This window comes from Bos indicus x Bos taurus, chromosome 11, assembly GCF_003369695.1.
Source record: "Bos indicus x Bos taurus breed Angus x Brahman F1 hybrid chromosome 11, Bos_hybrid_MaternalHap_v2.0, whole genome shotgun sequence".
NCBI classification, from domain to species: Eukaryota; Metazoa; Chordata; class Mammalia; order Artiodactyla; family Bovidae; genus Bos; species Bos indicus x Bos taurus.
Window position 1 is genome coordinate 44,388,098 of NC_040086.1, and position 288,358 is coordinate 44,676,455.

Here is a 288,358-nt window from a genome sequence, read left to right on the forward strand (position 1 = left end):
GGGCTGTTCCCGGTACTGACGTCACGCCGCGGCGCCAGTCGGCTGCATCTAAGCGCTCTTTTGGAATTTGAATTTTTCGGGCGTAGTTTTAAGACAAGTTGTAGAAAATGTTTTCAGTAGTAAAATGATCACATCCTGTGTATACAGGGAGTTCAGGATTTATGGTTATGGATACTTTTTATCCTTTTTAAATAGTTTTATTCAACACTTAAAACTAATCTGGCCTCTTACAGGCTATCCTTTTTGATTTTTCCATTTTTCCAAATTTTCCACAGTGAGCAATTACTTCGTTTATAAAGAGGGAAACCAGCATGGTGTGTTTTGTTTCAGGTTTGTTGGATGTGAATAAGGGTGGCTGGTCTGGGAGGGTACCCGGTCCAGGCCCCAGCTAACGTTAGCTAATCTAAGGGATGGTCTAATCTAAGGGCGAGTCCCTCTGCTGGTTTCCTTGGTAAATAATGAGCCAACAGGAGGTCAAGTCGTCTCTAATTGGTAGTATCCCTTTCCCCAAGGGAGCGAGCCTGCCTCTGTGTCCTGCTACACACCTGGGGATGTTGCTCCAGGACCTCGCTTCAGATGGGTACGCTCCTGTCGCCGACTCTGGGCTTTTAGTCTTGAACCTGGGCAAGGCCTGTGGCCTGCAGCTCAGCATCACATGTACTGACTTATTCTCCCAACAACTTAATGAAGGTACTGTTATTTGTTCTTATGCTCAGTTGGACAGATAGGAAACGGAGGGTGTGAACAGTAAAGCAACCTTGCCAAGCATACCTTGGCAAGCACATAAAATTACTACCTTAATCTGTTTTAGTTGAATATACTGAAAAGGAGTAAGTGAAAGAGGAAAAGCACAGAGGGACTTGAGATGAAAAAACCCTTGATTTTGATCAGCAATGGATGCCTTTGCTCGATGCTAGGTGCCTGCATGTCACCTTCTGCAATTCAGAAGTTGAGGACTCAAGATTAATCAGGTAAAACTCTGGCTGATAAAAAATGTCATAAGCCAGGATGAGAAAGTTTAAACATAGAGTTCTATGTGTCACTCTTGGCTTTCTCTCTCCGGCCCTAATGAGCAGTGTGCATTACACATTAACTGCTAAGTCGTGTCAGTCTGGACCACCTCACAGATGGGAGTGCCTGCTCCAAAGTAGAGGGCTTTTCTTTTAACTTTCTTCTGAGCTAGCAACATTACTTCTTAGAAGAATAGTGCTCCTTCCCACCTCTGCAGGGGGTTGTGGTGAACCTGCTCACCTGGGCTGAGTTTCCTCCATTAACTTTATGCAAAATGCCAGTAAGTCATTTTAATTGGCGATCCTTCCTTGAAAATGTGGAACGCAAAAGTAGAAAGTCAAGAGATAATTGGAGTAACAGGCAAATTTGGCCTTGGAGTATAGAATGAAGCAGGGCAAAGGCTAATAGTTTTGCCAAGAGAATGCACTAGTCATAGCAAACACCCTTTTTCAACAACACAAGAGAAGATTACACATGGACATTAACAGATGGTCAACACTGAAATCAGATTGATTATAAACTTTGCAGCCAAAGATGGAGAAGCTCTATACAGTCAGCAAAAACAAGACTGGGAGCTGACTGTAGCTCAGATCATGAACTCCTTATTGCCAAATTCAGACTTAAAGTAGGGAAAACCGCTAGACCATTCAGGTATGACCTAAATCAAATCCCTTATGATTATACAGTGGAAGTGAGAAATAGATTTAAGGGACTAGATCTGATGGACAGAGTGCCTGATGAACTGTGGCTGGAGGTTCATGACATTGTACAGGAGACAGGGATCAAGACCATCCCCAAGGAAAAGAAATGCAAAAAAGCAAAATGGCTGTCTGAGGAGGCCTTACAAATAGCTGTGAAAAGAAGAGAAGCCAGAAAGCAAAGGAGAAAAGGAAAGATATACCCATTTGAATGCAGAGTTCCAAAGAATAGCAACAAGAGATAAGAAAGCCTTCCTCAGTGGTCAGTGAAAAGAAATAGAGAAAAACAACAGAATGGGAAAGACTAAAGATCTCTTCAAGAAAATTAGATACCAAGGGAATATATCATGCAAAGATGGGCTTAATAAAGGCCAGAAATGGTATGGACCCAACAGAAGCAGAAGATATTAAGCAGAGGTGGCAAGAATACACAGAAGAACTGTACAAAAAAGATCTTCACGACCCAAATAATCACAATGGACTGATCACTCATCTAGAGCCAGACATCCTGGAATGTTAAGTGGGCCTTCGGAAGCATAACTATGAACAAAGCTAGTGGAGGTGATGGAATTCCAGTTGAGCTATTTCAAATCCTGAAAGATGATGCTGTGAAAATGCTGCACTCAATATGCCAGCAAATTTGGAAAACTCAGAAGTGGCCACAGGACTGGAAAAGGTGAGTTTTCATTCCAATCCCAAAGAAAGGCAATACCAAAGAATGCTCAAACTACTGCACAATTGCATTCATCTCACACACTAGTAAGGTAATGTTCAAAATTCTCCAAACCAGGCTTCAACAGTACGTGAACCGTGAACTACCAGATGTTCAAGCTGGTTTAGAAAAGGCAGAGGAACCAGAGATCAAATTGCCAATATCTGCTGGATCATCGAAAAAGCAAGAGTTCCAGAAAAACTATTTCTGCTTTATTGACTATGCGGATCACAACAAACTGTGGATAATTCTGAAAGAGATGGGAATACCAGACCACCTGACCTGCCTCTTGAGAAATCTGTATGCAGGTCAGGAAGCAACAGTTAGAACTGGACATGGAACAACAGACTGGTTCCAAGTAGGAAAAGGAGTACATCAAGGCTGTATATTGTCACCCTGCTTAACTTCTATGCTGGGTACATCATGAGAAACCCTGGGCTGGATAGAGCACAAGCTGGAATCAAGACTGCTGGGAGAAATATCAATAACTTCAGATATGCAGATCACACCACCATTATGGCAGAAAGTGAAGAACTAAGGAGCCTCTTAGTTGGCTTAAAACTCAACATTCAGAAAACTAAGATCATGGCATCCGGTTCCATCACTTCATGGCAAATAGATAGGGAAACAGTGACAGACTTTATTTTCTTGGGCCCCAAAATCACTGCAGATGCCTGCAGCCATGAAATTAAAAAAATGCTTACTCCTTGGAAGAAAAGTTATGACTAACCTAGACAGCATATTAAAAAGCAGAGACGTTACTTTGCCAACAAAGGTGGTCTAGTCAAGGCTATGGTTTTTCCAGTAGTCATGTATGGATGGGAGTTGGACTATAAGGAAAGTTGACTGTCGAAAAATCAATGCTTTTGAACTGTGTTGTTGGAGAAGACTCTTGAGAGTCCCTTGGACTGCAAAGAGTTCCAACCAGTCCATCCTAAAGGAAATCAGTCCTGAATATTCATTGGAAGGACTGATGTTGAAGCTGAAACTCCAATACTTTGGCTACCTGATGCCAAGAGCTGACTCATTTGAAAAGATCCTGATGCTGGGAAAGGATTGAAGGAGGGAGAAGGGGATGACAGAGAATGAGATGGTTGGATGGCATCACCGACTCAATAGATATGAGTTTGAGTAAACTCTGGGAGTTGATGATGGACAGGGAGGCCTGGTGTGCTGCAGTCCATGGGGTTGCAAAGAGTCGGACACGACTGAGTGACTGAACTGAACTGAATCAACATCTAACAGGTGGGACAGTTCTCAGGGCTTCCGAGAATCGGCTTCCCGGGTTACAATCCTCAGTTTGGCTCAAATAAAATTTCTTTTCTTCTTCTTACGTTGATTATTGAATTTTCATCGACTGTTGTGTCACTGTTTCATCGACTGCTGAGTTTTGAGAGGGCTTTAGGTATTCTGACTGCAAGTTCTTTCAAACGTGTGATTGGGGAACATATCCTCCCAGTCTGTAGCTTGTTATTTCATTATAACTCACCAGCATCTTCCGCTAAGGAGACAGTTTTTGATTTTGATAAATTGCAACTTGTCAGTTCTTTTGTTTTCTGAATCATGCTTTTGCTGTGGCAGAAGAACTCATGACCCCAGGTCACAAAGGTTTTCTTTTGTCTCACACTTTATATTTAGATACATGACCCACTTTGAGTTCATCTTTTCAGTAAGTGGAAGGCTTATGTCAGGAGCCTTTTTTGTGCATCTTCAGCACTACCCCTTCTCCATTAAATTGCCATGGAACCTCAAAAGGCCTTGACATCACAGCCCTCAGCAGGTGTCAGGATTAAGTAACATGGTGTCACCTCAAGGAAGATACCCTGTGAACACAGAGGCTGTTCGATTTTTTTTTTTAACATGGATTTAGATACAGCACTACTTAAACTTTGTTACAGAAAAAACTACAAACGTAATAGTTTAAAGTGGCTTTTTTTTTAAAAAAGAAATGTGACACTTTTAAGTTGAGGCATAACTGACATGTAGTTTGTTAGTCTCAGGTGTACAACATAATGATTCCACATTTGTACACATTGCAAAATGATCACAATGTCTAGTTAACATTGGTCATCATGCAGTTACAAAATTTTTTCTTGTTATCAGAACTTTTAAGATCTATTCTCTTAGCAATTTTCAAATATGTAATACATATTAATAACTATAGTCACCATGCTGTACATGACGTCTCTATGAATTATTTATTTTATAACTGGAAGTTTGTGACTCTTGACCCTCTCTACCCATTTTGCCCACCCTCACCCCCCACCCCCTGTCCCCTGCCGCTGACAGCCACCAATCTGTTCTCTGTATTGGTTTTTTAAATTATTCCACGTGTAAGTGAGATCATACAATATTTGTCTTTCTCTGACTTTTTAGCAGTGTCCTATCCATGCTGTTGTAAATAGCAAGATGACTTATCTGTGGCTGAATAATATTCCATCGTTACACAGACCACATTTTCTCATTCATTCTTCCATTAGTGGACACTTCGGTTGTTTCCAAAATGGCTTTCTTAAGCATTAGTCCTATATCCTCATGGTTCCATGTCTCAAAGCCGTTCAAGTTAAGCAAAAGACAACAGTTATTCTTAACAATTATGAACATTTATTAAGCACCAAGAGTATACTGCACTGGTTGCTATGTAAAAACATAATTATTGACATAGTGTCCCTGCCACGGAGTTTACAATCGAAAATGAAATACAACAATGCCATAAGCCAACTTCAAAATTTCCTTAATTTAGAAATTGCTATTTTGGCAAACAAGGCAAAAATGACCTACCATCAGTTACAATGTTAGTAAGATGTAAAGAATGTTTGACTCGTACCCAGACATTTTCCCAAGTATATTAGGCTTGATAAGGAAAAGAGCACTTAGAAATGTAGTAAACAATGAATTATTTCAAATGCCTTGTAGGATTTTAAGCAAAGATTTGTTCACTAGCCTGAGCTTCTCCCTTCTGGGAGGAAGCCATGTGAAACTAAGCAAGTCCATCCTCTCATCCACTGACAGCCATCTACTCCTTACTCCTGGTAAGAGTGAGGGCTCATTGATCCCCTGCAGGGGGCAGGGAGTGTGTGTCTGGATAAAACACCCCATGGCCTTGGAGGATTCAAGGGGCAAACTTGCAGGAAATACAAAGTCATATTTTATGAGAGAGGTGAGCAGCAGGACCTCTGGGCACAGGAGAGACATGAGCCCTGTAGTGATTCAGCCCATGCCTCTTCTCAGTGATTAGAAACAGGTAAGTGGGCGCTTTCTGCTCCGGATTTCCTGTGTGGAGCATTCCCGGAGCATTCAGGAATTTAGCATCAAGACCCCGGACTGCAGATCCTGCACTGTATCCACCGTACAGTATTTAATAAATACTTTAAAGATTTTTGTTGCTGGTCATGTATTAGCTGACAAAGGCACGCTGAAGGGAATTTGATTCTTGCTGTCAAATGCAGACTGTTCAGACTTCTGAACACAGTCTTAAAGTATATATTATTTTCTATCACTGATCATTCTTTGAACTCTAAAAGAGCACTAAAAAAAATTAATTGGTTATAAATTAAAAACTGAAATACAATTTAAAGTGCATGCACAAGTATTTAAAAATACATGCATACAAATATCTTAATGGCAGACTGGTAGCATCCTGAGATTTTTTTTTATGGCAAAATAACATTTCAGCAATTTTTTGAAAATACCAATAATTTTCCCCTTAGAAGCCCATCTTTGCAACTTTCTTTTACATGATAACATAGTAGCAGCAACATTTAAAAAATGTTCACAAAATTCTCTTTGCATATAGGTTTATGGAGAAAGACATCCAGAAACTTTAAGATAAAACTTTGCAAAATAAAATAATTCACTACATTTGGCCTAAAGTTGATACTTAAACACCACTCTTCCAATTTAAAAGTGTTACTTATACCTCCTACATACAGTAAATAAAATCTAACTATAAGATTTGTAATGAAAAACTTGAAACACATATCAACATAATTCTCTTCTAATTAAGATCACAAATTAATTTCAATGTATTTCCCCAAAAAGAAGAAAAAAATTTTAATAATCATAGCTGTGGTAAATGAATTTGAGTTTACAAATCTCATTCAATGCACTTGTTTTTAGTTTGTAAGGTATGAAACAGCTAGAACTCCTGATTATGTATTTTTCTAAGGCAAGGCAAGTTTATTTATATATAAAGCATAGATATTAGCATGGTTATAAAGGCAATATGATCAATACATAAACATTCCCGTTTTTAAGTGATACATTCCAAACTACTTAACATTTAATTTCATGTCCTATTCTAAGACTGCATCTGTGATCTTAAGCTTCAAAGTATAATTGCTGTAATACATGAAAAAATACTTCATTTTTCCAATATTGTAAAGTATACTGTATTTTCAAATACCTAGTATAAATTTTTTTTGCACAAAATTTTAAAAAGAATATTATTAGCTAGCTATAACTACCATGACGTAACTGTATAAAGAAGTTCACAAAGGAGAATAAAAATTAAAACTAAGCTTAATAATTATTGCATTTAACCATAACAAAAAAAGTCCCCAAATCAAGTAGTTCTGAATACACTTGTTTCTTATGTGAGTAATGTGTATATTCATTTTACAGTCACTAGTTTGATAAACACACTAAGATTCTGTGAGATATGGTTTTCTTTTTTATATCCTCCCCAACTGCAGTTGTAATTATTTTTCTTTCGAATACAAAGTAAATAATGTTTATATTTTTTTATCTGAGTCATGTAAAAACTGACTCCTTTCATTTTTAAAAGTTATATTTAATATTTTGGACTTTAATTAAAATTTAACATTTAACCATGTTTCTTTTTCTATTATGTATCATCTACATTTCAACTAACTGATAAGGGTTATTAACAAAGGCAAATCTTGATCTCATCCATGTTTTAAATATGATGACAGAAACTTTTTTTCTCTTTAATGAGAAAAAGGAGATGAAGAACACCAATAGGTGTTCAATAGGTCCTCTTCACTCTCAACTGTTTTGAGACACAACTTTAAGACAGGGTGCATCAGGTCAGGCAATGTTGTGATCTCTTATCTTTGCATAGAAGAGAAAAAATAAAGGAAGTTATTTCCTTCCTAAGGTCTCAGCTAGCTTCTTAAGTCTTTTCTTCAGCTCCAATGGAAATTTCTCATAGCACTTCTTACAGACTGGCTTCATGTCAAACTCCACAAATTTATTCCTAAAGTTAATAATAATAAAAAAATATTAGTGGAAATGTATTCACATTTGTATACAGACATACAGATAATGTGCAGTAATTTTATTGAAGTAAATGAAGACACTATGCATATTACAATTATATTCATATTAGCAAAAAACTAATTCTAATCTCAATTCTAATCATTATGGTAAACATAAACTACAATACCATTTGAAGAAAGTTGCCCTTATAAACTGATCTTGTACAATGATCTGTATGATACAGAATGCTGATTACATTTTAGTCTGTGCTAAGTATGCAGAGAATCTAACGTGAATAAAACTCAGATAAAGTCAATCATGTTTTAAAATACTGTGAGAACACTTTTAAAAAATAGTTATTCAGAGCAAAGAACTCTATCTCTCTGATAAGACTGATTCTCTTTATTGAAGGTGTAGGTATCTCATGTAGTATTTTACATAGTGGAGCCATGAGGCTTCATCTTGCCTGGCCTCCCATCCCAACAATGATCATCTTCAAAAAAGAAAAACCTAAACTAACATCTAAGTTACTTTGGTTGGCTGTCTCACAGAAAATTCAAGAGCACCAGTGGACCGTGTGGCCTGTGGTCACATCTGTGATCAGTGTGTATATGGAGAACTCAATTCTTTAAAAGCCAGGACAGCACACACCCTCAATTGACTTGTACAATTCCGGACAGTTGTTGAGAAGGCCTCCTAGCTATGGGTGATGCATTTCCAGTTGACAGCTATCAGCGCTCATAGCCATTGAGATCGTGGGTCCCTAATTGTGAAGGGAACAAATGCAGAACTTTCTAACTAGTTCGATTTCTGTGAAATTACATCTAGGAAATGTGTGGGACAAGTCCAGTGATACACTGTTATCTGTTACAAATTATTACATCTGTCGATACAATTTTAAAGAACAAAAATAACAAAGTTAAATCCTGACCACATATTTAAAATGAAAAACCTTTTTTTTAAACACCATGTGAGAATTATTTTCTGATTTTTTCCCAGAGATCCTAATGATGACAGTAATTCAAATGTTATGTTTCAATTGGCAATTTGATTTAAATAGTGCTATTGAGTTAAAAAGTTCTCCCAAAGTGTTCTATAGACCCCATGAACTATAGCTTGCCAGGCTCCTCTGTTCATGGGATTTTCCAGGCAAAAATACTGGAGTGGGTTACCATATCCTTCTCTAGGGGATCTTCCCAACTCAGGGGTTGAACCCCCATCTCCTGCTTTGGCAGGTGGATTCTTTACCACTGAGCCACCAGGGAACCCTGCTAAGCAAACCTTACATTGTTTTCATTTTCTATCTGAATTTTAATTTTTCTTTGTAGAAGGAAACTTGAAAATTGAAACAATAAAAAACTTTTAGAACTCAGAACACAATGGTCCCTATGAAGAAGTGAGACAGTCTTTCTAACAATGCAAGAGAATTTCAAAGACTGAAATATGTCCTGTGAAAACCAGGAATTGTACAAAAACACACACACATCTAGTGATGCCGTATCTTATTCTCTACTTTAGGTGGTCTCTGCTTAGATAGGAAACATGCTGAGAGTTTAGTTTAACATAGAACTTAGAACATGCAGCACTGGAACTGACCAATTATATTATTTTAGGCAAAGAAGCCAAAAACTAGGATTTTAAAAGCTGTAATGATCAGACAGAAATACTTTGAAACTTTTACAGTACCTATTAAGAGATTAGAATTCTTCCCTTTGAATCCACTGGAAAAAAAAGAAATCTATACCATATTGTGATTAAAAAATGAGCTGAGAGAGTCTACAGATTCAAGGAAGCAAGTGCAGTACAGGTTATGTGAAGGGTGGACCCTATTAAAGAGTGTAATTTTTAATAATTAGGCAAAAAGATCAGCTCTACACAGGACAAGCCCATCTATGTCAGCCTCTGGCAGCTACAAATACATGCCAAAAAGAAACAAGAAAAGTAGGAGACAAAACCAGGATCAACATGTATTCTGGAGGACTAACCACAGGAGAAAGTAGTAGAAATGGTGGCAGAGGGACAGAAAAGCTCACAGACAGACTGGCTTTTTCTTTTTCTGCTTGTCCTTATCCTTGGCTTCTCTCTCCCGCTTGGCAAGTCTCCTCTTAAATTCTTCTGGCATTTTCTCATAACAATGTTTGCAGACTGGCTTTAGATCAATCTCAACAAACTTATCCCTTTGTGTAGGACAGAGAAGGAACAAAAGAAAAGAGGGAACGATTAAAGGAGGAACCTTTGCTTTGAGAAGGCCTGGACAGAAAGAATCAAGAAGCATCAGGTCCTACTTTTCCAACACTGAATGCTCTCCACAATGTTCCCCGCGCGTCCCACCCAAGGGCTCGCAGGCCCAGCACACACTTACTTGAGTGTCAGCTTGGCGCTGCAAGTGGAGCAGGCAAAGCAGTGCACACACCAGGCCTTGTTGAGGGCGGAAACCACTGGGGAGAGAGGAGATGGTCACTCACCCACAGCTCGGCTCACCACCAACCCCTTCCCCAGGCCGGTTCTCTAGGGCTTTCCTCACAAAAGAACCACACATGGCACTAAGCATCTCAGTGCCATTAACTGATACTCACAGAATCAGTTGAAGTTACTCACTAATTTATCTATCACACTGTTAGAACACACAATCTCAGCTCTGCATCTATCTCCCACAACTGCAGGCCTCACCTCAGGGAAGGCCACCACTGCCTTTCAACCTGTAGTGATGGTTAATGTTTCGAGGCATCTGAACAGCAGATGCCAAGTCTCCCCATCAGAGCCCCCACTCCCCAGCTGTGAAGGTGCGGCCCAACTCTACTGGCACCGCTACCTGCCTCCTGCCACCTGCCCAGCAAGGTAGTCTGAACTAGGTAAGTAACTGAAACAGGAGCCAGGTGCTAACCCACCAGCCGGGGTGAGTCTGCCTTCCAAGCAGACACTAAGCTCCTCTGCCCGCTTCTCTCTCCTGGCAACTGCCTCCCGCAGACGGAGGTGAGATTTATTTCCACTGGCACTAAAGATCACTTTCCTGAAGCCACCCCTTCACAAAGGGCACTTGGGCAGTGTTTCAGAAAGTATTTCCCAAATTCGGCTCTCTGCCCAGAGGCATGAAGCAGGCTGGAAACAGCAGTGTTTACAACTTCACCAGGAAGCTTCTGGCAGAATCTGCTAATGACTGCTGGCAAACAGCTGCTTCCTTTCCATGCTAGTCAATCAGGCCTCCTCACATGGGACCAGGGGGCAGGTTCTGGAAAGGTCTAGAGACAACCACCAGGTGTTCACGTCTGCAGGGTTCAGGGGACCCTCCCCAAGTGCTCCTAATGAACACACCCCGCAGCTTCCACGGAAAGTAATTCCAGGGATGGGAGGGAGAAGCAAGACTCGGGGTCAGTCGTTTCTATGGTAACGACCTTGCAGCACTGGCCTAAAGTGTCATCAAAAATGAGCAACAAGTTTGATTCTTAGGAGTTAGCATTTCACGGCTAGAGATCACTTGGGAAATACGCCAAAGAAAGAGGAAAAGTAACCGATGACCATCACAACATTTTCCAATTTTCACATGACCCAGGGGTTTTGTGTCCAAAGGTGCCCTACAGGTGCTCACCATCGCCTTCTATAACACGGTTGCAGTGGAAACAAACATCACCAAATAGCTGGAAACGGGAAAAGACAAAAAAAAAGTGGTAAAATTAAAGATATGTTACAACTAAGTATCAGAATACCAAACATTTAATATAATTTCAGTTCTTCGTAGAACTTAAAAACAAATACCCTACAGCATGTTTCTAGCTTCCATATACATGCATTAACATACAATATTTTTCTTTCTGACTTACTTTACTCTGTATAATAGGCTCTAGCTTTATCCACCTCAGTAGGACTGACGCAAATGAGTTCTTTTTTTACAGCTGAGTAATATTCCATTGAATTGACAGGATAGTGTGGAAACATATACATTACCATATGTAAAAAAGATAACAAGAGGGAATTTTCTGTGTGACACAGGGAGCTCAACCGAGTGCTCTGTGACCACCTAGAGAAGTCGGAAGCATGGGAGATGGGAAGAGATTTCAGGAAGGAGGGGATATATGTATACCTGTGGCTGATTTACATTGATGTGTGGCAGATGCCAACACAATATTGTAAAACAATTATCCTTCAATTAAAAAAAAAATAGCCTGGCTATACCTAAACTCAGAATTTGCTGTTACTAGAGATGATCAGTAAATGTTCACTGACTAGTTTTTACTTACTACAATGAAAACAATTTACTATTCATCTTGATGGAAAACAAAACACGGCTCTGGAGATTTCAGGACGGTAAAGGAGCATGAGAACCCTGGACTGGGCCCAGCACTGGAGTGGAAAACAGGCCAGAAGGACATTACTCGGTAAAGTGACAAAACTGGAATGGACAGAGTAATCAATGATAACAGTGGTTATACAAGTGAGTCCCATATTCTTGGGAAGTACACGCTGAAGCATTAGGGGTAAAGGACCACAGGGAATTTATCATCAAATGATTTAGAAAAGAATCGGCACGCTTTTGTACGTATACATTGACTCGCATACAATGAGACGAGCATTTATGTGTGTGTCAGAGAAGGCAGGAAGGACACACACGTGATGAAGTAGGTACTGAATCTGAGTACAACATGTAGGTATTTTCTTTGTATTTATTATTTTACCACTTTTTTCTGAGTATGAAGTGATTTTACAAATAAAAAGTTAAAAAGCCACGTGTATAGCCCAGTGTACATTTCCCCAGAGCTCTCTCTGCACGTAACTGTGGAGAAGCTCAAGTTCACCTAAGTGTGTGTCACATCCAAAGAGCCCATCTCTACCTGGTTGTAGTGGGTTTCACAGTATGCCAGGCCCTTCCTCTCGTAATGGCGATGTCCAAGGAATGGCTTCTCACACTTAGCACAAACAAAATGCTGAAAGAAATGGCATTAGGTCATATTTGCATCAGCATGTTTTATTTATGTAGTGAAGCAAAGCTCCAGAGCTAAAGAGAAGATCCATGAAAGCCTAGGTGCTGGTGTCATCTGGGTCACAAGCGACCCTGAAGTGACCAGGGTCATCCCAGCTTTCATCCAGCATCTGGAGGCTCTGACTCAACAGCAGAATGAGAAAAGAGAGGATATGTGGATGCCTCTCTGGGTTGGACCAGGAACCAAGTCTCCCCGCACCGTCACAGGCTGATCACAGCACCGTGCCGTCTACGTTCTTAGTTTTCCACAAAGTTGACAGTCACCAAGTGCCCCCACTCACCCCTCAGCATCCCCCAGCCTTGTTGGCACCCCTGAGCCTTGGGTGTGCGAGGGCCCGGTCACCCTGCCATGGGCACTCACCTCCACGTGCCACTGCTTGCCCATGGCATTCACCACACGCCCCTCGATGGGCCGGCGGCAGGCACCGCAGATGGGCACCCCCATCTTGTCGTGGCATGGCAGGCAGTACAGCTCCCCCTTGAGCTCCCGGGCATCAGCAGTCAGCTCCTTCCTGCCCGAGAGAAGAACCACTGAGTACCATCAGCAAGGGGAGAGCCGGTGGCTGGTGTGGCTGACGCCCTGAGATAAGGCATCTGAATAGACTACCGCAACAACCCCATAACTGCTTGTTCCCCCGAGAGGTGGTCACAGTGATTGAACAGCTTCAGCAGGCTTCATATTCGTGTCAACATAAACATCACCCAATGACAACCAGTCAGACGTACCCCCACGTGGCCCCTTGTCTCTGCTGTCACTTTTATTATAGAGTCCCTCCTTGTTTTCCTTAAGAAGCTGGGGGAGAGGGATGCAGGCCCAGGGACAGACCTGCTAATGCTACCTTCCTAAAATAACAAGAGTGTGGAGACCAGTTCCACTTCCTGACACTCACTAACAACCTGCTAAGAACAGCTTTAGGTTCGCAGAAAACATACAGACCAAACGCCCAGACCGCTCCCCTGACAAATGCTTGAGTTCATTACTGTCTTCAGTCTCCTGAGTTAATAAACCGAGGTGGCCCCCAAACAAGATGGATTTCATCTGTTTTTAAAAGGTTCTTTAGGAGAAGTGCTCATGGAGAATGAACAGAGGGAGGACAGGCAAGAAAACCAGACCAAGCCGGAACTGAATCCCCCAAATAAGCTGTCTGTCAGCTTTCACTGCAGTTCTCTACTCCCCGTGGTAACAGCCAGGACAGTCATGCTGACTATGGTCAAGTACCTTTTCCATTAAATTCTTATACTACACAGCAGACTGTGAAACACATAGCCTAACAACATATCCTGAGCTTCTGAAGAAAAAACAGATGTAAATAGAGAGCCAAAGTAAATAGATGTAGTTTAAACACTAATGGTTACAACTGTGATAATTATATCCACTTGGATACAAAGATAAGACCATTTAAAGTTTTTTTCTTTGCATGGAAGAGGGGACCCTGTATTAAAAACAATGTGATGAAAAATAGCTGTGGGGATCACTGGGGATATTTTAATATGAGCTGATTATTCAAATGTATTAGGGCTTCCCAGGTGGCACAGTGGTAAAGAATCCACCTGCCAATGCAGGAGACACAGGTTTGATCCCTGGGTTGGGAAGATCCCCCTGGAGGAGGGCATGGCAACCCACTCCAGGATTCTTGCCTGGGAAATCCCATGGACAGAGGAGCCTGGTGGACTACAGTCTGTGGTGTCTCAAGAGTCAGACATGACTGAGTGACTAAGTACACACATTTAAAGGTACATGTTTATGCACACTTGTACACACACACACACGGCAACATGTTACCCAGTGAGACTTCATGAAGGGTCTGGGGTTCTCTGTGTATGAGTCTCTTGACTCTCCTATAGGTTTAACATTTTCCGGATTAAAAGCTGAAAAAAACCAGTTTGGGTGCCGGAGTAACAGTAATACCCAGGTCAGTGTGTTCACTTATTTCCACTGTCTGTACAGTAAGCAAGAGAACGTGGGCCTACCCGCAGTTGGCGCAGTTGAAGTGGTCTGGATGGTAGGGGTCGTTCTTGAATATCAATGGCTGCTCATCGATGATGGCGTGGCACTTCTGGCAGATGTATTTGCCGAGGCCCCGGGCTTTCTCCCGGTTATGACAGGGGCGACACAGGTGCCTAAACAGAGCCACAGAAGCTGACATTTAAAATCCAACGTTCTTCTAATAATTAAAAAAAAAAAAGAAAAGCTTCCCATATCTATGCAAAGAAATTCAAGAGACCGTTTCTTAAAAATCACTGCTGTGTTTCAAGAGCAGAACCAAGCCCCACTTTCCACAGGAAGCTACTTACTCCCACTCAGATGATCAGGTAGCACTTAAAAGATCCCCCTAGCAGCCATGCCAGATGCAGGACAATGCCAGGGCGTCCCCCACAGGCCCGGCCAGCCACAGTGCACGCGCATGACCTGGAGCACAGGCGACCCTGCCGCACCACCCTGCCCACCCACCCACCTGCCCTGAGGGGACTGGTGCCCTGCTCATACCTCCCGGCGTTCTTGACGAAACCAATGTCGGCCAAGACCTCCTGGCACAGGTCACAGCGGAAGCACTCGGGGTGCCAGCTGTTGTTCATGGCTTTGATCACCCGGCCGATGATGAATTCACCTGCGGGAGGGACACTCAGGCCGTAGCTCGGCCTCCCTGCCCACAGCCCCGGGAAACCATTCTCCCTGTGCTAGGATCCCACAGGAGGTGCTGTGTTAGAAAAACGCCTCCGTGTCCCCTGAGCCCTTGTGTTTGGCCCTGCAGCCACATTCTCGGGCCATCTTCTCATCTCTGGGTCTGCTCTCCTTTTCTAAACAAGGTGTGGGCTCTCCCTCTCCAAGGCCTGTGGTTATATGAGGTCATGGGCACAGAAAGCAGAAATCCACAGCCTGCTTTCTTGTAACGCAGACTTAACTTCTTCCTGCATCTAGGCTTCTCAGCATCTACTCGCTAATCCCACGTTCTCCGGCTGTGTGACCGGCAGGCCACCCCTGTGCCTCTCGAGGTCCCTGCTGCCCCCCACCAACTGCATTGACAAAAGGGAACTGCATGGAAGCCCAGCAGGTCCTGGGGTCAGTCACCCCTCGGGCCATGAGAACCGGAGCTCTCGGGCTGGGACTCTTCCAGGTGGTTAACCTCGATGACGGGGAGTGCGGCTGACAAGCACCTGATGACTCTCCCTCCTACACAGCTCGTGGGAGGAAGTCCTGCAGGAGGAAACTTACTTTTCACGGCAGGTTGGGCACCAACACTTACCACACTGATGACAGCAAGGAGCAAAGAGCATCTGGAAGTCATGTTCACAGTACTTCCTTCCTTCAAACTGAAACAGAAAATACCGGCCCCTCTGAGTAGGAGACAGCCCTAGGATCCATCATCTTCCTAAGGCCTGTGAAGCAGAGGGGCACCTTCTGGCACCTTCCACATGCCTGCGTGTGGATACAGACAGGCTTCCTGACCAGCTGAGACCAGAAGTGACCCTCCGCCTCCAGACAGCAATGAGACCCCTGCTCACCAGGTTTCACCAGGTCTTGGCTCAAACCCCACCTTCAGGGTGGAGGAGAACCACAGACCCCTCTCCCCATGTTGAAAAAACAAATTTACAGACAGTAAATATTCTAGCCTATTTTAACTGTCAACACTTTTGTGTGATGTGCAGTGCTTAGTCACTCAGTCATGTCCGACTCTTAGAGACCCCATGGACTGTAGCCCGCCAGGCTCCTCTGTCCATGGAATTCTCCAGGCAAGAATACTGGAGTGGGTTGCTATGCCATCCTCCAGGGGATCTTCCCAACCCAGGGATCGAACCCAGATCTCCTGCATTGCACATGGATTCTTTACCATCTGAGCCACCAGGGAAGCCCATTACAAAGATTATTACTATACAAATGATCAAAATGTGAGTATCGGGACTTCCCCGGCCATCCAGTGGTTATGCAGGGGACATGAGTTTGATCCCTGGTCCCAGAAGATTCCACAAGTGGAGGACCAGTCAAGCCCACGTGCCATAACTACCAAGCCCGTGTGCCTCAACTACGAAGCCTGTGTGCCTCGACTAGAGAGCCTTTGCACCAAAATCAAAGATCCCACATGATGCAGTGAAGATTCTGATGTAGCCAAGTCAATCTATCAATTGATCAATAGTTTTTAGGAAAGCATGTTACAAGTGTTACTTTGCATTTACTGTTTGATTATTCGCACGAGCAGCATATCCTACCGAGGTAAGCAGGACCCCTCTTTCCCTCACAGTGATTTCAGTCCTCCACTGATAAGGATGCCTGACACCTAGAAGACTTGGAGTTCAATGTTATCTAGTTTATTAACGTTTTCTATTTGGGGGACTGCTTGTATCCTTCTCACAGTATGGGGAAAAGAAAGTGATGGAGAGGCAACAGCAAGCTGTGGAGATAGGAGCCTGCGTCTTCTCTTTTCCTCCTTAGAATCTCTCATAAGGCCACTGCCATAATTACCCATTTCAGTAAAAATCTTAGCTCTGAAAATAGTAGGTCAGGGAAAGAAAACCATATCAGATATCAGAGACCAAACTGAGGTATAACCCTATTACGTCACTAGTCTGCTCTTGTCAAGGGCACGTAGCCTCTCTGGGCCTCGAGAAGGAGATCAGGCAGGTAGAGGGCTTTACAAGTGTGGAGACCGACGTCTCCTTGGGACAGGCTCCCTGGACCCCCAGGACTGTTCTGCGGGCCTGGGCGCCAGGGGCCACGGCCTCCCCTGCACCAGCTTAGGGACTGGAGAGCCCTGCTCGGTCCCCAGAACCATGGTCCCCTGAAGGCTATCACCCTTGACAGAAAGAGAGATTCCTGTTCTGACAGCGAGGGTTTCTGTCATAGAGAATGTGTGTTCTGGGAACACAGTAGGAGCTGAAAAGATGTGTCTGAGCAACACGGTGTTCTGGAGTTTGTCCCGACACACCCACTGCTCTGCTCTGCGGCCCCATGACTTCTACAGGCTGGCTGCGAGCCCCGCTCCCAGGCCCCATTCCTATGGGAAAACACTGTCGGAATGACCAACAACTGACTTACTAATGACCTCTAAAAGCCACCTTTCCTTCCTCAGGAATGGCTTGTAAAACAGGAAAAGTTTAAAATCTGCAGGAGGAGAAACCAAACAGTAGCCGCCTCTGGGTGTCACATAACTGTGTACACATATCACCATATAGAGACACACGTGCAGACACACAAGGAGGTGATCACACAGGCACGCACTCACACATAGACACAAGCACAGCCACACACATACACAGCCACACACACAGACCACGCAGACACACACCACACACATAGATATACACAGACACATACAGACACAGATATATACATAGAAACACACAGAACATACAGACAGACAGACACACACACACACATACACTGTTGTCCTCACTCCCAGGTTGAGGCCGTCCCTAGACAAGCCCCAAAGCAGACATGAGGGGGCATTTCAGGCCAGTCAGCATGAACACACTTGCGCCCAGCACCCATGGTAACAACCATAGGATCAGGAAGAATAGGTGTTTGGGAAAGAAGAGGAGACACTGAGAAGAACAGGATAAGAAGGGGTGCCCCCACCCCACAAATAAGAGCCCCTTTAGGACACAGGTGCTGGGGGGCATTCACAGGGCTGACCACCACCCAGCTTCACTGCCCAGCCCTCACCACCACCCACCATCACTGCCCAGCCCCTACCAACACAGCATCACTGCCCAGCTCCCACTGCCCAGCTCCCCAACTCCATCGTCACTGCCCAGCCCCCACCAACACAGCATCACTGCCCAGCCCTCACCACCACCCACCATCACTGCCCCGCCCCCGCAGCTCACCCACACCCACCTCATAGAAGAGGCCCTCCGGGAACTGCTGGAAGCACTGGGCGCACACGAAGCACTGCTCGTGGTAGAGCTCGCCATTGCTGTTGACAATCTTCTCAGCGGGCGCAAAGCCGCCCCGGCAGCGCTCGCAGCTGGCGTTGGCCAGGGCATTGGCCATGTTGCTGCAACAGACAGACAGGGGATATGGGTCACAGATGGCAGCTCTTCCTGACAGCTTGGTCTGGGGTCACAACAACCATGTCTTGTCCATAAAGCTGGCTTCCTGCCTGCGACCCAAGGTCTCAAGCCCACTTTCTCACGTGGCATCTGGGTGCAGACCCTCTGGTTCGCTAACATCCTGCATCCTCCTCCCAACAGCCCAGAGGGCACCCTACCCCCTGCCCAGCCCGTGAGGAGCCAGGGCTGCAGGGGAGCCTCATGAGCCACCTCAAAGAATTGAACTGAGGGCCTGACATTGGCTTCACTGAACTCCCCCCAAACATGGTCTGGACATGCTGAAGGCACAGCCCAGATACAGGACCCGACTGGTGAGGCCCTGCCAAAGCAGCTTCAGTCCTACAGTCCGACGGGGGTACAAATGCCAAACATGGACGCTAGGAGACAGATCCGAACACGGTCATTGGGAGATGGATCTGAAAGCCACAGAATTTCCCATCCTGAGACCATTTTATAGCCGGTGATGTGCAGGTCCAGAGACTGACAAGCCCAGCATCACACAGCTGTCTGGTTCAGGGGAGACTCAGGCCCAGAATCCCAGTTCCCCCGCCCAGGAGCCACAATGGGATGACGGTATCATGCTCGACAGGACCTGAGAGACCTGTCAGGAAAGAGGAACCATGACAAGACCCCAGCTGAGGAGCTACCAGCCAGGGCTCCCCTGGACTCCGAACACTCGGGTGCATTCAGTAAAGGGAAAGCACCTGACCGAACCCCCTATCAGATCTCTCCAGACTGTGGGCTCCGGTGAAGGACTGTTGGGTCTCTGGACGGCCCCCAGGGGGAAGGCCCTGGCAGAGCTGGTGCTGGCCCGGCAGCTTCATGATTTGCGGGTTTATTTTAAGATACCCAGACGCCCACTCAGAGCATGCGCTCCGCTGTGTGTCGGGTCCCAGGGGCAGCGTCTGAGCCCCCAGACACCCACTCAGCCCTCCTTGGGCAGTCACTGCCAACCTCCGCAGCCTGCCCAGCCCCCAAGGGGGAGGAGGAGTTCCCCCCACCCTTGGAGGACCGCTGCCTTGTCCCCATCACAGCCCACATCTCACTGCTTCCTCAGCAAGGTCTGCACAGAGCACACCTCACCCCCACTCCCACGGAAGACGACCCCGCCCTCTCCTGGCAACGGTCTCACAGAGCAACATCCTGCTTTGTCGACTTCACACCCCATGCAGAAGTCCATGTCCACGACCCCACACCAACAAAACTCGATTAAAGCGTTGCCAGGAAAGGAAGGGAGGGACGTGGCCTTGACACTTGGCAAACTTGACCTAAGTCCCGTACTGAAGCGAACTTTCTATTTGTTGTTGAAAAAGTACTGGGGATCAGGGAGAGAAGCCATCTCTCCCTTGTCACCCGGCTCTGCTGCAAGCTGGACAAACGAGGGCAGTTTGGTTCTGGTCCCCTTCTCCCAACAGGGACCAAAATCCACAGGTGCTCCTCGACAACGTGCGGTGGCCCACAGCCGCCCCCACGGGCCCAGTACTGCTCCAAGAGTTGAATAAGAAAAAGCCTATAAAACCACTTTGGAAACCAAAAAGAGCTACTCAAACATCAAGCACTGTTACTAATTTAAAATTCTCTCAAAAGAGTCACTGAATTCTCAGTGATTTTAGCAGAATTCCAAGAGAGCTACAGGAGAAACCCTGGAGTGCCCTGAATACTGATTTCCCAGATTGGTGACATTCTCCGGGAGGAAAGGCTCCCCTCTTCCCCACGTCTCTACAGGGGCCACAATTTCTTTATAAACTTCATTCAAAACAACATCTTCCAGAAGGATGAAGGCAGGTGGCATGGCTTTACTGAGACACACAATTTGCAAAAATGTTAACACAATGCCACTCTTTCTACCAGGGTTTTGTCATTTTGGAAACGCATTTCATATAAAATTAATATTAATATTATTAATGTGTAATGAGCATGTTGTTATTTTACATGAACTAATCACACACACAATTTGCAAAAATGTTAACACAATGCCACTCTTTCTACCAGGGTTTTGTCATTTTGGAAACGCATTTCATATAAAATTAATGTTAATATTATTAATGTGTAATGAGCATGTTGTTATTTTACACGAACTATCACTTAAAATTTTTCTCAGTTTTATTTTCTAATACAGTAAATACCGATAAAATAAGAGGTATTTGGAGACCTCAATATTTTTAAAGACAAGAGGTATTTGGAGACCTCAATATTTTTTAAGACTATGAATGGGTCCCCATATCAAATTGTTTATCACTGACCCATTTATGCTCATTACACTACAGACCATTTACACTCAAGTTCAAATACTCACAGATTAGAATGTAGTTAGAAAACAGGCAGAGACATTATAAAAGCAAGTTTTCCCCCACACACAGGAAAAGTAAATTAGTCTTAGAGATAAAGTTCTGTGTTTTTGAAGAACTGTTCATTTCAACAACTAGCAAGAAAACAAAGGAAAGAGAACATTAGCAGAAACTTTGAGGAAAGAAGCCCTAACAAACCAATAATCTCACCAACCTACTTAACTGCTTACCTTGCTCTTCCTCCCTGACCCGCTGGCACTGTACGTATATATATTTTTTAATGGGCTGTTTTTGAGCAGTTTCAGGTTTACAGCAAAATTCAGTGGAAGATGCAGAGTTCCTGTACAGCCCTGACCCTCGCTCGGGGCACAGCCCCCCGCGGTCAATACCCCCAGACGGTAAAGTGAGGCCCACACTGAACACTGACCTGTTCAGTCTTCTCACAGTGACCGACACGGTTACTGCACATGATAGAAGCTACTTGTAAAAGTCAGGGTGAGCTGCCGTCGGATTAGTTACAATTAACAGGCTAATGTTTCAGAGAGGATTTCCATGGTGGGAAATGTATGCCTGGGGAGCATGAAAGCCTTGGTGGTGGTCTGGTCACAACTGTCTCAGCCGATCTGCCTCCACAGATCCGCCTCCACAAATCGGCCGCACACAGAAAACCTGACATCACCGAGCCTTCTGCTATTCAAGTGCCTTGTTTATCGAAGTGTGTGAAACGTATATTCTAGCATTAAAGTGCAGGAATGTGAGCCCCCAAAGCACTTCGAGTTCACCAAGCATTCTGGTTACAGTGTAACTGTATTGGTCCCATTGGTCTTAGAGCTCGTCAGAAGCTTGCTGTCTCAGGTAAAGAGAAGCAGGATATCTATTTCGAAAGCACAGGGAGTGGATGGAGGAAGCAGAGACTCAGGCCAGGTAAACTTCCCTCCCTGCTAAGCACACCAGGAGATGGAGATGCGGTGATTCCACTCCAGCTCCCAGGAGGAGTCAGCAGGGCCCGCCTCCTGCCTGTAGGCAGCACCTTCCTTCTCTCCTCCCTTCTTTTCTGCACTTCGTCCTGGGCATCCTCACCCCCCACCTCCAGTCCTGGCAGGAGACCTACTGAAGGTGCAGGTCAAACCCCAAGGCAGTGAACTCCAGCCCCAGGAGGGGGCCCGGGAGGGGGCCACTCACAATTTGGCGTAAAAGTCACAGAACTCCTTGTAGACCCTGACATCGCTGTGCCGGCGCTGCAGCCTGGACTCGGCCCTCTCGTCCTGGCTGCTGAGACCCCGATGCTCCCCATTACGGGCCGCCGGGGGGACCTCCTGGTCCTCCGGGATGACGGCTGGGCGCAGGCCCCGGAGTGCCATGTTGGGAGCGGCAGGACTGAGGGACAAGGGATGGAGGGACGCAGGACACCCAGGCGGCTCCCCTGGTCACTCCCCCGCACTCCCCTCCCGGTTCCCACACGTCAGCTGCTCCAGGATCATGCAGCCCTTCCGGTCCAGAGCTTGCGGTGGGTCTGGAAACTGCAGGGCCCTCCCCTGACAAAGGACTGGCTTTGTGGCCGCCCTCCAGGGGAAGTAACAGCCGGTGGGGGCGCTGGCAGGAACCCGCTCCCTCCACGGCTCTGGGCAGTGACAGCTCCGTCCCAGGCTCCCGAAGGGGCGCCAGAGAGAGAGCCCAGGGAGAGAGCCCGTGTCCAGTTACAACTCCTCCTGTTTGGCCCCAGTCAGCCTGTAAGAGCCTGTAACTCAGCGACCAGTCCTCCTGGGTCTGCATCTCGGGTAAAGGATAAGGGATGCTCTGCACCTGGCTGTGCTCCTTCCACAGGGTTGAGCACTGTCAGCCCTGCAGCGGTGGGGATCTGGGGCCTGGGGAGTAGATGGGGGAGGGGGCAGCCTGTCCAGTCCCACCTCTCAGCCCCTAGAGTCTTCAACACAGCCTGAGGGCATCTCCTGGGCAGCAGGGGGCCACTGTTCTTTTGGGGGGTCTCAGCTTCTTACAAAGTAATTGCCTGTGTTAGTTACTTCCTAACACTATGTGCTGTCACATCAGAACATTAGGAATTCCTACTGTGTGCTTGTAGCGTGTTCTGCAGACCTAGCGGGTATGTAAGAGGTGCCCGACCCACTCAGCACAGGGAGCCTGCGTGTGGCCGGGAGCCACGCATGTTCCCTACAAGATTCACGAAGGTAACAGTGTGTTGCTCCCCAGGGTCCAGAAGCTGAGGGTGGACGGGCAACCACGTGGCACCGATCGGTGGGGGCCGCACGGGCCACCCAGCTGGTCCCTCACATCCCCACCCAGCCACACAGATTGGACATGAGTTATTCCTCCAAGAGGACAAGGGGTAATTTGAGGCCAAATCAACACCATTGCTCAATTTTTATATCCAGGCCTTTTGTTACTTTTAAACCATTTCTGGCACTTAATAATGTCACTCTAAGAAATGCAAACAATTCTTTTAGATTGTGATTGTAACCATAAGAAAACATTTATCTGAACTCCCTTGACCGAGATCACTACAGCCTGCACAGTGCAGCAAGACAGCCTTGAAGCAAGTGGGAAGCTGTTTTAATATAAAACACCTCAAGGCCAGCTTTGAGCAGTGGGCCTGTGAGGTAGTTTCCTGGGTTCTAGGATTCCCAGAGGTTCTCCAGAGGGCTTCCATTGTCTGATCAACCTCCCTCCTCATCATGGCTGACATGGAGTCTCTCTGGCAGATCCCACAGGACAGGTCTGTACCCCAGACGTCCCTGGCATCCATCCAGACTGGAGAGGCTTGTATTTCATGAGCTCTGACCATTTTCTCATCTACTGGGCCGAGTCTTAGTCCCTTAGAGTCACTGTAATAAAACACCACTGGCCAGGTGGCTTATAAACAACGGAAGTTCACGTGTCACGGTCCTGGAGGCAGCAAGCCCAGGACCAAGGCACCAGGATGGCCAGTGTGGCCTGACCAGGTGAGGACTCTGCCCCTACCCCTGGGTTCTGGCTGGCGCCTCCTCGCTGAGCCCTCCCGTGGTGGAGGGACAGGGGCTCCACGGGTCCCATTCAAGAGACCTTCACACCTGACCTCATGGCCTCACAAGCCTCAGGGGTCAGGATCTCAACATAGCAATTTTGGGGGTGCACAAACATTCAGACCACAGCAGGAGGGTTCAGGACCCAGGCTGAGTGCACCCAACAGCCTGTTGGATGCGGAACCACACGCAGCTCGTCTGCTGCTGAGCTGACCATTCCCGCATCCTGCAATCTGGTGTTCCGCCCTCCCACGTGCTGCACGAAAGGCTGCAAGTCCACCAGCCCAGCCGATGCCATGATTTCAGCCAGAACAAATTCTGCCCCTGATGTAACACCCTGCCCGAGATGAATAACCTGCCCCAAGGTAACAGACCAAGAATGGCAGCTGTTCCTAAGAGCTCAAACAACGAGGGCCTGGACAGAAGCCCGAGCATGTTTGGCAAAGTTAAAAAGCAACTTTTTATAACTGGTACTTTTAAAATTCAAATCCTCTCAAATAATTTTGGAATTATTTGAATTGAATTACATTGAATTCAACTGAATTACATGCATCACTACCAAACATTTCATCTACGTGGGTTTTTAAATTTTTATTTGAGTATAGTTGATTTACAATGTTATTACTTTCTTCCAGACAGCAAAGTGAATCAGTTATGCATATACAGACATTCCCTGTTTTCCAGATTCTTCTCCCATAAGGTAATTACACAGCACTGAGCAGAGCTACATGGCAGGTCCTCATCTACGTGGTTGGTAAACACCAAGTGGAACGTGCTGACCGACTGCCTGGGAAACGGACTCCGACATAGAAACGTACAGGTCAATGCTCCCCCTTCTGTGGGTGCAGTCCCGTGCTGTTGTTACCCCAGCGCCTGGCAGGAGCTTCCAAGACCTCCGGCTCCAAGAGCCCCGTGTATCCAGCATGTGGGGACATCCTGATTAAGTTACCACACGGCAGACTGACTGTGTTCACTGTTTCTCTGGGTGTGTGTGCATGTGTGCTCAGTCGTGTTACTGGGTGTGTGTGCATGTGTGCTCAGTCGTGTTAAACTCTTTGCGACCCCATGGACTGTAGCCTGCCGGCTTCTCTGTCCACGGGGCTTCCCAGGCAAGAACACTGGAGTGGGTTGCCATGCCCTCCTCAGGGGATCTTCCTGACCCAGGGATTGAACCCGGCCTCTGGCATCTCCTGCATTGGCAGGCGGGTTTGTTTTTTTTTTTTTTTTTTTTTACCACTAGTTCACTTGGGAAGCCCTCACTCTCTCTCTATTTCACTCAAATGGGAGATTCACTCTGATTTTCCTTTTCTACTAAAACAAAACAACTGTGACATGAAGTAAAGACATTGGTGCTGGCAGGTTCCTTCTCACGCCCCCGTTTCTGGCACAAACGCCCATTTCCTCCACAGGAGGACAGAGGTGAGGGTAGCCAGAGCACAGGATGCTGCTGCTCCCGTGATGTTCTGCCCCTTGGTCAGAGTGCTCGCGGCTGCAGAGCAGAAGGAAGCCACGCAGCAGGAAGGGTCAGAGTGCAGAGCTCAGGTGCTCTCGTCCTCCACCAGGTGCAAGGGGGGCTGCACCCCTGTCACCTGCTGTGTAGGCCCAGCCCGGTGGGGGCCTGAGAGGGGTCCTCACACACGGGCCTGGGGATGCCACTCTGGCTCAAACAGGACTTACTTCCAAGTTTATACCTGTTTGTGGCCTATGAGGCATATATCATACACCTGCTTTAATTATTAGAGAAAAGGACACACTGACCAGAAGTAAAGAATGTCCTTGTTAAAGTAAAGGTTAAACGCTGCCCTTCCAGGACGCCAGTACTAGTCCTCAGACGATGACTCCCTCCCAGGGGCCAAGGCCACGTTGTCTCTGCACGCGCTGGCCTGTTGTTTTTCAACCTTGAAGGAATGCGTCCCTGACGTGTTTAATGGTCTCTGTTCTGACAAAGAGAAAACTGTACTGAGACCCGGCTTCCTTGGAGCAGATTCTCAGTCACCCAAGTGGCTGTCTTCTGGGTTACAGTCCGCAGTTTGGCTCAGAAAGTCACAAGCTTCTCTCTATTCCTATTGTGGATTGTTTATTGATTATTTCCATCAACAGGAGCAAGAGGCACAATCTTTAACAGCAGAAAACTGGGGAATGATGGGCAGGTGGTCAGCCCCCTGGTGGGGACCCTGTGGGCTCTGGGATGGGGGGGCAGACTGCATGGCTCTGTGGGGGGCTGGACTCCCCAACTCCAAACACATGCAGCTTATTACAGATGAGGGACAAGAAGCAGGGAAGACTTACTAAGTCCTGCCACACAGAGGCAGCCCACTGACACCTAATCTCTGCTCCTGTTCAAAACCATACACACTTGTGTTTCCACGAGTGGGGAGGGCTGCTGACAGTCGCCTTGACCAGTGATGATAAAACACTCCCAGCTCTGCAGACACTGTCCAACAGGACAGAGACATGTAGGCCCTTCCTCCCCAGCTTCCGGCCTTCCAGGCCTGCCCACGCCCAGTTCCTCCTGGAAGCTCCTCTGGGTTCTGGCCTGTGCTGGCTGACCTGTGTCTGGGAGCTGTGGAATTCGCGATGCCCTAAGCCTGCTCCTCCTGCAAAGGGGCCAGCCCGCACAGACACGCCTCCCAACCAGGCCCTTAGGCTCCCCCAGCTCCCAGCCAGTGGGACCAGCTCTACCCATGTGAAGTCCCAGGGGACAGGACGGGCCAGCCAGTGGGCAGATATGTCCTTGCCCCAGGTCCCCCGGGATTGGGTGACTCCATCTAAGGGTCCCACCCACGACCTCAGCCTGGCTTCATGCCCTCAGTAACGAAACCCCCTGGACTGCCATAGCAGCTGGAATCTGCAAGTGGCTTCCAGGCCCCTCCCACTGCATCCCCATAGTCACTCAGAAGGGCAGGGTTTGGTTAACCTGAAGAACATGCTCAGAATTCCTCTTATAGGCTGGGCAGATTTTCTTTGCGTGTTTAACGTCTTTCATGGGAAAATGCGCCTGGAGCAGCCCCTCCACCCTCAGGTCACTTCTCTTGTCACTCATTCTGTGACCACAAACACACAGTCTCATTTCTAAATGTCCTTTTTAAGGGATCTACTGTGACCTGAGCAAAACACACAAACTCGAGAAGGTGTTGTTTTTCAAACACAGAAGGGCAATATTTCGAGTGAGACTGTTGACTTCAGGGAAAGCCGGGTTACGATGAACTCTTCTGCAGAGCGTCCAGAGCACCTTCACGACCAAGGTGGCCACGACCTGTTTGCCTTCTGGCTCTCAGCTAGGTTCTTATTTTAGTTCTGACTCAGCTGGGACAGCTCCCCTTTCGCTGACCTTTGGTGGAGCTGGAGGAGGAAGCCAGCTGAGTTACTCTGACCATCTGTGACCCAGCTGACTGTGAGGCCAGCCTCCTCAACGAAAAACACAGTGAGACTTTCACGACAAAGGACAGAAAGGAACATTTTTCTCAAGTCAAAACAACCCTTTCAAATTTTAATCTACATGTCTCTCTGCCAGTTGTTTTCTTTTAAACACAGGACATGTTTTCCTGTACATTCTAGCACATTAAGCAACATTTGAGAATACTGGACAAGAGGAAGTGGAGGAACTGAAATATCGTGTTTTCTGATAACTTTAAAAACTTTCATTAACTCCACACTTGGCGAGAGACCTGCTTCATCTATCATGCCCGAGATGCCCCTGAGGTACCGTTGGGGTATGTGAGGGCCGAGCAGGGTATCCGGTGCCAGCTAGCATCTCTCCGTGTCCCCCTCTTCCGGTCCATGCAGCCCCCCTCCTCCCACAAGGCGCCCTACCCACTGGGTGAACTAGGATTTTGCAGGCAGGTCGCAGGCTTGGGAAGCCTTCCTGCAGGTTGCAGGAAGCTCTCGGCCAGTCCCCAACTTTTCTCAGTGGGCACAAGTCTGTGCTGCTAGAGGAGTGGTGATCACGCCAAACCTAACCGAACCTGACCTGACCTGACTGCAGGCAGGCCCGCCCACTCCTCGAGAGCACCCCTTGGGGCTCTGTTCCAAATCTGGGCACTGGGCCATGGAGATGCCACTCAGCCTGCTGCCCCTTCTTCCTGGCCCCGCCCCCAGTGGGCGTCCTGGGTGGGCAGGGCTGCTCCTCCCGGCCTCCTGCAGCCCCTCTCATCTGAGCCCTTAAGAGTCAGTGACCCATCTTTACAGTGAGCCTTCCTTATTCTGACCTCCCTGTGGATCCCCTCCCCACTGGACCCAACTCACTGCTTGAGGCTGCACTCAGACCTGGATCCAGACAAACACCTACACCTGTGTGTGAAGCTGGGCGGGGAAGGGGGCACATGGTAAAATCACCAGGATCCAGGGAGCTCCCCACCTGTGTCCCTCTGAGCCCGGGGAAGGGTCCCTCTGCCCCTCCCACCCACAAACTCCCTGGAAGCTGCGGAAGGGAGGCCTGTGCAGGGGAAGCACAGGACTCAGGAGGCTGAGTGGTGCCCTGCGGTGTCTTCCACATTTATGACTTAAATGATATAAAAGGGACGTGAGTCTTCCTGACTCTGGGGCCCTAATCCTCTTGTCAACAGAGCTGATGCCAGGGTGGCCGTACACCTGCCTGTCCCCAGTCCACACCAAGCACAGCAAAGCACAAACCAGAACCATCTCTACTTACTGCATAAATGAGAGCAGAGATGCCACCAGAACTGACCTGGCCCAGGACACATGACTGAGCTGGGAAAAGAGAAAGAACAAAATGACCAAGCTTTCAAAGAGCTCAGTTTACCAGGAAAGCCAACTGGAAGATGCACACTGAGAATGGTGCCAACAAATCCCACCTCCGGTGCCACAAACACTCCCGCCAAGCTCTCCGACCAGGAGACCCTGACTTCTAAGTGTCCAGTTTCATAGGAATCCTGCTTGGCAGCTGAGCCAGAACCCCCACCTCCATCAGATCCTCGAATCCCTCCCCCCACCTCCATCAGATTCTCTGCATCTGACTGGTTCCTCTCCCCATCCCCCAAATCCCCATCCCAGGTGATGTCCAAAGCCCTGGCTTGTCTTCAGCAGGAATCCCGTGAGGTTGGTTTGGCTCAATCCCTCTCCCACTACACCGCCCAGCCCCAACGTCCCTCTCAGTAACTCTCCATCGCTGACCAACCCCCGCGTGTGCCTTGGCTGTAAACCCCTACTTTCCTTGTGAGACTCAGAGCTGACTGCACATCTCGGCCCCGCTGCAGGTTCCCCACATTCATCCCAACGGTCCTTCCAGTTCCCTGACAGTACCCACATCTGTGTGTCACCACCCCACCACAGCTCCAATGAAGACAGGTCAGCAGAGTGGTAACTGGTCATTTCTGGGATTGGGCTATAAAGCGCTGTACCTCTTGTCCCCTCTCTGGGGCCACTCACACCCCCACCCCCTTCCAGCCTTAGGAAGAGGCAGATTCCCAGACCCTCAGCACAGGCACTGGCCCACAGGAGATGGGAGATGATCACAATGGTGACTGCAGGCCTGCCAGCAGCAAATCCTGCCCACAGGTCAGATCTGGCTGCCCGGCTGGTTTTGTAAATACAGTTCACCAACACCTGGATTCACATATTCCAAGCCTGCACTCACACACTATGACAGAGAGCTGAGTAGCTATGACACAGACAGCTCACAAAGCCTGAGATATTTATCACTGGCTCTTAACAAAAAGTCTGCCAGCTCCCATTGCTGCTAAGTGCTGGGTAATTTGTTTCTCACAGAAGATAATTAACGCACTCGCTCCTGCAGCATCTTGGGCCTTTCTCTAACAACATGCGGTCTCTTACGTATCTCTCTCTCTCTGCTTTCCACGCACACTAACTTCTCTGCTAGCAGACAATGAGTATTTCAACCAGCTTCCCCACTCACATCGCTGGCACGTGGCAGGACCTTAACGACGCAGACAGAACCACAAACGTCTAGTGCAGAAAACCCACAACCTGACAGTATATCCTTTAAATACAGCACAATATTAAATTAAGAAGAGCCCAGACTACAATCTGTGCCGAATAGGAATTATTTCCAGCTAAATCACTTACAAGGCATTTCTTGACTGCCACACAAAGAATGATTCCAGATCTAGGAAAATTTTTGATCTTTTTTGGTTATACTTTTATAAAACCTCACTGTCTAAAATACCTGTGGCTCAGTGGTAAAGAATCTGCCTGCCAATGCAGGAGACTTGGGTTCTATCCCTGGGTTAGGAAGATCCTCTGGAGTAGGAAATGGCAACCCACTTGAGTATTCTTGCCTGGAAGATCCCCTGGACAGAGGAGCCTGAGGGGCTACAGTCCATGGAGTTGCAAAGAGTCAGACATGACTTAGCAACTAAATAACAAAACATCAGGTGATCTCCAACCCTGCCTAGATTCAGTTCACTTCAGTTCAGTTCAGTCGCTCAGTCGTGTCCGACTCTTTGTGACCCCATGAATCGCAGCATGCCAGGCCTCCCTGTCCATCACCAACTCCCGGAGTCCACCCAAACCCATGTCTATTGAGTTGGTGATGCCATCCAACCATCTTATCCTCTGTCGTCCCCTTCTCCTCCTGCCCTCAATCTTTCCCAGCATCAGGGTCTTTTCAAATGAGTCAGCTCTTCTCATCAGGTGGCCAAAGTATTACAGTTTCAGCTTCAACATCAGTCCTTCCAATGAACACCCAGGACTGATCTCCTTTAGAATGGACTGGTTGGATCTCCTTGCTGTCCAAGGGACTCTCAAGAGTCTTCTCCAACACCACACTTCAAAAGCATCAATTCTTTGGCGCTCAACTTTGTTTATAGTCCAACTCTCACATCCATACATGACCACTGGAAAAACCATAGCCTTGACTAGACGGACCTTTGTTGGCACAGTAATGTCTCTGCTTTTGAATATGCTATCTAGGTTGGTCATAACTTTTCTTCGAAGCCTAGATTACTGACATTAGTTTTCACCATGAAACAAAGAATATGTTTTTTGGCACCTGGAAATGTTACTGAAATTTTCCAGAGAGACACTTTTTTTGTTTTGTTTTGCCACACCGGGGGCCTGCAGGATCTTTGTTCCTCAACCAGGGATGGAACCTAAGCCCTTGGCAGTGGAAGCGCAGTCTGAATCACTCTTGGGGATCCAGTGGTTAGGACTCAGAGCTTTCACTGCTGAGGGCTTGAGTTCAACCCCTGGGCGCAAGCTGCAAGGTGAAGCAAATAAAATAAAATTTGTAAACCACTGCAGAATCTCAGTTTTGCCCCAACAACTTCTGTGTGCTAGAGCTACGAACTAAGGCTGGCAGCAGAGACTCTCAGAGGTCAGCACACACTCTCTGTGCTCTGATTCCTGGTTGGGTCCCAGCTCTGACTCCCTCCACACAGATGCTGGGGCAGGAGGACAATGTTCAGGCAAGATAAAAAGCAGGATATTCTCCTAGTGTTTAGTTTTAATTTTAAGCAATATATTCATTATGACACAAAAATGTCATGTGCGTGTGCGTGCATGCGTGCTAAGTCGCTTCAAGCTGTGTTTGACTCTGCGATCCTATGGATGGTAGCCTGCCAGGCTCCTCTGTCCATGGGATTTTCCAGGCAAGAATCCTGGAGTGGGTTGCCATGCCCTCCTCCAGGGGATCTTCCCCCCAAAATTTTTTTAGCTTTTAAAATCTATTTTCTCTGGCAAATCTCTATGAATTATCAATGAGGCAGAAAAATTCCATTTTGTTCCAACAGGCATTATAGGAGGTTACCCTTGGTAAATTTTTAACTTTTAAGATATGATCAGGTGTATTCTGACTGTCAGGTAAGAAATCTTAGCCTAAACCTGAGAGAGGCCTAAGTGAGTAGTCAAGAGTTCACACTCTGAACACTCGGTTCCCAAAGTGCCAACCATGGGTCTTCTAGGCCCTTCTTTCTCTGTGAACAGTGCAGCACCCTGTGAGAACACCTCATAGCCAGAAAAGCTGGGAACCGTGAGAGAGGCCAAGCTGGTATAAAGATTCATTATTTTATATTTATATAGAAATTATTTATTAATAATCTTACCCACTGTGTGTTTGGGAAAGATTTCATAAATAGAACAAAAAAAGCAAAAACTTTATATAAAGAAAAAGATGAATAAACTATCAAAATTAAAAAAAAAAAAAAAAAACACCTCTGGGCTTCCCTGGTTGCTCAATGGTAAAGAATCCGTCTGCCAATGCAGGAGACACAGGTTCGTTCCCTAATCTAGGAAGATCCCACATGCAGTCCCACATGCAACTAAGTCCCACATGTAACTAAGCCCATGCACCACAACTACTGAGCCAGGGAGCTGCAGTTCCTAGGGCCTGTGTTCTGCAACCAGAGAAACCAGGGCAGAGAGAAGCCCCAAACCACAAGTAGAGAGTAGCCGCCAATCTCCACAACTAGAGGAAAACCCGCGCAGCAACAAGGACCCAGCACAGCCAAAAATAAATAAATAAGTAAAATTATTTTAAAAAATCTTTCTGCTTTTCAAAGAACATTTATAAAAATAAGAAGACAAGTCACGGACTGGGAGGAGATTTTTGTAAAATAGGTATCTGACAATATCTGACCTGTATCTGGAATACATAAAGCACTGTTTCAACTGAATACTGTAAGAAATAATACAGTGAAAAATGGGCAAAAACTGAACGGTAATTTTGCCAAAAAAGATACAGGATATCTTGTATAAATAACACAAGAAATAACACTCAACTTCACAAATGGTGAGAGAAATGCAAGGAGACGTCAGTACATGCTCCAGAAAGGCTAAAAGTTGAGGCCCCAGACCTCAACAAGTTTGGGGGAGGATGTGGAGAGAATGGATTCCTGGAACACGGCTGGCGGGATTACAAAATGGTACAGCCTCTTTGGAAAACAGTTTAGCCATTTCTCAAAAAATTAAGTGTGTACCCACCAAACAACCCCGCCTTTCCCTGCAATTGAAAGGAAAGCACAGAACTTGTATGTGAACATTCATGCAAATATCATTTGAAACGGCCAAGACCTGGACGCCACTCAACCCTCAACCAATAAATGCAGTAAATCTATAAGTGGACAACGGCTTAGCAGTCCTGAATGATCCCGAGTCAGGCACCGTGGACTTGTCTCAAAACAATTATGCTGAGTTAAAAGAGCCAAAAGAATACAGAGGGTACATGATTGAATGGTTCTATTTATACACAACCCTAGAAGATGAAAATGCAGCCAGAACGACCACAGTGGCCAAGGGTCCTAAGGGACGCGGGAGGGTCACCGACACAGGCTGGGACTTGGGGACTTGCACAACCTTGATGGTGGTACTTGTCAAAACTGATCCAGCCACACATTAAACTGTGTATCTACTGAGCTCATTCGTTTCACCTCAATAAAGCTGTTTCTAAAAAACTGCACACTGGGATGATCTTTACTATTTGGGAAAAAACACTGCTATGGGTGGGATTCTGCCCCCTAAAGGACGTGCAGACGTCCTGACCCTGGTACCTGGGAATGTGACCTTACTGGAAATGGAGTGTCTGCCAACTTAACTAAGGTACAAGCTGAGGGTGCACTGGAACAGGCAGGTGTGACACCCACGTGTCTGGTGCCCTTACGAGGGGAGAAAAGATGGAAAAGAAAGAGAGGAAGACGCCACATGGTGACACAGCCACAGGGGGAGTGGACACAGCCACGGCGGGGGGGGTGGACACAGCCACGGGAAGACACACAGCCACAGGGGAACACAGCCACGGGGGCGTGGACACAGCCACGGAAAGGGACACACAGCCACAGGGGGAACACAGCCACGGGGGGTGGACACAGCCACGGAAAGGGACATACAGCCACGGAAAGGGACACACAACCACAGGGGGAACACAGCCATGGAAAGGGACACACAGCCACGGGAAGACACACAGCCACAGGGGGAACACAGCCACGGGGGCGTGGACACAGCCACGGAAAGGGACACACAGCCACAGGGAACACAGCCATGGAAAGGGACACACAGCCACGGAAAGGGACACACAGCCACGGGAAGACACACAGCCACAGGGGAACACAGCCACGGGGGGGTGGACATAGCCACGGAAAGGGACACACAACCACAGGAAGACAAAGCCACGTGGGGACACACAGCCACAGGGGGACACACAGCCACAGGGGAATGCACAGCCACGAGGGGGACACACAGCCATGAGGGGGACACACAGTCGTGGGGGGAAACACAGCCACAGGAAGACACACAGCCACGGGGGCAAACACAGCCATGGGGGAACACAGCCACAGAGGAACACACAGCCAAGGGAGGACACACAGTTATGGGGGACACAGCCACGGGGCAGACACAGCCATAGGGGACACAGAGCCAAGGGAGGACACACAGCTATGGGATGACATAGCCACGGGGGGGCAGCCACGGGAGGACACAGCCATGCAATGAGAGGCCAGGGTGGGGTGATGCCCAACAAGTCAGACACACTGAAAGACCCCCTGCAGCTGTTGGGGGAGCTGCCAGGCTGATTTCTGACCCCGAGTCTCCACAGAATCACATATTTCTGCATCTGAAGCTTTCCTGGCTGTGTGGTACTTGTTGTGGCAGTTCTAAGAAGCTGATGGGACCACTGATCTGTATGAATGTGAAACATACTTCATGATTATTTCTAAAAGTAGATTATACATAAGAACATTTGTGTCTAAAGTGGATACCGGCAGTGTTTCTCAGGAAAGCCTTTCACAAGCTTCTGTTCTAAACAGTTTCAGTTTGAGGTAGGAAGAACTTTCATGACTCTTGTGTGCTCTTTAGACACATGTGTCCTGTTGCAGAGCACAGTCTTCAGTTTCAACTCAAAAGGAAAACATCTTCTGGCAGTGAGCAGAGCCAGGCTAGTCTCTGTTTTTTTCTGCCTGAATCCATGATCGTGCCAAGAAAACAACAGGTGTGTGGGGGTCAGAGTTAGCGTGGTTTTGTGCAACTCTGAGGTGCCTGGTGTCACAGGTGCTCAGTCCAACAGCAGCTCATGGGAGGAACACTTGCAGGTGACCCTCTGGGACCCAGACCCTGGTATCCCAGGGTGGCATGGCCTTGACTCTGCACAGAGTAGGTGCTCATCCCCGGTGTCCCTGGGCAGCCCAATCTCAACTCAGCGCACAGTAGGCACTCATCCCTGGTGTCTCAGGGTGGCCCCGCTTCAACCCAGCACACAGTAGGCCTTCATCCCCGGTGTCTTGATTTGGCGCACAAGGAGACATCGGAGGAGTGTCAGCTGAGTGAGTAACCCACACAGGGCAACATTCACACAAAACACTACCTCCTGTTAAGCCAGTGGCGAGGGTTTAACACTGAATAACGGTAGTGATCTTTATCCTTGTTTTAAAGAGGAGCCTCTTGAGGTTCATCTAGGTTTCCTGACCCAGCAGCCTGAACTGGGCGTGTCTAACCTCAAAGTCAGCCCTCCCACCCCTATTATCCGAGGAGCATGACTTGATACTACACACAGACTTCCGAGGTGAAAACCCTGCCTCTCTAGATCGATAGAGGACTTTTTCCTGGCTAAGCTCTCAGTCCTAAAATACACAGTCACTTCCCTGCACCTGGGGACAGAGAAATGGCAGAAGCCCAAATCCCTTCTTATCACCAGGGGACGACAAAGCAGAATCAACAGAAACACGACCCCTCAACCCAAGGCAACAGGCAATACACCTTAAGAATGATTCTTCTTCCGGTGATGTAAACTCCAGACAAAAGAAAATAATCGCATTGTTTCAAAGGCCTCTATGACTACACAGGTAACCAGCCCCTCTGACGTGTAGGTAGGCTCATTCATGGGGACTCTGGCAACTGTGAAAATAAATCAAAGACGGCTGGTCTCAAATGTTGTTTTATATAACTTTTTAAAAAGTAAATTCTTTAGGATCTCAAATCTGAAATCAAACTATTTTGGGTAAGTTTTTGCTCTCAGAGCAAGAATAGATTGGAGTTCATTTCAGTGGTCGTGATTACCTGCCTCTCTGGTCAAGCATGATGCGTTCAACATTCCCATGAAACCTCATCCTTATCCCTGGTGGTCCCATGGTTAAGACTCTGCACTTCCACTGCAGGGGCCACGGTTCAACCCCTGGTCAAGGAACTGAGATCCCACAAGTTGCATGGCACAGACAATAACAACAAAAAACCTGTTTAATCCAGTCAGTTCAAAGTTAAGATGGCTGAATGCAGCTAAGAGACACACGAAGTCACAGCGAAAAAAATCCAAATAACGTTGGTGTCAACACCGGGCTTCCCTGGTGGCTCAGTGATAATCTGCCTGCAATGCGGGAGACATGGGGTCTACACCTGAGTCGGGAAGATCTCCTAGAGAAGGAAACGGCAACCCCCTCCAGTATTCTTGCCTGGAGACTTCCATGGACAGAGGAGCCTGGCGGGCTACAGTCCATGGGGTCACAGAGTTGGACACCACTGAGCGACTTAATGCTGCAGCTCTCTTCAAATGCAGACAAGAGTGGACAATTTTCAAATAAACGTTTCCCTCCCAAAGTACAGATATTGTGGTAAATTTGTAGACAAATTTAATATGTTTAAAGAGCTTCCTTGTCAATTTTTTCCTTTAAATAAATTAAACTCTAAAAATAAATCCATAGGAGAAAGAGCAATAGTATATAATGTATTTGTTCCTCCCACATCTAAGTGGAAAAATCAAATGCATTAACAGAGGGTCCGCAACACACTGATGTGCTGCCCAGCATAGGTGTCAGGAGCAGGGTTCCCTCAGACAAAGCCGCTACCCCTCACAGCGAACACAGCAGTTTAACCCATAGCTTAATGTGGCAGGGGCTTTTCAGAACCTAAAACCTAAGAAAGAAATTCAGTAGGGGCAACAAAAACTAAAAATGTGTTGTCTGAGGCAAGTTATGGAAATAGAAAACTCCTAAGCTCCTCAGTTACAAAGGTCTGGGGTTTGTGATGTCCTTCCTTCCCTTCCAGGTACATTCAGAAGTTGCTCTGCCTTCCTCTGTGAAATCCATTTCAGTAACAAAGAACCTTCGAAGCCACCCCGACCCCCACCAAGACACCATCCACAAACCTCACCCCTAAAGAGCAGAGAAAAACTCCTCTGAAACGCGTCCTAAGAAGCCAAAGGGATGCATGTCTCCACCGTCCGCAGCTCTACCATTACTGGTGGCGGACTCAGGACTAAGAGAGACCCGCGGAGCTCAGGCTGCCCATCCCCGTTCTCGCGGCTCCACTCACCTGAGCACTTCCTCCCGCTGCCCCGGGAGCCGCAGGCTGTCCGGCCGGTCCCTCCGCCGGCGGTAGAGCCCCGACTGCGAGAGCTCTTTCAGCTGCAAGGCCGTCATGCTCCCGACCCTCCAGGGCCCGCCCCCGACCCCCGACCGCGACCCTCGGAGCCCGGCACCAACGGAGACTGTCCTGTCCCACGGGCACACCTGGCCCAGGGAGAGGCCTGGGGCGGTGGCGCCCTGCCCGGCGCTTCCTGCTTCCCCGACGCACCCCCTCCCTGGGCCGGGCTTATCTCCGCCTGCACCTGGGGGGGGGGGGGGGGCGGGGGGACCTGGTGCTCACGTGTTGACCAACAGGCAAAGCCTGGCGGCGGTGAGCCATCACACCGGCGCCGGCATGAATCCTACCAGCATCGTTCTGATCAAAACCGGCTGAAAAGTCCCTGAAAGGTAGCGACTAGAGGAGGGGCCTGCCCTGTTCTATTTGCCAGGAAACCCACCAACACTTCACAGGCAGCTGCCGGTGTCAAGAAGTGCCTGGTCATCAGGAGCTCATAGGGACATTTTCCTTAAAAAAAAAAAAAAAAAAAAGCCCAGTTCTCAAGGCATCAGCTAGTTCCTCCCTCTCCACTGAGCTCTAAATCCTCTTTAGAAAGGAAGGAAGTGCCTTCTTTCCTCCCCCATTAAATGTCACTCAAAAATTCATAACTGAAAGGAAAGTGGTTTCTTCTACCAACCCCCATTCGGGGATTGTCTCAACTCAGGATCGCCTGGGGTCCTTTCACCTGAGATGCCCAAAGTTTACCCAGAACTGTCCTGGGTGCCCAGGAGCCCTGCATGTTTGACCCCAAGTAAGGAGGGCAGGTCTGGTTCCTGGGGTGAAGAGTGTAGGTGGGTGTCTGCAGAATGGGGGACAGACAATAGGGACACATCCTTGTCACCCGGCCCTGCAGGATGCCAGGAAGACAGCAGGCAGCTCTGACTCAGCCTCTTCTCAGGACAGGCCACTCTTGCTCTCGGCCAGCAGCCTGGCTTTGTGGTTCCGGCAATTTCTGTCTGTGTCAGCATCTTCCTGCCAGGATCTCCTCCAGGCTGAGAGCAGAATGGCTCTGAAAGTTCTTTTCACTCCAAGAGTTAAAGAGTTAACATACTCCCCTCTCTAGGACGTTTATTGTGAATCCAAGTATTGGGGCATCCCATGGAAGCAGGGTCTCTTCTTGGTCTCCCTCCTTCACTCAGCACTGCAGCCCTGGCTTCCCTGGGGCTGCGACCCTGATCCCATCGCCCACTAGAAACATGACTTTCTACAGCTGCCATCAAAATGCAATATCCGGTTTTAAAGAAGATGCATTGGGGAAATTAGTAATTGTTGTGTGTGTGTTAGTCACTCAGTCGTGTCCGACTCTTTGCGACTTCATGGACTGTAGCCCACCAGGCTTTTCTGTCCACGGGATTCTCAAGGCAAGAACAGTGGAGCGGGTTGCTATTCCCTTCTCCAGGGGATCTTCCAGGCCCAGGGATCAAACCCGGGTCTCCCACACTGCAGGCAGATTCTTCAAGGTCTGAGCCACCAGGGAAGCCCAAGTAATATTGTTACCACTCTAGATTTAATTAGTGATGAAAGGTAAAAGCAAAGAAGTGACAGGTGTTGCCTTCCCTCTCTCTGGGAGGGGACACAAAACTGGTGCTTGGGAGCCTTGGCATTGGGCAGAGCAGCAGAAGACAGCTGTGTACCTCCTGGACTTTCACTGTCCCGCTTATTCAAGATAAATGCGAGAAATATAGAAGATTTACATATACCTTTCATACAAAGCTCTAGAATCCTACTGAGACCCCCCCCAAAAAAATACAGAAAAGTTGAAAGTTTACAGTAATAGAAACCTCAAATCAGGACTCCTAAAGTGTCTAATTCTTATAGTTTTTGTCATGACTGGTGAAAAACGCAGAGAAAAAAAATCTTTTTTTTTTTTTTTTTTTACTCTAAGCATCAAAACAGGTAAGACACCTAATGAATAGAACACAATTACTTGTGGCCACTGCAGACACAGAAACTTTAACATAGGACTATAACATAGTTATATGGATATGTCCTATAACACAGGACATATGTATCTATAAGAAAATGTAAATAAGAGAGCTTGATTTTGGTTTTTGTTCATGGTGTTTTTTTTTTTTTAAACTTTTTATTTTGTATTGGGGTATAGCCAGTTATTAACATTGTGATAGTTTCATGTGAATAGCGAAGGGACTCAGCCACACATATACATGTATCCATTCTCCCCCAAATCCCCCTCCATGCAGGCTGGCACATAACATTGAGCAGAGTTCCCTGTGCTGTCCTTGTTGGTTATCATTTCAAATATAGCAGGGTGCACATGTCCATCCCAAATTCCCTAACTGTCCCTTCCCTCCTCCTTAACCCATAAGTCGGTTCTCTAAGTCTGAGTGTCTCTGTTAAGAGAGCTTCATTTCTAAGAGACCTTTTGAAGGTTCTAGGCGGCCCGCTGACAAGGAGAAAGGGCTTGGAAACCAGTAAAGCTGACGAGACAGGAAACACCTTCTGTGTAGGATGAATCCTGTAGGTGATGAGTCTAAGGTTAAAAGGATGTGAACAGGAAAAAAAAAGAACAAACCGAAACAATTCACGGCCTTTGACTTTTAAAATAGCTGTGCTGACAGATAGAAATTTCAGTAAACTGATGCTAATATATGCTACCAACTGGGTAAAATTAAATCCCGAGGTTTTGGGCAAAGGTCTTTTAACCACTGTCATTTTACTGACAACAGATTGAGACAGACAGAGCTGTCCCTCCGGCCCAAGTTCACTGGGAGTTGCTGTGCGGGGTGTGCAGCTGGGGTGACCTACCCCCAGCAAAGTTTTCTGTGTGGAAAGAGGGAGGGGGAGTGCACAGGAGGCAGCGACAAGGGCATCTCACATCCCTGGTTCCTTCCTTTCAAGCTTTTCCACCGAAGTTGTCAACTGAGCCTGGGTGGAGATCAGGGCTATTTAAAAATAGTTTTAAATTTCAAAGGACTGTCTAAGCATCTGGTACTGAGGGAGGCCATGTGGGTGTCTACATGGGAAGTTCATTTCTCAGAGTAGGGCAGTGCTCCCACCTGATGAAGCTCCCGGGCTCCCCGCCCCCACCTTTACTGCCCATCAGCTGCCAAGGAGCTGAAGGTTCATAAACACGCCGCTGAGGGGCACCTCCCAACTCCCACCACAGGGGCGGCTGCTCTGTGAACCTGCCCGCCCGCCCACCGGGCTCTCCTGGGACCTGACGGCTCTGCCAGTTTATTCTCTTAGATGAAATGACTATACAGGAAGGTCCAGGGAGCATCGCACCAGGCCTTGCTCTGCAGGTTGACCTCTGACCCTGGGCCCCACCTTTTGGGGGTCATGGACCATCTGTGAGTCTGATAAAGGTCAGTGAGCCTCAGCAATGACTGTGAGCACAACACTGCCTCCACCTCAGGGCACAGGCAGGGGACTTACAGGGACCCCCCTGCCTTTGGCACGGGGAGCCCTGAGCTCAACTGTGGCCAGACTCCGGTTCAGGGGAGTTACTGCTATCCTCCTCAACTTCTCCCCACCTCCCAGCTCATCTCTGCCTCTGGCCTCACCCTCCTCTCTGTCCTCCACATTTGCAGGAGGTCTTCCCAAACATAAACTCAAAGGTAGTGGAAAACCCTGCAGTGCCCCCTACCCCAGCCAATCCCCCGCTCAGTATCACTGCAGGCGTCCCTCTCACAGTGGGCTTTGGGACGAGGGTCTCCACCTGCTCCGCCACCAGATACCAGCCCTCCCAGAGAAGCTGTACAGCTACTTCATCTCTGGCCGACAAGGCCAGGTACACCGTACAGCAGGCATTCCCTAAGTTCTCTTAGTTGGTTTAGTTGTCCAACCAACTGATTCCAAGAGACTTGTCAGTTTATGATGACGCTAAGCTTGAGATGAATGCCCCGGAGCTTTGAAACTCCTAACCCTAACCCTGTTTTGCTTCTACATTTAACATGCGACGTTACCTAAGTGAGAATCATAAAGGCACATCCCTTCCATGATTTTGGGAAATGCTACTTTCCTCGCAGAATCCCCGACACTGTGTATATGTAGGGCTGAGCACCTCCCATGAGCATGAACACTTTCTTTTGTGAGAAAAACTAGAACACTGGCCCTGGTCTGCCCCTTCAGCTGAGTCAGCGAGGTTCTCAGTGTGCCTGCTCCACGCACTCCTTCAGGCCATGGGGAGTGAAGAGAGCTGGTTAAACCCTCTGCCTTGAAGAATGGGCTGCCAGTGTCCTGCATGGCAGGTTCCTTGGAGGAGGGGGCTGAAGCTGCACAGGCTTCCCGGCCAGCACTGGGTGGGCCCCGGGTCAGGCCCCCTCCCCAGACCGGGAGCCTCAGGCTGCAGACGCCTGAACAGTGGACACTGCCAGGCTGCCAGGCCATGAATCTCCTCGTAGGATGAGAGAAGAATTTTGTTTTGCCAACACTCTGAACTCAGTGGAAACGAGTCCTTTTCAGTTTACATTTTATCACATGAGTAATCACCTTTGGGGTAAGCAAAGTTTCCCTGATGGAGCACAGCAGTCCCCATACTCCCTCCCCCCAGACACTGGCTTTCTTGTCATCCATGAAGGCTCAGACCCCATGTTTCTCATTCACAGGTTCAAACTCAAGTACAGCAGTGTGTGAGAGGGCTGAATCCACCGTCCAGAAAAGAAGTCACCAAAAACACGGTCCCTAACCTGTTTGCCAGTCCGAGAGCGCCCCTCCTCCTCTTGGGGAGCCTCGATGATGAAAGTCATCCATCAGAAACAGAGGGGGCGGGGATGAGATTAGAGAGTCAGGCGGGGGTGGGGGTGTGGGGGGTTGTCTCTCAAAGGTCTCTTTATCCTAAGAGCCTGGGAACCACAGGGGCCTGAGAAGATCAAACTTGTTTTGCAAAGACCCCTCTCACACACCTGGGAGCCAGGAGGCCTAGGCTTCAGAGAGACCGGGGGGAGGGCATTTAGGGAGAGGAGGGGGTGAGGGGGGTGACGGACCAGACAGGGAGCCAAGGCTGCACCCCTTCTGCCTCAATCCTGCCTGTGGAAAGCCAGCATTTAAATCCACTTTGAATCTAAGATTTTCAAAAAGTATTACAAAAGAAAAGGCTGGGACACAGACAGACGTGTCCGTGTGGTGCTGTGTGCGGAGCTTATGTACTGCTCACAGCTCACAGTCCATCCAGCATTCATCCCGGTCCCACCAGCCATGGATCATCACTACCCTCGCTGTTCAGAAGAGGTGACCAAGTATCAAAGCAGGTCGGCGTCTAGACAAGCAGAGCCACCAAGGGGGCGTGTGGAGCAACACTTGGCCTCGCTGCTGCCCCTGGGCCCAAGCTCAGGCCCACTAGTCAGCAGGAGGTCTGCCCTGAGCCTCTCAGGTGGACAAGCCCACCCAGGAGCTCTAGGGACACACAGTGAGGGGCCTAGGGGGAACTGCCCCCAAATGTTCCTCGAAGGCAGATGGACTACTCTAAACTAAAGGTACTTAAGAATGGTGGATGCAACAGGGACACTGTGACCCCTCCTCCATCACCCGAGGCAGGAGCTGAGCCTCCATAAAGGATGTGCTTATCAGTGGACAGAGAACCTGAACAAACAAACCCTCAGCCTCTTTAGGGGACCAACCCCGGGCCAAACTGCTCAGATTCTTCACTAATTGAGCATCCAAAGCCTGCGCTTCTTTGTTCTGTCACGTGTGCATGCGTGCTAAGTCGCTTCAGTCCTGTCTGACTGTGCAACCCTACGGACTGTAGCCTGCCAGGCTCTTCTGTCCATGGGATTCTCCAGGAAAGAATATTGGAGTGGGTTGCCATGACCTTCTCCAGGGGATTTTCCTGACCCAGGGACTGAACCCAGGTCTCCTGCATTGCAGGCAGATTCTTTACCATCTGGGGCTTGCCTGGTGGCTCAGCTGGTAAAGAATCCACCTGCAATGTGGGAGACCTGGGTTCGATCCCTGGGTTGGGAAGATCCCCTGGAGAAGGAAAAGGCTGCCCATTCCAGTATTCTGGCCTGGAGAATTCCATGGGCTGTATAGTCCGTGGGGTCGCAAAGAGTCGGACACGACTGAGTGACTTTCACTTTCTTTACAATCTGAGCCACTAGGTAAGCCCCTCTTTGTCCTGGCAACTGCTTTCAAATTTGTTTCTTTGTCTAACGAATATAAAAGCCACCTTCTTTGGCCACATTTTGGGTCCCACTTCTGTGAGACCTCCGTGCACAGGAATTAAGACTTGCCTCTTTGTCTCCTGTTCATCTGTCTTGTGTCAATTTTACTATCAGTCCAGAGACAAGAACTCCAGTGGGGTGGGAGGGTGTCTCCTCGCCACTGCAGGCACAGGAGCCCTGAGGACACCCCCAGACTAAACACAGGCTGGAGAGACTGAACCACATCCCCACCCCATCCCCCGTCCCACCAGCCCCATTCCCTCCCTGGAGCCAGGACCCCAGTCGACCTGGATGAATGTGGTGGATGGGTACCAAGGGTACAAAAGGAGACCAAGGGCACTGACACGGACTTTCCTCCTACAGTTTCAGGAGAAAAAGCCAGTGGACAGAGTCAGATGTGAACCTTTGATGTCACTGGATTCCTGGACTGCTTGGAGACCATCTCCCTTCAGGGTATGGTGAAGACTCGGGCTTCCAAGAGTTCAGGGAAAAAGGCAAAGATTCTAAGAAAACAAGTTTTCTCAAGACCAAGTGTGTTGTTGAACAGAACAGGGGACTGAGGGGGGCCCACGCCCCCAGCTCCTGGTCTGCAAGCCCTCTATTGACAGCCTCCTCAATGTCTGTCAACAGAAAAACAGATGTAACGTGTTGTGAGTTCTTCATTCAACACCGGACAGCTACAGAAGAGAGTGAAAGTAAAGTGAGAGTCGCTCAGTCGTGTCCGACTCTTTGCGACCCCATGGACTATACAGTCCATGGAATTCTCCAGGCCAGAATGCTGGAGTGGGCAGCCTTTCCCTTTTCCAGGGGATCTTCCCAACCTAGGGATCGAACCCAGGTCTCCCACATTGCGGGCGTATTCTTTACCAGCTAAGCCACCGGCCCAAGAATACTGGAATGGGTAGCCATTCCCTTCTCCAAGGGATCTTCTTGACTCAGGAAATGAACCAGGGTCTCCTGCATTGCAGGCGGATTCTTTACCAGCTGAGCTACGAGGGAATCCCAGAGAAGAGAGATAGCTCACTAAAGCTTCACAGATAACCCATGAATGAACCAAGAACAAGGCTGAGAGAAAAGCCCAATTTGCATATAATGCAGATGATACACATTATATAAAATCTGAAACAAAATAAACAAGGACTTTCCTGGAGGTCCAGCGGTTTAGATCCCCTGCTTCCATTGCAGGAGGCATGCGTGGCTTTGATCCCTGGTTGGAGAAGATTCTGCATGAAAAAGAACAAATAATCCTTCGCAATGCTGGACACCTGATGTGAAGAGCCGATTCGCTGGAAAAGACCCTGATGCTGGGAAAGACTGAAGGCAGGAGAAGGGGACAATAGAGGATGAGATGGTTGAATGGCATCACCAACTCAATGGACATGAGTTTGAGCAAGCTCCGGAAAATGGTGAAGGACAGGGAAGGCTGGAATGCTGCAGTCCATGGGTTGCAGAGTCAGACATGACTGAGCGAATGAACAATTATATGCACTGTTAAGATTACACAAGTGTTTAATAAAAGGATAAACAAGAGCTTAGTTTCCTCCTGGGGGAAAAGTAGGAGGGAAAATCATCAGTAAAGTGCACCCAGTGATAAAATTGTATTTGTAACGCTTTATTTAAGGCGGGTGATAGGTACTTGGAGGCTCCTATTTAATTCTCTGTATGTGTGTGCATGCACGCACACACTCCGTCGTGTCTGACTCTGTGACCGTGCCACCACCCGGGAAGCATTACAGTCTACATTTTCATTAAAAACAAAAAAAAACAAAAAAAACAAAGAAGACTCAGAGCGTGCTTCTCTTGGAACAGGTTTGTAAACCAACAAGGTTTGAAGCTGCACTTCTGCCACCATGTGGCTCCTTGAGGTATTACATGCACACGATTTGCAGAAAACTCAAGTCTGAAACCGGAGAAGGCAATGGCACCCCACTCCAGTACTCTTGCCTGGAAAATCCCATGGACGGAGGAGTCTGGTAGGCTGCAGTCCATGGGGTCGCTAAGAGTCAGACATGACTGAGCGACTTCACTTTCACTTTTCACTTTCACGAACTGGAGAAGGAAATGGCAACCCACTCCAGTGTTCTTGCCTGGAGAATCCCAGGGACGGGGGAGCCTGGTGGGCTGCCGTCTATGGGGTCGCACAGAGTCGGACTTGACTGAAGGGACTTAGCAGCAGCAGCAGCAAGTCTGAAACGGAGAAGGCAATGGCACCCCACTCCAGTACTCTTGCCTGGAAAATCCCATGGATGGAGGAGCCTGGTAGGCTGCAGTCCATGGGGTCGCTAAGAGTCGGACACGACTGAGTGACTTCACTTTCATTTTTCACTTTCATGCATTGGAGAAGGAAATGGCAACCTACTCCAGTGTTCTTGCCTGGAGAATCCCAGGGATGGGGGAGCCTGGTGGGCCGCCGTCTATGGGGTTGCAGAGTCAGACACGAATGAAGCGAATTAGCAGCAGCAGCAGCATTAAGTCTGAAAAGGTGCATTGTTATTTATTCTTAGGTGCAGCGTCCCAGGAAAGTAACCCACAATGAGAGCCCAAGTGTCCACCACTCTGTATGCAACCAATGCTAGAAGCCTATTTGACCAATTGTGAACGGTGCTTGACGACAGCACAGAAAGCATGACGTGATGCAAACAAAGGAAACCAGACCCCAACCTTACACCATATGCACAAAGAATAACTCAGCGTGGATTACGGACTTACACATAAGACCTGAAACTATAAACTTCCAGGAGAAATCAGAAAGGAAAAGCAACTTGACATCCGTCTTGGCAACGATTTTCTTCATGTGACCACCAAGAACGCAAGCCACCAAAGCAAAGTCGGCAAGTGGGACTACACCAAACTGAAAAGCCTCTGTCCAGCAAAAGAAACAATACAAAAATGAAAACAAAATGTACAGATGCGAGAAGAAATTTTCAAATCACATGTCACATAAGCAGTTAATACCCCAAGATGCATACTTAAAAATGTATACAGCTCAAAAGCAAAAAAACAAAAAAAAACATTTTCCCAAAGACTTACAGATGACCAACAGGTACACAGAAAATGCTCCACATCACTACTCATCAGGAAAATGCAAATCAAACTACAATGAAATGTCACCTCACACCTGTCAGTAACGCTTTTATGAAAAAGGCAAGAAACAACAAATGTTGGCAAGGATGTGGGGGGAAAAGGGAACCCTTATGCTCTGTGTGTGGGAATGTCAGTGTGGGCAGCCACTGTTGAACAGAGTAGGGAGGTTCCTCAGAAAACTAAAAATAGAGCTACCATGTCACCCAGCTATCTCACGTCCGGGTGTATACTGGAAGGAAATGAAATCATGATCACAGAGACAGCTTTGTGCTCTCATGCTTATGGCAGCACCACTCACAATGACCAAGACACACAGACAACCTGAGGGTCCATCGCTGGGTGAACAGATAAAGAAAATTTCTCTCTCTCTCTCACATACAGGCATGCGCGCACACACACACAGAGGAAAGCGTCTCAGCCATAAAAAAGGACATCCTGCCATTTGCAAAAGCATGGATGGACTGCTAGGGCATTACACTAAGTGAAATAAATCAGACAGAGAGAGACAAATACTATGTGATCGAATCTACACACGGAATCAAACAACACTGAACCCACAGAAACAGCAGAAGGGTGATGCCAGGGACTGGGCTGGGGTGGGGAGGGGAGATGCTGGTCAGAGGATACAGAGCTGAGTTCCAGTTATGAGACGAATCAGCTCTGGGGATGTGCTATCCAGCATGGGGACAGTAATTAACAATACTGTATACGCGAAAGTCCTTTCACGAGTAGACATTTTATGTTCTCACCACAACAAAATGGTAATTATGTGTGGTCATGGGTGGGTTAATTAACCTTATCGTGGTAAACGTGTTGGAAAACTATATACGTGTCTCAAATCATTACATTATACACCTTAAAATCACATGAAGTTACATGTCAAATTACATCTCAAAAAAGCTGGAAAAAAGGGAAAATTTTAAAAACATTATGCTATGAAGCCCAGTCAGAGGTGATGAGAAAGTTACTGGTCATGAACTGTAGGGAAAAAAAAGGATGAATGTAAGATACATCCGAGATAGGAAGGTTAGATTAGTCATAACACCAGCAAAACCAGGTGAGATGGGCTGGCGTCCAGACACAGACATTTGCCCTGGTAGGCAAATGGGGGACCTGTGTGTAGACTCCAAATCCAGGAGCGAAGAAGCAGGAAGAAACCATGAGAAGACGCCGGTCCACAGTGTGAGGCTGATGTGCAGACCCTGGTGCTTATCACAGCAGACCTCACCAGAGATCAGCACCTCTCTTCTGAACACCCAGGTCAGAGAGACGCAAACCTACAGCATATACCCGGCGGTCTTGAATAGACATACAGAAACAGGTCCTCGTGTGAGATCGTGTGCACTCAGGCACTAACTTGGTGAAGGGAGCAGACCACTGGCTTAACTACATTCTGTTCACTCTGTGGGGTGGGGTCTGTGATGACTGTACAGGGGTGTTTGCCCTGCCCCTTATCCTGGCTGCACCCCACAGCTGACCCCAGGCCTGTGCGGGCTCAGCCCCTCCAGTGGGAGCAGGACTCAGCATCCAGTTGAGACTCGTAAGATGGGGAAATCGACAAACAATGGGATCGCACTAAAAAGGAACAAAATAAATTAGCCACCCGCCCAAACACACACATACACAAACCTTCCCATAGGTGAGCACAGGTCTGACTGCCATGTGCTGGGCTTGATTCAGATCACCCCACATCCCACAGATGTCCCCCCTCCTCCTCCCACTCCCACCAAGGTCAGCTCCCAGGTGCTCTGACAAGTCTCCAGTTTTCCTTCCACAACAGGAAGGAAGGAAGTTTGCAAATTCACGGTCATCACAAGAGTCCATTCATGAGGATCAAGTGAGGATTAGTTTGATCTGGCCATTGCCACAGAACTGGATTTAACTTGAGAGGGTCTGAATGTAGTGATGTCTAAAATTTAATATCAAACAGAGTTTTCATGACTGCTCACCTCCTCCATGGCAGGGTCAGCAGATTCTTTTTTTCTGGCAGCACCATGAGGCTTCTGGGATCTCAGCCTGCCAATTGGGGATCAAACCCCAGACCCTGGCAGTGAGAGTACCGAGTCCTAACCACTGGACCAAAAGGTCAGAGTATGACTATTTCAGGCTCTGAGGGCCCCAGGCCTCTGTTGTGACTTTTCACTACCCCCCGTGGCTCAGAGGCAGCCCTGGATGACAGCTAACAGACGATGGGTTGCGTCCCAAGACTGATGTTCGAATAGCATGTGATTTTCACACCTGCATTTTTTTTTCAGACATTAAAAGCTGTCAAAACCATTCTTGGCTCACAGGCTGTGGCTAGGCTTGGGCTGCAGACTGAACCACATCTGATAAACACACATAAAACACCATTTACTGTATAACCATGAGAAAACAGGTTTTTCTTTATAAAATGCTAACTCCTTAAGCAATATATCGGACAGCAGGTTCCCAAAGTGAATGCCCCAAAGACCCCCAATCACAGTCTTCACAAGGACAAGTGCCGGGTTTACAACAACAGAAAGACAGACCCCCAGCTTCCATGGTGCCTGCAGCAGCACAAATGATGGAATCAAGACAGAGTCTGACCCAAACACACCCGCCCAGCTCAGCCAGGGCAGCACTCCCGCCGGGACGCCCCACACAGAGAGGAAGACCACAGCTGCTGGAGTCAAGAGGAACAGGACTGTGGGGCTCAGGAAACAGACACACCCTTCTCTTCCAAATCGGTTGTGTCCGACATTCAGGACTTCATCTTCTGAAAAATTCCAAACAGGTGTTTCAGCATCACTGACCTCCACTTGATGCCTACTGCCCAGCTATCCATCTTCACTCTCTCCTTTTTTTAAGATTTTTTTTTAATGTGGACCGTTTCTAAAGTCTTTATTGAACTTGTTACAATATTGTTTTAGTTTTATTGTTTTGGTTTTTGGCCAAGAGGCATGTGGGATCTTTGCTCTCTGACCAGGGACTGAACCACACGCCCTGCGCTGAAAGGTGAAGTCTTAACCACTGGACCACCAGGGAAGCAAGTCCTCTTCACTCTCTGCTTCTGCTTGATTTTTCCTTCCTCCCAGCTTATAAGACGTCATGCTACTGCTGCTGCTGCTAAGTCGCTTCAGTCGTGTCCGACTCTGTGCAACCCCATAGACAGCAGCCCACCAGGCTCCCGTCCCTGGGATTCTCCAGGCAAGAACACTGGAGTGGGTTGCCATTTCCTTCTCCAGTGCATGAAAGTGAAAAGTGAAGGTGAAGTCGCTCAGTCATGTTCGATCTCGACCCCATGGACTGTAGCCTACCAGGCTCCTCCGTCCTTGGGATTTCCCAGGCAAGAGTACTGAAGTGGGTTGCCATTGCCTTCTCCATAAGAAGTCATACATGTCATTCAATTCTATTAAAGTTGTGATAAGAAAAAAAATTCTGACAAACCTCTTTACAAGGTTAAAGGTTAAAGCTAGAATACCCCCAGAACATCTTCACCTGACAGTTACCTTCATCATTCTGAACAGCAACATGGAAATGTCACCCACAGAGAGAGATGCTTTTCAGCAGAAAGCTTTCTTTGCCCCTCAGATCACATCTAAGATCTGCCTGATAAAAAAGTCCATTTGCAAACAAGTCCATTTGTTGAGAGTAGAGGTTTACTTTAGTTCACTGATATACTGGAAAGCTGACTGGCTGGGCAGTCTACAGCAGCTTCCTACACACCAGTCCTAATTGTAAGATGTGAGCCCTGCAGGGCTTAGGCAGGGTCAGAGGTGACAGGCACAGCCTGACACAGGGCAGGAACCCACAGCTGGTAGTTATCACCATAAACAGGACACTGAAGAACGAGCTGAGAATTTAATGTGAGGACATGTGGGAGAAGTCTTTTAAGAGAAAAGCATTCCTGGTGGCTTTTTTTTTTTTTTGCCATGTGTGATCTTGGTTCCCCTACCAGGGATCAAAGCCATTCCCCCTGCATTGGGAGTGTGGGGTCTGAACCACTGGCCCACCAGTGAAGTCCCCAAAGAACCACATTTCTCTCTGCAAATGGAAAAGGGGAAAGAAAGAAAATGCACACAAGGAAATTCTCCTGGTTTGTGGCGATGGACAGAGAGGGTTGTGTACTTCTCTATTTCACACACAAACGGAGGGTTGCATGTTTCCCTGTTTTTCACACACACACACACACACAGCTGTGTGCTTTCTCGTTTCTTACACAGCACACACACACACAGGGCTGTGTGTTTTTCTATTTCTCACACATACACATACATACACAGAGGGCTGTGTGTTTCCCTGTTTCACACACACACAGATACACACCACACACACACACACACCACTGGTGGAAAGGACCAAACTTGGCCTGTGCTGGTAAATTGGCAGCTTATTCAATTGTCAAGAATTCACAATATTTTAACTGTCCTATTTAAAAATAGGCTTCTAGAAAACCTCAGAAATAGAGTCACCATTACAATCATGAGTTGTGGTGGGAGGGAATGACTCCTCTGTGTTATCAGAACATGTTTGTGTATGTGCTTCTGTGCACTTTCCTACAAAGGTCTGCACACCACAGAGCCTCAAGGTGGGCTGTGCGCAGTAAGTCAAATTTAGACCCTGCTGACCCATCCACCTGCTCCAAGCACCTCTGGGCTTTCTTCTCACATTCTTGTCATGGCCTCGTTGGGTGCACCTTCACCAGGGATGCGGGACAGGACACTGAACGCACGCACTTGCTACGTATCTCACACCAAGCTAAGCCCCCTCAAGGGCCCCCACTCCCACCTCGTTTCCACGGCACATCGTCACCTCCACATGGCTTGACCACTGATGCAACCACCTAACCTAACCACGCAGAACACTCACCTGTGCAGCTAACAGCACTGCCCACATCTTTCGGGGTTTGGCAGCGTACCACTGTGAGATCTCAAGGCTGAAAGAAGGGGCTGACAGAGCCAGACTGATGATGGGGGCAGGCAGGGGTCTCCTGCCTTAACACACAGACACAGACCCCCAGCCTCTCCAGAAGACTCAACTATAGACCCCACAGCCTGGGATATAACGCTGCGCCAGGCATGCTCAGTCCTGACTGACTCTTCGAGACTCCAGGGACTGTAGCCCTCCAGGCTCCTCTGTCCATGGGATTCCCCAGGCAAGCATACTGGAGTGGGTTGCCATTTCCTCCTCCATGGGATCTTCCCAACCCAGGGATCAAACCCACGTCTCCTGTGACTCCTGCATTGCAGGCGGATTCTTTACCTGCTGAGCCATCGGGGAAGCCCCATATGGGATGGATTAAAGAGGCTGAATTTAAGAATTATTTCCTGGGCTTAGAAATTGAGGTTCAGGAAGATTCATACATTTCCCCCCCAAACAAGTCAAAATACCTAAAGTAAGGGGACTGTGCTCTGACCACAGTGTCAGTTAACTTTAATTAAAACAAAGTGTTTTCCATGTCCTAGCTACAGAGGACGGTTACTGACCTGCAGCATGTGCACAGTTAAAAAGTATTTTATAAAAAGGAGAAAGTAAGTAGCATTGAAAACCCTCATCTTTGCAGAGAACTGCTGAAATAAACAATTATTTTGAAAGCTATATTTGAGGTATACATTGAAAACTAGCATTAAACAGTAATTTTTTTTGCTCTTTTTTCCTATCATATAGAGTATTTTTATCAGTTTATTTATGAACGGGAAAAAATGAGGCCGTTTTTTCAAAGAGCCTAACAAAATGATGTCTTTTGCAGAAATAGAAAAATTCATTCTAAAAGTCACAGGAACCTCAAGAAACGCGACCCTGCCCCAAGCCAAAATATCTTGAAAAAGATGAAGTCTGAAGTTTCCTAACTTCCTGATTTCAAAATGAACTACAAACTTCCAATAACGTAAATAGTGCAGTGCTGGCAAGACTTCAGACGCACAGACCAATGGGAGAGAACTCAGGGCTGGTAATAAACCCTCCACATACAGCCAAATGATTTTCAACAAGGGTGCCAAGACTGCTCAGTGGGAGAAAGTGCAGTCTTTTCAACAAATGGTGGGAAAAATGTCCTCAAGCATTCATTTAAGCAAAAGAATAAAGCTGGACTCTTAACCTCATGGTATAAAGAGAAGCTGACTCCAAACAGCTCAGATAAAACTCGTAGAAGAGAACACAGGAGAAAAACTATAATATTAGATTTTGTTACAATTTACTGGATATGACCCCCCAAAAAAGAGCAACAAAAATAACACCAGGCAGTGGAACTGTATCAACATTAAACATTTCTGTGTGACACGGGACACAATCTAGAGTGAAGGAGAACCTAGAGTCGGGAGAAAGTCTGGGTACACCACATATGTGACAAGGAGCTCATACCTAAAACCTGTAAAGAATCAACACAACGACAACTAGATACAGTGAGCACGGTGCGCAAGACTGAGATGGAAGTGAAGCGGGTCAAAGGCAACTAAGTAGGCAGAACCACAGGAAGAAAAGGATGAAGGGGAAATTCCGAGAATCTTTAAAAATACTTTCTGCTTTGCTGGAAGAGAAGTCTGCCCTGTCACTTATCCGGCTCCAAGTGGAGTTGAAGCCTGGGAATCCCATATAAGGGCGCTCACTCAGGGCTGTTTCTGCAGGCATTTCACAGCCCCCACCCCCATAGCGCATCTGAAAATGGCATTTGGGAGAGGAGGTCTCTGGCAGCAGCATACACATACATATTACAGGCTGAGGTTTCCATCCTCAATAGCCAGGTGACCTGCCAAGACACGTCATCCTTGCCCAAACACAGTTCAGCATCTGGCGGTTTTCCTGCAGTGGCAGCTGGTGGTAGACACAGAGGCCGTGTGGCTGTCATCCCCACAAGCAGCCATTCAGTCAGAAACATGCTCACACTGCGGTGACGCCCTGCCGCCCATGGACAGGACTGTCCCGTCTCTGGGGAAGCCGCCTTCCAGCCCAGACTCCCTCCCGGGCTTTGGAGCGGAGCCTCTGTGCTGGGTGAGCCTCACACTTGTCTCAGCTCTGCGCGGTCCAGTCCGGCAGCTACCAGCCAGGCAGCAACTTATCTGAATCGAGACGCGCTTTATATGTGAAATACACGTGGGATTCCTGAGAAATGTAAAATGTCTCAGCAACTGTTAACATGATCGTAGTGTGGATATAGTCTGGACATGGTAGTAGTTTGGCGTTTCGAGTCACGTCAAATCTATTATTAAAATTAACTTCATCTGCTCTTTTCTGCACGTGGTTGCTAGAAAATTGTGCAAATGTGGCATGGCTCACTTGATGTATTATGGACAGTCGTCCTAGACAAGATCACAGGCCTGTTACAGAATGAAGAGACATGGCCCAGAAACCATTCCAAGGACAAGGCACTGAAAACTCGGGCGCCTCCGTCCAAGCTCAGGGAACAGGAGGCTTTGAATCCTCTGAAGGTAAGTACGCAGCCCAGGGTGGGGGTCGGGGCAGCCTGGCCTGGAACCTGGTCTCCTCACCAGCAGGCTGGACTCCTGTCTGTAAAGTGTGTATCAAAACTCCCTCCAGGGCTGCAAGTACTATAAACAAAGGAATGTGTTTCCACCATCAGCAACACTGATGTTGAGTGAGTTCTCAACAAACAGACTTCCCTTTCTTTCAGGGCCTTAGAAGTCTTGTAGACACACTGAGGAGCTTCACTCACTGGGGTGAGTCACGGAGCCAGGGAGAGACTTGGATCCCACCAGGCGGGTGGGCAGGCAGGCAGGCGGGCAGGCAGACAGCCTTCAGAGTTCAACCCCTCCTAGAGCCCCGTCCACTTCTTCCTCTTGCTGCTACTGCTGCTAAGCCGCTTCAGTCATGTCCGACTCTGTGCGACCCCATAGACGGCAGCCCACTAGGCTCCTCTGTCCCTGGGATTCTCCAGGCAAGAATACTGGAGTGGGTTCCCATTTCCTTCTCCAATGCATGAAAGTGAAAAGTGAAAGTGAAGTTGCTCAGTCGTGTCTGACTCTTAGCGACCCCATGACTGCAGCCTACGAGGCTCCTCCGTCCATGGGATTTTCCAGGCAAGAATACTGGAGTGGGGTGCCATTGCCTTCTCCACTCCTTCCTCTTAGATCCTCACAAATCATTACAATTAACTTCGAAATTCTGGCAGCGGCTCAGGACTCCTTAGGACTGTTATTAATAACTCATTGCTACCATCTAAATTTGAATGTTGCTCTGTCCTAACTGTAGCACGGATACATCCTTTACTGATGGCGGGGTCTGGTCAGACACATAATGAATGAGACCTTCATAATGGCCTGAGAAATGAGCAGTCACACTGAATACAGACTTTCAATTACTGACCAGGTGAATCAGAGCCGTCACCTCTGACTGAGCAGCCCGGGCTTCATTTCTGGATGGTTTTTGGAAAAGCCACTTTTATGATCACCTCGCAGTTGCTGCTGGCACCGTGCTGGGCTGGCAGCCCCAAAGACTCTTTTCCTCACTTCAATGATGTTATTTTCTTATTCTCCACCCAACTTTCCCAAAACACTTGCCATCACTGATTACAGGTGCCAACCCTTCTGGGGTCTGGCTGAAGGAAGCTTGACAAGCATGCCAGGATCTGGTCTCCAGGACCCCTCCCACCATGACAGCAACGCAGGGTCTGGGCAGGGGGAGAGGGAAGTGGAGGATGACCCCTGTAGGATCCCCACCATGCCCCTTTGAGAAGGTGGGGGGATGGGCAGAGCAGGGGGAGGAAGGGAAAGGGAAGAGAGGGGAGGAGGCTGAACAAGGAAAAAGCAAAAGAAGGAAGATAAAGTCTCTGCAGCAGTGGTTGGGCACAGGAGTAGGGGGGGTGCTCTGAAGAGGGGAGAAAACACGTGAAAATCTCAGACACTAAACAGAACGTGGTTCCTTTCAACCCTGACCTCCTCCGGGAGTTTCAGGTCTTTAAGGAGGCAAGCTCCAAATATGCAAAGTAAAGTAAAAACCAAAGCTCAAGAAACAGTTTGGTGGACCCTCAGAAAGTTCAACAGAGAATTACTATACGCCTTGGCAATCCCACCTCCGGGTCCCCACCCCACGGAACTGAAAGCAGGGACTCAGACGGCCGCACCCCCAAGTGCACCGCAGCACTCCCACAACAGAGAGCAGGCAGGGACTACTGTGGGTCCCTCGACAGACGAGTGGTGACAAAATGTGGTCCATCCACACAGTGGAGCAACAGCCGCCCCAAAAGGAAAGACATCCAGATGCATGCCGCAGCAGGGTGGGCCTCAAAGTCATGCCGCTAAGTGGGAGGGCGACGCCGAGGTCACATGTCATACGACCCACGTGTGTCATGTGTCGTGTGAACGTGTCACATGTCGTATGACCCATGTGTACCATGTGTCATGTGACCCACTTGTGTCATGTATATACAACCCCCTTGTGTCACATGTCTTACAACCCACGCATGCCACGTGTTACATGTCCCACTCGTGTAAAGTGTTATGTGACCCACTCATGTCACATGACCTACATGTATCATGCATTGCATGACCCACTTGTGTCACGTGTTGAATGACCCACACATGTCACGTGTCATATGACCCACTCGTGTAAGACACACGACCAAGTTCAGAGGCAGGAAATGCATTGGAGCCGTTGAGGTGGGGAGCAGGGGTGAGGAGTTAGGGCTTCAGGTACACAGCACTTGACGTGACGGAAAGTCCTGTCAATGGAGAGAGGTGACGGTTGTACAGCATCATGAATGTAGTTAATGCCACTAAAATTGTATACCTTAAAACGGTTCAAATGGAGAGTTTTGCGTTAGAGGTATTTTACCACAATAAAAATAATTAAAACAGACCAAAAAAAAAAAAAAGGTAGGGGCGGGAGAGAATGTTTGTCAGCCACCTAGATCTCACCAAGTACCAAGCTAGAACCCTTCTACATATGTGATCTCAATTAATCCTCCCTGTTCATAGATTACGCATTATAATCATTCACAGATGAAGAATCTGCAACTCACATAGTAAGTAATTGGTTCAGAATCATAGAAGTGGCAAAAGTAAGATCTGAACCCAAGTCTGGTCACCATAAAAGCCATGCTCTTCAGCTATACCTCAGTGTTTCTTTCAGGATAACCAGGCCCAGTGAATAAGTCAGTGAGGAAGGCGGCCCTGAGCCAGCCCATCAGCAACAAGAAAGACCACAAACAGCTGAGCCCAAGAACTCAGTGCCACCCCCACATCATGTGCAAGCGAGCTTCCTTCTAGCAGCAAAGGAACCTCCTTTCAGCACAGGATTAAACCCCATCAGTACACTGCCTAGGGCGTATCTACCTCTTCTCGCCCCCACCAAGATGACTTGGTAAATCTATTTTTCCATTTTTCATGTTCTATGTACCTGACCCCCCAACTCTAACCTGAAGGGCTAAAGCACCCAATTCCCCTGTCGATACCATGGGATACTTATAGTGACTTGTGGAACATAAAGGGACTTCCCAGGTGGCTCAGTGGTAAAGAACTCGCCTGTCAATGCAGGAAACACCAGAGACCTGGGGATTCAATCCATGGATCAGGAACATTTCCTAGAGGAGGAAATGGAAACAATTCCAGTATTCTTGCCTGGAATAGCCCATGGACAGAGGAGCTTGGTGGGCTACAGGCCATGGGGTCACAAAGAGTCAGACACAACTGAGTGACTTAGCATGCACACATGTGGAACATAAATACTTTCCTACACATGCCCTCACATCACCCACCCTTTAACTCTAGTCCACAGTGCAGACGGATTACTACAGGCTAACGACAGGCTCAGTCGCAGCTAAGATCTGTCCTACATTTTGCCCTCCTTCTGAGGACGAGTGGATCCTCAACGTGTTGTAAGAACTTGGGAGCAAGACCTAATTGAAGATCACTGCAAGACCTCTGCTTTAAAATAATAAAAACACTTTTTTAAAAAAGTTCCTGTAAAGGTGCTATCTTTTCTTGGGGGACCCTCAGGGCTACTGACATCAAGAAGTTATCAGTGAGACTGCAGACTCCTCCAGCCATCCTGAGGAGGCCCGGGTCCCCTTGCGCCAGCACGGAGCCCCCACTGTAGGATGTCCACGCCCTGGTCCTGCTACACCGTTTCTCTGTCATCTGAGAAACTCTCTCTTTTCAACTTTTTTTTTTCTTTCTTGCCCCTGAAAAAGATAATTCCCTTCTCCTGATCACTATAATTATCCCATATTTCATGGTTACGTGTGGTTGTATTATGTATATATATGTGTGTGTAACATAAATATAAATACATTTATAATAAACTCCCTGATCCATCACCCATCCCATACCACAGGACTATTCCTGAAGATTAGCTGTAAAATGAACAGTTTCATAAATACATTTACATCTCTAAGGAAATTCACAGTGAATCCTGAATAAGGCAAGAGATCCTTTTGGAGTGAATAATGATCTTGTAAATGTTTTACAAATGCAGACTTGGTGCATTATTTTCCTCCAAATGTCCTGCTGATTTTTAAACAGTTACCATTAATGAGTAAGAATAGCTCCCCCAATCCTCACGCTGTTTTTTCTCACCACTGCACGACCAAAGTTCACTAGCCACAGCGTTAAACAGTACCCGTTTGCTGGTCTGTTTTAAAACCCCAGACAGGATCTGAGTTAAAAATATTTAACATAATAAAATCCCAAAAAGCATTCCTAAGGTCTTTTATAGCAAAACTCTGCAGGACCATAAACTGGAGGACTAAACGTTATCAAGGTTGTTAACAATTTCTCTGCAAACATAGGGAGTAACCTCCCTCACCCACCCTGCTGTGAAACCCATAAAACAACAGCTGCTCACACACACATTGCACAGTCACACACACACCCAGGAAGCAAGACCACCTTGCTGCCCTTTGAAGCAGGGAGCAGACATTAGCATTGCCAAAAGCTACTAGGACCCCTTACTGCTTCTGGGTTTGCAAGTTTAGACAAACATCTTTTGATATTTGCTTCCAAATGACTGAGAAAGACAAGTCAAGAGGAAAACAAACCCACAAGTACAACAGTGCCTTTGTCCGGCCACTCTGGGCCATCCCCTCCATTTCTCTGGAGGCCGTGGGGGTCCTCTTACCTGCACATGCACGGCCCCACCTGTGCAAGGGTGTCCTTACCTGATACTTCCACACTCTGGGACAGGCCCCTCTCTGTGTGTCCACCCTTATTCCACGGGCTTATCAGGCTCGGGAAGCCGGGTTGCCATCACAGCGTGTTATCTTTAAGCTCCTGTTTCCTACACTGAATAGAACTTCCTCATCTCAGCTCCAGGTCTGGTGCCCTGAACTATATTTAAGCCTATGAAGCCACATTGAGGATTCTTCCTGCACGCAGTCGAGCCACGTGATGGTTACATGATAACCCGGTGGTTTCAAGTGAGACGACACCCCGATGTCACAACTCACATCCTGCTGGACTGTTCTACAGACTTTACTGAGTTGCCAAGTTCAACCACACTCACTGAAGGCACTTGTAACGTGCAGGGCAAGGCTGAGAAAAATGAATGACAACGGGTCAGCACAGAAAGAGCTGAGCGCCCTGGGTATGGACGACACCTTCACCTCTGAGCAGAGCATCTCTGGGGCTTTACAGAGCAGGTTGAGCAGCTGGTCTTTACTTTGCCTTCCCTGTAAAATAAACCCAGGGCTGGGAGGCCGTGCTCCATTGGGCTGGGCAGTGGCGGCAGACCCTTATGCCCTGGCTGAGTCACGGCTGGGGCTGCCTCGTGCCAAGCTTCCACTGAGGAAGAGTAGGGGGTGTCTGCTGGAGTCGAGGGGCAGCCTTCCTCCTCCTGACACAACAAAGCTTCTCCGCCCGGATTCACGAGGACGCAAGACTAGTCCAGAACCGACTCCTTTAATACAGAGCAGAGTCCTGATGTCTGATTCCTCGTGGTGGTGGTGGTGGTTTAGTCCCTAAGTTGTGGCTGAGTCTTTTGTGACCCCGTGAACTGTAGCCTGCCAGGCTCCTCTTTCCATGTGACTTCCCAGGCAAGAATACTGAAATGGATTGCCATTTCCCCCTCCAAGGGATCTTCCCGAACCAAGGATCGAACCCACATCTCCTGCACGGGCAGACAGATTCTTTACCACTGAGCCACCAGGAAAATGAGGCAGATCCGGAACAAGAAAACAACCCATCACCTCCATTGGTTGCCCCAGCGTAGAGCCTGAGGAGGAGGGTCTGGGAGGCAAACAGAAGGTCTCTGTGGGCAGAGGAAGCTCGGAGATTCAGGCTTGGCTCCGAGCCTCACCTGCAGCCCCGACCATCAGGGCTGGTGGATGTCTCACGTCATATGCACGCAGTAAACTTTCAGCCAGAATCTTCTGGTTTTTGTTAATTCACTCCTTTCTGGGAACTTGGGGGCTGTTTGTGGGGAGAACCAGGCCCCTGCCCCACTCCCGGTGCAGACACAAACCCTGGGAAGCGGCCACATCTCTCAGGAGGAGAAAGAAAGGGAAGAAGTCTTGGGCACGTGCACACACACACACACGCACGAGCGTGTGCGCATGTACACACGCATGCCTGAGTGAGGTGAGGACTGTGTGGCAGACAGAGGTCCTAGGAGTCACAAGGCCCCCAGGGCATGCATACACACACACACACACACACACACACACGTACACACAAGCGCACGTGAGGTGAGGACCTTGGGGCAGGTGGAGGTCCCTGGGAGAAGAGCCGCTGAGGCCAGCCCCCTCCAGCAGGTGAGCTCTGCTCCAAGTCACCCCCTGCCCACCAGAGGCTGGGTACCCTATAAAGGGACCTACCTTCTCCACTAGCCCACGGTCAGGCTTCTGTTTTCCTTCATAGGCCCCCAGACAGACACAATGCCATCAGGTTAGTTCCTTCCCACCGAGTATCCTTTAAACAGGATATTCAGAATACACGGATCTAATCTGTAACATGTTCCATATCCACGCATAGCTTTTCAGTTCTGCCTTTGAAAGGCTCTGGGATAATTTCAACCCACTTGTTTTACCCAGTCTATCAAGTGCTACTGAACCTCTCCATCTTGAGCTTTTTCATTTTTCATTTTTAAAAATGTAGTTGACTGTGCTGGGTCTTGGTTGCAGCGCCCAGGGTCTTTGCTGCAGCGTGTAGGATCTAGTTCCCTGACCATGGGTTGGACTCATGCCCCCTGCATTGGGAATGCAGTCTTAACCACTGGACCACCAGGGAAGTCCCACTTCTCCATCTTTAAACATTCTTCTTACATCCTGACTATGAAACACATTATAACCCAAAAGTTCATCATTATTCATCCTATACATAAGCTTTCCCTATGGTCTCTTATCTCACTGGAGAAAACTTTAGTTTACCAGTCATCTCTCATTTAAACAAAATAAACCAAAACAAAACCTTTTCAATAGACCATCATCACCGACTCAAAGGACATGAGTTTGAGCAAGCTCTGGGAGTTGGTAATGGACAGAGAACGTTGGTGTGCTGCAATCCATGGGGTCGCAAAGAGTGGGACACAACTGAGCAACTGAACTGAACTGAACTGAACTGAACCGACTGTCTTAAAGGCTCTGAGCTTCTGTGAAAGTGTTAGTTGCTCAGTTGTGTCTGACATTTTGCGGCCCATAGACTGTAGTCCGCCAGGCTCCTCTGTCCATGGAATTCTCCAGGCAAAAATAGGAGAAGGAGTGGGCAGCCATTCCCTTCTCCAGGGGATCTTCCCAACCCAGGGATTGGACCCAGGTCTCCTGCATTGCAGGCAGATTCTTTACCATCTGAACCACCAGGGAAGCCCATATTTGAACTTCTAAATATGATAAAAAAGAAATTAATACAACTTATGAGAGTAAAGACTTAAGTAAAAAGCCAAGCAAACTGTTTACAAATCCCAGGCATTCCTAGAAAACTTGGTGTTTATTAAACTGTGTGAAAGTACTCTTTTACCATATCTAAAACAGAAGTAGGTGCTATGCTCAGAGAATTATAAAAAAATGCCTTTTCCTTTTTTAAAAACTATGGATGCAAACTCTGACATCCAGCTCCCTGGCCCCACCCCCACCCAGTATCCACGGCCCCAGCAACTCCATATCTATGAGCCCTAAACCATCAAGGTAACAAAAGTGTCCACAAGTTCCCAGTGGCTCTTTAGGGAATGGGCTTCCCTGGTGGTTCAGCTGGTAAAGAATCCACCTGCAATGTGGGAGACCTGGGTTTGATCCCTGGGTTGGGAAGATCTCCTGGAGGAGGAAATGACTACCCACTCCAGTATTCTTGCTTGGAGAATCCCATGGACAGGGGAGCCTGGTGGGCTACAATCCATGGGGTTGCTAAGAATCAGACACAACTGAGCAAATTTCATTTTTCTTTCCTTAGGGAATGATTCTAGCTCCACTGATAACTACTAATCCAGAGGATTTCTGAGGTCATCAAGCTACCTGATGGCCAAAGCGCTACCACTTGAAGGGTCTTCCACCGCAAGCCTCCCCTCCACCCTGAGCCCCCTGCTCTGTCTGCGGCCCCACCACGACTATCTCAAGTGCAGACAAACATCAAACTGGCCTTAGTCCAGTCCCTCCTGAGGCAGGTAAGGAGCACGTGTCCTGTCGGTGCCACCCCATGACTCCTTCTGTCCTGTTGGCACCTCTGTGGGTCAGGTTTGGCTACAGACTCATGAATACTACATCACCCATTATCCAATGGCCCCTCCTATTCTCAGGAAAGACTAAACACCCTGGATGACTCAGACTGACTGCTGGAACAGTCATTGCAAGCCAAGATACAGTTTTTCAGAGAAAAGAGTGAAGAGGGCCTATGAGGGAAGGTGGGCACAGGAGGGCGCAACTGCATTGCCCCCCGTCCTCACCACAGGTCAGGGGGACAGTGCAGACCCTCAGTCCAGGACAGCAGAACCCTGAGGCTATAGTGGAGAAAAGGGCCCAACAGACTCCAAGGAGAGAAGGGGAGAGGGGAGGACAGCTGGGAGGGAGAGGTGGCTGTGCTAAAGGGCGAGGCCGGGAGCCAGCCTTCTGCCTCAAGCTCACTTCGGGGGTGGGGGGCAGGGGACAGGGGAGGGTCAGGCCAGGCTGCACAGGCATGGGGCCAAGCTTGCTGACTTCAGTTTCCCACTGTGTGAAGAAGGGTTAGCTCCCATTTTAAAAGCATATACTATGCTTCTGCATGTGGGGGCATGTGCACTCAGTTGTGTCCTGCTCTTTGCGACCCCATGGACTGTAGCCCACCAGGCTCCTCTGTCCATGGGGATTCTCCAGGTAAGAATACTGGAGTGGGTTGCCATTTCCTTCTCCAGGGGATCTTTCTGACCCAGGGATCAAACCCGCAGCTCCTGCATTGGCAGGCAGATTCTTTACCACTGAACCATGTGGGAAGTCCTACGTTTGCAAATGTATAAAAAAAATACACCACTCCAGGTTTAAAAATCCAATCCCCCTTGACCATGGAGGGAAAGTTACAAATGATAAAACAAACTATTGAGGAGAAAAGTAGTGTGAGAAGTCAGGACTGATGCCCACAAGGCTGCTGGGGCCTGTTACTAAGTGGATGCTGCCTACAGTGGCTAAATACTCCAAAAGTAATAAGAGTATCCCCCACTGAATGGGGAGGTATACCTACCCAAATTATTAAATTTCCACATGGGAGTGGGCGGGGGAGAGATGAGGACACAAAGCATAGAGGACTTGGGGGCCATAAAAACGATCTGGAGCTTCCCTGGTGGCTTAGTGGATAAGAAATCCACCTGCAAATGCAGCAGTCATGGGTTCAACCCCTGATCCAGGAAGAACCCACATGGTGTGGAGCAACTAAGCCCATGTACCACAACTATTGAGCCTGCTCACCCAGATCCTGTGCACAGCAACAAGAGAAGCCACAGCAATGAGAAGCCAGGGCATCTCAACTAGAGAGTAGCCCCCACTCGCCACAACTAGAGAAAAGCTCATGCAGCAAAGAAGACCCAGCACAGCCAAAAATAAATAAATGAAAAATTTAAAAAACCCATTCTGTATGATACCAGAATGATGGACACATGTCCTTATGCACTTCTCCAAACCCACAGAATTACAATACCAAGCATGAACCCTAATGTAAACTAGGGGCTTTGGGGACCACAATCTGTCAATGTAGGTTCATCAGTTGCAACAAACGCATTATCTGGCGAGGGATGCTGATAACAGGGGAGGTTGTACACGTGTAGGGTAGAAGGTGTACAGGAAATCCTGTACCTTCCCTTCAACTTTGCTCTGAATCTAAAAATACACTAAAATATAGTCTTTTTAAAAAATTAGCAAGGTTGTAAAAACTGAACAATATTTAATTAGTCCCCAACTCAAGCATGAAAAATTTGAAGCCAATTCTATATTAAGTTTGCAATTTTGGAATTTCCATAGGAGCCATATAATACATTTCATTAATAGAATCATGAGCAACCCACAAAAGCTCAATCCAAACTGTAGCTGAAAAACACAATAGTGTAGCAGCAATCCGGGGATGATCATCTTGAGTAAGTTATGTCACATTTCTCATCTGTAAAACACATATGGGCATACTGCTACTGCTAAGGAATACTAGCCATGGCAATTTTATGTGGCATTCAAGTTCAAGCTGAAGTGAGAAAGTTACACCCTGGAGTCATGAGTGACGACACTCTCCACAATGCAATCTGGGGCTGAGTGACAGGCAAAGGGGAGTTTGGGGTTCAGCAGCCATGGACGGAGGAGCCTGGTAGGCTGCAGTCCATGGGGTTGAGAAGAGTCGGACACGACTAAGAGACTTCCCTTTCACATATAGTTGATTTACAAGGTTGTATTCAATTTGTTGTAAAAAGCTGATTTTTCAAACAAGTGAAAAATAGGGGCTATGATTTAAAGATATCCAATGGCACCCCACTCCAGTACTCTTGCCTGGAAAATCCCATGGATGGAGGAGCCTGGAAGGCTGAAGTCCATGGGGTCGCTGAGGGTCGGACACGACTGAGCGACTTCACTTTCACTTTTCACTTTCATGCATTGGAGAAGGAAATGGCAACCCACTCCAGTGTTCTTGCCTGGAGAATCCCAGGGACAGGGGAGCCTGGTGGGCTGCTGTCTATGGGGCTGCAGAGTCAGACATGACTGAAGTGACTTAGCAGCAGCAGTAGCCTGAACCACAGGTACAGGGTCTGTGCAGAGCGGGGTCCTGGGCAGCACGAGAGTGGCCAGAGGGAGGAGAGGCTGCCTCGCACAGGTTTGTGTGAGCGGGGACAACGTGCACAGCGCTTGACTGCGAAATGCTCAAACAAAAGCAACACCAGATGCTCTCCAGAGCTTTAATCAGCTGTTCTCCTTTGAAAAGTCTTTTCCTGATGCTGTCTAGCATTCTGCGGCCCCTGGAGACATTTCACCCACTTCAAAATGGAAATTCAACCACAAAACTCTTGTATTGTGTACCCTTAGGAAAAAGATATTCAAAGCCTTAGAAAATATCCAGACCCAATCAAAAGCAAAACCCACACAAAGAGCAGACTTTCAACCTCACCCCTCGACATACACAAACTCCCAAGTGGGTTTCCACTTTATTTGGATTCAGGCGTCTTCTAAACCAGAACCTGGAGACTGAATAAAGATGCTAAAGTATAATAAAAAAGCCAAAATTGAGTAAAAACCCACATCATCCATCTACTACCTGGGAGGAAGTTCTTTACCTTCAGTGAGCTCTTCAAAAACCTCCAGACCCCTCACCACCACAGCTGGCTTTGGGTGTCAGGGGTCTCCTCAGCCCCTTGAAATCTTTGCTCTGATGTAGTGACAGTGAAGTCTGCTTCCACCTCCCACCCCTAGACATTTCTCCAACCTCCTTCTCTACCCATGACTCATTACCACCTAATACATCTGACGTGTTTGGTTCTGACCTCTCCCCACAGCAGAGACATAAGCCCCTCAAGGATTCGAGCTCCGTCTGTTCAGCTTCCTCCTGCATCCCCATAGACTGGGGCGTGCCCACAGTGAGGTCTCAGGCCCACTTAACTGAGTCTGTGAACTCAAGTGAATTCATTCACCCCTCCACTGGGGCTAATATCACCTACTGAATTGCAGGGTTGTTTTGAGGACTACTTAGAAATAAAAAATTAAAGCACACTGCAGAAGGCAGAATCATGAAGAAACAGAAAATCTGAGCTGGTAAGTTGACTGACTCAGTAAACAAAACCTCCCAGAAAACAAAAGTCTAGGACCAGACTTTTTTTGACTTCTACCAAGTATTTAAGGAAGAGTTAATACCAGTGACTCTCAAACTCTTCCAAAAGATAAAAGAGGAAGGAACATGCCCAAACTCATTTTAGAAGGCCAGCATCCATCATCCTGACATAAAAAACCAGACAAGAATATTGTAAGAAAAAAAATTATAGGTTAATATCCCTAATGGACATAGATGTAAAAATCCTTAACAAAACATTAGCAAATTCAACAATACATTAGAAGGAACTTCCTTGCTAGAACAGTGGATAAGAATCCACTTGCCAATGCAGAGTACACGGGTTCAATCGCTGGCCCAGGAAGCTCCCACCTGCCACAGAGCTACTAAGCCTGTGAACCACAACTACTGAGCCTGAACTCGAGAGCATGTGTGCCACAACTACTGAAGCCCGTGCACCCTACAACCCATGCTCAACAACAAGAGAAGCCATCACAATGAGAAGCCTGCACACCGCAACTAGAGCAGCCGCTGCTCGCAGCAACCAGGGAAAAGCCTGCGCAGCAATGAAGACCCAGCAGAGCCAAAAATAAACAAGTAAGTTATTAAAAAACAAACAAACACACACGTCATGCACTGGCTGGCACATGGCAACTCAACTACCATTAGTTTCCTTTCAGTTTCCTAGTTGAGATAACTGGCTAACAGCTGCTGAACATTCCAGGCAGGAAACTAAAAGCATGGCGGAAAGATCGCTGCAGGCAGTTAAAACACAAGGGGAAGCAGGGCCTCCTGCTGCAGAGCTCCTCAGTATACCTGTGACTGTGAGGGACTCAGAGTCTCCACCTACACCAAGTCAGCGCAACAGTCGAGAACAGGTATAAAGTTACTAATTTGACAGGGAAATTCTACACCTTCTGAATCTAAGAGGAAGAAATGAGACTTGTATTCATATGGCTTCTTTTCATTTCATTTTTCTAGTAACCCATTTTTATTGTCCTTCACAGAAGCACCGGTCAACAATGAACTGGAAAAAAGTCCATGGGGTTGAAAAGAGTCAGACACAACTGAGTGACTAACACTAACTAACTTCCTACTTTATTTTGTCTTGTTTTTGGCTGTGTTGGGTCTTTGTTGCCGCTTGGGCTTTGCTCGAGTTGTGGTGAGTGGGGGCTGCTCTCTAGTTGTAGTGTGTGGACTTCTCTTGTTGCAGAGTTCAGGCTCTAGAGCCACAGACTTCAGTAGTTATGGTTCCCGGGCTCTAGAGCGCAGGCTCAGTAGGTTGTAGGTCACAGGCTTAGCTGCTCTGAGGCATGTGGGATCTTCTTGAATCAGGGATCAAATCCATTGTCTCCTGCATTGGCACACGGATTCTTTACCACTTGGAAATTTTTTTAAAGAGCCTCACTCTTCGCTACAACTTGGGGAGCACTGGTCAAGCATGCCTGGTGCAGTCCAGGAAGCCACGGAGAACCAGCAAAGCTCGCTCACACTGCATGTTCAAGAACTGTGGGTGGGCCAGGTTCTAGGCCAAGAGAGGATGGATTGCGGGGGGTGGGGGGGGGGTGGGGAGTGGGGGTGGGGGTGGTGCGGGTGCAGACCCAATGAAGGGAAATTCCTGGAGGTGAAGCAGAAACACTGAGACACACAGGATGGGCACAAAGTCAGGTGAAGATGAAAAAGGCTGGGTTTGCAGTTCCCCGGTCCTCTGTCCCCAGCGGCTCTGTGATGGTCAGGCCACCCACAGCATCCCCAGTGCCCACACGAGCCCCACGCACTTCATAGCCTGTATGTCTGCATCTCATGGCAGTTTTGCAACCACTGCACTAAAGCCACATTTTCCGGAAGACCTTCATCCTTTACCCTCCTTTCTAACATGTCAGGGCCAGTGTTTCTTGGCCTGCAGGCAGGCAGACCTGGCCAAGCTCCCAGAGGACACGCAGCTCCAAGGGAGACCTTCCCCATCAGCCATGCTTGGGGCCACCAGCCCCTCCACCCATGGAACAGCTTCCTCAAGCAAGGACTCAGAGCCCACTCATCTCTGTGTCTTTTTACCATACAGGATTATGTGTTAAATGCACAAAAACTAAACAGCAAGAGTCTTCTGAGAAGAGATGAAATGTGTAATGTTCATCGTCTGAAACGGTCACTGTGCTCACCTTTCCCTTCAGCTAAAGTGTTTACAGGACGTTCCATGAGGCTGCCTGGTTCCCTTCCCTTCTGAACGAGAGGCCAGGGGAGCTGTCAGCATTTCCAGGAGACCGTCCACTGCCCACCTCAGTCAGCCATGTGGGTGATGAGTGATCACACCCACCCACGTTTTCTTTCGGGGCGTCCACACTGTTTGCCAACAGCTCCACAAGAACATCCAGGACAGCAGAGCAGGACTGAAATGTGGCTCAAACACTTCTCAGGTCCCATCCGCCCCATGGGACCCACAGAACCACCACTGCTTCCACACAGGATGAGATGTGGGCGAAGACCCAGACCCTTAAACTACATGGTATTTCACTCCAGCCCTTGAAAGGCATCTCTCCTCCAGCAGAGGACCTCCAAAGACAATCTGAAAAGCAAGCTTTTGTCTTACCAGTTATTACCGTTACTTTATAAACACCGAGTCTCCTGTACCGCACTGTAACCCGAGGAAGGATGCACAATAGCCAAGTCCCTCACAATAAATAATACATAGGCACTCAGCACTTACTGCAGACAAGAAAGCAATAAAAATACTAACATGGTGTCCATAAGCTTGTTCATAGCCCAGAGATTTTAACAAGAGAATCAGACAGTTGCAATGTTTAGCAGCTTGGAAAAATGCTACCACATTAGATTCACTGGAAAAGGCCCCAATGCTGGGCAGGATTGAGGGCAGGAGAAGGGGGCAGGGGGGCTAGACGATGAGATGGTTGAATGGCATCACTGACTTAATGGACATGAGTTTGAGCAAACTCCAGGAGATGGTGGAGGACAGAGGAGCCTGATGTGCTGCAGTTCATGGGGTGACAAGGAGTCAGACTCCACTTAGCAACTGAACATCAACTACATTAGTAATATATACATATATATTACTAATGTAGTTGATATATATATAAAACAAATGAGATCTACATACCTGTCCCTCAGCTACTCAGACTTACTCCAGTTCTCCTGGAGCCCAGGTCTCTCTGGTCTCTGGGTACTCAGAGGCCAAATCTTCAGCAGCAAGAGGAATAGCTCTGTGCCCCTGCCTCACCCCTGCAGGTGAGGGCCGCAGGGCAGTCTGTCGTCCCGTTACTCAGGGTCTGTGCCTGCCCAGTTGTTCGCCTCCAGGATGGTCACATCCCCCGAGACACTGCTGTGAGAAGCGCCAGGCCTGGGAGAAGAGGGATGGAGCCTATTCTAGTCAGTGGCTCTGTCTTTCTCTGGGGAACTCAGGGCCTCGTTACTTTGCCACTAAAAAGATTTCCTCCCCCACACCAGCCTGCCAGCACTTCTGGCTTCCGGAAACCCTGGGTTCTGGAAAGTGGATCTCTTTGGGGCCAGAGAGGATATTGTATTCCTGTCACATCTTGAGACTTACTTTTCTCCACACAAACAATATAAACAGCCATTGAACCCTATCTACCTTGAGGAAACAAGCTCTCCATAATTGTTGCAAGCATGTCTCACTGGCCAAGACGAATGTATACCTCTCTCCATGTGTGCCAAACATGTGCCAAAACTAAAAAACACATGAGCTCCTCCTTTTTCCCCAAATAACTATCTCCTCCCTTGTCACTCTCTCTCCCCTACCCTTAAAACCGGCATGATGGGAAAGGAATTTCTTCCACAAATAATGTTGGGAAAGTGGATTTCCATATGCAAAAGGAGGAAGTTGGGCCCTTATCTTGAACTACTTAAAAATATTAACCCCAAATGAATTAAAGACCTAAAATTAAAAACACAAAACTCTATAAAAGACTCCTAGAAGAAAACACAGGGGAAAGCGGGATGACATTGGATTGGACAAGGACTCCTTGAATATGACACCAAAAGTGCAGGCAACAAAACAAAAATGGACAAATTTGACTACATCAAACTTAAAAATTCTGTGCATCAAAAAAGTCAACCAACAATCAACAGGGTAAAAAGTCAACCTATGGAATGGGAAAATATATTTGCATATCATATATGTGATCAGGAGTTAATATTCAGAAACAAAAAAAAATTGACATAATCCAACTAAGAACTAGGCAAAGGACTTAAAACAGACATTTCTCAAAAAAAAAAAAGATATATATATATATATATACACACACATATATACAAATGGTCAACAGAGACATGAAAAGATGTTTCCCATCACTAATCATCAGGGAATGTAAATCAGAACCACAATGAGATACCCCCCTCACAGCCACGAAGACGTCTGTTACAAAACAAAACAAAATGAAACAAAACAGAAAATAACAAGTGCTGGCGGGGATATAGAGAATCTGGCAGCTTTGTGCTTTGTTGCTGGGGTTGTAAAATGTGCAACAGCTATGGAAAAATGAATGCGAGTTCCTCAGAAAGTTATAAGCAGAACTACCAAATGAGCAGCAATTAACACTTCTAGGTGTGTATCCAGGAGAACTGAAAGCAGGGTCTCAAAGGGATATTTGAACAGACACATTCACAGTAGCATCATGCACAAGAGCCAAGAGGTAAAAGCAACACAAACATCTATTGACAGATGACAGATGAACTGTCACTGAAGCCCTCAGGGAGCACCACCCACACAACCTTAAAAAGGAAAGTCTGACACATGCCTCAACATGTATGCACGCTGATTTTGTGCTCAGTGAGACAAGTCCATCACCAAGGGACAAATACGGTGTGATCTCCCTTATGTTAGATACCTAGTGTAGGGAGGCCTACAGACAGAGAAAGCAGAACCCTGGCTGCCAGGGCCTGGTGGGAAGATACACAGATTCCCTGCGGGAGGATGAAGATGTTCTGGAGGTCTGATTCACAACAATGTAAATACTCCTAACACTGCTGAATCACACACTAAAAATGGCCATGATGGTAAATTCTATGTGCTTCTAGTCATAACATTTAAGAGAAACACCATGACATACTGGCAGAGAAGGAATTAGAGCCCTGTCAGCTCAGCCCCTCGCCGGGTGCCCAGGTTAAACTGCAGTCCAGGTGCAGACTCCCCATCTCTACAAATGAGGGAGTAAATAACACATGTCCTAAGCCGCTGGTCTGAAGCTTACCGGAGAACTGCCAACACAGAAGACCTGCACAGCTGGATGGTGGTCCCACCCGCAGGGGCTGCATCTGTGTATCACATCATCAGAGCTGCCCCCGTCCTCATGAAGGAGAGGCTCCCTGAGCCGAGTCCTTTCCACTCCGGGCGACCTGCCAGGAGTCCTCATGGGAAGGGCTGTGATCCCCACTCTGCTTGCGAGGAACCTGGCTGGAGCAGGGTTGTCGCTGTTCAGTTGCTAAGTCTTGTCTGACTCTGAAACCACGAACTGCCCCAGGCCAGGTTTCCCTGTCCTTCACCATCTCCCGGAGGTTGTATTCCCCTTGCCAGTGAAAACCTACGTGATGTCCATTCCAGTATGAGAGCCCCTAAAACCCTGTGACCTCCTGTCCTTCACAGACAGGAGCCAGGGCTAGTGGTGAGAAAACAAAACTGAGGATATGGAAACAGAAGGGGCATAATATAGAAACAGGACACGGGACAGTCTCCCAAAGGTCAGTTACATAATCAGACAGGCTAAGAAAGACAATTTTTACATTTACAATCTACACTTCCCAAACTAGTTTAAAAGGCTATCTAATCTCAGGCCTTTCTTTTTAAATATATATTTACTTGGCTGGTCCAGATCTTAACTGTGGCACGTGGGATCTAGCTCCCTGACCAGGAATTGAACCCAGGCCCCCTGCATTGGTAGCTTAGAATCTCAGCCACTGTACCACCACGGAAGTTCCCTCAGGCTTTTCTTCAAACGAGGTCACTGTTGTTTACTTGCTAAGTCGAGTCTAACTCTTGGCAACTTATAGACTTTGCCCACCAGGCTCCTCAGTCCATGGGATTTCCCAGGAAGAATACTAGAATGGGTTGCCATTTCCTTTTCTAGGGGATCTTCAAGGATTGAACCTTCATCTCCTGCATTGGCAGGCAGGTTCTTTACCACTGAGCAACCAGAGAAGCCCCTCAAACACCGTCAGTTCAATTCAGTTCAGTCGCTCAGTTGTATCCAACTCTTTGCGACCCCATGAATCGCAGCACGCCAGGCCTCCCTGTCCATCACCAACTCCCGGAGTTCACTCAGACTCACGTCCATCGAGTCAGTGATGCCATCTAGCCATCTCATCCTCTGTCGTCCCTTTTTCCTCCTGCCCCCAATCCCTTCCAGCATCAGAGTCTTTTCCAATGAGTCAACTCTTTGCATGAGGTAGCCAAAGTACTGGAGTTTCAGCTTTAGAATTATTCCTTCCAAAGAAATCCCAGGGCTGATCTCTTTCATAATGGACCGGTTGGATCTCCTTGCAGTCCAAGGGACTCTCAAGAGTCTTCTCCAACACCACAGTTCAAAAGCATCAATTCTTCGGCGCTCAGTTTTCTTCACAGTCCAACTCACATCCATATATAACCACAGGAAAAACCATAGCCTTGACTAGACGGACCTTTGTTGGCAAAGTAACGTCTCTGCTTTTGAATATGCTATCTAGGTTGGTCATAACTTTCCTTCCAAGGAGTAAGCGTCTTTTAATTTCATGGCTGCAGTCACCATCTGCAGTGATTTTGGAGCCCCCAAAAATAAAGTCTGTCACTGTTTCCACTGTTTCCCCATCTATTTCCCATGAAGTGGTGGGACCGGATGCCATGATCTTCGTTTTCTGAATGTTGAGCTTTAAGCCAACTTTTTCACTCTCCACTTTCACTTTCATCAAGAGGCTTTTTAGTTCCTCTTCACCTTCTGCCATAAGGGTGGTGTCATCTGCATATCTGAGGTTATTGATATTTCTCCCGGCAATCATGATTCCAGCTTGCGTTTCTTCCAGTCCAGCTTTTCTCATGATGTACTCTGCACATAAGTTAAATAAGCAGGGTGACAATATACAGCCTTGACGTACTCCTTTTCATATTTGGAACCAGTCTGTTGTTCCATGTCCAGTTTTAACTGTTGCTTCCTGACCTGCATACAGATTTTTCAAGAGGCAGGTCAGGTGGTCTGGTATTCGCATCTCTTTCAGAATTTTCCAGTTTATTGTGATCCATACAGTCAAAGGCTTTGGCATAGTCAATAAAGCAGAAATAGATGTTTTTCTGGAACTCTCTTGCTTTTTCCATGATCCAGCGGATGTTGGCAATTTGATCTCTGGTTCCTCTGCCTTTTCTAAAACCAGCTAGAACATCTGCAAGTTCATGGTTCACATATTGCTGAAGCCTGGCTTGGAGAATTTTGAGCATTACTTTACTAGCGTGTGAGGTGAATGCAATTGTGTGGTAGTTTGAGCATTCTTTGGCATTGCCTTTCTTTGGGATTGGAATGAAAACTGACCTTTTCCAGTCCTGTGGCCACTGCTGAGTTTTCCAAATTTGCTGGCATATTGAGTGCAGCACTTTTACAGCATCATCTTTCAGGATTTGAAATGGCTCAACTGGAATTCCATCACCTCCACTAGCTTTGTTCATAGTGATGCTTTCTAAGGCCCACTTGACTTCACATTTCAGGATGTCTGGCTCTAGTTCAGTGATCACACAGTCAGGCCCTCCTAAACACTCATTTTCATACTTAGCTGTCTTTCAAAACAGTTTTAACTCTAACACAACATATATCTTGGGCTTCCCTCATAGCTCAGTTGGTAAAGAATCCACCTGAAATGCAGGAGACCCCAGTTCGATTCCTGGGTCGGGAAGATCCGCTGGAGAAGGGATAGGCTACCCACTCCAATATTCTTGGGCTTCCCTTGTGGCTCAGCTGGTAAAGAATCTGCCCACAATGCAGGAGACATGGGTCGGATCCCTGGGTTGGGAAGATCTCCTGGAGAAGGGAAAGGCTACCTACCCACTCCAGCATTCTGGCCTGGAGAATTCCATGGACTGTATAGTCCATGGGGTCGCAAAGAGTCAGACACAACTGACTGACTTTCACTTTCTTTCAACGTATTTCTTACTTCTTTCTTCAACTAAGATAGAAAAGAGTCAATCAACGCCCTCTATGATGCTAAAAGATGAAGTCATATGCCAACTGCACTGAATCTGAGACCTTTGCCCCCATCATGCATTAGAGCATCCATTGACCATCACCTGCCAGAGACTCATCACCTAATATGACAACATCACTAAGCATCTTCCATGCCTGCAATGTAGATGGGGTCCCCCAGGAGGCCAGGGCACAGCCTGAGCTGAAAGTGAAACCATGCCCCTCAGACTGGGGCTCAAACATACTTAGCTGGGAGTCCAGCCCAACCTAAACCCTGACTGGGGCTTGAATCTGTGGTCTTTTAACTGGGATCACACACCTCATTTTGACACTTAATGAAGCTCAGGTTCTAGATGTCTCCTCGCAGAGAGAATTCAGTGAGAGACAAAGTCTAGGTAAGAAAAGGATTCATTTAGAAACACACTCCACAGATAGAGTGCAGAAGGTGAGAGTGGCCCCAAAATGTGGTGTGGTTAGTTTTCATGGGCTGGGTAGTTTCATAGGCTAATGATCGGGAGGATTATTTCAACTATTTTGGGGAAGGGTTGGGGATTTCCAGGGGTTGGACCACTGCCCCCTTTTGGTCTTTGAAGGTCGTCCTGAGAACTATCATGGTGCCTGGGTGTGTCATTTAGCTTGTTCAGGTGTTACAATGAGCGTACACTGAGGCTCAAGGTCTAGTGGAAGTCAACTCGTCTGCCACCTTGGACCCTCTGGGTTCTAATCAGTTTATGTTACCTCCTCAGGCTATGTCATTCTTTGACAGGTTGCACCCTGCCCCCTCCCCATTTTAGGAGGAGGTCAGAGGTCAATCCAGTCACAAGCACCCCTGAGTAGAGACAGATGGGACTGAAGAGCTCAGGGCTCCAGCCCAGCACAGGCCTTCAGAAGCTCTGGCTTCTCCTTGGGGGCCACGTGGACCTCTGTCCATCCCTTCTCGTGATCCCAGGGGTCAGGCCCGTCAGGACAAGAGCTGGGCCATTGGCAGCGCTGTCACCCACGCCTCCTCCTGGGAAGGAGGTCAGGGAGAGGAGGTAACAGCCATTGACGGGACGGATGGGAAAGGCTTCACCAAGGAGGCCACATCTGAGAAAGACTCTAGGGGTGGTGGAGTGGGCCCTGTGGTCACCTTGGACCGAGTGACAGCTGGTGAGAGGTTCTAGGTTGGGGGCCTGGCTGGTGAGCTGGAGGAACTACAGGGACGCAAACATGGCCAGAGTGGCATGGACAGGGCTGGACACAGGGTGGGGGGGTGCCCTGTCGCTGTGAAGACCAGGGCTGTTCTTGGGTCAGGGGATACCCACAGAGGCCTCTGGGCTGGAGGACAGGGTGGGACTCTGGCTTTATGGAGACCAATCTAGCTGAGGTTTGAACAGCTGAGTGAGGTGGGGGCAGGGAGCTAGGAGGAAGGTGGTGGGTGGGGGTGGTCAGGAGACAGATTCCACAATCCAGATGCTGGTGACTGGACCTCATCATGACTTGGCATTTAATTCACTGGGGGCAGAGGTAAGCCATGCCCAGGAAGGGCACTGAGGCATTGCCCACCCCACCTCTTCAAGGACCATCTGCTGTGAGCCTGAGGTGTGGCGGCAGGAGAGGTGGGGACCAGGCTCCATCTCTCTACTGGATCCCAAGCACCTGGAAGGGGCCCTGGTAGGAAGGTCTAGAGAACAAATGACCACTGAATAATGGCTCTCAAGGCTGATATAGTATCAAACCATTTATAAATGTTTGCCTGTTTGTGTCATTGCTGATCAACTCATAGTTACAACCTAAAAGCTGAGAGTTACATTTTATTCTGTGGGAAGTTTTAGGACTTCAAGCCAAGGGGACAGCATCTCAAGTGACCCTGAGAGAACTGCTCTGAGGAGGTGAGAGGAGGAGCCAGCTTATATAGAAGTTTTTGCAACAAAGGGAAGGTAGTCTGAACATCAGAAGATGATTGTTAATTAAAGAAAAACAGATGTCCCAAGTTAAAGAATTCCGCAATTTTCTGTGTATGGGAAGATGCAAGAGTCTGGGTTCAATGAAATCATTCCTTTGACATTACCTCCGCTCTCTGGGGCCAGTATCCTGTGTCTTCCTCTCTCTTTTTTTCAAAGTCTTTATTGAATTTGTTACAATATTGTGCCTGTTTTATGTTTATGTTTTGGTTTTTTGGCTGCTAGGCATGTGGGATCGTGGCTCCCCGACCAGAGATGGAACCCACCCCCATCCTTCCCCTCCCCTCTTGGAAGGTGAAGTCCTAACCACTGGGCAGCCAGGGAAGTCCCTATCCTTTGTGTTCATGTCCTGAGCGTCCTCAGGGCTCACCATGGAGAGTGGCTGCAGTCTGATGGCTGATGGACGGCAGGTATTCCTTCCTTCCTGAGTTCCCTCAGGGCTCACCAGCTCACCATCCGTGATGGTTGCCATCACTGATGACTGTGACATCCTTGTTTACTGATATGGCAGGAGACATTCCATTTCTCACCAAGGTACACACATGCGCACTCATGCACACACGTGCACAGACACACACATGTACACACACATGCAGATATACATATGCACAATGTACACATGTGCATGCACACACGTACACACACATGTACACACAGCTCACAAGCACGTGCAGAAGGGGATTCCAGATCCTGCAGCAAGCGCTTCACAGAATGAGCTCCACTCCACAGACGCAGTACTTGAGGGTGGAGGGTGACAGGCTAGGTTAAAAACAAAGTGATTTTAAATGTCGAGTGGAATTCCTCCTCAGAGGTTAGCACCACCACACCCTCTCACAATCTGGAGGTCAAGTCTAACTGAATACAAACCAACACTCTGCTGCAAAATGAGAATAATGGTTGGGAAGTTATTAATAGTCAATCATAAGATGGAAAGTTTTATTTTCTTACTTCCTGTGGAACAGAAGCTAATACTGATCACAGCCAATTACAATCAACTCATATTTACAGACTGAGAAATCGGAAGGAGCTTCTTTGACTGTGTGCATGAGCCCCCGGGGACCACACACTGGGTATCTCAGACACTTGGAAGCTGCCAGGGGCACTTAGAAACTCTCAGGACCAATGTCCACATTGTCCAGGAGGGCGTCCATCATGGCCACGAAGGCGGGATCACTACAGGGTCTCCACCTACACAGACTCTGAGCTGAGGCCGGTCTGGGTGTGGAGGCCAAACCACACAGGATAGCTTCCATAGGAGACTGAGCTCAGCCTCCCCAAGGGCGGGACCCAAGCACTGCGTCAGGCACCCTGGCAGGGCGGCTGCCATCTCATTTTCCTACCGTTAAATGTGTTCCTAACAGTCTCCTTACAGCTGATGTCAAAGGGTGTTCGCTTCAGTTACCTGCTATAGACTAAGCCCGTTTGTTACATTTAAAAAAAAAAAAGAGAGAGAGAGAGAGAGAGAGAAATGCCAGAACAATAGAGGCGGTGAGGACCATGAAAACCCAGTGGGCTCTGCTGGGCTGTCAGCAGGGAGCCCACAGTCCCAGGACAGGAAGGGCAATCACTGCATCTGGATTACCTGCCCTGCTGGTAGGGGTCAGGAATGCTGCAGTGAGATGTCCTCCTGAGGTGTCTAATGGCCTGAGGTTACTCCTCTTTGCTGGGAAGTGTTAACAGAACCAGTAAGATCTTGTATTTTACATCTCAATTTCATTAAACATTCAGCCCTTTGTTCTGTATGAGTCATTAAGAAATCGTGTTTACTGACAGAAATAAACCAGTTCTTTTTCAAACACACACAAAGTTGGGGCCCTGGACACTGGCAATCTCTTGAAGCATTTTACATTTCAAACTTGGAAACTTTAACTTACAGAAACTACCTACTCTCTGATTTTGATGAAAGAGGATAATATATATGAAACTGACAGGGTTCATTTGTATAATCCAGGTGGATAGTGTCAGAATTGAATTAAACAGCAGGGCAAACTGTAGTACAAATAAGGCTGCGTTTCGCGTCACATTCTCTTCTCATTTAGAATTACTTTCTTGGGTTTGATTTACAGAAGGGGAAATTCTCAATTACAAGTTATAAATCATTTCAGACTTGATACATACTGCCAAATTGTTTTCCTAACAAATTTTACCCATATATCTTCACACCTGTGATATAAGGTAACTATGTTACTAACTTTATCAGTGATACAAGGTACCCACGTTTTTAACAAGATCTGCTAATACTGTAAAACTGATAGTATCTATTTTAATATGCATCTTTGATGAATCACTAATCACGCTGCAACACGTTTTGTACATTAATTTTATTTCCCGGTTTCTATTTTGTTACATTTTCTCCGTCCATGTTCTTTCCCCTACACACATACTAGGTGCGCATATTCTGATCAATTCATAATACTAACGCTTTCTATCTTGTTTTGTTGCAAATGTTTTTCCCCATCTGTTTTTTGTTTTTAATTTTCAGAAATTTATTCTCCTTCCAATAAACCTTTCCTTTTGGTTCTTAAAACTTCTGAATTTAAAAAGTACTTCTCATTCTAGGAATCTGAGAAACATTTATATTATATTTTCATGTTTATCTGGCTGGATTTTATATGTAGCTATTAAATATTATCCATCTGAAATTTCTGCTGATGTAAAATGAGACTCTAAGGCAATAAACTGGCTTTTCCCCGTAACTGCTAACAAAGGATCTCACCGTTTTATGGCACTTTAAGGAATGTTTCCTCTTTTCCCCTGAAAACCCGGTTACCCCAGACTCTGTGATGAGCGGTGATGGGTATAGACCGACAACATGGCTCCCCCACCCCCACTTTCCTCCCTTCAGGAAGCAGCTCTCTGCTGTCCTTGCCCCTTTATTCCTCCAAAGAAAGAAACATCGAGACAATTCTACCAATTTCACCAAAAGACTCCACCTGGAATTCTGATTAACAGTACTAAAATTAAATATTAATATGGAAACTGAAGAAGTTCACAGGAAAAACTGTTAACGTTTCACCCGGAAATTTTCACCCCTACTCCTGGAAGCCTCACTGGTGCAGAGTGGCACCTCCTCAGGTCGGAGAACTGTTCCTGTGCTAACCCCAGGAAGAGAGGGAATACTGAAACACCGCACGGAGTTACTGAAATCACATGGAGTTAAAATAAGCCTTCAAATTGATCTTAACACCGACTGAAGCCATCTTTATTAGTATTTATTCAGGAGTGACTTTATGGCAACATTTAAAGAGCTCTGTCTCACTAAGCCAAAAAGAATACATGCCAAATAAAACATGACACCATCATTTATTCATTTGACAAGTACTTCCTGAGAGCTTCCTGCGAGCTCCGCACTGTCCATGGCGTGGCATACCAGGACTCCCTACAGCACTGGCAGCCTTTGTGGACAGTGCTGCATTGTTCGAATGTAAGCTCTTTATCAAAATGCATCTAACAGACCCAACCTCAGATTTTGACTTTCATCCCTCCATTTGTTCAGCTAATCTCCAGGAAGGCTTCCTCCTGGGAAGCTCAATTAGCCTGACAGTGCAGAAGAAAGCTTGACTGCTAAAAAGTTCCCAAGCCTCGTGTCCCTGGAGCTCCATCACCCACTTAATCTGCATCTGCCGAAGCCCCACATTCCAGAAACTGTCACCACAATTTCCTTCATAGAAAGTGTCTCAATGACTGAACACATCATTAGAAAGAGATGCGGGTGTGTGCTTATTTTAAAAGTCAAAAGGGCTCAAGATGGGAAAACGCTTCTTTTTAAGTCTGGTCTCACGGTCTCCAGATGACCTCTGTGGGAAAACTGAGACCTCTGAAATTTTGAGGAATAGCTGGAACTTTTTTTTGTCACATTCAATGGACAGCTATGTAACACAGTTAAAGCATCACTTTCCACATTTCACTGCTGTCCTTTGTTGTCACCAGTAAACTGGGAGAGGGGAAATCACCTGAGCAGTGCTGGGAGGCCCAGGTCTGAAGCCAAGAAGAAGTCTCGTAGCCTGTGTACAAGTACCCATGCTACACACTCTGTTAACAGCATCCAGAAACTGCCTCCAGCAGACATCTGCAGATGCCTTGAGCTCTGGGCAGATCTGGCAAATACCCAAAGACAAAAAGTGCTTTCATTTCCTGGTGTGAGTAGGCCAGAATTGGAAGAAAAAAAAAAGGACATTAAGTCCAGAACCAGCATTAAATTATTTCAGACACTAGCCTCGCACCCAGTTTAAAGTTACATCACTGCAATTCTGGTCTGGCCTATGAGACAGATAACCTAGTGTCCTATACACATATATTTTCTAAAGTTTTTATATTTTTTCCATCATTATCCTCAAACATGTAAGTATAGTCAGTTGCCCGAAATGGGCTAAGTGCTAACAGAATCTTCCAGATTCTAGTCAGAGCCGAAGCCTTCTCAGACTCATTTTTGAAAACAGAGAACCAGTCTCAGCTATGTTTACAAAGAATCCATGGCTGTTACAAAAACATCACTGCCCACACTTGGAAAACAGAGTCTGCTGGTGTGCTGGGTGAGTTACCCCAGCTCAATATTCTAATGAAGACCGCACTCCATTCCCTCACACATGTTCCACTGTGACAAGCCCACGCTGCACGCCAAAGAGACAGCAATTCTGGCAGCAGAGCGTCAGCACCCGAGGGAAGTGGTGTATTCCGGTGTGCACTCCAACTAAACGGTGATGTTCCAGACACCACTTTCCCACACGCTCTCTCAATGAGAAAATTAGAAAGTAGTGAGTGAATATTTACTTTGTTCTAAAATTTCCTATTAGAATATCAGACAGAGGCATTCAACTCAAGCCTGAGGAATCGGGCTCAGTTTTTAACCTAAATTCAAACATCCGAAGAATAAACGCAATCTGGAAGGAAACTGTAAATCAGAGGCCCGAGGTCCCTTCTGTAATCCCATGCTTATTAGCAGGCTCATCTTCATCTATTTCTGCATCTGCCTCCAGGAGCCCAAGGCTGAGAACTGCTTTCCACGAGGGCGTCGAGGCATGGGTTGGGGTGGGGGGTTCCGTGGCACCGATCTCTCACCATCGTGTTCCAAAGATGTGAGGAAGATCCACGGCGTCATCACATCCTGACCCGCTGTCCTCCAAGGGTGACACGAGAACCCTGGCACCTCCCCCTGAGGGTCATCACCTGGACCTGGCCTGGCTGGGCTCAGGGTTCACGGTGGGCCTGGTCCCCATCGAGTCACTGTGGAACAGGGGAGCGGGGCTCACGTGTGACATGGACAGTGTGCTTCTCCAAACTCAGGTCTCCCATCTAGCAGGAGGCAAAAGGGTCAGGTGCTCAAGATGAAACATACACCCCAAGTTCAAGTGAAGAAGGTGACCTGACACATCCTCCAGCTGGGCCTCGAGTGTGAGATCTACAATCTCTAGGTTCAGAAGGAAGGACCATCTGGCAGTGAGACAATGCAGTCCCTCATGACCACCACACTTGGGGTGCGACTACCTACCACATGAAGAGGACACCCTGACAGCCAAGAGAAGCAGGAGCCTCAGCCTCATCTGAACAGGAAGGGATGCAGGAAGGGGACGAGGCTGGGCATCAACCTCGGCTCATCTCACCCCAACCCTGTGATGTCTCCTATCCTGTTTCCATCTGTAAAGTGGGCATAAAAGCCCTGCCTCGAAGTGCAGCCGTGTAAGATTTGTGAAATAGATGTTTAACACCTTAAAGTACTTGTGTAACCACCGGTTATTAATAAAAGGTGGTTATTAGTAAGAAAGTTTCCAAAAAGGCGGCCCAGTCATGAGAAGAAATAATTTAACAGGGATGGCTGAGCATCTCTGAATTTCTCTCCAGAGGTCCCTAGATGCCAGGTCTCTGCCACCAGGACGTCACACTGCAGAGTTCAGCTAAGTCACGTGTGCAGGCCAGCTCCTCTCACCCCAAGTCTTATGACTTTATTGAAAGCTTGTCACAGGCATCCAGCAGAGCCGGCTGTGGACTCGTCAATTCACTGACGACTGAAGAAAAGGAGAAATGAAGCCCATCTAAATCCAATTCATTCTTCCTCGGACATCTAACAAACCCGATGAAGATGTTCCTTTACTTCTAGAGACTATGATTTGGCAGAAAAGATTAGATACAGACACAAGTAATTATGGGGCTTCCCAGGTGGCACCAGTGGTAAAGAGCCTGTCTGCTGATGCAGAAGACATAGGAGACACCGGTTCAGTCCCTGAGGCAGGAAGATCCCCTGGAGGAGGGCAGGGCAACCCACTCCAGTATTCTTGCTTGAAGAATCCCATGGACGGAGGAGCCTGGTGGGTGACTGTCCATAGGGTCACAAAGAGTTGGACATGACTCAAGTGACTGAGCATGCACACACAAGTAACTACAACATAAAACACGAGATGGTAGTCACCCGAAGGAGGTCAAAGTGTTCTAAGAGGAAGGACATGAGCTCTGAGCCCTAAGACTCCAGCACAACCTCAATCCATGTTTCAGGAACTCAGCATCCAAGGGCCAAGCAGCCACTCTGCTCCAATGGCCGAGAAGACAATGAGAGGAAGGTTTTCCAGCCGTGTGAGCAGAGGCCCTGAGGTTGGGGGTGTGCAGAGTGCCTTCAGAGACAAGGGGCTGAGGGGGCCAACGACCAACCAGAAGGTGACAAACAGCCTGAGTGCCAGGCGCGGGAGTCCGGATCTTATCTGACAGGCAGTCAGGAGTCTTCCTAACATTCTGAAAAGAGAGGTGACATGCCCAACGTGGTGCTCCAGGAAAACGTGGAACTGACATGAAGGACAACACACTGAAAGATTCTCGAGACCTGGGGCCACGTCCCATCCCCCTAGAATCTCTGTGGCCGCACCCACCCGGCACCTAAGAGCCCGCTGCTGAGTCCTCCGTATTGAGGAGGACAAGGACCCGCTAGTGGCCCAGACACCACCGTGTCCACGTGCCCACACGCCCGCCGCCCACACTCCCCAGGCGGGCCTATGCGGACAGCAACACGCCCGGCCTCAGGAGCAAAAACAAGCACATGAAACACAGCATAAGCACTACCACCCCTCCCCAAGAGAAGCAACTACAATCTGTCTAAGCAGCTGCTCAGACTCATCCCCAAACGGATGTGCTAGAAGAGGAGCCCCCCAGCAGGAGGGACTGTCGGGCTGGCCCTGTGAGCACAGCGTGTGGGGTGGGGGGAGACCCTGGCCTCTGGGAGGAAGTACCATGATCACTGGCACATGGGCCTCGGAACAGCAAGTCCCCAAGGACACACTTCACAAATGGAATCGACTTGAAAGAGACTGACATCCGGAACTCTGTGACACAACAGCTCTGTGGTGACACAGAATAATCATCCAGAAATATCCCGAGTTATCCTGTTAATGTGGCTCGGATACATCAAAATCTCACCTGGGTGGGGTGTCCCAGATCCACGACCGCAGGTACAGCTGGGAAATTTGAGTGAGACCCAGGGACTGCATGGCCATTGACACTGCGACTCGGATCACGTACCACAGCTTTGCAAAATGCTATCGATGGGGAAACTGGGTAAAGAATACACTGGACCTGTGTATATCATTTCTTGTACCTGCGTAGGACCTTACCTGACCTCAGGCAAGTTACTTCAGTCCGGTGTGTCCCACCCCAAGCTCCCCTAAGGGCATTCACGCTTGCCCCCCCACCCTCTGCTTCCTCCCACAGGACACACTATGCACAGCCCGCCGTGTCTGCAGCCTCCCAACCTGCACGTCAAAAGTCACTGTGGACTCGCCAAGGCAAATAAGCTCCGACATGAAAAAGATGCAGGAAAATGAACCCCCTTCCATGAGCTCCTGTGTGGAAACAACTGACAAAACAAGAGAGGAGGGGACATCTCATGAGGCTTAAGGCTGCTGGAGGGTCCATGGATGTGGCAATGGGCACCCCAGCTCGTGTTTCTCAAATAACTTAAAGCTTTAGGAAAACAACCTGGCCACAGGCCAGTGTGTAATGTAGAGGACATTCCTGTGGGTGGGAAACCACAGCTTAGAGCACAATTAGGAGAAATGTAAAATCGACGAATGGTTTGAGATGCTTCTCCTTCTATTTAAGTGCAGCCCTACCTGAGAACACGACCTACACTGAGGTTTACTTAAACGATCGTCTGAGGAACAGACACAGGATTATTGAACACAGAGGCTTCTGGGGGAAAGCTCGGAGCTTCCATCAGCCTGGATCCGCCTCCCCCAACCTGTAGCCCCTGGGGCCTCAGGAGGGCAGGAAGATACTCCCCACTTTGGGGAGGAAAGGGAAAGCCACCCACGTTCAACAGGAGAAAGATCGTCCAAGAACTAGTTCAAGGCCATCCCAAATGAAAGAGGGGTGATGACCGTGGTCCTCACATCCTAAGCCTGCAGGGCACACGACATCCTGACAGAGCCATCTTCCCTACTGCCAACTTCTCACTAGTTAAACTAAGAGCATGGTTTCCTCACACACAAACAGGCACAGGGCAGTGAAGATCTAGAAGAAACCCCACCAGGGCATCACCCCTTCATGATACGCTGGCATTGTGCCCCAGAAAAATCCTTCAAGGCAAAAGCTGCTTTTCCCATAGCGGTTCTTCAAGTCCCACTAAAACTCCTCCCAAACAGAAAGCACTCACTACAACAAGCACTCGACACTCATTTCTAAGAGAATTCTTCGTAGATACTTCTTTTTAAATATTCCAAGAATCGCTTCCTGATTTCAGATGGTGTTAACAGTGGTTCTCAAAGGATGGTCTGGAAACCCTAGAAGGTTCCCAAGACCTTTTTAAGAAGCCTGGGGATCAAAACCGTTTTCATAATAATGCCAAGAAGCTCCCGCTTCCACCGCAGAGGTGTGATCCTTGGTTGGGGAACTAAGATCCTGTGTGCCACATGAAATCAGCCATAAATAAATGAATACATAAAAAATTAATAAAATAAAAAAACTGTTGTTCTTTAGTTGCTAAGTCATGTTCAACTCCTTTGGGACCCCCTGGACTGTAGTCCACCAAGCTCCTCTGTCCATGGCATTTCCCAGGTGAGAATACTGGAATGGGTTATCATTTCCTTCCCCAGGGGATCTTCATGGCTAAGAGATCAAACTCGTATCTCCTGCATTGCAGGAGGATTCTTTACTGCTGAGCCACCACGGAATGTCCCCCGCCACCGCCCACCCCCCCCCCACCCCCCGCAATACAATTATCTCAATAAAAGTTTCAAATAAAAAACGTACACCCATTTTCAAAGCAGGACCATTCACAATAACCAAAAGGTGGAAACAACCCAAGTGTCCACTGGAGGATGAATGAATAACCAAATAAATAGTATAAACATACAATGGAATCTGGTATGTTTATACAAGATTGGAAACATAAAATCAATCTTAAAAAGAAAGGAAATTTTGACACACAATACAAAATGGATGAACACTGAGGATGATATGCTGTGTGAAATAAGCCAGTCACAAAAAGCAAAGACAGGATGATTCCATTTACACGAGGTCCTTGGAATTGTCAAAATCAGAGACAGAAAATACAACGAGGGTGATGAGGGGCTGGAGGGAGAGGGAAATGGTAAGTTGTTTAATGAGTATTTTCAGTTTTGCAAGAAAAAAGGGTTCTGGAGATAGATACTGGTGATGGTCACACAACACTACAAATGTATTTGGTACTAAAAAAAAAAGGAAAAAGTAAGGGACTGCTAAAGGAAAATTTAGGATAGCAATGTGATGGGATCAGAATATAAGCAAAGCTCTTAAAAGGACCTGCTTAGGGACTTCCCTGGTGGTCCAGTGGTTAAAACTCTGCATTCTCAATGCAGGGACGCAGGGGTGCAGGTTCAATCCCTGATTGCAGAACTAAGATCCTACAGGCTATGTGGTGCAGCCAAAGAAAATAAAGGGAGATGGTTATACTCAAGTCATAATGTATCCATTGTATTGTCATTCTTCATACCTTACATATATGTTAAATTTTGTATTGAAGAAACACAAGCTGGAATCAAGATTGCTGGGAGAAATATCAATAACCTCAGATATGCAGATGACACCACCCTTATGGCAGAAGGTGAAGAGGAACTAAAAAGCCTCTTGATGAGTGAAAGAGGAGAGTGAAAAAGTTGGCTTAAAGCTCAACATTCAGAAAACGAAGATCATGGCATCTGGTCCCATCACTTCGTGGGAAATAGATGGGGAAACAGTGGAAACAGTGTCAGACTTTATTTTTCTGGGCTCCAAAATCACTGCAGATGGTGACTGCAGCCATGAAATTAAAAGACGCTTACTCCTTGGAAGGAAAGTTATGACCAACCTAGATAGCATGTTCAAAAGCAGAGACATTACTTTGCCCACAAAGGTTCATCTAGTCAAGGCTATGGTTTTTCCTGTGATCATGTATGTGAGAGTTGGACTGTGAAGAAGGCTGAGCGCCAAGGAATTGATGCTTTTGAACTGTGGTGTTGGAGAAGACTCTTGAGAGTCCCTTGGACTGCAGGGAGATCCAACCAGTCCATTCTGAAGGAGATCAGCTCTGGGTGTTCGTTGGAAGGACTGATGCTAAAGCTGAAACTCCAGTCCTTTGGCCACCTCATGCGAAGAGTTGACTCATTGGAAAAGACTCTGATGCTGGGAGGGATTGGGGGCAGGAGGAGAAGGGGACGACAGAGGATGAGATGGCTGGATGGCATCACTGACTTGATGGACGTGAGTCTGGGTGAACTCCGGGAGTTGGTGATGGACAGGGAGGCCTGGCGTGCTGCGATTCATGGGGTCGCAAAGAGTCGGACACGACTGAGTGACTGAACTGAACTGAACTGAATTTTCAATAAATTTTTCTAGAAACAAAAAATTGTCCTTAATGAAGCAGTACCAATTATTGATGTTATTAAATCTCGACCTCTGACCTTCTGTTCTGTTTCTTGTGATGAATGAAGCACTTGGGCCGCTCACCACAGTAAGACAATTGTCTGCAGGTCAAGCAAGAGGGTGACGCAGGGACCACTCAATCAGACGCTTTTTTTTCATGGTCTACCGTTTTTACCAGAAAGAATAACAAACTATGGTTTTTAGACTAGCATTTGGCAGACATTTCTTGAAACTAAACAAAGCGAGTCTGTTATTTGAAGAAAACAATTGACAAGAGTTTCCTACCAATAATAAAAATCAAGCTTCCAACTGAGAATGAGAATGTTGGAAAATTTTCCACTGCCTGGAGCTTGAGAGACAGTTTCAAACCTAAAGATCTAAGGAGGATGAGAAGTGATATTAACAAATGTTACTTAGTGACACTGTATAAAGAGATGTGTCAACATTTGGAAGGTCTGCCTAACTCAGTGAATCAACACTTCCTAAGGAAGAACATGCCTGTTAAAATCAGGAGCAAGCCCCTTTGAACCTCAGGGCCCGCGGAGAACTTCAGCGTCACCGCGAGTGAAAAGCTCCCGGTAAGACTGAGGACTCCACAGCGAATTCACGTTTAAGAAACGTTAAGTTACCCAGTTTTGGAGTAATAACAGAAAATACCGCAACTACGTGGAAAGCTCCCTCTTCCAACCGCATCTCTGCGTAGGAGAGGGTTTTCTTCGGATTTCAAGCAAAACGAGCCGCAGCCGACTGAAGGCAGAACAGGCAGGGAAGTGCACACATTTAGGAGATTTGCAAAATGTACAAGCACGGCTGTCGTCGCACTGAATTATTTGTTAGGAAAACGCTATTTTCATGAAGCATGCGTTATACACGTTGAGATCAGACTCATTTTACATTTAATGAATGAGTAAATATCCTTTAAGGTCTGTTACATTTCTAACCCGGTAAATCTCTAGCCTTGAGCCGTCCCCGCCCTCACGGACGCCTCCTGCGACCCGAGCAGGGCTAGGAGCGCCGGGCCGGGTCGCGGTCCACTCGGGCCCCGGGCTCTGCAGGCCTGTCCGCCCGCGCCGCAGGGAGGGGCCGCCCCGGCGGCAGCACTGCCGACGTGGCTGTGGCTCCGGTTCTAGCCTCGAGCTCACCACCCACGCGATCTTACCTGTTGGTCATTCCTGACGCCACGCCCAGCATCTCCGCAGCCCCGCGAACCAGCACCGCGTCCCCGCGCCGCTCTAGTCGCTGCCGCCGAGCCGTCGCCGCTCCTCCTCGCTGCGCGCCGGGGCAGGAAGGGGCGGGCCGGGGCCGCGAAGGCCACGCCCACCAAGAAGCGCCCCACCCCCCGGAACCGCCCTCCCGGATGTCGGCCCCCGCCTCCACCTAGGCCCCGGCCGGTCCGCCCCGCTCCCGGAACTGGCGGACCTCCAGCCCGGCCCCCCGGAACCGCCCTTTCGAGTCTCGACCCCGCCTCCAGATAGGCCCCGCCCCCCGCACCGAGGCCCCGCCCTGCCGGTGGAGGACACTGGCCAGGGGACTAGGGGTCCCATGCAGCAAGCCGGTTCTGGATTCGGGGCCGGTTCACCCTCCCTCGTGCTCCGCCGTCCCCACACTCCAATCTGTGGGCCGCGGAGGTGGCCGGTGTCGGTGCTGAGAAGTCATCGCAACTCTGACCAGGTCCTGACGATGGGGTCACTCCTGGAGTCTCAGCAGCGCTGCAGACCCCATTCTAGGATGGTCCTCAGGAAAGGCTCCAGAGAACCCTGTTAGCCCAGCGGGTAAAGCTGCTCCTTAAGAAGGAATGGGGTGGGGCAGAGCGGGCGTGCGGCAGTGGTACAGAAATGGCCACAGCAGTTTTACCAGGAGGGCCAATGCAGTTTTGCTTTTAAGAGCAATTGAGAAAGTTTGTTTAACCAGGACATTAAATAATCACAGTTTCTACTTACAACACATCTGTTAAGAAAAAAAAAAAAATAGTCAATAAGCACATGAAAATATGCTCCACATCACTAGTCATTCAGTTCAGTTCAGTTGCTCAGTCGTGTCCGACTCTCTGCGACCCCATGAATTGCAGCACACCAGGCCTCCCTGTCTCAACACCAGCTCCCGGAATTCACTCAGACTCACGTCCATCGAGTTGGTGATGCCATCCAGCCATCTCATCCTCTGTCATCCCCTTTTCCTCCTACCCCCAATCCCTCCCAGCATCAGAGTCTTTTCCAGTGAGTCAACTCTTCGCATGAGGTGGCCAAAGGACTGGAGTTTCAGCTTTAGCATCATTCCTTCCAAAGAACACCAGGACTGATTCCTTTAGAATAGACTGGTTGGATCTCCTTGCAGTCCAAGGGACTCTCAAGAGTCTTCTCCAACACCACAGTTCAAAAGCATCAATCTTTGGTGCTCAGCCTTCTTCACAGTCCAACTCTCACATCCATACATGACCACAGGAAAAACCATAGCCTTGACTAGATGGACCTTTGTTGGCAAAGTAATGTCTCTGCTTTTGAATATGCTGTCTAGGTTGGTCATAACTTTCCTTCCAAGGAGTAAGCGTCTTTTAATTTCATGGCTGCAGTCACCATCTGCAGTGATTTTGGAGCCCCCCCAAAATAAAGTCTGACACTGTTTCCACTGTTTCCCCATCTATTTCCCATGAAGTGATGGGATCAGATGCCATGATCTTAGTTTTCTTAATGTTGAGCTTTAAGCCAACTTCTTCACTCTCCTCTTTCACTTTCATCGAGGCTTTTTAGTTCCTCTTCACTTTCTGCCATAAGGGTGGTATCATTTGCATATCTGATGCTATTGATATTTCTCCCAGCAATCTTGATTCCAGCTTGTGCTTCTTCCAGCCCAGCGTTTCTCATGATGTATTCTGCATATAAGTTAAATAAGCAGAGTGACAATATACAGCCTTGACGTACTCCTTTTCCTACTTGGAACCAGTCTGTTGTTCCATGTCCAGTTCTAACTGTTGCTTCCTGACCTGCATATAGGTTTCTCAAGAGGCAGGTCAGGTGGTCTGGTATTCCCATCTCTTTCAGAATTTTCCACAGTTTATTGTGGATCACAATAGTGATGATCCACACAGTCCAAGGCTTTGGCATAGTCAATAAAGCAGAAATAGATGTTTTTTTCTGGAACTCTCTTGCTTTTTCCATGATCCAGTGGATGTTGGCAATTTGATCTCTGGTTCCTCTGCCTTTTCTAAAACCAGCTTGAACTAGTCATTAGGGAAATACAAATCAGAACCACCTTATTGTCCAGGAGGAAAGTGAAGTGAAAGCATTAGTTGCTCAGTGGTGTCCAACTCTGCAAACCCATGGACTGTAATCCACCAGGCTCCTCTGTCCATGGGTTTCTCCAGGTAAGACTACTGGAGTGGGTTGCCATTCCCTTCTCCAGGGAATCTTCCCCACCCAGGGATCAAACTGAGGTCTCCTGCATTGCAGGTGGATTCTTTACTGTCTGAGCCACCAGGGAAACCTGTCCAGGGTGATGCTGCTGTCAACATGTGTTGACCAAGATGTTGTTTTGGTGGAGAAATTGAGGCCGTCGTGCTCTTTTGGTGGGAGTGTAAGTTGCTGCAGCCACTGTGGTAAAGGGTATGAAAACTCAAGAAAACTAAAAATGGAACTACTATATGATCCAGCAGTCCCATTCCTGAGTATATATCCAAAAAAACTGAAAGCAGACATCTGAAGAGTTGGAGCTATCTGTACACCCATGTTCATTCCCAACATTGTTCACAATAGCCAAATGTGGAGACAGGTCCATGGATGGAGAAATGTATACACAAAATGGAGTCCATCCACAGAATGGAATATCATGCAGCCTTAAAAAGCAAGGAAATTCTGATGTATGCTACAACACAGAAGAACCTTGAGGCACTATGCTGAGTGAAGTCAGTCAGATGAAAAAGGACAAATACTGGGTCCCCAGAGGTGTCAAACTCAGAGACAGAAAGTAGATGGTGGGCGTCAGGGGCTGGGGGAGGGGACGTCAGGAGTTCTGATTGACAGATACACTTATAGTTTTGCAAGATGAAAAAGCCCTGGAGATTGTACAACAATGTGAATATACTTGATGCTACTGAACTTCACACTTGAAAATGTTTAAGGTCAATTTTATGTATATTTCACCACAGTTAAAAGAGACAGATGCTTCGTAGTAATAAAGAATGACTTCTACAACTTTAGCAACTGAACCACCACCTCCAAGATATATTTTAAGTTAGGAAATAAAACAATGGGGGAAGTTTGCTTAAATGGTATGCTGCCATTTGAGGGAAGAGAAAAGCTTATCAGGGCTTATGCTGGTCTCCTAGAATAATTTGGAGAACATTTCTTATTGCCTGAGTGAACCTATCAAATTGGGACAGTTATTACTTGAACATTTGATGGAACATGACTGCAAACCCATTTGGACTTTGTGTTTTCTTCTTGAGAACTCAGATTTTAAGCACCATTTCAATTTCTATTCCAGTTACAGGATTTTTCAAGCTTTTAAATTCTACACAATCATCATAGGCTAACAGTATATTGAGTAAATTTCAAGTTTAAGTTTTAAAGAAATTAGTTCTATCTCCAAAGTTTCAAAATCATTTCACATAATTGTTTATATTAGTCTATCTTTTAAAATTGTACTGAATCTGTTATATGTGTGCCTGCCCAGTACCTCAGTTGTGTCTGACTTTTTGCAACACCATGGACAGTAGCCTGCTAGGCTCCTCTGTCCGTGGGATTTCCCAGGCAAGAATACTGGAGCAGGTTGCCATTTCCTCCTCCGGGGTGTCTTCTGCATTGGCAGGCAGGTTCTCTACCAACTGTGCCACCTGGGAAGCCCCTATCTCTTATATGTCTCCTGTTTATTAATGAGATTATTTATATACATGTCATCTTTCTCCTCTTGGTCAATCCTGCCAGAACTTTTCTATTTTTTTAGCTGTCTCTAAGAAACAAGTTATTTTCATATGTCTTTAAAATCTGGTGTATATTTTATACTTACAATATATCCCAGTTTGGAATAACTACAGTTCAGTCTTTCAATATCCACATGTGAGTAGTGACTACTGTATTAGAGCAGTTCTAGAATAGAGGAGCTCCTTTTAAAATATTTCAAAGTTGTCATCTGTAAGGCAGTTTGAAAGCTGATCTGAATGATTCCTTTTCCAGGAAAGGAAGCAGAAATAGTACAGTCATGAAATTAAGTTAGTTCCATATTTTATGGGTCCCAGGAGAAACGTGCAAGGCCAGAGAGTGATCTCAGTCAGAAACGCAGACTGAATCACAGGAATTAAACACTGGACACCATCCAGTTCTGAATATGAGTTTTCAGCTTACAATAGGATCACTTTATATCACAAAATGTAGAGCTTTACTAATTACACTTGATGTAGAAAGTATATTGATACATTGTTCCACGGACTGCTACAGATTCAAACTTTGTGAAAAACTGTATTTCACTATTTGCAAAGAGTGTCTTCTTATAATCTTAAATTGCACTGAAATAAACTGTTAGATTGCTCAGAATGGGTCTTAATTCTAACCTCTACTTTGATCATAAGAGAAATAATAAAAAGCACGCTTCTGTGTACAAATAAGATATCGAAGGTAATCAACTGTGATTAACAAACAATGCTCTTAGCAGATGGCAACTCTTTCTAGAACCTGACATGGTACCGGTCAGTTTACTATTTTTCATATTTATAAATTTTAATTTTTAAAAAAATCCCTTTCTCTGAAAGCCTGTGGCGTCTTCTGTTTTCTTGTCTGCTCCACCAGACTTTTGTCCTCATCCTCCCCTCCTCGGTGCGGTGAGTCACAATTACACCTAAGCTCAAACAAAGCAACCAGAAAATACATTCCAAGATAATGGAGATTTTCTGAAGCCTGGTAGGTCAGGCTTCATGCACAGACCCATTCCCTCTGGGAAGTTAGAATAAAGACTGAAGTGGAAACAGAAGGGTTGTCCAGGGAGTGTGGCCTTCTGGTAACCAGTTGGGGTGAAAAAAAAAAGGAACAGGAAGCCATGGCCAGTTCTCAAGAGCCCCTCAAGGAAAGCACACCCTGTATCTAGCCAGTAGCAAACAGGTGAAGAAACAGCATAGCACTTAAAGTCGATACAAAAACCAAATGCATTTTCTTCTAAGTTACCAAGAAAGATACAAGAAACATGGCCAGCTGAAATTGCAATATTCTGGATAAAGTGAAAGTATTAGTCACTCAGTTGTGTCTGCCTCTTTGTGACTCCATGAACTGTAGCCCGCCAGGCTCCTCTGTCCATTGGATTTCCAGGCAGAGATACTGAAGTGTGTTGCTGTTCCCTTCTCCAGGGGATCTTTCCAACTCAGGGATCAAACCTGGGTCTCCTGCATTGCAGGCAGATTCTTAATCATCTGAGCCACCAGGGAAGCCTGAATTACACATGTGAAGTGGAAAATAAAATCTAACAACTTATTGTATGTGTCCTACATTTTTAATTGCTTTAAAAAATAAAAGATGGCTTTTGCTAATTAGGAAAGGAGTAACCATAATGACCCAAATGTCATTGATGTTGGCATCTTTAATTTTGCATTTAGAATTTAGTATATCCCTCAGAAAAAGATTTATAGCCATAATAACTTCACTGGTAACAGTGATGTTAATCTCCTTGGTAGTGACAGCAACCAGAATGCACTGAAACTAGTTTGTGATTACACATGTGATGTGTGTATGTGCTCAGTTGTATCTGACTCTCTGCGACTCTATGGGCTGTAGCCCACCAGGATCCTCTGCCCATGGGATTTCCCAGCAAAAATACTGGAGTGGGTTGCCATTTTCTACTGCAGGGGATGTTCCTGACCCAGGGATTGAACCCGCATCTCTTGTGTCTCTTGCACTGCCAGGCAGATCCTTTTACCACTGCACTACCTGGGAAGCTTTAATTAGACATGTGAAGTAGGAATTAAAACCATCTAACATTTATCGTATGTGTCCTACATACCAGACACTGCTGAGTCAGCCTCTTACTGTATCATTTCATTTAATCTTACCTGATTATTATTTGGAGATTAGGAACAAGTTAGTTGCAATGTAACAGGAATTACACAAACAGGCAAACCTACAGACAGATATCAGATCAGATCAGTCGCTCAGTTGTGTCTGACTCTTTGCAACCCCAGGAATCGCAGCACGCCAGGCCTCCCTGTCCATCACCAACTCCCGGATTTCACCCAGACTCACGTCCATCGAGTCAGTGATGCCATCCAGCCATCTCATCCTCTGTCGTCCCCTTCTCCTCCTGCCCCCAATCCCTCCCAGCATCAGAATCTTTTCCAATGAGTCAACTCTTCGCATGAGGTGGCCAAAGGACTGGAGTTTCAGCTTTAGCATCATTCCTTCCAAAGAAATCCCAGGGCTGACCTCCTTCAGAATGGACTGGCTGGATCTCCCTGCAGTCCAAGGGACTCTCAAGAGTCTTCTCCAACACCACAGTTCAAAAGTATCAATTCTTTGGCGCTCAGCCTTCTTCACAGTCCAACTCTCACATCCATACATGACCACAGGAAAAACCATAGCCTTGACTAGACGGACCTTTGTCGGCAAAGTAATGTCTCTGCTTTTGAATATGCTGTCTAGGTTGGTCATAACTTTCCTTCCAAGGAGTAAGCGTCTTTTGATTTCATGGCTGCAGTCACCATCTGCAGTGATTTTGGAGCCCCCCAAAATAAAGTTTGACACTGTTTCCACTGTTTCCCCATCTATTTCCCATGAAGTGATGGGACCGGATGCCATGATGTTCGTTTTCTGAATGTTCAGCTTTAAGCCCACTTTTTCACTCTCCGCTTTCACTTTCATCAAGAGGCTTTTTAGTTCCTCTTTACTTTCTGCCATAAGGGTGGTGTCATCTGCATAGCAGATCAGTGGCTGTCAAAGGTGGGAGGGTTAGTGGGGGAGAGGCTGCCCATAGGTAGGGAGTTTATTTCTGGAATGATTAAACTTCTAACATGGAGATGGTCTCACAACACCATGACTACACGAAAGCCATTCAGTTGTAGACTTTAAACAATGAATTGTGTGGCATGTAAACTGTAGTCAAAGCTCTGGTCAAAGCTCTGGTCTTTCCAGTAGTCAGGTATAGGTGTGAGTTGGACCATACAAAAGGCAGAGCACTGAAGAATTGATGCTTTTGAGCTATGGTGCTGGAGAAGACTCCTGAGAGTCCCTTGGACTACAGGATCAATCCTAAAGGAAATCAACCTTGAATATTCATTAGAAAAACTGATGCTGAAGCTCCAATACTTTGGCCATCTGATGGGAAGAGCTGATTTGTTAGAAAAGACCCTGATGCTGGGAAAGACTGAAGGCAGGAGGAGAAGGGGACAATAGGATGAGATGGTTCAATGGGATCACTGACTTGATGGATGTGAGTTTGAGCAAGCTCCGGGAGAATAGTGAAGGGCAGGGGAGCATGGTATGCAGCAGTCCGTGGGGCTGCAGAGTCAGACACTGATTGGTTCGTCTAGGGTGGAACCCTGCATCTGGGTCCAGGTGACTATGGCCAGGTTTCCTTGCCTTCTTATAGGGGGGTGGCCTCTGTCCCCAGATAGGAAGCTGAGGGCAGACTCACGTGGTAGGGGCACCACGTGGGTGGGAGTGGGCCTGTCCTCCATGGGAGACCAGGCAGTCACCTGCACTGTTGAACTGAAATCACATTTCCACACCGTATTCAGTGTTCAACTCACAAGAGCCTATTATTTAAAACAGTAACAACTCAATGTCAGGACTTGGTTCTTTTTCCCATGTAATCACATTTTGCAGGCAGGTGAACCAATACATAAACACCCAAATGCTCTTTATCATCCATTGGTGAAATCAGCTGGAAGGCACTGCCAGTTCTATCAGGCTGTTCTCCTGAACAGTCAGCTGTTCTCTTCTGAAGCTACAGCTGACTGAGTGGCATGGGGTGCGTGTGCACTCAGTCACGTTTCACTCTTTTGTCACCCCACCAACTCCAGGGATTCCCTGGTAGCTCAGCTGGTAAAGAATCCATCTGCAACGCATGAGACCCCCGTTCAATTCCCGGATGGGGAAGATCCGCTGGAGATGGGATAGGCTACCCACTCCAGTATTCTTGGGCTTCCCTGATGGCTCAGCTGGCAAAGAATCTGCACATAATACAAGAGATCTTGGTTTGATACCTGGGTTGGGAAGATCCCCTGGAGAAGGGAATGGGTATCAACTCCAGTATTCTAGGCTTGAGAATTCCATGGTCTATACAGTCCATGGGGTCACAAAGAGTCAGATATGACTGAGTGACTTTCACTTGATTGTAGCCCGCCAGGCTCCTCTGTCCATAGGATTTTCCAGGCAAAAATACTGGAGTGTGTTGCCATTTCCTTCTCCAGAGGATCTTCCCGACCCAGGGATCAAACCTGCATCTCTTGCACTGGTAGGCAGGTTCTTTACCACTGAGCCATCGGGGAATCCCTGCCACAACTGATTTTGACATGAAACCTTCTAGACATGAAACAGAAGTCTTGCACCAAGTGCCACTGCCAAGTTCCTACTAACCACATGTGAGTATTTTCATGTGCTCTGTTCACTGAACACCAAAGCCATGTCTCCATGGGACCGCTCACTCTCGTCATTAGCTACCGTGGGGTACAGGACCCCTGCTCTGCTGCTGAGTGGTTCACTTCTGTTTAAAGGAACGTAAGCCTCCATGTACACTGTCTGGAATGTAAGCAGAGCTCGTAGTATGGGAGACCCTCACACCACAGAGGGCAGAACTTGAGAAGCACCCATGAAAGGGCCAAGTGGCCTCCAGCTTCAGCCAGAAGGCGGGTGTTGGACGCACAGGACCCCGAGGCAACCTGAGGCCCCTGAGCCCAGCACTGGGGGGGTCCAAGGTCCTGACTGGTCAAGATGGCAGAGAAGGATCCCAAAATGCATTTCATAAACCAACTCAAGACCCTTAGGAGGCCGAGGCTAATGTAACAGAAGAGTAGGTGTTAACAATGTGACATACAGTCTAACACATTTAATAGAAATATTAAAATAATCATTACATTTCCTCTCGTTGCGGAAACCAGGAAGGGGGATCCCTTCTGTAATTGAAGTAGTAATTTCTGATCATACAAGACATTTTTGTTATTATGTCCATAGGTAGAGCCCGTATTTCAAAACAGGTTGATAGCCTGGACTCAGAGAGAAAGTGAGATTTATTTAAATATTATAATAGTTACCTGGTATGCTTCTGGCATACTCATATTCACAGTTTATCAAGTAAAAAAACTAAATTCTTAGAAGTCAGCTCTGAAATAGAAGCATTTTCATTAATACATTCACTAGTTAGGTCTGTTCTTCTGAAATAAGAGGAAAGTCAGATATTGAGATTATTTGTTAAAGAACAAACTCAACATGTCAGCAGCAAATTTCAGTTAAAGTAAACTGGAAACCAATGTTCCCGTAACCGCAATACAAAGTCAGTTCACCAGCTGAGACCGAAGATGACAGGGTGGACTAGAAGCCGAAACAACTTCATAGAGGATACTGAGGTGATTTTTAACAAATAGATATTAAAAATAGAGTGTTCACATTGATGATTTAAGGACATGTTTTTGACACAGTCCACAGAATATTCAGAGGCATCAAGCCAAGTACCACCACCACCACCAGGAGCTATAGCCCGGGGCCCCTCGCAGCATGTGAGTGACCGGTGTGCTGGGACTCGTGAGCACCAGCTTGCCTCTGGACAGGACACCGAGTGACACAGCCAGGGCACTGGAAAGTTTCTCTGGACAAACTGAGCAAATTCCCCAGACAGACGCCGGTATAGAGGCTGCTGAAGCACAAAAGGAATATGGGCAGACTCCCCAGGAGCGCCCCATCTGGGAGCACAGTGACCAGGGCTTGTGACCACAGAACCAGTCTGAGATAACGTACTTTGGAGAAAACAGAGCAGCTCATTGTTTGGTCCAAAACTGTGTGTGTGTCCACACACTGCGTGTGTCAGATGAACTGAAGAGGCTCAGCCCATGGTGAAGGTGCAGCAGGTGGAGTGGGGCCCTCTCCATCGCCCCCAGACCCAGAAGTTTTAAAGGGAATAAGGAAACAGTCACACGTTAACTTAGACTTGGGGGTGGACTGCAGCACATTTACTTGATGTTCCTTCATAAACACGTCAGCTTTACCAGGAAAGCGTCTTCCTTCACATTCTAACTCACAAGTTTTCTGTAATAATTTGTCAATGATAACAATCGACCTTCCAGTCTGATCTTGTGATAAATGGTCTTACAACATTCTTTTAAAAGTCTAAATTCTGGCTGGTATGGTACCAAAATTTAGTTTAACTTCAGAATTCACAGGACAGCCCTGACTCAGGCAGCCTGAGAGTCCAGAGGAGGGCAGGGTGATGCTCCTGGGTCTGGAGGCAATGGAGAGGCACAGAGTCTCGGGGCCACGGCCATGTCCACACTCCAACTGCTGGACGTTCACCATGGGCCGAGCCTCTTCAATTCATCTGACACATGCACGGATACACACACGGAGATATGAATTACATACACATGGTTTCGGACCAAACAATGACAGTGACATATACAAGCCTTTTTTGCCAAACAGACTATTTGGTTCATAAACAGCGCTCTCCCATCAGTCTACCGGAGTCCAGACCAGCTGTGCAGGTAGGATGCCCAGCCCGAGGAGCGGGACCCGCTCTCCTCCTCACCTGTGGGGCGAAACAGAAGGTTACTCTCTACGCTGCACACCTGCCTGCCTTAGGCCTACAGCACCCAGTGTCTTCCTTTGAGGGTCAGATCAAGGACGTCTGACACATGACACACAGCACAGCACACAAGGAAACCAAATTCACAGGGAGAACCCAAACTAGGGTCACAAATCCAGTTTCAAGGAACTGGAGATCACACTGGACACTGCGTGCTCCCTTCTACGTGGAAGGGATGCACACATGGTGCCATCCCCAGGAAGCAGAGCCAGTGTTTCCTACCAAGCACAGGACATACTGGCCCACAGCACAACCCTGTCTGGTGCCCTGCCCACCTTGGGCGGCGGCTGCCAGCCGGGTCTTCTCCTCAGGGCTGAGCTGCAGCATGGTGTCCACCACAGGCAACAGCCGCGCCCGCTCGCTGCCCGGCTTCAGCAGGATGAACTGCAGCAGCACGTTCTTCAGGTACTCCAGGTTGGCTGCCGACTTCTCCCGCTCCTGGTTCCGCTCCAGCCGCCTGACTTCACTCTTCAGAAGCTGGTGTCAGAGAAGCGAGGGGAAAGGGGTTAACATGAAAGATGAACACTGTGTCTCCTTCTTTTCCCCCGAAATGCCCTTAAAATGACAACAAAGGTGCGGCGAGGACACACAAGCTAGTGTGGAGGGCTTCCTGGAGGCAGTGTCCCCCACCTTAATCTGTTCCATGAGGATGGCGTTGGTGGCTTCCGTTTCCCGAAGCAGGCCATTTAAGTGGTCGGCACTCTTGGTGGTGGAATTGAGCTTCTGAACCAACTCTTCTTTGGTGAATTCATTGTGCCATGCAGGTGGCTCTGCAAGTAATCGTCCAACGTTAATTCCCAAAATGAGGGGTCACAAGTGAAAATTTTAATACATCAGCAAGAAGATACCCTGGAATAGCCACTTGGCTCTGCAGGTCCACCCCCACGCCCTAGTTACAAGGCTGCACGTGACACAGGAAGACAGACTCTGCCGTGAAGCAGGCTGCTGGCCTGGAAGCTGTGAGGCCACCAAGTCAGCACCAGCTCACCCTCCTTCATCTGTTCATATCCTGAGAGCTGGTGTTACTTTGCTCATAAGGGAGGAAATACCAGCAGTTACTGGGAGACCGTAATTTCAGTGGTCTTCCATGAGGATTTCATAAAAGGTGAGGGGGGCATTATTACTCAAATAATACATGAGGGAACAGGCTCAAAGTCAACAAGCAAAAAACAGAAAGCCAAATCTGACCGTAGCCGAATTTTCCATTTGTAAAACAGGAGAATACTGAAAATACTTTTCCGACAGTAGCTCAAAAGAGCACGTATAAATCAGAGTGACATTAATTAGACAGGATGACACAATCACACAGAAGAGCTCACCGAGCCTGGCTTCAGGAGAACTGAGCAGCTGCTCCAGGGACTGTGCAGGGGTGCTGGCGGGAGAGCCGTGCTCCAAGTCCGTGGTCTCCATCCCCTCCCCCTCCTCCCGGGCCGTGACCTGCACATCTAGGAATGGGAGGTCTGCGCTTCTCCTCTCTCGAAGGCTCCTCAAAGGTTGCTGGGAAGAAGCTGGGCCTGTTACAGGATTTTTAAACAGTAAGTGGGAGATGCTCAGACTCATGGACTCAGCACCAGCAGACACTCAAGCAAAGATAACATGACTCAGGATGACCAGTGGCATGTCAGGGAACCTGAATAACTGAAAGACAAGGAAAAATGCAGAAAGAGGCAACTTTAAGACCACCCTAACCAGCCAATTACTGAACTCTAACCATGAAGTCCACTCACCAGAGGCAGCACTTGCTCACTGAGTTAGGGTAAACTATCGGACAGCACAATGTAGAGGCCTGGCTGCTACAGAAACCCTCCAACCAGACTCTGCCTGTCAGAGGATGGGTGTTTCCAGTACTGCTAACCCTGGAACACCATACCCTTGCTGAGGGCAGCTCTGAGCTCGCTGACCATGGGCCTCACACTCCACCCTGAGGGTTCAGGCCATCACCCACTCTGTCGTCAGGATGCAGGCAAGAAGAGTCCTGAATCCAGGGTGGGTTGACCCATCCCACTGGGCTGGGTCCTGCCTCGCTGGACCTGCCTGGTCCAGCCTGCCCAGGCTGGGCTCTGCGCTCGCTGGCCACCAGCCCAGCATACAACCAGGAGAGTCATAAAACACTTCGAAGGAGTTCCTTTATGAATTCCAAAAAAGCTCAAGGTTGGAACAATTACACGGCCTGGTCCAAGGAGTCAGAGCCTGTTTCAGCCAGGCCTGTCAACCTCACCTCTCGCTTAGGCCGCTTCAGTTCCCTCTGCGGAAGTGCCTGCCCGGGTCTCTGACCGTTTGCTCACTGCTTGCTCCACTGCTGACTCCTGACTCCAGTGTTCCCTGGTTAGTCACTTCTGATAGTTCTTGGTTTACATTACATTGTCTGGAAGCTGGTTTTGGTCCTGAGGAGTGACCTGTCGCTGCCAGCACCCTGGCGATGAGGGATCAGTACTGAATACGAAGCTGATACTCTGCACTGAGATGTGGCCTCGTTCTGGCTGATGGGCTCTCATCACTTCCAGGAAGCAGAACAAAGTCGTGTGTGTGGTTGAACAAAAGCTCCACTAATTAGAAACTTGGAAGGGAAGATGCTGTGTTTGACCAAACAATCCTACAATTTCAGCACTCTCTAGAATTTCTGAGTAAAAAAAAATGCATTTGAGAAAACGCTAAAGAACACTAAATGGATGCAGTGGACACTGTATTTGTACACTTGAGAGTACACATGTGGGCTTGAGACCGCATGTTTGAGTCAAAGAGAAAAACCCAACTATGTGAAGTCAGTACCCTGCGGGGGGTCATGGGCTGCTGCAAGAGCAGCAGGGGGTTCAGCGTCCAAGGCTCCACTCAGCGAGCAGACACCATGTCGCTGACCACAACACCTGCTGTCTCATCACCGTGTGTGTGTGTGGGGGCGGGGGGGGGGGGGTGGCTAGACAGCAGGCCCCATCGCATGTACGTACTCCATATGTGTCCCCATCGCACATACACACTCCACGGGTGCATTCCCACTGCATGTACGCACTCTGTGCACGTGTCCTCATCGCAAATACGTACTCCGCGTGGCTGGCTCGCTGCGGGGCTCCAGAAGCTGGGCCTCTAGCCGGCACAGCTGCTGCTGCAGCGTCTCCACCGTCCTCCGGTGCTCCTCTTGTAGCTGGCGCACTTGTTCCCGGAAGCCAGCGCGTAGGGCCTCGTGCTGAGCCGTGAGCTGATCAACAATCTGCGCGTGCTCAGCCTTCAAGGCGGAGTTCTCCGACTGCACGGAGCACAGCCTGGGGAGAGACCGTGCCACGTAAGTGTCCACCCCAGACTGGCTCGGGCAAGACGGGGACCAGATGTGCCCTGGGGGACTCAGGCAGGAGGCAGATGGGGAGCTGGATGAACCAACTGGAGGCTGTCTACCCTGACATTTCAAGCGAAGGGTTAATGGCAGGAGCAGAGGGAAATGAAGCTCTGCTGGAGTGAAGGAGAAGGTGACACGCCTGCTATTCTCCAGATGAGGAGACACCCCTCCACTGCACATGTGCAGACACTTCTCGGGATCTGGAAGTGGGGGGCGGGGGTGAGGGGTGTGGGGGGGTGCGATCCTGTAATAAGTGCTGTCCACCTTCGAGACCCTTGCACTGGACTCCACCTCGGCTAAAGGATGCGTGAGCATATCAGGAGGGCCCTGGGTCAGGTCAGGGTGGGAAATGAAGCAAGATGAGCAGCCGGAGGAAGAGAGACTGGAAGATGGCGTCTACATGAGCAATTCCACCCCTGGGCACTCCCTGTCAGCAAGGACGCCCATGCCCTGGGCAGGGAGCACAGCTCTGCCTGTGTGCTCCCTACACGCTGTGCTTCTAGTAAACTCTGCCTGTCCTACAGAGAGCGCTTGCTGTAAATTCTTGTTTCCAAAGAAAGTAAGGGCTCCATCAGCAGCTGCCAGAATGTCCTCCAAAGAGAAGAAGTGCCGGCCTCCAATGCAAGGCCATGAGGGCACAATGGACAGAATGGTGGGCGAGCAGGTAAAGCCAAGTACAGACACAGCAGGAAGGGGCACTTAGGCAGAAGCAGCCACCAACGTGTGGACAACCTACTCCTAACTTCAGCCCGCACCCTCTCAAGGGTGCCCAGCCGGAGCGCCAACAAGCCCACTCGCTGCCCGTGTGCCAGCGCCACTGGCTTACTTCTCGCGGAGCTCAGCCTCCTTGCCCACGGCCTCCTGCAGCACCCTGTTGTGCCTCTCCAGCAGGGCACAGTGTTCACACTGCAGGGCCTGCAGCTCAGAGGTGCTGATCTGTAAGCTGTTCTGGGTGTCTTGTAACTTGAGCTTCAGTTGATCAATCAGCATTTCTAGATGTTCTCTGAAACACAAATAGTTCAAAAAATGTTTTTGAAAGATGTGAACCTGATTTTGTGGTTTCAAACAAATTTTACTTTAATCATTTAATCTTTCAATACCATACTCTTGCCATTATTATGGATGATTCTAAAGGAAAAAAAACAATCTGAGGAATCTGGAGAACAGGGTTAAGTGTGAAACAAAACACTACAGTCAGACTTTAGATGTCAGACACTACACATTTACACAAGTCTGAATTTACAGATTTCACATTCAAATGGAGCAGACCATGCAGTGTGTCAAAACAGTCTGTTTTATGTTATAGGACTATGACATTAGTTGGGGGAAAAACAGAAATCATACAGTTCTAAGCTAACCATTCTGAGAACAGCTTGTTACACCAAATTAAAGAAAAGTCTTTGGAGAAAAAGTTAAAAACTGTATTTCTGTCACAACTGGTGTAATACACTATTTCTTTTTTAAAAAGATATTTAATATATAAGAAAGTAGAAGAAACTTAAAACATTTATATTAAAGTAATCTTAACTCAAAACTTTTAATCAAAGCTGACTCTTGGAAATGTGGTATTTTTATATTAAATGTGTCAGTATTCAACTTCAGCTTTTAAGACGAGCAATTCATAGAAAAAAACACCTCATCAGTTTTTAGCCTAGAGTTATCTATTTACTAAATACTTAAAAAGCAATACAACCATAAGATTACAAAATCAATACACAGATATCTGGTGTATTTCCATACAGTAACAATGAAAGATCAGAAAGAGAAATTCAAGCAACAATTCCATTTACCATTGCATCAAAAAAAAATAAAATACCTAGGAATAAACCTACCTCAGAGACCGAAAACCTGTACTCTAGTGACTATTAAGATGCTGATGAAAAAAATCGAAGAAGAAATAAACGATGAATAGATACACCATGTTCATGGACTGGAAGAATCAATATTGTGAAAATGACTATACTACCCAAGACAATCTACAGATTCAATGAAATCCCTATCAAATTACCAATGGCTTTTTTCGTAAAACTAGAACAAAAAATCTCAAACGATAGAAATGATCCTGAATAGCCAAAGCAATCCTGAGAAAAAAAAATGGAACTGGAGAAATCAGGCCCCCTGACTTCAGCCTATACTATAAACCACAAGTCATCAAAACAGTATGGTACTGGCACATAGAAATATAGACCAATGAGAACAGGATAGAAAACCCAGAAATAAGTCCATGCACCTATGGTCAATTCATCTATGACAAAGGAGGCAAGACTACACAACGTTGGAAAGACAGTCTCTTCAACAAATGCTGATGGGAAAACTGGACAGTCACATGTTAAAAAATAAAAATTAGATCACTCTTTAACTTCATACACAAAAATAAGCTCAAAATGGATTAAAGACCTAAAACTGAGACTGGACACTAAAAAACTCCTAGAGGAAACATAGTCAAAACACTCTTTGAGATAAATCACAGCAACATCTTTTTCAATCCACATCCCAGAATAATGGAAATAAAAACAAAAATAAACAAACAGGACCTACTCAAAAGCTTTTGCAAAGCAAAGGAAACAATAAACAAAGTGAAAAGACAATCCAGATTGGGAGAAAATATTTGCAAATGATGTAACTGATACGGGATTAGTCTCCAAAATTTACAAAAAGCTCATGATGCTTAACAGCATCAAAACAAACAACCTATTTAAAAAATGGGCAGAAAACCTAAAGAAACATTTCTCCAAAGACGACATACAGATGGCCGAGAGGCACATGAAAAGATGTTCATCATCACTAATTATTAGAGAAATGCAAAATCAAAACTACAATGAGACAGCACCTCACACCAGCTAAAAAGGCTATCATCAAAAAACCCACAAACAACAAATGCTGGAGACGGGGTGGACAGAAGGGAACCCTCCTGGACTACTGGTGGGACTGCAAATTGGTACAGCCACTATGGAGAAGAGTACGTGTTAGTCGCTCAGTCATGTCTGACTCTTCTCGACCCCATGGACTGTGGCCCACCAGGCTCCTTTGTCCATGGGATTCTCCAGGCAAGAATACTGGAATGGACTGCCATTCCCTTCTCCAGAGGATCTTCCTGACCCAGGGATCCGACCCGGGTCTCCTGCATTGCAGGCAGATTCTTTACCTTAAAAACTAAAAAACTAAAAATAGAGCTACCATATGACCCTGCAATCCCACTCTTGGACATATATCCAGAGAAAAACATTATTCAAAAGGATACACTCACCCCAATCTTCACTGCAGTACTGTTTACAATAGCCACAAGGAAGCAATCTAAATGTCCATCAACAGAGGAATGGATAAAGAACTTGTGGTACATATATACAATGGAACATCACTCAGCCATTAAAAACAATGAAATAACACCATTTGCAGCAAATGGATGGACCTAGTGAGGGATACTGAGTGAAATAAATCAGATAAAGAAGGAAAAATACTGTATGACATCCCTTATATGTGGAATCTAAAAGGAAATAATACAAATGAACTCACTCAGGAAACAAAGAGACTCAGAGTTAGAAAACAAACTTATGGCTGCCAGGGAGTTTGGGATGGACATGGACACATTATTATATTTAAAACGGATAACCAACAAGGCCCTACTGTACAGCACAGGGAACTCTGCTTAAGGTTATGTGGCAGCCTGATTGGGAGGCGGGGTTTGGGGAAGAATGGATACATTTCTATATATGGCTGAGTCCCTTTGCTGTTCACCTGAAACTATCACAACACTGCTGATCAGCTATACCCCAATATAAAATAAAAAGTTCAAGAAAAAGTAACGCATAAATATACAAACTCTGCAGGATATTTACTCCTACTGAGAATATAAGAGCCAGATGTAAAATTGTTCTGAACACCAGCCCTCTCCCAATAAAAGCAAAGCACAGATGCTATAGAATGCCACAGCAAGCTCTCATTCCTAGTATATTTTTGAATAATTCACAAGAGCGATCTGTATGCTAATTTTTAAGAAGTATTAAACAACATATTATTGAAACACTGGTGGTAACTAGTGGTTACGTGTAGCCCTCACTGTCCAAAGGCACGGGAGCAGGAGTTCCCAACCCCGTGGGTGCTCCCCATCCTGAAGACCTCACCTTTCTTGTTTGGCCCCCTCAGCCTCAGTCTGAGACACAGACTTATTTTTCTGCTGTTTTAAAACGTTGTGGACCCGGACTTTGTAGCTCTCAAATTCAGAGGTGACCGCAGCTTGTTCTGCCTGTAATGGTTCAGAAAGAGAGAAGTCTGACCACTGCATTTTCTAGGTCACGTGGTCCTCCTGCTTTCTCTCAGATTGTGAATGAAGATGAAAACCTTTCTCTGAAGATGAGTAATGCCTCTGACACTCCTTAGTCCCTCAACGAACTTTCCCTAAATAGTGTACTTCTGTTGACCTTACACTTTTTTAAGGTCTTTGAATGACGTATCTTGTCTGACAGGAGGTATATTTCTACCTGTTTTCATCCTGGTAGATTACTGCCCATATTTTTATAATAGCACTATTTAGAACGATTTTCACTTACAATATTTCCTGTTTTATAAATACATGAAAAATTAATTCAAACAGGTGAGGCTACTTGCACTTTGGTTTTCAAGAGAGTGGGAAAAGTGTAATTCTGGGTCCCGGGTTTCCTAAAGTGCCCTGTGACCTCTCAGCCCTACTGCCCAGGATGCTTAGAAAGAGCCATGCCTGTAACAAGTCAATTGCAGGGGTCTGTTCTGTACATTGAAGAAAGTGGTGCTTCTATTAGAATACGATTTCATAGTCATTTAGCCCTTGGAGAGAACTCTTAACCTTTCTAACGAAAAAACTTTTTAAAAATTTATTTACACACAGAAACTGCAAAACAAGGTTAAAGTGGAAACAATGTATACCTCTGTCTTTGCTTTTAGCAGAAACAAGTTGTGCTAGTATAGGTCTGGGTTGGCTGGGCTGGGGTCAGGTGGATGGGTCGAACTGCTGGGAGCCTATCCCCACCCCACAACCCGAGGACGCACCCTGGCCTCGCGGCACTCCTCCTGCAGGGCTGATACCCGCTGCTGGTAGGCACCCAGCGTGCGCTGGTGCTGGTCCGCCGATGCCTTCAGGTGCTCATGAGCTTTGTGCTTCTCTGCCGTCACTTCCGCCAGCTGAATCTGGGGGCAGAGGCTTTCAGTGAGGAGCGAGGGAACCAGATCTTTGCTGGTTAAACAGACTTCCCTTAAATGTCAAGTTGGGGTTTGAGAGGGGACTATGTGTAAGAGACCTAAGAGTAGGAATTTTAACTTATGCTTATTCAAAGAATGGAGCCAACACGAGTAGAATATTTTCTCAATAAATTAATTTGGTTTTCCTTAAATCAATAACACATGTTACAGTTCAATGTTTAATTAAATAACTCAAGCTGTTATACATAAACATAACGGATACAGAAATAAATTATTGCTTTTACTTTCTCAAAATGCTGGCTGATGAAGGATATTTAGGGGGAAGAAATGTGTGTGAGCCAACGTGTATTTTGTGTGTATGTGTGTGTGTATAAAACCCCCCATGTGGCAGCTTACTTCTACATGGAAATTTCTAAAAGCCTTTAACAGTAAAAACAATCTTACTTTATAGACTTCTACTTGCTGCTGGCTGGCCTCCAGTTCACCCTTTAAAGATGCCTGAAGCATTAAGTGATCAGTCTCCTGTAGAACAAGAAACCTGGTTAAATTAAATAACGATGCTATTCATAAATACTTGGACTCAAAGATAGAACTCAGGAATGCGCATACCGCTTGCCTCAAATCTGCCAGTTCTTTCTTGGTTTTCACAAGCAGCTGTTTGATCTTGGTATTCTTTTCCTCATACTGCTGTAGCACAGCCTGCAGCGAAGCTAGTGGGAAAGATCATTTCAGGAGAAAGGTTTACGAGTGGATATAAGTAACCGAATAAGAATCTTTTCTTTGTATTAGCCTATCTCTGAAAGGAACCTGTCTTGGCTTTTTACTACGAATTACTTTAAACACATACGACACTAGTGACAATAATATAGTAAATCCCACTGTACCCATGACCACCTTTAACGACCACCAACACAGGCCGATCTCATCCCACCAAGCAAGGTGTCAAACCTGCATGCACCGTGGCTGCTGCCTGCTTCTGGGAACAGGCTGTTTGCACTCTGCTTATGGCTGCTTTAGTGCAGGAGGAACAGGACAGAGACCTCAGGGTCCGTGACGCAGAGAACACATGTGTCCTTGCCCTTTACTGCAACTCAGATTCACCCGCTGACCCAACTCCTGTGACACACAGGTACCCCCCACCCCTGAAACCCACTTGTCTGTAAGTATTTTAGCACACATCTCTGAAATAAAGGCAGATACTTATTGCGTATCTAAAAGCTAAAGACTTCACAATAAGAAATACCTCAAAAGATGTGCTGTGTTTCCAATCACCTGGTCTGATTTTGTGACACTAATTGTTTTGTAGGACAAAGTTCAATAAAGGAAGACTGAAATGTGATCCAAACAAAACACTTTTATGTAACAGAGGTAAAGAGGAAGCCAGTATCAAACAGGAGTAAGTGGATGCACTTTTCAGATCACAGGACCAACCACAGAAGCAGGCCAACCTGGCTGCAGCCGTCGTGAAGCAAATACAGAGCATCTGACAGAGACCACAACTTGGTCCTTGACAGAACAAGTAACACATGGGGCAGTGTGACCGCAGCTAGAAGGCCTCAAGAGCAACGACTACCGCCATGAAGCTAAATCCACACACACAGACTACATCACTCAGTAAACAAGAGCAGGTGTTCTGTAAGAATACACCTTGACTTGCCTTTATGATATGTCACCACCAGTAACTTCCTGGCAACTATTTACCCAGTCCTGCAAAGACTATACAAGGCACACATTACATATAAAGCCTTTAAGTGCTCCAGGAATCGTGACAGAGTTCCTGACCTTTAAGAACACAGACTAAAATTAAGGATAATCTCTGGATAATGTGATGATGTAAAGCAAAATAGAAATGTTCACCAGAAATAAAAAGGCGGTGGGGACCCACACGGACTAACGGTCATAGCCAGGTTACATTTGCATGGGACAAGGAAGGCTTGTGGGAACAGCAGATACTGGAGGCGGAGGACTCCAAAAGGTGCTCATGGGGTGGGAAGGTGAGGGCACAGCGAATGAATGACAAGACTGTGGAAAAGCAGGCGCCATGTTTCCGAAGAGGAAGGGCCGCTGCACCCCAGAGGTGAGGAGGGTGAGTGAGGAGCCAGATGGGCCCTGCAGAGGGACAGGGCTGGGGCTACAACACATGGCAGAGTGAGCTGGCTAACAGTTTTGCGCGGATACTTTCTCACATGTCCCCACTCTCCTCCCCGTCCAGCCACAGCCCTGAGCTCAAGCCTCAGGGTCCCTGCCACCCGGGGTGCCTGCATTTCCCAGACCCCACAATGGGCTGAATCATCACAAAGGCCCAAGTCCACCCTGTGCTCAGGTCCCTCCTGAAATGGATCAAGGAGATCTTCCATGCATACTTCTTCCTCACAAGTCAAGCCTTTTCCTCCAACTTGTAAAGACTTAAAGACTTCCACACTACATTACTCCTTTCCACTTCTGCTCCTAATTATGGCTGCAGAAAGGACTGCCCTGTCCCAATTTCCTCTTTCTCTCCAAATCCTAAGAGTCCACACAAGCCCCAACCCCCAACCATTCACCCACAGAAGCTTCTCCCTCTGCACTCTTGACACCCACTGCCTGGACCTCTCGTGTCTGTGCTGACTCACCAGCGAGAGGTGCTGGCTTTCTTAATCAAGCAGCTCTTTTGAAGTTTTCCCAAGACCTGAGCCTCTTTTTCAGCTAGCTGGCTAACTCAAAGTCAAATGTCTGCAAGTGTTTGTGACCTGGAGCCCTGCTACCCAGTATGCACAAGAACACAGCTGGAAGATGGGTGCGTGCGCAGGGAAGGGCCCAGAGAAACCAAGCACAGAGAGTATTTGAAAACTCTGTTAATTACTTAAGAATGAAAAAAAGCCCATGGCTCAAAGAAAAGATTCAAAGAAAATTAAAAACATCTCAAGCTGAATTAAAATAAAAACACAATGTATCTGCTTGTTAGCTGAAGGACTGCCTAAGGGACACTCACAGCTCTAGTGCTTACGCTGGAAATTATTTCACAGATAAAATGGAACAGAATCACCTCAGAAAGATTCCATGGGCATTACAACCATCCTGCTCTGCTGACAACAGGACCCCTGAGAAATGTTTACAGGACTGAATGTACACAAGGGCACAGTGGGTAGTCTTACAGCCCCGCTCTTTAGTCCCCAGTCTCAGTCCCTACTGTGAGGATGACTGGGCTGCCAAGGGCTGGTCAAGGAAACCATCAGCACTGGCCCCCACCCCCATCCCCCACTTCTGCTGAAGACAGTGACCATGAGGTGCAGTGGGTTCTGTTTTACTCACTCATTTCTTCTTGCAGGGTCTCTTGTTTCTGTTTTTGGATTTTTATTTCCTGCTCCAAATCTTCTATCTTGCTGTTTTTATTAGATAACTTCTGATTCAGCTCTCTCATCAAGCGCTCATAATCAGCAATTTCCATGTTCATTAGAGTGGTCTGCTGGGCATCCTGCACAGGTTTCAACGAGAGGTCCATGTGACAGTGGATGAGCTAACTCTGTCTAGGAATTTCTGAAAGGATCAAGGATCGCAGCACACCTACTCTAGGATACTTTTCTGTAGCATAGAAACTTCACATGTTAATGAAAATGCTGGGGTACTTCCTAGATTGTAATTTCATAAAATAGACCACTTTTGTAAACAGTTTAACTTTCTCAGTTTCATTGTATAATTTTCATTAACTACAACTGGTCTACTCTTATTTATAAAATATTCCTATTTTAAGCCGCTCTTATAGTACCTTTATTTTTGCTCCCATTGTTGGAAGAGCAGAGAAAAATTCACCAAAGTTCTCAGCATAATATAAACTTCAGTTTCTAACATTAACTAAATTTTTCATGTGTCACAGAATAATCATGTACAAAGAATAAAACAGCAAACCAAGCCTAAATTCTTCCAGAGAGATGGGCACTGGATAACTAAGTTAAATTTTCCATATTCTGAGGCAAATAATTTATAAAGAAGTACTTCAGTATCACAAATAACCTTGTTTTTGAAATTTTACTTTTCAGGGTCTATAGGATAGTTTAAAAATGAGAACATTGCTATTCTAAGTCTAGTGTTTCATTTTAGCTTTCTGAAAGTGAAAGTCACTCAGTTGTGTCCGACTCCTTGTGACCCCATTGACTATACAGTCCGTAGAATTCTCTAGGCCAGAATACTGGAGTGGGTAGCCATTCCCTTCTCCAGGGGATCTTCCCAACCCAGGGATGGAATGCAGGTCACCTGCATTTCAGGCAGATTCTTTACCTTTCTAACCAGCTCTAATTCTTGCATGGTTTTCTGAAGCTGTTTCTTTTCCTTTTGAAGCTGTAGCTGAAGTTCTTCTAGTTCATTTACAGAACTGGCATGCTCCTAAAATTAAAAATAGAAACACTGGGACCCCTAAGCCAACCAATGTTTAAAAAAAAAAGCATTCATAAAGGATTATAAAATAAATCTGACATATAAAGTACAGAGTTTGGAAATCTTTCCATATTTAAAAAATATACACCGAAAAATCATACTGTGGATTCTCAACTTCACAGTTGGAATTAATTAACTTCAATTAATTAACTTTAATTCCACGTTAAAGAATTAATAAACTTTGATGATTTAACAAATGCTCATCAGCAAGTCTTTCCTTCACTGAAGTACTGCAATAAAAACACCACTGTGTGAAATGAATTCACCCCACAGAACTGTTTTGACCTTTATTTTCTGTTCTTTCTGAAGTTTTTCAGCTTCCAGCTCTTTGTCTGCCATAGCCTTGGCTTTGTGGACTTCTAGAATCTGCGCTTCCAATAAGCAGGCGTTAGACTGCAGCGTCTCGATACGGGCCAGGAAGTCTTCATTATCTGAGGTTAATTTTTCACACTACAATGACAAATGATTCACTACTGTAAACACACAGAAAATACACACAGGAGAGGAAGAATAAAATGGAACATAATGAGAATACTGGCACAGTATAAAAAAGTGAAGTTTTCAGAATCGAGTCCACGAAATAAAAATGCAAAAATCAAGAGTAAGTTTAAAACACAGTCACTGTTGATGTTAATTTGGAAAACATTTCAAGAGACCAGGAGCACTAACAGATGAAAAGGCAAAAAATGAAAAAAACAAAAAACCTCAGGGGAGCCGAGTTTACAGCTGTAAGTAAGACAGGATGGTTGCCAGTTTTCTGGTCATATTCTTCTCTCAACATTGGGAAAAAGAAAATAAAATTAAGTTTCTATGTATTAATTTTAACTTTTGTGCAAAAAAAATTCGAATTGAAATACACTTATTACAATTTTCACATATGAAAGTGTCAGTCACTCAGTCATGTCTGACTCTTTGTGACCATATGGACTGTAGCCTGCCAGGCTCCTCTGTCCATGGGATTCTCCAGGCAAGAATATTGCAGTATGCCATTCCCTTCTTAGGGGGATCCTCCCAAACCAGGGATTGAACCTGGGTCTCCTGCATTGCAGGTAGATTCTTTACCATCTGAGTCACCATGAATTTACTCAATTTAAAGTTACCTGAAAAGTCAAATTCCTTAATTGTCTTGTAAGGTCTTCTACTTGATGCTCAAAGTTATTGGCACGTTCTTTCTCTGCATCCAACTGTTCTGACTGCTTATCATATTCTGATAAAAGATTCTTCAACAAAAGACAAAAGGACTTAACTTCAGGATATTATCGTACACTCAACTCCTCAGACTGTATGACTGGGCTGTCTTAACACAAGCCTTAAGAGTTCATTCTGGAAGCCTGAAATATTTACCTAGATTCAACATTTGACAGACTACCCCATGGCATCATACAATAAAATTAGCATAATCTAGATGACTTTTAGTATGAGGTAGTCTCTTAAAGGCTCGAAGAGGATTTAAAACATACACAATGCAGTATCTCCAAGGTATCTGTTTAGTCATCAAAAATACTTCTGAAACATGAACATTTAAGCGGGCAGGAGAAAAAGTTTACCCTTGTCACCTGTTACCTCCACCTACAGAGTCTTGCTGAAGACAGGCAAGATGTCCTCCATCTTGGGCCTGGCCCAGATGAAGCAGAGGCACTCAAGGAATATGAGAGGACCCCACACACAGTCTCATACTCTGCAGCAGAATGTTCACGATTTTCCAAAGACCCTAAAACCACGTGGCTTTTTCCTTTGATGTTCCTAGTCGGCCCTGCTCAGGAGAGAACCCCAGGACCGACCTCTGTGATCCACACCAGCCAACAAGGACGTCCTCCAATGTGCAGCGAGACTCAACTCTTCCCTGTAGCCTGTGTTTCCTCTCCCCTTTCTGATAAATCCTGTTTTCCCCTTGTTCCTGGTCAACTACTGACTGTTCTTCACAAAAATGCAGCCCTGTACAACTAACTAACACATGTCTCTGGCTTTCCCTGAAAGTGGCCTCAAGGAATCACACCTGTGCTGTCCTGCATGGACTGTGCCTTTGGAATTGTGCCCAACAACATGACTGTTTCTGACAACAGAGAGGAGCTGACTCTACCTGTGGTCTGATTCTAGGCTCTTTGCTCCACTGCTGTCTGTTCATTCTTTCACCACCACCACTCGCAAATCCTGACTGCTGCAGCTCCACACTAAGTCTAGCAGTAGGGCAGGGCTAATCCTCCCATTCTGTTCTTCCCCAATACTGTGTTGCCCCTTTGAGGTCTGACCTGTATTATCTTTCTTCTTTCTAAAGAACTCTTACTAAATTTTTTTTGGGGGGGAGCTGCACTGGGTCTTCTCTGCTTTGCAGGGGTTTTTCTCTAGTTGTGGCATGGGGGCTACTCTTCCTTGTCGTGCACAGGCTCTTCTTGTTGCAAAGCATGGGCTCTATGGGCAACGGACTCCGGAGTTGTGGAGCACGACCTTAGTTGCTTCTTAACAAGTGGAATCTTCTTGGACCAGGGATTGAACTTGTGTTCCCTCCACTGGCAGGCAGATTCTTATCTACCACACCACCAGGCAAGTCCTAAAGAATTTCTTTTAACATTTATTGACAGGCATGTCTACTGGCAACAAACGCCCTCCATTTCTAAGAAACTCTATTGCTCCTTCACTTCTAGTGCAAAGCATTCTAGGTTGGTGGGTTTTTTTCTCTCAACACCTTAAGCAATGCATTTTACATTCTTCTGTATGGCTCCTTGTAAGTTTGATGTAATCCTCTATACATAAGGTGTTTTTTCTGTGGCTTCTTTCAGGACTTTCATCTTTGATTTTCTGTAATGTGAAAATGACATGCCACGGTGCACCTCTTCTGGTTGTGCCACGTGTGGTGTTCTCTGAACTTCCTTCCCGGATCTGTACCTTGGCACCTGACATTAAACCGGGTAATCAGTCTTCCCTGTGCCAAGTATTTCCGTGTTCCGTTCTCTCTCTTCTCCTATGGCATTCATATTGCACACATGCTATACATTTGTAGCTGCCCCACAGTTCTTGGATGTTCTACATTTCCCCCCCCTGGTCCTTTGAAATACATATTTTAAAGAAGTAAATTGGTATGCTTGGTCTACCTTTACAGGAAAATAAATTAGATTATATGGTTCTCAAAATGTAAAGAAGCAAGCTCCTAATGATTCATAAAAGACAAATAAACCCATATATAAATTTCAAACAAGCATTTTTTTAAATGAATGAGATATCTTTATGTTAAGGATACTAATCCCTTGTCATATTTTCATTTGTTAGTTTTATCTAGTTCAGTCTCTTTCCCCTTGTAACTTAAGTTTAGAAAAGTATTTTGTATCTAGAGATCACATGATCAAGTATTTTAAGTATTTTATTCTAATTTTTAAAAATCAATTCCATTTTTGACGAAACCTCAGAATTCATTTTGGAGAGTGGAACTAGATTTTCCTGAAGCAGTTTTCTGATTCCTCCTTTCCTGGTTTCTCTGTTTTCAGGTCTCACTGGGGCAGCACAGCTTATTTATTTGCTGGAAGAAGAGATCTGGAACCAAATGCATGAACCTAACCCCTGCTCCACTGGCTTCCTGCTCTGTGACCTGACTCCTTGCTGGTAAACCAGCAACGTTAATAACATGCTTATTACACACGCACATCACGTGTGAAAGGACATGTCAAGCACTGAGAAGACTGCCTGGCCTACAGTGCTTGTTGTTACACAGGAGTCACCCTACCCACCTTAACTTTCCTACACACTATTTCCTTGTCTGTCTGCTTTTACTGCCACTGGGACTAAAGGCCAAGCTGGCAGAAACTCCACCTACCTGGTTGACCACCGTCTCCCTAGTACTCAGGCTCAGCCTGGGTGTAGAAATATTTGAATGCATGAAGAAACAAAATGGCATGTTCTTATGTTTTATTTTTACATTTTCCTATAATAGTGTCTCATGTTATTTAGGCTGATGAGCAGTAATACCTCCAAATAGTGTTTTCACTTTTGTGTTAGACATGTCTGCTGCTTCTGCTGCTGCTAAGTCACTTCAGTCATGTCCGACTCTGTGCAACCCCATAGACGGCAGGCCACCAGGCTCCTCTGTCCCTGGGATTCTCCAGGCAAGAACACACATGTCTAACTTTCACATTTCCTTGGCCAGAGGACTGTAATAGTAGCCATCTTTGTTTATTACTGATTTTATTAAGAAATTCCAAACAGAAATGGTAGTTTTAAAAGACAATACCTTAAAGGCATATTTAAAGCCTAGCCACTTAAAAGCTTGACACTAGGATGACACATTACACACACACACAAATAGTGCACACCTTTACTAAAACATACAAGGTGACTATGTTATGGACAAGAGTTTTCATTATCAGAGAAATGCAAATCAAAACCACGATGAGGTACCATCTCATGCCAGTCAGAATGGCTGCTATCCAAAAGTCTACAAACAACAAATGCTGGAGAGGGTGTGGAGAAAAGGGAACCCTCTTACACTGTTGGTGGGAATGCAAACTAGTACAGCCACAATGGAGAACAGTATGGAGATTCCTTAAAAAACTGGAAATAGAACTGCCATATGATCCAGCAATCCCACTGCTGGGCTTACACACTGAGGAAACCAGAATTCAGAGACACGTGTACCCCAATGTTCATCGCAGCACTGTTTACAACAGCCAGGACATGGAAGCAACCTAGATGTCCATCAGCAGATGAATGGATAAGAAAGCTGTGGTACATATACACAATGGAATGTTACTCAGACATTAAAAAGAATGTATCTGAGTCAGTTCTAATGAGGTGGATGAAACTGGAGCCTATTATACAGAGTAAAGTTAAGTCAGAAAGAAAAATACCAATACAGTATACTAACGCATATATATGGAACTTAGAAATATGGTAACGATGACCCTGTATGCAAGACAGCAAAAGAGACACACAGATATTAAGAACAGGCTTTTCGACTCTGTGGGAGAAGGCAAGGGTGGAATGATTTGAGAGAACAGCATTGAAACATATGTATTATCATATGTGAAACAGATCACCAGTCCAGGTTCGATGCATGAGACAGGGTGTTCAGGGCTGGTGCACTGGGACAACCCTGAGGGATGGGATGACAGGGGATGTGGGAGGGGGTTCAGGATGGGGAACATGTGTACACCCATGGCTGAGTCATGTTAATGTATGGCAAAAACCACTACAATACTGTAAAGTAATTAGCCTCCAATTAAAATAAATAAACTAAAAAAAGTTTTATATTTCAAGTACATTTCTTACTTACAAGTTACAAATGTAACTTGTTATTAATGTAACTATTTTTACCTTATAGTTTTCAGCTCCTTGAATGAGATCTCTCATGGAAGTAGACAACTGATCCCTTTCTGAGCGAACGGATTGAAGTTCTTCCTGGAGCGTCTGGGCCTATTTTAAATATATGATAGCTTATTAAAGCACAGAAAAACTTGTTTTCTAAAAGGTAAGGTTCACAAATCTTGCATTTTTTAAGTCAACTTACTTCTTTCCTGCTAGAATCTAGTTCTTTCTTTGCTTTCACAGCAACTAGTTTTAACTTATTTATTTTCTCCTCTTTCTCTTTGGCTTCTTTTTCCAAGTATCCTAAAAACATAAAATGAAAGAATTATACATAAACTCAAATGAAAACTAGGGAAAAATACTAGAATTACTCATTTAGTCCTAGAAATGGAATTTTAATCTAGTACACAAAATATATAATTTGAAATTAAAATAAATAGCAAAGTATCTATTTTTAAGTAAAAGCTTAATTATGCATTTTCTAAGCAAGGCAAACAATGAACAGAATTCTCATTTTCTTCGGTCTTCCAGAATAGCCCATCTCCTCAGTGTCCATACATGGAGAGGCCATCTGGACCCCTGCATGGCAGAGAACCTTCTGGAAATGCAGGTATGCTGGGCTCCTGGTGGTGACAGCCAATCAGGATGAAGCAGAGATGTCAGACGCTCTTCACCATTCATGATCCACAGGTGCCTCTAGTGGGTGGGTCTAATTTTTCCAGCTGGACTTCAGTATGTCCAGTGTGACTCTCCCTTAACCTCTCTGGCCGTCTCCCCGACGTAAACTCCACGCTCCAAATCTTACTTCTTGTATCTCTGATGGACTTGGGTAATGATCTGAACTTCTGCACTTGCTGATTCACTGAGTTGTGCCTTTGTTCACCACTGCCTTCCTCAACTGTGACGGGGCACCGTCTATGCGTGTAACACAGGCCAACTCTTCCACTTCTGTGTCTCACCCCACACCCTCACCTACTCGGGCCATCAGTGCACAATTTTCCCCTCTCTTGTGCAGCAAAACCCACTCTCTAATGGATTCATCCCAACAGTCGACAGACAGCAACAAGAGAAATGTCACCAACAGCTTAAGGTCAGGAACAAAGAGTGGAAGCAGCCAAGGAGGAGAGGGGAGGGAAGACATGAGAAGACAGTTGAGACCTCATTCTCTCTCTCTCTCTCACACACACACACACACACAAATCCACACCACCCCTCTGGACTCTGTCCCATCTCTTCCTTCTGAGCATGGTCTATGTCTGTTCTCACATTTCTCTTCCCCATTTTCTCCTTGAATCCGTTCCAGTCATTGTCTTGCATACCATGGCAACTGTTATCAAGTTACCAATGACCTTGATGCTGCTTAGCTCAGGCTGGGCCTGAATACTAAAGTAGCCTTTCTTACCTCCTCAACATTTCCTCCAAATGCACTTCACTGGTCTTAGCTTCCAAGACATCTTATGCTCTGGGTATTTCTAACCCTCCAGCTATTTCTTTTCACTCTTTTGCCATTTCTATCTTTCTGACTCTTACTCGACAGAGAACTGTTTCTGGTCCTCGTCTTTCTTCTACACTCACTTCCTTGGTGATCTCCACCTCGGGGCTTCTAATGCTAACAATGCAGAGAACAGTGTCTTACCTGGTCAGCCCTCTCCCAGTCACCCCAACCATTCCAACTGTCCATCACAGAAGACTGTGGGTCACTCTAGATTGTTCCCACTACCTCCACAACAATTGAGCATTAAAATGAGGAATTACAGGTACTTCACACAACCCCATCTTGGTTACTCTGACGGATAAGCAGGAGTGATGAAGCCGGACTTCTCCACACATCACGCCAGCACTGTTGGGAGTGGCCTCTCCCACTCTAGAACCTCCCAGGAGGGCCCCCGGACGTCAGGAGTGTGAACATACCAGCACCTGCCGTCTCCTCCTGCTACAGTATCCTCCTTCTTGGGTCACATTACTCACTCTTTAAGACAAGGACAGCCTGTCCTGTGATGTTTCTCCCAACTCAACAAGCAGTTACTCACATCTTCCTGCACTGCCACCAGAAGACCTCGTCCACACCCCAAACTCTGGGAAGAACAGCCCTCTCTTGCAGTGTGTTCTTGAAGACAAAGACTGCATCTTAGCCACCTTCCTATCACCAGTGCCTAAGTAGCTGGGCTTTCAAGCCAAGTTTGCTAAATGAATGAAAAACCCCAAAACAATCATGGCACTTTTTATAAAAGGAATCACAACAGTCCTCTGGATGAAACAACAGAAAGTGAGAGTTTTGAAAGTGAAAGCAAGCAGAAGGCAGAGGCCATCAGAAGAAGGATACTATGCTTTTAACACCTCATAAACTGGCGAGAGAACTTCCCATTCTGTTCTAACCCTAAGAATCTGTTCAGTTAACTGTAACAACACATGGAAAACCATAGTTACCTATTTTTTCTTCAAACTCTTTTACTGAAGGTTGATCACTTTCTACAGAAGTTGATTTCTTGAAGGAATCCTAGATTTTATAGGAAAAACAAAGACAATCACTGCATTCCCCATGATGAACTGGCCGTTATGCTAAGCATGGAAAAAAAATATTATTAAAGAGAATTCATACAGAGACCAATCACCTGAACAGACTTTCTCTTCCATTTAAAGACCCAGTAATTCTGATCTCATCATGCACATAGCATTTACTATTAAAAACAATAGCAGCCAAACCCAAGATGACCCACCCAAGGGATATAAAATACATGATGTAATAAGGAAGAGATTAAATGATGACCATAGTTTATCCTGCCACAATCTTGGGAGGAAAATCTGAAGTTTTGGCTAAAATGAAATATTGCTTTAGCCTATTTTTTTGCTTAACAGTGTGCTTTAAGGTAATATAAATTTTTTCATATTTAGTTGTAGTTTTGCTGGTGACTACTTTTGACCAACATTTAACCCCCCGCCACTTAATCTTATGTAAAATCAAGATTCCAAAATGATCTAAAACCAACAGTAATCAGTATGATTAAGTGTGAATATGTTTAATGTACTTTTCAAAAATTTGCATTTGAGCTTAAATGCTAAAAATCTGACTTCAAAGTGTAAAAATAGTGGTATTGTCTTAAGAATTTAAATAAAATTCACATTAATATTACCTTTAATGATATTAACTCTGCTTTCACATCTTGCAATTCAGATTCTTTTTGTTCCAATAATGGCCTTAGGTTTTCAAGTTCTTTTATAAGATCTTTTTCTTTTTTGTGATGGTTTTCATTTTCTCTACACAATTTTTGAGACATTTCTTCAACTTGAATTAGGAGATTCTGATTTTCAAACCTTGTTTGTTCACTGGCATTCTTCATCTCCAGAAGGTCAGACTGCAGGGCCTCCTTTTCTAAGAGGGCTTCTTCTAACTCTTTCCTTAGGACAATTTTCTTTTGCTCATAATCTGTTAGTAGAGACCTAAGTTCCTCACACTGAACCATGTGCTCTTCTTGAAGGAGCTTAATCTCTTCTTCTAACTCTACTATTCTTTTATCATACTGAAAAGCCAAGTTGTGTTTTTCTTCATTTATTTTATCTAAGGATTTACCCATGGCTTGTAGGATGTTTACAACATCCTGTTCTTCCCTTTCTTGTGAAACCTTTGACTCCATCTGTTCAAGAAAACCACACAACTGAGCTTTGACAAACAACTTCTGAACTTGCTCGTTTTCCAACAGTTTATTCAAATTATCCCTTTCTCTGACAGCTAACCGAAGTTCCTCTTCTAATTTATTGATCTGCTCCTGAAATGTAACATCTCCTTCTTTTTGAGACAGGAGGGCTTCCAGATCCCTGCTCAGCAGGTTCTTCTCTGAACTCAGTCTGCTATTTTCTTCACGAAGAGACCTCACTTCCAATGACGTGGCTTCCTGATCTTTGGAGAGAATTTTCAACTGAGCTGTAAGCTTTTCCAGTTTTCGGTTCTTTTCATCCTTTTCTTTTAAAGTTTCTTCTAGTCCTGCTGTTAATTCATTCACCTTCTGCTCTAGTTCACTGTTGTACTGGGCAGTCTGATCCACTTTTTCCCTGAGTTCTACAGTCAACCTTTCTTCCCTTTCACATTTTTTGTGAAGATTATCCATCTCTTCATGAGAACTTCTCATCTTACTTATGAAATCATATTTTTCCTCAGTAAGAGAACTTATCTTTGCTTCAAATTCTTGTAACATGGTATCTCTCTGACTGAGACTAACTAGATACAGTTCATTCTTCTCTTGAAGATTCTTTATGGTATTTTCAAGTTCTGGTACACATTCCTGCTGGGACAGTAAGTTATCATTTTCTTTCTGGAGATAATTCACAGTTTCAAGAAGAGCATCTTTTTCATTAAATGCAGTTTGGAGCTTCTGCTGAAGTTCATTAATATTAAATGCTTGTTGCTGCTTCATTGATTCAAACTCTTGACTTATTTTTTCAGCAGATTCCCCCAGCTCTGTCTGTAAAATTTCCATAATCTCTCGTAAACCCTCATAATTTAACATTGCTTCTTGCTTTTCTTGTTGTAGTTTTTCACACTGTTCCTTAAGACCCTGTATTTCAAACATCAATGTTAACTTTTCTTTTTCTGAATCTGACAAAAATGTCTCATTTAGTTCTGTTATTTCTTTTTGATGCTGTTTCTTCAGACTCTGTACTTCCTTGTTATGTTGTTCTATGGTGCAGCAAAACTGTTTATTTGCATCTTCTAGCTCAGATTTTAATTTCTCAATTATATACCCCTGTTCTTCTTTAGCTAGTAATAATTCATTAATTTTAAACTCTAAATCTTCCCGTTCATGAAAAAACTCATCCTTTATATGTTGGGCGTCAATTTCAAGTTTTAATTTTAGATTATTCATGTAAGTTAACTCATCTTTTAAGATGCTATGTTGAGACTCTAGTTCTTTTAGGGCATCTTCTAAGTGTCTAACTTTTTCATTCACTGCTTGTTCTACAAGAGAATCTTCCTGTAAGAGCAAAGAGCACACCTGATTTTCTTGGCCTGCACCTGAGGCTTTCCCTTCATTTTCTAATTCACATTTATACTTCTGAATGTTCATCTCACCTGCCTCACACTTTCTGACTAAGTTATCTTTTAGCTGGATCAAATAATTCACTTCTGCTTCGTGTTCTTTGGCAGATGTTTCAATTTGGCACATCAATTCTTTCACCTCTTCTTGGTGTGTAGATTTCAACCGTACAAGTTCTTCTTGCAAACTATTAATATCTTTTTGGTACTGCTGACAATTAGCCTCAATCACTCCTTGGAGGTGAGTAATTTTTTGCTCCTTTTCATTTGTGGCAGTTTCTAACTGCTTTTGCAGACATAAAATTTGATCCTCAAAGGCTAGCTTAATTTTCTGAATCTCTTCTTGCAGCTTTTTAACACTATCTTCAGAATCACTCTGAAATCTGAGCTGTTCTGAAAGCTCTAATTGTTTTTTTGCTGCTTCTTCCACTTCCTTTTGCCAATCAGCTTTATCGTTACTGTATTTGGAATGTACTGTTGTTAATTCATTTCTCAAATTTTCTATTTCTTTTCCATAGCTTCTTTGTGATTGTTCCAACTCTTTCTGCACATCTTCCAACTTAGTTACAGAATCCTATAAACGTTAAGCACACAAAAATTATTTAAGACAAAACCTCTGCCCTCAGGAAAAATAAGAGACACAGTCTCATAAAGAGGAAACAAGTAGCAGTGTACACAGAGAAATATAATCCTTACATTCCAAAAATTCTTAGAAGCTCTGAGCACCTTAATAATGATGATATCCAGCAGTAGTACTAAAGTCTTACTCAAAGCAAGGAAATCTCTGAGTTTAATTTTGTTTTAAATGGTAATAAATTACATAAGTTCTATTAAGTTACAGGCTTTAACGAACATCTCCTGAATAGAGTGATAAAGTTTTGGGGAGAAAAGTAGCACAGACCCAATGGTAGGCAAGTATCCGAGAAGTGAACAAGCAACAGTATGTACAGTATGTTAGACAATCAACATTTAAATTGGTAGTTTCTCATAAAACCAGTATTTTTCCCATTTTATTAAAAAATGATACAACTAAAAAGATTATAAACATTAAAATGACCAGGTAAGTGTTAGCTGTATCTCTCTGTGTAGCTCAGTGATTTCAATTATCCTTCTTTTAAAATATCAGTCTGTTTCCTTATCTGCAAATACTGTAGTTAAAATGAGATGAGACGCTTTTTTTTCCCTTAGTATTTTTTTAGTCTTATTTATATTTATGTATTTTTGGCTGTGCTGGGTCTTCATTGCTACTCAGGCTTTCCTCTAATTGTGGTGAGCAGGGGCTTCTCATTGCAGTGCCTTCTCCTACTGCACAGCTTAGTCTCTAGGGCATGTAGGCTTTGGTAGTTGTGGCACGTGGTCTCAGTAGTTGTGGTGCACTGGCTTAGTTGCTCTGTGGCATGTGGGATCTTCCCGGGTCAGGGATTGAACCTGGGTCTCCTGCAATGGCAGGCAGATTCTTTACCACTGAGCCATCAGGAAGTCCAATGAGATGCTTTTTAAGATCTTGGTTCTAAAATTTACAACTATATTATATAAGTTAATAAAAAATAAATAAATAAATAAAATCCTGCCTTACCTCAACCTCTTGCTTCATTTTAATATTTTCCTTCTTCAGAGAAACACAGTGTTGCTCAGTCTCTGCTTTTTCCAAAAGAACAGCATCCAGACGTTCAGTCAAGGCCTGTTTTGGAACAGGACAATTTGTTTGAGGTTAAAAACAGTGGATTGACTTTACCCATAATTATCTCCTCACCTCTCCAAACCATGTAAGCATATTTAAAAGGCTATACACAAGAACCAAGAGAAAAGGAGAAAAGACATGCAGATATGAGAAATTTCAATACAACTTTGAAAAACTGACAGTGGAGGAGGTGGAGGAAGTGAATTAGAAAGAAGCAGCAAGCTAGAACCTGAGGGCTCACACGGAGAAACATGCAAGAAGCTGGCAAACACTCACTAGAAAACCAAACGCTCAGGAATGGAGCCAGCAGATACTGCTGAGGCAGGTACAGGAAGTAGGTTCTAGTTGGGACTGACAGTCCTGATCAGGAGTGCTTAGAACAATGGGCAAGCAAACCCCAGTGTCCCTCCCACCCCCAGAAAAGGTTCATACACTGCAGAGATGAAATGGGAGAGGAACTCAATGAAGTGGAAGCCAAACAAGCCAAGAGTCAGTTTCTTGAAAATAAAGCTAACAAAGCAGACCTCTTATGAGACTGATGAAGAGAAGACGGAAGTCACAAACATAGTGAACAGAAAGGGAATCTATCCATATATAAACTACAGATTAAATAGTTAAGAAGAATATTATGATCAATTATTAACCTGCCAATAATACCGAAAAGTAAAACGGTACAGATAAAAATTCCTAGAAAAATGTAACTTTCACACACACACACACAAATCAACACTGTAACTACTTAAAAATTAAACTAGAGGTTGAAAATGGTCTACCAAAGACACAGGAGGAAAAGAGAGCTTTGCAGGTGAGTTCTATCAAGTTTTTAAACAACAGATTATCCCAATTACATATGAGATTCTTCAGAGAAAATAAAAAACAAGAAGAATTCTCAAGTTATTCTCACAACTGGCATAACTTGATAACAATATCCAATGACTTTACAATACAAGATAATCATGGACCCATTTCACTGTGAATTTAGTCAATCCTAAACCTTAAAACCTAGATAAAATCCTAAACAACAGTAATCAACTATCACCCTAGAACTGCCTCTGAACTTCTGAATGTGAAATAAAAACAAAAATATAAAAACAAAGCAGATCCAAAAAAAAACACAAAGCAGTGTAGACAAAATTAAGAGTTCTATATCAAGTTATAAACACTATTTATAAACATGAGAGTAGAATACAGCCACTTTTCAATACAAGATGATAACAATCTTCCTCCTATGCGTCTGTTCTCAGGAACTTGGAGAAGAACATGGTCTACAGAACGAGAAGGTTAACCAGAAAAGTAAATGGCATTCCACCCAGCAAGTGGGGTGGAAGTGAGGGGCTGAAGCAGAAAGCAGGACAGATATTCACTGGGTCATGGCACAAGGTTGGCTCCAGCAAAACCACAGCAGACCTAGAGACAACCAGACCAAATGAGCACAGGACAGAAGGCTTGAGGAGGCAGGTGTCCAGGAAAAAGTATATAAACGATTATTTGCTCTGTTTAACCATTTGGAAAGTAGGCGTCATTGTGAAAGATAGCTAAGTTTTCATCAGTTATAACAGGAAGTTAATAGCTAAATGTCTCACCAAGGAATAAATCAAAGAATAGCAGGATAAACATATTATTTAGAAACATAATTTCCATCAACTATTAAGTATTACAGTTATTAGTTGTTAGCACTATTTCTAAATTATGTGCATACATTACTTTTGTTAAAACAATTTTAGTTTTAAAACTAATTTTTTTCACACTACATAGTATTGCAATGTAAACTTTTTGATAAATTATCAGGGGAAGCCTGAAAACAATAATTTTAGGAGATATACAGAGGGCATTATCTGAAAACAGCTATAAATATACTTAGAGATCAGAGGCACAAAATGGACAGTCATCTCCCAGGAAATACAAATTCCAACAACAAGAAAACAAGAGGGATATGTACAAGAAACTTCACATCCTAACCCGTAACTTTCCCTTCCTTGTGCATTTGGAAGCAGGATATAAGCTCACTGTAATACCACACACCTCTCAGTTTGACATGGAAAATATGGATTTTTTTTTTTAAGTCAAATATGTCAGGTTCGCAATATAACTTCAGATATATTTCAATGCACTAGAAGATGACTATCACAAATTTAATAATTGAAACTTGTAAAAATGTTAAAGTGTTAATTACTCAGTGTGTCTGTCTCTTTGTGACCCCATGGACTGTAGCCTGTCAGGCTCCTCTGTCCATGGAATTCTCCAGGCAATAGTACTGGAGTGAGTTGCCATTTGCTTCTCCAGGGGATCTTCCCAACCCAGGGACTGAACCCAGGTATCCTGTGTCTCTGACATTGGCAGGTGGGTTCTTTATCACTAGCACCACCTGGGAAGCCCCCAGAAAGCCATACATTTTTATGAAGAACAGAAAACTTTGCATTCAAAGTCATGTTTTTCCAGTGTACTTTCTCCCAATGAAGGAATAAAACGTAGCAAGAAAGTCTATTCCCTTTCTCAGATGTGTAGATGATGTATTATACTGCAATTTGTGGTTTTTCTAAAACAGAAAATTCAAAGCAGCTGATTAACTGATGCTCAAGCTCCTCCAATCACTCTCCAGTGTAATCTTCTCATTAGGACTGGAAATCAAAAGATTTCATTCTCATTTAATTTTCAGTTCAGTTGCTCAGTCGTGTCTGACTCTTTGTGACCTCAGGGACTGCTGCCTGCCAGGCTTCCATCACCAGCTCCCAGAGCTTACTCAAACTCATGTCCATTGAGTCGGTGATGCCATCCAATTACCTCATCTGCTGCTGTCCCCTCCTCCTCCTGCCTTCAGTAGTTCCTAGCATCAGGGTCTAAGGAGTTAGTTCTTTGAATCAGATGGCCAGAGTACTGGAACTTCAGCACCAGTCCTTCCTGAATATTCAGGACTAATTTCCTTTAGGATGGACTGGTTGGATCTCCTTGCAGTCCAAGGGACTCTCAAGAGTTTTCTCCAACACCACAGTTCAAAAACATCAATTCTTCGGCACTCAGTTTTCTTTATGGCCCAACTCTCACACCCTTACATGACTACTGGAAAAACCATAGCTTTGACTAAATAGACCTTTGTTAGCAAAGTGATGTCTTTGCTTTTTAATATGCTGTCTAGGTTGATTATAGCTTTTCTTCCAAGGAGCAAATGTGTTTTAATTTCATGGCTGCAGTCACCACCTGTAGTGATTTTGGAGCCCAAGAGAATAAAGTCTATCACTGTTTCCCCATCTATTTGCCATGAAGTGATGGGACGGGATGCCATGATCTTAGTTTTCTGAATGTTGAGCTTGAAGCCAACTTTTTCACTGTCCTCTTTCACTTTCATCAAGAGGCTTTTCAGTTCCTCTTTGCTTTCTGCCATAAGGGTGATGTCATCTGCACATCGGAGGTTACTGATATTTCACCAGGCAATCTTGATTTAATTTTAGCAAACTTTTACTTTCTGAGATTTGAGTGGTCAGGATATTAAATTAATAACCTGAAAGGTAAACTTAGCTAACTTAAGAGAAATTTTTACCCTCATTTTTAAGAGTAGTTTTGACAGGAGAATACATCAACAAGGAGGAAACAAGGAACACATATTTAATATTTAAATATTTTGAAATGTAAGTGTATGGAAAATATTTTAAGGGCTAAGAGTTCACTGACACAATGGCATCTGCAATGTTCTTTTCAGATACAAAAACCTGCTTTTTAGTGTGTGGGTGAGCATGTATGTACATATGCATACATATATGCATACAATATCTCCTACAAATAATATACGGTAATAACAAAATCACTGAGTACTTATGGGCCAGATCCAGCTCTAAGCACTGTGTGTACTGACTCTAGGAAAGCAAGTCTTATTATTCGTTATTCTCTCTAGTCTCCAGTGGAAGAGTCACAGAGAAGTTAGGAAACATAGCCGTGGTCACACAGCCTGCATGTGGCAGAGCAGGGTCTCAAGATCTGAATCAGGCAGTCTGGCTCTAGAGTCAGGTTCTTTAATTAATTACCGTGCTTAGTCACTCAGTCTTGTCCGACTCTTTGCAACCCCACAGACTGTAGCCCGCCAGGTACTTCTGTCCATAGGGATTCTCCAGGCAAGAATACTGGAGTGGGTTGCCATGCCCTCCTCCAGGGATCTTCCCAACCCAGGGATCAAATCCAGGTCTCCTGTATTGTAAGAGGATTCTTTACCATCTGAGCCACCAGGAAAGACCCAATTAATTACTAGATTGGCCACAAAGTTTGTTCAGGCTTTTCTGTAAGGTGTTATGAAAAATTGGAATGAATTTAGTGGCCAACCTTGGCTATTAATAATCAGGAAAATACGTAATAATCAAATAAAATCATTATGATTCAGAAATGCTTAAACCAATCTGTACATTACAAATCCAAATGTTATTTGTGCACACCATTCAGAATTCATATACTGTTTTGACTAAATAAAGAACAAGGGATTTAAAGACTCCTTGAAATAACTTCCTGGGAGCCCCTTGACTGTCCACCACCCCCAAGCTGGGAGAATAAGACAATATACAATCAAAGACTAGACAGACAGCAAGACTCAAATTACAAACATGGAAAAACAAGAAAAAAAATTACTGTAGAGCTTTCAGAAGCAAAGACACTTTAAAGACGGCCAGGCCAAGTGGGGGAAGGAAAAGCATTTAATTAGAGTTAAGGGAACGTGAGGGCGTCCCTAGTGATTCAGTGGTAAAGAAACCTGCTGCCAATGCAGAGGCCTCAAGTTTGATCCCTGATCCAGAAAGATCCCACATGCCTTGGAGCAACTAAGCCCCTAGGCCACAACCAATGATCCATGAGTCCATGTGCCGCAACTACTTAAGTCCACACACTACAGAACCCGTGCTCTGCAACAAGAGAAGCCACTGCAATGAGAACTGCGTACATCACAACAAAGAGTAGATCCGGTTCACAACTAGAGAAAGCCTGAACAGCAACAAAGACCCCGCACAGTAAAAAATGAACAGACACATTTTAAGAATTATTTTTAAAATAAGGGCCTGTGAGTAAGAATAAGCAACCCAGGTTTCTAAACAGGGAGTAACAAGATAAAAACAGTATTCTGTGATCTGACAAGAGTATGTAAAACTAAGAAGAGAGAGCGAGTCCAGTTACAGGTTCATCTAGGTAGGTGTGCTTCACAAGGATGACATGAAGTGCTTCACAAAGAGCCCTGGCAATGGAGAGACTCCTCAAAGTCCTGCTCGGGGCTGGGTTCCTAATGGGCAAGGGAAGAGCAGGACTGAGACCAAGGCAGCAAGCATTAAGGAGAGAGTGAGTGGGATGGAGAGGACAGAACAGAAAGGGCAGAAGCGCTCATCCACCTCTCTCCACACACTCAACCAGAGAGATGGAGCATGTAACCTTGGGTGGGAGCAGCTGACAGCCCTCAGGAAATCTGAATTATCATCGGGCATCTCATCTAGGAAAAACAAAAATCAAAGTGACACTCACACTGTGTCCTTACCTTAATGATGTCAGCTCCTCCAGCAACCAGCTTTGACTTCAATTCTTCAACTTCTTTCTCCAACTCTAAACAATTATAAAAAAATAAAAAATACTAGTTTAGAAATGAAGAAGGAATTACGGCTAAAGTGAGAAGTACATTCTTTAAAAAAAAAAAAAAAAAAAACACACTATAAATTGTTAATACTTTTAAAGAAACCGCACATATTTTTGAGAAAGCATTAAGTTCACCTAGCATTTCATTTCCCTTTTTATCATGGAAAACTACAAATTAAAAAAACTAGAGAGAATAGTATGATTAACCTCTATGCTCCATCATCTTGGTTTAATACTGACTAAATGAGCGATATTATTTTATCCCAACCTGTCTTTACTTCTTTTCCCTCTTCTCTTATGCATCTTGACATTTCTGAAACAAATCTCAGACATTATGTCAGCTGTAAATAACTTCTTTCTGTATAACCTTAGAGCAACAACTAATCTCATATTAAACGTACACGTTAATCTATTTCATCAACTCATTTCCAGATCTGGTGCCTACATACTTCCAAATAAATTACTCTCTTTATCATAAGTGGATCCAACCTTTGAAAACTTTGGCTTTCAGACTGGGCAGTTAAGTCACTGAAAAGAGCTCACCCACACATATTACAAAAGGAAACTAACACCTAATCCTTGTGGAATATAAAGAAACAGAAACTGAATAGGGAATCAAGCAACTTCAGTAAACATGCTTCAGAAATCCAGGAAAAGAAGTCTTTTATTGCTTTATTTAAGGCCTTTTTTTAAACTTGTTTGGGCTCAGAACCTCACGTCTCTAACATATCAACTGCCAACTTTAAGAAAAAATGCCTTACTCAGAAGAATATACAATCCACGGGAAGTTAAAAAAAAGTGCTTAACTTTAACACACTATTTCTTAAAATCCTTCTCCCTGACCTTTTTTATTAATCCAAAGATAACTGCAGTTTAGGCTTATGAGATAATAAAAAAATATCAAAATAAGTGGTTAGAATATTAAGTAAGATTCCACTACTCTAATTATTATTGGATTCACTGATAAAACAAGCCAGTGTACTATTAAAAAACTAGTATTTGCAACCATGATTAAACAAGATTGTGGTCAAGATGAGTATTTTCAACCCGATACCTGTACATCTCAATTTTGTTTTCTGTATTAGCATCATCTGCTTCTTGGCAAACTTGATAAGATCTTCCTTGGGCAAGGCTTCCAGCTGGAAGATGCAGAGATATTACCAACTTAGTATAATTCATGTTTCAAAAATACCACAAAAAAGAAACATAAAGTCTGCCTAAATATTTTTAAAAAATCCTACTGAATATTTATATTAACCAAATACCACATTTTTTAATATTCAGTTCAGTCCATCAGTCATGTCTGACTCTTTGTGACCCCATGGACTGCAGCACACCAGGCCTCCCTGTCCATCACCAACTCCCAGAGTTTACTCAGACTCATGTCCATTTAGTCAGTGATGCCATCCAACCATCTCATCCTCTGTTGTCCCCTTCTCCTGCCTACAATCTTTCCCAGCATCAGGGTCTTTTCTCATGAGTCAGTTCTTCGCATCAGGTGGTCAAAGTACTGGAGTTTCAGCTTCAGCATCAGTCCTACCAATGAATATTCAGGACTGATTTCCTTTAGGATGGACTGGCTGGATCTCCTGTCCAAGGGACTCTCAAAAGGCTTCTCCAAAATAACAGTTCAAAAGCATCAATTCTTCGGCACTCAGCTTTCTTTACAGTCCAACTCTCACATCCATACATGACTACTGGAAAAACCATAACTTTGACTACATAGACCTTTGTTTTTTAAGATCAGCAAATTCAAGTTTAACTCAGTAATTATTAAACTACAATGAAATGTAAAAAAACCGCACACACCCTCTAGCTACAGAATATCCTTGTTACAGGTTAAGACAGTTTCTTTGATTTAATTTCTTTAACTGCAAAATCAAGGAACTGGGACTAACTCTACTTAAAGTTCTAGTTGTGTGACACTTTCGTCCTATTCAAGGCTGAAAGACGCCTCTGGCCACAGGAAAACACGTTAAGCCCTAATTACAACAAGATGAATCAAGGGCGCATTTAGGATTTAACTGAAAAAATGAAGGAAAGTTACTCAGCGCCTGTGGGCTCAGTATTCTAATGGGTAAAGCTGTGATCAGAGAAGTATTTAACTCCGGGTCACCATGAAGCTTCCGGGAACAGAGAGTTTGGACGACTGTCTGAAACTCAGCCGTAGCAGGAAACCTCAGGAGCAAGTCACCATCTCTGGACCGACCCCCGCCCATGCCACGGGGATGACCTGTGTGAACCTCAGAGGAGGGGTCGGCAGGAACGAGTCCCCGACGCCGCCCACCCGCCCGTCAGGCTTGGTCCGGTCGCCGTTCGGACTTCAGAAACCAGACTGTTTCGTTGAACGTTTGGAAACTGCGGAATCTCAGAGGCACGCTGACTCGGGGCAGCAAGGAAAGCCAGGCTTCACCCCAGCGAACTCAGAGGAAGCCCCTGACCGCTCAGACCCGGACCCCGAGGAAAGCTGTCCCCCAGGCGGTCCCCTCCCGGTGGGACCCGCCTCTCAGACGTCTCTTCACCTTGGACTTCCCGGTCCCGCGAGCGGCCGGCGAGGCCACCCCCTCGTGAACAGGCTCCTGCAAAACACAACGAAAGCCGGCCGGTCACGGGCGGCCCTGCAGACCCTGGCAGGTGGGGAGGTGGTCCCTCGGCCCCCAACCCCTCGCGTTACCTCCATGGCTGCCCGCAGCCCGCACTTCCACCCCGCGCCTCCCACGGACCGCCGCTTCGGGTTAAAGGTCGCGCTTCTCCGCCGGCCCCGCCCCCGCGTCTCCAAGGCCACGGCCCCGCGGCGCTCGCGTTTCCGCTTCCGCCTCAGGAGGTGGCTTCCCGCGAGCCCCGCCCCGCCCCGCCCCGCTGGGCCCGCCCCCGAGGAGGCGGGGCGGGCTGGGCGGTCCTCGGGGCGGGGCCCTGTGCTCTACGAGGGTGTGGGGGCGTGGGGCTGCCCTGGGAAGGTCAGGCCCAGCGCAGCTCGGCCGGTGGCGGCCGCCGTAGTCACATTTCCTTCACTTTTTTCCATTCCTATCCTTCTCTCCCATGTCCTGTCCCTTCTCCTGCCCGATCTTCTGTCCACTTTCCTGTCCGTTGTCTGTCCCATCACCTGTTCTCATGCCCTGTTCCCTCACCTATCCTATCTCCTGTCCCCTGACCTGTCCCCGTTTTTGTTCTGATTCCTGTCCCTCTTCTCTCTCATCTCCTGTCTTCTCAGCTGTCCTGTATTCTGTCTCCTCTCTCATCTGCTGTCTCCTTTCCTGTCCCCTCACCTGTGTCCCCATTCCTATCCGTCTCCTGTCCCATCTCCTGTCCCCATTCCTGTCCTTCTCCTGTCCCCTTTCCTGTCCACTCTCTGGTCCCCTCACTTCTCCCATCTTCTCTCTCCTCCCCTGATTCAGATGCTATTACTTTTTCGAAGCAAGCAACGTTTGCTTGGTTTCGGAATTTTACTCATGGCCCTCTGTGAAGACTGAAAAATCATATTAGAATCTCAGGAGTATACGACTATCCCTTAGGTAATTATCTTTAACCCATCGAATTCTACACATATCTCAGAGTGCGTTGTTCACAGGCCTTAAAGACTTCTTGTTTCCATTCACATGAAATAAACCAGACACAAGAGACATTTGTCCAGCTGAAAGAACTTTAAGAAACCACAGCTATAGTCTCATTTCTTTACCCATTGCAGGTTGAGTTTTAGGTCTCCTCATTTCAGATGATCTATTATTATAGGATTGAATTTGGGTGGGGTTCAGAATAAGGGGACTGGTGTGTGTTTAGGTGGATTCATCTCTAATGTGTCAGAAAAGCAGTGGCCTCAGGACCTTCTCCTGCTACTTGAGAATATGGTGTTTGTTTGTTTGTTTGTTTTTTTAAGCATCATCTGAAGCCTGAGACTTCCTGGGTGGCACTAGTGGTAAAGGATCCGCCTGCCAATGCAGGAGACAAAGGAGATGTGGGTTCAATCCCTGGGTCAGGAAGATCCCATGGAGGAGGGCATGGCAACCCACTCCAATATTCTCACTTAGAGAATCCCACGGACAGAGGAGCCTGGCAGGCTACAGTCCATGGGGTCGCAAGGAGTCAGACATGACTGAAGCAACTTAGCACATACACAGGAAACCTTGGACACAGAGGAGTCAGGTGATCCAGGCCAGGGTCTGTTAGGTACAGTTGGTCCCTCTCTGCCTATTTCCAGATAACTGGCAAAGAAACTGGGCACAGGTAATTCAAGCACAAGGGAGGATTGCAGACACCAGGGTCCCTGGGCAGGGTGGTTCCTCTGGGCGAGGATAGCAGGTCAAAACAGCCATGTGCTAGATTGGCCAGTAGAGGGGGCAAGGAGGTCAGCATGGTGCTTCCCACTGGCTCAGAGACCAAGGAGGTCATCCTGTAGTCCTAGTTGTTGCAGACTTGGGTTGGGCTAGAACAGGAACAGTGAAAGTGTGCATGTGCCTGTGCGTGTGTGTGTTGGGGGTGCAGGCTGATGCTTTGTACTGGCTTATTCAGTCCGCACAGTAACAGAGCATCTTCTGTGCACCTAGTTCTCTGCTGGGGGAAGTGCAACTGTAACTAAGACAAAAAAGGTCTCCTTACTGGACTAGTGGTAGAGACAGATGATAAGCATGGAAACCGTTAATTTAACAGAGGTATGAGTTATGGAGAAAGTAATGCAATGTTACATAACAGGATCTGTTTCATTTTCTTTCTTTATTTTTTAAATTTTATTTTATTTAACTTTACAATATTGTATTGATTTTGCCATATATCAAAATGAATCTGCCACAGGTATACATGTGTTCCCCATCCTGAACCCTCCTCCCTCCTCCCTCCCCATACCATCCCTCTGGGTCATCCCAGTGCACCAGCCAAAGCATCCAGTATTGTGCATCGAACCTGTTTCATTTTCATTTAAAAGTTTTACTAACAATAATTGTATATATTTAATTGTGTATCTTTATGGTGTACAGGGCTTCCCTGGTGGCCCAGATGGTAAAGAATCTGCCTGCAATGCAGGACACCTGAGTTCGACAACTGGGTCGGGAAGATCCCCTGGAGTAGGAAATGGCAACCCACTCCAGTATTCTTGCCTGGAGAATTCCTTAGACAGAGGAGCATGTTGGGCTATAGTCCATGGGGTCGCAAACAGTCAGAGATGACTGAGCGACTTTCACTTACTTTATTTATAAAGTATACATGATGGTTTGATATATGTACACACAGCAGAGTGATTACTACTGCAGCTAATTAACGTCTTCACGTATTTATATGTATGATGAGAGTATCTGAAATGTACTCTCTTAGCAATTTCCAGTTTTCAGTACTTTTTTTGTGGCTGTGCAGTGAGGGATGCTGGATGTTAATTCCCCAACCAGGGATCGAACCCAGACTGACAGCAGCAAAACATGGAGTCTTAACCACTGGACCACCAGGGAGTTCCCAGTACAGTCTTATTAACTATAGTCATCATGCTGGACGCCAGATCTCTAGATTACTTGTCCTACGTAACTGTAGCTTTATGCCCTTTGACGAATATTCCTATACCCCCCACCCCACCTCCAGTCCCCAGTAGCCGCAGTTTTGCTTTCTGCCTCTACATATTCAACTTGTAAATTTATTTTTAATTTTTTTAAAATGTGTGTGACAGTTTATTATTTTCATTTAAATATTTCAGTGTAATAGTCTAAACATTTAAAAATGTAATTCTTTTGAAAACAATACAATTTATTTATGTAAACCCAAGGTTATAAGCTGAAAATGACCAGATTTTGTTTATTTCTTTAATTGAAGTATAGTTGACCTACAATATTGTATTAATTCCAGGTGTTCTGTACAGTGATTTGACATTTATATACATTGAGGATTGATCACCACAATAAGTCTAGTAACCATCTGTTACCTTATAAAATTATTGCAATATTATTGACTATATTCTCTATGCTGTATATTACAGTCTGTACCCGTGAGTCTGTTTCTGTTTTTTAGATTCCACATGTAAGTGAAACAATGTGGTTTTTGTCTTTGATTATTTCACTTACTTAGTCTAAAATCTTCTAGGTCCATCCATGTTGTCACAAATAACAAGATCACATTTTTTATGCCTGAGTAATATTCCATCACACACACACACACACAACCGCACGCCAAATCTTATTTATCCATTCGTCTGTCAATGGACATTTAGGTTTCTATGTCTTGGCTATTGTAAATGGTGCTGCTATGAACATTGGGGTACAGGTGTCTTTTCAAATTTTAAGTAATTTAAGTTACTACATGCAGCTAGTGGCTAACACAGTAAGCTCTAGAAGATAACTGGTATAAGACTACTTAAAATATAAGAAGTCGGCTTTTTAGATTTCCTTGACTGACAGAGTATTTTAGTTACTTAGTTCTCAGTTCTTGCCGTTTGGTGTGCATTGAAGTATTTAGCAAGGTCCTTGTCTTGGGAAAAAATGAGCAAATGAAAATTTAAATAAGCACAAAGGAGACAATACAGACCTATAAGATATTTAATAACACACTTTAATCTTAACCACATAAGAATTATGTTATGTGTGAAAGACTTCCAAAGAGCAGATGGTCCTTCAGTTTGCAGTATTGGCAGGAAGATGGGAGGCCTGTGCTGGTTAGTGAACTTGCTATTTAAGTTTTAAACTGGTGGGGAGAAAGGAAAGGAAACGTCTGGAGAAGGTGGGATGACAGTAAACCAGTTGGGGTGGGGAGGAGCCTGCAAGACGCGCTTGGACCCAGCGAGGTGGTTCTCTGCTGGAGTTAGGAGGGGGTTTGGCAGCATGAAATCCACCTGGCAGGCGGTTTGGAAGGTAAGTCACCTATGTCATAAGGTAAGTCACCCATGTAGCTGCCTTTGAATCGATGGCTAAAAATGCTTGGGATGTACCTTGTAGGCAGCAAACATTCAGAATCATCGAAAGATTCTGAGCTAAAGAGAAATGTAATGAGTCTTGTTGTGGGAAAAGAAGGTTGGCAGATGTATGATGAACAGAGAAACAAGTTTTGTAGCTCATAGGCAAGGGAGAGGCTTCTGAACCAGAAGGGTGTCTGCAGAGGTAAGGCATCCTGGAAACACACACTGACAGGTGTTGCTGATGGATTAGAACACAGTTGAGGAGGGGCTAGAGGGAGGTGGGTCAAGGTGCAAGTCTGGGAGGGGTTGGCAGGGAGTGGGAGGGGAGTCCAGGGAAATGCAGAGGCAGAGGTGAGGGACGGGGGTGGAGGCACTGAAGGAAGAAGCCTGGAGTGAATGAGAACGTTTCAGGGGAAAACAGTCACCTGCAAGAAATAGTAACTATTGACACATTTTAGTGCTATTTTTATAAATTTGCTTAAACCAACACTGAATCTGAAAACTTGAGTATATTCTTATGTGATGATCAGAGCATATTTAACGTGTTCACACGCGTGTGGTCTGCAGAAAACTGACACATCATGATCATTAGCAAGGATGCCAGGGTTGTAAGTCTCCGCCTTCCACCTGGCCCCAACCTCTGTTAGCTCCATCTTTTTTTAGGGTGAACAAAAGCAGACACAAGAAGCACTGGTCCCTCCACCTGAATTCAATATCATGGGGTCAGGGTAATCAACTTTATACCAATTAAATCTGGTGCTTTTTCTTCCTTACGAGAATCGAAAGTGGAGAGTTAGAGTGGTGTCAGCCATGTTCTTCCTGTAATCATCATCAAATCTCTCGTTCTGGGCCACGGTGAAGTAGTTCTTCCAATCCCCGATGACCCCTGGAACAGTCGTGGTAGGGAGTCAGTACTGTGGTGGGAGTGGGGTCGGGGGGTGTAGGGGAGGGGGACCTGGGAGGGGTGGTTCTCTGTTCTCCTGCTCTTGTATGAGGAGTTCTACCCCCTGCCCCGGAGACATTCCTCTGGCTGGCCCAGCAGGGCCTCCTCCAGGAGGGAGGAAGGATCACCTGTCTGGTTTGTGGGTCGGGAGATGGCAAGGTTGTGTGAGCAGCAGGGCTGAGGGCCACTCCTGTGTGTCCTTCCTGAGCATCGAAGCAAGGTCTGTGCCAACAGAGCAAGCAGGGCCTGCTAGTGGAGGGACTGCACGTGCCGTTTTGAGAAAAGAAGATTCCCCCCAATTCTCCAGTTGCAATCCCTGTTTCCTTTCCCAGGCTGGTTTTTCTCCATACGGTCATCTATTATCCTGCATGTTTTTTCATTTGCTTTCTTGTGTACGGCTAGAATATAGTTTCCACGAGCGCTGAGCTTTCCTGTGTTTTGTTCACTGCTCTGAACATTACCCAGAACAGAGCCCGGCACATAGTAGCCACTTGAAAAGTAGTTTTGAATGAATGGACCTTTCTGACAGCCTGGAACTCTCTATAAAGTGGATCCTTTGCTCCATCTGACTCGATTCTGTATCTTTTCACCTTATCAGCCAGAACTCCAGAGGGAACAGGAGGATATGCGGTTAGACCTAGACACCAAATCTCACTTTCCACTTGTGGCTGAATGTTAATTTCATCTGTGGTTTCTTAAATTGTTCTTTTCCCAGAATCCTTCATTATCAATCCTATTTTTCTTTTGTATAGAAAGGAAACTCCTCAGAGAGTATGAAATATTGGACAGTTCCTTTAGGATTATGACCAAAAGGAAACATTGAAAACCTTTTCTAATGAATGGAGAAATCGACTGGTTCATGTGTTCATTCGCAACCGACGTGTAGTTTGCCATCGGGTTCTGCTTCATGATGCTAAATGAAGTGTGGTAAAGAATTATATCCAGAAGTTTATCATCTAAGCTCTTTCCAATAAATTCTGCCAGCTTCTGAATTTCATGCTTTGGGTTCTACGAGCAGAGTCAAAAGAAAAGACTTGGTATAAGATAATGTAATCAATGAATAATAGTCTTAAAAGAATATTGAAACAAATTAATAATAGACATCAGTAATAAGCCATGAGTTAAAATTTTTAAAAATTGTATCTCACAAATGTTCAACTTTTCAGAAATGACTCATTTAGTTGTGGTACTCATACTGTTCTCTGTACTGCTGCTGCTGCTGCTACTAAGTCCCTACAGTTGTGTGCGACCCCACAGACAGCAGCCCACCAGGCTCCCGAATTCCTGGGAGTCTCCAAGCAAGAACACTGGAGTAGGGTGCCGTTGCCTTCTCCAGTTCTCTATTAACTGCCGTCTTTACGCTGTTCTTGCTCTAACATGTGAACTGGGTCATGTCAGTAAGATGCTGGAAACACAGTGACCTGGAGTGCGTGGGACAGGCTCCACGGAGCAGTATGTCCAGGGTCAGGTCCAAATGTCCTGCTCCAGCCCGTCCGATAAATGCCCCCAGGGGAGGCACTGAACTGATGCTGAGCGCAGACGTCACAGTGGCTTCGGGGACCTGGCCACAGCGGCCTGTTTCCTGCTTCTGTCTGTGATGTACCAAAAAATCAGAGCCTCCAAAATCAGGCTCTCAGTTACAAATCCAAGGACAGAGATTGTCATTCTGTACAGACCCAGTGGAGTCACAAAAGTGCTGGGTAGATGACCATTTACCATCAGCTCTCATGACACCACCTCCTTCAGTCCTGATAGCATCTCTTGGGGTGTATATTACTATCTCCTCTCTAGTGACTTCTAACATCAAAATTCCTAGATGTCAAACATCTTCACAAAGAAGAATTGCCAGCAAGCAGTAAGCCAGAACTTGGGTTCGAGAATCCATAGTGTTTCCCACTGCACCAAATTTCTTAAACTGTTTCTTGAAACTCTCTCATTCCTCTAGCACTAAGGAAAGAAACCAAAATGTACTAGAGACTTTTTTCCTTCTAATGGGAATTTTAAAATACGCACCACAAGGGGGGAGAAAAAGCATTGCTCATGTTTGCCATCCTCTGCCTGTAAGGGAAAGGTATCCCACAGCCTAGAGTTCTAGGAAGCTCGGGTGAGACTGTGCTATGGAAACTCATGATGTGCCAGGTGTGCTGTGATGGGTGGACGGGGCAGCCAGCGAAATACAGCATCTCCTGTGCCCGACTGCAATCTGAGGGTCCCCGATGGGGTGCACACATTGCAACTGAAGCATTTATGGTCAAATGGGGACTTGTTAGGTGGCCTGGTCCTCACCTCCTTCATGTCCTCGTAGAAGAGATAGAGGATGCGGTGCTGGTCCTTGGCCTGCCACCAGCCCTTCACGTGGTCGTACCAGGAGCCCCAGCACACTGCAGGATGGGACCAGAACAGGGCCGTGAGTCACAGAAACCCAGTGACAAGTACACCCCCCATCCCCACCGCGGCCCCAGGAGGAGGATCCTGAAGGGAGGGAGGAGGTACCCCTTGTGATTCCTTCATGGTGAAGCCAGCTAAAGGAAATCAGTCCTGAATATTCATTGGAAGGACGGATGTTGAAGCTGAAACTCCAATACTTTGGCCAATACTGATGCGAAGAGCTGACTCATTGGAAAAGACCCTGATGCTGGGAAAGACTGAAGGCTGGAGGAGAAGGGGATGACAGAGGATGAGATGGTTGGATGGCATCACTCACTCAGTGGGCATGAGACTGAGTAAAATCTGGGAGTAGTTGATGGACAGGGAGGCCTGGCATGCTGCGGTCCATGGGGTTGCAAAGAGTTGGATACAACTGAACAGCTGAATTGAACCAAAAGCCAGCAGAGCCCCTGCTGTTCTCAGAAACTGACACCTTTTTTGTAGAATGCTTGAGGGTTTTGAGACAGGATGGAAACCAAGGGCTCACCTTTCCCAGCCTGAAAACTCTCAAAGTATTCTTCCCAGGAGCCTGGAGCAGGAAGGTTTCTATTCATCCTGTGGAAGTGGTAATAAGACACCATGCTGTCCTTGGGATTCCTGGCTACATAGATCATCTAGAAGTGGAGAGAGGAAGGGGAGAAGCAAAACCAGGATTAGAACAGCAGGCAATGACGTGAGGGTGGGCATATTCCACACAGGTGGGTATTCCTGAGGCTGTGTTTCTGTGCTGTGGCTTTAGTGGGAGGTGGAAAGGATTCATGTCAATCTGCGTGTTGATGATGTGTGACCAGTGGACTTTTTGTTTTTGTTTTGTTTTTAACAAGTGACATGTTTTAAGAGGAAATTGAAGACCACTCTGAGAGCCTTCTAAGGGGCCAAATCTGCATTCCTTTGGCTCCCTACCTTACAGTTTTTCTCCAGGAAAGATGGTGGCAGCAAATGGAAGGGGAGATGTGTCTTCAACATCCGGGGTGAGGTCATTGCATTCGCTTGTTTCAAGCCTGTGAAATTAGTTTTGAACAACTTTCCATTATTTTTTTCCATTTGCTTCAGAAACTTGCTGCCCCATTTTTACTCTATTAGGAACACTCCAGACCACCTGTAACTCTCTGTGGCTTTCGTATGAGAGAATGGGGGTTTTGGCTAGAGCCGTTTTTGTTTTTGCCACATAGTTTGTGGGATTCTAGTTCCCCAGCCAGGATTGGTCATGCTTCCTGCAGTGAGAGCATCATCTTAACCACTGGCCACTAGCAAAGTCTCTAGAACAGCTTTTAACCATACAATGAAGCAAGTAAATAAGAACCTGAAAAATTCCAACGCTTCCACCATAAAATTATCTTTCCTAGGCTTGTCTTTGTGGAATGAGTTTAATTTCTAATTGGAGAATCAAAACTTACTTTTATTTTAAAACTTTTAAAATATTTATATTTATTTTAATATTTATTTATATTTATTTGGCTGCACCAGGTCTTAACTGTGTTTCTAGTTTCCCTGAGCAGGCATTGAACCCAGGTCCCTTGCATTGAGAGCTTGGAATCTTAGCCACTGGACCACCGGCAACTTTACTCCTTTACCTTACTTTTGTATGAACAGAAACTCAATTAGAAAATGTCTGAAATATAGCCATGGCCAGACAGTGAAAAAGAGTCCTGAAGTCCATTGATGGTGGTTTGAACACCTGGGGTTCTGAAAGGGCTGCTGTGCTTAGTCACTCAGTCATGTCCACCAGGCTCTTCTGTCTATGGAGTTCTCCAGACAAGAATACTGCAATGGGTTGCCATTTCCTTTTCTAGGGGATCTTCCCAACCCAAGGATGGAACTCACGTCTCCTGCATTTGCAGGTGGATTCTTTACCACAGCACCACCTTGGAAGCCTGAGAGGGCTGCTGGCTAGTAAAAATTCTGGGTACATCTAGACCTGGGGTCAGATGCAGCCATGATGTACTCACCAGATAATCCTCGGGAAGGGATTGTCCACTCGATGAAGGGAAATCGCTCATGTGTGGGTGCCCTCTGGCTTTGCTTGACATCACCCCCGTTTTGTATCAAGTCCACAATCTCCTGAATCCACGTTGTTCCTTGATCCATGGGTAAGAACAGGAGGCACAGACATTATCTTCCGCATTTCTTAGGATATGAGCAAATGCTGGTTAGAGTAGCTGTGTGAACATTGAAGCCTGCTGTATATTGGAATTCAGAAAACATCCTTGTTTGTTTACATCTTGTGTTATCATAATACGGATTTTTAGGCAAACACTCCAGTTTGGAGTGGACATAAGATTCATAAATAGACAGTTCTTCTTTTCTCTGTCACAACCATTCATTAGGGTTGTCATGCTACAGAGTTGGTGGCATTGTTCCTTAGAAAGGTGGAGTGGAAGTCTTTCTCTCCCAGCTGTGATGTGGGGTCGTCCCTGTGTGATCTTCAGACTGTTTCCCAAGTGCACAGCCTGAGGTTGGTACCCAGGAGGCTTTGTTGTGTGTTGGCTAAATGAGCGAGTGATTAGGGCTTAGTCTCCGTGTTCACGCTGTCCTGTTTTTCCTGAAGGCTAGAAAGTGCATTTCCTAGGCTCCTTTGCCACTGAGATTCTCAACACCCTGAGACTGATTTACCTTCTGAGAGTTAAAAGAAGGAGACAGAGGTCTGAGGGTGGCCCCACCGGGTACAAGGTGTGTGGAAGCCACTCCACATATCTGGGTCAAGCACGGAGCTCGATCCAGAAGCTGCACCCGCCACACTACCCCTGGAGGAGGGCTTCCATCTGCAGTTTCAGTCACTTATATGGGCCCCATCCTGACTAGCGTGGGGGCTGCTACCTATTCTGCAGCCTTGAAGACCTATTGAACCAGACGTCTGACCACGTCCATGTCAGGAGGAGATTGAATAGCAGTGGCGTTTTATTTCCTATACGAGTTGGTCTCTAATATTATCTGGCACCAACTCTTCATTACGGGTTAAAGGACCAATATTTCTTTAGCTATCAACTCAAAGGAAGTTGGAGTCATCTGTACTAGGTTTTTTTTTTTTTTTTTTTTCAGCCTCTAAGTCATCATTTATTGATTCATAGAGCACCCATCACATGATCCAGGTGCTTTACATACAGTAAACATCACAACAGAACTCTCATATAAATACAATCAACAAATTACAGGAAAAAAAAATTGGAATGAAGCAACATTAGGTCAAATTTCAAAGATGCTGAGAAGTGGCAGTACACAAAAGGTAATTCCACCAACTGGAGACCAGATGGGCAAAGATACACAGGCATGACAATCCCAAATGGGCAGATTTGTAGAGGGTGAATGAGCATATAAAATTTCACAACCAAGAATGAAGGCCATTAAAGATACTATGACACCCAAGTGATCACAGAACTAGTCGAAAAACCTCACAAAGATATTACCTTGTAATGACATGGAAACCAACCTCATTTGGATTTTAAGCTCACCAGAAGAGGCCAGAAAGCCACGGAAATAGCCCATCTCATTATGAGCCCAGACTGAAATCGATAAGCCTTTACAAGAAATTGGAGTAAATTTAGGAAACAGCCAACAGTTCTACAATCCATAAGAATATACAGGTGTTGTTGATAGTTGGCACGTGGTCAGGGAGAAAAATCCTTTCCCTAAAGCAGAGGACTCACCTCACACAAATGATGAGGCATTGCTGGGACAAAAGCCACCAGAATTAGTGTCACCTGAGTGTGGTTTAATATCAAATGTAGAGCCATTTAGATTCACACTGTCAGATGAACACTGGGAAAGGCACAGATGACACCTCTGACAGAGGAAGCCGAAACATCTCTCGAGGCTTGTGTTTCCATATGTAGCATGGTCAGGGCACCAGGTGGTAAAGGGCATCAAGAGGTTTGCTCATTTCTGGCTCTCCAACTCCCCAAGATCTAGCCCTAAAAAACACACAATCACACCAAAGTAACTGCATTAAAGTGGCACTTAAGAGTTTAAGAATAGTTGTCCCTGAGTTACTTGGTCCTTTGCTCCTCCCTGAAGAGTCAAATCCCAGGTTTTAACTCAAGAGATTGCTAGGAGAATTACAGCCACAAGAGAGCAAAACTCAGACTCCATCTTGCCACAAACCACCATCACGCGGACAATTTAAGAATAAAAGGGATGGCATTCAAAGTCCCAGGTAAGTATGCAGTACTGGTGCTTTGGGGTAACAGTGCTGACAGAGTCTTTGTAAAAGTAAAGTCACACACACAAAAAAGTAAAGTCACAAGCAGAGTTCTTAGAGAAAACTGGCTGCAGTGACTCAAAACAGTTTCACATTCAGCCATCATACATTTACAGGCTTTTTGTTTGTTTTTTAATGCTTCAGAGTGAAGAAGAGGCTGACATTTAGAAAAATCACTCTCTACTCTGACTACATCCTTAATTATTTCACTTTAAAAAAGACACGCAAAGTTTGTAAAGGACTGGCTACTTGCAGGAATCCTTTCATTCTGTCAAAAAATTTCTCCAAACCCCACAAAGCAGAGATGTACCAGTTCTCACTGATTCTCAACAGTTAAACACCATGTCTCATCAGGTACTGTCTCAAGTTCTGCCCCTTCTATGCCAGACACTGTCCCAGTCCCAACTTTATACCAAACACAGAAACCTGGGCCTGCCTTTAACACTGCACATGCTTATTTTACCACTTCCTGAAAACTGTTTTAGAAAACTTATAGTATGAAATATATTTATGCTCAAACAGTAAGAAAAACCCAAGTGGACTATGTCAGTGACAGAATCTATATGTCAAACAGCAAAGCATTTATAGCCCTGTAATGCTTTGAGATTCATATAAGAATCCATAGAGAGTCCAATATATATACTGATGGCCGTGTGATTTTCAAGTATTAAGTTTGTTTGCATAAGGAATCAACCTGAGATTTTTCTAAACTGCACTTCTCTGACATTATTATAACCTTCATTCAATACAATAAAAGCCAACAACTTGACAAATTATTGGAAAAAAATTATATTTTGGAAGAACTCACTACATAAGGTGACAGAATTCCAAAATCAAATTACATGAAAATATACATTGCAATTTCTTTGTACAATAGGTGAGAAAATTCTGCAGTATTAGAATAGAGGCAAAGAAATATGAAGGGCTAAGGGGAAGGGTACGAGGGTAAACAGCATTTTTAATAGCAAACCCAGAAGTTAAGTAGAAAGCCTGTAGCTGTGCATGCTTTATTCATCCAACCTGTACTAGTTTTGTGTGTTTACTATGAATTTTGGCGGCTTCCTAGGTGGCTCAGTGACAAAGAATCCCCATGCCAAGCAGGAGATGTGGGTTTAATCCCTGGGTTGGGAGGATCCCCGGGAGTAGGAAATGGCACCCCATTCCAGTATTCTTGCCTGGAGAATTCCATGGACAAAGGTGGGCTACAGTCCATGGGGTTTCAGAGTCAGACATGACTTAGCGACTAAACAACAACTCTGAATTTATAGGCACAGGCTAACATTGGGGAGGTTTAAAGTCACCTGGTCCTTGGGGTCAGAGGTCAGTGATTCTACAATGTGTATATCTCTGCTCAGTCACAGAGTGTATACTATTTTGCTAAAAATCTCGGTGAAAACCTTTACAGCAGCTGAGCTTGTTTCTTGTTCCCTTTTATCAATACAGCCTTTATTAGCATATGCAGTTTTCATGACTGATTAAATACTGCATTAGCTGGTAAGTGCTTTTCTTTCTGTTGTTATTAGATTGTAACCCCTAACTCATGAAAACTCTAAATGAACCAAACTTTAATACTCACTTTTGGTAGGTGGAAAAAGATGAAAGATTAAGCATTGTACTGAAATTATGGTGATAGAGTAGAATTGTGAGTGAAATAAAGCAGTGAGATGTGATTCCCCACCAGTGGTTCTTTCAGAAACTCACATTTAGAAAATTTTAATTCTGAACAAACTCATGAGAAGTAATATCAGAAAGTGAGGGCTGATTTGAAACCAGTTAACACATGAGTCTAAGGCCCCAACTGCCTACAGAGCCTTTTATCAAATCAATACAGATAAAGTCAAAGGGTGGGTGGAGTATATGTGTGTGCCCATGAGTGCATGTAGCAGAAATTATTGACAGTTATTGATTTTGCAAAGAGCAAATGTATGTGCAGTTGGGGCATGAGCTGAGTACTGTGTTTTGGTCTAACAGTGCTGCTGCTGCTGCTGCTGCTAAGTCGCTCAGTCGTGTCCGACTCTGTGTGACTCCAGAGACGACAGCCAACTAGGCTCCTCCGTCCATGGGATTTTACAGGCAAAAGTGCTGGAGTGGGGTGTTATTGCCTTCTCTCTTGGTCTAACTGTAGATGCACACAAATAGCTGCAGAGAATTCCTCGTCCTGGCTCACCCCCAAATTTACATGACGCAGTGGCTGAGCTCAAGTTTGTCCTGTTTCTACAGTAACTTTGTTAAACTGATTATATTGAAATAAGAATGCAGGTTTACAACATACCACCGGGAGGGTGGAGATGCAGAGAGTAGGTCTGGGACCCTGAGCAGGAGGACTTAGGAGTTCAGCCTTACAGAACATAAACCCCCTTCTCCGCTTGCGTGCTCCCCCAACCAGCTGGGGGTGCCCAGTCTGGATCTGCTGTAAGGGCCTTCCCTGCTGCTAAGTTGCTCAGTTGTGTCCGACTCTGTGTGACCCCAGAGATGGCAGCCCTCTAGGCTCTGCCGTCCCTGGGATTCTCCAGGCAAGAACACTGGAGTGGGTTGCCATTTCCTTCTCCAATGCATTAAAGTGAAAACTGAAAGCGAAACGGCTCAGTTGTGTCTGACTCGCAGCGACCCCAGGGACTGCAGCCCACCAGGCTCCTCCATCCATGGGATTTTCCAGTCAAGAGTGCTGGAATGGGGTGTTATTGCCTTCTCTCTTGGTCTTACTGTAGATGCAGACAAATAGCTGCAGAGAACTTCTCGTCCCGGCTCACCCCCAAATTACATCACACAGTGGCTGAGCTCAAGTTTGTCCTGTTTCTACAGTAACTTTGTTAAACTGATTATATTTAAACTGCAGCCCACCTGGTAACAAGTAAATCAACAAGTCTGGGCCCTTTGTTTCAGACTGTTTGATTTACTCTCTTACAGGAAAGTAAACAACATGTACTTCACAGGAAGTATTAAATCTTAAGATGTGTAGGTCATTTAAATGTTTTTTGTGTGGTTCCCCCCATCCCGCTCCCGTGATTTGTGTTGGCCGTATCCCTCTGCCCACTGAATGGTTTTCTGCTGAAACCCCAGTGGGTTTCTCAACATCCTCAGTGCTGCATCTTGCTTGCTTCTGTCCCTGCCCCTCCTCCCACCTCCCCTGTCCCTTGTCCCTCCCACCTACCTGCTTTAGGGTAACTAGAAATGAGCAGGTCATCAGGCCTGGCTTGGAAGCTCCAGATCTGATCCCAGGTATCACAGGTGGGCTTGGGCTGCAGGATGCCTTCCACGTAGTCCACAGCCACGCGACTCATGCTCTCAGATTTCAAAGCCTCCATGTTGTTCAAGGCCAATGGCAGGGGTCAGAAATTTCAGCTCGGGAAAATGTTACTCTGAGACAGCTCAGAGCTGCGTGCTCGGCGGCTTACAGACAGGGGAGGGCTGAGACCTCAGGTCCTGCCAGGAGTTGCCCAACGAGGGCCAGCTGGCCTGGCCAGAGGGTGGCAACTCTGGCTTAGGACTTTGCACACAGCACTTTTAACCAGCTGTAGCCGCCTCTGGGAGGGGCAGTGACGTAGCTGCCTAGCCCTGTGCTCTGGGCTGCTCCGCGGCTCCCCGCCCCCGGCTGTGTTCCTTGTGCCTTCAGCCACTCTTCTGTGCCCTTAGCAATGGTCAGGGCCACCTCATTTGCAGTCCTACTCTGCATTCACATAATAATTCACAGATCTCTTTAATTCTTTCTTCTGAGAATTTTAAGCTCATTACAAAGTTGCAGGAAATCTGCATGTGGTCTTACAAGTTGCGGCAGAGACTCACTGCCATGAAAGGCTGGAAGGAAGCTTGTGCTGCCAACAGTGAGAGCTTAGACCCAACCTCCCAGCGCAGATGTGGGGGTGGGGGATCAGCAGTGTTATTTTTAAGACTCAAATAGAGGAGGCTCCAATAGGAATGATTCTCTTCCTGTTGTAGGCTGTTTAGTGTCAGTATCAGCCCTGGTCTGTTCACAGACAATAAAACATGTTTGTCCCTTAGAAGCCAAGTGGATACGAAAGCCACAGAGTTACAGAACGCCCATCCTCTGACTTTTTCTTCCTGGTGTTCACCATCCAGGCTCATGCTGGATCCACCCACCCCAACAATGCCTCCCCCACAATCCCCACAAGCCCCTTGTTTTCCTAAAAGCCCTAGTGTTTGTTTATGCTGCTTGTTCCTTTCCTTGGAATCATTCCTGGCTCCTGCAGTTTTGTTTTCTTTTCCCCCTTCTTGTTTCCACAACCCTTCTTGGCTGACCGCTTCAAAAACAAGAGCAATCAAAACCACAGTGAGGTACCATCTCATGTCGGTCAGGATGGCTGCCATCAAAAAGTCTACAAACAACAAATGCTGGAGAGGGTGTGGAGAAAAAGGGAACCCTCTTACATTGTTGGTGGGAATGCAAACTAGTGTAGCCACTGTTCACTATGGAGAACAGTGTGGAGATTCCTTAAAAAGCTGGAAATAGAACTGCCATACCACCCAGCAATCCCACTGCTGGGCATGCACACCGAGAAAACCAGAATTGAAAGAGATCCGTGCACCCCAATGTTCGTTGAAGCACTGTTTGCAATAGCTAGGACATGAAAGCAACCTAAATGTCCATTGGCGGATGAATGGAGAAGAAAGCCCTGGTACATACACACACAATGGACTATTACTCAGCTATTAAAAGAATGCATTTGAGTCAGTTCTAAGGATGTGAATGAAACTGGAGCCTATTATACACAGTGAAGTAAGTCAGGAAGAAAAACACCAATACGATATATTAATGCATATATATGGAATTTAAACAGATGGTAACGATGACCCTATATGGAAGACAGTAAAAGAGGCACAGATGTAAAAAACAGTCTTTTGGACTCTGCGGGAGAAGGTGACGGTGGGATGATTTGAGAGAATAGCATTGAAACATGTATATTACCATATGTGAAGTAGATGGCTAGTCCAAGTTCGATGCATGAAACCAGGCATTCAAAGCCGGGTCATGGGGACAACCCAGAGGGATGGGATGGGGATGTTGCGACACATGTACACTGTGGCTGATTCATGTCAATGTATGGCAAAAACCACCATAATATTGTAAATTAACCTCCAATTAAAATTAATTAATTAACTTTTTAAAAACTCATGAAAAAAAAAAGCAAAACAAGAGCAGACCCACTCAGTCCTCCTGCTTCTCCTTGCGGTATTATCAAGTACATCTGGTCTTTGTTTCTGGTTCCTGATGCTGTGTCTCAAAAACCCTTGGAAGTTCCTGAGCAGTTGGAGCCTTTGGCTGTTTGTGTTGAGTCCCTGTGGACCCCACCTGGGTTGTCAGGGAGATCACACCTGCTGAACATGTGGATGCTTTCTGGGAGGGGCTGCCTGGAGGCTCCTTGAGGATGAGGGACAGGGCACGACAGCTCTGCCCCTTCTCCCCCGAGAGCCTGACCCCTGCACCTGTAATATTCACCTGTCCCGATCTGTATTGTCTATGTCTGACACAACTGTAATTGTAGGTGTAGCACTTTCAGTGAGTTCTGTTTATCATCATGGAACCTACAGGGGCATGGGGACGCTCCCCCCGCCCCAACTTAGAGCAGGTTGATTAGCAGCACAGATGGTCCACGAGGCTTGTGCTTGCATGTGAAGGGTGGTGGGGGAATCTTGTGAAAGGTTTTATCCTTGACCTGCAGGTCTGTGCTAAACCTGGGTCGTCAGTGTTAAGACAGAATTGAGTTGAATGGACAGAGAACTTCCCTGGGATGCCTCTCCTGCCCCCAACAGCTCCAGATGCTGTTCCTATAGCAGGAGTTTCACTTCTTGCTTCAATCCCTTCCCACCCAGAGCTTCACAGCATCCCACAGGGGCCTCTAGGTGGGGACCTCTGTGGTACCCAGGACCTCAGGCCATGCACATTCCCCACTCTGCAGGCCCAATGCCCTGTGCCCCCTTCAGGTCTTCTCTAATATCCTCCCCAAAGTGCCCCCTCTGGAGAGCCTGTCCCTGATCTTGGGTGTTTCCCACGTCCCTGCTGGTGGCCCCTTCCTGTCCTTTGGGGCTGTGGTTTGAACTCAGTCCCGTGTCCTCCACTGGCCATGTCCGCACTGCGGGCAGCTCTGTGTCTGGTGCGTGTGTCCTGGGAAGAAGGAAAGAGTGAAACTAACTGGAGAACTGAGGGTGAGGTCTATGGGCCACAGCCGTGGCGAGAGGGGGAGGTTCAGGTGAGCCTGTGGCTTTGGCCAGTCTCTGTGATGACAGCCAGATGTGGACGCCTGCCCTGAGCCCTGCACCAGCTCCCCCAGCCGAGGGCCGGACACAGGGTGCTGACTGCTCTGCCCTCACACCCTGACTTTCCTTTGTGAAAACAGGGATCATAACAGCCCCCGACCCTGTGAGTGACAGAGTGTGTTTACTGCTTGGCAACGGGGAGGGAGTGCAGTCAACAACCTTAACTGTGAGTAGTGTCCCGTGACTGTGACCTCGGCGGTTCCTGGGCCCTTCTTGCCCCTCAGCCTCCCTGTCGGCTGTTGGGAGATGGAGGGACACTTGGGATCAAGATTACCAGGTGGAATTCCTGGCCCTAGCATGCATTTGGAAAGCCTTAGAAAAATCATCTATAATTTTTGGTTACATATCTCCTCTGCTCTTCATAGTCTGTGCGCCAGCAGCACAGAGAACGGGAAGCTTAGCCACATCCTGGCAGTTTTGTTTAGTCCCTTGTGTGCTGGGGACATGGGCTGAGACAAAACCAAGGGAAGCTGAAGGCGTCACCTTACTTGAAAAATTATCATGGCTGCACAGATGTTCCCTGTTCTCCTTTGTTCTAACACTAAGTCATGTCTGACTCCTTGTGACCCCATGGACTGCAGCATTAATACTTTCTCACAAATGCAGGAGAATTAAATAAATGTTGCACTTAGTTATAAAATTGTCCGGTGTCAAGTCTGTGTCTGGCAAACATTGTTTTGGAATTCCAAGCATCTGGGGTTGGATTGGCCCTGTCCCTCAGGAGTCGTGTGAGCTTACAATTATTTAATGTCTTCTGCTGTTGGAGAAGACTCTTGAGCCTCTTGATGAAAGTGAAAGAGGAGAGTGAAAAAGTCGGCTGAAGGCTAAGCATTCAGAAAACAAAGATCATGGCATCTGGTCCCATCACTTCATGGGAAATAGATGGGGAAGCAGTGGAAACAGTGTCAGACTCTATTTTGGGGGGCTCCAAAATCACTGCAGATGGTGACTGCAGCCATGAAATTAAAAGACGCTTACTCCTTGGAAGGAAAGTTATGGCCAACCTAGATGGCATATTCAAAAGCAGAGACATTACTTTGCAAACAAAGGTCCGTCTAGTCAAGGCTATGGTTTTTCCTGTGGTCATGTATGGATGTGAGAGTTGGACTGTGAAGAAGGCTGAGCGCCGAAGAATTGATGCTTTTGAACTGTGGTGTTGGAGAAGACTCTTGAGAGTCCCTTGGACTGCAAGGAGATCCAACCAGTGCATTCTGAAGGAGATCAGCCCTGGGATTTCTTTCGAAGGAATGATGCTAAAGCTGAAACTCCAGTACTTTGGCCAGCTCATGCGAAGATTTGACTCATTGGAAAAGACTCTGATGCTAGGAGGGATTGGGGGCAGGAGGAGAAGGGGATGACAGAGGATGAGATGGCTGAATGGCATCACTGACTTGATGGACGTGAGTCTCAGTGAACTTCGGGAGTTGGTGATGGACAGGGAGGCCTGGCGTGCTGCGATTCATGGGGTGGCAAAGAGTCGGACACGACTGAGTGACTGGACTGACTGAATATTCCTCTGTATATTCCTTTCCACATCTTCTTTGTCTATTCCTCTGTTGATGGACATTTAGTTTCCTTCCATGTCCTGGCTATTATAAATAGTGCTGCAATGAACATAGCTTTTGAATTATGGTTTCATGCATCCTTTTGAATTAGGGTTTTCTATTTCTATTTTTAGTTTTTTTAAAGATATATCCATACTGTTCTCCATAGTGGCTGTGTCAATTTACATTCCCACGAACAGTGTAGGAAGATTCCATTTTCTCTACACCCTCTCCGTCATGTATTGTTTGTAAATTTTTTCTGATGATGGCCATTCTGACTGGTGTGAGGTGATACCTCATTATAGATTTTATTTGCATTTCTCTAATAATTAGTGATACTGAGCATCTTTTCATGCGCCTCTTGGCCATCTGTATGATTTTGTAGAAATGTCTGTTTGGGGCTTTGGACCATTTTTTGAGTTGTTTTTTTTTGATATTGAGGTGTATGAGCTGTTGGTGTATTTCGTCAGTTGCTTTGTTTGCAAATAGTTTCTCCCATTCTGAGGGCTGTCTTTTCGTTTTGTTTATGGTTGCTTTTGCTGTGCAAAAGCATTTAAGTTTAATTAGGTCCCATTTGCTTATTTTGGTTTTTAGTTTCATTATTCTAGGCAGGGTGTTGGGAAAAGATCTTGTTGTGATTTATATCAAAGTGTGTCCTGTCTATATTTTCCTCTAAGAGTTTTGCGGTATCCTTACAGATAGACTTTTAAAAATCAAGGCATAATTAACAGACAGTAAGCAGCACAGAGCTTCAGTGTACAAATTGATGGATTCTCCCTCCTGCACATGTCCTGTGACCTCCCCCAGGTCAACATGCAGAGCACCTCCACCACCTGCCCTCCTTTCTGTCCAAACCCTCACCACCTGTTCTGTATCTGTTCCCACGGGTGAGTGTCTCCCCGCGGGAACCTCCCCTTGGTTGCATCACACATTATCCTTGGTCCCTGGTTGCCCCCTGGGCTCACCTTCCCCACCGCCACCTCTTGCTCCTTCCTACAGATTCTTCCTCCTCCTTATTCCACACTGGATGCCCCTACATGGCAAAGATATGCGCTCCCCCTACCTAAGTGTTCTCCTACCTTATGGGTATGTCCTTGCATGTTTATTTTAGGTTCCAAGAAGGGTGAGCTCTACAACAGTATAAACCACAGAGCAAATGACCCCTGCTTCTGAATTTTTGAAGTTGGAGAAAACAAAGCAGTGAAGTCCTCTCGGGGCAGGAATTTTTATAATCCAAGGAGGATAATGCAGCATAGGACTACTTAGAATATAAGAAGTTGGCTTTTTAGATTTCCTTGACTGATAGAGTATTTTAGGTACTTAGTTCCCAGTTCTTGCCGTTTGGTATGCATTGAAGTATTTAGCAACGTCCTTGTCTTGGAGAAAAAATGAGCAAATGAAAATCTAAATAAGCACAAAAGAGACAATACAGAAGTATAAGAGATTTAATGATACACTTTAATCTTAACCACATAAGAATTATGTTATGTGTGAAAGACTTTCAAAGAGTAGATGGTCCTTCAGGTTGCAGTATCAGCAGGAAGATGGAAGGCCCGTGCTGGTTAGTGAACTTGGTATTTATGTTTTAAACTGGTGGGGAGAAAGGAAAGGAAACGTCTGGAGAAGGTGGGATGACAGTAAACCAGTTGGGGTGGGGAGGAGCCTGCAAGACGCGCTTGGACCCAGCGAGGTGGCTCTCTGCTGGAGTTAGGAGGGGGGTTGGCAGCATGAAATCCACCTGGCAGGCGGTTTGGAAGGTAAGTCACCCATGTCATAAGGTAAGTCACCCATGTAGCTGCCTTTGCATCGATGGCTAAAAATGCTTGGGATGTACCTTGTAGGCAGCAAACATTCAGAATCATCGAAAGATTCTGAGCTAAAGAGAAATGTAATGAGTCTTGTTGTGGGAAAAGAAGGTTAGCAGATGTATGATGAACAGAGAAACAAGATATGTAGCTTATAGGCAAGGGAGAGGCTTCTGAACCAGAAGGGTGTCTGCAGAGGTAAGGCATCCTGGAAACACACACTGACAGGTGTTGCTGATGGATTAGAACACAGTTGAGGAGGGGCTAGAGGGAGGTGGGTCAAGGTGCAAGTCTGGGAGGGGTTGGCAGGGAGTGGGAGGGGAGTCCAGGGAAATGCAGAGGCAGAGGTGAGGGACGGGGGTGGAGGCACTGAAGGAAGAAGCCTGGAGTGAATGAGAACGTTTCAGGGGAAAACAGTCACCTGCAAGAAATAGTAACTACTGACACATTTTAGTGCTGTTTTTATAAATTTGCTTAAACCAACACTGAATCTGAAAACTTGAGTATATTCTTATGTGATGACCAGAGCATATTTAATGTGTTCACACGCATATGGTCTGTAGAAAACTGATGCATCATGATCATTAGCAAGGATGCCAGGGTTGTAGGTCTCCGCCTTCCACCTGGCCCCAGCCTCTGTTAGCTCCATCTTTTTTTAGGGTGAACAAAAGCAGACACAAGAAGCACTGGTCCCTCCACCTGAATTCAATATCATGGGGTCAGGGTAATCAACTTTATACCAGTTAAATCTGGTGCTTTTTCTTCCTTACGAGAATCGAAAGTGGAGAGTTAGAGTGGTGTCAGCCATGTTCTTCCTGTAATCATCATCAAATCTCTCGTTCTGGGCCACGGTGAAGTGATTCTTCCAATCCCCGATGACCCCTGGAACAGTCGTGGTAGGGAGTCAGTACTGTGGTGGGAGTGGGGTCGGGGGGGTGTAGGGGAGGGGGACCTGGGAGGGGTGGTTCTCTGTTCTCCTGCTCTTGTATGAGGAGTTCTACCCCCTGCCCCGGAGACATTCCTCTGGCTGGCCCAGCAGGGCCTCCTCCAGGAGGGAGGAAGCATCACTTGTCTGGTTTGTGGGTCGGGATATGGCAAGGTTGTGTGAGCAGCAGGACTGAGGGCCACTCCTGTGTGCCCTTCCTGCGCATCGAAGCAAGGTCTGTGCCAACATAATGTTGCCCGCAGAGCAAGCAGGGCCTGCTAGTGGAGGGACTGCACTGCCGTTTTGAGAAAAGAAGATTCCCCCCAATTCTCCAGTTGCAATCCCTGTTACCTTTCCCAGGCTGGTTTTTCTCCATACGGTCATCTATTATCCTGCATGTTTTTTCATTTGCTTTCTTGTGTACGGCTAGAATATAGTTTCCACGAGGGCTAAGCTTTCCTGTGTTTTGTTCACTGCTCTGAACATTACCCAGAACAGAGCCCGGCACATAGTAGCCACTTGAAAAGTAGTTTTGAATGAATGGACCTTTCTGACAGCCTGGAACTCTCTATAAAGTGGATCCTTTGCTCCATCTGACTCGATTCTGTATCTTTTCACCTTATCAGCCAGAACTCCAGAGGGAACAGGGGGATAGGCGGTTAGACCTAGACACCAAACCTCACTTTCCACTTGGGGCTGAATGTTAATTTCATCTGTGGTTTCTTAAATTGTTCTTTTCCCAGAATCCTTCATTATCAATTTTATTTTTCTTTTCTATAGAAAAGAAATTCCCCAGAGACTATGAAATATTGGACAGTTCCTTTAGGATGATGGCCAAAAGGAAACATTGAAAACCTTTTCTCATGAATGGAGAAATCAACTGGTTCATGTATTCATTCGGAATCGACGTGTAGTTTGCCATCGGGTTCTGCTTCATGACGCTAAATGAAGTGTGGTCAACAATTTTATCCAGAACTTTATCATCTAAGCTCTTTCCAATAAATTCTGCCAGCTTCTGAATTTCATGCTTTGGGTTCTACAAGCAGAGTCAAAAGAAAAGACTTGGTATAAGATAATGTATATCAATGAATAATAGTCTTAAAAGAATATTGAAATGAGTTAATAATAGTAATCAGTAACATGCCACGAGTTAAAATTTTTAAAAATCGTATCTCACAAATGTTCAGCTTTTCAGAAATGACTCATTTAGGGGTGGTGACTCACACTGTTCTCTGTATTGCTGCTGCTGCTAAGTTGCTTCCGTGTCCGACTCTTCGCGACCCCATGGACTGCAGCCCACCAGGCACTCCCATTCCTGGGATTCTTCAGGCCAGAACACTGGAGTGGGTTGCCATTTCCTTCTCCAGTTCTCTGTATTAACTAGAGTCTTTACACTGTTCTTGCTCTAACATGTCAACTGGGTCATGTTGGTAAGATGCTCGAAACACAGTGACCTGGAGTGCGTGGGACAGGCTCCATGGAGCAGTATGTCCAAGGTCAGGCCCAAATGTCCTGCTCCAGCCCATCTGATAAATGCCCCCAGGGGAGGCACTGAACTGACGCTGAAAGCAGACGTCACAGTGGCTTCGGGGACCTGGCAACAGTGGCCGGTTGCCTGCTTCTGCCTCTGATGTACCTTTCAAAAATCAGGCTCTCAGTTACAAATCCAAGGACAGAGATTGTCATTCTGTACAGACCCAGTGGAGTCACAAAAGTGCTGGGTAGATGACCATTTACCATCAGCTCTCATGACACCACCTCCGTCAGTCCTGATAGCATCTCTTGGGGTGTATATTACTATCTCCTCTCTAGTGACTTCTAACATCAAAATTCCTAGATGTCAAACATCTTCACAAAGAAGAATTGCCAGCAAGCAGTAAGCCAGAACTTGGGTTCGAGAATCCATAGTGTTTCCCACTGCACCAAATTTCTTAAACTGTTTCTTGAAACTCTGTGATTCCTCTAGCACTAAGGAAAGAAACCAAAATGTACTAGAGACTTTTTTCCTTCTAATGGGAATTTTAAAATACGCACCACAAGGGGGAAGAAAAAGCATCGCTCGTGTTTGCCATCCTCTGCCTGTAAGGAAAAGGTATCCCACAGCCCAGAGTTCTAGGAAGCTCGGGTGAGACTGTGATATGGAAATTCATGATGTGCCAGGTGCGCTGTGATGGGTGGACGGGGCAGCCAGCAAAACACAGCATCTCCTGTGCCCGACTGCAATCTGAGGGTCCCCGATGGGGTGCACACATTGCAACTGAAGCATTTATGGTCAAATGGGGACTTGTTAGGTGGCCTGGTCCTCACCTCCTTCATGTCCTCGTAGAAGAGATAGAGGATGCGGTGCTGGTCCTTGGCCTGCCACCAGCCCTTCACGTGGTCGTACCAGGAGCCCCAGCATACTGCAGGATGAGATCAGAACAGGGCCCTGAGTCACAGAAACCCAGTGACAAGTACACCCCCTATCCCCACCGCCGCCCCAGGAGGAGGATCCTGAAGGGAGGGAGGAGGTACCCCTTGTGATTCCTTCATGGTGAAGCCAGCTAAAGGAAATCAGTCCTGAATATTCATTGGAAGGACGGATGTTGAAGCTGAAACTCCAATACTTTGGCCAATACTGATGCGAAGAGCTGACTCATTGGAAAAGACCCTGATGCTGGGAAAGACTGAAGGCAGGAGGAGAAGGGGATGACAGAGGATGAGATGGTTGGATGGCATCACTGACTCAATGGGCATGAGTCTGAGTAAACTCTGGGAGTAGGTGAAGGACAGGGAGGCCTGGCATGCTGTGGTCCATGGGGTTGCAAAGAGTCGGATACAAGTGAACAACCGAACTGAACTGAAAGCTAGCAGAGCCCCTGCTGTTCTCAGAAACTGACACCTTTTTTGTAGAATGCTTGAGGATTTTGAGACAGGATGGAAACGAAGGGCTCACCTTTCCCAGCCAGAAAACTCTCAAAGTATTCTTCCCAGGTGCCTGGAGCAGGAAGGTTTCTATTCATCCTGTGGAAGTGGTAATAAGACACCATGTTGTCCTTGGGATTCCTGGCTACGTAGATCATCTAGAAGTGGAGAGGGGAAGGGGAGAAGCAAAACCAGGATTAGAACAGCAGACAATGATGTGAGGGTGGGCATATTCCACACAGGTGGGTATTCCTGAGGCTGTGTTTCTGTGCTGTGGCTTTAGTGGGAGGTGGAAAGGATTCATGTCAATCTGCGTGTTGATGATGTGTGACCAGTGGACTTTTTGTTTTTGTTTCTGTTTTTAACAAGTGACATGTTTTAAGAGAAAATTGAAGACCAGTCTGAGAGCCTTCTAAGGGGCCAAATCTGCATTCCTTTGGCTCCCTACCTTACAGTTTTCCTCCAGGAAAGATGGTGGCAGCAAGTGGAAGGGGAGATGTGTCTTCAACATCCGGGGTGAGGCCATTGCATTCGCTTGTTTCAAGCCTGTGAAATTAGTTTTGAACAACTTTCCATTATTTTTTTCCATTTGTTTCAGAAACTTGCTGCCCCATTTTTACTCTATTAGGAACACTCCAGACCACCTGTAACTCTCTGTGGCTTTCATATGAGAGAATGGGGGTTTTGGCTAGAGCCGTTTTTGTTTTTGCCACATAGTTTGTGGCATTCTAGTTCCCCAGCCAGGATTGAAGTCATGCTTCCTGCAGTGAGAGCATCATCTTAACCACTGGCCACCAACAAAGTCTCTAGAACACCTTTTAACCATACAATGAAGCAAGTAAATAAGAACCTGAAAAATTCCAACCCTTCCACCATAAAATTATCTTTCCTAGGCTCGTCTTTGTGGAATGAGTTTAATTTCTAATTGGAGAATCAAAACTTACTTTTATTTTAAAACTTTAAAAATATTTATATTTATTTTAATATTTATTTATATTTATTTGGCTGCACCAGATCTTAACTGTGGCATGTGCATTCTAGTTTCCCTGAGCAGGCATTGAACCCAGGTCCCTTGCATTGAGAGCTTGGAATCTTAGCCACTGGACCACCGGTAAGTCCTTTACCTTACTTTTGTATGAACGGAAACTCAATTAGAAAATGTCTGAAATATAGCCATGGCCAGACAGTGAAAAAGAGTCTTGAAGCCCATTGATGGTGGTTTGAACACCTGGGATTCTGAACGGGCTGCTGTGCTTAGTCACTCAGTCATGTCCACCAGGCTCTTCTGTCTATGGAGTTCTCCAGACAAGAATACTGCAATGGGTTGCCATTTCCTTCTCTAGGGGATCTTCCCAACCCAAGGATGGAACGCACATCTCCTGCATTTGCAGCTGGATTCTTTACCACAGCACCACCTCGGAAGCCTGAGAGGGCCGATGGCTAGTAAAAATTCTGGGTGCGTCTAGACCTGGGGTCAGGTGCAGCCGTGATGTACTCACCAGATCCTAGGGAAGGGATTATCCACTCGATGAAGGGAAATCGCTCATGCGTGGGTGCCCTCTGGCTTTGGTTGACATCACCCCCGTTTTGTATCAAGTCCACAATCTCTTGCGTCCATGTTGTTCCTTGTTCCGTGGGTAAGAACAGGAGGCACAGACATTATCTCCCACATTTGTTAGGATGTGAGCAAATACTCGTTAGAGTAGCTGTGTGAACATTGAAGCCTGCTGTATAGTGGAATTCAGAAAACATCCTTGTTTGTTTACCTCTTGTGTTATCACAATACGGATTTTTTAGGCAAACACTCCAGTTTGGAGTGGACATAAGATTCATAAATAGACAGTTCTTCTTTTCTCTGTCACAACCATTCATTAGGGTTGTCATGCTACTGAGTTGGTGGCATTGTTCCTTAGAAAGGTGGAGTGGAAGTCTTTCTCTCCCAGCTGTGATGTGGGGTCGTCCCTGTGTGATCTTCAGACTGTTTCCCAAGTGCACAGCCTGAGGTTGGTACCCAGGAGGCTTTGTTGTGTGTTGGCTAAATGAGCGCGTGATTAGGGCTTAGTCTCCGTGTTCACGCTGTCCTGTTTTTCCTGAAGGCTAGAAAGTGCATTTCCTAGGCTCCTTTGCCACTGAGATTCTCAACACCCTGAGACTGATTTACCTTCTGAGAGTTAAAGGAAGGAGACAGAGGTCTGAGGGTGGCCCCACCGGGTACAAGGTGTGTGGAAGCCACTCCACACATCTGGGTCAAGCACGGAGCTCGATCCAGAAGCTGCACCCGCACTACCCCTGGAGGAGGGCTTCCGTCTGCAGTTTCAGTCACTTATATGGGCCCCATCCTGACTAGCGTGGGGGCTGCTACCTATTCTGCAGCCTCGAAGACCTATTGAACCAGACGTCTGACCACGTCCATGTCAGGAGGAGATCGAATAGCAGTGGCGTTTTATTTCCTAGACGAGTTGTCTCTGATATTATCTGGCACCAACTCTTCACTACGGGTTAAAGGACCAATATTTCTTTGGCTATCAACTCAGAGTCACTTGTACTAGTTTTGTGTGTTTACTGTGAATTTTGGCAGCTTCCTAGGTGGCTCAGTGACAAATAATCCGCCTGCCAAGCAGGAGATGTGGTATTCTTGCCTGGAGAATTCCATGGACAAAAGAGCCTGGTGGGCTACAGTCCATGGGTTTTCAAAGACTCAGACATGATTTAGCGACTAAACAGCAACTCTGAATTTATAGCCACAGGGTAACATTGGGGCGGGTTCCAGTGCAGCTGGAGGTTCAAAGTCAGCTGGTCCTTGGGGTCAGAGGTCAGTGATTCTACAATGTGTGTATCTCTGCTCAGTCACAGAGTGTTGACTATTCTGCGAAAAACCTAGGTGAAAAGCTTTACATCATCTGAGCTTGTTTCTTGTTCCCTTTTATCAATATATCCTTTATTAGCATATGCAGTTTTCATGACTGATTCAATACTGCATTAGCCGGTAGGTAAGTGCTTTTCTTTCTGTTATTAGATTGTAACCCCTAACCCATGAAAACTCTAAATGAACCAAACTTTAATGCTCACTTTTGGTAGGTGGGAAAAGATGAAAGATTAAGCACTGTACTGAAATTATGGTGATAGAGTAGAACTGTGAGTGAAATAAGGCAGTGAGATGTGATTCCCCACCAGTGGTTACTTTCAGAAACTCACATTTAGAAAATTTTAATTCTGAACAAACTCATGAGAAGTAATAGAAAGCCAGGGCTGATCTGAAACCAGTTGACACGTGAGTCTAAGGTCCCACCTGCCTGCAGAGTCTTTTATCAAATCAATACAGATGAAGTCAAAGGGTGGGTGGAGTGTGTGTGTGTGTGCCCATGAGTGAACGTAGCAGAAATTATTGACTGTTATTGATTTTGCAAAGAGCAAATGTATGTGCAGTTGGGGTATGAGCTGAGTACTGTGTTTTGGTCTAACTGTAGATTCAAACAAATAGCTGCAGAGAACTCCTCGTCCTGGCTCACCCTCAAATTTACGTGACGCAGTGGCTGAGCTCGTTTGTCCTGTTTCTACAGTAACTTTGTTAAACTGATTATTGAAATAAGAAAGCAGGTTCACAACATACCACCAGGACGGTGGAGATGCAGAGAGTAGTCTAGGACCCTGAGCAGGGGGATTTATGAGTTCAGCCTTGCAGAACATAAGCCCCCTTCTCCACTCGCCTGCTGCCCCCACCAGCTGGGGGTGCCCGGTCTGGCTCTGCTGTAAGGGCCTGCCCTGGTAACAAGTAAATCAACAAGTCTGGCCCTTTGGTTTCAGACTGTTTGATTTACTCTCTTGCAGGGAGGTAAACAACATGCACTTCACAGGAAGTATTAAATCTTAAGATGTGTAGGTCATTTTAATGTTTTTTGTGTGGTCCCCCCGCCCCGCCCCCGTGATTTGTGTTGGCCGTATCCCTCTGCCCACTGAATGGTTTTCTGCTGAAACCCCAGTGGGTTTCTCAACATCCTCAGTGCTGCGTCTTGCTTGCTTCTGTCCCTGCCCCTCCTCCCACCTCCCCTGTCCCTTGTCCCTCCCGCCTACCTGCTTTCGGGTAGGTAGAGATGAGCAGGTCATCAGGCCTGGCTTGGAAGCTCCAGATCTGATCCCAGGTGTCACAGGTGGGCGTGGGCTGCAGGATGCCTTCCACGTAGTCCACAGCCAGGCGACTCACACTCTCAAATTCCAAAGCCTCCATGTTGTTCAAGGCCAATGTCAGGGGTCAGAAATTTCAGCTCCAGAAAGCGTTACCCTCAGACAGCTCAGAGCTGAGTGCTGGGCGGCTTACAGACAGGGCAGGGCTGAGACCTCAGGCCCTGCCTGGAGTTGCGTGTCGACAGGCAGCTGGCTGGCCAGGGAGTGGCAACTCTGGCTTAGGACTTTGCACACAGCACTTCTGACCAGCTATAGCCGCCTCTGGGAGGGGCAGTGACCTAGCTGCCTAGCGGTCTGCTCTCTGGGCTGCGCCGCGGCTCCCCGCCCCCGGCTGTGTCCCTTGTGCCTTCAGCCACTCTTCTGCCCTTAGCCATGGTCAGGGCCACCTCAGTTGCAGTCCTCCTCTGCATTCACAAAATAATTCACAGATCTCTTTAATTCTTTCTTCTGGGAATTTTAAGCTCATTACAAAGTTGCAGGAAATCTGCAGCTGGTCTTACAAGTTGCAGCAGAGACTCTCTTCCTTGAAAGGCTGGAGGGAAGTTTTTGCACTGCCAACAGTGAGAGCTTAGACCCAACCACCCAGCGCAGATGTGGGGGTGGGGGATCAGCAGTGTTTTTTTAAGACTGAAATAGAGGAGGCTCCAATAGGAATGATTCTCTTCCAGTTGTAGGCTCTTTAGTGTCAGTATCAGCCCTGGTCTGTTCACAGACAATAAAACATATTTGTCCCTTAGAAGCCAAGTGGATACGAAAGACACAGAGTTACAGAACTCTTCATTACGGGTTAAAGGACCAATATTTCTTTAGCTATCAACTCAAAGGAAGTTGGAGTCATCGGTACTAGTTTTGTGTGTTTACTATGAATTTTGGCGGCTTCCTAGGTGGCTCAGTGACAAAGAATCCCCATGCCAAGCAGGAGATGTGGGTTTAATCCCTGGGTTGGGAAGATCCCCTGGAGTAGGAAATGGCACCCCATTCCAGTATTCTTGCCTGGAGAATTCCATGGACAAAGGTGGGCTACAGTCCATGGGGTTTCAGAGTCAGACATGACTTAGCGACTAAACAACAACTCTGAATTTATAGGCACAGGCTAACATTGGGGAGGTTTAAAGTCACCTGGTCCTTGGGGTCAGAGGTCAGTGATTCTACAATGTGTATATCTCTGCTCAGTCACAGAGTGTTTACTATTTTGCTAAAAATCTCAGTGAAAACCTTTACAGCATCTGAGCTTGTTTCTTGTTCCCTTTTATCAATACAGCCTTTATTAGCATATGCAGTTTTCATGACTGATTAAATACTGCATTAGCTGGTAAGTGCTTTTCTTTCTGTTGTTATTAGATTGTAACCCCTAACTCATGAAAACTCTAAATGAATCAAACTTTAATACTCACTTTTGGTAGGTGGAAAAAGATGAAAGATTAAGCATTGTACTGAAATTATGGTGATAGAGTAGAATTGTGAGTGAAATAAGGCAGTGAGATGTGATTCCCCACCAGTGGTTATTTTCAGAAACTCACATTTAGAAAATTTTAATTCTGAACAAACTCATGAGAAGTAATATCAGAAAGTGAGGGCTGATTTGAAACCAGTTAACACATGAGTCTAAGGCCCCAACTGCCTACAGAGCCTTTTATCAAATCAACACAGATAAAGTCAAAGGGTGGGTGGAGTATATGTGTGTGCCCATGAGTGCATATAGCAGAAATTATTGACAGTTATTGACTTTGCAAAGAGCAAATGTATGTGCAGTTGGGATATGAGTACTGTGTTTTGGTCTAACAGTGCTGCTGCTGCTGCTGCTGCTAAGTCGCTCAGTCGTGTCCGACTCTGTGTGACTCCAGAGACGACAGCCAACTAGGCTTCTCCGTCCATGGGATTTTACAGGCAAAAGTGCTGGAGTGGGGTGCTATTGCCTTCTCTCTTGGTCTAACTGTAGATGCACACAAATAGCTGCAGAGAATTCCTCGTCCTGGCTCACCCCCAAATTTACATGACGCAGTGGCTGAGCTCAAGTTTGTCCTGTTTCTACAGTAACTTTGTTAAACTGATTATATTGAAATAAGAATGCAGGTTTACAACATACCACCGGGAGGGTGGAGATACAGAGAGTAGGTCTGGGACCCTGAGCAGGAGGACTTAGGAGTTCAGCCTTGCAGAACATAAGCCCCCTTCTCCGCTTGCGTGCTCCCCCAACCAGCTGGGGGTGCCCAGTCTGGATCTGCTGTAAGGACCTTCCTTGCTGCTAAGTTGCTCAGTTGTGTCCGACTCTGTGCGACCCCAGAGATGGCAGCCCTCTAGGCTCTGCCGTCCCTGGGATTCTCCAGGCAAGAACGCTGGAGTGGGTTGCCATTTCCTTCTCCAATGCATTAAAGTGAAAACTGAAAGTGAAACTGCTCAGTCCTGTCTGACTCGCAGCGACCCCAGGGACTGCAGCCCACCAGGCTCCTCCATCCATGGGATTTTCCAGGCAAGAGTGCTGGAGTAGGGTGCTGTTGCCTTCTCTCTTGGTCTTACTGTAGATGCAGACAAATAGCTGCAGAGAACTCCTCGTCCCGGCTCACACCCAAATTACATCACACAGTGGCTGAGCTCAAGTTTGTCCTGTTTCTACAGTAACTTTGTTAAACTGATTATATTTAAACTGCAGCCCACCTGGTAACAAGTAAATCAACAAGTCTGGGCCCTTTGTTTCAGACTGTTTGATTTACTCTCTTACAGGAAAGTAAACAACATATACTTCACAGGAAGTATTAAATCTTAAGATGTGTAGGTCATTTTAATGCTTTTTGTGTGGTCCCCCCGCCCCGCCCCCGTGATTTGTATTGGCCGTATCCCTCTGCCCACTGAATGGTTTTCTGCTGAAACCCCAGTGGGTTTCTCAACATCCTCGGTGCTGCGTCTTGCTTGCTTCTGTCCCTGCCCCTCCTCCCACCTCCCCTGTCCCTTGTCCCTCCCGCCTACCTGCTTTTGGGTAAGCAGAAATTAGCAGGTCATCAGGCTTGGCTTGGAAGCTCCGGATCTGATCCCAGGTGTCACAGGTGGGCTTGGGCTGCAGGATGCCTTCCACGTAGTCCATAGCCTCGCGACTCATGCCCTCAGATTTCAAAGCCTCCATGTTGTTCAAGGCCAATGGCAGGGGTCAGAAATTTCAGCTCGGGAAAATGTTACCCTGAGACAGCTCAGAGCTGTGTGCTCGGTGGCTTACAGATAGAGCAGGGCTGAGACCTCATGCCCTGCCAGGAGTTGCCCAAAGAGGGGCAGCTGGCCTGGCCAGAGGGTGGCAACTCTGGCTTAGGACTTTGCACACAGCACTTTTAACCAGCTGTAGCCGCCTCTGTGAGGGGCAGTGACGTAGCTGCCTAGCCCTGAGCTCTGGGCTGCTCCGCAGCTCCCCGCCCCTGGCTGTGTCCCTTGTGCCTTCAGCCGCTCTTCTGTGCCCTTAGCGGTGGTCAGGGCCACCTCAGTGGAAACAGTGTCAGACTTTATTTTTCTGGGCTCCAAAATCACTACAGATGGTGACTGCAGCCATGAAATTAAAAGACACTTACTCCTTGGAAGGAACATTATGTCCAACCTAGATAGCATATTCAAAAGCAGAGACATTACTTTGCCAACAAAGGTTCATCTAGTCAAGGCTATGGTTTTTCCTATGGTCATGTATGGATGTGAGAGTTGGACTGTGAAGAACGCTGAGCGCCAAAGAATTGATGCTTTTGAACTGTGGTGTTGGAGAAGACTCTTGAGAGTCCCTTGGATGGCAAGGAGATCCAACCAGTGCATTCTGAACGAGATCAGCCCTGGGATTTCTTTGGAAGGAATGATGCTAAAGCTGAAACTCCAGTACTTTGGCCAGCTCATGCAAAGAGTTGACTCATTGGAAAAGACTCTGATGCTGGGAGGGATTGGGGGCAGGAGGAGAAGGGGAGGACAGAGGATGAGATGGCTGGATGGCATCACTGAGTCGATGGATGTGAGTCTGAGTGAACTTTGGGAGTTGGTGATGGACAGAGAGGCCTGGCGTGCTGCGATTCTCGGGGTCGCAAAGAGTCGGACACGACTAAGCGACTGATTTGATCTCATCTGATCTGCATTCACAAAATAATTCACAAATCTCTTTAATTCTTTCTTCTGGGAATTTTAATCTCATTAGAAAGTTGCAGGAAATCTGCAGGTGGTCTTATAAGTTGTAGCGGAGACTTACTTCCTTGAAAGGCTGGAAGGAAGTTTGTGCTGCCAACAGTGAGAGCTTAGAGGCAACCTCCCAGCGCAGATGTGGGGGTGGGGGATCAGCAGTGTTATTTTTAAGATTGAAATAGAGGACGCTCCAATAGGAATGATTCTCTTCCTGTTGTAGGCTGTTTAGTGTCAGTATCAGCCCTGGTCTGTTCACAGACAATAAAACATGTTTGTCCCTTACAACCCAAGTGGATACGAAAGCTACAGAGTTACAAAACGCCCATCCTCTGACTTTTTCTTCCTGGAGTTTACCATCCAGGCTCATGCCAGATCCCACCCAACTCCGGCCACGCCTCCCCCGCAACCCCAGAGAGCCCCTTGTTTTCCTAAAAGCCCTAGTGCTTGTTTATGCTGCTTGTGCCTTTCCTTGGAATCATTCCTGGCTCCTGCAGTTTTGTTTTCTTTTCCCCCCTCCTGTTTCCACCACCACCCTTCTTGGCTGACCACTTCAAAAACAAGAGCAATCAAAACCACATTGAGGTACCATCTCATGTCGGTCAGGATGGCTGCCATCAAAAAGTCTACAAACAACAAATGCTGGAGAGGGTGTGGAGAAAAAGGGAACCCTCTTACACTGTTGGTGGGAATGCAAACTAGTGTAGCCACTGTTCACTATGGAGAACAGTGTGGAGATTCCTTAAAAAGCTGGAAATAGAACTGCCATACAACCCAGCAATCCCACTGCTGGGCATGCACACCGAGAAAACCAGAATTGAAAGAGATCCGTGCACCCCAATGTTCGTTGAAGCACTGTTTGCAATAGCTAGGACATGAAAGCAACCTAAACGTCCATTGGCGGATGAATGGAGAAGAAAGCCGTGGTACATATACACACAATGGGATATTACTCAGCTATTGAAAGAATGCATTTGAGTCAGTTCTAATGATGTGAATGAAACTGGAGCCTATTATTCAGAGTGTAGTAAGTCAGAAAGAAAAACACCAATACAGTATATTAATGCATATATATGGAATTTAACAGATGGTAACAATGACCCTATATGGAAGACAGTAAAAGAGACACAGATGTAAAGAACAGTCTTTTGGACTCTGCGGGAGAAGGTGACGGTGGGATGATTTGAGAGAATAGCATTGAAACATGTATATTACCATATGTGAAGTAGATGACCAGTCCAAGTTCGATGCATGAAATCGGGCATTCAAAGCTGGGTCACGGGGACAACCCAGAGGGATGGGATGGGGATGTTGCGACACATGTACACTGTGGCTGATTCATGTCAATGTATGGCAAAAACCACCACAATATTGTAAATTAACCTCCAATTAAAATTAATTAATTTTAAAAAAAACTTATGAAAAAAAAAGCAAAACAAGAGCAGACCCACCCAGCCCTCCTGCTTCTCCTTGTGTTATTATCAAGTACATCTGGTCTTTGTTTCTGGTTCCTGATGCTGTCTCTCAAAAACCCTTAGAAGTTCCTGAGCAGTTGGAGCCTTTGGCTGTTTGTGTTGAGTCCCTGTGGACCCCACTTGGATTGTCAGGGAGATTACACCTGCTGAACATGTGGATGCTTTCTGGGAGGGGCTGCCTGGAGGCTCCATGAGGATGAGGGACAGGGCTCGACAGCTCTGCCCCTTCTCCCCCGAGAGCCTGACCCCTGTATTTGTAACATTCACCTGTCCCGACCTGTATTGTCTATGTCCGACACAACTGTAATTGTAGGTGTAGCACTTTCAGTGAGTTCTGTTTATCATCATGGAACCTACAGGGGCATGGGGACGCTCCCCCCGCCCCAACTTAGAGCAGGTTGATTAGCAGCACAGATGGTCCACGAGGCTTGTGCTTGCATGTGAAGGGTGGTGGGGGAATCTTGTGAAAGGTTTTATCCTTGACCTGCAGGTCTGTGCTAAACCTGGGTCGTCAGTGTTAAGACAGAATTGAGTTGAATGGACAGAGAACTTCCCTGGGATGCCTCTCCTGCCCCCAACAGCTCCAGATGCTGTTCCTATAGCAGGAGTTTCACTTCTTGCTTCAATCCCTTCCCACCCAGAGCTTCACAGCATCCCACAGGGGCCTCTAGGTGGGGACCTCTGTGGTACCCAGGACCTGAGGCCATGCACATTCCCCACTCTGCAGGCCCAATGCCCTATGCCCCCTTCAGGTCTTCTCTAATATCCTCCCCAAAGTGCCCCCTCTGGAGAGCCTGTCCCTGATCTTGGGTGTCTCCCACGTCCCTGCTGGTGGCCCCTTCCTGTCCTTTGGGGCTGTGGTTTGAACTCAGTCCCGTGTCCTCCACTGGCCATGTCCGCACTGCGGGCAGCTCTGTGTCTGGTGCGTGTGTCCTGGGAAGAAGGAAAGAGTGAAACTAACTGGAGAACTGAGGGTGAGGTCTATGGGCCACAGCCGTGGCGAGAAGGGGAGGTTCAGGTGAGCCTGTGGCTTTGGCCAGTCTCTGTGATGACAGCCAGATGTGGACGCCTGCCCTGAGCCCTGCACCAGCTCCCCCAGCCGAGGGCCAGACACAGGGTGCTGACTGCTCTGCCCTCACACCCCGACTTTCCTTTGTGAAAACAGGGATCATAACAGTCTCTGACCCTGTGAGTGACAGAGTGTGTTTACTGCTTGGCAACGGGGAGGGAGTGCAGTCAACAACCTTAACTGTGAGTAGTGTCCCGTGACTGTGACCTCGGCGGTTCCTGGGCCCTTCTTGCCCCTCAGCCTCCCTGTCGGCTGTTGGGAGATGGAGGGACACTTGGGATCAAGATTACCAGGTGGAATTCCTGGCCCTAGCATGCATTTGGAAAGCCTTAGAAAAATCATCTATAATTTTTGGTTACATATCTCCTCTGCTCTTCATAGTCTGTGCGCCAGCAGCACAGAGAATGGGAAGCTTAGCCACATCCTGGCAGTTTTGTTTAGTCCCTTGTGTGCTGGGAACATGGGTTGAGACAAAACCGAGGGAAGCTGAAGGTGTCACCTTACTTGAAAAATTATCATGGCTGCACAGATGTTCCCTGTTCTCCTTTGTTCTGTCGCTAAGTCATGTCTGACTCCTTGTGACCCCATGGACTGCAGCATTAATACTTTCTCACAAATGCAGGAGAATTAAATATATGTTACACTTAGTTATAAAATTGTCCAGTGTCAAGTCTGTGTCTGGCAGACATTGTTTTGGAATTCCAAGCATCTGGGGTTGGATTGGCGCTGTCCCTCAAGAGTCGTGTGAGCTTACAATTATTTAATGTCTTCTGCTGTTGGAGAAGACTCTTGAGCCTCTTGATGAAGGTGAAAGAGGAGAATGAAAAAGTTGGCTTAAGGCTCAACATTCAGAAAACAAAGATCATGGCATCCGGTCCCACCACTTCATGGGAAATAGATGGGGAAACAGTGGAAACAGTGTCAGACTTTATTTTTCTGGGCTCCAAAATCACTACAGATGGTGACTGCAGCCATGAAATTAAAAGACGCTTACTCCTTGGAAGGAAAGTTAGGGCCAACCTAGATGGCATATTCAAAAGCAGAGACATTACTTTGCAAACAAAGGTCCGTCTAGTCAAAGCTAAGGTTTTTCCTGTGGTCATGTATGGATGTGAGAGTTGGACTGTGAAGAAGGCTGAGCACCGAAGAAGTGATGCTTTTGAACTGTGGTGTTGCAGAAGACTCTTGAGAGTCCCTTGGACTGCAAGGAGATCCAACCAGTGCATTCTGAAGGAGATCAGCCCTGGGATTTCTTTGGAAGGAATGATGCTAAAGCTGCAACTCCAGTACTTTGGCCAGCTTATGCGAAGAGTTGACTCATTGTCTTTTCCAAGGCAGCTCTGATGCTAGGAGGGATTGGGGGCAGGAGGAGAAGGGGACGACAGAGGATGAGATGGCTGAATGACATCACTGACTTGATGGATGTGAGTCTGAGTGAACTCTGGGAGTTGGTGATGGACAGGGAGGTGTGGCTTGCTGCGATTCATGGGGTCGCAAAGAGTCGGATATGACTGAGTGACTGGACTGACTGAATATTCCTCTGTATATTCCTTTCCATATCTTCTTTGTCTGTTCCTCTGTTGATGGACATTTAGGTTGCTTCCATGTCCTGGCTATTATAAATAGTATATAGCTGCAATGAACATAGCTTTTGAATTATGGTTTTCATGCATCCTTTTGAATTAGGTTTTTCTATTTCTGTTTTTAGTTTTTTTTAAAGATATATCCATACTGTTCTCCATAGTGGCTGTATCAATTTACATTCCCACCAACAGAGTAGGAAGATTCCATTGTCTCTACACCCTCTCCATCATGTATTGTTTGTAAATTTTTTCTGATGATGGCCATTCTGACTGGTGTGAGGTGATACCTCATTGTAGTTTTTATTTGCATTTCTCTAATAATTAGTGATACTGAGCATCTTTTCATGCACCTCTTGGCCATCTGTATGTCTTTGTAGAAATGTCTGTTTGGGTCTTTGGACCATTTTTTGAGTTGTTTTTTGATATTGAGTTGTATGAGCTGTCGGTGTATTTCATCCGTTGCTTTGTTTGCAAATAGTTTCTCCCATTCTGAGGGCTGTCTTTTCATTTTGTTTATGGTTGCTTTTGCTGTGCAAAAGCATTTAAGTTTAATTAGGTCCCTTTTGCTTATTTTCGTTTTTAATTTCATTATTCTAGGCAGGGTGTTGGGAAAAGATCTTGTTGTGATTTATATCAAAGTGTGTCCTGTCTATATTTTCCTCTAAGAATTTTGCAGTATCCTTACAGATAGACTTTTAAAAATCAAGGCATAATTAACAGACAGTAAGAAGCACAGAGCTTCAGTGTACAAATTGATGGATTCTCCCTCCTGCACATGTCCTGTGACCTCCCCCAGGTCAACATGCAGAGCACCTCCACCACCTGCCCTCCTTTCTGTCCAAACCCTCACCACCTGTTCTGTATCTGTTCCGACGGGTGAATGTCTCCCCGCGGGAACCTCCCCTTGGTTGCATCACACATTATCCTTGGTCCCTGGTTGCCCCCTGGGCTCACCTTCCCCACCGCCACCCTTGCTCCTTCCTACAGATTCTTCCTCCTCCTTATTCCACACTGGATGCCCCTACATTGGGAAGATATCCGCTCCCCCTACCTAAGTGTTCTCCTACCTTATGGGTATGTCCTTGCATGTTTATTTTAGGTTCCAAGAAGGGTGAGTGCTATGATCAGTATAAACCATAGAGGCAGATGACCTCTGCTTCTGAATTTTTCAAATTGGAGAAAACAAAGCAGTGAAGTCATTTCGGGGCAGGAATTTTTATAATCCAAGGAGGATAATGCAAATATTAGGCAATGTTTGTCTGTACCAAAGACACACAGAACCTTGCACGGTGTTGAACAAATAACCAGGGGGGTTTGAGCCAAGTAGAGCAACAGCTGAGTGACTGAACTGAACTGAACTGAGAGCAGCAACAGGTGGAGTAGAAACTGTTTTGTGTGGTGGTAGGTACTTGGAGGTAGTAATATTACATTGGTCTCATAAAGCAAGAAGCAAATCATGTCTGAGACCCAAAGAGGCTGTAGAGCCAGTTGCATAATTCTTGCCTCTGTGACGGGAAGAACACTGTTTTTCTGGGATGGGAAGGACACTGTTTTTCTTGGACTTTTCCGGCCATTGTGGTTCAGCTGGCTTATCTAATCTCAAGGATCCAGGAGCCAGTGCAGTTCCCACAGCCTGCAGAATGTGTGAATGTGTTTTGTGGACATGTGTGCAGGGTCATGTCCTCGCAGCAGAGGGAGAGGATTCTAGTGGGCTTGCCTGTCTCTTTCATCACCCTTTTATGGGTTCGTGTTAGGACCCGTAAACGTGGGTGGGCCTGGACTGACTTGCCTAAGAGCTGGTACACAAAGGCTCCCTGGGCAGGGCTGGGGCCTTGTGTCTGGATGGGTCTGGCCGACTTTCCTCCCCTGAAGAGGAGACTCTGTTGAGTGTGGGACCCTCCCTGTTCACAGAAGCTTCTAAGGGCTGACTCCATGTTCCAGGCCGGTGGGACCGGTGTCATTCTGTAGAGTGGTCTGCAGGGGAGGGGAGAGGAGCGGAGGGTGAGCCAGGGGTGCAAGATAGAAAACCCTGGTGTACCCTCCAGAGTCTGCAGGTGAGAGCAGGTCCCTGGAGTGCCCTTTGGCAGATCCGAGGAGACCTGGGGCCAGGAAGCCCTATTCCTGGTTTGCACAAGCTCAGGACTTTTCTTCTTTGTTTGGTAAATAGAAGTGTTGATTCCTCCAGGTGCATCCTGGGTCCTCTAACTGTAGGGATTTGCTCAGGTCTCCTTTTTCTCCTAGTCTAAGAACTTAGATCTAAGAACTCTATCTGCTTCATTCCTTCCTTAAACTCGACTTTGCCCAAATTAACTCCTTGACCTCCTGGGTTCCCCAATCCAGAAGGTCTCCAAACCTCTCCCTTTGTGCTCACGCAGGTTTCCCTGGTGGCTCACATGGTGAGCTTACGATGCAGGAGACGCAGGTTTGACCCCTGGATCAGGAAGACCCCTTGGAGAAGGAAATGGCAACCCATTCCAGTATTCTTGCCTGGGAAATCCCATGGACAGAGGAGCCTGGAGGGCTACAGTCCATGGTGTCTCAAAGAGCTGGTCATGACTGAGTGACTGACTCTAACTGGCTACACAGAGGCTCCATCATGGTTGGTTGATTATATCACTGACCACCGGTGCCTGAACTCAGTTTCCAGCCATCCCACCCCTCCCCAGAGGTCCAGGGCCAGGCTCAAAGTTCTCACTCCTGATCACCCTCGTGTGGACTTTCCAAAAGTCAACACATTAATATAACAAAAGACTCTTTTGCTGCTAGGAAACCCCCAGGGTTTTAGGAGATCCATGCTAGGAATGAGATAAAGATCAAATATATGTATTTCTTATTATAAACTACAACATCACAGTAGCTATGATCATGGACCCCATTTTCCAGATGAGGAAGCTGAGGCAAGAGAGTGAGGCAGTGAGCACAGGCAAGTGACTGGCTCAGCTCAGCCCTGATCTGTGGCTCCAGGGCTTGTCCAGTGCGTCAGGTCACCACTCCACCCCCACCCCCACCCCCACACCCCACTCGGTCCTGAAGACAAGCACAGGATGCCTTTGGGTTAAGGGTTATATTACTGACAGAACTGGGTTCTGTCTGCCAATCTGTTGACACCAGGTTGTGGTGAAGGCAAGTGCAGGGTTTATTGTAGGAGAATATCAAGCAAGGAGAACAGGCAGCTCATCCTCAATGCCCTGGGCCCGCCCTGCTCCCACCCCTCCACCCACAGAGCACATGCTGAAATGCCGGTTCTCAAGGCTTGAGGGGTTCTCAAGGCTCGTGGATTATGAAGAGCATCTTGGGCACTGTGGTCAAGACCTGTCTTCCTCTCACCTCCTCTGTGGCCCCTGAGCTCAGGTTCTTCCCTCTGTCCTGGAACAGGCGTGGCACCACCTCCACCACGAGCCTCTCCCCACATCCCCTCCCTTGGCTTGTCCTCTTTTCCTGGTCAAGGCCATTGCTGCAGCTTCTGGGGAGGCTAAACCCTCAGACCCAACCGCAGTTGATGAGCTCTGTGCTCCGAGAACCATGGCCTCCCCTCTCTCACGTGTGAGGGTCCTCACTCTCCTGACCTTGGTCTCACTTCCCACCCAGCGGCCTCTGGGAGGATTCTTCCTCACCGCTGTGTCATAGGCATTTATGAAGCTGCTGTCCAGTCGTGAACCAATGAAGCATGGATGGAACTCTTTCTCAGATGAAATGTCTTCTTAAAATCACCCTTTCTGGCTGTTGACAAGTCCAGGCGTCCAGCCAGAGAGCATGCTACAGCCTCCTCATCTTGGGTTATTGCTTAAATACCCAACCCTGGGACGGGCGTTATTTCTACATCTCTGCTCCTGTGAGCTCTCCCTAGTGAGCTGTTGAGAGCTGGTCCAATTACAGACATTCTGTTTTTACCTGCAAGTCTGCATTCTGTTAGGACATTGGTTAGAATGTGCTCCAGTCAGCATGGGGTTTCCCTGGGTTTGTTGGAAAGGTGGATGTAGAGGTGACTTGCAGGTATTTTAACAACCTGCAGCCCATCTAAGGGCTTCCCAGGTTGCTCAGTGGTAAAGAACTTGCCTACCAGTGCAGGAGACATGAGAGACATGAGTTCGATCCCTGGGTGGGGAAGATCTCCTGGAGGAAGGCATGGCAACCCACTCTAGTATTCTTGCCTGGAGAATCCCATGGACAGAGGAGCCCGGTGGACTATAGTCCATGGGTCACAAAGAGTCTGATGTGATGAAGTGACATGGCACACATGCATACCCAGGTCATCTAATCTCCCAGAACAGATTTTTAAACCCTTTGATTCACTAAGACTGAAGTCCATGTGCTTGGTTCCTAGTTGTTGAGGAATAGGAAAGAGTTTAACTTAACAAACAAACCACAATGCAGTTTATGGGTTGGACTGTATCTGACTCTGGAACAAATCATTTTTTTAAAAAAACACTTCCTTCCCATATACAAATAATTATTTTCTGTATTAATCATGTATAGAAACAAATAATAAAACATCAGTAAGAAAACATAGTCAATGAAATTTTTATTCCCCTTTGTGTATAGACTCATTCCAGTTAAAAAGAAATCACAAGTCTATTTTACTAAAACAAAAGTGTCCAGAAAAAGTACAATTCAGACAGTGACTAAATCATACAACTCATGTAATATTTCATTTTCTTGATTCATTCTTGAGTTTTAAAACAAATAACTGACTATTAGAAAAGTAAATTTCAATTTTAAAGTTATTCAAAATCAGTAAACTATTTTCTGTGTGAACAAAACTTGAACTCACTAAACAAAAATTTTATACATCAGAATTCACATCCATTTAAATTTTACCATTTTAAAATCAGAATACAAGCAAAAATTCCAAGGAGTCATGCAATTGACAGAGGTGAACAAATAAGTTCTGCTTCTCTGTCTTTAAACCAACTGTGCATCATTATTCATTCTGAATCCACCACTAAGTTTAGTTATAGAAATACTTCGGTATTGAAGGTTCCCTGATTGTACCTGAAGTGAGCTTGAAGAGTTGTGAACTGTTACAAACTCATCTGGCTGGGGGCTGGGGGTCCTCTTAGTTATCAATAATCTTCACAAAGAGGAGTAAGATGTGGAACCAAACAGAAAAAAATTATAATCTAAAATCTCAATCTGTGGGGGATAGAGACAACTTTTTAATGTAATAAAAAGCCACTGCTTTGAAGTTTCTGCTGCTGCTGCTAAGTCGCTTCAGTCGTGTCCGACTCTGTGCGACCCCATAGACGTTTACGTACCCATGATTAAAACTCAGTTGCTGTTGTCAGTTGTTGGGTTGTATCTGACTTTGTGATCCCATGGACTGCAGCACACCAGGCTCGTGTGTCCTTCTTTATCTCCTGGAGTTTGCTCAGACTCAAGTCCTTTGAATTGGTGATGCCATCTAACCGTCTTATCTTCTCGTAGTTCTTTTTCTAGTTGCTTTAGGTGTAAGTTTAGATTGTTTATTTTGCATTTTTCTCTTTTCTTGAGGTAAACTTGTATTGCTATAAACGTCCCTCTTAGAACTACTTTTGCTGCATCCCATAGATTTTGGGTCGTTGTATTTTTGTTGTCATCTGTTTCCAGGTATTTTTTACTTTCTTTTCTGACTCTTCAGTGCTGCTGCTGCATCGCTTCAGTCTTGTCTGACTCTGTGCGACCCCATAGACGGCAGCCCACCAGGCTCTGCCGTCCCTGGGATTCTCCAGGCAAGAACACTGGAGTGGGCTGCCATTTCCTTCTCCAATGCATGAAAGTGAAAAGTGAAAGTGAAGTTGCTCAGTTGTGTCCGACTCTTCGAGACCCCATGGATTGCAGCCCACCAGGCTCTTCCGTCCACAGGATTTTCCAGGCAAGAGTACTGGAGTGGGGTGCCATCGCCTTCTCTGGACTCTTCAGTGACTTGTTGGTTATTTAGAAGTGTGTAGTTTAGCCTCCATGTGTTTGTGTTTTTTAGTTTTTTTTTTCCTGTAGTTGATACCTAGTCTTATAGCGTTGTGGTCAGAAAAGATAAGGGTGGGATGATTTGAGAGAGTAGCATTGAATCATATACAGTATCATATGTAAAATAGATAGCCAGTGGGAATTTGCTAGATAACACAGGTAACTCAAAGCTGATGCTCTGTGACAACCTACAGGGGTCGGATAAGGTGGGCTGTGGGAGGAAGGTTCAAGAGGGAGGGGACATATGTATACCTTGGCTGATTCATGTTGATGTATGGCAGAAACCATCACAATATCATAATTATCTTCCAATTAAAAACTCAGTAGTAAACAAACAGTTGTTTAGAACTTCGGCCAATAGACCCTGCCCCGCCCTCCCCCCACCATGCCCGCAGCTGCGTAAGAGTATTTTATCCCTGACATTGTTGAGAATTGCCAGTGAAGGGTGGTAATGAAAAGTTAGAATTTCATTTGCCTTAATGCATCCTCACCATTGGGTCCCCAGGTCAATGTCTCCACTGCCTTCAGCTTTAGATGACAGAAGTTGGGACTAAAAGCTGGAAACTGGTGACCTGCCATGTAACTACTTTCCTGTGGTCATACACCCTCATGCTATCCACTGGCACTCAAGCACTTTCTGCACACACCTTCCAGGCCAGGTGCTGCCTTAAGTGCTGGAGTGAATGTTGACTAATATGTGGGACCAGACACAAAAGACTTTACGATCTAGTGTGGGTACAGACAAGTGAATTGCTGAGTGTGGACAGAGCAGCAGAGGTAATGTGGGAGCTTGAAGGGCCCGGATGCTGACAGGGTCCCCGGAGGGCCCAGCATTTGGAGTGAGACTCTGGTGCCTCCAAATCTGACCACCGTGTCTGGGCTGACACTTGATGCCACTCCCCTGTCTCCTAGGTCCCTCTTCCATTAAAATTCACTGCCTGAGCTTTCTGTTTCCTATGCAACTCAGCACCAGGACTCCTTGGGTCAGGCATTAGCATCTGGTCCCTCCCCTTTGCCCCTCCCCTTTGTCCCAGGGAAGGACGTCAGAATGTGAATCCTCGGGACTGCGCACTGGCCCATCCTCCAGGTGTCCCTTCCCACAGTGACCAGGTGGGACCCAGGACCGAGCACAACTGGAGTTCCTGACGTCAGAGGTTTCATACTCTCAATAGAGATGTAGCCAAGTATTTGCACACGGACACTGAAGATATAATTATGTTACAGACTAGAGAACTAGGATGCACTTTCCAGAATAATGGAAATTTTAACAGTCCTTGCAGTATTCGAGTCTTGTATTTGACTTAGTTTATAAAGCTATCTAGTTTTTTACTTTGGAAAGAATGGTTGAGATGACTGCAGAGTTGGTGGACAGCCTGCTTTCCGAGGCTCTTGGGTCAGGATGAAGGATAAGGCTGTATCCTGATAGCTGCCTCTTTACTGCTATTTGGCTCAGAGCTCCGTGCAAAAGTTGATTGAGGTTCCTTTCATCTTTTGCCTGTAGATTTCATCAAATCTCTCATTCTGAGCCACCGTGAAGTGGTTTTTCCAATCCCCCACGATTCCTGGAAGGGGAAAGCCCAGACAAACATCACTGCTTGGGAGTCCTGGTGACCCAAGTGAAGAAGGGATGTGTGCCTGCATACTGCCTCACCCACATCCCTGGTGGTACCCCTCCTCCTGCTGCTCTTGGCTGAGATGCGCCCCGGAGCACCTGATCAGAGGTCAGGGCCCCTAAATCAGAGGACCATCAACCCAAAGGAGCTGCAACTGGGACCCACCCGAGGTCTGTTCACATGAAGGGCAACCATGGAGAAGTGAGAAAGCATGCGCTTCTAACACTCAGCCACTTGGGAGAATCTCCAAATGTCCACTGAGTAAAAGACTCCAGATACAAGACAGTCCACTGCCTGATTTGTTCAAGGGAGCCTAGGATCAGGCACAATGGGTGTGGGGATAGGGACAAGCACAGGGATCGTCTCTGGGGGCAGAGATGGCCTGGAGAGGGGCAGGAGAAGTGACTTTGTGAGGAGGAAGATGTTTAAGGCTTGATTAGGGTGCTGGTTGCATGTATGCACTCATCTATCAAGTCTTGTTAATTGTATGCTGCAGTTCACTGGAGGTAAGTTCCAGCCCAAAGGAAAAAGATTTGGGGGAAAAATATGAATGAAGTACTATTTTTCACCCAACAGTAACTATGAAAATAATTTCAAAAGAGGGAAATACTCTGCCCCAACAGTGCCTCTTCTGGAAAATTATGCAAGAGAAGGAAGAGTATCAGGATGTGAGAACATAGGCACAGAGCAGTTTGCTGGAGTGTGATTCACAAAGACAAGGACTGAAAACAGCCAGAGTTGAGAGTCTGACTCCTGGGGAAGAGTTGATGAGTTATAATGCACCTGGACATGAGCCCCCAGAGAGCTTCATGGTCCCACTGTGCCCTGCCCTTGTGGCGCATTTGAGACTCTAGTGAGGAATGTGTGTGGGGGACCTGCCTGAATTTTGTGGGGTTGGCTTTCACCGTGGTGCCTGTATTTCTGCAGAGCTGAGGGGAGGGGCTGCGGAAAGCTGGGCCACTCACCAGATCCTTACCTGAGACTACCCAAGGAGAGAAGTGGATTTGCTTGGCTTGTTTCAGTAACAGGGAAGCTGTTGTAGACTGGAAAATGCAGCAAAAGAAATCCAGTTGTGTGTGAAGAAAGAAGAAGAAAAGAAGTTGCAAAGCGACGGTCACCACAGCTGAGACTGTGCCGATAAAACTGCTACAGAGGGGCTTTGTGGAGCAGGGTTTTGGTAAAGAGAACTTTTAAAATGCGAATTTATGTTTTTATAATCACATATATTACTTTTTAAATTAAATGGTGATAAAGGGTTTTATTTTTTCCCTTTGAAAACATTGTGGCGTTGCTGTTGTTCAATTGCTAAGTCATGTTCGACTCTTGTGACCCCATGGACTGTAGCCTGCCAGGCTCCTCTGTCCATGGGGATTCTCCAGGCAAGAATACTGGAGTGGGTTGCCATTCCCTTCTCCAGGGGATCTTCCTGACCCAGAGACTGAACCCAGGTCTCCTGCATTGGCAGGTGGGTTCTTTACCGCTGAGCCTCCTGGGAAGCCCCCATAAAAAACATCAGCTGGGCCAATTAGGATCCCTCTCTTAGGATTTGGAATGAAGAAGTATTATGGAAGGAGGTAGATCTGAGCAGTAGTTGCCATTGAAAGTTATGTTGTTCAGCCATGATGAGACTGGCTGATGAGCAGACTGTGAAGCAGGAAGAAAAAGCAACGGGCAGTAAGGCAGGAAGCTGGTTGGTGGAGAAAAGCCCTCATCTTCTCTGTGTAGAACCTCGGAGCAAAGACCCAGACCTTGCTACTGCTGGGGTCCCAGGCCTCAGGCCAGGCATCCCCAAGATGTCTGGACTGGCCCCCAAAGGACCAGCGAGCTCTCCTCTCTGAGGGCCTCCAGCAGCAGGCATGATGCACGATGTACTGTCCTGGGACTGGTAAAGCCCAGCGCCCTCCTATCAGCAGGGCAGGTGCCATGCTACTGGGCAGATAGAATACTTGGTTTACACCCATCTCTGTGCAGTCTGTGCAGCCCACCCACCTTTCCTCATGAAGGGGGAGATGGACTGGTCCAGGATGGTCTTGGGAGCCGTGGAACGGTTGGTCATGGGGTTTGCCTTCATCTTCTCAAACGTCGTCTCCTGGACAATGGTGTCCAGCACGGCTCCATCCAAGTTCTTCTCCATGAACTTCATCACCTTCTGAATTTCCTGCTTTGGGTCCTGTGGGGAGAGTAACATGGCAGTGGAAGGGCGCATCATGTCAGAAGGTCACACTTGTTCCCCTGCCAAACGTGCAGCCTGGAAGCAGCCCAGGGTCTCTCAGAGCTGGGTCTGACATGGTCATTACCCACGTGGCCTCTACTCACCCTCTTGATGTCCTCATAGAAGAGAAAGAGCATCTGGACGTTGTCTCTCAGCTCCCACCAGCCTCTCACATGCTCGAACCAGGACCCCCATGCGACTGTAAGACACAGAGAACACAGCAGAGAGCCCATGCGGGGCCCTGCAAAGCCTTCCAATGCTCAGGGATGTGATTGACCTCAAGTGCATAGGAGAGAGAGGGAAACAGATTACCAGCCAGAAACATCCATGAGTTGTGAGCTGTTTGACGTGGGGGGTGAGGCGGAATGGGGCAGCCTCAGGGGAATTTATCCCAACCTGACTACCAATATGGCTTCACATATATTATCTGTCATCATAATGCCCTTATGATGGGACAGGGATGCTTTTGGAAATGGGAGACCCTGCTGGTCGGGTGGCCAGGAATAAAAGCTTCCGGATCTGGTGGGGACGTCTGCTGTGGCCGTGGGAGGACTCAGTGTCCTGGGGGGGTCACGTGGTGTCGGGGACCTGGCTGAGCCGCACGGCGGTGGTGGTGGCGAGATGGGAGGGGGCCCCCTACCTTTTCCACTGATGAAGGTTTCAAAGTACTGGTCCCAGGTGCCCGGGTCAGGAAGTGTCCGGTTCATCCTCTGGAAGTGGTAGTAGGAAACCAGACAGTCCTTGGCATTTCGAGCAACATAGAGGAACTTGAAGGAAAGAGTGTAGAGAGGGGGTGAAGTGGCATAGAGGGTGGTTTTCACAGGGTCACCAATGCTGAGCTGTCCCAGGGGGCCTGTGCCTGCTGCTCACCTGGCCTGTGCCGCTCACACTCCCCGGGGCCCCCACCTCCCTTCCTGGCTCCTCCCCACAAGGCACAAGCTGATTCCTTGTGGCCCTGTTGATCTCCTAGAACAATATTTATCCAGAAACCAGGACCTCCCGACAGACAGAAGCTGTGATAAGGGCTGTGATGGCCCCCAAATGCCTTCATCCTGGTCTCCCTGGAGGTCAGCTTCATGGTAACAGTGTGGTTACGTTCTAGGCCTCACGGGCTCTATTGTTCCTGTGCTCAGTACCTCTGCTGTCTCCACCAGGCATCCCATGGGTTTCATCTCAACCGTGACCCTGGATCCTCAGCCCGGGAGGTGGGGAAGCACACATGACGGAGGATGTTTGGGGTTGGAGCATTCGCCCCCTCCATCCTGAGATGTTAATACCTTGCAGTTGCTTTCCCAGAAGGATGGAGGCAGCAGCTGGGCTGGGAAGTGGGTCCTTAGCACCCGGGGCCGGGGCATTGCTCTGGCCTTCTCCACACCTTTAAAGAGGTCAAGAGGAGGATCTTGTCCCACAAGCATCATAGGGGGACTTCTGTCCAGGGCTCTATCCAGAGTGTTGGTCACCTGCTTACCTTTCTGCTCTTGGGGCCTTTTGTGGGGGGACCATGGCCTTTACCTGCAGGTGGCACACACACTCTCAGCTGCAGGAGCTCAGTTTGGGGATGAGGAGCTGAGTTCCAGGGGAGAGGGGTCCCAGAGCACATGCCCCCATCCCCACCGACCTGCCCGGTGTGCTGGCTGTTTCCTTCCTCTGAGAACCGTGACCCTGATGGCCTATGGGTCCTGACTCCTACTCACTTCCTGGAGACACAAACCCGTCACCTGCCTTTGTGTGATCAACATGTTATGGGTGGGGGGAGAGTGCGTCCCTGAGATCAACAAGGCGTGACCTTCTCCCTAGAAGCAGCTGCTCCTGTGTGGGAATCAGATGCTGATGCAAATGCCTCTGCATTCTTAAGCCAACCGGACGATACTGTGATGAGGACACATGTCCTGGCTGCTGCTGCTGCTGCTGCTGCGAAGTCGCTTAATCGTGTCCAACTCTGTGCGACCCCATAGACGGCAGCCCACAAGGCTCCCCTGTCCCTGGGATTCTCCAGGCAAGAACACTGGAGTGGGTTGCATTTCCTTCTCCAATGCATGAAAGTGAAAAGTGAGAGTGAAGTTGCTCAGTCGTGTCCGACTCTTAACAACCTCATGGACTGCAGCCTACCAGGCTCCTCCGTCCATGGGATTTTCCAGGCAAGAGTACACATGTCCTGGCACCTGTGTCCAAACCCCCTGGAGGAGCTGGCAGGTGACCCTGGGCTCTGGGAGATGACCTGTTGGTCAATGCAGTGTCACTAGTCATAACCAGGGCCCTGGCTGGGGGTGAGGCAGCAGGGAGGAGCACTCACCGGAGGGCTGGGGCGGCCGGGCCCACTCAAGGAATGGGTGGCGGTGTTGGATGGCTGCCCGCTGACACTTGTCCACATCCCCACTGTGCTCAATCAAGTCCACAATTTCCTGGATCCACGTGGTCCCTGCGGCCAGATGGGGAGATGAGAGGCAGGAACTGGTCAGACAACTGCCTCCTGCACCCTGGTAGACTGATGGGTGTTCAAGTCAACCTCTCCCCCACCCAAGGGCTGACAGCCCAGCAGGTGGGCCCCCAGAGCTGTAAGCCCATAAACCCAGGGGCTCAAGCTCCCCAAGGAGCCTGTCCTTGGGGCAGGAGAGCAGGGCCCTCTGATCCCCACAGGCAACCCTCCAGGGACCGTGACCCCGAGGGAGCCTACTGACTCAGCCCACAGCTACCTGACTTAGGGTAGGTACAGATGAGGAGGTCGTCTGGCTGGGCCTCGAAGCCCTGGATCTGGTGCCAGTTGTCCACGGTGGTGGCTGGCAGGGGGATCCCCGCCACCTCCCCTAGTGAGGGCTGTGTCCCCGCCGTGGTCAGGGCCATGGGGTCTGGGGATGAGATGGCAGTCCCTATGGGCAGAGATAGAGGAGGTTTTTGAAAAATTGTGGTTCAGTACTCATAACATGACATTTACCATTTTATCCACTTGTAAGCGCAAGCTCGTTGTTGTGCAACTGACACCACCATCATCTCCAGAATGTCTTATCTTCCCAAAGTGATCAGATCAGTCACTCATTCGTGTCCAACTCTTTGCGACCCCATGAATCGCAGCACGCCAGGCCTCCCTGTCCATCACAAACTCCCGGAGTTCACTGAGACTCACATCTATCGAGTCAGTGATGCCATCCAGCCATCTCATCCTCTGTCGTCCCCTTCTCCTCCTGCCCCCAATCCCTCCCAGCATCAGGGTCTTTTCCAATGAGTCAACCCTTCACATAAAGTGACCAAAGTACTGGAGTTTCAGCTTTAGCATCATTCCTTCCAAAGAAATCCCAGGGCTGATCTCCTTCAGAATGCACCGGTTGGATCTCCTTGCAGTCCACGGGACTCTCAAGAGTCTTCTCCAATACCACAGTTCAAAAGCATCAATTCTTCAGCACTCAGCCTTCTTCACAGTCCAACTCTCACATCCATACATGACCACAGGAAAAACCATAGCCTTGAGTAGATGAACCTTTGTTGGCAAAGTAATGTCTCTGCTTTTGAATATGCTATCTAGGTTGGTCATAACTTTCCTTCCAAGGAGTAAGCGTCTTTTAATTTCATGGCTGCAGTCACCATCTACAGTGATTTTGAAGCCCCCCAAAATAAAGTCTGACACTGTTTCCACTGTTTCCCCATCTATTTGCCATGAAATGATGGGACCGGATGCCATGATCTTCGTTTTCTGAATGTTGAGCTTTAAGCCAACTTTTTCACTCTCCTCTTTCACTTTCATCAAGAGGCTTTTGAGTTCCTCTTCACTTTCTGCCATAAGGGTGGTGTCATCTGCATATCTGAGGTTATAGATATTTCTCCCGGCAATCTTGATTCCAGCTTGTGTTTCTTCCAGTCCAGCGTTTCTCATGATGTATTCTGCATATAAGTTAAATAAACAGGGTGACAATATACAGCCTTGACGTACTCCTTTTCCTATTTGGAACCAGTCTGTTGTTCCATGTCCAGTTCTAACTGTTGCTTCCTGACCTGCATACAGATTTCTCAAGAGGCAGATCAGGTGGTCTGGTATTCCCATCTCTTTCAGAATTTTCCACAATTTATTGTGATCCACACAGTCAAAGGCTTTGGCATAGTCAATAAAGCAGAAATAGATGTTTTTTCTGGAACTCTCTTGTTTTTTCCATGATCCCAAAGTGAAACCACCCATTAAACACTAATTCCTCATCCCCTCTCCTGTCCCCAGCCCCCATGATTCTATGCTCTGTCTCTGTGGACCTGACTCCTCCAGGGACCTCACACAAGAGGAATCAGACAATGCTTGTCCATTGAGGACCTGCCATAATGTCCTCAAGATCCATCCATGTTGTAGCAGATGTCAGAATTTCCTTCCTTTCTGAGAGTGAATTCATCCTCAGAAAGCACTGCATTTCATTTATTTATTTATTTTTGGCTGAGTACCAATTTATTATGTAAAACATGGACATTGTTCATATACAAGCTCAACAGCTAGTTAGAAGATATGGTGGTAGAAAAGATCTTGTTTACAACAACAGAAAAGAAAAATCCAAATATAAATGTATATATACATATAAATTATGTATATAAACACAGGTATTGAGTTTCACAAAGAATCTATAAGATATAAATTTTTTTTTAAGATATAAATTTTTTTATGTGGACCATTTTTAAAGATGTCTATTGAATTTGTTACAATATTGCTGTTGTTTTATATTTTGTCTTTTTTTTTTTTTGGCTGAGAGGCATGCGAAATCTTAGTTCTCTGACCAGAGATTGAACTTGAACCCACATCAAAGGTGAAGTCTTCATCACTGGACTATCAGGGAAGTCATTATAAATCTTTATTCATATAAATAAATGAAATTTGTCATTCCCGTGAGGTGCAGAGGAAAAAAAAGAAAAGACGTACATAAGTGGAAAGACAATTGCATAGAAAATCTCAACATCAGGGATTTAACACATTCCCAGTAAAAATAACAACAGAACTGTTTGTAAACGAACAAGCTGATTACGACTGAATTTTATTCATTCATTCATGCATGGACCCTTTCAACTTTTAATTGTTGAGAATGAAGCTGCTATGAACATGGGTGTACAAATATCTCTTCAATACCCTGCTTTCCTCTTGAGAAACCTTTATGCAGGTCAGGAGGCAACAGTTAGAACTGGACACAGAACAACAGATTGGTTCCAAATAGGAAAAGGAGTACGTCAAGGCTGTATACTGTCACCCTGCTTATTTAACTTATATGCAGAGTACATCATGAGAAATGCTGGGCTGGATGAAGCACGAGCTGGAATCAAGATTGCCGGGAGAAATATCTATAACCTCAGATATGCAGATGACACCACCCTTATGGCAGAAAGTGAAGAGGAACTCAAAAGCCTCTTGATGAAAGTGAAAGAGGAGAGTGAAAAAGTTGGCTTAAAGCTCAACATTCAGAAAACGAAGATCATGGCATCCGGTCCCATCATTTCATGGCAAATAGATGGGGAAACAGTGGAAACAGTGTCAGACTTTATTTTTTTGGGCTCCAAAATCACTGCAGATGGTGACTGCAGCCATGAAATTAAAAGACGCTTACTCCTTGGAAGGAAAGTTATGACTGACCTAGATAGCATATTCAAAAGCAGAGACACTACTTTGCCAACAAAGATTCGTATAGTCAAGGCTATGTTTTTTCCTGTGGTCATGTATGGATGTGAGAGTTGGACTGTGAAGAAGGCTGAGCGCTGAAGAATTGATGCTTTTGAACTGTGGTGTTGGAGAAGACTCTTGAGAGTCCCTTGGACTGCAAGGAAATCTAACCAGTGCATTCTGAAGGAGATCAGCCCTGGGATTTCTTTTTTTTTTTTTTTTTAGCCCTGGGATTTCTTTGGAAGGAATGATGCTAAAGCTGAAACTCCAGTACTTTGGTCACTTTATGTGAAGGGTTGACTCATTGGAAAAGACCCTGATGCTGGGAGGGATTGGGGGCAGGAGGAGAAGGGGACGACAGAGGATGAGATGGCTGGATGGCATCACTGACTCAATGGACGTGAGTCTCAGTGAACTCCGGGAGTTTGTGATGGACAGGGAGGCCTGGCGTGCTGCGATTCATGGGGTCGCAAAGAGTTGGACATGACTGAGCGACTGAACTGAACTGAACTGAACTGACCCTGCTTTCAGTCTTTTTGGGTAAATATCCAAAAGTGGGATTGCTGGACCATTTATGAGTCTATATTCTCTCTTCTGAGGACCTGCCATCCCATCGCCCACAGTGGCTGCACTTTTACATCCCCACCGAAGGTATATGAGGTTTCTGATTTCTTTTCATCCTCACCAACACTTGTTATTCTCTGTTGTTGTTTTGTTTTGTTTTTTAATGTAATAGCAGCCAGCCTAAAGAGTGTGAGGTGACATCTCATTGTGCTTTTGAGTTTCATTTCCCCCCAAATGTGCTCATTTGTCATTTGTATGTTTCCTCTGGAGAACGTCTATTTCAGTTCTCTGTCCGATTTAGAATCACGTTGTTTGTTTTTGTTGTTCTGTTGAAAGAGTCTTAAATGCATGAAATGAGAAAGGCAGGAGGAGCTGCCGCTATTTCCTAGGATAGCTGGCTACTGTGATTCCAGAGATGTTGTCTGCTGCCACTAGGGACAGTGGCAATAGTCAGGATCTAACAGTGGGCTGACGTCTATGGGGTCGCAGAGTCGGACACAACTGACACGACTTAGCAGCAGCAGCAGCAACAGTCACTGGATACTTAGATTCACATGTGCTTGGCTGAATACCTTGTACTTGTTAACTCATTCTGACTCTTGAATAAAATGAAAGGGTCCTTCCAGGATAGTTAGGGAATTTGAAATGGAAATGTATGCACTGCCATATTTAGAATGGATGACCAACAAGGACATACTGTCTAGCACAGGGAACTCTGTTCAATGTTATGTGGCGGCCTGGATGGGAGGGGAGTCTGGGGAGAATGGATACATGTATATGTATGACTAAGTCCCTTTGCTGTTCACCTGAAACGATCACATTTTTAATCCACTATACCCCAGTACAAAATAAAAAGTTTAAAAGAAATGAAAGGCAGGAGAAGCTGCCTTCTCTTCCTGCCATCTCCTTCCTGAAGATGAGCCTATAAACGGTTATTGGAAATTGAGTGGGGGCCTGGTGCAGCTGCTCTGGGGAGCTGGTGGGAGGCTAGTGCTCACCACACCCAGGCCTGCCATTAAGGGGTTCCTGACCTCAGAGCAAGCCCAGCCCTTCAGAATGGAGACTGAGGGGCAGCTGTGTTTGCAAAGTGTCAGAGAAAGTAGAGTTTGGACAAAAGTCCTGAGATTATGGTAGGTTTCAGGAGGGAGGAGGGAAGAGAACAAAGCTTCTAATGGGCCTTTCACGGTAGGTCTTCTACAAACTTTTCTCTTTTAATTTGTAAATGAATCAAGGATTTATTAGGAAGGAGTGTTAACACCCTCACACAAGTAAGGCTGCTCAGAGCCTCTTGAACAATACTTGCTCAGGATTGCAGCCAAAGCCTGCCTGGTAATCCACATTCCTTCATTAAGAATTACCTCTTATATGCAAAAAAAAAAAAAAAGTATGTATACATATGCTTATCAGAATCACTTTGCTGTGCAGCAGAAATTAGCACATTGTAAATCAATTACACTTCAGTTATAAAAAAAAAAATTACTAGGATTTCCCTGGTGGTCCAGTGGTTAAGAATCCACCTGCCAATGCATGGGACACAAGTTCAATCCCTGGTCCAGGAAGATTCCACATACTACGAGGCAACTAAGCCCATTTGCTGCAGCTACTGAAGCCCATGTGCTCTAGAGCCTGTGCTTTGCAACAAAAGAAGCCACTATCATGATAAGCCTGCACACAGCAACTAAAGAGTAGCTCCCGCTCACCACAACTAGAGAAAGCCTGTGCACAGCAACAAAGACTACTGCAACCAAAAATAAATATAAAAAAAGAACTACTCTTTTCATTATGAATATAAACATATATGTTACATAAAATTTAAAGTAAGCCCAGATACACAAGGAAAAAAAACCTATTGCATGAGTTGTTATTATTTTGATATATTTCTTTTTTTAAACACATATTGTGTTAGGTAGAATAATAGCCCCAAAGGTATCCAAGTCTTAATTTTTGCTCCTTCCACTGTCTGGTGAAGGGACTTTGCAGATGGAATTAGGGTTAAGGATACGAAAGCCATAGGCTTGTCCTGGGTTATCTCGGGCAGAGGGGCTAACATGATCCCAAGGACGGATAGAAGAGAGCAGGAGGCATGGAAAAGCCAATTGAGGGATGCGGTAGCCCAGGAGGCCAGAGGGACTCAAAGCCTGGTGGGACACCCAGAACACCACTGACTGAAGCGGGAGGGGACAGGAGCCCAGGGACGGTCCCAGGGAGCTGAGAAGGACCCCCAGCCGACAGTGCAGGGACGTGGACCTTGGCCCGCGGTCATAGGGGCTGAATTCTGCCAACAGAAAGCATGAGTCCCAAGCCAGTGCTCCTAGGACCTGCAGGAAGGGTCATGGTCCTGCTGGCACCATGGTTCTGACCTGAGATGCCTGCTTGGAGTTCCCACTTCCAAAATCATCAGATGATTAGTGTGTGCCCTCTCAAGTGGCCGAGTTTGTGGTGCTCTGTCTCTGTGGCAATGGCATTCACTCACTGGTCACCTTTATAGACGGATGCCGTCCCTACCAGGTTCATATGCTGAAGCTCTAATCTCCAGGGCTTCAGTGTGTGACTGCATTTGCAAACAAGACTTTAAGGGGGTGACTGAGTTAAGGTGAGGCCAGTAGGGTGGCCCTTCTCCAACCTGTGTGTTCTTGTTAGAGCTGGAGATTAAAGCCAGGGCTGTCGCTGCACAGAGTGATGGCTGGGTGAGGAACAGCCTGCGTACCCAGGAGAGAGACCTCGGGAGAGACCAGGCCGGCCACATCCGGGCCCTCCACCTCCAGAGCTGTGACAAAACACCTTTCTGTTGTGTAACCTGCTTAGTCTGTGGTATGTGGTTACGACAGCCCAAGGGGACTATGACAAAGGTCTTTGCTGAAGCTTAGAAACCAACTGTTTAGTTTTAAATCATAAATGGAGGGAAAGAGTAAATGGTTCTTCCTGACTTTTCTATATGACTGTTCTGCTGAATAGTTAATAGCAGATAAAAGAAGTTTCTCTTCATAGAATCATTCTAGCCAATAGATGAATAATAAATCATAGAATTGTAATGTTGCCTTGCAGCCCAAAGTGGTGAAAGAAGCTAGGCATTTAACATTCGTGGTTTCTGACATCCCGGAAAGAAAGACAAGCAGACACTGCACCCCTTGGTGATGGACATGAATCCTACGATGTGGTTCTGCCCCAAACATGAACCTGGTTAAGCCTCAAAATCCAGCACCAAAAATATCTCTACCTTTTTAGGCTCATTAAAATTCTTTCTGGCTTGAGCTAATCAGTCCTGTCTACATAGCCACACCTACATTACTAACAGTAAAGATTAAAAAAGTAAACCAATGAGTTAAGTAAAGGATTTCTTTTAAGCCATATCCTCACCTTCAAGTCTCAGCTGAAAATCAGAGCCCAGAGGCTGGACCAAGGGTCAGGGAGCTCAGAGGACACTTTCCAAGGATGTGGCCAGCTGCCCGGATGGCAACTGCCAAGGCTCAAATTACCTGAGTCAGGGGTCCTAGGGCTTGTAGGAGGTGGGGACCTCGTGGGGGGCTCGTGTTCCCCATGTGGTAACCCGGAACTTTTTGCTGTCAGGGGCACAAGCAGCTGCCCCAGAATTTTTTAGTCAAAGTTACTTAAGAAATAGGTGATATAAGAAAGACACTGACTCACTCTGTCCCCCTTAAAGATAAATCCCCCGGGTGAAGGGCCCTCCACTTCCCCATATAAGAGGATGAAGCATCCTTACCTCCAGAGACCTGGATTCAGGGCCAAGAAGGCTGGGTAAATAAACCTACTTCCTTCTTCCTGATGGTGATACTTTCTCATCAATTTACTGCATGCCCCAAACTCTTTCTCTGTCAGTTACTCACAAATTTGTTTGTTATTCACAAATTTATTTCTTTGTCTAAAGCTGTAAAAGCTGTCAATTTGTCACTTCTTCAAGTCTCATATTTCTATGGGATCCTGTGTGTAAAAATTAAATTAGTTTTTTCTCCTGTTAACCTGTCTTATGGGCTTCCCCGCTAGCTTAGATGGTAAAGAATCTGTCTGCAGTGTGGGAGACCTGGATTCTGTCTCTGGTTTGGGAAGATCCCCTGGAGGAGGGCATGGCAACCCACTCCAGTATTCTTGCCTGGAGAATCTCCATGGACAGAGGAGTCTGGCAGGCTACAGTCCATGGGGTTACAAAGAGTTGGATATGACTAAACGACTAAGCTCACAGCAACCTGTCTTATGTCAAGTGTGTGATGAGACTGGCTCTTGTTCTTCAGTTGGGATTATTTTACCTTAATCCTGGGTGGGATGGGGGCCAGTTGCCATGATTTTTCTGCTCCCTTTTAGTTAATTGACAGGATTCTTACTACCTTAACTGAGAACTCTGCAATTCCATGATTGGACTTTTAAGATTGAAGTATAATTGACATGCAATGTTATATTAGTTTCATCGTAATTGTATTTTGATTTTGGTTCAATGCTCCAGGATAGCAGTGGCTCCATGATGGAGCGGAGGAAAGCACCTTTCCAGTAAGCAGAACTGTTCCACAGGATGTATGGCTCCTCATTCTACACCATAAACTAGATGTTCACAACACTGTACAACGTGGGTGGATCTTGAGGGAATTGTGTGAAGTCAGGTAAGACACACAAAGACAAACGCTGTATGGAATCACTTCATGTGGGATCTTTAGACAATGTCAAACTCACAACAGAGTCAAAGTGTAAAATGGTGGTGCCAGGAGGAATAGGGAGATGCTGGTCAAAAGACACAAACTCCCAGTTAAAAGAGGAATGTGTGTACTGAGTCGTGCCACTTGTGTTCGACTCTTGGCAACCCCAGGACTGTAGCCTGCCAGGCTCCTCTGTCCATGGGATTTCCTAGGCAAGAATACTGGAGTGGTTTGCCACGCCCTCCTCTAGGGGCTCTTCCCAACCCAGGGATCAAACCCGCGGCTCTTATGTCTCCTGTACTGACAGGCGGGTTCTTTATCACTAGTACTACCTGGGAAGCCCATAAATTGTGGGATTTAATGCAAAGCATGGTGGCTAGAGTTAACAATACTTGTCAAATACTTGAAAGTATATAATAAACGTTCTCACCGCAAAGAATTGTAATTATGTGACACTCTGGTGGGGGTTATTTTGTGATGTGTACCTGTGTCAAATGGACACATTCTATACCTTAAACTTACACCATGTAACATACTAATTATATATGAACACATCTAGAATATAAGTTAAAAAAAACATCTTTCATTAGTCAAGATCATCTAACTGTGTTCTTGCTTTTTAAGGGCTAACAATCACACCACCATCCAAATTAATACCATTTTGTTTTCAATGTTTCAATCCATTTCATCTGAAGGACTAACTGAAGGAAGATTCGTAAGTCTATCCTCTCTGCGTTTTTATTACTCACAGTTGGCGTCTCCAGGTGAGCAGACTGGGGACTGGGTCCTGGTTTGGCAGAGGGAGACTTGAGCGTGCCGCAGGCCGTCTGAGCTCAGCTGAGGACGGGCAGCAGGAGGTCCGGTGACCTTGGGCCTCTCCTCAAGGCACGTGGGCTCATGCTCAGCGCTGCTGCCGCCTGGGCCTGACACAGCTTCCTTGTCCAGGGACTGGCCTCCTCTCATCAGGGCTCTGACTCAGCGTTTACTCTCGATAGCACTGACACACCTGGTACAGAGCCGGGCTTCTGTCCTTTGGGGACCAGTGGCCACTAGGTGCCTTGTCTCCAGTGTGGGGGGATGGGACTGAGAGCACAGCTTTGTGGACATCAGGCCACAGCAAGAGGACGAGCCTTCTCTCCATTTCTTGGGAGACTTAAGGGGCCACTGCGGATGACTATTAGCTTGAATACTTGCTCCTAGAATCTCTATAAGGTTTTAGGAAGATGCCAAGTGCTGGGGAGGTGGCAGGGGAAGCTGGAGATTCTGTACAAAGATGAGGGGCACTCAGAAACCAAGGAGAGAGAACAAAAAGAGGTACTGAGATTCTGTAGTAGACTGGGGGCTGCCATCACCATCAGTCCATCATCCATCCATCCATCAGCCATTCATGTACCCATCTATCATCCATCCACCCATCCATCCATCCATCAATCATCTGTTCATCTATCATCCATCCACCCATCCATCCATCCATCAATCATCTGTTCATCTATCATTCATCCACCCACCCATCTGTCCATCATCTGTCCATCATTTGTCCATCCATCCACCATCCATCCATTCATTCTTGCACCCATCTATCATCCACCCATCCACCTATCTGTCCATCCATCCATCCATTCATGTACTCATCTATCAGCCATCTGTCCATCGATCCATCCCTCCATCCATCCACATGGAAGGTGAGGAAGAGGGAGTCTGGATCCAGGAGGCCCTGTGGGGTGTCTCAGTGTTACCACACCCCATGCTCAAGGTCAATGGAAAACAACAGCAACCTCTCCCAGGAGGACAGCTCATGACCCAGACATTTCAGCATGGAACCCTGAGGCCCCAGGTCAGAATCATGGCAGCAAACTCCTCTCTGGAGGTAAAGTGGCATCAGAGTGGGTGGTGGGAGAGGCAGTTGCAGAGACAAGGGTTGTGGTCAGCAGATGAGTTCCTCCTTTTTGTGTTATGTGTGTGTTTACATACAAATATCTTTATTTCCTTCCCTACTGTGCCCTTTATCATGTAACATATGATGCATTGACTTTCCATCATATTATTTAAGTATTAATTTTATATTATAACATCAGTTTGAGCAAGCTCCAGAGTTGGTGATGGACAGGAAAGCCTGATGTGCTGCAATCCATGGGGTCACAAAGATTTGGACACGACTAGGAGACTGAACTGAACTGAACATCAGAGTATATAAGTTATGAGAAATCAAGGAGAAAAATGCCCAGGAAAGCCATGCTTCCATGAATAGAGGTAGACCTGAGGGGCAGTAGACAGTATGTGAGGATGGGGTGGGGACGAGTCGGGAGGGACTCAGGCTATAAACGTCTCCGAGTCTGAGGGGCCAGAGGTCGGACAGTGGGACTGTCTCCCTAGAAGCTGGAAAGAACAGCCCTGGAGAAGGTTGGGGGTATGGGAGCAATCCACAGAGGTGGTATTTAGAGTTTCAGAAGAGAGTGGAGTGTGTATTCACGTTGAATTCCAAATCTATAGGTTCCAGGTACAGGAAGCTTAGGTTGGCTGCCTATAGTCTTTGGTCTCCTCCTTATAAAAAAGCCCATTGTCTCAAAAAGAAATGTATTAATCAACATACTAATGTATTAATCAACATCAGATCAGATCAGATCAGTCACTCAGTCATATCCAACTCTTTGCGACCCCATGAACTGCAGCACGCCAGGCCTCCCTGTCCATCACGAACTCCCGGAGTTCACTCAGACTCACGGCCATTGAGTCAGTGATGCCATCCAGCCATCTCATCTTCTGTCGTCCCCTTCTCCTCTTGCCCCCAATCCCTCCCAGCATCAGAGTCTTTTCCAATGAGTCAACTCTTTGCATGAGGTGGCCAAAGGACTGGAGTTTCAGCTTTAGCATCGTTCCTTCCAAAGAAATCCCAGGGCTGACCTCCTTCAGAATGGACTGGTTGGATCTCCTTGCAGTCCAAGGGACTCTCAAGTCTTTTCCAACACCACAGTTCAAAAGCATCAATTCTTCGGCGCTCAGCCTTCTTCACAGTCCAACTCTCACATCCATACATGACCACAGGAAAAACCATAGCCTTGAGTAGACGGACCTTTGTTGGCAAAGTAATGTCTCTGCTTTTGAATATGCTGTCTAGGTTGGTCATAACTTTCCTTCCAAGGAGTAAGCATCTTTTAATTTCATGGCTGCAGTCACCATCTGCAGTGATTTTGGAGCCCAGAAAAAAAAAGTCTGATACTGTTTCCACTGTTTCCCCATCTATTTCCCATGAAATGATGGGACCGGATGCCATGATCTTCATTTTCTGAATGTTGAGCTTTAAGCCAACTTTTTCACTCTCCACTTTCACTTTCATCAAGAGGCTTTTGAGTTCCTCTTCACTTTCTGCCATAAGGATGGTGTCATCTGCATATCTGAGGTTATTGATATTTCTCCCGGCAGTCTTGATTCCAGCTTGTGTTTCTTCCAGTCCAGCGTTTCTCATGATGTACTCTGCATATAAGTTAAATAAACAGGGTGACAATATACAGCCTTGATGAACTCCTGTTCCTATTTGGAACCAGTCTGTTGTTCCATGTCCAGTTCTAACTGTTGCTTCCTGACCTGCATACAAATTTCTCAAGAGGCAGATCAGGTGGTCTGGTATTCCCATCTCTTTCAGAATTTCCCACAATTTATTGTGATCCACACAGTCAAAGGCTTTGGCATAGTCAATAAAGCAGAAATAGATGTTTTTCTGGAACTCTCTTGCTTTTTCCATGATCCAGCAGATGTTGGCAATTTGATCTCTGGTTCCTCTGCCTTTTCCAAAACCAGCTTGAACATCAGGAAGTTCATGGTTCACATATTGCTGAAGCCTGGCTTGTAGAATTTTGAGCATTACTTTACTAGTGTGTGAGATGAGTGCAATTGTGCAGTCATTTGAGCATTCTTTGGCATTGCCTTTCTTTGGGATTGGAATGAAAACTGACAATTTCCAGTCCTGTGGCCACTGCTGAGTTTTCCAAATTTGCTGGCATATTGAGTGCAGCACTTTCACAGCATCATCTTTTAGGATTTGGAATAGCTCAACTGGAATTCCATCACCTTCACTAGCTTTGTTCGTAGTGATGCTTTCTAAGGCCCACTTGACTTCACATTCCAGGATGTCTGGCTCTAGGTGAGTGATCACACCATCGTGATTATCTGGGTCGTGAAGATCTTTTTTGCACAGTTCTTCTGTGTATTCTTGCCACCTCTTCTTAATATCTTCTGCTTCTGTTAGGGCCATACCATTTCTGTCCTTTATCGAGCCCATCTTTGCATGAAATGTTCCTTTGGTATCTCTGATTTTCTTGAAGAGATCCCTAGTCTTTCCCATTCTGTTTTTTTCCTCTATTTCTTTGCATTGGTCGCTTAGGAAGGCTTTCTTATCGCTTCTTGCTATTCTTTGGAACTCTGCATTCAGATGCTTATATATTTCCTTTTCTCCTTTGCTTTTCACTTCTCTTCTTTTCACAGCTATTTGTAAGGCCTCCCCAGACAGCCATTTTGCTTTTTTGCATTTCTTTTCCATGGGGATGGTCTTGATCCCTGTCTCCTGTACAATGTCACGAACCTCCTTCCATAGTTCATCAGGCACTCTGTCTATCAGATCTAGTCCCTTAAATCTATTTCTCACTTCTACTGTATAATCATAAGGGATTTGATTTAGGTCATACCTGAATGGTCTAGTGGTTTTCCCTACTTTCTTCAGTTTAAGTCTGAATTTTGCAATAAGGAGTTCATGGTCTGAGCCACAGTCAGCTCCTGGTCTTGTTTTTGCTGACTGTATAGAGCTTCTCCATCTTTGGCTGCAAAGAATATAATCAATCTGATTTCGGTGTTGACCATCTGGTGATGTCCATGTATAGAGTCTTCTCTTGTGTTGTTGGAAGAGGGTGTTTGCTATGACCAGTGCATTTTCTTGGCAAAACTCTATCAGTCTTTGCCCTGCTTCATTCCGTATTCCAAGGCCAAATTTGCCTGTTACTCCAGGTGTTTCTTGACTTCCTACTTTTGCATTCCAGTCCCCTATAATGAAAAGGACATCTTTTTTGGGTGTTAGTTCTAAAAGGTCTTGTAGGTCTTCATAGAACTGTTCAACTTCAGGTTCTTCAGCGTTACTGGTTGGGGCATAGACTTGGATTACTGTGATATTGAGTGGTTTGCCTTGGAAATGAACAGAGACCATTCTGTTGTTTTTGAGATTGCATCCAAGTACTGCATTTCGGACTCTTTTGTTGACCATGATGGCCACTCCATTTCTTCTGAGGGATTCCTGCCTGCAGTAGTAGATATAACGGTCATCTGAGTTGAATTCACCCATTCCAGTCCATTTGAGTTCGCTGATTCCTAGAATGTCGACATTCACTCTTGCCATCTCTTGTTTGACCACTTCCAATTTGCCTTGATTCATGGACCTGACATTCCAGGTTCCTATGCAATATTGCTCTTTACAGCATCAGACTTTGCTTCTATCACCAGTCACATCCACAGCAGGGTATTCTTTTTGCTTTGGCTCCATCCCTTCATTCTTTCTGGAGTTATTTCTCCACTGATCTCCAGTAGCATATTGGGCACCTACTGACCTGGGGAGTTTCTCTTTCAGTATCCTATCATTTTGCCTTTTCATACTGTTCATGGGGTTCTCAAGGCAAGAATATTGAAGTGGTTTGCCATTCTCTTCTCCAGTGGACCACATTCTGTCAGATCTCTCCACCATGACCCGCCCGTCTTGAGTTGCCCCACAGGCATGGCTTAGTTTCATTGAGTTAGACAAGGCTGTGGTCCTAGTGTGATTAGATTGACTAGTTTTCTGTGAGTATGGTTTCAGTGTGTTTGCCCTCGGATGCCCTCTTGCAACAGCTACCGTCTTACTTGGGTTCCTCTTACCTTGGGCGTGGGGTATCTGTTCACGGCTGCTCCAGCAAAGCGCAGCCATTGCTCCTTACCTTGGACGAGGGGTATCTCCTCACTGCTGCCCTTCCTGACCTTCAACGTGGGACAGCTCCTCTAGGCCCTCCTGGGCCCACGCAGCCAGGTGCATGGTCACTCGCTCAGTCGTGTCTGACTCTTTGGACTGTAGCTCCTCTGTCCAGGGGATTCTTCAGGCAAGAATACTGGAGTGGGTTGCTGTACCCTCCCCCAGGGATCAAACCTGTGCCTCTTGTGTCTCCTGCATTGGCAGATGGGTTCTTTACTAAATAAATAAGTAGCACCACTTGAGAAGCCCCATTAATCAACTCCAATATAAAATAAAAAAGTAAGCAAAATAAATGTTTGGTGGAATTCACCTGTGGAGAATAGAAAAGCAAATGCCTGGGGACTAGTTGACGGTGGTACCTGCTCTCCCTGCTGACAGCTGACACACTGGTCACGATTTCCAGAAACAATGCTGACGTCCAAGACCTCTCATTGGAAGTGGACAGCCTTCCTGTGTGAAGATTGTTCAGATTGCTTCATGATTTCAAAGTGGTTTTTTCAATTTTAGATCCATGTAGAGAAAACTGTTTTCCCAGGTGGCTCATTGGTAAAGAACCTGCCCTCCAATACAGGAGACACAGAACATGGGGGTTCAAACCCTGCGTTGGGAAGATCCCCTGGAGGAGGGCATGAAACCCAGTCCAATATTCTTACCTGGAAAATCCCATGGAGAGAGGAGTCTGGTGGAGTGTAGTCCATGGGGTTGCAAAGAGTCGGACATGACTGAGAAACTAACACTTTCACGGACATAACTGCATACCAACCTGAATGCCCCAGAGCTGTTTATAAAGGAACATCTTCAGAAAACTACACATGCTTCTGGGGGTTGAGGGGCTCAGCAAACCCCAGTGTGAATTCTCATGGCATGGGGGCATTCACCTCTGTCTTCTCTAGGTGCTGTATCTCAGTCCCTCGGCTCAGACCTCACCCAGGTCTGTGCCCGTCCTCCCCATCACAGAAGGGCTTGTGCCCTGAGTAGGGGACGTGCTATCCTGAGACCCCCACCAGCTGGGCCCCCTCCCTCTGCCCCACGGGGAGTGGGTTCCCCGTGGTTCCACCCAAGAGGCCATGTGTTGGGGAGCAGGCACACACACACACACACACAGGATTATCTGTCCTGTGGTTAATGATTTGCAAGCTTGCTTAGAAGGTGAAAGAGCACAGGCTGCTGACTGAGGTCCTTGGAGGAGGAGGTGGCACCTGACATGAAAGCGGCACGCCTACAGAGGGAAACTTCCCAACTTTCTTTCTTTTCTTTACTTGTTTTTTTGACACATCTATTTAAAACATTTTTTTTATTAAGGTCTAGTTGATTTGCAATGTTGGGTTAGTTTCAGGCACACAACAAAGGGAATATGTCCACTCTTTTTAGATTATGTTCCCATATAGGCTATTACAGAGTATTGAGTAGAGCTCCCTGAGCTGTAGAGGAGGTTCTCATTAGTTATCTATTTCCTGACTCTCTTTTAAAACAAAGCACTGACCTTAGTACAACCTGTGTGAATGAGGGTGGACGCTTCCTTGAGCAGGCTTTAACAAGGAGAATCAGGACATATGAAACTAAAAGACTCAGCCTTCCTGAAAATTCTAAGAGCATCTGTCTACAAGGAATAACACGGTGCTGATTCCTCCAGAGACAGGACAGTCACCTTGTCCTGGAGGTAGGTGCCCATGGTGCTGGCTGTTCTCTTCTATTTCATTTCTCTTGGGCTAAGTCAGGGCTTCTTTCCTCTCTCCAAGAAGTCTACCTGGAATTTATCAATAAAGCCTCCCTGGTTTTCTGGCCTATATTTGCTCTGAGATCCTTATGGTTTGGTCCCTGGACTTGGGACCATCTGTGTCTCAGTCTGAGCCTCAGACCCCACTCCTCGCACCCCTCTAGGCCCTGAGCCTCGAGGCCTGGAGTCTCTGTGAGTGAGGCCCTCTCAGGCTCTCGCTCTGGACCTCAGGGGATAAGACCTGATCCCTCTCATGTTCTCCAGGGCCCACTCCTCATCTCTTTGCATCTCTCTTGTGTTGAAGCTCTGGGCTGGCCCTTTTTTCTCTTTCCTCCAGCCTTGACCCTGGGAGGCTCACCAGGTGCTGTGATTTAATGTTGGGATTAAGTCGTGCATTTACTTTGCTCCAGCTCCTTACATGGCTGAGCCTCTGTGAACCACCGAGCAATTTAACTTAAAACTTCTTTCTACTCAGCGTTTGATTGTATTTTGTGTATCTTGGGACATGGGATCTGCAGACAGCATGCAAAGGTCAGGACGAAAGGGAGGGAATCATTGTTTTCAGCATCCTGATGGTGAGGCTCACATGTCTAAAGTCAGTGAGGAGGCCTTGCTGGGTCCTGAAACTCAGAGGGCCGTGCGGAATGTCAGGGTGCTCCCAGCCATCTTCCTCTCGTAGTCCTTGTCAAAATCCTCATTCTGAGCCACCGTGAAGTAGTTCTTCCAGTCCCCAGGCATTCCTGCAAGGAGGCGAAACCTCAGTGAGTCTGGGGAGGGGGTTGGGTGAGGATGCACCCAGGGGCTGGCACAGGGCGGATTATGGGGTCTGCTCCTCAGACACTGTTGGGAGTGTTGCCAACAGCACAAGTGCGGGAGCCGGAAGCATGACTGGGAAACAGAAAGGGGCTGGAGTCCTGTCCAACCTCTGAGCCTGTGGCCTCCCTCGCTCCCTCTCTCCATCCCTCCCTTGTGTACCTCGCCTCATGAAGGGGGAGATGGAGTGGTCCATGATGCTGGTGGGCAGCGTGGTATAGTTGGCCATCGGGTTCTCCTTCATGACCTCAAAGGACGTGTGATGGATGATTTTGTCCAGAACTTCCTCTGACACCTCTTTCTCCAGAAACTTCAGGATCTTCCGAATTTCCCGCCTTGGATCCTGTATGTGGAACAGTCACAAAAAGTCAAGTAGTTGGGGGTTTTCCACGAAGGGGTGATGTTCTGTTAGGCAAACTGTTTGGGGAGGGACGACTTAAGAGAGCAGCTCAATTATAGTCGATGTGTCTTCCTTGGGGGAATGACTGTGGATGGCGCTGGACGGTCTTGGGAAGGAAGGACATAGACATGAGGGCTCTCCTAGCCCCAGGGAGGCTGACCGAGAAGGAGGGGAGAGAAACATGGGCACAGCCCTGTGACACCCATCCGGAAACGTCCTGCCTGCGTGCACACATGCAGGGTGAGCACGGGCTTCAGGGCAGGGAGTGTGTCCCCTGGAGGAAGAAACACAGAGGGACAGAAAGAGGGGAGTGACTCTAGGACCAGAGATGGCACAGCGTCTGCAAGTTAAACACAAGGTCTGTCAGAGGCTGAATTAGGGGACCTCACACTGACCCAGGAACGAAAGCCCTTGTGGCCTGTTCTTTCTAATCACAGACATGCAGAGGAAGGACCTTTGGAGTCTGACTAGATTCCAGAGAACCTCTCAGCAAGGGCCCAGGGGTGGTTTTGTAATTCTAGGGCACTGATCCCTGGGTGCGAGAGTGACCGGGTGATGCCCTTGACACTCGATGAGTGGAACCACATGGGACCAGGCCTGCCAGCATGTGTGTGGACTAAACTTCAGTGTGTGGAGTGGGTTTGGAGTGTGGATGCCAGGAGCTTTACAAGTCATCTTCTAAATCTTCCTGGTAATATCCTGAGGCACAAAAAGAGCTGATTTGCATTTTGTAGGTGAAGAAACATGGTTCGTAAGTGGCAGGATTAATCAAATTGTAAAAGTGCGTGAGACTTCCTAAGTGGAGGATCATCTGAAAATTGTGATCAGAAACAAAGTTGGAAGATTTTTTAGGAAAAAATGTATGACATTTTGATTTCACTTATTAGTATGAATATGACTTAGTATGAATAGTATTATATGACTTAGTATGAATAGAATGCTAGATTTCTAAGTAAAAAACAGAGATGCAATGAGCAACAGAGGGATAGCACAGGGAACTGTAGTCAATATCTTGTCATAACCTATAATGGCAGATAATCTGAAAATAATATATGTGTATATGTATAACTGAATCACCTTGCTGTGCACTTGGAACAGTGTCAACTCTACTTCAATAAAATAAATATATTAAGGAAAAAATAAAGATTGGAGAAAGAAAAAAGAAAACAAGAGAGAAAAAAAGAAAAAGTAGTTGCATCATTTGAGGATAAAGCTGAGTTGGACAGGGCACCAGGGAGAGAGGCCTGGTGTGGTCAGTAGGTGTGACTATAGTTTGATCCCCTCAAGGACACGGCTGGAAGCGGCGGTGGTCGCATGGCCCTCACCTCCTTCATGTCCTCGTAGAAGAGGTAGAGGATGCGATGTTGGTCCTTGGCGTGCCACCAGCCCTTCACGTGGTCGTACCAGGAGCCCCACAGCACTGACGGGAGGGAGACAGAAGTGGGTGTCAGTATTAACCTGAAGCTTCTGAAATAAGCACTGGCGTCTCAAATAAAAGAGGACATTTGAAAAACACAACTAGAATTCTTATTTGCAGAGACAGGGATTTTTTTTTATATGTGTATATATATTTCGTGTAGTCAAGGCTATGGTTTTCCCTGTGGTCATGTATGGATTTCAGAGTTGGACTGTGAAGAAAGCTGAGCACCAAAGAATTGATGCTTTTGAACTGCGGTGTTGGAGAAGACTCTTGAGAGTCCCTTGGACTGCAAGGAGATCCAAGCAGTGCATTCTGAAGGAGATCAGCCCTGGGATTTCTTTGGAAGGAATGATGCTAAAGCTGAAACTCCAGTACTTTGGCCACCTCATGCGAAGTGTTGACTCATTGGAAAGACTCTGATGCTGGGAGGGATTGGGGGCAAGAGGAGAAGGGGACGACAGAGGATGAAATGGCTGGATGGCATCACTGACTCAATGGATGTGAGTCTGAGTGAACTCCGGGAGTTGGTGATGGACAGAGAGGCCTGGCGTGCTGTGATTCATGGGGTCGCAAAGAGTCGGACACGACTGAGCGACTGATCTGATCTGATCTGATCTGATATATTTAGGGAGTTGATAAAAAGTACCCTGGATTCTGTGGCTTCTGTTCCCACCCTTGAACTTATTCCCCTATGAGAAACTGTCCCCAGGGCAGGGGGCAGGTCTGTGTTCCCCTTACATCACCGCGTGGGGCCAGACCAGCGTTTTGAGATAAATACTGTTCCCCAACATACTGATTAAGGGAACAAAGGCCCGTATAGTCAAAGCTATGGTTTTTCCAGTAGTCATGTACAGATGTGAGAGTTGGACCATAAGGAAGGCTGAGGGCGAAAGAATTGATGCTTTCTAACTGTGGTGTTGGAGAAGACTGTTGAGAGTCCATTGGACTGCAAAGGGATCAAACCTGTCAATTCTAAATGAAATCAATTCTGAATATTCATTGGAAGGACTGATGCTGAACCTGAAGCTCCAATACTTTGGCCACATGATGCAAAGAGCTGACGCACTGGAAAAGACCCTGACTCTGGGATAGATTTAGGGCAGGAGGAGAAGATGGTGACAGAGGATAAGATGGTTGGATGGCATCACCAGCTGAATGGACATGAATTTGAACAAACTCTGTGGGATGGTGAAGGATAGGGAAGCCTGGTATGCTGCAGTCCATGGGATCGCAAAGAGTCAGACACAACTGAGCAACTGAACAACACAGGCTGACTGTGAAGAGAAGCTGTGAATCCATTCTGAAGAATCCCAGTGACCAGATGTTTGGGCCCCTTTAGTCTCTGTGATGGAGAATGGGGGGAGGGGATGCACAGTGTCCTCCCCTGGCCCCCGAGCCACCCCCACCCTCCTCCCCCTGCGAGGTTGACCCTGTGGTCAGTGTCACTGGATCCTCTGTCTTCTGTGTCCCACCCAGGGCCAGGGGGGTGTGCAGGGTGATTCTTTCCCTGCAGCTCCCTGTGGCCGACTGTCTCCCTAGGAACTGCCTCAGCACCTGGCCACGCCCCTGGATCCTGCATCATCACCTGCGAGTTTGTGACCCTCCACCCACAGTGTTCTAAGTAGCATCTTACTGTGACCTCGGGACAGTGACCCCTGAACAGTAACCCTGTCTGGGCGACACCTGTGTCCTTCCAGAACCTCGAGCAGCCCAGTCGCTCAGCAGAAACCATGCCTCTCTGATATGTGGGAGGGTAAAAACGGAGGCGTGGACCTCAGTTTCCTTTCGCTCACCTTTCCCAGCTTTGAAGGTCTCGACATACTCCTCCCAGGAGCCAGGGTCTGGCACCATCTTATTCATTCTTGAGAAATGGTAATAGGATACCAGGCAGTCCTTGGCATTCCTGGCCACGTAGATGATCTGCAGTCAGCCAAGAAAGGGATGGACACAGAGGAAATAATACAGGAAAGGTCACTGTTCGGGAAGAGCCCGTGTTGTTTGAAGGACTTAGACCGTAGACCTTAGCCTGTGTTGTTAGATGGACCTGGGTTGGGAAGATCCCTTGGAAAAGGGAATGGCTACCCATTCCAGTATTCTTGGGGGCTTCTCTGGTGGCTCAGATGGTAAAGAATCTGCCTGAAATGTGGGAGACTCAGGTTCAGTCCCTGGGTCAGAAACAGCCTCTGGAGAAGGGAATGAATACCCACTCCAGTATTCTTGCCTGGAGACTCCCATGGACAGAAGAGCCTGGGGGCTACAGTCCATAGAGTTGCAAAGAGCTAGACACTGAGCGACTAACACTTTCACTTTCCTCAACCTCAGGTCTTCAGACTGGTACCTCCTGTCAGATCAGTAGCATTAGATCAGAAATAAGGTGCACAAAATGTAATGCGCTTGAATCATCCCCAAACCATCGTCCCCGCTCCCCGCCCTGGTCCGTGGAAAAATTGTCTTCCTCGAAATTGGTCCCTGGTTCCAGAAAGGCTAGGGACTGCTGTCTTGGACCATCCTGTCTGAGTGACTAGACCTGTGCTTTCTGTGACTGTCTCCAGTTTGCCTGGCACAGTTCTGATTACAGCTGTGGTCTTAGCAGGGTCAGGGACAACACACGCTTTCTCTCAGGTGTCCTGCTTAGCATGACAAGTGCTGCAGTCACGCTACCTCTGCTATTTCTGGGACAGGGGAGGCCCCGAGGTGTTACTCAGGTGAGGAGAGGAAGGTCCCGTTGGCTGTCACTGAGCAGGGTGTCTACCCTACTTGTAGGGCAGGGCTGCCTCTGCCTTCTGAGCACCCGAGGAATTGCCTCCTCACAATGACCATCATCCCTGATAAGATTGCGGGATCCCAGTGCAGTGCTACATCTACCACTGGAGCTGCTGGTGACCTGTCCCTTCCTGGGAGAGGCAAAGCTGCTTCTGGGCTTGTCCCACTCCCCTTCCTCCCACCCCCCACCCCGGCTGCCCTGTGCTGTAAAGGCCTTTTTTTTCCAGAAAGGTATTTTGGAAAATTTTGTGACCAAGTCTGCACTGTGAATTGCAGGACAAAGATAGATATGTTTACAATTTTGATAGAGCCACAGATTGCTTGCTTTTTTCTTTTTTCCTTCTGTGTTGAGTGCGTTCTCCATATACTTTGTATATTACCCTTTTATCAGACATAGGATTTTCAAGTATTTCCTCCCACTCAGTTCAGTTCAGTTCAGTCGCTCAGTCGTGTCCAACTCTTTTCGACCCCATGAATCGCAGCACTCCAGGCCTCCCTGCTCATCACCAACTCCTGGAATTCACTCAAACTCATGTCCATTGAGTCAGTGACGCCATCCAGCCATCTCATCCTCTGTTGTCCCCTTCTCCTCCTGCCCCCAATCCCTCCCAGCATCAGGGTCTTTTCCAATGAGTCAACTCTTCGCATGAGCTGGCCAAAGTATTGGAGTTTCAGCTTCACCATCAGTCCTTCCAATGAACACCCAGGACTGATCTCCTTTAGGATGGACTTGTTGGATCTCCTTGCAGTCCAAGGGACTCTCAAGAGTCTTTTCCAACACCACAGTTCAAAAGCATCAATTCTTCGGCGCTCAGCTTTCTTCACAGTCCAACTCTCACATCCATACATAACCACAGGAAAAACCATAGCCTTGACTAGACGGACTTTTGTTGGCAAAGTAATATCTCTGCTTTTGAATATGCTATACAGGTTGGTCATAACTTTCCTTCCAAGGAGTAAGCATCTTTTAATTTCATGGCTGCAATCACCATCTGCAGTGATTTTGGAGCCCAGAAAAATAAAGTCTGACACTGCTTCCACTGTTTCCCCATCTATCTGCCATGAAGTGATGGGACCAGATGCCATGATCTTCGTTTTCTGAATGTTGAGCTTTAAGCCAACTTTTTCACTCTCCACTTTCACTTTCATCAAGAGGCTTTTTAGTTCCTCTTCACTTTGTGCCATAAGGGTGGTGTCATCTGCATATCTGAGGTTATTGATATTTCTCTTGGCAATCTTGATTCTAGCTTGTGCTTCTTCCAGCCCAGCGTTTCTCATGATATACTCTGCATATAAGTTAAATAAACAGGGTGACAATATACAGCCTTGACGTACTCCTTTTCCTATTTAGAACCAGTCTGTTGTTCCATGTCCAGTTCTAACTGTTGCTTCCTGACCTGCATACAAATTTCTCAAGAGGCAGATCAGGTGGTCTGGTATTCCCATCTCTTTCAGAATTTGCCATAGTTTATTGTGATCCACACAGTCAAGGGCTTTGGCATAGTCAATAAAGCAGAAATAGATGTTTTTCTGGAACTCTCTTGCTTTTTCCATGATCCAGCAGATGTTGGCAATTTGATCTCTGGTTCCTCTGCCTTTTCTAAAACCAGCTTGCACATTTGGAAGTTCACAGTTCATGTACTGCTGAAGCCTGGCTTGTAGAATTTTGAGCATTACTTTACTAGTGTGTGAGATGAGTGCAATTGTGCAGTAGTTTGAGCATTCTTTGGCATTGCCTTTCTTTGGGATTGGAATGAAAACTGACCTTTTCCAGGCCTGTGGCCACTGCCGAATTTTCCAAATTTGCTGGCATATTGAGTGCAGCACTTTCACAGCATCATCTTTCAGGATTTGAAACAGCTCAACTGGAATTCCATCACCTCCACTAGCTTTGTTCATAGTGATGCTTTCTATGGCCCACTTGACTTGCATTCCAGGATGTCTGGCTCTAGGTGAGTGATCACACCATTGTGATTATCTGGGTCGTGAAGCTCTTTTTTTGTACAGTTCTTCTGTGTATTCTTGCCACCTCTTCTTAATATCTTCTGCTTCTGTCAGGTCCATACCATTTCTGTCCTTTATTGAGCCCATCTTTGCATGAACTGTTCCCTTGGTATCTCTAATTTTCTTGACGACATCTCTAGTCTTTCCCATTCTGTTGTTTTCTTCTATTTGTTTGCATTGGTAGCTTAGGAAGGCTTTCTTATCTCTTCTTGCTATTCTTTGGAACTCTGCATTCAGATGCTTATATCTTTCCTTTTCTCCTTTGCTTTTCACTTCTCTTCTTTTCACAGCTATTTGTAAGGCCTCCTCAGACAGCCATTTTGCTTTTTGGCATTTCTTTTCCATGGGGATGGTCTTGATCCCTGTCTCCTGTACAATGTCACAAACCTCCTTCCATAGTTCATCAGGCACTCTATCTATCAGATCTAGGCCCTTAAATCTATTTCTCACTTCCACTGTATAATCAGAAGGGATTTGATTTAGGTCATACCTGAATGGTGATCTCTGTCTCCTGTACAATGTCTTTTTCTTACGTTGGTGGTTTCCTTCACTGTGCAGAAGCTTTTTAGTTTGATGTAGTCTCACTTGTTTATTTTTACTTTTTATGTCAAATCCAAGAAAATCATTGTTGAGACTGATATCAAACAGTGTACTACCTGTATTCTTTTCTAGGGATCTTGTGGTTCCAGGTCTTCCATTCAGATCTTTGATCCATCTTGAGTTCATTTTTGTCTGGTGTGAGAGAGTGGTCCCATTTTATTCCTTTGCATGTGGGATCAACTGTCAGATGTAGAAGTAGAGACATAAAGTAGGCAGGGCGCTCTGGGGATGAGCCCATGGATGGTTTCTCAAGCGTGTTCCCTGTGTTGTGCATACTCAGCAGACCAGTCCCCCTGGGTAGGGGGTGGGGGGAGGTGTTTCCATCTGATCAAATTAGCACAGGTCCTGCAGCCTTGGCTCCTCCTGTGAGCCCAGCACTGCAGGAACCCTGCCCTTTGCCTCTTTCCTCCCACTGAACAGCCCTCCAGTGTCCATGAACATTCTCGGAAAACCCAAAGGGATGCCCAGCATCAAGGTCTTAGGATCAAGTAAACACATTTCTCAATGCTTATGTTGGTTATCACTTGTTTTTTTTTTTAAGCAAATAGAAGCTGAGTAATCAGAATCGGGGAAGCTCCAGCTGGATGGGGACCTGCTGAAATGCATCCGGTCTGGAGTCAGATGTCCAAGTGGGAGCAAAGGCCACACACTCACATGTTCTGAGTCTGCAATCCATCTGTGCGAGTCTCTGGCTGCTGCTGTGACAAATTGCCACAGGTGGAGAGCCTTAAAACAGCAAGAAGTTGGCTCTCTTACAGTCTGGAGCTCGGGGTCACTGGATTGGATTCAAGCTGGCTGTGGGGCTGGCTCCAGGGCAGGGGACAAACTTCCCTGCAGTTCCTGGAACCTGAGGCCATCTGTGTGCCTGGGCATGAACTCTGCCCTGGAATCGCCCCCACTTCTGTGTCAGGTGTCACATCCTTCACGTTGTACTTCCACCTTCTCACCTCCTTCCCATCAGGATCCTTGTGACGATGCTCAGGGCTGTCCAGGTAACCATAAGATCTTCGGTCTCAAGATGCTCGATTTAATCACACCTGCCAAGTGCACTCTACAGGTGAGGTGCATTTGCAGGGTCTGGGAGGGGCTGGGATGCAGGTGTCTTTGGGGAACTCCATTTAGCTCCCTGCCCCATCATAATGGGAAAAGCTTGGACTAATCTCGCCCGCACTTTCTCCTACTCAAACAATCCACAGTTCTCAGCAGATAAAAGAATGTGCTGTCATGGAGACTGTGACATTTTAGAAGGCCTGGTTTCAAAAAGAAGCTGTTAATCTGATGACAAAATACATGTTAGCGTGTCTTCTGACTTTGAGTCTAAAAACATCATTTGGAAATAATATTCGTTCTAGAGCACTGAAATTACGTTAACTCTCTGTAGGAATAAATCAAGATGTTTTCGAAGTCATGGTGATCTGGGTGTAATCTCAGGGCAGCAAATAAGGTGATAGCATTTGATATATGGAAACCTATGGCACCTCTGATGGGAGATGGATGAGATGAGGTGATGGAGCACCACGGAAACCAGAGCAGAGAAACTCAAAAGCAGCCACTCACATTGCATCTCTGAGCTTTGCGCTAAGTAGAGAGTGTTTTGGCTAAACAGCCTTGACTGTGTAGCTCCCCTGGAAAGGGCTCAGCCCAGAGCATGGAAGGGTCTGTGGTTGGGTCTGCAAAGTAGCCTGCCCACAGAGAGATGGACAGTCCAGCCGAGACAAGCATTTGAGTCTGCAAATGTTTGTTACACTTTTCTTTGCAAATCTCTTAGCTGATATTTGGGGTATATTCTGTATTTCATTCGGAGAAGGCAATGGCACCCCACTCCAGTACTCTTGCATGGAAAATCCCATGGATGGAGAAGCCTGATTTTCAGACTCACTGATGAAGCTGACATCAGAAACAAAACAAAACACTAGTACATTCAGTGTACACTGCATTTATAGGATCTCAATTTGCTAAAACAAAAATTTAAAAATAGAGGACAGAGGCATGGCTCTTGCTGGGAGCTTATCCATGACGGAGATGATTTCTAGACACCACATGTGGTCCTGGGCCCCCCACCCTCTGGGGTCTCCCTCTTCCCTCACAGGTTTTCCCTAAATAAACCCCCTTCACATCTTACTCAGCCCTGGCTTGGCTCCTGGAGGATTCACACTGATATGACTGCCTCCCCAGGAAGCAGGGGCCCTGCCTCGTTGCTCACTGTCTGTGAACGTGGCTCAGCTGATGGTTGATGAGGATGGCGCTGCTTGGAGTCTAGTCTACTGGTACCCAGAAGGAATATTCTGGGAGAAAGATGGATCCAGGCTGGAGTGGTGGGTACAGGGAGGGGTCTCAGCTCACTGCCCAACTGGAACCTGCACCGGGCACCTATCTTTTGAGGTCCAGGGTTGTTTCCTCTTAGATGGAGACAGTCTGAGTATCTGGATCAAGCTTAGCTGTCCTTGGAGAAGGAAACGGCAACCCACTCCAGTATTCATGCCTGGAAAATCCCATAGACGGAGGAGCCTGGTGGGCTACAATCCATGGGGTCACAAAGAGTCGGACACGACTGAGCGACTTCTGTTTGTGTGTGTGTGTGTAGCTGTCCTTACCTTTGCGTTCTCTTTCCAGAAGGAAGGGGGGAGCATCTGAACAGGCAGGTGCGTCTTCAGAGTCCTCGGAGAAGGCATCTTGTTGGCGAGATCCAGACCTGCAACAAGGGCACTGCTCAACTAACACTTCTCATCCATATTTCCGTTGTTTTGCCAGCATCTGGAGCCACACTCACCACGTGCCAGGTACCCTCCACCCGACTCCACATTGCAAATTACATCCTAGGCTGGTGGCCCGCCCAGTGTCATCAAGTTATATGTTTTCATATAAAGCTACAGTACAGTCATCAAACAGTGTGGTATTGGCACAAAGAGAGACACGTAATGGAAAAGAGCAGAACAGAAAATCCAGAATGCATCCATATGCGTGTGTGTGTTAGTCATTTAGTCGTCTCATTCTTTTGCGACCCCTGCCAGGCTCCTCTGTCCATGAAATTCTCCAGGCAAGAATAGTGGAGTGGGTTGTCATACCCTTCTCCAGCAGATCTTCCCAACCCAGAGATCGATACCAGGTCTCCTGCATTGCAGGTAGATACTTTATCACGTGAGCCACCAGGGAAGCCCATACATAGAAGGTAAAATTCAAGTTTTGTGAAGGGGCCAAGGCAATTCGATGTGAGAAAAGATAATTTTTTTGCCTGATGGTGCTGGAATAACTGGCTCAATCAATCATGGGTTTTCAACAGGCAGTATTTTTAGAAATGAGGGATGATTAGAGTTTGAGAGGTTTAATAATGTGCTCAAGGTTGTCCAGATAAGAATCCAAATCAGAACTCTTTGAGTCCAAAGTCTCTGTCTTTTCACCATCAGGTTGGGTCCTATTGCAAAGCTACTCTTTGCTGCTATTTACTCTATAAAAGCAATCCCTTACAGACTTATGGACACAGCGAGGGAAGGAGAGGATGGGACGAAGTGAGAGAGCACTGACATGTATACATGACCATATGTGAAATAGATAGCTAGTGGGAAGCTGCTGTTTAGCACAGGGAACTCAGCTCCAGGCTCCATGATTACCTAGAGGGGTGGGATATAGGGCTGGGAGACAGGTTCAAGAAGGAGGGGACATATGTATACATATAGCTGATTCAGGCTGATGTATGGCAGAAACCAACACAATATTGTAAAGCAATTATGCTCCAATTAGAAGAAAAATCTAAAAAAACACACCCTCTGTTCCTAACTGGTTGCCAGCTCTTCAAGTGTGCACTCTCCTACATTTCTTAGTATCTTTGGTGTGAAGCACACCATTTGTTGATATTAATAACAGAGGGACTATGTATAATTTAACTTGGATCCCTGGCAGACAGGTCAGAATTGTAACACAGCAGAAGCCAGTCCTCCCGGAGTGGGCAGACCTGACCCAGGGGTGAGGTTCCTGGTCACTGGAGGCCAGCTGTCCTCAACCCTGCCTCCCCTGTGTGGAATGTTCCTGCCTAGTCTTGAGTCCTTGAGAAATCGCAGGAGATGTGCTGTCTGAAGCCACCCAGTCCGTATCTCAGCAGAGGGACTGAGGGGTCTTTTCTCACAGCTGACGGAGGTATGTTGACCTAAACCATCCTCAGACTCCTTCCCAGCAGAGGCCACAGCCCCACAGGCCCAGGCAGCACATACCTGAGCTGAGGGGCGGGGGAAGCGCCCACTCGATGAAAGGGTGCCGGTCAAAGGTGTTGGCCCGCTGGCACTTCTGCAGATCCCCGTCGTTCTGGATCATGTCCACGATCTCCTGGGTCCAGGTGGTGCCTGGAAGGGTTACTTAACCTCAGTTCTGCCTGCTCTCTGGGCAACTCCATTCTTCGTCAATTATTCCCATATTCAGTAAAACCTACCTCTGCTTACGCTGAGCACCTGCGTGACCCCCACGATGGATGGGCCTCTGCTCTGAGCCCCTGTCCCCACTGCCAAGGTCTCCCCCACACCTGCCTTCTTGTGAGACTGAGAGCTCCACTGAGTAGGGGCTGGCCTTTTGTCCCTTTGTCCCTCAGACCTCATACCTGGCATAGGGTTTTGAACCTAAAAAGTGTAACCTGAGAGAAAGAATATTGACTCAAAGGAATGTCAGGAGATACAAAGTTGAGGCAGATACTGTCCATACTCCAACAAGCTTCCAGTCTTGTTGGAGGAGATACCATACACCGAAGACTGCTTCTTGCCTAGTTAATATCCATTCTCCCCATCTTTCTCAAGTTAATAGATGCTTAATTTTTAGCAAAGCATATAGCTAAAGGCTGGACTGCCCAGATGGTTTTAGTGGTAAAGAACCTGCCTTCCAATGCAGGAGACTCAAGAGACGTGGGTTTGATCCCTGGGTTGGGAAGATCCCCTGGTGCAGGGCATGGCAACCCACTCCAGTATTCTTGCCTGGAAAATCCCATGGACAGAGGAGCTGACGGGCTATAGTCCATGGGGTCACAAAGAGTTGGACATGACTGAAACCACTTAGCATGCATGCAAGCACATAGCCAAAGGCTGTATAAAAAGATTATTTTCTCAATCTTTCTTACTGCTAAAGGTGGCCATGCCATTACATTTTGGGAAGCTGTCTTTAAAGGGCAGGAACATGACCTCATTCCCTTCTTCCTGCCTCCGTGTTGCTGTTTGGAACATGCATGTGATAGCTGGATCTCTAGCAGTCATATTGGACTATGAAACCAAAAGCTAAGCCTATAGATGGTGGAGCAGAAAGTTCAAAGACCCAGGGTTTCTAAGGATCAGCACAGCCGCCATTTTAGCCCTGGACTTTTAACCTCCAGAGTGCTTTTACTTTTGAGTTTCCTGATACATATAGCCAAACTGAATCCTAACGGATGCAGACGTGTGGGTGGGCAAAGAGCTAGCCCATGTGCCCTACCCACCACATGTCCATTTTCCTTTTCACATCAAAGGCATTTATTGCCCCTGACTCTTAGCTAAGCCTGGCGCTCACTGATACATAAGACAATACACAGATAACTGAGAGGTCTCCAGTAAGAGCCATGAAGACCGTACAAAGGGCCCTGGGAGTTTAGAGGAGGAGTGGAGCCCACTCTGGATGGATAGGTGGGCTCAGCTGAGCTGGTCTTTTGGAGAGAAACAGTCAGAGGGGGAGGAGAGCGTCCACTTGTGTTAATAAGCCAGGGCATCCAAGGGAGGAAACCTCAGAGCTAGGGTTAAGGTGGGCATATTCACATGCTAGAAAGCTTAAGCAGGGGATGGGGGATGGGGTGTGGGTGTAGGGAGGATTGAGAGGCTGTGGGGGAGGTGGGAGAACACAGCTACAGAGAGAGTTCTGGGAGAGTCTGGGGGGTTGACTGCATAATTTCCAAGGTGAAGGAAGAGCAAATTTCTGCTCTGAGGTGCAGTGCCAATTTGCATTCAGATCTGAGCAAGAGACATGCAAACCAGACAAAGATGATTTTTGAGAAACTGAGAGCTTCCAATAGGAGTAAGCAGGAGCCACTCCCCACTCCTGGCCCCCAACCCCACCCTCTCCCCACCATCTAGTTTTCTGAGCAGGCCTGGTTGGCAGTGCTGTGTGGTAGGAGCAGTGTGAGGCTAGGGAAGGCATCCTGAGCTACGGAGGAGAGACACGCATGGTGACATGGCCAGTTAGGAACCATGGGGCAGGGGCACCCCCTGCAGTCTTCCTGGTTCTGAGCATCTCGGACTCCTCTTGCAGCGTCTACTGGCCACCGAGAGACACTCCCAGGCTGGCTACAGCTGAAAAATTTTCTGCCTTCCTTGGCCCTACTGCTTGAACGATACATACATAACTGAGGGGGTTCCATCTCACACTCCATCCAGCCCTCCGGGTTCTGAGGTCTCTGCTCCTCTAGCTGCAGAGCCTGGCCTCTCTGCTTCTTCCCTTCTGGTTCTCCCCACAAGCTTCTCTCCCTTTTGTAGGATTCTGTAAGTGTCACCCCACGCCTACCTCCCCCGCCACCCCCGCCGCCTCCTCACTCCCCATTCCTTCCCTCTGTATGCATGCAGGTTTGGACTAACACCATTTGCGCTTTTCCCATTGGGCAAAACGCTCAGTTCCAGCTCCATCCCCACGTGCAGGAGAGCCTGGGGAGGACAGGCTTCCCCTAGGAGCTTCCTGCTGTTCCTAAGACTCGGCGCTTTCATGTGATTCTGTGGGAGGCTGGCCTTTTCTTCCTCTATCAGGGACCGAAATAAAAAGGAGGCTCGTGGACTCTGGGGGTTTGGGGTGCATCAATAAGAGTGGTTTTCATTTTTTCAGGAACTGTGTGCTAAGTCACTTTAGTTGTGTCCAACTCTGCAACCCCTCGATTGTAGCCCCCCAGGCTCTTCTGTCCATGGGATTCTCCAGGCAAGAATACTGAAGTGGGGTGCCCTGCCCTCCAGGGGATATTCCTGACCCAGGTATTGGACCCACATCTCCTTTGTCTCCTGCATTGGCAGGTGGGTTCTTTACCACTAGTGCCACCTGGGAAGCCAGCATCTGACCCTGGTGAAAACCTGCAATTTTAAAATCTGAGGAACCTCCAGGCATCCCGGCTCTGCTGAAGGCCCCCCACCTCAACTTTCTTCAAGCTACCTGCTTTTGCGTAGGTTGCAATGAGAAGGTCATCAGGCTTGGCTTGGAAATTCCAGATTTTGTCCCAGTTATCGCTTATCATCTTGGTCATGAGAATTCCGTTCACTTCCTTGGTTTCTGGTTGCAGGTATTTCTCCTCCAGGTGGAGATCTTTCATCTCCTCCAAAGACATCTTTGTCGGTGAGACTATTTCACTGGTATATAAAAGAAAGGGGTGGTTATGTCATTTCTAAAGCTTTGAACAGTCATTCCTTTTTTTAAATTTAAGATTCTCTGAGAAACTTAGGAGAGATGTGTTGGAAATTCATTATTATGTTTAATGTTAACCTAAGAAGTGAGAGAAGTAAAAACTGTGGGACCTTGAGCATTTTAAATAACTTTATTATTTAAAATGTATAAATTGGAAAGAACAGAATGTTTTATTTAAAGCTGATTCTTCACATCTTCCCCCAAATATAAAGCAGACAATCTTCTTCATTAGGAAGAAATTAGAAAATTTTTAAAAATAATTTTCAAAAGATGGTTGCAGGCAACAGACTATCAAACAGTATTGTGTGATTCTGTTTCCATACGTGCTATCTTTCTGCTACTCTGTGCCCCATGACCTTGGGATGTCTACCATGGAAAAATCTGACTTGCTAAAGAATAATGTCAATTTTCTGAGTTCAAATGGATTCCTAATTTTTTCAGTCTATTTACAAGTAGAAGCTATTTTTTGAATGACAGTATCCATTAGCATATTTTGTTGTTTTGTTTTTCTGCCAATATTTTTATTTTTATCTTGCTCATTTTTTCCATTTACACCCAGCTGGATTTGGTGGACAACAGGCATAGCCAGTATCGAATATTCTGTCTTAAAATATAATGATTGTTAGAGAAAAAAAGACAAGCCACAGGCTTAGGAAGAATATGTGCAGAAGGCATATCTGATAAAGTTCTGTTATCCAAACTATGCAGGGAACTCCTAAAACACAACAGAAAGAAAACAAACAACATGATCAAAAAGTGGGCAAAAGAGCTAAACCACACCCCACCAAAGATACAGATGACGCGTGAGCATGTGTTGAAAGCTTGTGTCCATACAGAACCTGAACACAGACATCCATGGCACTTTATTCACAAGTGCTCAAACCTGGAATCCAAGCCCTTATAGGGAAGGGATAAAAAGCCATGGTGCATTCACACAATGGACTGTTACTCAGCACCAAAAAGAAATGAACTGTCAAGCCATGAAAGGACATGGAGGAAGCTTCAATGAGTATACCAAGCAAAACAAGCCAGTCTGAGAAGTGTTAGTCACTCGGTCGTGTCCGACTCTTTGTGACCCCATAGTCTGTAGCCTGCCAGTCTCCTCTGTCTGTGGGATTTTTCCAGGCAAGAATAGGTTGCCATTCCCTTCTTCAGGGGATCTTCCTGACCCTGGGATTGAACCCACATCTCTTGGACTGGCAGGCAGGTTCTTTACCACTGAGCCATGCGGGCAGCCAGTATGTATGGGTATATTGTCCCCTTACTGATGGACCCACATGGCTCTTAGGTAGTGTTGCCAGGTATACATTTTGCTCTCCTTTTATTGTCAACCTAATTATCCCATTGTTTTCTGGCCTCTTTCTGTTATTGAGAATTTTGCTCTCAGTTCTTTAAGTAGAATGTCTTTCTTCTCTAGTTTTAAAAACAGTATTTTCTCTTTGTTTATCTAGGCTGGTGTAAGTTTTTATTTACCTTTCTTGGAACTTGCACTTTTGGTTTCAGGATCACGAGTGTCATCGATTTGGAACACTCGCAGCCCTTCTTCCTCTTCTCTCTGTTCTTTCCTTGGAACTCCAGCCAGCTCTGTGTCTGACCTTCAGTTTCTGTCCTCAAATCTCCTAGCCTTTACTCGCTCTGTCTTTGGCTATAGTCAATGTCATTCTTTTCAGCCTGCCTCTGTTGTATGAATTGTATTGAATCTGTTACTTAACTCGTTCTTAGTTTCAATTATTGTCATTATTTTTTACTCGTAGATATTTTGTCTGTTTCTTATTTCCCACGGGTTATGACTTCATTCTTACACATCTTAGTGGACTATTGCATGTTGCTGGCGTTTCTGACTTCAGTACTTTGCAGGTGGGACTCAGCCAGCTCTGCTCCATGTGCGCTTTCCCCAAGTGCCGTGTAGTTTCTCATCCTGCGCCCATGACCGGCAGCCCTTTACGCATGGGAGCTCTTTGCTCATTCAGATAGTGGGCTCCTGCCCGGCTCTGTGACTGCGCTGAAGACTCTCAGCTGACCTCTATGAAAAAGGCCTGCTGACAAACGGGGGAGGAGTGATAGAAAAAACCCACCAGTGGATGCGGACCACCCCTGGATAAGCTAGGGGCAGAAACAGGCTCTTCACAGACTCAGAGTCTCACCCCAGAGGTTACAGATGGACAATGTGCCTTCGTGATGGAGTGACATGCAGGCGACACCTGGACCGAGAGCTGTCACCGAGCACATGAGGGGTCATCCTGTCCCCACACCACATGTGGCTGCACATTTAAAGGGCTGCTTGTTATCTGCATCCAGAAATTTCTGCTGTTTCTATTGGGAAGGTTTTCAAGTAATCTGGTTTTGTCAGTAGAACTGGAAGTTCCTTAAGCTCTTATTTTTGGCCTAATGTAAAACTTCTTTATCCTGTAAATTGGCAGAAAAGACCTCCCTGGATATGTTTTAAACTTTGTAAACTTCTCTACTGAGTCAAAAGAGAAAAACATTAACCTAAAAAACACATTCTTTCTGAAATTAAAAGGTAATCTACACATATTCAGTTTAGCAAAAAGCAATTTCAGTGGCATACAGAAATAGCAGAACTTGAGCAAACCTTGCTCTGGAAATCTAGAAATCCAGAAATGAACTAGTTTGAGCTTCTATGGCAGGAGCCCCTTCCCGTTCACCTGGGGCCTCCCGTGCTGGTCTGAGGACTCACACGATGGGAGTCTGACTTGGTTACAGCTGTTAAACCACTGCCTCAGCCTCCTTCTCTCCTGAGGCCTTGGTCAATCCGTCCCCTTGGGCTGAGGCTTGGGGGTCCTGGGACACCCTCCTGCTGGCCATTCTCCCCATCCCCCACAAAGGGCTCTCCTGACCTTCTGTGTCTGCCACTGCCCAGCCCTTTCTTGGCCTGGGGTGTGGGGCCCCTTCCTGAAGCCACAAGCAAAGCTGAGAAGGCCTCTGGTCACCCGGCTCTGTGGACTGCCTGCCTGGGCCCTGAATCTGCCATCAGTTTGTCTGTGTTCTTTTCAAAACACTTCCAGCTAACAGCAGGGACTTGAGTTTGGGCTAAGACCCTGGGCAAAGAGCCTGGCCCAACTTCCTGGGGGATCTGGGCCCACACTGGAAACACATCCGTGTTCCCCGGGGACTTGCTTCAATGGGTGGAGGTGGTGGCCTGGCCCCCTGCAGGGAAGGATAGACCTGGAGTTTTCTCAGGGGATCCCAGGTGAACCCCTAGGAAGGCCTCCTGGGATCCAGGGACAGAAGCTTCAGGAAAGTCTAGGATGAGGGGTGGAAAGTAATTTTCTGCCTCCTATCTTTGAGAAAAATGTTATTTCTGTATGAGCAGGAGCAAGCAGCCAGCATATCCCCCTCCTGGATGCTTGCTCTGTCCTCTTGCAAGGGGGCTGAGCTGATGGGGAAGGACCCCAGGCAGGTGGCTCACCAACCTTGATCTCTGCTCCTGTGTGCTGGCCCCGAGGACTCCCTCTTGCAGGCTCTTCTCCCACCTGCTTCCTGAAGCCCGGACCTGCCAGTGGAGGAGGCTGGGGAGCAGCTCCTCTCTGGTCCTGCCCCTTGGTTCCCTTGAAATAGGACCTGCTTAAGGTGGGTGGGGATGCGGCTTCGCTCAGGGTTCAGGCAGAGGCGAGGAGGTGAGGGAAGTGGCCAGTGGGCACCCTGGTCATCCCCTCTGGTCCGTCTTCCCAGACTACAGCCTGGCCCTTGGTTCCATGGCTGCCTATTTCCTGGTTCCAGCAAGCCATTTGGAATTACAAGGACAAAGAGCAGTGGCTCTGTGGCAGCTGCAGTGGCTTCTCCTGTTCCTGGAGTGACCTCAATAACTGCCTGGACACCTTCCCAATGCACCCAGATGAGTCCTAGGAATTCTTTCAACCTTTTTCCAGCGTATCACCCCCACACTGAAAAGGGTTTGCTAAAACATAGAGCCTGGTGGCCATCCCTGGTCTAGAGTGTACATAGAATTCCGATGGGTTAAAAGTCAAAAGGTTAAGAAAGCAATGGGATTTATTTTGTTTGCTTAGGATTATTTATTTTGTTTGTAAGCAATTTTGATTGCTTAGTAAGTAGATACCATCTACTTACTATTGTTAACCAAGGCTTTTTGCTTCCTTTTGCTAGTTTAATTGAACTACCTGGGTGCTTACACAAAACTGCTGTATAAAATGTTCTTGCAGGAACTTCCCTGGTGGTTCAGTGGCTAAGACTCTGCACATCGAATGCAGGGGGTCCTCAGTTCAATCCCTGGTCAGGGGATGAGATTCCTGCATTCCACAATTAATGCCTGGACAGCCAAATAAATAAATAAATATCTAAAAAATGTCCTTGCAGTCAGACTGCCTGTGCCCTTACACATTTGCTAAAATCTGTTTGTTTTCTTTATTTTTAAGTGCTTTACTTGTATCACTATGATTTAAAAATCCTCCTCTCAGTCCTGCCAGATAGCTGCCATCATTACCTGTTTTACAGGGAAGAAATAAGAATCCTGGAGAGGAACCCACCAGAGCCCAGAATAACTCAGGGGTTTGAATCCAGCTTGTCAAGGTTCAAAACCTCATAGCCACTACTTTGTTCTTCCCACAATGAGGTGTGGGCAGGTAAGTTGCAAGATGCTCGCTTTGAATATACAGAATCAGATCTGTTAGATTTACTGGATCCTCCATATTTCATAGCAATGATTTTAGATTATGAATTTAGATTAGATTATGAATTGGAGGAACCAGAGATCAAATTGCTGTTGGATCATTGAAAAGGCAAGAGAGTTCCAGAAAAACATCTATTTCTGCCTTATTGACTATGCCAAAGCCTTTGTGTGGATCACAATAAACTGTGGAAAATTCTGTAAGAGATGGGAATACCAGATCACCTGACCTGCCTCTTGAGAAATCTGTATGCAGGTCAGAAAGCAATAGTTAGAACTGGACATGGGACAACAGACTGGTTCCAAATAGGAAAAGGAGTACGTCAAGGCTGTATATTGTCACCCTGCTTATTCAACTTCTATGCAGAGTACATCATGAGAAACGCTGGGCTGGGTGAAGCACAAGCTGGAATCAAGATTGCTGGGAGAAATATCAATAACCTCAGATATGCAGATGACACCACCCTTATGGCACAAAGTGAAGAAGAAACAAAGAGCCTCTTGATGAAAGTGAAAGAGGAGAGTGAAAAAGTTGGCTTAAAGCTCAACATTCAGAAAACGAAGATCATGGCATCCGGTCCCATCACTTCATGGCAAATAGATGGGGAAACAGTGTTAGACTTTATTTTTTGGGGGCTCCAAAATCAACGCAGATGGTGATTGCAGCCATGACATAAAAAGATGCTTACTCCTTGGAAGAAAAATTATGACCAACCTAGACAGCATATTAAAAAGCAGAGACATTACTTTGCCAACACAGGCCCCTCTAGTCAAGGCTATGGTTTTTCTAGTACTCACGTTTGGATGTGAGAGTTGGACTATAAAGAAAGCTGAGCGCTGAAGAACTGATGCTTTTGAACTGTGGTATTGGAGAAGACTCTTGAGAGTCCCTTGGACTGCAAGGAGATCCAACCAGTCCATCCTAAAGGAAATCAGTCCTGAATGTTCATGGGAAGGACTGATGTTGCAGCTGAAACTCTAATACTTTGGCCACCTGATGCGAAGAGCTGAGTCATTTGAGAAGACCCTGATGCTGAGAAAGATTGAAGGCAGGAGGAGAAGGGGACAAGAGAGGATGAGATGGTTGGATGGTATCACCGACTCAATGGACATGAGTTTGAGTAAACTCCGGGAGTTGGTGATGGACAGGGAAGCCTGGGGTGCAGCAGTCCATGGGGTCGCAAAGAGTCGGACACGACTGAGTGACTGATAAATTGGATTATGAAATTAGATTAGCAAATTTATAATGGTCCAAATAAGCTATAACATTATTATATGTTAAACTGGTCATCTAAAAAGTGTACCAAGTTACATATGTGTATGTTACTACACCAAGTGTCTCCTTGAGCTTCCCTGGTGGCTCAGATGGTAAAGAATCTGCCTGCAATGCAGGAGACCTGGGTTCGATCCCTGTGTCAGGAAGATCCCCTGGAGAAGGAATGGCTACCCACTCCAGTATTCTTGCCTGGAGAATTCCATGGACAGAGGAGCCTGGCTGGCTACAGTCCATGGCTCGCACAGAGTTGAACACTACTGAGCGATCAATACTTTCACTTTCAAGTGTCTTCCAAAGATGCTTGCTCTAATCTGTAGCATTAAACTTAAAGTTTATGAGGTCTGTTTGTTCTGGAGGAAAAGAGTGAGATGCGAGAAACAGAATATTTCTCTTTACCAGGAATGATAATTTCTGGAATTTTAATTTGGAGTTTCAGTGACACTTAATGTTCATGACCTCTTGAAGAGCATACCCAGAATTTAAATCATGATTATCTGAATGATGTGTGTTTAATTGTCAATCACAGCTAAAATGTTAAATAGTTATATTGCTTCTGTTACCAATGTTCAAATGCCTTAGGATTTCTAGCTGGACTAGTCAATGGGAAGGATGGTGAATTCCCCAGGAGGAAGTGGCCAGAGAAGGCTGGACTGCTGTTCATGTCTGGATTGCATTTGAAAATGGTGGTGGGTTTGTGGATCCATGGAGTGAAATACAGGGTACAAGCACTTAGATAGTTGAGGACTAGGTCACTATGGAGCTTTTTGTCTGAATGCGCTAGGTAGATAGATGGTACTTATTTGTTCATGTTCATGCGTGAATTTCATCCATGCATCCACCTATGCCTCCATCTATCCCTCCACTCTTCTATCCATTTATCCATCCATCATCCATCCATTCATCCCTCCATCCATTCATCCCTCCATCCATTCATCCCTCCATCCCTCCATCCATCATCCATTCATTCATCCCTCCATCCATTCATTCCTCCATCCATTCATTCCTCCATCCATCCATCATCCATCCATTCATCCCTCCATCCATTCATCCCTCCATCCATCATCCATCCATTCATCCCTCCATCCATTCATTCCTCCATCCATCCATCCTTGCATGTATCCATCTATGTGTGCATGCTTCCATCCTTCTATCCATTCATCTATCCATTGTCCAAAGAAGAGTCACTGAGCACCTCCCATGTGCTAGGCTCTGCTGAAAAGTTGGTGCTGTAGGATGAAGCTTTCTGGTACGGTGACACAGATAATAACAAAATAGGAAGCAAGGTTATAGAAGGTGCTCTGTCATGAGGAAGACCAGGAGAGTTAGTGATGGGATGCAGCAGAATGCTGGCCAAGAAACAATTCACAAACACGCTCTCCAAGGGAGTGGGTTTAGACCCGAAGGAGCCAGGTAGGCTTGGAGACTTGGCAGTGGAATTCTGGGCAGAAAGGGCTGCAGGTCCTAAGACTAGGGGCTGGAGCAGCTCTTGGAACTATAGGAGCCTGAGTCTCTGAGTTTGATGATCAGGGGCAAGGTCAGAAACGTAGGTGAGGATCAGGTCAAGATGCTTTGGGTCTGGAAGTGAGTTTGGGTTTTGTTCTAACCTGAGAGGGCCCCTTTGGGGGGCTTACATCTCCTGTTCACATCAGGCTCTGATTGACACGGGCAGAGAGCACACTGGCTAGTGCTGGAGGGTGGTTTGTGGGGGGCAGAATGCCAACAGCAGGAGCAGCTCAGAAACTCTTCTGCACTCAAACCACTGCCCACTGGGATTTATTCAGCCTTGGAACAGTGCTAAAAAGGTGTGCACTTTATACGCATGTCCTGGGTGGTAGATTTTGGCAATGGCTGTGGGAACGTGGGCCCTGGTTGATATTATTACAGACCTGTGTTGTCCTTCGAGAAAGAACCAGTCCCATGTTGTCCTTGGAGAAAGAACCAGTCCCAGGGCCAGCTCTCTACCCCCTGAACACCTGTTGGGTGTATTGGTTTACCGTTTGGACCCCTGCAGCGGGCACTCATTTCTCTCCACAATAGAAATCTTTTCAGGGAAAGCCTGACTCACTGCTCAGTTTACCTGGGGACATAACAGAATCTCATCATTGGTGGACATAAGCTCAATCATGTGCAGTCACAAAAGGATTAGAAGTGTGTTTACTGTTTCGAGGGGGCCAAGTGCACACGGGGCCTGAGAGCAGGTGTGTGGGCCATGGGGAGAGGGCTTGTCTGGATCACCCCTCAGCTTCCTCCTTCCTTGTCAGGTGAGGAGGAAGAATGCAGTGAAATTCATCTCTCACAAAGGAGGACTATAATTTTGGGTAAGTCTGTATCTGAAAACCAAACAGAACAAAAAATATTCCAAGGGAGAAAAATAAACTTGTTCTGAGACACAGAGTCCCACCCTCCGGAAATTCACTCCCCTAGAAGGCGATGGCACCCCACTCCAGTACTCTTGCCTGGAAAATCCCATGGATGGAGAAGCCTGGTGGGCTGCAGTCCAGGGGTCGCGAAGAGTTGGACACGACTGAGCAACTTCACTTTCACTTTTCACTTTCATGCATTGGAGAAGGAAATGGCAACCCACTCCAGTGTTCTTGCCTGGAGAATCCCAGGGACGGGGGAGCCTGGTGGGCTGCCGTCTATGGGGTCGCACAGAGTTGGACACAACTGAAGCGACTTAGCAGCAGCAGCAGCAGCAGCAGGGTCAAATTACTTGGTAGATTCTTTCAGAATTACTGAAGTTTCTGGGACACAGGGAAAAAAATGGACACTGTTAAATGGTTTGATGAACTTGCTGGCATTAATTGAAAATTGAAAGCAAGAAAAAATTTAAAAGCACAGAGGCATATAGGATGGAAAATAAAGTCTTTCTCCCTGTGTTTCTCACTATCAGCTCCTCTTTCTTAAGGGAAAAAAGTTGTTAGATTTCTAGTATCTTTCCTTTAAAAAGTTATGCATGTTTATGCGTTAGTCTACTGTCTATTGACCTATCATCCATCTATCATCTATCCTCTTACTATTTTATTTTATTTACTCAAAGAGTTTATTCTAAACACACTACTCTGTAACTTGTTTTTTATTTTTTGTTTTTTCACCTCACTGTTCTTCACAATCTATCCATCCATCTATCCACAATCTATTCCTTCTTACCCATTCTTTTGGATGATGACTCTATTTCATTGCATAGATGCACCATAATTAAGGAGCCTCCTCTGCTATAAAGGCTTTTTTTTTTTTTTGGAAAAGTGTTTTGGAAAATTTTGTAAACTGGTATGCCCTGTGAATTGCAGGCTACAGGAAGGTATGTTCACAATTTTGATAGACAGAGCCATAAATTGCTCATTTTTTTCCTATTGAGTTATATGAGTGCTCCATATACTTTGGATATTACCCCCTTATCAGATATAGGATTTGAAAATATTTCCTTCCATTAGGTTGCCTTTTTCTTATGTTGGTGGTTTTTGCACCACAGCTTTGCTGTGAAGAAGCTGTTTCGTTTGATGTAGCGCCACATGTTTATTTTTGTTTTTGATGTAAAATCCAAAAAAATCATTGCTGAAACTGATATCAAAGAGTGTACAGCCTGTGTTCTCTTCTAGGGGTCCTATGGTTCCAGCTCTTCCATTCCAGTCTTTAAAATCCGTTTGAAGTTGATTTTTGTCCCGTGTGAGAAAGTGGTCCCGTTTCATTCCTTTGCCTGTGGGGTCAACTGTCAGATATAGAAGCAGAGACCTAAGTAGGCAGTTAGATTGACAATTCAGAAATTCAGCGCTCACGTCTGGGATGGGGGCCAGCAGAGGGCAGTGTTGAACTTTCTGGGCAAATGTCCCCAGTGAGACCAAGACCTGGAAGAGGAGGACAGAGACTGTGCACAGTAAGGATGGAGTTCAAGGGCAAGTTTTGAAGAAATCCTGAGCGGAACTGAGACATTGGTTTAAAACTAAAACTCTCCACAGATGAAACAAAGAGAATGGAGATGAGGTTCGGGGGGAGGGATGTAGGAGCAGTTCCCCGTGGACTGAGGTCGCCCGCTGGGTCCCTGGACCACACTCTCCGCTCTAGTCCTGGCAAAATCTGTTTGGGGGTCTTGGAGCCCCTCCCCTCATTACTCTTTGGCTGCATAACTGCTCTTTGCGCATGCCCTCTTGGGGTGAGTGGAGGGAACCACTGTTGTGAACAGGCATGTGGAAAACAACCCACTTGTCCCTAATTCAAGGGTGTATTCTCATTCTTTTTGGGGGTGTCTTGCCTAATACACAGGACTGTTACTACCTGCAACATGAAACACCTAGGGACGATTTAATAAAAGACATGCAGGACTAATGTTAATTTCTGTAAGACATTTTGAGAGAATTAAAGAGACCTAAACAAACGGGGAAATACACTATGTTCATAATTTGAAAGATGAAATATTGAGATGTCAGTTCCTCAGAACTGATCTATAGATTCAGTGCTGTCCTGATCAAAATCCTGGCTGAGGCTCACGTGCATGCGTGCGCACGTATGGGTATGTAAAAGCATTTGCAAAGATGGAGTGGAGTGACTGAAATTTCTATATACTTCTTGTCAGAAAACGCAGAGTTCACTAAATCTCAGCATTTGCATAATTCGGATCCCAGCATTTCCATTCCTAAGAATATAAACAACAGAAAGGCACACACATTCATCAAAAGTATCCATATATTTATATGAATGATCACAGCAATGCAGTAGCTATGCAGTAGCCAAAAGGAGGAAACCACCTAAATATCCATCAACAGTAGAATGTATGAAGTTGGCTATATTTACCCAATGGAATAATATCCATCATTGAGGATGAATGGGCCATGCAACCATACAGATGAATCTCATGTATGTTATGTTGGGTGATATTATGCTGAAGCCAGACACAAACGGGTATATCTTTTGTAATTCTATACAAAAGATAATAATTGAATGCCAAATAGGGGGAAAAAACCTAATGCACAGTGTCAGGAGAGTGGGGAATATTGAAGAGGATGGTTGTTTCTGATGTGGTGGAAATATTCTATCTCTTGATCTGGGTGCTGATGATGAGGATGTATTCCCTTAAGATTCATTATCTTACACTTAGGATTTGTGCGTTTTTGTTTCTTTTCTTCTTGTCAAATCCTTGATGTTCAGTTGCTCAGTTGTGTCTGACTCTTTGTGATCCCATGGACTGCAGCACATCAGGCTTCCTGTCCTTCACCGTCTCCCAGCGTTTGCACAAACTCATGTCCTTTGAGTCAATGATGCCACCCAACTTTTATCCTTTGTTGCCCCCCTCTCCTCCTGCCCCCAAACTTTCCCAGCATCAGGGTCTTTTCCAATGAGTTGGCTCTTCAAGTCAGGTGTCTAAAGGATTGGAGCTTCAGCTTCAGCATCAGTCTTTCCAATGACTATTCAGGGTTGATTTCCTTTAGGATTGACTGGTTTGGTCTCCTTGCAGTCCAAGGAGTCTTCTCCAGCACCACAGTTTGAAGGCATCAATTCTTTGGTGTGCAGCCATTTTTAAATAGCAGTTAATTAAGATATACAGTTGACCTTTGAACCACACAGGTTTGGGATATGGTCCTTTTATCCCTGGATTTTGTTTAATAGTAAGTCATGCAGCACCACATGACCAGTAGGTGTGAAACTTTGTCAGGAAGCAATGGCAGGAAGTGAACAGGGAAGAACCTTCATACCCATTACACGTTAGTCACTAAAGGGACACTGCTTGTCAGCCTAAATTCTACACGGTGGCCATCTTGGGGACCCTTGCCTCCCAGGTGGTGAGCATTAAACTAAAACACCTTTGTTTAGCTCCAAGAATCCTCCTGATGAGGCCCACCTGTGAGTGCCTGTAGGCCGAAGAAATTAACCTGTTCTCCTGGAGGCTGATGGGAACCCAGAAGTGTCTGACTTTCCTCACTCCTTTAGTATAAACACCCTTTAGTATAAACGGGCTCTGAATCCTAACTCAGACATGATGGTTCTTTGACGCACAAGCCTACCATCTCCTGGGTCTACTGGTCTTCTGGATAATGTCACTATTTCTTGTCCCAACAACTCGTCTCAATTTATTGCCCTGTCGTGGGCTGACCAGAATGAGCCTGGACTCAGTAGCAAAAGCAGAGCTGACAGTAAAGTTATATTCAATTTTTGACTAGATGTTGGGGAGGAGGTGGTTGATGCCCTCAACCATCATATTGTTTAAAGATCAACAGTACTTCATGTTTCATAAAATCCACCATTTTAAAGGTACAATTCAGTATTTTTAAAGCATTCACAGAATTGTACAACCACTATTACCATCTGATACAGGATGGTTCATCATTCCAGAAAGAAACCCTGTAGACACCAGCAGTCACTACACTCAGCCCCTCATCCCAGAAACCGTGACCCTACCTTCTATCAATATCTCTGTGGACTTGCCTGTTTTGAACATTGCACACAAAGGGAGCGTGTGTTCTCTCACTGATCACAATGCTGACCGAGCTCATCTGTACTTCTCTCCTTTTCACGGCTGAGTAATAGTTCCTGCACACACTTTGTCAATCCATTTGTCAGTGGATTTGGGTGGTTTCCACTTTTTAGCTATTTTGAATAGTGCTGTGTGTTAAGTATTTTTATCTCCAAAGAACAGAATTGCCACATGTAGATTAAAGTTTTAAATAAATTTCAACAGACAGTGTAATTCAAAAACAATTAGCACCATCTGGCTGTAAGGCAGGAAGTCTTAAAAAGAAGTCTAATGGAAACATTCTGGTTAGAGCAAAAGACCTAGGGAAATTTTTTTAGGGAAATTTTGCTAAGGATTTCTGCTCTGAAACATAGGCTCTTGTAAATCTTGGAAATCTACCAAATACCATGATTCTTCTTCAGAATGCTAATACAAGCATAAACATAAATTAATACTTGTAAAACATTTGGCATTATAAATGTTTCCCTTTGAAGACAAACTGTATCAGTGTTATAAGCATATGTATATAAAACATATAATGCATTAACTAAATAGTATTTATTATAAACATAAAAATAAAAAATTATATCTTTTAATAATAGGTGGCACCTCTACTGGGGATCAGCAAGCAGTAAACCAGGTGTGATCTGCTTTTGTGTGGTCAATGAAGTGACAGTAGTTTTTATGTTTTTAAAGGGTTGTTAAAGCAAAACAAAGAAAAACAAAAAACAGAGGAAAACATATAACAGACTGCATGTTCTCTGAACACCTAAATATTCACCCTCTGCCCTCACAGAAAAAGTTCACTGTCCCTGCCTTACATTAAACAACTCATTATCACCTCAGAAACTTGAAATTTTTTCTCTAGAAGATTAAACAATACTCTGCCATCTGATTTTATTTCTCCACTTAATATCCAACAGAATCATGAGATAGCAGTTTGGACACTAGAGGGAGACTTTAATTTTGTTTCTGTTTTTTGATTTTTTTTCACACAAAAAGAATGCTCAGATGAAACCCACCCAGACTTGAGATAAATCTGCACGGATTGGATGTTACATTTTCTAGGACAAGATTTAGCAGATGGTGCTGATATTTAAAGGTGTCCTTGACTTTGCCTTAAAGAATTGCAGGAACCACATGTATTTTTCTAGACCTGGCAAGTGGCTTGGATCAGATTCCGCTGGATCTCCTTGGACCCTCCCAGTCTCTGGTTCCAGCTCTGCCTTCTTGCAGGTCCCATCTGGCCGTCCCTCACCTGCAGCCCAGCTGTACCCCTCTGCGTCCCGGCCCAGGTGTGTAGCCCAGAAGCATGGGAAGCTGATCTTGTAAGAGGTAGACCTCCAGCCAGAGGGAGTGGGAAAACCATGGATGAATTGTCCTCCTTCTGCCCCGTCGGAGGGCCCCTCTCACATGTTATAACTGAGGCTTTTTCCAGTGTGTCTCCCTGGATCAAGCTGTCAGTCACATTCAAGGAGGAGAGCTGGGTGGGCTGCGTGGGGCCGGCTCACTGTGTTGGCTCTGCCGCCCTCCGTGCCCCTGTCACCTCATCCCTCACGTCAGCTGACAGGATTATCCTTTTAATAAAACAGTGACTCATACTATCCACTTAAGGCTCAGGTTTTTGAGAAACACAGGCTAAGAGGGTAATGAATGAAAACAGAAAAATAAAGAATCTGTTTCATTTTCTGGAATCAGTCTGGTTGCTTGGGTTTTGGCATTAGAACACAAAATATACTCTGTCTTAATATTTATTTGGCTGCACCGGGTCTTACTTGCTGCACGCAGGATCTTTAGTTGTGGCCTGTGGGACCTAGTTTCCTGACCAGGGATCAAACCCAAGCCCCCTGTATTGGCAGCTTGGAGTCTGAGCCACTGAACCACCAGGGAAGTCTCCACAGAATATTCCAGTTTCTCTGTATAGCTGGGAAAGTGTGTTTCACGCATATTGATTTTCTTAATATAGTCACTGAGGTTAATGAAGCTATCAAGTTAATGTCCATGTAACCCAAATGATTCAGTTCTCCAGCTGTCCTCTCCTATCCTGCTTCTTGCTGGGAATTGTCTTGCTTCTATTCCTCCTGTTCCCAGAAGGAGGAACAGTGATTACAAATCAGGAGCCTGATCCCCGGCTAACCTCCTGAATCTGAGCCAGTCGGGGTCCTTCCCCAAGAGTGTGGACTTGGGACGAAGAGACGCTGACTTTGCACCTGTTCTGCACTCAGGGGGAGCACCTGTGCCTCCCTCCAAAGTCAACACTGCTCTTGTTATCATGGACAGTGGCAGGTGGACAAAGGAGTCAAGGATTTGGGACTGACCATCTTGGATGGTCAGCCTGCCAATGCAGGAGACACGGGTTCAATCCCTGGGTCAATAAGACCCCCTGGAGGATGGAATGGCAACCCACACCAGTATTATTGCCTAGAGAATCCCATGGACAGAGGAGCCTGGTGGGCTACAGTCCACGAGGTTGCAAAAGAGTCAACATGACTTAGTGACTAAACAACAAAACAATAGAACATATTTAGTTTACCTCTTTTACTTGGAGAAACTGCTGTGCATGGGGTCACAAAGAGTCAGACAAGACTGAGCATGAACACTCTTCATTATGTTGGTTTATCATTTTTCTAACCTGACTATGTATATTTCTGCAAAGCAAGGGAGGTATATTAAAAAAATACATATGAGAAAACGTGCAGACAAGAGAAAAACAGGAATCTTTAGATCGTAATTAAGTCAGACGGATACCTATCTACAACTATTTCTGTATCGTCTTTATTATTGTATAATTTTTTCAGAAGACAGATATGTATTCATATTGTCATGTTTGTGTGCTGAGTTGTGTCCAACTCTTTTGTGACCCCATGAACTGTAGCCCCCTCCATGTTCCTCTATCCATGGGATTCTCCAGGCAAGAATACTGGAGTGGGTTGCCACGCCCTCCTCCAGGGGACCTTTCTGACCCAGTGATCAAACCTATGTCTCTGCATTGGCAGACAGGTACTTTACTACTAGCGCCACTGGGGAAGCCCATTTAGGTCACAGTATTAAGATTGCTGCTCTCTTGGTGTGATTTATTACAGATCCCAGTATAGCCCTGAGTCCAGGCTGGATGCAGTACTGGACTATTAGCTCTTGTAAGCATGTGAACATATTAATATATACACTAGAGAAGGAAGAAGATGTGTGTGAGAGTGAAATATTATTGTTTGGCATAACTATTTCATTGAAAATATGACAACATGAAAAACTAATGTAGAAGTGGCAGGAAATTTATGTTTCTTGGTGAAGCCAGCAGGCTATGGGATGCTTAAATCCTGTTATAAGGAGCTGTCGGTCCTTTCTCCCCGTGGTATCAGTGGGTGTATATGGAAGCAACTGCGTTTAATATAATAGTGATTTTATATGGACTTTTTAAAAAGCAGTATATTTTTGATGTAAGAGAAACCCCATCCATGGTTTCGTCTGCACGTGAGCTTCAGGAGGTGTGAAAGCTGATGGATTAGTCTGGGGAGAACATTCTCTTTTTCTGACAGACCAGTCGGCTTCCCGCTCTGTCTCTGCTTCATTGAATGAAAGCGCCTGTCATGCTTGGCTTCATCCATTGTTAAGTTTCATATGGTCACAGCCTATAGGGCTGGGTGACAAAGAGTATCATCGGCGTAAACCGGTGCTCAGTCCCTGGGTCCTGTCTGGACTGATGAGACCCGCAGACTGTGAACCTGTTTTCCTTAGGAGATGGCTGGTTTTGCCAAAACAGCGGGGCGTGGTGCATGATGGGGATTCTGACACTAAGAGCATTTTTAAAGCCCAAGATACATACATGTGTGCTAAGTCACTTCAGTCATATCCAACTCTTTGTGACCCCGTGGACTGTAGCCCGCCAGGCTCCTCTGTACATGGAATTTCCCAGGCAAGAATACTGGAATGGGTTGCTATGTCCTCCTGCAGGGGATCTTCCTGACCCAGGGATCAAACCCTCATCTCTCATGTCTCCTGCATTGGCAGGCAGGGCCTTTATCACTAGCGCCACCTAGGAAGCTCCACATGTAGGTGAAATGAATTTCAGAGCATTTTTTGTCCTGCTAACAGTGTTGCTCAGTAGAGTGCGGGTTAGTATTCTTCTCGAAAGCAGTGATTTTTCAGTGGCCATAGAGCAATCCTCATGTGTCTGAAGGAAGGGAGAAATGAAGCAGAGCTGGTTATTAATTTTGTTGTTGTTTTCACAGTGATTACCATTGAGCATCTGAAGGTTGACCTGGAGAATCAGCATTAAAACTGGTGCCAAAAAAGAGCCTCTAGCTGGACCTTTGCTAGCCTGTATTAGAAGGATCTTAAATGGCTTTTGTCCTGAGTGAGTGAAAAGGAAACATGACCTTTACCATTCCTTCTGGGAAAATGTCTGATTTAGTAACAGGCATGAGAGAGGGGACGCTGGCCCATGGAAGTACATTATCCAGTTTTCCTAGAAGCTTCCTTCAAGGCATCTGAGAGGAGGGCTTTTATCACAACTGACTTCTTTTTCTGAAAGGAGCAGCTTTAAGACAGTTCATCTCTCTCTCCCCCTGCCCCCATCACCTCATCCCTCCCCTTCCCTCTCCTTTTGTCTCCTTCTCTCTCTCATTCTTCCCTCCCTCTTTATTGCGTCCTTTCTTTTTCTTATCCTATAGAAAGTTGGGAAATATAGAAAACCATAAATAGAGAAATTATCAAAGTCATCTCAAATCCTATTCCATGGAAAGTGTGCTTTGTTTGGAGGGAAAACGAATGTGTGTGTGAGTGTGTGCATGTGTGTGGTGTGTGCGTGTGTGTGTGCTGTTGTGCATGTACACACAGATGTGTGCAATATGTGCAGCTTTATGTTTTAGAGCCTTCTAAACAACTAAGCAGGTTATTATTAACTAATAATTCTCTTTTAAGACACAGCCATGGGAACTACTACTGTCATTGACAAAAGGGGCTGATGCAATTTGTGAAAATATATTTGCATGGAGTGACATGGTCCCTCTTCCATGTTGAGTACTGGTTTTGGGGGGCAGTGGGTAGGTTCTGAAAATCTCCTCCCTGTGGAAGTGTTGTTCTGTGTCAACTCTGCCCTCCTTTCTCCTCTGCCCCTGACAAGATGCTGGTGCCAAAGGTGGCTGTGGATAAGGCTCCAGTGAGGACAGTGGGAAACTCAGGGTTGGAGTTAAGGATGTTTAAAATGTGTGCAAGAGCAAAAGTTGGGTTGGAGACATCACTTGAAAGCCCTGAAAATGTCTTTAGGCACAAGAGCAACTCAGCACTGTGATGCCCCAGAGGAGGCTCTGTGAGGACCAGAATGTTCCAGCATAAATAGTGCTTCCCTATAGGAGATGCTCTGGTGGAACAGGCTCCCTCTTGCCCTGAGTCGGGCACTCAGCCAGCCAATGTGGGCGAGCTGTGGACCAGCGCACTCCTGTGTGTCCACTCTGTCTACATAGACGGGGGACAGAGCCAGACGTGCACACATGGCATCACAGGTTAACACGCGGCAGTTTTTACAGTGGCCTCACTCTGGAGTGAAACTCCGGAGGCCACTCCCTCCGGAGGCCTAAAACTCACTACTGTTTTACATAGAAACGCAAGCTGGAGAGAAATTCCACCAGGACCCAAATAGTGAGGTTACTTCTGAGCTATTAGTGTTTTCTCCAGGTAGACGGCCATGTTTTGAATAAATAGGCATTGAATTCCCTTGACAAAGTAGAGGGAAGCTTTGAATGAAGAGGATTTTTGTTGTCATAAATTCCAAAGTTTTGTTATCAAACAGATCACATATCTTTCACACAGGAAGAATGAATATTGTTAAAATGTCCATACCACTCAAAGCAATCTACAGACTCAATGACTTCCTGTCAAAATACCCATGATAGTTTACACAGAACTAGAACAAATAATCCTAAAATTCACATGGAACCATGGAAGATACGAAATTTCTAAAGCAATCTTGAGAGAAAAGAACAAAGCTGAGGTGTCATATTCCCTGACTTCAGGCTATACTACAAAGCTACAGTCATGAAACAGCATGGTACAGACACAAAAATAGGCAGAGGACAAGAGAACAGAGTAGGGAGCCTGGAAATAAACCCACACACTTAAGGTCCATTAATCTATGACAGAGAGGAAGTCATGTCTAGCCAAATACAAAGCAAGGGGAGTGTGGAGAGTTCCTGAGTCTGGGGGGTGGGATGCCATTGGCCCTGTGTCATGAGCAGATGGCACAGGGGTAAAGAATCTGCCTGCCAACATAGGAGACACAGATGTGGGCTTAATTCCTGGGTCAAAAAGATCCCCTGGAGGAGGAATATGGCAACCAACCCACTCCAGTATTCTTGCCTGAACATTCCCATGGACAGAGGGATCTGGTGGGCTACAGTCAGTCCTAAGGGTCACAAAGAGTCAGACGTGACTGAGCGACTAAGCATGCAGAGCAGAGTGAAAGCAGTGGACATGCCGGGCCTGTGGGTTTAGACCTGGTGCCCAGGAACCTGTAAAACTCATGTCAAATGAATGCACAGGAATTCACACGGTCCGCCCACACTACCAAGGAGGGGAAAACTGTTTTCGCTGAGGCTGTAACCCATTGCTGCCCAAGGTCCTGCCCATGGAAGGAAACTGAAAGTGACCGTCCTGGAGTGGGAGGGCCCTGGGAAACCCCCACAGGGAGGCAGCTGCCCCGTTGGCTTTGCTGCCCTGCAGCATGGGCCCTGGCCCTCCATCTAAGCAGAGTGGGCAGAGGGCACATAGATTTCTTGGCTTTGATTGTCCAGGGAGAATTTAAAAATATTTCAGTATTTATATCTAGTGTTTCCACTAAAGGGATCCTTGCTGACCACCTCTTGCATTTTCCCTCAGAGCTCACTCTTCTTTAGAGATCAAAAATAATTGTGTTATTCCTAACAAAATGATGATTCTGTTTGGGGGTACAAAGTCAGATTTTCTACACATTTTATCTTTTTGACTTTCAACAAAGCTACTGCCCTTTTGACACATAAAATGACCTTCTCTGTGCCTCTTAAATTCTCTGCTTTCTCTTCTCATTGTCTCTAATTCCAGAGCAGAAGGAAAAAGATTAAGAGAACATATTCTTGATGCCCTTTCCAATAAGAAGAATCATTTGCCTAAATCCCCGAAAGCCAGAAACCCAGTATGATTTTTCTGGCTGATTGGGTTGCACATTTAATCTACCAGATTGTTGAATTATTGATGCTGTATTTTTCTTCTCTTAATTTTGTAATACTTCCTGTAAACTCAACTTCACTCTAGGCTTTCATCCTGATTTCATGTTTTATTTTAGCCACGATGCCATTAATAATTAAGCGTCTAAAGTTGTGTGTTATCCATCTCCTTTGGTGATTTTCAAGGCAACGTTGCTTGAAATAAAATTCTCTCCATATTCCTGGATGTTTATTATGGAAGATGCAGCTGTACCATTTGTCTGAAGCATAACCATGACCATATATCAACATGGTTACCTGATGTGCACAGATGTTAAGGTGCAGGCTTACTGGAGGCTATTTTCTATAATTGGGTTTAGGAAGTTTATTTTGATAAAGATGGCCAAAGGGATTAGTGAGAAGGCTGAGTGGTGACTTTGGCTACAGTTGTACAGTGCCAAGAAATACACCCTCTGTAATCAAAAAGAAATTGGTTTAAGAGAATTATGTATGTGATCATCTCAAGAGGTGTGTATAGCTGACAGAAATAATCAAACATTTGTATCTCTTCCAACAGCTAGAGTGGATGATGAATAATGCGGGTGGGAAATTGGGAGATTTTTTTTGCTGCAGTAGATTAGAGGAAAAATGCTTTTTTCTTTTACTTTGGAAAGGGAATTAAGGTTTATAAATTTGAGGTAGCTCAACCTGAGAGTTCTACAGACAGAGAGCTTAAATTATTAAGATCTCTTATGCTGAATTTATAAATCCCAAGGGGCTGCTAATAATTCCTTTCTTCTCTTTAACATTTACTCAAGTGGCCTCTGTGCAGTTTTGAAAATAATAAGAGAATCACAAGGGTCTGTGATTATAAGTGTAGTTACAACACTGGAAGATTCTATCATCGGAAAGCTAAGCTTTGGCCCAAGGAACTCCACCATGAGCTCTTGTTGTTCAGTCACTAAGTTGTGTCTGACTCTTTGTCACCCTATGAACGGCAGCATGCCAGGCTTCCCTGTCCTTCACTATCTTCTTGAGTTTGCTCAGAATTATGTCCATTGAGTTGATGATGTCCATCTCATACTCTGTTGCTTCCCTCTTCTCCCTGTTCTCAATTTTCCCCAGCATCAGGGTCTTTTCTACTAGTGTTATGCTTCTGTATTTTAAAGACCTGTTGGTGTCAGAAGCATTGCACTTTGAGAGGTTAGAACTGGAAGAAGCCTTCACAAGGTTCCTGCTACATCTCTTGTGTTTGAAGGACTGAAGTCACTCAGGGACAAAGAACAGTGGTGGGATGGACATTCTCGGAACTCCAAGGCCCTGTGCCTCTCACTCACCTGCACCACCTCTGAGAGTGCTAACAGAATTTGTCATGTGGATACAGGGGTGGCTCTTGGGCCCACATATCAGCATCCAAAAGTCTTAATTGCTCCCCCTGTGTGGAAGGGACTAGAGCTGAAAAGAGGAAGAGAAAATTAGACATGGAGGTGCGAGGAAGAGGAGGAGGAGGAAGAGATGAAACAGTTCTGTGAAACTTATCTCATGAAACATGAGATTCATTCATGAAACTCAAGGTTCATTTGTGTTGCTGTGTATTATAGGGCTTCCTTCTTTTTTAAAAGCTGAATAGTAGTGCATTTTATGAATAGATCACATTTTCTTTATCCACTCACTTGTCCATGGACACTGAGGTTGTCTCCACATCTTGGCTGTTGTCAATCTGGGAGCGCAGATATCTCTTTGAGATCCTGATTTCAAGTATTTTGGATAGGTACCTAGAAATAGGGTTCCTGGGTCATATAGTAGTTCTATTTTTGGTTTTTTTTTTGAGAAACCCATACTGTTTTCTATACCAACTGCACCTTTTGTACTCCTACCAACCCTGTATAAATGTCCCAGTTTCTGAATTCACCTTTTGAGTTTTCTAAAATGCTCAGACTCATAGAAGCAAAGAATAGAATGGTGATTCTTGGGGGCTGGGGTCAGGGGGAAATAGGGAATTCTTAATCAATGTGTAAAATTTAGTTATGCTCGATGAATAAGTGCTAGAGATTTCATATAGAAGATTGTGCCCATAGACAGCAATAATTTTGTAAACAAAAACAAACAAAAAATTGAAGAATCTCCTTGTCTACTCTCAAGAGATATCTCCACCCCCATATTCACTGCAGCATAATTCACCCTGGATATAAACCTCAAGTGAGATTTTAGGGTCATGATAGTTCTATTTTAAATTCCTTGAGGAACCTCTGTGCTGTTTCCATAGTGGCTGCACCGGCTTACATTTCCATCGACACTGAACAAGTGTTGCTATTTCACAAGACCCTCGCCAGCACTTGGTATCTATTGCCTTTTTGATAACGGCCATTCTAACAGGTGTGAGATGATATCTCACTGTGGTTTTGATTTGCATTTCCCTGATGTTTAAGGGTGTGGAGCACCTTTTCATGTACTTAGTGGCCATTTGTACATTTCCTTTTGGTGGGGGGGATATGTCTCTTTACATCCTTTGCCTGTTTTCTATTTGGATCATGATGAGTTTATTATTTCTGTTGAGTCCTATGAGTTCCTTGTATATTTTGGATATTAACTAATGTATAATTCTTATCAGTCACATGGTTTGCAAATATTTTCTCCCATTCTGTAGGTTGCCTTTTCATTTTGTTGACTGCCTCTTTTATTGGACAGAAGCTTTTTTATTTGATGTAGTCCCACCTGTTGATGTTTTATTTTGTGCTTGTGCTTCTGATACTATATCCAAAACCTCACTGCCAAGGTTGATGTCAAGAACCTTATTCCCTATGTCTTCTGGGGTTGCGATTTCCATTTTTGCAAGCACTCCTGCGAGCAAGAATGCAGCCAGCTGAGAACTGAGCCCTGGGGGCTGTAAGCCCGGAACTCCCTTCTCTCTGTCTGACCCCTAGTGGTCAAGCTCTGCAAATTTCCTGGGGTTCCTGTAGGTGAGACATGGGTGCGCTCCTGGGAAACTTCTTCCAACAATGGGGAAACTGGCTGCTCACCTTGGGCCCTTGCTTTTCCTCTGGACAAACCATAGACCCAGAGTGTGGGGGGAGGGCTTTCTCAGTGTGGTCCTGTGCTAGCCTAGAGGATGGGCTATGGGGTCAAAGAGTAGCGGCTCCTGTTTTTCTCTTGTGTTCTTCTTAGTCTCTGCTGTCCAGGGCGTGCTCACTCTTGGGTTCTGGGGTGTTTATAATGGTGTCTTATCTATGGGTAGCTTCTAGCTGAGCTTGTGAGGGGACTTTAGTTGAGAATGACCTACATCTCTATACTGATGACATCACCCCTGGTGTTTTTATTAAAAAATTAGGACTATAGAGCTAAGCAGTGGAAGAAAATTATGTCCTGTCATCTAAGGTATTCAAAAGCATGCCAGAAATGTTGTCCTATTTTTTAGAGCACTCTCAGCTGATAAATTAAGGTATTTTTCCTTACCTTACCACGGGCAGTCTGAAGTCTTTTTCAATTCTGTACAGGAAGACATAATTGCAATTTGACAATAGTTGAACCTAAAGAATATATGTGTATCATTATAGAAAAGGAAGTTTGGTGTTGAGAGAGTGGCTTTATCAAGTACTGTTGAAATTCACTAGCTTGAGTTATGATATCTGATGAATAAAATGAACTGTGCTGGGGAATTGAAAATAGAGTGGTAGATGGTATTGCATTTTGTTTTGCTTCAGGTTTTGTTATTTTATCTCAAGTTGCTTATATTTCTTTCTGAAACTAGTTATTCAACCACTACACAAGGGGAAGTTGTTCCTCTATCCATGAATCTGTCATTGTGCAAATTACCTGGATGCCATACACTGAATTTACAGTGCAACTTTTCAATATGAATTCTGCAGCACTCAAGTGAATAAAATGAATAATTCGTACATCAAAAACAAAAAATAGTATTCCTTGGTAATTATGGTTTCTGAATATTCAAGTCTTTGATAGAGATTTCACCCACAAAGAATCTGTCAAATCTACACATACACTGCTGGGCATACACACTGAGGAAACCAGAAGGGAAAGAGACACGTGTACCCCAATGTTCATCGCAGCACTGTTTATAATAGCCAGGACATGGAAGCAACCTAGATGTCCATCAGCAGATGAATGGATAAGAAAGCGGTGGTACATATACACAATGGAGTATTACTCAGCCATTAAAAAGAATACATTTGAATCAGTTCAATGAGGTGGATGAAACTGGAGCCTATTATACAGAGTGAAGTAAGCCAGAAAGAAAAACACCAATACAGTATACTAACGCATATATATGGAATTCAGAAAGATGGTAACAATAACCCTGTGTACAAGACAGCAAAAGAGACACTGATGTATAGAACAGTCTTATGGACTCTGTTGGAGAGGGAGAGGGTGGGGAGATTTGGGAGAATGGCATTGAAACATGTATAATATCATGTATGAAACGAGTTGCCAGTTCAGGTTCGATGCACGATACTGGATGCTTGGGGCTGGTGCTCTGGGACGACCCAGAGGGATGGTATGGGGAGGGAGGAGGGAGGAGGATTCAGGATGGAGAACACATGTATACCTGTGGTGGATTCATTTCGATATTTAGCAAAACTAATACAATTTTGTAAAGTTTAAAAATAAAATAAAATTTAAAAAATAAAAATAAAAATTATGAAAAAAAATTTTTTTATATGCTTTACAATGCAGGCTTCCCTGGTGGCTCAGCAGTAAAGTATCCACCTGCAATGCAGGAGATATGGGTTCAATCCCTGGGTTGGGAAAGATCCTCTGGAGAAGGGAATGGAAACTCACTCCAGCATTCTTGCCTGAGAAATCCCATGCACAGGGGAGCCTGGTGGGCTACAGGATGGGGTTGAAAAGAATGCGACACAACTGAGCAAATAAACAACAACAAATGCTTTGTAATACCAGAGCTGTAGTTCCATAATTGGCTTATGACAAATCCAGTTCATGTGTTGTCAACACTGGTGGATTCTAGAATTTTAGTTATAACTACTCTTGGAAGATCCAAGAGTCACCAAATATAGCACAGATAATTTGCAAGTAAGTGCTAATTAGAAAAATTCTAAAAACATTAAATCCATATTAATTTTGAGTAAAATATGATTTTTTCTTATCGTCTGACACTTGTGAATTCCATGATTATTCTTATTTCTTTTTACCACCTAATTTTTATTGCTTTTGAAAATCCTATATTCACTGTGTAAATAATTGTTTGAAAGCTTTCTTTCCCTGTACATGCACGCACCCTCCCTCTCCTGACAAACATACAGAGATAAATTGCTCCTCTGTCCATGGGATTCTCCAGGCAAGAATACTGGAGTGGGTTTCCTCTTCCAGGGGATCTTCCTGACCCAGGGATCGAACCCGCATCTCTTATGTCTCCTGTATTGGCAGGCAGATTCTTTAACATAGGTAATTTGATGATTGCATTTTCTCAGTTTTGTAGAAATGCTGAATTTGTCCTTCTTGTTGATGCCATGTATTTTGGGAGGAGGTAAGTGAAAGGGAAATGAAAAATAAGGTCTGACATTATTCTCCAGATCTGAGATTCCCCATGTACCTGTCATCTTTTATCTGATTCCTTTCAATGTTTCTCCTACCTTCCCTGGTTTTGATATTATCTTAGGCTTCTCCCGAATTCTAGTAATTGGATTTGAAGCAAGTCTGTGTATATTCTTGCTTTTTCTAATACAACAATCAAATCTCTAATGGCCTTTTAATGTCAACTTGCTTTCTTCTCAATGATATTTTCTTCTTTTTACCTTACTCTTTTCTTTGATCTTCTAGATTTGGAATTCTTTAAGTTCTATTAAGTTTGTATTTTGAAGCTGTATAGCTTAAAGTGTTTGTAAGTTTTTATCCCATCCCCTGGGGAATGTTTTCTTCCAGAAAGAATTCTTAGTTCCTCACTTTTCTTTTGTTATTTTTCTCCCTCCCTTTCTTCCTCATTATCTTCCTGTTACTAGTTTACCTACCTGCCAGGCTGTCCATTACATTTTGTTCATTTTATAATTGGCTACTCTCTCTGAGTGCCAAAGAACTGATGCTTTCAAACGGTGGTGCTGGAGAAGACTCTTGAGAGTCCCTTGGACTGCAAGGAGATGAAACCAGTCAATCCAAAAGGAAATCAACCTTTGGAAGGACTGATGTTGAAACTGAAGCTGCAACACTTGAGCCTCCGGATGCAAAGAGCTGAGTCATTGGAAAAGACCCTGATGCTGAGAAAGACTGAGGGCAAAAGGAGAAGGGAGTGATAGAGGATATCTCGTCCACCACCGACTCAATGGACATGAGTTTGAGCAAACTCTGGGAGGTAGTGATGCAGCACACACAGGGGAGCCTGGTGTGCTGCAGTCCACGGGGTCACAAAGAGTTGGACATGACTGAGGGACAATAACAACAACTCTGTAGATCTTTGCCTTTCAATAATACTGTTTATGATTTTGCTTTGTTTTGTCTCTGGCTCCTCCTCAAAAACAGCGACAAGACAAAATACTCTGCTTGATTTTTCCATGCCATGTGTACCTGGTGGGTTAATCAGAACAAACGCTCTTGAACCATCTTCTTCCAGGTTGTTGGTCCACACCTTACGGCCTCTTGCTGAGCCGTCGTCAGTGTTGATGAGCCAGGGTGTATGGAAAGGCGCTTCTCTTTTTTTTCCTGAGGGAATCTCAGCTCAGTGTCTCACTTTTAATCACCGCTAATAGCTATTTTGGCACATATTCAGAGCAGCTCAGCGAGGGGCAGAGGACATATTCTGCATTAACTGGATGATGTTAAGTTTCTAGCCCTGCTCTGTTGCTTCAGGACAGAATGGATGGTACCTCGCTCAGAGCCTGCAAGGGGCTGGCTCTTGCAATGCTAAGCGGGGCTGAGTTCCCTGGTTCTGTGCACTGGTCTCTGCGCTGAGGGCTTTTCCTTCAGGCTAGAGAAGGGCCGCTGTGGGTCATGTGCCAACTGTGTGGCTGGTGTGATGGTCTGTGTGATGATTACAGAGTCTGGAAAAAGGAAAAAGTCATAAAAATGTGATTTGGCAGCTCCTTTCAGATGCTTCTGTACGGGCCCCCCAGAAAATTCCCTCCAGGAGTTTCTGTTGTTGTTGATGAGTAAAAAGACAGAATGTATGCAGGGTGGGTTTGCAGCTTCCTATAAACCCCAATTTGAGGGACTTTCCTGTGTCCAGGGCCCAACACTGACTGAAATGGACACCTCTGGGCTTGACAGGGACCTGGGGTCAAGGGGTTCTGATTGGTTTGAAGGGACAGAGCACAAAAGGCATCCTGAAATAACCCCTAGGACAGGAGCTCTGCCTAGAATCTGTCACATAATGGCCAGAAGCTTAGACTTTGGAGATTTGGCTTTAAATCTTGGATTCTCTAGGTGAGTGTATTTTAGCAAATTGATCAGTATTCCTGAAACTCAGTTTTATCAATTAGTAGGATGAGGGGAATGCTATCAATCTGATAGGGTTACTTTGAGGACTCTGTGATTGTGTGTGTGAGTGAGTGTGTGAGTGAGTGTGTGCATGAGTGTGCCCATAAAGCACAGTGCCTGGCTTCAATTACTCAGTAAACAACAGCTAATATTGTTTATCAGGTTGGGACACTTTGTACAATATTCCAGCTTCCTCCAGGGCTGCTTCAGTTTCCCAATACATTTTAATCTTTCTTATTGACAAAACCCCCGATGAAAGCTGTCTTAGTCGTCTCAGGCTGGATAACAAAATACCATCGTCTGGGTGGCTCAAACAACAGAAATTTGTCTTCTTGGTGTTCCAGAGGCTGGAAAGTCCAGGGCAAGGCTCCAACAGGCTGTGTCTCCTGGTGAAGCTCTCTTCCGGGCTGTGGGAGCCAGCATCCTGCTGTGTCCTCTCCTGGTGCAGGGAGATGGCTCTCCCTCTTCTTAGGCCATAGGACTGGTGGGTCAGATTTTCACTCCGATGACCTCATTCCAGCTGAATTAACTCCCGAAGATCCTATCTCCATGTAGCAGTCATGTTGGGGGTCAGGGCACTCACACGTGCATTTTGGGAAGACACAATGCAGTTCCCAGCAAAAGTCAAGCGCTCCTGACAAAAGGCACTCTTGACCATGGCAGAGGGTGGCCCCCAACTCAGAGACCTTGGTTCTGGCTGCCGGGGTGTCCCTTCCTATTTATTATGTGAATCGTCTTCTGTGACTTGCTGGGCAGGGAGAGGAAGACGAGTTCTCAGGACCATGAGATCCGCATATAAAATCATGTTTAAATGCATAACAATAGAACTGGATTTAGGTTCTGTCATCAGTTCCTCTCTCTGGGATGGGGAAATGGAACAGTATGAGATATCTGGTTGGTGGGGCCTCTCCAGTACTCCTTGAAGGCAGAGAGGTAGGAAGACAGGGGTGAGGGGTTCTGAAACCCTGTCATCTAAAGCACGAGGCTGCCCCTGGTCAGTCAGATGGGACTTTATCCATGGTTCTCATGGGAAACTGGCACACGGTCAGTATTTGTGGGATGAATAAATGAACATCCCTGCAGATCTGCTTAGTGTGATTACAAATACCCACTTTTATCAAATCACAGGAAGTCTGGCTTGAACGGTGCTCCTGTTTGACTTGTACGTGAAAAGAGAAGGTGGCCCACGTAGGCAGTATCTTACTGTGAAATCTTTGCTTGACTTCATTATAACAGCTGTAAATTAGAAGAAAGGTTTGAATTAAGATGAATATGACTGTCTTTGTCACACTGTATTGTGACTGTTAATGTGTTTGTTTTCTCCCTCCTCTAGTCTGTGAACTCATTGAGGAAATAAATCTCATTTATCTTTGTATTCCCAGGCCTGGCAAAGTACCTGGCATATAATAAATGTACGTATTGAATATTTAACTATAAATACTAAATTAAGTTAGCATGACAGTAAATTGGCAATAATGAAATAATGAAGTACCTTTCTATACTTCAAATATCTATTTCCAATAGTAAAATAAAATAAACCTTGTATAAGATCCTTTTATCATAAGATAATTTTGCCCCAAAACAATCCAATAAAAACGATTTCACTCGTGTGAGACCCAGTGTCTGTCCATAGTTAATGAACTCATGAACTTGACTTCATATGGGAAAGCCTTATTTAGCGTGGAGGAATCATTTTGAATGATGCCCTGATAGTAGCGGCAATGGGCAGCCAAAGGGACTAAATTGCTTGTAGGTTCCGGGCCACTGAAGCGAAGCACCTTCGACAAGATGATCTGTCATCCCATCAGGCTTTGTTGTGACAGCCGCAGACAATGATAACGTCGAGTCTGGCATTGAAATGTTCTAATTTGATCCCAAAATGAATTCTTGTACTTGTTATCCATGAAAAATGAGATATATAAGAAGGCAGTAGCCCTTCAATCAAAGTTTCCAGAGTGTGCAGCTTAGTGAGGACCTGCTGAGAGTGGGCGGTGCACATTGTCAACAAGTTCCTGTAGGGATTAGCCTGGGACCTGGGCGATGAGTCTAAGCTGGAAAATAGATTCTTTTTTTTAAAATATTTTGAAGGTAAGGGATGGAATAATAAATGCCTCACAACCGTTTCCTTTTATAATATTAGGCTATATTTCCTACTATGGAAACTACTTCAATGGATTGCAACTCCTTGAGAAAAATAGATCATTCTGACTAAATATGCAGAGCCTGCCATATTTAGCAAGAGGTAAATATTTTAAAATCTCTAAATGGATTTGCTGGCAGCAAAATGCTGCTTTAATTTAACTTAGCCATACACTGGCTTAATTAAGGTCAATTTATCACCAGAGCATTCTGCTACCAGGACCCAGACCAAGAGCTTAGGGGAAATTAAAGAAGGGAAGCAGTGATGCTGAAGCTGATGGGACACTGCCTTCCACACCAGCAGCAGCATTCCCAGAATTTCAGGTTGGGATCAAGAGCTGGTCTGCAGGGGGAATGCCTGCCTCTGCTGCTGCTGCTGCTGCTAAGTCGCTTCAGTCGTGTCCGACTCTGTGCGACCCCATAGATGGCAGCCCACTGGGCTCTTCTGTCCCTGGATTCTCCAGGAAAGAACACTGGAGTGGGTTGCCATTCCTTCTCCAGTGCATGAAAGTGAAAAGTGAAAGTGAAGTCGCTCAGTCGTGCCCGACTCTTAGCGACCCCATGGACTGGAGCCCACCAGGCTCTTCCATCCATGCCTGCCTCTAGGAGGTGCTAAAGGCAGCTAAAGTCACAGCTGCCACCCTGGGTCCATTTATGTCCTGGAGGGACTAATTATTGTCAGCTCTGCAGTGGCTCAGTCTTATAGACCCCTGCTAACATGGGAGACTCAGGTTCAATCCCTGGGTTGGGAAGGTCCCTTGGAGAAGGGCATGGCAACCCATTCCAGTATTCTTGCCTGGGAAATCCCATAGACAGAGGAGCCTGGTAAGGTACAGTCCATGGGGTCAAAAAGCGTTGGACACGACTGAGTGATATATTTGGATTTTAGATTTTTTTGGATCCAGCAAATTCTATTAAGTGAGGAAGAGAGCCCAGTATCCGTACAACCTGCTAGCAACAGGGAATATAGATCTTGGATTGACATAATCCTATTCCTTTATGTCAGCAAAGACACACGTCCATCAAAGCCAGTTTATACAATGAGAAGTAGAAGAGATTTTCTGGTGGCCAAAGCTCAGTATTCCCAGATAAATCTCACTAAACAAAACTCCTTTGTGTTTTTCCATTAAGAACACAGAAATCAAACCGTCCTTGATTGATGTGGGTAGTGTCTGGGTAAGGCATGACAAGATCTCCTTCCATCAAACAAAGGTTGTCTGAAGCAGACTGTCCACTAGATTTATCACGCACACTCAGAGGAAACAAACAATTATTTCCTATAATACGCTCCTTTCAGAATGAAATCTAAGCATCTAGGAGCTGCCATCCAGCCCAGTTGTTTTCACCACAGCCTGGGCCAGAGGAGGAACAAATTGCACATCTTCTAATGACTCTGGTCATGGTAGCTAGTATTTTATGTGTTAAAAATACATTTGCAAAGTGAAAAACTAACAACCCGGTGCCCTGAGACCAAGATGCCTTCCTTACGAGGACAAACCATACCCCCAGATGACTTTGCAGATGGGAGCCTGTGATGCATAATTTGGATCCATCTCCAGTGAATACTCCTCCACTCTGTCCCATAATATAATTAACATTGCAGGTCTCCTGGCTCTTTTTAAGAGAATTAGAAGCCATGAGTCATCTGGACATCATCAGAACGAGCTCTCCTAATGCACACTGAGTCAATCACAGAGATTGCTATCTGGCAGCATTCCGAGATAGCAAGACCTGAAAGCCATCATTTAATCTGATTTAGGGCCTCTTAAAATATTCTTCCAACTTGACTAAACATTGTTCTGGTAAAAAAGATGGAGAATTATTTTAAGAGCCTGCCAAGGGCTGAGCTGTCTTAGCTGTTATTGATTCTTTTTTAAGTAATTGCATTTAATTTGGAAACCTATGGACAAACAAGCTAATGAAGAAATATGACTATGCTAATTAGAATGAATGTATAGCACAAAGATCCTATAAAACAGGGATCTTTGCATAGACGTACTGTTGTTCTGTTTGGTGTTCTTAACGGCAGGACTTAGTCTATTAGTCTGTGCTGTTGTTGATTAGTTGCTCAGTCGTGTCTGACTCTTTTTGATCCCATGGACTGCAGCACACCAGGCTTCCCTGTCCTTCAGAATCTCCTGGAGTTTGCTCAAATTCATGTCCATTGAGTCGGTGATGCCATCCAACCATCTCATTCTTTGTCATCCCCTTCTCCTCCTGTCTTCAATCTTTCCCAGCATCAGGGTCTTTTCTAGTGAGTCGAGTCTTCCCATCAGGTGGCCAAAGTATTGGAGCTTCAGCTTCAGCATCAGTCCTTCCAACGAATATTCAGTGTTGATTTCCTTTAGGATTGACAGATTTGATCTCCTTGCTGTCCAAGGGACTCCCAAGAGTCTTCTCCAGCACCACAGTTCAAAGGCCTCAATTCTTTAACCCTAAGCCTTCTTTATGGTCCAACTCTCACATCCATACATGACTACTGGAAAAACCATAGCTTTGACTAGATAGATTTTTGTCAGCAAAGTAATGTCTCTGCTTTTTAATATGCTGTCTAGGTTTGTCATAGTTTTTCTTCATCTTTGAGTTTCTTGTCTGCATCACCATCTGCAGTGATTTTGGAACCCAAGAAATAAAGTCTGTCACTGTTTCCATTGTTTCTCCATCTATATTCCATGAAGTGATGGGACCGGATGCCATGATCTTAATTTTTTGAATGTTGAGTTTTAAGCCAGCTTTTTCACTCTCCTCTTTCACTTTCATCAAGGGGCTATTTAGTTCCTCTTCACTTTCTGCCATAAGGGTAGTGTCATCTGTATATCTGAGGTTATTGATATTTCTCCCATCAATCTTGTTTCCAGCTTGAGCTTCATCCAGCCCAGCATTTCATATGATGTACTCTGCATATAAGTTAAATAAGCAGGGTGACAGTGTACAGCTTTGACGTACTCCTTTCCCAGTTTTGAACCAGTCCATTGTTCCATGTCCCGTTCTAACTGTTCCTTCTTGATTTCCATACAGGTTTCTCAGGAGGTAGATAAGGTGGTCTGGTATTCCCATCTCTTTAAGAATTTTCCACAGTTTGTTGTGATCTACACAGTCAAAGGCTTTAGTGTAGTCAGTGAAGCAGAATTAGATGTTTTTCTGGAATTCTCTTGCTTCTTCTATGATCCAATGGATGTTGGCAATTTGATCTCTGGTTCCCCTTCCTTTTCTAAAACTAGCTTGTACACCTGGAAGTTCTCAGTTCACTTACTATTGAAGCCTAGCTTGAAGAATTTTGAGCATGACCTTGCTAGCCAGTGAAATGCGTGCAATTGTGTGGTAGTTTGAACATTCTTTGGCATTGCCCTTCTTTGGGATTGGAATGAAAACTGACCTTTTCCAGTCCTGTGGCCACTGCTGAATTTTCCAAATTTGCCTGCATAGTGAGTGCAGCACTTTAACAATGTCATCTTTTAGGGTTTGAAATAGCTCAGCTGGGATTCCATCGCCTCCACTAGCTTTGTTTGTAGTGATGCTTCCTAGTTGATATAGGGACATTTAAAAAAAATTATTAGAAAATAATTGCTTTACATGTTGAGTTGGTTTCTCCTATACACCAGCATGAATCAGCCACAGATGTACATTTGTTCCCTCCCTCTTGAACCTCCCTTCTATCTCCCACCCCATCCTACCCCTTCAAGTTGTCACAGAGCACTGGGTTCATGTACCCCAGTGTTTGTTATGGCACTTGTTTTTACAATAGTTAAGGCAGCCTAGAGGTCCATTGGCAGATGAATGGATATGGAAATTGTGGTGCATATATACAATGCAATATTACTCAGCTTTAAAAAGAATATATTTATGGGGGCATTTTTTATGACAATTTTAGTAACAAAGAAAAAAAAAACCTTTAAAAAAATTTTCTGGCTGCATGATGTGGCATGCATGGGCATTGAACCCATGCCCCCTGCACTAGAAGTGCAGAGTCTTAACCACCAGACCTCCAGGGAAGTCCCGGAAAATAAAATCTTAATAGTTATCGCAGTAGTGTTCTAAGAGGTTATAAAAATTAGCCCACCAAAGTGGTAGTAGCCTTTCAAAATAGAAAGTTGGTGTAAATGTATGGTGTTATTTAATACTTGGAATGATAGCTCAGTTGGTAAAGAATCTGCCTGCAATGCAGGAGACCCCAGTTTGATTTCTGGGTTGGGAAGATCCCCTGGAGAAGGGAAAGGCTACCCACTCCAGTATTCTGGCCTGCAGAATTCCATGGACTGTATAGTCAGTCCATGGGGGTGCAAAGAGTCAGACGTGACTGAATGACGTTCACTTGGAATTTTTCTGGTGTGGTGCTGTATCCTTTAGTTTTTGGGTCATATTCAGTTCAGTTCAATCGCTCAGTCATGTCCGACTCTTTGCCATCCCATGAATCGCAGCACAGCAGGCCTCCCTGTCCATCACCATCTCCCAGAGTTCACTCAAACTCACGTCCATCGAGTTGGTGATGCCATCCAGCCATCTCATCCTCTGTCGTCCCCCTTTCCTCCTGCCCCCAATCCCTTCCAGCATCAGTCTTTTCCAATGAGTCAACTCTTCTCATGAGGTGGCCAAAGTACTGGAGTTTCAGCTTTAGCATCATTCCTTCCAAAGAACACCCATTTACCCCGTTTTAAGTGATTCCTAAATTGAAGAGATATAAAATGATAGCAGTATGGCTCATGATTAGTTTTGGTGGAACAGCCTATGGCCGTACATTAATAAAACTCTTAAACAAGGATGAAAGGTAGCAAAATGAATCAAGATCCCAAGTTTTGTTAAGAAATGGTCATGCTATTCTAGATTCCTCAGCTTGCACTAATGGTGTTTTTTAATGCTCATTGGGATTCTTAGTAGAACTTGTAAACCAGTATCTTTGGACATAAGATTATGGTTTCAGTTTGTAATTCAATAGCCATTTATTGAGGATTTACTATGTGCAATTTTCCTAGCCATTCCCCCTGCAGATTCCTCTCTATGGATCCCACACAGTCAGGTTTGACTCTGTCCTCCACTGGGAAGATCATTGTCACCTGCAAGCAGAAGCCACAGAAGGAGCTTGTGTTAAAAAGTGACTCATAGCTCAACAGAACTTTTACTAGAAGGGGATGTCAGAGGATGAAATGGTTGGATGGCATCTCTGACTCAATGGACATGAGTTTGAGCAAAGTCCAGGAGATACTGAAGGACAGGGAAGCCTGGCATACTGCAGCCCATGGGGTCACAAAGAGTCGGACATGACTTAGTGACTGAACAACAACAACAGTAAAGACATTCATGAAGAAGAGGGGCCATAACGTCTATATTTGAACACCTTACCTATCGATACATTTGATATTCTTTTTTGAGAAAAGAAGAACAGATGCCAAACCTACAAGCTCTTTCCCACTAGCTTTTGGGCAAGAGCAGAGACCTGATGCCAACAAGGAAATTTGGGGGAGGAGATGAGGGGGACAGTAGAATAATCATGTCAGAAGACTGGCAAGACCACCAAGCACTGAGTTGTAAGATGAACACTTTTGGAGAAAACATGATTGATATTTTTGTTTTAGCCAATTCTATTTCTAATTGTGTCTGTGCTAACACGACTGTGCTCAGTCGTGTCCAACTCTTTGCAACCCCATGGATTGTAGCCCACCAGTCTCCTCTGTCCATGGAATTCTCCAGGAAAGAATACTGGAACATTGCCATTTCCTTTTCCAGGGGATCTGAGTTGAGATTGAACCTGCATCTCCTGTGCCTTCTGCATTGCACAAAAATTCTTTTCTGCTGAGCCACTAGTCTATTTTTTTTTTTTCAGGCTTAATCCTTAGATTGAACACACAAATTTCCTTCCTCCCTTTCTATTTACAGAAGTTATTAAACAAGACTAAGTTTTCATTGTCGGAAATAGAAATACCTGGATTGAAAACTCTTATGATGAAAATTCACATAAAATTTGAACATTAAACTTGGAACAGGACATTGAAATGTTGCTGAGCTCCAGTTGATGATGGAATCATTTGAACCTTGAATGTGATTCATTTTTAGATGATTTATTTGACTACTATAAAATAGACATATACACACAAACACCAATTTCTAGCTGGAAGGGAACTTACGAATTTAATCTAAAACACCTTATTTCAAGAGATTGAGGCCCAAGGAATTAAGTGACTTGCTAAGCCACATTGCTGTTTGTTTAGTCCCGTTGCAAGACTGAGACCCAAGACTTCTGTGTCCTGTCCAACGTCCTCTGTTTGATATCCATTTCCTATTCCCTTAATAGATAACAATATGTGACCGATAGCCACATTTTGAATTAAAATCAGCTAGAAACTTGGGAACTTCTCTGGCAGCCTAGTTCTTAAGACTTCACCTTCCAATGCAGAGGGTGTGGATTCAATCCCTAATCAGGAAGCTAAGATCCCATATATCTCCTAGCCAAAAAACCCAAAACAGAAGCAATATTGTAAAAAATTCAATAAAGGCTTTAAAAATGGTCTACATCAAAAAAAAAAAATCTTAAAAAACATCAACTAGAAACTTAACAAGTAATTGGGTAGAATGGTGATTTTCAGAAATTCCTGTGGGTCTTCTAAAAACATGCATGCCCCCCCCCCCAGGAGTCCACCTCAGAGTTCTGGCCCAAAATGGTCAAGAAGGCTCACTGTAATTGCTATTTTTAGACAGTTAGCTTGAAGTTAAGATTGGGAGCCAGTGGCCAGAGCATGCAGAGTTCCTGTGGTTCTAGCAATTATGAAAACTGAGCAATGTATGTACACATTTCTTTATATAAAGCAAGTTACATGGCTAATGAGGTTGCAGAGATCATTCAGTTACATTGAAAAGAAAGAATACCACACTCAAATAGTGTTGAAGAAGCAAGTTAGTGTGATTAGTTATATGGGTACTCAACATTGCATCTATGCAGATGTGTTCTGTGCAGGTTCCTTCATACATGGGGATCCCTGAATGTAGTAATGTGTAAATAATTAAAAATTTTTTTCTTTGTTTTTGAGTCTTAAATTTTTTTTAATTGGTGGAAAATTGCTTTACAATTCTCTACTGGTTTCTGCCATACAACTCAAATCCGTTGTAATTATAAATATATCCCTTATATCCCTCCCTTCCCTGCATTGCACCCTTCTAGGTCATCATAGAGCACCAGGCTGAGCTCTCTGTGTTATTTAGCAACTTCTTATCAGCTATCTATTTTACACATGATAGTGTGTGTACGTCAATGCTACTTTCTCAGTTCATCCTGCCATCACCTTCCCCTGCTGTGTCCACAAGTCTGTTTTCTACTAGGTTCATCAGCACCATTTTTCTAGATTCCATATGTATGCATTAATATATGATACTTGTTTTCGTCTTTCTGACTTCACTTTAAGTATAAGAGGCTCTAGGTTCATCTACGTCACTACAACTGACTCAGATCCATTCCTTTTTATGACTCAGTAATATTCCACTGTATTAATGTACCACAACTTCTTTATCCACTATGTTGATGAACATCTTGATTGCTTCCATGTTCTGGTTATTGTAAATACTGCTTCAGTGAACATTGGGGTACTTGTGTCTTTCAGAATTGTGGTTTTCTCAGAGTATATGCCCAGTAGTGGGATTAGGGTTACCTGATAGATTTATTAAATATTCCTAAGTATTATAAGGGAAGTGAGGTGGCAGTCTTTGTAAATATCTCTTTCACCAGTACTGTGAGCACTGAGGAGCCTGGGCCTCTTGGCAGAACTGTCCGTGGTGCTGAAAACATTTGCATTGACATCTTCTATGTGTCTCCCCTTCACTCCCTTTCCCTTCAGAGGAACACCTGGAGCAGGTACTGAAACTGGAATAAATAACAACATTAATTCCTGGCCCCAAATCACCAAGCACTTAACTTTTACCCAGAAAATACTTAGGAAGTTGTCTGATTTCTTTTTTGGAACAGGAAGGGTGGTTAATAGTGATAGCTGCAGAAAACGAAAGGGGATAGGATGTATAAGTCTGTCTCTGTGTGGTGTTTACTCCCATTTCAGCAGGAAAGGCCCTGAGAGACCACATGGGCTGGAGGGAGGAGTCCTGCTGCTCTGAGAAGCAGCTGACAAGGTCCATAGCTATGACCTTCTCTATAGAGCATCTGACCAAACTTTGGGATTGGAGGTGGGAGCACCAGCAGCCCTGAGTAGCTCACAGTTCACAACTAGAGCAGCAGGCCTACCCATGGGTGCCTGTCTTCCCCCTCACCCTTCTCCTCATCTCTTCCACCACCTGCCCACCATCACTAATCGGGCCCTTTAGCTCGAATGTTATTTAAAGGGGGCTTTCCAGTTATCTCCTCTTTTTCCTTTGGTACTTAGGATTTTCTTGAGAATAACAGGTATTTCTAACTCAGTGCCAGCAGAGGACCTGTGGCCTCTGCCCTACATCAGAGCCAGCCAGATGCAGACACCAGAGACAAATGCTGCTCTGGTCTGGAGTGTGCTTGGTGGGACATGTCATCAAAGAAGGATGACATAACAACTGTTCGGGCATTAGCTCTGTTCAGATCTGGGTGGGGAGGCCTATTCTCCCTTTAGGAATTATTGTGACAGCCCAAACCTAAAAAAGATTGCAAATAAAATATGGTTTTCAGCCGGTGGAGAATAACAATTTGATTGCTCATCTATTGCCCCCAGCCTCTGAGTCTGCTGGGTGACTGCCTAAGCTCCAGGCCACAGATGTTTCTCTGAATGATTTGACGAAGCCAAGTTATGCTGCTTCTTCTGTGAAAATAAATATTGGTGGGGTTTCAGGATGTGCAATAGCTGTAAGATTAGATCCGAAGGAAAGGTTGTAAGATTGGCATGAAATAGCAATTGCAGTAAATGATGTCTTAAGAAGTTGTGGATTTATTTTCCAGCAGATGTCCTTAATTCAGAAGACTTGGGGATAGCAAACAGAAAGTCTAGTTGCTGGTACCAGAGATTTATTTGCAAATGAAATAGTTTCCTAAATGTTTATCCAGAAATTAATATTTAACATATCATTGCTTCTGGTAGCTGTTGATCTCTGAGGGCAGATAAAATAATGAAAATGATGATTCAGGAACTGTTTTTATGGGAATGCTTTAATGAAGTAGTTCAAGGTCTGAACAGCTGGTAAAGAATCTGCCTGCTATGTGGGAGACCTGGGTTTGATCCCTGGGCTGGGAAGATCCCCTGGAGAAGGGAAAGGCTACCCACTCCAGTATTCTGGCCTGGAGAATTCCATGGGTTGCATAATCCATGGGGTTGTAAGGAGTTGGACATGACTGAGCAACTTTCACTCACTTCAAGGTCTGGAGGCTGAAAGTAGATGGGACTGAACGTCTGCCTGCCCCTAGTAGAGGGCAGAGCATGGAAATGACCAGGTTTCTGGGTCATTTGTGTGTGGACTGGCCATGCTCTACATAGAATAACAGTGGTGGTCAAGCACTATGTTGGTACAACTTGTTTGTCCCAAGTCTGTCTCACATCCATTCATTCCAGTCTGCATTTATCAAGTGCTGACTTTTTCTGGGCATGCATCTGTGAAAGGGTGAAACTGAGTTACTCCAGGTGAGGAAGCTTTACTCTATTCTGTGATATTTATTATTCAAATCAATTCAGTTCAGTTGCTCAGTCATGTCCAACTCTTTGCAACCCCACAGACTGCAGCATGCCAGGCCTCCCTGTCCATCATCAACTCCTGGAGCTTACTCAAACTTCATTGAGTCAGTGATGCCATCCAACCATCTCATCCTCTGTCGTACCCTTCTCCTCTTGCCTTCAATCTTTCTCAGCATCAGGGTCTTTTCAAATGAGTGAGTTCTTTGCATCAGATGGCCAAAGTATTGGAGTTTCAGCCTCACCATCAGTCCTTCCAATGAATATTCAGGACTGATTTCCTTTTGACTGGTTTGATCTCCTTGCAGTCCAAGGGACTCTCAAGAGTTTTCTCCAATACCATGGTAGATGGAGGGGTCATGGTGGAGAGTTCTGACAAAGCGTGGTCCACTGGAGAAGGGAATGGCAAACCACTTCAGTATTCTTGCCTTGAGAACCCCATGAACTTATTATTATTGGATACCAAACTAACAGTGCTCTAAGATGTTGTCCCTTTATTTGGGAATTGTACCTCTAGCCAAGAAGTAGTAATTACCCATTTTCAGAAAAACCTAATGTTGTGTTTGAGCTTGGCACAGTGGTGAATAAAATTTAATTTTCATGTCAGAGAACAAGAAAAGTAAAACACTGAGCATACATAAATGCTACCTTGCTCACTCTAAAAGGTAAAATTAGCAACTATGTTTACTTGTAATCCACTATACTGCTGTGGATTAAACTTGTATAATCTAAAACTTTATTTATTGGATTGCCTGGCACTTGTGGTAAAGGACCCGCCTGCCAATGCAAGAGATGTAAGAGACAAGGATTTGATCCCTGAGTTGGGAAGATCCCCTGGAGGAGGGCATGGCGACCGTCTCCCATATTCTTGCCTGGAGAATCTCATGGATGGAAGGGCCTGGCAGGCTATAGTCTATGGGGTCACAAGGAGTTGGACACAACTGAAGAGACTTAGCACACCAAACATTAGTCACTTTAATGCACGCACTAGTATTAGACTCCACTATTGATAGTTGTCAGAGATACAGCTGAAGGTTAGAAACTAGAGAAGCTTAAGAAGTTGTGGTAAAGCGACAACCATCACTGAGTGTAGATGGCTGCCACCCATGTGTATTTAAAAATGCAAGCACTAGTTCTCAGTCACCTTAAGGAAAGACACCCCTTACCAAACTATTAAGTCATTTTATTCATAGCACTAATTATACTTGATATCATTCTGTGTATTTGTTTATGGTGTTTCTCTCCTCGTTGGATTATAAGCTCCAGGAGTGAAGGTTCTTGCCTCTCTTTTTTGTATTTCAATATCATTTGACTATCACTTGGCTATTACCTATATTGCCAATAACACTGTGCAGCGTCACCCCCAGACTCAGTGGATTAACCTGTGGCCCTTTATCCTCACAGGTCTGCAGGTCAGTGAGGAGGCCATGTCTTCAGGCCGTGGTGTTGGGGTGGTCTTCCCTATGGTGAAGTTCTGCAGGTCCAGTTCTCGCTCGTGTTCATCATCCTCCTTCTGGAACTTGCGTTTCTTATGGCAATGTAGGGACTACAGGGCAAGCAAGCCTCTTAAGACCTATGATCAGAATGGGCACTTTGTCCTCCACCCAACACCTTAGCCAAACCTAGTCATGAAGACTAACGTAAAGTCAAGGAGTGGAAAGGACAAAGTGCCCACGATGAAGCCACAGCAAGGGTGTGGATGACAGGCATGGAGAAAACTGCATCAGTTCTCTCAGTTCTCTGCTCCTCCCTCTACCATAACTTTGCAGGGAGATTTTGAATCTTCTCTCACCCAGAAGTGGAGTGTGTTTATCTACTCTTTGAATCTATGTTAGATTTCTAATTTGAGTTGGCAAAAAGAACATGCTGGATTGCAATGTGCCAGTTTCAAGCCTAGACCTCAGTGGGCTTTGAAGTCTTACTCTCTCTTGGAACCCTGCTACAGCCATATCAATAGGTCTGAACCAACCTGCTGCACAATGAAAGACACGAGGCTCCATCATCACTCAGTAGGCAATGCCAGACCTATGCGTCAGGCTGTCTTTGACCTGCCAGTTCCCAGACAACCCACCAGCTGTCCATGACTAAGGTCTTCTCTGGTCAACCAAATCTGGTGCAAATCAGTAGATGACCCACAGATTTATGCACAAACATAAATTCATACTGCTTTAAGCCAAGTGATTTGGGGAATTTTCTTTTACAGAAAAATAGCACAGAGATTCTTGAGAGTCCCTTGGACAGCAAGAAGATCAGTCAATCCTAAAGGAAATCCACCCAGAATCATTGAAAGAACTGATGCTGAAGATGAAGCTCCAATATTTTGGCCACCTGTTTTGAAGAGCTGACTCATTGGAAAAGGCCCAGATGCTGGGAAAGATTGAGGGTGGGAGAAGAAGAGGGTGACAGAGGATGAGATGGTTGGATGGCATCACCAACTCGATGAACACGAGTTTGAGTAAGCTGGCAAGCTGAAGTCCATGGGGTTACAAAGAGTCAGACACAACTGAGCAACTGAACAGCAATGACAAAATATATCTGCATCACAGAGTCAATGTGAGATTGAAATGATATTCTTGTATAAAGCGTTGTCAGACACTTCTGTCACAGAGTCGATTCTCACTATCTTTTCCCACCCAGCCTTTGATCACTTATGATTGCTTTTTAGCCTTACATTTTACAAAATGGTGTTTTACTGAATGACAGATGAAGGTCATGCATTTTGGCCATAAGAAAAATAAGTAGAAAACAGGCCACGTGGTTGGCAGATGACATCAGCTTTCCCTTCCGATTGCTCTGTCCAGAGCTCTGCCAGCACTCAGTGGATAAACTGTTTTCTTCTTGAGGATAATGGTGCCCGTGGTACTTTATGTTCATAGACTTGCCGATGGCACTTGTACACTTAGAGAATGCATTACAATGGATAAGGGGGCCCAAGGTTGTTCTAATGTTAACCGATACTGGTATCTTGTCAGATGAATTTTTAGCATCAGAACAAGATGTGATCTTAATGGTGCTGAAGCAATTGGTCTCTTTAATTTGACGTAACTCTATTTTTTTTTTAATTTGACATAACTCTTGTGTGCATGACTTTCAGAGATGAAGTGCCATTTTTTCTTGGAATTTGAAGGACAAGAGCTACAAACAGACATGTGTTCTCCTCTGATTCTCAAGCTGCCTGCTAAGACCTGCCAGGGAGTGGCTAGCTTCTGTGCCCTCCCTCCTGCCTAATTTGAAATGTTCAAAACATCAAAGGGTAAACATCATGCTTTAAGCATTTCTGGTCACAGAAATTATGTCTGCTTTAAGCCCACTGTTGAGACAGTTTTATCACCAGAATAATTAATGTCTTGACTGGGCTACTCACTCCATGTTGCTTCTGGCTGTGAATTTTGATTAGATGTTAAGAGAAGAGGATGTCATTAGCAGCTCACCAGAGACGTGGTTATTCAATTGCTAGGAAACCAAATAAGGTGCTTTGAGACTGAATGTGTTCGTTTTTCCCCCTTTTGGTCCAGCTGGTTGGTTGCTGGTATAATAAAAATGATGAACCTTTGAGCTACATTAGTAACAGACTTGGCTAGGATGTCAAGTTTATAAGCTTACGTCATCAGCTTCTCTTCTCGGCACTCTGCCTCTGACCCTGGAACTACTAATCACATTACTGTAAAAGACTCTTCTCTTGATTTATCTTTGCATGATGACTCCATCCCTTGGTTTGAAAAGAAATTACCCATCACAGCTTGCTCTTTTGGTTTCCTTGGAGCAAGGTCAGAGAGGGTCCAGTGATGGTGGTGCCAGACTGACTTCCTGATCACCCTCCAGGTTATCACTTGAAAAGAATTTCATTAAAACTATCAACTTTTAAACTCTTCTGTATTAAACTTTGGTACATAACACTACTTCAGCTTGCATGTAGAAAATCGTTAGGGAGTGAAATCAGTTATTAGAAACCCAGACTCCAAAAAGAGTGTGCTTTAGAAAGAAGTGGGGAAAATGCGCTGTCTAAGCTGGGTCTTTCTTCAGAGAAAGCTGTGTATGAAGATGGATTTGTGGCTGTACATTCATATTTGTGGATATTTTATTTATGCATATTTTTGTTCATTCTCTAAATTGTGCACTTAATCATATCTTTAAGTAATACTATACTTTGGCCACCTCATGCAAAGAGTTGACCCATTGGAAAAGACTCTGATGCTGGGAGGGATTGGGGGCAGGAGGAAAAGGGGATGACAGAGGATGAGATGGCTGGATGGCATCACCAACTTGATGGACATGAGTTTGAGTGAACTCTGGGAGTTGGTGATGGACAGGGAGGCCTGGCGTGCTGCGTTCATGGGGTTGCAAAGAGTCGGACACGACTGAGCGACTGAACTGAACTGATTCTAGTTCAAGAAAGACTTTTTTGATTCTTAAGACTTTATGGTGTGCTTGGTTGGGCATCACATATACTAAAATTGGAACGATACAGAGAAGATTAACATGGCCCCTGGACAAGGGTGACAGGCAGATTTGTGAAACATTCTGTATTTTCAAATGTTCTTCAACAGAAGAATGCTTCCCTGGTGGCCCAGACAATAAATAATCCACCTACAGTGCAGGAGACCTGAGTTTGATCCCTGGGTCAGGAAGATCCCCTGGAGAAGGGAACGGCAATGCACTCACTCCAGTACTCTTGCTTGGAGAATTCCATGGACAGAGGAGTGTGGTGGGCTACAGTCCATGGGGTTGCAAAAAGTTGGACATGAATAAGCACATCAGCATTTACAGCCTGGACACCATAATGTCCTCCTTATGAATATTTTGAATACAGGAATCACAGGGACAAAAGTTGCTGCTCACTCTGTGGGGAAAGTCTGTTGAGAGCTTTAGTCCAAAAAGACTATGGAGCTCCTGATGGTTGAAAAGAATGAAATTCTCCTGTTTGAAGCCTGAAGGAGCCAGGGTATGTACAGAATATTCCCCTTTCTCTGTCTCCCCCACTCTATTTGGCTGGTTGTCAGTACAAGAAACTTTGCCCACTCTAAATATGCTGGCTAGATCAATAATTGAAATGAATGTGCTGCTGCTAATGTAATAAAATTAATAACAGACAAATTACTCAGTATCGATTCTCGATTTCCTTATGTTAGACAATTTCCATATGAATGCTTGTTTCAGGAGAGTTTATATGGACCCATAGCCAATTCTGAAATGTAGCTTTACATACACACGTGTGCCTGCCTATGTGTATATATACATGTTTGTGTGTATGCATGTGCCTATGTATATACATATGTAAAAACATATGCTTTAGATATATTTTATTTATTTTTCTTTAATGGTTCCTCAAAGAAAGGGCTGATTGTTGTTCAGTCGCTAAGTCATGTCCAACTCTTTGTGATCCCAAAGACCATAGACTGAAGCATGCCAGGCTCCTCTGACCTCCACTATCTCCTGGAGTTTGCTCAAATTCATGTCCATGGAGCTGGTGATGCTAGCTAACCATCTCATTCTCTGCCGCCCCTTTCTCCTTTTCTGATTATGGAAAAACAATCACCTGGCTCTCCCTGCCTTGAGATGCTTGTTGTTTATGAGGTTAGATGTTTCTGCATTTTCTGAGCTGGAAGAACAATCATAGTATATTCTCAGGATGTAAACTCAGGGACATGCCTGGACAATGTGAGGATGCTGCTTGTCACTGTGCTGATCTGACCACACATGAGAACTCCTTAGTCACGTGATGCAAAGAGGGTGCGGATACACTTGCTGTGTAAGAGGAGAGCAACTGGAGGAGGGACAAAGCCCAGTGCTCTGCTTCTAGGACTGCCAGGAACACACCGGCAGTGAAGAGTTCAGTTACTAATTGTTCCAGCAAGACAGGGCTTCCCTGGTGGCTCAGATAATAAAGAATCTGCCTGAAATGCAGGATACCTGCATGTTTGATCCCTGGGTTGGGAAGATCCCCTGGAGGAGAAATGGCAACCCACTCTAGGATTCTGGGAAATCCCATGGACAGAGGAGCCTGGTGGGCTATAGTCAGTGAGGTTGCAAAGAGTTGGACACCATTACATGATTGATACTTTCACAGCAAGGCAGGACACACACAGGGGTCTCTCAGCAGGAGGGAGAAAAAGTGGGTTCTGTTGGGGACCACATGCTCTTAGAAACAGACCCTTTCCCAGTCAAGCTCCAGATGAGACCCCTTAGTTGTGACCTTGTGAGAGCCCCTGTTTCCGATATAATGTGCTGTTCTTCAGCTACTAGGGCGTTTTAAAGCACCTCCGTATTTCCTGTATAACTTATAGAAGATTTCTACTTAGTACCTTAAAATATTTAAAGAAATTCTTTATATGTGAACCTGTGATAACCATCCAGTCTGCTGCTCTGAAAGGAAGATAGGGAATAAAAAGAAAAAGGCATTATTTATTTCACAAATATTTCCCTTCCACCTGTTAAATGTTACAGTAGTTGAAGAAAGAAAAGACCAAACTAGGACTGTTTTGGAAATTCTTTCCCTTAAAATGAGTGTCCCTGTCTCTTAGTGTCGGGTCACTAGATTTAATCCCCCAAGAAAAAGCTTGCCAGATATATCAGCACAGATGCTTTTTAAAAACTTTATGTTTGGAGACAGTATAATAAATATGTATGAAGTTAGGACGTTTGACTGACACTGAGTTCAGTCTTTCACCCTCTTTGTTTACTGGTAGTCATTGTTCTTTTTCTCTGATGCTTTACTTGATTGAACTAAACCAGAAAACTATAAACAATTTTTTTTAAAAAAAACACTGGGCACATTTCATCTTCACTGCCTTCCACAGGTTTGTTTGTCTTGCTGTGACCTTGAGTAGAAGAAAACATTTCCATTTATCAAGTAGGAGGTGACAAAGTCATTCAAGGGTTACATTCTCAGGGAAAAAGTGCCATCTATGTTGTATGACTGGAAAATAGATGTCTCAAAGTATTTTATCACCTGTGATTTCCTGCTAATTAAAAGAAACATTAATCTGCTGTAGTTCAATGGTAAAAATTCACTTTTGTACATGTTTGATGGTGATGAGTAGAAGCATATTTTGATCATGACACTTCATATTGAATTTAAATACCATTCCTCTCCAAGGGTGCTGAAGCATGCCCTTCTCTGCAGGCATGAAGCTTTCCGTAAGTAGGAATTCTTATTAAATCATTTTCTTCCCTCCACTCATACTGGTCTGTGCATTTATTCCATCCCAGGGACAATTGCTATTGAAGTTGACAGGTCCTGAGGCAGAATGGCAAAGCAACCTTTTGTTTCTGTCCTGACAATTGCATTTCCTTTGAATGAACTATTTTTCAGGGCACTCTACTCTGAAGGACCTAATCAGTTTGCAGCAGGTGTTAATGTCCACTGGAATATTTCACTAGACAGGACTGGAGAGTGAAGTCAGACTAGTCTAGTTGAACTTCCAATGGAGAAAATGCAGAAAAAGCAGGGAAGCCATTTCCTTCCACTTCTGAGAACCTTCCAGTTCTGTGAACTCAAGTGAAATAAATAAATCCTGAATGTTAGTCAACAAAATGAAGTGTCTGCCTCAAAGCATTACAGTTGTGGTTAATTCAACAAGATATCCTCCCAAGATCTTCCACAGGTAACATTCCACAGGTGTTTGATTTTCACTCCGACGTACTTTATAAATATGATTTACCTGGAAATAGACATTTCTCTATGCACATTCGCTTTCTGCTGCACTTTCTGAGTCCAGTGTTGCTTGGCTTTCTCTCAGCCTTGTCTTTCCCCTCAAGAGCAGACTGAAGCCTCAGAAGCCAGCCTGCTAGCATCTGGAGAAGAGTGATGGATCACTGTAGGCTTGTGCCACTCACACGGGGAAGGGTCCATGGAGTGTCTTACTTTCCAAGGAAACGTTAACTTGCCAGCTGATCTTTACCTTCCTTGGGGATGTGGGATTTGTTTGGTTGGTTAATGTTTATAGATTCAGATGAGTGCATTTCTTACAGCTACATTTGTCACACCCTGTTTGAATTAACGCTTTAATTTTGTTTGTTTGTCTTCAGTTATTAGGCTAAACCTCAGTGCCTTCAGGAACCCCTCTGCATATCCCACTGTTACTTTAATGTTGATGAAGAGGTCATTGCATCTCATTGATTGCTTCTCCCTGGCTTCCTCCACGTCAGGAAAGAGCACAGATGGGAGTCTTCAGCTCATTAGAGGCAGTGCTTTGAGACCTCATCAATCTAGTCTATTTTTACTTTAGAGATGCCATAACAATTTCTGCCCCAGAGAGTCTACCTTTATAGCTTTGTGATTGCGTCTGCACCCAGGTGAGACGCTTCTAAGTTAGCAAGACAGAACCTGGGAAACAGACAGTCTTTGTGGGATGAACAGGATAGCTTGAGGCACCAATAAGAATCAGACAGTAGATTTATAGCCTGCCTACAGTTATTTAAGAATACACACACAGCTCAGACAGATCGATATTCTTGAAACACAAGCTAGTGAGTGTTTTCTCTGCCCAAAATGGAGGCTAGATTAATGGAGAGCCCGCTACGTTCAAATTTAATCTCTTCAAGGCAATTAAAGCAATTTTGTGTTTTCTACTTTAGTGCTCCCCTGAACCGACAGCATCTGGACAACTTTAATTACTGTTTCGATTCAGTAAAAATGCACAAAAATGGCAGGTTTGGGGACTAAGAGTGACTTTTTCCCCTACTGCTTTTCTGATTTCTTGACTGTGGGGTTTTGGCTTCTTATCTGCTCATACTGGGGGAGGTAACTGCATTTAAGGCTGCATATGCTCCCAGGAGTGTGGACACGAGGACCTTGAGGGATGGTCACTGCGGGGAAGCTGGGACGGTGGATGTTGGGGTGTTTGAACTCTGCAACATTGTCAGTGGATTCTTTTTCACACCCTTCACTCGACTCAGATCCTCTCTCTCAGTGTCACCTCCCAACCAGAGCTTCTGTGCAGTTTTGTGTAGTGACCTTACTGGGGGCACCATTCTCTCTCCACTGCTGCCTGCCAACCACGCTGCGGCAGGGGTTAGAACTGTTTGCATTGTCTAGAAAGGGTGCATTCAACCCTAATAAGACATATAAAAATGTTTAATTACTTTCTATTGGAGTATAGTTGCTTTGCATTGTTGTGTTACTTTCTGCTGTACAGCAAAGTGGATTAGCTATATGTATACATAGATTCCTCTTTTTTGGATTTCTTTTCCATTTAGGTCACCACAGAGCACTGTAGAGTACCCTGCATTGTACAGTAGGTTCTCATTAATTGTCTATTTTATATATAGTGTCAATAGGGTATATGTCTCAATTCCAGTTTCCCAATTCATCCCACCCCCATTCTTTGGTATTCAAAAGCTTGTTCTCTATACCTGTGACTCTATTTCTGCTTTACAAATAAGTTTATCTGTGCCAGTTTTTCTAGATTTCACATATATGCCTTAATGTGCGATATTTGTTTTTATTTTTGAATGCTATTAAATTTAAAAACTGTTGATCAATGACATCCAACACAGCTGACAAGCATGTATGTATTTATGTGACAGTAAATTCAAACCTTTAAATTCCTAATAATGTTTAATTCAAGAATGTAAACTATCTGATGATATATTTCCTTGTGGCCATTTTACAACTTTATGTACACATCAGAATTGCCTTTATTCATTAAAAATTAATGAGATTCTGGCTAGATAGAAGGCGTGTTATTCTTGGCTCTTTGACATTTAAGGACCTTCTTTAAATTCAGGAAGTACTTTTCTTTCCTTTGAAGCCTCATCGTCTGTCAATGGCTTTTGACATCCTGTTCTCTAGTCATACATGACTGTATATCATTCATTTTTATTTCTATCTGCTTCTCCTAAATTCTCTGTCTTGAATTCCTGCACATTTTTAAGCATGAGGAAAATTTCAAGTCTGGAGCAAAAACCACTTCTTCTGTAGGACGGTCCTCAGCTTCTCTCCAGGGATAAATTGCCTGTGTTCTGTGCAGAAGCTGCTCATTCTTTTAGTGTAACAGAACAGCAGGTGTGCTCTGCAGTCATGCCTGGATTTGAGTCTCTGTATTATCCCTTATTAGCTGTTTGATACTGAGCCAATTACAAAACCTTCTAAGTCTTGTTTCCTCATATGTGACATGGAGCTAATAATTTTATATTTAATATTTTATAGGGTTGGTGTGAAAATTAAATGAGATAATATATGTGGATTATTTATTTCATCTCTCAACATACGATGTGTATTTGGTATGTGCTGGTTGTTGTTATTATTACATTGGAATGTAGTTAATGATGTTTCTTCAGTATCCTCCCGAGATTAAGAATTCTTTGGGGAGGGGACCGTTTCTTATTCAATTAGTCATAATCTTTATCCAACACATAATCTTGCACATAGTTGGATAGTAGATGTTCAGGAGATTTTTGCCAAATAACTTATTTAACAAACAACTTCTTTGCTGGTCATCACTGTTTTAGTCAACTTAGACCATTATTTTACTAAAATAAAATTTAAATTTATAATTTAATTATTTTATTATTGCTAAGTTTATAATTTAATTAAATTTATTTTGACTTTAAATGTATTAATTTATTAAAATAATTTTTATTAGTGACCATTGGTGATATCACAGGATATTATTTGGGTTTAATACACATATTTTATTCATGAATACAATTCTGACAGCTTAGGATTGCTAAGAAATTGGAAAATAATTACATGGATTTGATATTTCAAATGCTTAAAAGGACTTAAATAAGAAAAAGAATCACAAGTGATTATAATTTCAACAAGGAAATGGTCAGTGTGATTCAGTGTACATGTCCTTATCCCAAATGTATAGTATTTTGAGAGCAGAGGGTAGCTAAACATCAATTCCTGTCCATTTTTTCTATAGTTTCTAGAATTTATCTCCTCAATTATCACCAACACTAAACCCCTAGTTCAAATCATCATCAGCCTGGACTTCTGTTGAAATCCTAACTTGTGTATGTGCATCTACTCTACATAAACACATCTGCTAGAGTGGATTTTTCAATATGAAAATTTTATCCCCTCACTTTTATGCTTAAAATAACCTGCTAAAATATTCCCATTAAAATTAAAGTGAAAATATCTTGATTATAAAATTAACACAAGCTACTAAAATGTACAAAATTATAAAAAAGAAAAATAAAACATTTATAACAAAAATGCTCATTGCCAAAGCTATAGTATATACATTTTTAGATATTTTTCTGTGTATACCTAACATATACATGTATTTCAAAATTAAGTGATTAGTTAACATACTTCTTATGTCAACCTATTTTTTTCAACCTATTTTTTTAAACTTACTAATTTATTATGTATATTTTCTATAATGTTTGATAGCTGTGTACCTCATATTGCTGGATTGTAAGGTCATCTGCAATTTTTGTCACTGTAAGCAATACTTTTAGTGTGTGCAAATTTGCAGAATGATGAATGAATATCCTGTTGAGGAATTGTTGGTAATGCATATGTCATTTTACAATATTATATTTTATAGAAGATAGGATTAATATTCATAAAACTAGAAAAATCATGAGATTTATCCCAGGGATACAAGGATGGTTCAATATCTGTGAAACAATCAATGTGATATACCTTATTAACTAAAGAATAAAAATCATATGATCATTGATAGATGCAGAAAAAGCTTTTGACAAATCTCAACATCTATATATGATAAAAACTCTCAACAAAGGGGTATAGAGGGAACATTCCTCAACATAATAAAAGCCATATATGACAGTTCAGTTCGGTCGCTCAGTCGTGTCCGACTCTGCAACCCCATGAACCGCAGCATGCCAGGCCTCCCTGTCCATCACCAATTGCCAGGGTCTACCCAAACCCATGTCCATTGAGTCAGGGATGCCATCCAACCATCTCATCCTCCGTTGTCCCCTTCTCCTCCTGCCCTCAATCTTTCCCAGCATCAGGGTCTTTTCAAATGAGTCAGCTCTTCGCATGAGGTGGCCAAAGTATTGGAGTTTCAGCTTCAACATCAGTCCTTCCAATGAACACCCAGGACTGATCTCCTTTAGAATGGACTGGTTGGATCTCTTTGCAGTCCAAGGGACTCTCAAGAGTCTTCCCCAACACCACAGTTCAAAAGCATCAATTCTTTGGTGCTTAGCCTTCTTCACAGTCCAACTCACATCCATACATGACCACAGGAAAAACCATAGCCTTGACTAGACGGACCTTTGTTGGCAAGGTAATGTCTCTGCTTTCAATATGCTATCTAGGGTGGTCATAACTTTCCTTCCAAGGAATAAGCATCTTTTAATTTCATGGCTGTAATCACCATCTGCAGTGATTTTGGAGCCCCAGAAAATAAAGTCAGCCACTGTTTCCCCATCTATTTGCCATGAAGTGATGGGACCGGATGCACGACTGACTAAGCAGCAGCAGCAGCCATAATCTTAGTTTTCTGAATGTTGAGCTTTAAGCCAACTTTTTCACTCTCCTCTTTCACTTTCATCAAGAGGCTCTTTAGTTTTTCACTTTCTGCCATAAGGATGGTGTCATATACATATCTGAGGTTATTGATATTTCTCCCAGCAATCTTGATTCCAGCTTGTGCTTCCTCCAGCCCAGCATTTCTCATGATGTACTCTGCATATATGTTAAATATATAATAAGCCCACAAGTAACATCATCCCCAACAGTGAAAACCTGAAAGCATTTTGTCTAAAATAAAGAACAAAGCAAGGATGCCCACCACTTTCTTCTCAAAATGGTAGTTTCTCAGTCATATCTGACTTTTTGCGACCTCATGGACTGTAGTCCACCAGGCTCCTCTGTCCATGGAATTCTCCAGGCAAGACTACCTGAGTGGGTAGCCATTCCCTTCTCCAGGGGATCTTCCCAACCCGGGGATAGAACCCGGGTCTCTTGCACTGCAAGCATATTCTTTACCACCTGAGCCACCAGGGAAGCCCTTCGTCTCACCATGAGGCTATTCTTCCTGGAATGCTGTTTCTTCCCAAGATTAAATCCACATTCTAGCTTCTTATAAACAGTTTCTTCTTTGACAGAGCATTTCACAGTTGAAACTTTACATTGATGCATAAATTATTATTTTATTAATGCCTATTTCCTCTACTAGACTTTAAACTCTATGACAGCAGATATTAAGTTTATTTTGCTCATAATTTTGTCTCCAGAAGCTGATACGGTACTTGGTATATAATAAGTTCTCAGTAGATATTTGTGGAGTAAATGAATAAATGAAGGTAAAGATTGTGATTCTTCAATCCTCAGATTACACCAATGATTCCAGTTTTGTTTAAATATGGTCACTAAACTAGGACAGTCTACAATGAAAGAGGAAGTCTAAATGAGTAGGTTGGCAGCTAGTATTCAAGTCATTCTTAGAATTAATAAAGAACACATTATCTGTTCCCCTCGGGAAGAGTGGGAGTAGTGAATTCTTGGTGGTATTATTCACTGAGTTATTTGATATGTTACATTTATTCTTATGGGAAATTTAAATGCCTATGATATGCTGAGCATTAGACATAGCATATAAAAGACAATTTGATAGTACATTAAGTGCCCAGTTTTCTTTCCTCTTCTTACTTTTATCAAAGCTTTTATGAACTATTATCAGAATTAAAATGAAGGGAATGCTTTTTAGGATTATTTTGAAAATGAAAAATTCATGAGTTTTATCTTTGTGCCATGGAATAAAAAGATATTAGAACTAGGAAGAATTTTATATATACTCCCTCTTTAATTTACAAATGAGAAAATTGATTAAATGATTAATTGAAGTCACAGAGCTGGGAACTTAAGCCCAAATTTCTAAAACCCATAAGAGACTGTATTCAATTACAACATGTTGCTTCCATGGCATTTCTCCATTAATGCGATGCATACTTATGAGAGGCTTATTTTCATTATGTTAAAAGGAATGGTGGTGCTTCTGGTCTGCACCATGATGCAGTGATGGAAATCAGATGCATTTTCCCAATGCAAACAATCATGAAGCCACTGTTTCTTGAGAAACAGTGAGAGATGAGATGAGAGAGCACAACGCTGTGGTCCAGGGAGAAGGGACTCTCAAGAGATGAGCCTCACATGCCTCCAGCTTTCTCACTGCGGGTACTTCCCATTGCTCCATGTCCTAGGGCAAAGAAGCCCAGGTCCAGGGGTGATGCTGGGTGGAGCAAACACAGAACAAAGTTCAGGACCACTCAGGCTGCTGGAATATGAGGAACTGGCTGTCAGAGAAGAAGGCACATGAGGAGGAGTTTGCACAGGGGTTCTCTTGAGTCTTTGGCCAAATATTAAGTCCTGCAGGCACAGGATGGGACTCCTTGAAGGTGGGCAAAGAGCAGTTGCTCTTGCTGCTTGTGTGTTGGGGTCGCACGATATTGAGAGACACTGACGATTTGAGAAGCCATCGCAGGCATCCAACTGCAATCCAAGCAAGACCAAAGCATAGGGTGTGCTGCTAGCCTTAGAGTTGTTGTTTTTCAGTTGCCAAGTCATGTCCTACTCTTTGTGACTCCATTGACTGCAGCACACCAGGCTTCCCTTGTCCTTCAGTATCTCTCAGAGTTTGCTCAAACTCATGTCCATTGAGTCGGTGATGCTATCTCACTGTCTCATCCTCTGTCGCCCCCTTTCTCCTGCCCTCCATCTTTCCTAGCATCAGGGTCTCTTTTAATGAGTCAGTTCTTCATATCAGGTGGCCAAAGTATTGGAGCTTCAGCTTTAGCATCAGTCCTTCCAATGAATATTCAGGGTTGATTTCCTTTAGGACTGACCGGTTGATTTCCTTGCAGTCCAAGGGTACAGTAAGGAGGCCTAACCAAGCCTAAAAATAAACACTAACAGAATAAAGCTAATTGGCTCAGTATTCTTCTAAGAAGTTGACAGAAGTCAGATTCTGCAACATAACATCAACAATTTTCAGAAAGCCATAAAAATGACCACATCCAGAGATGCTGGCCTTAAAGATAAGGGCTTGAATACAGCAACTGTAAGTATGTTCAAGGACTTAAGGGAAAAGGGGACAAAAAAGGTGACAAGAAGTCAGTTCTTTAGAAAAGAACCAAATGAACATACTGCATCTGCCAAACACAGTATCTGAATTGGAAATTTATCTGATGGGCTCAACAGAAGATTAAACAGATTAACAGAAGGAAGGTTAGTAGGTTTTTAGAAAGGGTGATGGGAATGGAAACCCAGAGAGAAAAGTGACTGAGGGAACAGAGGCTGTGGGTATGAGGGTTAACACACCCGTGACTAAAGTGCCAGAAAGGGATGAGAGGGATGTTGCAGTGGAACAGCATATTTGAGGGAATAATGGCTGCAAATGTTCAGATTTAATAAAAAAAAATCAACCTACAGATTTAAAAAACAGGCCAAACAGACGCAAAGCAAACCAGGTGATTTTGGATTGACACAAATCAAAGAGAAAGGGAAAATCTTAAAAGCAGTCACAGGAAGAGAGGAACAATGATAAAAATCAGAGTTGACCTGAAGTAAGAGTTCATAGTTCTGAGGTTTCAGTAGAGCTGGGCAGAATATGCTATTTGAATAAATAAAAAACATTTAAAAAGCGAGAAACCAAATAATACTTGAGGGCAAGTAATTTGTCCCTTTGAGCTTGCTAATATTTAATCGGTCCAGTATAATACGAATTTGCATTCTTAGTCTTTTTAGTCTTGAAGACAGGGGAGGGTAGAGAAGAGATCTAATAGTTGAGACATCTGATCTTATCTATCTGTCCACCTACCTATGAACACATGTACGTATATATGCATATATTCAAACAATTCTCACAACAACAGAATCAGTGCTAACTTTCATCAGAAATGAAGCAATTCAGAAGAAAGTAGAAAGACCCTTAAAATGCTGAAAGAGAAAAGAAATTATGAACCTAGAATTCTATATCTGGCAAAATATATAACTTATTCACTTTGTTGTGCAGCAAAAACTAACACATTGTAAAGCAACTATATTCCAATAAAAAATTTTGCATGCAAAAAAAAAAAAGAAGAAATTCAAATTTCAATGTCCAGCAATAAAGTTATAGGGATACAGCAATAACCAGTTGTTTAAAAAATAAATCATTCCAACCCCATCCCCCCAAAAAAGGCCAAATAAAAACTTCAGATTAGAAAAAGCTGAGATCATTGTCTTTAGAGGCCTACACTACATTAGATCTAAACAGATGTTTCCGGTGAGGAAGATGCCCTGGGGCTAGGGGACCAAATTCGAGCTCCCAGCTCCGGGTTCTGTGGATACTGCATCATTATCCCGGTTCCGGCGTCTTTTCCTGCCACACTGGTTTTGCAACATTACTGCTCTGGTCCCTGCTGTGTGATAGGGAGCAGTGAACTGAGCTATCCTCTGCAGACCCAGCAGTGAGGGGCCTACTTTGCATTTCACAAGTGAATGTTTAGAATATTAAATCGAGTTTAGAGCAAGTGCTATTACATGTGGAAATTTCTGGAGCAGAGGTCACAGAGGAAGACAAGGCGTCCGAGCTCCTTCAGCCTTCGGTGGGTGGATCTTTTGTTGTTTGTAAAGCACTTCTCACCCCACAGTCTGCATGTGGGATCTTTACTTGTGAGGCTGACACACTTGTGTTTCTACCTGTCCATGCAGGTGCAGGGGGCTCAGCGATGAACGTGCACTGTGAGGACCTCAGAGCCCCGGGGTCCGCAGGTGCTTGGCCCCGATCGCGTGTCCCTCGTCACAAGGGCACAAGGGGCCAGCCCCAGAGGTATTTGTGGGAACCATAGGAGGTGTCGCTTGGGATGGCTTTGATCCCCATGCTTCCCTGTGAAAATTTCATCTAGGGAAGATGCGCTTGGTTGCCCGAACACCATAAACTAAACGAGCCTTAAACTGCGCCGCAGTCCTGCAGAGAAATGATGGCGGCAGAGCTTCACACGGAACAGAGAAAGTAAACCTGCATGAAATGAAACATCAAGAAGACAAAATGATCTCGGTGGAGTGAAATGGAGAAAACGTTAGACCTGGAGTCTGAAGACGTGAGCTTGAGTCCTTCTCAGCTGACTTGTGACAGCTTACTTCATCTCTTTCATCCCCACTGCCTTCAATCTGCAAAGCAAGAGGTTGGTCTAAACAATGTTTAAGCAGAAATCTAAGCATTCCTTTAGTCTGCACGGGAATGGTTCAACGAAAGAGACTATTTGACTGTAAATTAATAATTAAAACTCAGCTCTATTTGACAACAGACAAAACAGTCTCATTAGGTGACTGTTGGATGCCTGGGTTTTATCTGCTTACTCATAAGTTAGATGTAACACGTTCAAAGTGACACAATAAATGTCCAGTTGTGTTCACATTTCAGTCAGTGTTCACATTTTTCTAATATATATGAAGGATGTGGTCCTTTTCTCTCACCACAGAAAGTTTTGGGGGATGGACGAGAGTGAGGTGGGTGTTTTGCAAATCCTGAAGCTCTGACAGGCTCTGGCATTTTGGAAATTTCTCCAGCCTGGAGTGAGAACTGTTGGATGTGCAGAAGGCTCAGGTCATGTCCCAGGACCTGTGGCTGTATCTCAGAATGGCTTGTGGAGGAACCTCAGGTTCGTCCTCTCCTGTGGGAAGACCCACGATTAGATGCTTGGGGCTGCATTAGGCTTCCAGCTTCTCACGGCTACCGTGTACCTTCAGGGCAGGTGCGTCGTGTCTCTGACCCTATGGCCAGGTGCCCTTTGGCTTCTATCCTGTGGGACTATAGGGTCACCACCGACTCCCTGGCCAGTGGATGGAAGGTACCAATGGACAATTTACCCCCTTTCTTACCCGGGGGAGGTAACCTGAGACGTATTTCACAAGGTCCTGCCTCCTGAGATGTTATTTCACGCAGTCCTCATGATGGGTTAGCTGGAGCAGGGGCCTCCTGCACTGTATCCTGGTCATTAGCTCTATTGTGCACACCATTTCTTACATTCCTCATTTAATTCTCTCAACAACCTTATTTAGCATTTTAAGTATGAAAACATGGACGCTTAGAGAAGAAGATAAGTTATGTGCCTCTATTCACACAGCTAGGGTGTGGCAGTTGTTCAGTTGCTCAGTTGTGTCTGACTGTTTTTGACCCCCCATGGCCTGCAGCATGCTGGGCTTCCCTGTCCTTCACTGTCTCCTGGAGTTTGCTCAAATTCATGTCCGTTGAGTTGATGAAAAGCTTGCTTCAAACCTAGATCCAATCTAGGACACACAGAGGGTTGGGGGGCTTTTCCTGAGCCCCACCCCCACTTCGGGACTGTGACCAGGCAATTCTCCTTCTCTGCAGCCTCATCCTACAGCATCCTACAGCGCAGCCTGTTCCCAGGGCAGCCCCTGCCCTCAGCTGGCGGGGGCCTCACTGCCCTCTCTTTAGGCCTGACTGAGCCCACTCTGCTGTGAGCTGTCCTGATGTTGACCCTTCCTCAATCAGCCCCTGGAGCCAACCATCTGTTTCCCGCCACAGCCCTGCCTGGTGCAACTTGGAAAGATGTCTGATTTGTTTAAGGTATGAATGTTGTCCATTTTAGTCATTTAGATCCATACAGGTGTCTCTAAAATATCACCTTTTCTCAACATATTCAAACATATAATCTAAAAAGGAGATTATAAGAAAGAATTTGAATTGATGTTAGAAAGAGAAATGATTAAGAATATTCTCCTCTGTTCCCTTCTTTTTTAATATCCAAAGAGTGACTTTTTTACAAAACCCCAAGTGTTACTGAATTTCATAGCTTGCCATGTAATCAAGGCCAGTGTGAAAAGAGGAAAGTTCCACTATCAGAGCAAAGATCTCTCAAAAGCTTTCATTCCAAAATGAGTCATTGAGACTGTCACAAGGCTTTGTTGAGTACAATGCTATGAGCAAGTACAAAATAAAAACAGCAGAGGAGGAAGCTTATGGATGAGCTCTGGTCTTGGGGTTTTTCCATGGGAAATTGATTTATTCTTCACAAGTCTGTAAATTCAATTATGTCTCTGACTTCCTGTATTGATAAAAATGCTGTGGATCCAGGGAAGGCTCAGGCAGACACGACTGGCGAATGTTGCCCATTTTTCTTTCTCAATGAGATGAGCTAAAATTGCATTACAGACGACTCTGCTCTGAGAGCCCATACATGCATGGTTTCTCTGCTGTCTGGGGAAACCTGAGGCTGTGCAGGCAGCTGCTCTCCTGACCAACCGCATGAGTCCTGGCATCTGCCTGCCAAGCTGCATCTGTTCCCGTGGTCACTGCCAGCTGAGATCTGAAGAGACTGCCCTGCGCCTCTGTTTCCTATGGATTAAGAAGTGGTTTGGCTTCCTGGTGGCTCAGTGGTAAAGACTCTGCCTGCCAATGCAGGAGATGCAGGTTCGATCCCTGGGTTGGGAAGATCCCTTGAAGAAGGAAATGGCAACCCACTCCAGTATTCTTGCCTGGAGAATTCCATGGACAGAGGAGCCTGGTTGGATATGATTCACAGGGTCGCAAAGAGTCAGACGTGACTGAAGCAACTTAACATACAATCATCAAATTTTTGGCTTTATCCCAGCAAACATGAAATAATTCTTACTGAATGTGTTGCTTGAAACTTCCTTACTTTTCCCTGATAAAGTGGAGAATTCCTAGAACTCCTGGTATTGCTGATGAGCACCCAACCCCATCCCCTCTCCTGCCCCGTCTGCTCCCCTTGGTCATCCTGTGACATGACCATCATCTGACTCTACCTGGTGACAAAAGCTTGTCCTGCACAGGGTTGCCCACAGGATCTCACCACAGCTCCTGAGGGGCCCCGTCTAAGAGAGTCTTTGAGGGGAGACTGGAGAACATTGCCCATGCGAGCGCAGGTTCTAGAGTGAGACTGTAACCGAGCAGGACCTCAAGGGGCCTTGGGGAGAGACAGGCCTTCCCCCGCATCTTCTGCTGCAACTCCTCTCTGGAGTACCTAGATAACAGTATTTGATGTTTTCTGATACTATCTGATGCTATATAGTTTCCTAAGTTGTTTTGCAAATGTAAAAAACACCCCTCTCTCCACCAAATGGAAAATGTTAACTACTTGACGACCTTGAGCCCCAGGCCTCCTGGAGCCTAAGGACTGATGATGTTCTTTCCTCTAATACCACCTGCTGCCTCCCCATCAGCCAATCAGAGGATTGTGCATGAACTGATCACACACCCTGAGACCCCCTCCCTCACCTGCTTTTAAAAATGCTTTGTAAAAACCTTCAGGGAGCTCTAGGCTTCTTAGGACATGAGCTACAGGTCTGCTTACCCAGTCCTGCAGTAAACCCCTCTCTGTTCTGCGCTTCGATGTCACAGTGTGCCTGGCCTCACTGTGTATTGGGCACACGGGCCTGCACTAACAGGACATCCTGGGTGCGAGGCTGTCTCCACCACGTGGTGATCTTGTGGCCTCTGGCAGGTTACTCACCTTTTCTAGGATTCGGTTTGCTCCTGTGAAAAATGTAAATGATAACAGGTCAAATGCCTTAGTACCTAAAACGCTTAACGCACCCACAGAAGATACCCACTGCATCGCAGCTCTGAGTGTTTCTCCCAGGATGTCTGAGGCTGTGGGACCCCGGCCTCCGTCTCCTTTCTGGGAGCTCCTGTGGTTGGATTTGGGCTTGTTCATGGACCCAGCCCCTGATGAACCCGCAAGGGGCCCCAAAACCAGATGCTGTGCTCAGTTCTTCATTTTATTTTTACCAAGACATCTCAGTCAAGTGTCAGGAACACTTATCTTATTTAAGATAAGAATATATTTATCTTTATACAACCAACAAGAAAAAACACAGTGCAGTGAAACTGTAATATTTTTCCCCAAATATTTCGTCCGTGGAAAGAGCAAGAGAGATGGTAGTCTGCAGCGGGAATCTGGAAAGGAAGGTTCCCGGGCCCTGACAAAAGGGCTCAGGCAGGAGCAGGGGAGGGCTCTGGTTGGTTCAGCCCCGTAACAAGACTTTGGCACTGAAAAGTCCACATCCCCAGAAACCTTTAGCTGCAGGTCTGCTGGGACTGTCAGTCACCATGAGAGTCATGGCCCTGTGGCCTCGATCTCCTTTCTGGGAGCTCCCATGGTTGTACTTGTCCTTGTTCATGGAGAAAAAGGGTGATGTGCAGCTGCGTGGGTAAGTGTGGGCAAGTCCCCAGCCTGACTATCATCCTGGCGTCTGGTTTAAGACACCAGGTGTCTGCACCTCACAAGCCTGCTCTCTGTTCTAATGAAAAACAGAGATTATTCTATTTTCATTTTTTGTATCATTTTTTTTAGATTCTCCATATAAGCAATATCACATGATATTTGTCTTTCTCTGTCTGACTTACTTCACTTTGTATGATCATCTCCATCTGTATTGCTGCAAATGGCATTATTTCATTCTTTTTGATGACTAATATTTCATTATATATATGTATATATCTTCCTTATCCATTCCTCTGTTGATGGACATCTAGGTTGCTTCCATGTCCTGGTTATTGTAAACAGTGTTGCAATGAACATTGGGGTGTCTGTATTCTTTTGAACTATGTTTTTCTCTGAATATATGCCTAGGAATAGGATTTCAGGGTAGCTCTATTTTTAGTTTCTGAAGAAACCTTCATACTGTTCTCCATAGTGGCTGCACCAGTTTACATTCCCACCAACAGTGTAGGAGGGTTCCCTTTTCTCCATATTCTCCAGCATTTATTGTTTGTAGGCTTTTTGACGATGGCCATTCTGATTGGTTCGAGGTGATACCTCACTGTAGTTTTGATTTGCATTTCTCTAGTAACTAGTAATGGAGAAAGCAATGGCACCCCACTCCAGTACTCTTGCCTGGAGAAACCCACGGATGGAGGAGCCTGGTAGGCTGCAGTCCATGGGGTCGCTAGAGTCGGACACGACTGAGTGACTTCACTTTCACTTTTCATTTTCATGCATTGGAGAAGGAAATGGCAACCCACTCGTGTTCTTGCCTGGAGAATCCCAGGGACGGAGGAGCCTGGTGGGCTGCTGCCTGTGCGGTTGCACAGAGTCGGACATGACTGAAGCGACTTAGCAGCAGCAGCATCAGTAACTAGTGAGGTGGAGCATCTTTTTGTGTGCCTCTTGGCCATCCATATGTCTTCTTTGGAGAAATGTCTAGTTTGGTCTTCTGCCCATTTTTTTGATTGGGTTGTTTGTTTTTTTCGTATTGAGCTCCATGTGCTGTTTGCAAATTTTGGAGACTAACCCCTTGTCAGTCTCATCATTTGTAAGTATTTTCTCCCATTGTGTGGGTTGTCCTTTTATTTTGTTTATGGGTTTCCTTTGCTGTGCTCTATTTTTACTTCTGAGTCATGCATTATTTTATATATGCTATTACACAGTCAAAACAAATTGTACTTTGATATTATAAAAGTACCTTGAAGAAAAGCAAAAGTAAAGAAGAAATTTGGGTGCAGACATATTATAAAATAGATGCTAGCCCAGTACCCAACAACATAACAAGTTATCTTTCTGTGGAGGTCTAAATACAGAACAATTGTGGGTAGGATTGTACTAAAACTCAGAGATCAGGTGTAACTGCAAACAAACTGCCCAACAATAAAGTCAGACTACAAGTAATTCCCTTAGTATTATGCAATCAGATCCCCAAATTACCCTCTAGCTGAATTCACAGACCACACTGTTGTGAAGAAATACCTCATGCATGGTAACCTGAGGTTCCTTGGCCCTTTGTGTCAGGGCAGCTTCTCCCCTGGGCTGCACTGTTCCAGACAGGCCTTGGATTGACTCCAAAGCTGCAGCTGCTCCCCGCCCCCAACCTGGGGCCTCATCACAGACTGATGTTAATGAAGCTGCAACAGCCTCCTAGGAAGGCCCCCTGGGAAATCACGGTAAATAAGAGCTGGCCTGTTTAGATCATAATTTACCTGCTTAATGGGCTCTGACAATCCCTGTGCTTTCATAAGCCAACTGAACTACCCTCCTCATCCAATTTTCCTTGAAAAATGCTAGATCACACAAAAAATCAGAACAAAACAACAAGTTTCCAAAGGTTTTACGCTAAGAACCCTGTTGGGAAACAGATTGGCCCTGCAAACTGGACCTCATTCCTTTCAGGGTTGCTGAGCTGTGAAGGTGGAGGAATGCTGGGCAGTGGGTGGTCCTTCTGCCTCAGACCAGCCTCACTGCCCACGAAAAATTGCTTATGCAGCACTGGAGTGACCTCTCCCCATTATAGGTCCAGAAGATCCCCTGGAGGAGGGCATGGCAACCCACTCCAGTATTCTTCTTTTAAAATTTGTATTTATCTTTACCTTTAGCTGTACCTGTTCTTTGCTGCTGCACGTGGGCTTTCTCTAGTTGTGGAGAGCAGGGCCTACTCTCTAATTGTGGGGCATGGGCTTCTCGTTGCCATGGCTTCTCTTATGTGGTTACTGTGCTCTAGGGCGCAGTCTCAGAAGTTGTGGCACATGGCCTTAGCTGCCCTGTGGCATGTGGGATCTTTCCACACTAGGAATTGAACCCGTGTCCCCTGCATTGCAAGGAGGATTCTTAACCACTGGACCACTAGGGAAGTCTCCACTCCAGTATTCTTGCCTGGAGATTCCAATGGACAGAGGAGCCTGGCAGGCTATAGTCCATGGGGTTGCAAAGAGTTGAACATGACTGAAGCGACTAAGCATACACACAGGTTATTGATTTAAATTTTTCTTTTTTATTATATCCATTTGAGGCTATAAACTTATATTTAAGCACTATTTTTGCTGCATCCCACAAATGTTAATATGTTGTGTGTCCATTATCATTCAATTAAAAACATTTTATAAATTTACTTATAATTTGTTCTTTGACCAATGGATGACTTGAAAATCTGTTGCACAATTTCTAAATGTTTGGGACTTTTCTGTCCCTCTTTTTAATTTAATTCAGCTGTGGTCACCGAGTGGGCTCTGCCCGTTTAGTCCTTTGGGGTTTGCTGGTCCCTCTTTACTGAAGGTTGATGCTTTTAAAAAGATTTCAGATGATTGTTATTTACGGTAACAGGTGAGGACCACTGGGTTAGATGACCTTTGGGGTCACTCCTAATGTAATAATCTGGTTCTTTGCTTTCTGTTGTTAGGGAGAGGTTTTTAAATAATGGTTTTTCAGGCTGACATACATGTGGACAGGCTCTGCTGCAGCAGGAATCCCCTTTGGACGCTGTTTCCTGGGAGCTGATACAGCATGTCAGCTGCCCCCACATCCAGTGCCGAGTTGGTGTTCCAGGCTGACAGACAGCCTCTGGTTATCTTGATTCGTATCTTTTCTGTACGACGGGTTCCAATGAGAACCAGAAACCAGCCCTGCCGACGGCTTTTCTGCAGAGATGCTACTTGTGCTATTAATAAAAGAAGGGCACGTAATGAACTTGATTCATTTAGCAGCTTCGCAGGGTGATAGATCATCCACAGAACATATTAATTGGGTGTATCGGATAGTCTGGAATGAACACCGATGTTATTAAGGACCTTGTGTTGAAACGACTCTCACTGCCAAGTCATGAAGCTCAGGCAGAAAGGGAGACATTGTGAATATAAACTGAACCCAGCTCAGGCACTGCAGTGCTTTTCCTCCTTACCTGCACTGTTTTGGAGGTGACTCTGATGAAGCATCTCTTTCTGCAGGGAAGACATTGGCAGTCCCGGAGCAGCATGCCACTAGTCAGTGTCAGAGAACGAGGGCAAGGAGATCTTGCCAGAGTTTCTGTTTCTCGCCAGATGACCCCGCAGGCCCTGATTCATGGGAGGCTCTGTGATTCCTGGAAACACCCGCAAGTTATTTTCAGGGTGACTGGCTTGTGCAGGAAGCTCAGTGACTGGGCTCTTTGTCCTTCCCTGACTTTCCTGATTTACTGTCTAATAAACCCATTTCATCACCTGCCTCAGGTGCCTGCAGGTACAGCCTGCAGAAGATGCAAATGTGATGGGCAGCTGAGGTTGAAATAAACAGTGTTTCTTTTATTGTTCCAGACACAGTTCAACGGTTTCTTATATTTCCTTTCCTTTGCTTTGGACATAAGCTCTGAAAAGTTGGTATTATGATACACAATCTTATGGATAAGGAAACCAAGGCTCAAAGAAGTCCAACTGCCCATGGCCATTTGTTTTGCTCAGTTGCTAAGTCATGTCCGACTCTGCAACCCCATGGACTGCAGCACTCAAGGATTCCCTGTCCTTCACTATCTCCCGTAGTTTGCTCAAACTCATGTCCAATAAGTCTGTGATGCCATGCCGCCATCTCATCCTCTGTTGTCCCCTTCTCCTCCTGCCCTCAATCTTTCCTAGGATTAGGGTCTTTTCCAGTGATTAGCTGTTCGCATCAGGTGGCCAAAATTTTGGATCTAACCCATGGTCATACTGCAAGGTTTATCTGATGCTGAGCTCTGTATTTTCTTGCGATTTTTAAGGTCATACATATGACTCTTGGGAACTTTTCATTTCTTAGTGGAATCTTCACCTGAAGATTCTCCCCAGCCCTCTGAACTATACAAGAATTGAAATGAAAAATGCCCTAGAAGGGACTGATAGCAAACTGGGTGATACAGAAGAACCCCTTTAAAGTGATCTGGAAGACAGAATAATGGAAATCACAAATCAGAACACCGAAAAGAAAGACAAATTCTGAAAGATGAGAATAGTTTAAGGGTCCTCTTAGACAACATCAAGTATATCAACATTTGTGTTATAGAAGTCCTAGAAAGAGAAAAGCGAGAGTAAAGTGTTGAAAACATATTTGATGAAATTATGAGTGGAGACTTCCCAAACTGAAGAAACAGATTTTCAGGCACAGGAAGCACAGAAATCCCCCAATAAGATGAGCCCAGAGACACTCACACCAAGACATATCATAATTAAAATGGCAAAAATTAAAGATAAAGAGAATTTAAAGGTAGAAGGGAAAAATAGAGTCATATACAAGGGACACCCTGTATGGTTGTCAGCTGATTTTCTGCAGAAACTTTGCAGGGACTATCCCTCAACCATAAAAAAATGAAAAATTGCCATTTGCAATAAAATAGATGGACCTGAAGGGTATTATGCTAGTGAAATAAGTCAGACAGAGAAAGACAAATAAATGTGTTAAAACTTATATGTGGAATCTAAAAAAAAAACCAAATAATTGAATAAAAGAAAACTGAAGCAGACTCACAGATGTAGAGAATAGAGGAGTAGTTACCAGCAGGGAGAGGGGTGTGGCAAAGGGCAAGATAAGGATGCAGGTCTAAGAGAGACACACTACTATGTATAAAAGCACCAAAGAGACATTGTACAGCACAGGGAGATACCATCTTCATTTCATAACTTTAAATAGAGTATAATCTATAAAAATACTGAATCACTATGTTGTCCACCTGAAACTATTATAATACTGTAAATCAACTATACTTCAACATAGAAAGGAAGGAAGAAAGGGAAGAAGGAAGAAAGAGAGACAGACAGACAGAAAGAAAAGAAAGAAAGAAAGAAAAGAATAGCTTCTTGGATTCCTGTGTTATAAAGTTATGCACTTCATCCTTCAGTTCAGTTCAGTTCAGTTGCTCAGTCGTGTCTGACTCATTGCGATCCCATGGACTGCAGCACTCCAGGCCTCCTTGTCCATCACCAGCTCCTGCAGTTTACTCAAACTCATGTCCATTGAGTTGGTGATGCCATCCAACCATCTCATTCTCTGCTGTCCCCTTCTCATCCCACCTTCAATCTTTCCCAGCATCAGGGTCATTTCGAATGAGTCATTTCTTTGCATCAGGTGGCCAAAGTCTTGGAGCTTCAGCTTCAGTGTCAGTCCTCCAGTGAATATTCAGGGTTGATTTCCTTTAGGATGGACTGGTTGGATCTCCTTGTAGTCCAAGGGTCTCTCAAGAGTCTTCTCCAACACCACAGTTCAAAAGCATTAATTCTTCAGTGCCCAGCTTTCTTTATAGTCCAACTCTCACATCCATACATGACTTCTGGAAAAACCATAACTTTGACTAGATGGACCTTTGTTGGCAAAGTAATGTCTCTGCTTTTTAATATGCTGTCTAGGTTGGTCATAACTTTTCATCCAAGGAGTGTCTTTTTATGTCATGGCTGCAATCACCATCTGCAGTGGTTTTGGAGCCCCCCCCCCCCCAAATAAAGTCTGTCATTCTTTCCATTGTTTCCCTATCTATTTCCCATGAAGTGATGGGACTGGATGCCATGTTCTTAGTTTTCTGAATGTTGAGCTTTAAGCCAACTTTTTCACTCTCCTCTTTCACTTTCATCAAGAGGCTCTTTAGTTCTTTGCTTTCTGCCATAAGTGTGGTGTCATCTGCATAAGTTCTGTTTATTAAGGTCTGTAATTGTTGTCCCACCTTAGATGGATGGCTGGCCCTTTCGTAAACAGCAGGGGTGGATGATTAATTGCTAACTCTCTGAAAAGCGCGGGGCTATTAGCAAAAGCCTTCTTCTCCACTCCTCACTGCCCTGCATTACAACAGTCTCTTCTAGGTAGGAGTATGTACGAGTAATATATGAACAATATTAATTAAAGTTATGTTTGTAATTTAGGTTGGGCAACAGTGCATCCACCCACAAGTAATCATGTCTATTAATTCTGCTGGGCTGCTCTAGCTTGGGTAGGGGAGCTGACTACAGATAGCTCTCATGGGTCCCCTCTAGCCTGTTTGCCTCCTGTCACTGTTCACCCTGTGTACCAGTCAGCTCTGGTGACTACAGCCCAGGACCACAGACTGGATGGCTTCAACAGCACAACTGTGTCACAGTACTGGAGATTGGGAGGTTTGGCAGGCAGGTTTCATTCTGGGGCCACCATTCTTATAAAGGCACTAGCCCCATTGTGAGGGTCTCACCATCATGGCCCAATTACCTTCGAAGACCCCTTACACAGATACCATCACCTTGTGGACTAGGGCTTCAGCATATGGATTTTAGGGCAGAAACATTCAGTCCACAGCTCTATCTGGCTGATCTGATTATCACAGCAACAAAGGCTCGTGCATTTGGACGAGGTGGGGCAGACAGCAAGCCTGAGTTAGTATAAAGTCCAAGTGATAGAAACTTTAAGGATCACTATTTAACATGCAGTAACCAACATTGTGTCCATCAAGAATCACCAGCCAGGTGAGGCAAATGACTGTGTTCCATGGTCTTGGAGTCACCCTGTCTTAGTAAACAGCAATGTCTTTCTTGCATCTCAATAACATTATTGATCTGTTTAGTTGCTCTAGTCATTCCTGGATATACAACATCACATACTTCTTAACCATGGGCTCAGAATAAGTACATTTCATCACAGATTTGTAATTTCTGAGTGTATTCCCTCTTCTGGAACAGTTAACTTGGCCTCATGCTATAGATCATAAATCAGATCAGATCAGATCAGTCGCTCAGTCGTGTCCGACTCTTTGCGACCCCATGAATCACAGCATGCCAGGCCTCCCTGTCCATCACCAACTCCCGGAGTTCACTGAGACTCACGTCCATCGAGTCAGCGATGCCATCCAGCCATCTCATCCTCTGTTGTCCCCTTCTCCTCCTGCCCCTAATCCCTCCCAGCATCAGAGTCTTTTCCAATGAGTCAACTCTTCGCATGAGGTGGCCAAAGGACTGGAGTTTCAGCTTTAGCATCATTCCTTCCAAAGAAATCCCAGGGCTGATCTCCTTCAGAATGGACTGGTTGGATCTCCTTGCAGTCCAAGGGACTCTCAAGAGTCTTCTCCAACACCACAGTTCAAAAGCATCAATTCTTCGGCGCTTAGCCGTCTTCACAGTCCAACTCTCACATCCATACATGACCACAGGAAAAACCATAGCCTTGACTAGATGAACCTTTGTTGGCAAAGTAATGTCTCTGCTTTTGAATATGCTATCTAGGTTGGTCATAACTTTCCTTCCAAGGAGTAAGCGTCTTTTAATTTCATGGCTGCAGTCACCATCTGTAGTGATTTTGGATCATAAATATCAAATAACAAAATAAGAATGAGATGTTGTTGTTGTTTAGTCACTCAGTTGTGTCATACTCTTTGTGACCCCATAGACTATAGCCTGCCAGGCTCCTCTGCCCATGAGATTCTCCAAGCAAGAATACTGAAGTGGGTTGCCATTTCCTTCTTCAGGAGATCTTCCTGACCCAGGGACTGAAACTGTCTTCTGTGGCTCCTGTATTACAGATGGATTCTTTACCACTAAGCCACCAGGGAAACCCAATCAGGATGAATAGTGTATTCAACAACATAAACTGGTGAGAATTTCAGAAGGAAATGGTTTTTAGAAAACAAATTTTTGAAAACAAGCTTGTGGCAAATGATGAGGACACTTCTATCCTTGTGTCCTGCCCATTGGATACATAACTGAAGCCCCAGGCAACCCCAAACTGACCTGTCATCTGCTACATATGTGCTCAGGGTCTGTGCCATTGCCAGCTTAGGATGAGGATGTTGCAGTGAGTGATCTTAAGTCATCTTTTAACATTAATTTCTGTTATATTTCAGGCAAAAAGATAATTATCCTAATCAACTAATGATCAAATCAACTGAGAACTGGAATATTTCCTGCCATATCAGTAAACAAGGATGTCCTGGTCATCAGTGATTGTAGCCACAACCAATGGTGAGCTGATGAGCCCCGAGGGAGCCCAGGAAGGAAAGAATACCTGCTATCTAGCAGCCACCAGACTGCAGCCTCTCCCAAGGTGAGCCCTGAGGAAACTCAGGGTGTGAACACACAGGATACTGGCCCCAGATAGCTGACAGGTATATCAAAGAAATGATTTCAGTGAGTCCAGACTCTTGCATCTTCTCATACATAGAAAAGTGCAAAATTCCTTAACTTGGGGTATCTAGTTTTCCTTAATTAACAATCATCTTTTGAGGTTCAAACCACCTGCTCTTTCTTGTAAAACTCCTATGTACCTTGGCTCCGAGTATTCTCTCAGGGCTGCTTGAGATGCTGCCTCTCAGGCTTAAAGTCCTAAAATTTCCCACCAGATACCACATAATTCTTTATTTTTAGGTTGTGCATTTACTTTTTTAAAAATTTATTTTTATTAAAGGATAATTGCTTTACAGAATTTTTTTGTTTTCTATCAAACCTCCACATGAATCAGCCATAGGTATACATATAACCCCTCCCTTTTCAACCTCCCTCTCATCTCCTTCCCCATCCCACCCCTCTAGGTTGATACAGAGCCCCTGTTTGAGTTTCCTGAGCCATACAGCCAATTCCTGTTGGCTATCTATTTTACATATGGTAATGTAAATTTTTATGTTATTCTTTCCATACATTTCACCCTCTCCTCCCCTCTCTCCTTGTCCATAAGTCTATTCTCTATGTCTGTTTCTCCATTGCTGCTCTGTAGATAAATTCTTCAGTACCATTTTTCTAGATTCTGTATATATGCCTTAGAATACAATATTTATCTTTCTCTTTCTGACTTATTTCACTCTGTATAATAGGTTCTAGGTTCATCCATCTCAGTAGAACTGACTCAAATGCATTCCTTTTTATGGCTGAGTAATATTCCCATGTGTATATGTACCACAACTTCTTTATCCATTCATCTGTCGATGGACATCTAGTTTGCTTCCATATTCTAGCTATTGTAAATAGTGCTGCAATGAAAAATGGGATACATGTATCTTTTTCAGTTTTGGTTTCTGCAGGGTATATGCCTAGGAGTGGGATTGCTGGGATGGTGGTTTTGTTCCTAGCTTCTAAAGGAATCTCCATATCATCTTCCATAGTGGCTGTATCAGTTTACATTCCCACCAACAGTGCAAGAGCATTTCCTTTTATGCACACCCTCATCAGCATTTATTGTTTGTAGACTTTTTGATGATGGCCACTCTGACTGGTGTGAAGTGATATCTCATTGAAGTTTTGATTTGCATTTCTCTAATCAATAACCTCAGATATGCAGATGACACCACCCTATGGCAGAAAGTGAAGAGGAACTAAAGAGCCTCTTGATGAAAGTGAAAGTGGAGAGTGAAAAAGTTGGCTTAAAGCTCAACATTCAGAAAACAAAGATCATGGCATCTGGTCCCATCACTTCATGGCAAATGGATGGAGAAATAGTGGCAGACTATTTTTTGGGGCTCCAAAATTACTGCAGATGGTGACTGCAGCCATGAAATTAAAAGACACTCCTTGGAAGGAAAGTTATGACCAACCTAGACAGCATATTAAAAAGCAGAGACATTACCTTGCCAACAAAGGTCCATCTAGTCAAGGCTATGGTTTTTCCAGTAGTCAGGTATGGATGTGAGAGTTGGACTGTAAAGAAAGCTGAGCACTGAAGAATTGATGCTTTTGAACTGTGGTGTTAGAGAAGACTCTTGGGAGTCCCTTGGACTACAAGGAGATCCAACCAGTCCATCCTAAAGGAGATCAGTCCTGGGTGTTCATTGGAAGGACTGATGCTGAAGCTCCAATATTTTGGCCACCTGATGTGAAGAGCTGACTTATTTGAAAAGACCCTGATGCTGGGAAAGATTGAAGGCAGGAGGAGAAGGGGACAACAGTGGATGAGATATTTGGATGGCATCACCAACTCAATGGAGATGAGTTTGAGTAGACTCCGGGAGTTGGTGAGCAACTGAATTGAACTGAATAATGAGTGATGCTGAGCATCTTTTCATGTGTTTGTTATCCTTCTGTATGTCTTCTTTGGAGAAATGTCTGTTTAAGTCTTTTTTCCACTTTTTGATTGGGTTGTTTGTTTTTCTGGCATTGAGTTGTATGAGCTGCTTGTATATTTTGGAAATTAATCTTTTGTCAGTTGTTTCCTTTGCTATTATTTTCTCACATTCTGAGGGTTGTCTTTTCACCTTGCTTATAGTTTCCTTTGCTATGCAAAAGCTTTTAAATTTAATCAGGTCCCACTTGTTTACTTTTGTTTTTGTTTCCATTACTCTAGGAAGTGGGTCATAGAGGATCTTGCTTTGATTTATGTCATTGAGTGTTCTGCCTATGCTTTCCTCTAAGAGTTTTATAATTATGGTCTTACATTTAGGTCTTTAATCCAATTTGAGTTTATCTTTGTGTATGGTGTTAGGAAGTGTTCTAATTTCATTCTTTTACATATAGTTGTCCAGTTTTCCCAGCACCATTTATTGAAGAGGCTGTTTTTGCCCCATTGTATATTGCCTCCTTTGTCAAAAATAAGGTACCCATAGGTGCATGGGTTTATTTCTGGTCTTCCTATCTTGTTCCATTGGTCTGTATTTCTGTTTTTGTGCCAGTACTGTACTGTCTTATTGACTGTAGCTTTGTTGTATAATCTGAAGTCAGGAAGGTTGATTTGACCAGCTTCGTTCTTCTTTCTCAAGACTGCTTTGGCTATTCAGGGTCTTTTGTGTTTCCATATGAACTGTGAAATTTTTTGTTCTAGTTATTTGAAAAATGCCATTGGTAATTTGATAGGGATTGCATTGAATCTATAGATTGTGTTTGGTAGTATAGTTATTTTCACAATACTGATTCTTCCCACCCAGGAATGTGGACTCTCTCTCCATCTGTTTATGTTGTCTTTGATTTCTTTCATTAGTGTCTTGTAATTTTCTGTGTACAGTTCTTTTGTCTCCTTAGGTAAGTTTATTCCTAGATATTTAATTCTTTTTGTTGCAATGGTGAATGGGATTGATTCCTTTATTTCTCTTTCTGATTTTTCATTGTTATTATATAGAAATGCAAGTGATTTCTGTGTATTGATTTTGTATCCTGCAACTTTGCTAAATTCACTGATTAGCTCTAGTAAATTTCTGATACTATCTTTAGGGTTTTCTATGTACAGTATCATGTCATCTGCAAACAGTGAGAGCTTTATTTTCTCTTTTCCAATCTGGATTCTTTTTATTTCTTTTTCTTCTCTGATTGCTATAGCTAGGACTTCCAGAACTATGTTGAATAATAGTGGTGAAAGTGGACACCCTTGTCTTGTTCCTGATCTTAGGGGGAATGCTTTCAGTTTTTCACCATTGAGAATAATGTTTGCTGTAGGCTTATCACATATGGCCTTTACTGTGTTGACGTAGGTTCCTTCTATGCCCATTTTTTGAAGAGTTTTAATCATAAATGGGGCTGTATTTTGTCAAAGGCTTTTTCTACATCTATTGAGATTATTATATGGCTTTAATCTTTAAATTTGTTAATATGGTATATCACATTGATTAATTTGCATATATTGAAGAATCCTTGCATCCCTGGAATAAATCCAACTTGATCATGGTGTGTGAGCTTTTTGATGTTTTGCTGAATTCTTTTTGCTAAAATTTTGTTGAGGATTTTTGCATCTATGTTCATTAGTGATATTGGCCTGTTTTTTTTGTGTGTTGTCTTTGTCTGGTTTTGGTATCAGGGTGATGATGGTGGCCTTGTAGAATGAGTTTGGAACTGTTACTTCCTCTGCAATTTTTTGAAAGAGTTTTAGAAGGATAGGCATTAACTCTTCTCTAAATGTTTGATAGAATTCTCCTGTAAAGCCATCTGGTCCTGGGCTTTTGTTTTTTGGGAGATTTGGGATTACAGCTTCAATTTCATTACTTGTAATTGGGTTGTTCATAATTTATATTTCTTCCTGATTCAGTCTTGGAAGATTGAGCTTTCCTAAGAATCTGTCCATTTCTTTCAGGTTATCAATTTTATTATGATATAGTTGTTCATATTATTCTCTTACAATCCTTTGTATTTCTGCACTGTCTGTTGTAACCTCTCCTTTTTCATTTCTAATTTTGTTGATTTTGTTGCAGGAAGGTGGACCCCTTCCAGGACCTGAAACTGGGCTCTTGTCTAACACTTGGAAATGAACTGTCTGAGGAGACACATGTGCTGACAAAGCAAGAGATTTTATTGGGAAATAGCACCCGGGTGGAGAGCAGTAGGGTAAGGGAACCCAGGAGAACTGTTCTGCTGCATGGCTCGCAGTCTCGGGTTTTATGGTGATGGGATTAGTTTCCAGGTGGTCTTTGGCCAATCATTCTAATTCAGGGTCTTTCCTGATGGTGCACGCATCACTCAGCCAAGATGGATGCTGGCGAGAGGGATTCTGGGAAGTGGACGGACACGCGGTGTCTCTTTTCAACCTTTCCTGAACTCTTCTGGTTGGTGGTGGCTTCTTAGTTCTGTATTCCTTATCAGGATCTCCTGTCATAAAACAACTCATGCAAATGGTTACTATGGTGCCTGGCCAGGGTGGGCGGTTTCACTCAGTGTGCTTCCCCTAACAATTTGATTCTTCTCTCTGCTTGAGATTATATACCATGCAAATGTGCATTTAACTTTTTAGTCAACACAACTAAGCAACCCAAGTATACCAGATTTTTTGAAGCAAAAGAAAAAAAAATTTTAAGCAAAAATCTGGAAAATAAGGCGAAATAATACTAATTTATTTAAATCAGTTAACTTTTTAACCTTAGCTAGGTAGGCAGTAGTCTTAGATTTAAACATCTTTGAAATGAGATATTCAGAAGCAGAAAGAAATCCCATAAATTGGTGTGATGTGAGAGGAAGCAAGTCAAGGTCAAAACCGACCTGGAAGAACAGTACTCTTGCCTGGAGAGTCCCATGGACGGAGGAGCCTGGTAGGCTGCAGTCCATGGGGTTGCTAAGAGTCGGACACAACTGAGTGACTTCACTTTCACTTTTCACTTTCATGCATTGGAGAAGGAAATGGCAACCCACTCCAGTGTTCTTGCCTGGAGAATCCCAGGGACAGGGGAGCCTGGTGGGCTGCCGTCTAGAGTTGGACACGACTGACGTGACTTAGCAGCAGCAGAGGTTCCCCTCTACTTTTACAGTAGGTCAAAAATGTTTCCATCTCCCATTGTTCATTTTCTACCTGGCACCCCTCTCTCACTGGCAATTTAATCCTGACAATAAAGAACTGGCTATTAAACTATAAATTCCAGGCTCAATATGCTGATTTCATAGTATGTTTAAGAAGAGAGAAGGGAAGATTTATTTTCAAACTAGTTTTATACAATCACTCAGCTTCTCTTAGATAATCCCTCACAACTTTTCCTGCTGGAATGTTCTTTGAAATTCCCTGGAATGTGACTTTATTCCTTGCTTCCTTCAGAGAAGCCATCCATATGGTCCTCCCCTCAGGTGTCAGACTCGAACCCTTTTATCACCACAGGCAAAGTTTGGGGCATTTGCTTCCAGTGGTGACTGGAATACACTTGAGAAAACAAAACAAAGCAGCTTCCTGTCTGGGCACTTGCAGGAGATGTTTGCATTTAAAAAAATTGTGTAGTCAGAGGTTCTGGCTGTTCAGTATGCCCATCAGCTGGTAACCTCCCTGCCACCTGGAGTAGCATTCTAGGAGGCAGATATTCCAGGAGGCAAATGAGGGACAAAGGACTCCAGCTGTGGGGTGAGCTTCCAAAGGCAGCCAGGTTCAGGGAGCTCCAGTCACCAGGGCAAGGTTTTATTGTAGTCATCATCTGCCCTGATTTAGTTTGAAATGAGCAGAAAGGAAAAAACAAGAACCCTCATGACAGTTTTTAAAAATCTGGTGACGGAATGGTCCTAGCAAGTGTCCTTGGAGGAGGATGGATCAGCGATCAACATGACGAGTGTGCTTCTGGGGAGCACAAGCCACGGTCATCTTTCAGGCAGACCGCCATGGGAAACAAGCTGAGAGCTTTGTTCCTGTGCAGGGAGAGGAGACAGCTGGAGGGCTGTAGGTATTAATATTTTTCTAAGTCATGTTGAACAAACAGAATTGTTTGAGGGAGAGGGAGTTCTCAAATTGATGGTGGAGGAGGACCAAGTTTCCATTTCACTGCAGGCTGATACCTTTTGTGAAATGCAGTAAAAAGAACTATTAGCAAATAACAAACAAGCATATATATGGAATCTAGAAAAACGGTACAGATAAACTGATTTGTAGGTTATTTATCCATGTTGATGTTGTGTTCAGTTGCTCAGTTGTATCCAGTTCTACGACCCCATGGACTATAGCCCACCAGGCTCCTCTGTCCATGGGGATTCTGCAGGCAAGAATACTGGAGTGGGTTGCCATGTCCTTCTCCAGGGGATCTTCCCAACCCAGGGATCGAACCTAGGTCTCCTGCATTGCAGGCAGATTCTTTACCATCTGAGCCACCAGGGAAGCCAGATCCTAAATGATGCTAAAGACAACAAGAGACATTCTGCCCTTCATGTGTAAGCAGGTCCATTGGCGCACTTCCTAGGAAGTTAGTGGGTATCATATTTGATATTATGCACACTGTTGTATACAAACGATGTTTGTACAACAATGCCTGAAGGCACAGGTGAAAGGCAGTTTCATTGTGTGATGTGAAAGGTGCACTTCATATTCAGCACTGTGTATGCATGTATCAAGGTCAAGCACCTGACAAGGGTCTTGGTGACTGGAGTCTTCCCCTGCCCCAGTCAAGGGTATCCTGTTCCTGTCCCATTATGGGATTACTTCCCCCTCCTTTCTTCTCACTTGTTTTTGTCATTTTCCTTCTCATGTGCATGTTCCCCTCTTCCTTCATTTTGACCTCCCTTTCTTCTTTTTTCTATTCCTTCTCCCTTTCCTTTTACTTTCAGGTCTGCTCTCAGGTCCTGGGGCTTCCCCCTCTCCTGAAAACCCACCCATAGCTCAGCCATCAGGGGACACTCTGATGTGCTTAGGATGGAGCCTAAGTCTCTTGCTTCCAGTGAGGAGACAGGGGTTTTCTCCCTGACCTTACACTAAGATTGAGCTGTTTATCATCTGGTTCTTGCCACTGGCTTCACAGGTACTGCTAATGATAAAGAACCTGTCTGCCAATGCAGGAGATGCAAGAAAGGCAGGTTTGATCCCTGGGTCAGGATGATCCTCTGGAGG

General features: G+C 45.3%; 6 protein-coding genes, 2 long non-coding RNA genes and 1 other non-coding gene across 22 annotated transcripts; 2 read left to right on the top strand and 7 right to left on the bottom strand.

Annotated features, from left to right (window-relative positions):
• Positions 1–5,002: 5,002 nt before the first annotated feature.
• Positions 5,003–87,859, bottom strand: LIMS1 (LIM zinc finger domain containing 1). 8 transcript variants are annotated; one of them, XM_027555423.1, is made up of 11 exons: positions 87,702–87,859; positions 18,450–18,609; positions 15,862–15,928; positions 15,105–15,225; positions 14,588–14,737; positions 12,978–13,128; positions 12,468–12,560; positions 11,228–11,276; positions 10,004–10,079; positions 9,627–9,818; positions 5,003–7,639 (listed from the first exon to the last, which is right to left on the bottom strand). In XM_027555423.1, exons 1-10 carry the CDS (start codon positions 87,731–87,733, stop codon positions 9,671–9,673), a joined length of 1,047 nt encoding a protein of 348 aa, XP_027411224.1. In that variant the 5' UTR covers positions 87,734–87,859; the 3' UTR covers positions 5,003–7,639; positions 9,627–9,670. The 8 variants fall into 8 exon arrangements, with proteins under 8 accessions (XP_027411224.1, XP_027411225.1, XP_027411222.1 ...); XM_027555425.1 differs by lacking the exon at positions 87,702–87,859 and adding an exon at positions 58,545–58,691 and having other exon boundaries at positions 7,551–7,639; XM_027555420.1 differs by lacking the exon at positions 87,702–87,859 and adding an exon at positions 37,179–37,315 and having other exon boundaries at positions 7,551–7,639.
• Positions 87,860–96,544: 8,685 nt separating this feature from the next.
• Positions 96,545–131,585, bottom strand: GCC2 (GRIP and coiled-coil domain containing 2). Its single transcript, XM_027555426.1, has 23 exons — positions 131,484–131,585; positions 131,332–131,388; positions 129,864–129,948; positions 128,715–128,779; positions 123,113–123,217; positions 119,639–122,110; positions 118,935–119,004; positions 116,710–116,810; positions 116,517–116,615; positions 112,316–112,435; positions 111,501–111,665; positions 111,060–111,164; positions 110,097–110,259; positions 107,415–107,515; positions 107,250–107,327; positions 106,656–106,793; positions 105,755–105,876; positions 102,460–102,636; positions 101,345–101,562; positions 99,625–99,819; positions 98,936–99,075; positions 98,581–98,782; positions 96,545–98,248 (listed from the first exon to the last, which is right to left on the bottom strand). The coding sequence occupies exons 1-23, from the start codon at positions 131,487–131,489 to the stop codon at positions 98,178–98,180; spliced, it is 5,055 nt and encodes a 1,684-aa protein (XP_027411227.1). The 5' UTR covers positions 131,490–131,585; the 3' UTR covers positions 96,545–98,177.
• A 3,716-nt stretch (positions 131,586–135,301) lies between these two features.
• Positions 135,302–147,071, bottom strand: LOC113901251 (sulfotransferase 1C4-like). 4 transcript variants are annotated; one of them, XM_027555429.1, is made up of 7 exons: positions 146,388–147,071; positions 142,686–142,949; positions 140,991–141,168; positions 139,945–140,042; positions 139,529–139,655; positions 138,901–138,995; positions 135,302–137,622 (listed from the first exon to the last, which is right to left on the bottom strand). In XM_027555429.1, exons 3-7 carry the CDS (start codon positions 141,127–141,129, stop codon positions 137,296–137,298), a joined length of 786 nt encoding a protein of 261 aa, XP_027411230.1. In that variant the 5' UTR covers positions 141,130–141,168; positions 142,686–142,949; positions 146,388–147,071; the 3' UTR covers positions 135,302–137,295. The 4 variants fall into 4 exon arrangements, with proteins under 4 accessions (XP_027411230.1, XP_027411229.1, XP_027411228.1 ...); XM_027555428.1 differs by lacking the exon at positions 142,686–142,949 and having other exon boundaries at positions 135,302–136,557; positions 137,442–137,622; positions 140,991–141,119; positions 146,388–146,764; XM_027555427.1 differs by lacking the exon at positions 142,686–142,949 and having other exon boundaries at positions 140,991–141,119; positions 146,388–146,924.
• LOC113901253 lies at positions 141,964–144,367 on the bottom strand. Its single transcript, XR_003513375.1, has 2 exons — positions 144,257–144,367; positions 141,964–142,047 (listed from the first exon to the last, which is right to left on the bottom strand). It is a non-coding gene; the product is annotated as an uncharacterized LOC113901253 (long non-coding RNA).
• A 5,411-nt stretch (positions 147,072–152,482) lies between the features above and the next one.
• Positions 152,483–164,141, bottom strand: LOC113901252 (sulfotransferase 1C4-like). Of its 2 annotated transcripts, XM_027555431.1 has the most exons (8): positions 163,834–164,138; positions 160,759–161,571; positions 158,187–158,312; positions 157,136–157,233; positions 156,719–156,845; positions 156,091–156,185; positions 154,639–154,819; positions 152,483–153,740 (listed from the first exon to the last, which is right to left on the bottom strand). In XM_027555431.1, exons 2-8 carry the CDS (start codon positions 160,910–160,912, stop codon positions 153,625–153,627), a joined length of 897 nt encoding a protein of 298 aa, XP_027411232.1. In that variant the 5' UTR covers positions 160,913–161,571; positions 163,834–164,138; the 3' UTR covers positions 152,483–153,624. The 2 variants fall into 2 exon arrangements, with proteins under 2 accessions (XP_027411232.1, XP_027411233.1); XM_027555432.1 differs by lacking the exon at positions 158,187–158,312 and having other exon boundaries at positions 163,834–164,141.
• Positions 164,142–175,151: 11,010 nt separating this feature from the next.
• Positions 175,152–191,135, bottom strand: LOC113901254 (sulfotransferase 1C2-like). 2 transcript variants are annotated; one of them, XM_027555434.1, is made up of 9 exons: positions 190,469–191,135; positions 181,592–181,765; positions 181,192–181,317; positions 180,176–180,273; positions 179,539–179,665; positions 179,003–179,097; positions 178,676–178,856; positions 177,663–177,729; positions 175,152–176,635 (listed from the first exon to the last, which is right to left on the bottom strand). In XM_027555434.1, exons 1-9 carry the CDS (start codon positions 190,680–190,682, stop codon positions 176,590–176,592), a joined length of 1,128 nt encoding a protein of 375 aa, XP_027411235.1. In that variant the 5' UTR covers positions 190,683–191,135; the 3' UTR covers positions 175,152–176,589. The 2 variants fall into 2 exon arrangements, with proteins under 2 accessions (XP_027411235.1, XP_027411234.1); XM_027555433.1 differs by lacking the exon at positions 177,663–177,729.
• Positions 191,136–196,937: 5,802 nt separating this feature from the next.
• Positions 196,938–217,854, top strand: LOC113901256. Of its 2 annotated transcripts, XR_003513376.1 has the most exons (5): positions 196,938–197,362; positions 205,961–206,476; positions 208,033–208,199; positions 214,657–217,400; positions 217,812–217,854. It is a non-coding gene; the product is annotated as an uncharacterized LOC113901256 (long non-coding RNA). The 2 variants fall into 2 exon arrangements; XR_003513377.1 differs by lacking the exon at positions 217,812–217,854 and having other exon boundaries at positions 196,947–197,362; positions 217,273–217,565.
• LOC113901255 (sulfotransferase 1C1) lies at positions 197,474–213,461 on the bottom strand. The gene is made up of 7 exons (XM_027555436.1): positions 212,551–213,461; positions 209,625–209,753; positions 208,014–208,111; positions 201,846–201,972; positions 199,958–200,052; positions 198,395–198,575; positions 197,474–198,159 (listed from the first exon to the last, which is right to left on the bottom strand). Exons 1-7 carry the CDS (start codon positions 212,720–212,722, stop codon positions 198,047–198,049), a joined length of 915 nt encoding a protein of 304 aa, XP_027411237.1. The 5' UTR covers positions 212,723–213,461; the 3' UTR covers positions 197,474–198,046.
• Positions 217,855–255,969: 38,115 nt separating the features above from the next.
• On the top strand, positions 255,970–256,076 carry LOC113902010. The gene has a single exon (XR_003513657.1). It is a non-coding gene; the product is annotated as a U6 spliceosomal RNA (small nuclear RNA).
• The last annotated feature ends 32,282 nt before the right edge of the window (positions 256,077–288,358 follow it).

Bases quoted from the DNA above. Each gene is read 5' to 3' on its own strand.
- LIMS1 (XM_027555417.1), bottom strand. From the start codon at position 22,313: ATGGCACTCCGGGGCCTGCGCCCAGCCGTCATCCCGGAGGACCAGGAG. The intron at 14,738-15,104 runs GTATGAGCAGGG...GGCTCTGTTTAG, and splicing joins TTCGTCAAGAACGCCGGGAG to GCACCTGTGTCGCCCCTGTC. The intron at 12,561-12,977 runs GTGAGTGCCCAT...CATTTCTTTCAG, and splicing joins GCAAGCAGTGGCACGTGGAG to CATTTTGTTTGTGCTAAGTG.
- GCC2 (XM_027555426.1), bottom strand. The intron at 129,949-131,331 runs GTGAAGAGACGT...TGCATCTTCCAG, and splicing joins GCGGGACCGGGAAGTCCAAG to CTGGAAGCCTTGCCCAAGGA. The intron at 101,563-102,459 runs GTAAGCCAGTGG...GTCTCTCCCCAG, and splicing joins GAGGCTGAGCTCCGCGAGAA to GCTGTGCTCCGTGCAGTCGG.
- LOC113901251 (XM_027555427.1), bottom strand. From the start codon at position 146,541: ATGGAGGCTTTGAAATCTGAGAGCATGAGTCGCGTGGCTGTGGACTAC. The intron at 140,043-140,990 runs GTGAGTACATCA...CTAATTTCACAG, and splicing joins CCCTTCCCGAGGATTATCTG to GCTTGAAACAAGCGAATGCA. The intron at 139,656-139,944 runs GTAGGGAGCCAA...CTCCACTTCTAG, and splicing joins TCCTGGAGAAAAACTGTAAG to ATGATCTATGTAGCCAGGAA.
- LOC113901252 (XM_027555431.1), bottom strand. From the start codon at position 160,912: ATGGAGGCTTTGGAATTTGAGAGTGTGAGTCGCCTGGCTGTGGACTAC. The intron at 157,234-158,186 runs GTGAGTACATCA...CTAATTTCACAG, and splicing joins AATCCCTTCCCTAGGATCTG to GCTTGAAACAAGCGAATGCA. The intron at 154,820-156,090 runs GTGAGGACCAGG...CTCTGCTTGTAG, and splicing joins TCTACGAGGACATGAAGGAG to AACCCAAAGCATGAAATTCA.
- LOC113901254 (XM_027555433.1), bottom strand. From the start codon at position 190,682: ATGAGAGGAGGCCAGTCCCTGGACAAGGAAGCTGTGTCAGGCCCAGGC. The intron at 180,274-181,191 runs GTGAGTGCTCCT...ACCTCTTTAAAG, and splicing joins CCGGCCGCCCCAGCCCTCCG to GTGTGGAGAAGGCCAGAGCA. The intron at 179,098-179,538 runs GTAGGGGGCCCC...TGTGTCTTACAG, and splicing joins AACCTTCATCAGTGGAAAAG to TCGCATGGGGGTCCTGGTTC.
- LOC113901255 (XM_027555436.1), bottom strand. From the start codon at position 212,722: ATGTCTTTGGAGGAGATGAAAGATCTCCACCTGGAGGAGAAATACCTG. The intron at 201,973-208,013 runs GTAAGGACAGCT...GGCTGACTGCAG, and splicing joins TCTGGAAAGAGAACGCAAAG to ATCATCTACGTGGCCAGGAA. The intron at 200,053-201,845 runs GTGAGCGAAAGG...CCCTCCCGTCAG, and splicing joins GACCTTCAAAGCTGGGAAAG to TGCTGTGGGGCTCCTGGTAC.